We start from the raw sequence: 285,778 nt of genomic DNA, 5'->3' as shown, positions 1-285,778 counted from the left end.
GTGTGAGGGACAGAACTTTCACAGCAGCCAGACCTACACGATGAAACTCACTTCTGCAAGAGATGAGTGACACCAAGCCTCATCCTATTCAGAACTAAGATCTTGTCTACAAGAAAGTTGTACCAATGTAATTAAGTTGGTTTCTAAATGTAAATCTCATCTCTTCAATTTAGTTTCCCTTCAATAATTTCTTCACACAGAAATGGATACCTAGCACACCCACTTACTCACACAAACTGCCTATAAACTAATCAAATTATTTCTCTTACAGGCTGGGAAGGAAGAGAGATTATTATTATCCTTTCAGTTTGGGAGGCAACAGATGCTAAGGTAATGGGGGTTAGAAAGTACCTAAATAGAAAAGTAGATCTCCCAATCCAAGTGTGTATCCACACTAGGAAGAAAAGGTATTTTACCATATATTAGCTAACACATGGTAACATCCTAGTGTGAACAGGGCAGTCTTAGTTTTCACATGTTAGCAGGTTGAGGTAAATGCTAACTAGGGGAAGCCTAAAGCTAATATATGGCAAAATACTCCTTTTTTCCAGTGAAGACAAGGCCTAAGATAAATTAAACTGGAGGGTGGCCAAAGCTGCACTTACTCCACAGTCTCCACATTGAGCCATTAGAGCACTCTTTTGGGACTCTTCTTCTAACCCCTCTTCACCATAAATTGCGTTCTGTCTGTCCTGGTTCTCAGCTTTTGGTTATGGAGCAAGTTGGAAGATCATTTGTATTTAGAGTTTTTAACAGCTGAAGTCCAACCTAAGCCTCTCAGTTCAACCCTTTACTGCATTTGAAAAGAGGAAGTAAAATCCCAAAAAGAAGTCCCTTGAACATTGACAGGGAAAGTGAAAACTTATAAATAACCGATTGCTTGGTACTAAGTGCATGGATGATCCCAGTAAGGACAGATGCTGTGGTTATTGATTTATGGCTATGAAGGACTTAAGAACAGTTCCAATGTCAATGGAGTTTCAGATATGCTAATAGCAGCTCTTTGCTGCTTGCTGCCCAAAAGCTGCTTGGCAGGGTCTCATTTCACATTACTTAATTTTCGTCTGAAAATTGTGTTTTCTGGCCTAAATTGATGGTTATAATTATTATTCCTCTGAATTATTTCTAATATGAAATGCAGCAACCATTTAATAGTTTACAGAAACAGTACACAGCAGTTTTAGATCAGAAACGAGGGAGAATCTGCAGAGGACTTTAAGGAGGTGGATATCTTGATTCTCATTAAGTTTATTACACTCCATGTTTTAATCTTGTCTTTAGTCCTTGAATTCGTACTTGTGTTATTGTAGACCACCCGTGATACACTAGCTGAAGGTTCTGTGGAGATAACATTACCATGTATTTTTGAGGTATGTATTGTTTTTTTCAATTACTTTTCAAACCAAGTCAGAGAAAGGACATCATTCACTAGGGTTATCACCTTAAGTTTGAAATATATATTGGTATATTTGTGTAAACATCACATGGGAGACGCAAGAAGAATTGGAGTCTTGCCATTTTTAGGACACAGTGAAAGACTTTTCTTTTTGTGCAAATCTGTTCACAGAAACAGAGGTCTACAATGATCTGTATGTTCTCCAGGTGAGGATTTAGCCTTTTTAGGGTTCTGGATAAATTAAGGGAGAAGTAGAGAGTTTAGGCCAATATAGGGAGAACCAGTGTGAATCTAATTTTTGTTACATCACACCTAGAGCGGTAGGGGAATTAGAAGTATAGACAGCAGACTTTCAGTGTCCTGCATGCAAATCTCAATGATGCCCCCTGCTGGTTTGGGTTGGTTTCAAAAGGTTTTGTTTAAGGCATCTTACATCTAGAGCTGGGTAAATAATTTATTGGTTCAACCTGCAAACCGAAAAATCAGAAACAATAGTTAATAGATTCCGAAAATGTTCAGAATTTGTCAGCAAATATGTGGGTGACCTTTAGATGAGTGCAGGGTGGCCAGCCTGTGGCTCCGGAGCCACATGCAACTCTTCAGGAGGTCAGACTAGATGATCATAATGGTCCCTTCTGACCTTAATATCTATGAATCTATGAATATGAGGCTCGTTGTATAGATAGGCACTGACTCCGGGGCTAGAGCTATACATGCCAACTTTTCAATGTGCCAGGGGGTGCTCACTTCTTAACCCCTGGCACTGCCATGGGCCCTGTCCCCACTCCAGCCCTTCCCATCCCCTCCCCTAAGTTTGCTCTGCCCTCGCTCCTCCCCCCTTCCGAGCCTCCTGCATGCCACGAAACAGCTGATCGAGAGGTGGGGGAGGGAGAGGGCGGCGCTGATCGGCAGGGCTGCTGGTGGGTGGGAGGTGCTGGGAATGGTGGGGGGCTGCTGACGTACATGGCTCTTTGGCAATGTACACTGGTAAATTCTGGCTCCTTCTCTGGCTGGTCATGCCTGGCCTAGTGGTTAGGGCACTTGCTTGGGAAGGAAAAAACAAGGTTTGAATGCCCACACTGGAGCAGGGATTCAATTGAAAGCTGTACTCTCCTAGATGAGCATTCTAACCACCAGGCTACAGACAATTCTGAGATGGGTCACTCTCAGTCTCTCCTGTTAAAGGTGTTCTACTTTGTATAAATACTTAAATATTCATTGGACCAAAGAGAGAGTTAGTGAAAATGACAGTCCCCTGGTGATTAAGCTACTCACTGGGAGGTAGGAGTTGTGGATTCAAATCTTTTCTCTGCCTGATTTAGAGGAGTGATTTGAATCCACATCTCTCACATCTCAGGTAAGTGCTCTTAACTGCTAGGCTGATAGATGAATGGACATGCTCTCTCTCACTTTTCTGAAGCTGGCCCAAATTAACTGGGTCAAATTCATGATAATTTCAGCTCAATCAAAAGTGCATTTTTGGCACATAACATATTTGTTGAAAAAATGGCATCCTACTTCACTCTGATGGAGGAAGGTGGATTGCCCAGTGTGGCTGTCAAGAGCCAAGGATTGCTAATGCCTTCAGTGCTGCATTAGAACGGGGGAGACCACAAGGACTCACGCTCTTGTCGCCTTCTTTGCCATATAGTCTGTGTTGTGGTGTACCCCTTATTCACTTATTTACAGTAAGGGTACCAAATTAATTCTGTTTAGAAGACAAATTGCTGTTTAAAATTATTTGTTTTTTTTTGTGCACGCAAATAATTGATTTGTTGACAAAGTGGTAATAACCATGTAAGTTACATGATCAGTCATGTACCTTTATTATTGTAAAATATGGCTCATGACGTGATTCAAGAGTTGCATCCCAATTAGATGACTTGTTCACATCTCTTAGAGCTGTTATTTCAGGCTGTGTACAGATTCAGGAAAACCGCTCTGCCTCAGTTATGTATAGGCTACACATGTTTCATATTTTTAAGATTTTCTTTACAATAGTCAGAGCTAAAGATATGCTTCTTTTCATGAAAACTTGCATTCTGCAAAATCTGTCATGTAGGCTGAATAAATAACAGAAACAGACCATATCTGGCTCATGGGTCCTATATTTAAAACCTGTTTGAGTTTCTTTCCATAGATCTATGTTATTAAAAGCTTTAAATTCAGAATAAATTAGTAGTGTGAGAATGTAACTAAATAATAGGCAGATAACTGTTGCATCTAACAGTGATGTCATGGTGTCATGTGTGTTCTTATGTGGCTGTATAGTCCAATCCGTGAAGAGCAAGATCACAAACAGATATTACACAGGAATGTGCAGGCTCCCACTTGATACTTGGCTGACTTTTCAATCGATTTTTCACATCTGTCTTCCTCTAAGTGTTTACAACCTTTATGGATAGTTGCTTTCCATTCAGATCTGTCTGTGGCTCTGTCTTCAAAGTTATCAGTAGTTATTCTGCATGAGGTGAGATTCTGCTGAGGTCTGTCTTAGCAGGGCTTTCATTGACTACACCTCTTGCATTTTCTGAGTTTCAGCTCACCATAGAAAAGTTTTGTTGGGAGTCTGTCATGGCCCATTCTTACACTATGACCTGTCTGTCTAAGCCAGGGGTGGGCAAACTTTTTGGCCCGAGGGCCACATCGCAGTTGCAAAATGCTATGGAGGGCTGGGTAGGGAAGGCTGTGCCTCCGCAAATAGCTTGGCCCCGCCCCCTATGCGCCCCTCCCACTTCCTGCTCCCTGACTGCCCCCCTCAGAACCGCTGACCCATCCAAACCCCCTCCCGGGACCCCCGCCCCAACCACCCCCCCCAGGACCCTACCCCCATCTACCCCCCCGTGCTCTCTGTCCCCTGACTGCCCCGACCCCTATCCACACCCCCACCCCCTGACAGGCCCCCGCTGATCCCCAACCCATCCACGCCTCCCCACTCCTTGTCCCCTGACCGCCCCCTCTTGGGACGCCCATCTCTAACTGCCCCCCCAGGATCCCACCCCCATCCAACCCCCACTGCTCCCTGTCCCCCCCTGCCCGGGACTCCCCAACCCCCCCAGGACCTCACCCCCTATTCAAGCCCCTCTGCTCTCTGTCTCCTGACCGTCCCCCTCCCCAAACCTCCACCTCATCATCCCCTGACTGCCCCCCTGGACCTTCTGCGACTTATTCAACCTCCCCCCACACCCTTACCTTGTCGCTTAGAGCGGCAGGACAGGCTTATTGGAAAACCTGGTAGGAAAACCTGGAAAACCCCCAGGGCTTCGGCAGCAGGACTCCGGCGGGGATTTAAAGGCCCGGGGCGGTAGTGGGGGCTGGAGCTCTGGGGCCCATTAAATCCCCGCCAGAGCCCCACCGCCGCTACCCCAGGGCTCGGGCAGCAGGACTCAGGTGGGGATTTAAAGGGCCTTGGAGGGGTAGCGGTGGCTGGAGCTCCGGGGCCCTTTAAATCCCCGCCTGAGCCCTGCTGCCCGAACCCTGGGGTAGCGGTGGCGGGGATTTAAATGGCTGGGGCAGTAGCAGGGGCTGGAGCTCCAGGGCCCTTTAAATCCCCGCCAGAGCCCCGCCGCCACTACCCCAGGGCTTGGGCAGCAGGGCTCAGGTGGAGATTTAAAGGGCCGGGGTGGTAGCAGTGGCTGGAGCTCCGGGGCCCTTTAAATCCCTGTTGCAGCCCCACCACCGCTACCCCAGGGCTTTAAATTGCCCTCTGTGAAAGCCGGTCCCGGTATGGCGCACTGGCTCTTACCTGTACGCCGTACCAGACGTACCAGCTTACTTTCACCTCTGCTAATACTTTAATCATACTTGTGGCTTTCTCTGAACCCTCTCCTGTATATCAACATCCTTGAATTGTGGACACCAGAACTGGATGCAGTATTACAGCAGCAGTTACATCACTACCAAATACAGAGGTTAAAATAATCTCTTTTCTCCTACTCAAGATTTCCTTGTGTTATGTATCCAAGGCTCACATTAACCCTTTTAACCATAGTGTTGCACTGGGAGCTCGTGTTCAGATGATTATCCACCATGACCCCCAAATCTTTTTCAGAGTTACTGCTTCTCAGGATATAATCTCCCATTCTATAGGTATGGCCTATCTTCTTTGTTCCTAGATATATACACTTACATTTAGCCATATTAAAATGCACATTACATGTCTGCCCCCTGTTTATCAAGCAATCCAGATCACTCTGAACCAGAGGCCTGCCCGCTCCCAAAATTTTAGAGTGATGTGCAAGCTTTATCAGTGATGATAAAAACGTTAAATGGAGTAGGATCAAAAACCGATCCCTGTGGGACCCCAGTGGAAAAACACCCATTGATTTTGACTCCCCATTTACAATTACATTTGGAGACCTATCAGTTAACCAGTTTTTGATCCATTTAATGTGTGCCATGTTAATTTTTTATCATTCTAGGTTTTTTAATCAAAATGTCATGTGGTACCACGACAAACACTTTACAGAAGTCTGAATATATTACATCAACACTATTAGTTTTATCAACCAAACTTGTAATCTCATTAAAAAAAAATCAAGTTAGTTTGATAGGCTACATTTTCCATAAACCCATGTTGATTTGCATTAATTACAGAACCCTCCTTTAATTCTGTATTAATTGAGTTTTGTATCAGCTGCTCCATTATCTTGCCCAGAAATGATGTCAGGCTGACAAGCCTAATTATTCATGTCATCCCATTTATTCTTTTTAAAAACTGGCTCAACTTTAGCTTTCTTCTCGTCCTTCTGAAAGTTCCCCAGTGCTCCAAGACTTATTGAAAATCAATATTAACGGTCCAGTGAACTCCCCCACCAACTCTTTTAAAACTCTTGAATGCAAGTTATTTAGACCTGCTGATTTTAAATTGTCTAACTTGAGTAGCTTCTTTTTAATATTTTCCAGAGATATTAGTGGAATGGAAAGAATGTTATCATCATCATAAGAGGAGACTATATCATCTGTTTTTCCCCAAATACAGAACAGAAATATTTATTGAACATGTTTGCCTTTTCTAATTATTATTTAAATTTCTACTATTTCCATCTATTAATGGACCAATACCATTGTCAGGATTCTTTTTGTTTTGATCCCGGCAGCTCCCCACTGCTGTGGAGGGGCAGGGGGACCCCAGCAGCTCCTCACCACACTGGCTGCAGGGGGATCCCAGCAGCTCCCCATTGCCACCGGTGGCACTACCTGGTGGTGGGTGGTGGGGGCCCCTGTAGCTCCCAGCCACCCCACAGCTGCCCAGCCCTTCCCATTTTATCATGGATATTTTTAGTAAAAGTCAGGGACAGGCCACGGGCAACAAAAAAAAATTCACAGAAGCCCATGACCTGTCCCTGACTTTTACTAAAAATATTCATGATAAAATCTTAGCCTTAATCATGACTACAGAAAACTTATACTGAGAAAAAAACTATATTTGTGGTGAGATATTTCAGAATATGGATGGGAGGAAACACTGACACTGGAAATAATGGAGGTGCTTTTATTTTAGCTTTTGATGAAGGAACAGAGACGTGCTGCTAAAATTGGAGCAACAGGACATCCTGTCTGAAAGCAACAGCATGTTTCTCTTCTCAGATCTGAGTGTTATTAGAAAGGATTTGAGGGAAGAACAACAGATGTTCTTGTCAGTGTTAATGGGACAGCATCTGCCATATTCCATGAGCAGGAGGAAACACTTCTGGGGAGGGTTCTCCAGATCCAAGCATGACAGGAGAAAACAAGGCCTCGACAATGTGGAACTAGAAGAGATATAGAATGGGAGTGGTGGGAACAACCAGCTGGCCAGCCAGACACCCACAGAGAGAAATGGGGGTGAGAGGAACGGAGTCAGTTAGTTTGTGTGTTCTACTATGAGTTTGTTACTGGGTTTTTTTCTCATTGTGCTGCTCTTATGTCTGAGCTGCCCACACCCACTGGGAGAGACAGATTGATAACCAGAACAAGGTGAGGTTATTTCTGTGCAACCTGTCCAGCTGTTGCATGTTTTCACTAACAAGGCTGTAAGCTTTTTGGGGCTGAGGCTGTCACTTATTACATGTTGTTATTAAAAAAAGAAAAGGAGTACTTGTGGCACCGTAGCGCCTAACAAATTTATGAGAGCATAAGCTTTTGTGAGCTACAGCTCACTTCATCAGATGCATTTAGCTCACGAAAACGTATGCTCTCATAAATTTGTTAGTCTCTAAGGTGCCACAAGTACTCCTTTTCTTTTTGCGAATACAGACTAACACGGCTGCTACTCTGAAACATATTATTATTAGAGAGACAAGTTGGGTGAGGTAAAATCTTTTATTGGACCAACTTGTTAATGAGAGACACAAGTTTTTGAGCTACAGTGCTCTTCTTTGGGTGATTATACCACCCAGCACCATAGGGCTAGGCTACATGACTGAGCCCTTTGGGTATTATAGTGAATCCATTGTTACTGATGCTTGTAATATTTTTTCTTAAAACCCCAGCTGCTGGAGGGCTATGACTATATGAGAATCTTGGTTTTCATTTACCTCTAGAAAAAAATTGAAGTTTCCAGACCTCCTGCTTATAGAGAGAAATATGAAACCGGGAGCTGAGCACCTGCAGAAGGCTCAGAAATAAAAGAAAAAGCACCCCTTTTAAAAAATGGTTTGAGGGTGGGGGTTGACTTGTGACTGTTGAGCACTTGGAGTTGGCCACACTGAGTGATGCTGAATGTAGGGTGATCAGATAGTAAGTGTGAAAAATCAGGACATGGATGAGGGGGTAATAGGAGCCTATATAGAACAAAGACCCAAGTATCATGATTGTCCCTATAAAATCAGGACATCTGGTCATGCTTGCGGAATGCCTGTTCATCTCTGGCTGCGTGAGCTGTGCTTGCTTGGTTGGCACTCCTGTCCAGAGGCCTGATTGGGCTGTAGTGCAAGTCGGAAATGCATCCGTTGAAGTGAGCTGTAGCTCAGGAAAGCTTATGCTCAAATAAATTTGTTAGTCTCTAAGGTGCCACAAGTCCTCCTTTTCTTTTTGCGAATACAGACTAACACGGCTGCTACTCTGATACCTGCCCTTGGCTCTGTGCTCCCCTGGGGGAGAGCTGGCCTGTGCCCCGACAACAAGGAGGGGGCACTCTGTTGGTAGGTGCTAGCTGGCAGTGGGGGCAGAGCTCTGCTCTGAGCAGGGAGGGCGCAGCCTAAGCCCACTGGTGCAGAAAGGCAAGGAAGACCGAGTGAGCTGAGCGGACTCCCGCATTACGCCCAGGACCGGAAGGGGGCGGACTGGGAGAGCGCAGCTCCGGGGGAAATGCTCTCTTTGTGCAGCAGGACCCGGAGCGCTCGGTCTCGCGCGGGCCCTCTCTCCGCCCGGCTGACTCCCGCCACTTTGAGCCAGGGGGTGGGGCGTCCTAGAGTTTGCACCAATCATAGCACACTGCCTTGGGGATACGCCAATCACAGACCAGCGCACGAACGTCGTTCTTGTCGTAAGCAATTTGCCTTTTCGCAACCTATCAGTCGTAAATTGGGGCACAAGCCACCCAATCAGAATCCTCGGGGCGTCAGCGACCCAGGCGCGTCGCGGGTGGACTAGTCTTTGCCGCGGCCATTCTCCGGGGCTGGGGCTTGGCTGGTCTGCTGAGGGGAGCGTTCGGAACGTGGTGGGAGCCGGACAGGCCGGGGAGGTGAGTGGCGCCCTGCGGCCTCCTGGTCCCTAGCGCCCTCCCCCCGCCGAGTCCCGGAGGCTGAAGGGGGTTGGAGCCGTCGCCCCTGTCATAGCGGTCGCGCCACAGACCCGCCCTGAGGGCACCGCCCCCCCCGCTGTCGCGCCACAGACCCGCCCTGAGGGCACCGCCCCCCCCCCCGCTGTCGCGCCACAGACCCGCCCTGAGGGCACCGCCCCCCCCGCTGTCGCGCCACAGACCCGCCCTGAGGGCACCGCCCCCCCCGCTGTCGCGCCACAGACCCGCCCTGAGGGCACCGCCCCCCCCCCCCCGCTGTCGCGCCACAGACCCGCCCTGAGGGCACCGCCCCCCCCGCTGTCGCGCCACAGACCCGCCCTGAGGGCACCGCCCCCCCCCCCGCTGTCGCGCCACAGACCCGCCCTGAGGGCACCGCCCCCCCGCAGTCACAGCGGTAACGCCACAGACCTGCAGCCCCTCTTAGCCATGTGGCCCCCACTTAGGGCTACCTGTAGCTTAGCTGCAGTGAGTGATGGTACCGCACAGGGCAGGAGGGAGCTCCTCGAGGGAATTATGTTTTTTAAAAAAAATAAATAAACCTGGCCCCAGACAGCCACCCCTTGTGACTTGGTGTTGACCAGACGGGAGGAGGCTACACGGGGAATGCATAGGCTTGTACAGAATCTCTCAATCCAGGGCCACAACATGTTTTACAGTGTTGGGGTGATGTCATTATCTCTGTCTTAAAGCTGGGGGAAACTGAGGTATAGAGGGGAAATGGCTTTCTCAGTATCACCCAACAAGTCAGTGGCGCAATTAGGCCAATTCTCTGGTATGGAGTTTTGTTGGTTAGGGGTGTAAAAAAAAGACACACAGCCAACTTAGCTATGCTGGCAAAACTCCAGTATCAATGCAGATACAGTGTACCAATAGAAGAGTGCTCCTGTCAGCATAGTTAACATCACTCAAAGAAAAGGAGTACTTGTGGCACCTTAGAGACTAACAAATTCAAAAACCAGTCAGAGAACACTTCAGTCTCTTTGGTCACTCAATTACAGACCTAAAAGTGGCAATTCTTCAACAAAAAAACTTCAAAAAGAGACTCCAACGAGAGACTGCTGAATTCGAATTAATTTGCAAACTGGATACAATTAACTTAGGTTTGAATAAAGACTTGGAGTGGATGGGTCATTACACAAAGAAAAACTATTTCCCCATGTTTATTCCCCCCACCCCCACCTCACACTGTTCCTCAGATATTCTTGTCAAATTCTGGAAATGGCCCACCTTGATTATCGTTACAAAAGGTTCTCTCCCGCCCCTGCCCCCCTGCTGGTAATAGCTCACCTTACCTGATCACTCTAGTTACAGTGTGTATGGTAACACCCATTGTTCCATGTTCTCTGTGTATATAAATCTCCCCACTGTATTTTCCACTGAATGCATCCGATGAAGTGAGCTGTAGCTCACGAAAGCTTATGCTCAAATAAATTTGTTAGTCTCTAAGGTGCCACAAGTACTCCTTTTCTTTTTGTGGGTACAGACTAACACGGCTACTACTCTGAAACCTGTCATCACTCAAAGAGGTGTTGGGTTATGCTGACAGAAAAATTCCTGGGGGCATGTGTAGCATCTACATTAGGGGGTCTGCCTGTATAGTTATCTTGGCAAAACATTTGTAGTGTAGAGATGGTCTCAGGAGCAGAATCTAGGTCTCTTGACTTGTTTAGACACAAGACTCTATTCCCTCCACACAGTCTAATTGCAAAATTCAAGTGTGTGCATGTTGTTACTTTCTGTAAAATTAAATAGCGTCAAAGATCAACTCTTGAATGGGCCATTTTGTTTTCTAGGATCAAACTACTGCAGAACAGGGTCCTATTGGGTAGGCAAAGTGTTTCCAGTACTTGGACTTCCTTTGGTTCCACCATGATTCACAGCCTCTTCCTGATTAACTCCTCAGGGGATATTTTTCTGGAGAAGCACTGGAAAAGTGTTGTCAGCCGCTCTGTTTGTGACTACTTTTTTGAAGCACAGGAGAGGGCTACAGAGGCAGAAAATGTACCTCCTGTGATCCCCACACCTCATCACTACCTCCTGAATGTTTATCGTCATAAGATTTTTTTCGTGGCAGTGATTCAGACAGAAGTGCCGCCCCTATTTGTCATTGAATTCTTACATCGGGTTGTGGACACTTTCCAGGTGAGAAAAGCAGGATATTTTGTCATTACGTTTCTTATTTATCTATCATTGGTGCATACACCGTCTTATAATAATAGCAAAGATCGTCTTACAGCAATACTCAGTTTTTTAGTAGGAACTGCCATAATGAGCTTTTTCGCACCAGAGCCCTTTCTCTGCATGGCATGCTTTGCTTGGCTGGTGTAGACCAACAAAAGTGGATTTATAAATTAGGTCTCTACCATTTAGTTGTTTAATGTGCTCAACTACAATTCCTTGAATTCATGTACACAATTTAACACAACAGATCATTTTTTTTCAGCAAGAACTCAGACAAAGGCAAAGCTCTTTCAGTGCAGTTGCACCCCACGTCATGCGCTTGCCAAGTCAAAAGTCTGTGAAAAGAGGTGGGTTTCACGCAATGGCCTAAAAATCAACAATCTTTATCTCTTTCAAATCCAAAGCCTGCCTCTGAGAACGTCCTGTCACCTGACATGTAGAACTGGGGACTGTTAGCTCAAACACACTAGCTGATATCAACTTTGGAGATTCACAGCAGAGCATGAATGATGCTTCACTTAGTCAATCCCCAGCCATTTCCTGCTTAATACAGTAAATTAAAGTAAACAACTTGAATTGTACCTGCAAACAAATAGACATTTAAGATCATATAAAATAAATGTCCATTAATTTAACAAAATAACCCTAACATGATGATTAACAACTCTGGGGTTTGCAGGGTCTTCTGCAGGGTGGGAAAGGGCATTAGATAGTACTGAGAATTAACTTAGTAGCCTTTCACCTTTTCAGATCTGGGACTTAAATCCTGCCTTGGATCATAAAGGAGCTGATTTTGTCAGTTTCTTTGTAACTGAATATTTTTTCTTTTTCACCAGGACATTCTATTTTTTTGATTTATAGTGGCAGTGAAGTAATGAGTATGGAGGCCTGAAACATACAAAAGTTCTGAAAGATTGTGATGATATGGTTATATTTAATTTTTTTTAAAAAAGCAAAAGGGAGAAAAAAAGGAACTCTGTTAAGTTATCAGTAATTTGCTTCCTCTTTTGTCTGTGTCCCATAATTGTCACTCTGCTCATGAGAAGACCAGGACTGGATCAGCAGCGAGGTGATTCCCAGTCAAGATGCAGTTGCACTCATAATTAGAAAAACAGGACATCAGGATCAACTTATATTTAGAAGGGTAATGGCATTGTATGGGCTGTAACCAGTACCATACGTTTATCCCAAAGTGGAGCTGCTTCCTGTGGAATCTTTTTGAATCTAATTTTGTTCTAATTGGACTTTTCTCCCTCAGAAGGAATTTGGACGACTAACTGTATTTCTTTCAGATAATTAAGTGTTATCTTTGGATTTGGTTTCTGTGAGTTCCTGTACTGAATTTAAAGTACAGATCTTGTGTCACAGAAAGATGAGTCATGTTAGAGTTGCCCCCGAGAGTTGTTAATATTCAGAGTACAGTAGTAGTGGGATCCTCAGGCAATCTGGGGAAGGAAGGCAGACATCATGTTCTGCCTGCAAAGCTCTGAATATTGTGGTCAGGATTTGAGGTGTCCCATGACCAGAGTTATAGCAGAAGAGAGAAAATAGGAGCTGTTAGTCAGACTTCTTTGTCATGTGTGCTTTGCTTCTGAGCACTATAGTCAGACACGTGAATTCAGACTTGGGAGGTGTGGGTGAGGAATGGAAATAGAAATTAGGTAGAGTCAGGGATCAGACTGGTAGGTGGAGCGTGAAACTTGATGGTACTCTTCCAAGCCTTTCCCAGAGGAGATGTTGATAAATTGGAGAGGGCTTGGAGAAGAGCCATGAGAAAGATTAAAAGATAAGAAAATATGTCTTATAATTAGGGTGACCAGATGTCCCTTTTTTATAGGGACAGTCCCATTTTTGGGGACTTTCTTATATAGGCAACTATTATCCCTCGCCCAGTCCCGTTTTTTCACAGTTGCTATCTGGTCACCCTGCTTATGATAATGATGGACTCAGAGAGCTCAGTCTACTTAGGTTAACAAAGAAAAGATTACGGATGACTTGATTAGTTTATACGTATTTTCGTGGGGAACAAATATTAGATAATAGGCTGTTCAGTCTATTGGAGAAAGGTACAATATAATCCAATGGCTGGAAATTGAAGCTAGACATATTCAGACTGGAAATAAGATATACATTTTTAACAGCATAATTCACCATTGGAACAATTTACCAAGGATAGTGATGGATTCTCCCTCACTGACAATTTTTAAAGCAAGATTAGATGTTTATCTAAAAGATCTGCTATGGGAATGATTTTTGGGAACTTCTGTGGCCTTTGTTATGCAGGAGGTCAGACTACTTGATCATTGCCGTCCCTTCTGCCCTTGGAGTCTATGAGTTGCTATTCACAGTAGATTGTGCAGCTTATTCAGAATATGATTGCTCATGCTTGTTGGGCTTGTGCTTGGCTCCCCCTCAGACAGAGAATGCACCCATGGGTTCTGCTCGGTTCTTCATGTTTGGCTTCCCATTCATGAGGCTCATGTGCCCCAGGAGGCTGCTTGAGCTTGGCTGTCTTCTGGGGGCTCTGCTAGGGAGCTCTCTTCTTTTGACTTGGCTCCTTCTTGGTTGTGGTGGCAGTATTGTTCAAGCTCACTCACAGCAGTGCCAAAATGAGCAGTCACTCTCAGTACATTATTCAGACGGTCATGCTATGATTCTCCCTCCTCCCCCCCACCCTTTCTCTTCTTCCTTACAGGCTTTGTTGAGCAGTGAAATAGTTAATATTTCAAGTATCAAAGTTATCATTGGCTATCTGAGTTATTGCCTATTCAGATGAATGAGGCAGTTCACACATCTCAAGGATCCCTCAGTCTACACAGCCTGCAGCAGCACCATCCAGCCCAGGTTGAGAGACTTGCACTGGACTTATACTGCCTACTAAAAATAGCTGTGTTGACAGCACTTTGAAATTGAGGCTGGGCTGTGAAGACCACTACCTTCCCTAAGCTTCAGAGCCCAAGCTCCAGCCTGAGCTACAATGTCTACAACATCTATTTTTAGCACAGTAGTGCAAACACATGTCTGACAACCTGGGTTGGGAGGCTTGCTGACACAGATTGTGTAAGCATGTTCAGGGCTATTGCACTAGTTACTCTGGTTGCATTTTCAAGACTGTCTCAACAACCACAGTAGCTAGACACTGACTTTTTTTTTTTATAAGTGAAAACTTAGAATCTGGAGAATGAGAAAAGAACAAGAAAGAGGTGCAGGTGCACTTCACTGCATACTAGCTGTATAAGAGCCCTGGGTAGACACACACACCACCAGGGCAAATATATTGTTACAGTATTTTAACATTTTGTAGTACCTTTCATTACAAAGGATCCCAGAGTGCTTCACAAACTTCACAGATGATCATACTTGTCATTTGCATCATCTTTTTGTGTTTAAAGCATTTCCAGTGTATAGATAAAATAAATATGCATGAGCATGTATAATGGCTTAACCCCTACTGATATGCAACCATCTCTTGGATGGCACATGTTAGCTGCTTAACACCACACAGGTACTATGTGACAGTTGAGGATAGGAAAAGAAGAATAATCTCTTCAGTTGATATTTGTGGGTGGGGTGGGGTAGAATTAGGTAGGCAGGATGTAGTTACACATATCAGAATTTGGGCAAAATAGCTTAGTAACACTCTTGTTTTTAGAGTAGCAGCCGTGTTAGTCTGTATTCGCAAAAAGAAATTTGTTAGTCTCTAAGGTGCCACAAGTACTCCTACTCTTGCTTTTATGTAAAATGCACTGGATTTCTAATAAGCATGCATGGTCAGGAGCTTGGTTTTATTGAAAGATGACTTCTTAAGCTACCCACAGCCCCTAGCATCAAGCTGTGGCATTGATCTAGTGCTCAGTCAAAGGGAACTGCTAAATCACCAACACTACTTCCTTCTTGGAGATCTCCCATCCCAGTTGCTAAACTGGTAAGATTTGATAGGCTCACAGCCTGATTTGTTATGCTCTGACCAAAAATTGTAATACTGTTAAATACATGTGTGGGTGGGAAGTGAGAAACAGTGAAGGAAGCATAGCCAAGCTGTACCAACTGTCACTGAGAGTCCGAGAGACTGAAGCAGATGCTGGGCTGAGGATCTTCTATTATTCATGCTACAGGTTTCTCCTTTTACCCACTTCTCAAGATTGTGCGCTGGGTTTCTGCCCTTCAAAATGAGAGAATTGCTTTTCAGGCTCTTCAACAGATTGTGGAATACCAGACTTTTGCTCTCAGCTCTAATGTTAGCAGACCATTCAAGTTACTTTGGGCTTTGTTGGCAGTATATAAGAATTGGAAAGGGCAATGGGGTAAAAAGACTGAGAGCAATGTGGGAGGGAGGCACTTTAGAAATGACAGTTGGTGAATGCGTTTCCCTGTAAAACAAGACCAGGTAGAGATGGAACAGCATCAAAATCAGCTTGCTGTAGTTTTCCAGCTCTCCCCTAGCCTTCCCCCATACTAGAGATAGACGTTGTATAAATAACTTACAACTTTCTTTAAAAACTGAAGTGACTTACACCAGTATAATAATACTGTATGTGTTTTGCAATGTGAGTTACAAAACTAAGTGGAATAGCTGTGCATCAAGAGGGGATTATTCCTCACAAGCAGTGGGACTACAGAGTCCTGCAGGTGAAGATTAGGATGTTTGAGAAAAGCAGCGTATCTAAGACCTAATCTGCACTAAAAAGTTAGGTCAACCTAGCTATGTCGCTCAAGTGTGTGAAAAATCCACACTCCTGAATGCCGTAGTTAATCTGACTTGACTCCCGGTGTAGACAGTGCTGGGTCAACAAAATAATTCTTCCATCGACATAGCTACTGCCTCTGGGGAAGGTGGAAGTGATGGGAGAACCCCTCCTGTTGGTGTAGGTAGTGTCTACACCGAAGAGTAAAGTGGTACAACTGCAGTGGTGCAGCTGTGCTGCTGTAGCATTTCAAGTGAATACAAGCTCTAATACTTGGCTCTAATTATCAGACCCATTGGTCTCTCACTTTTAGCAGCATTAAAATTCACAGCTGTTCTTGTGAATATGCTTAATGGGGAAGCTGGGTAATTGTGTCTGTTTCACACAGGATTATTTTGGTGTCTGTTCGGAGGTAGTGATCAAGGACAATGTTGTGGTGGTTTATGAGGTGCTGGAGGAGATGCTGGACAATGGATTCCCATTGGCTACTGAGTCCAATATCCTGAAGGAACTGATAAAACCCCCCACCATCTTGCGAACTGTTGTCAATACCATTACAGGTACAGGGGAGTGAGGAGTGGGTAAGGGGTTGAGTCATCGTGATGATCCTTCTACCAAAGTGATTCCAAATGCTGGGGAGGGAGGAGGAGAAGTTGATAGTCTGACCAAATCCTCTTAACCTCTAGCATAGCTGTTGCTTTAAGGGAGCCCATGTTAGCATATTGGCATTGGGGCAGTCCAGTTTCTAGCATTAGACATAGGATCTCCTTTTACCTAAAAAGTCATCTGCCCACAATGGATTGTCCAGCACTCTAGTCGGATCCATGAAATGACTTTATGGCCAGGGTTGGTTTCCTAAATGGACTGTTCCTCCTCCTTTCAAATGAGGGGTTAGTGGGAGGGGTGGCAGGAGAGGAAATGCTTGATGAATTCATACTATGAGTTATTGGAGAGTGACTGTGCTCTTCTATAATGAGAGGGAGGACTTCAGGAACAAATCAATGTTCCATATGGGTGAGGTCAGGGGCTTCTTCTGGGGCTTTGCCAACTGCTTGTTTTCATCCTGATCTCCTTAACTCTTCCAGGAAGCACCAATGTAGGTGATCAGCTCCCTACTGGACAGCTATCAGTGGTGCCATGGCGACGGACCGGTGTGAAATACACCAATAATGAGGCATATTTTGATGTGATTGAGGAGATAGATGCAATCATTGACAAATCAGGTATGAGCGTTCCTGCCAGTTAAGGCTGAGATATCCTTCTCTGGGAGTGCCTAGAGGGAGAGGATGTTTATTTTTTTAGAGGAGGGAGGAGTGTTGGAAGCTCTTGGAAACTGTTCTCATTCTGACCTTTTGACAGCTCAGATGTGCTGTTTAGTCTTACATTTCTGTAAAGTGTCAGTGGATTCAAGCTGTAAGACTTGAATAGGCTGTGTTGCAGTCTTCCCCACTTGTCCAGGATGAATTTCAATCAGGTCCACAGTTGCCTTCCATAACCTGTTTTGTTTTACTTCCTGTTATAGGTTCCACAATTACAGCTGAAATCCAAGGGGTGATTGATGCTTGTGTTAAATTGACTGGGATGCCAGACCTCACCCTCTCTTTCATGGTAAAGTTCAAGAAAAGGGGTGATAGGTCTTCTTGATACTGTATAGAAGAAGTGCAGTATTCTTTAATCAAATAGCCTTCACTGGGACCTTAGGTGCCACCAGCTGCTAGGGTGCAGGTCTAGCTATGACAGATTCCAAGTAGAGAAGGGAAGAAGGAATGCATATAATGAAAAATCTCTATAAACATCTACAGTTTTGAGAGGGGGAGGGGTGGTGGTGGTTGTTAGAAGTAGCCTACAGCAGTGTGTGTGGACTCACTAAACTCCAAGATGTAGCACTGCCTAAGGCAGCTTTCTCCCTGGGCTCATCTGTAATGAGTTTACATCAGGATAGTTGTTTGACATGACTAAGTAGGTAGGCTTCTTATACGCTAGGATAGAATTACCGCGATAGGTACACCTGTTACACAGATATTAAACAGCTACAGAACAGAGTGGGAGACACAGTTGCCAACTTTCATGCAGTAAATAAGAACCCCGACTTTCACAATAAGCCAAAAATCAAGCTAATCCCATTTCAAAACAAGCCCTAAGAACCCCAACACTCTATGTGACTAGATCCCCCCGGCATGCAGTCTCTGACTATGGTGGGCCCGCTGTGCACCCCTGACTCTCTCCCCCTCTTGCCCCTGGTTGCAGGGAGCTGATCCAAAAAAACCAAGCAACAAGCCAAAAACTAGCCAATTAAGCCAAAACCAAGTCCAATTTCTGTTTTTTTTTTCATGGGTTTGGCATATCTGATGGGAGACTGTATTGTGTGCCACATGGCAGATGCTTGAGGTGGGACACGGGAAAGGAGCAAGAGGAAAGAGCATGGACAGATTCCTTTTCACAAATTTTGTTGGTTTCTTGGACTTCTTGACTCAGTCTTATTTCAGAACCCCCGGTTACTGGATGATGTCAGCTTCCATCCATGTGTGCGTTTCAAGCGCTGGGAATCAGAGCGGATCCTCTCTTTCATCCCACCAGATGGAAATTTCAGATTGCTCTCCTATCATGTCAGCGCTCAGAAGTAAGTAGGGAATTTAGAACTGAGGGTTTTCAAAATCTGGACGTTTGTCCCTTCTTGCTCATTGCTAAATAGAGTCTCTAGAAAAGGATCACTTGCGTCCTTTGCTGAGTGAGAAACTGGGAAAACTAGTGCTATTTTTTAAATTTAAACTCTTTACTCTTTGAGGCAATAATCTTGCAATTTCAGTTCAGTTCTGCACGCCAACTCTGTTCACATCCCGGTGGCGGGTGTGTAATCTACAGTTGGGACAAAGTAGGCAGTAGTGTCTGCTGTCTATTTTAGTTCATTACACTAACAAGGCTCCTTAAAATAAAGTAAAATAATTGCATAATGCAATAATGTTGGTGTCTGTTTTAATGGAACTAGTAGTTTTTATTGTAGACACTGAAGCCATTTATTAGACTTGGTTGAGCAAAGTGCACCTTGAAATCTGCACTATATAAAAAAGAGCAGAAATGATGGTTTCAGGCTGCAAACACACTTATATAGTCCAAGGCAGTGCTGCTGCCTTTGCTTAAAGCAACTTGCCGAAATGGTTCCATTTTGCAAGAAAATCCAGCATCCTTTACTCAACCCCCAAAACATGTTCGAAACAATAATTAATGCTTGACACACCTACAATGTGAGGAAGTGGGAAACTGAGGTACAGAAAGATTGTGACCTACCAAAGGTTATGGTTAACAGAGCTGAGATGGTATCCTGACTTCCTGGTCTGGGCTTTAGCTACCATACCACGCTCATTTTCTTCCTCCTTATGCAGAAGGAATGTCTTGTAATGTGGGCTGTGCAGGGCCTGGGTGGTGATGGTGGAATAGAAAGTGGTGAGGGGTAGGCTACAATAGCAGTGACTTGTCCTTTGTTTCAGCTTGGTGGCAATTCCTGTCTATGTTAAACACAACATCAGTTTCCGTGACAGCAGCTCATTGGGACGCTTTGAGATCACAGTGGGACCCAAGCAGACTATGGGAAAGACTGTAGAGGGGGTGATGGTCACCAGCCAGATGCCAAAAGGGGTCTTGAACATGAGCCTCACCCCCTCACAGGGAATGCACACCTTTGATCCAGTTACAAAGGTGAGAAAAAAGGATGCAGTGGGACTTTTCTTATAGCCTGATGTACATGGGTCACTCTCTTGGTAAGAACATAACATAAGACCATCTAGTCCAGTATCCTGTCTTCTGACAGTGGCCAAACTGCATAAACTGCTTTCTCTGGGTTTCGGCCTAAGATCTGGAGGGGAGCTCCTTGTCTCAAGAAATGTCTCCACTTGTTTGGCGCTGAGCATCACTCCTAGCAGAGCCTTCCCTACCTGGAGAGAGCCCCCTGCCCTGTACTGAGAGGAATTCTTATCTAGTGTGCCAAAACCAGTCACTTCTGCCCATTGTGATGCAGACTGATCAGCTCAGGGCCCTGAGCAAATAGCAAACCCCCTCTGAATTGGGATGGGCAATACCATGGAAGTGGAGATGGGGATTATCTCCTGCAGTAAAACACCTGATTTTTGGTCACTCACTCCTGCATGGTGATGGGAACAGAAGTTACAAGGATTGTAATGCTCCACAAGAAGGATTTATTGCTACATGATCAGACTATGGGTCTGTGTAAAGGGATGTGCCTCTTGAACTGTGATTACAAAATTTCCTTGCCATAAGGTCTTATCAAAGGGGATATACTTATTTTTATTAGTTTGTTTCTTTTGGGTCCCTTTGCCCAGATTCCTTTACAGGGAACATTTGATGCCCCAACTGGGTAAAAGTGAGGTGGAGTCTCACTGGCAGTGCCAATCCTGGCCACTGGGGGGCATGCTCCTTTAATCAGACCACAGTTTCACCATGCAACATTAAATTCTCTTCATGGCTTGAATGCGAAGAACCAAATACTGGGATGGGCTGAAAGCATCTTTGCTTAAAACCATCAATGGGATGGTCCTTTATACGAGTGGGTCTCAACTAGTGGTACATGTACCCCTGGGGGTACGCAGTGGTCTTCTTTGGGGGTACATCAGCTCATCTACAGACTACATTAAAAAGCACTTGCAAAGTCAGTACAAACTAGAATTTCATAGGGATAATGACTTGTTCATATTGCTCTATATACCATACACTGAAATGTAAGTACAATATTTATATTCTAATTGATTCATAATTATATGGTAAAAATGAGAAAGAAAAAAGAAAAGGAGTACTTGTGGCACCTTAGAGACTAACAAATTTATTAGAGCATAAGCTTTCGTGAGCTACAGCTCACTTCATCGGATGCATTTGGTGGAAAAAAAAAAGTTTTTTTTCCACCAAATGCATCCGATGAAGTGAGCTGTAGCTCACGAAAGCTTATGCTCTAATAAATTTGTTAGTCTCTAAGGTGCCACAAGTACTCCTTTTCTTTTTGCGAATACAGACTAACACGGCTGCTACTCTGAAACCTATGAGAAAGAAAGCAATTTTTCAGTAATAGTGTGCTGTGACACTTTTGTATTTTTATGTCTGATTTTGTAAGCAAGTAGTTTTTAAGTGAGATGAAATTTGGGCGTATGCAAGACAAATCAGACTCCCGAAAGGGGTACAGTAGACTGGAAAGGTTGAGCCACTGCTTTACAGGGTATCATCATTGCATCCATCTATCTTAATACCTTGTTTCTGTCCTTTAAAGTTGCTCTCATGGGATGTAGGGAAAATTAACCCCCAGAAGCTGCCGAGTCTGAAGGGGACTATGAGCCTTCAAGCTGGCACGTCCAAACCTGATGAGAATCCCACCATCAACCTTCAGTTTAAAATTCAGCAGCTGGCTATCTCTGGTAAGTGGCTGTCAGCCTGGACCCTGGACAGTACTATTCTACTTCATGCACTGGGTGAACGTATGTCTGACATGCAGAATGTGCTTCTGGATGCATATGGGGCCATGTGAGTGTCATAACTAGGTTCTTCATCTAAAATAGTCTCTCTAGTTGGACTACACACTGGTGTATGCTTAGGGGATTGTTCATACAGTCTCTCCTGACTGCTGTGCGGAACAGCCCATCTGTGTTTCCCTTATCTGTGCCCCCTTTAATTCCTCTCCCCCTCTAGAGTTTTGTAAAGCATTTTAGGGAAGTGTACAGCGTGTATGAACAATGTTGTTAACAAAGTTGAGGCAGGTGTTGACCAGCGGCCTATGTCCCTTTGCCTTCCTTCTGCTTTCCAGTATTGCCTGCACATAGTTTCTAGTTTTTGTGCTCTCTCAAGGCCTCTCCCCTCCATCTGTGGCAGTATTGCAGCTCTCCTCCAAACCCCAAAGTTTCACTGTCTTTTCATTTGTTTTAGGGCTGAAGGTGAATCGCCTGGACATGTATGGGGAGAAGTACAAACCGTTCAAGGGCATAAAATACATGACCAAGGCTGGCAAGTTCCAAGTCCGAACTTAGAGAGCCCAAGAACCACAAGCACTTTCTCATTTCCTATGTACCCAGTTGTTGGATCCAGCCTCTGCCCGCTATCAACTCCCATGGGGCTGCCCTCTTGCTTTTTTCTAGTTCCTCCAGGAATGCCAGAACCCAGGTGGATTGGGAATATCATATACCGGGAAGAACAGGACTGACTTGAAACCATCTCAACTTTAGCTGAGTCTTAAGTTCTCAAGTGGTGGCAAAGGAAAATGTGAGAAATGTTCCAGTTCCTCGGGGCTGTGGGTTCAGATATGTCAACTCAGTTCTTTCTACCTTTAACCTGCTTGGCAAAGGACACTCTGGAGGCCTACTCTCCTTGTGAGCCCCGTATCATGCATTGCTAGGTTGGCTAGCATTTCTATGCAGATTGAACAAGGTTCAGTTAAAGAAGCTGGACTCAAAGTTTAATGGTTTAGAATTTGCTCCTGTCCCTAACTGGCGATTCCTGTTAGAACTGGAAGGAGAGATAGGATTAGTCATGTGAGAAGGGGTCAGTTGGAATATTTCTTTGGAGAGGCAAAGGGAGATGGAGGCATCTCCTTTCCAGAAGTGGAAAGGAGGGAGCAGAAGCCTGTTCAGAAGGTTCACAAGGGGAGTAGGGAGGAAGTTGGAAGAGTGAATCTGGTTATCTCTTGCTACACGGAGCTCTCTTGATCATTACATATCTTGAGCCTCTGAGGAGAGACTGGAAATTCCCAACTAAACCTAGCCTTATGCCCTGCTAAGAGCTAACCGGAGCAGGGATTACCTTGTGATGTCTGAAGGATGGGGGTATCTGAACATGCTTACTGTTGTGAGACCCTGCTTCTTTTCTCTAGTCAGTATTTTGGGGGGTGGGGGGGTGTTCTCTTGGTTCCCTATTTGGGGAAGGCAGGACAGTTGTATATATAATTATTTAAGCATCTGTATGAAGCGACGTCTGATGGCAACCCTTACGGCTGCTAAATGAAGAGGATAGGCTCTGTCCTGGCAAAGTGTGGGGGAGAGCGATGCCTCGCTCCCTATCTGTAACAATGGCTATGGTGGTTCTGTTGCTCACTGACGTATTTGTTTAAAGTCCCATGTCCTAGTATATTTATGATGTTCCTGGCTGTATTACTTGATTCCACTCCCTGCCTTGTTTTGCTACTGTGCCGGTAGACTCTAGCCTCTGTTGTCATTCCTCTGGGGTCATCTGTCCTATGAGAGACTATGCCGCATTTGTTCCCATTCCAGCCTGTGCTGCATCTCGCTGCACAGAGTAATGTATACATGGACAGTGTGCATATTGCTCCACGTTGCCCATGATGTGCCCTCTGGCCACTGAATGCCATATGTGCTCTTCTGGGGTAACAGAACTTACCTGTGGTCTACTGGGCATATGACTACCTAACCCGGAAAGCTTCCTTGGCTGTGCAGTCAAGCACACATAACCTGTGTGTATGTGACCAAGAGGAGTGACACCCGCTGTGGGATAACATGCATTCTGCTATGATCTGTGCGTGATGGATGTTTGTAATGGGTGAGTGTTACCTCATTTTGGAATTAGATTCCTGTGCAGCTAATATGAATGCTACTGCAGGGTGGCCTAGTATCTGAGCATGCTCAATGCAAATGTAACAGTTCTTCCAGGGTATCAATAAAAGTCAATTTTACCTGTTGTCTTTGTTCAGTGTTCTGTCTGGGGTTCAAAATGGATGCAGAAGGTATGCATGGTTGAAGCTAGATCATGCTAACTGGATCTTAGATGATGGGGACCCCAGCGAGATGATCACTGTATCAATAATATGAATTATTCCCAAATCAGCTAGTTACCATGCTGAAATTAATTGATTTATTGGGATTACTATTTCTAATGGCACCCAAAGATGTGCTATGCGCCTCCCAAAACAGAAGACATGATACCTCATTATAAAAGACAGGATGTGGCTGATAGCTTATTCTCTGTGCGGTTCCTGATCTTACTTACCTTCCTTGGTCTAAGATATCTTGAATTTGGGGACCTTTCTACAAAAACACTATCAGATGGGTCTTTTGCAGCCTGCCTGGACTGTCCAGGTATGCTGCAAAAGATATCTGTTTAATATGTTTTTTGGAGAGGGCTGAGTGTGCTTCCCAAAATGATGAAGGAATGGAAAGGAGTTCTGTAGGTTTCTTGTCTGGCTATGTTCCTGTTGAAATAATTACTTTAATGTGGTTGGGATTTCATTGTATTGTATGGTAAATGATTTTTTTAGGATGTCTAGAGCCTTGGATAGGCATTTTTTTGTTGTTCTTAATCTAAATACCTGCATGAGGAACTTACAAACTAATATAGAATGTAGGGACAAACAAGGCACCAAGTAGAGGAGTGGGAAACATTAATGAGGTTACTCTGATGGCTAGGATGTGACATGATGGAGGAAAGCAAGGTGGGGCTTTAGAAGGACTTGGGGTGTATTTTAATTAGAATAAATGTCTAGCTGGCAAACTTTTGGTAGGCATTGGGGCTGGAAGTTCTTGAGGAGTTTGAATGAGATATGGGTCTTGGCTTTGTAGACTTGTTTGTGAAGAGTGAGCCATACATCAGAGGCAATAGCAGAGTAGTAAGAAAGCTCAAAGGAGAAGGAGAACAAATGGCATTGAGGCTAGCATCAGTAATGAGGCATGGGAGTGATACAATGAGAAATAAGGGCTGTTAAGTGCTAGAGGGCACAGTAATGGAAGAACTTGAAGGTGAGATAAATGAAGTTGAATACGATGTGATCGGTGACAGGTCAGGGAAATGCTCTTGACAACTGTAGGTTGTCTTTTAATCAACTAAAGATGGCACCATGGGCTTCAAGGAGACTGGAGAGGAGGTACGCAAGGTAAGAGAAGGGTCAGAATGAGAGTGCTACATATAGAAGTTGAGTCTTAGAGCTGTTGTGGAGGAATAAGTGGTAGTATTTGGACACAATTGAGTGAGGGAAAGGAAGGTGTCAAGGTTCCCCCTCTCTCCTCAGGCTACAGGCCTGAGTGACAGATAGTAGAGGAGGCAGGGATTTTTGGAAGAAGGATGAGGAGTTCACTCTCTTGTCCTTATTAAACTGACCACGAGCCATCCAAGAGATGTAACCGGCTGATATGCTGGACTGAATGGAAAGATTTGTTAAGGTCAGAAGGGACCACTGTGATGATCTAGTCTGACTGCCTGTGTAATAAGTGATAGAACCTCCCAAAAATAATTCCTAGAGCAGATCTTTGGTTAAAAAAGTTGCCAGTGATGGAGAATCCACCATGACCCTTGGTGAATTGTTCTAAGGGTTAATTACCATCGCTGTTAAAAATTTCTGCCTTATTTCTAGGCATAATTTCACTACATCCTGATGCATCCGATGAAGTGAGCTGTAGCTCACGAAAGCTTATGCTCAAATAAATTTGTTAGTCTCTAAGGTGCCACAAGTCCTCCTTTTCTTTTTGCGAATACAGACTAACATGGCTGCTACTCTGAAACTTGTCAAACATAGAGTTGGAAATGCATATGATGCCAAACCCTTTACCTGAGGCTTCCACCTGCTTTCCGTGATTTGCATCTCTGTGGGGTTCCGTAGTATTTCTTTCCTGTGCCAAGTAGGGGTCCTAACTCAAATAATGAACTGTTTTTTACTGAAAATAACATGGGGCCAAAGTTACTGTCCTATACACACTGCTCATGTCTTGCACTGGAATGGTGTAGTATGTTTTCACATCTGCTGGAGGCTGATGGACTTGCACGTGTCAAGAGAACAGAGGCCCAGCAGGCTTGGAGATGATTTTGGGGGTTGCTTTCTACAGGGAATTCACCTCACCCAAGGCCAGAGTGGAAGGGATGGGCCTGTCTGAACACACTAATCTCAGAATGCCATCCATTCTCTAGGCCTCTGTCTTTGGTGGACGAGCATGGTGGTGGAGCTTTTCAAAGCTGTGATATATCACTAACCAACAGAAATGTTTTCTAATGTACTCACCTTGACCACATCAGGAAAGCTGGCCTTGTGGGTAAGGCAGGGGATTGGGTCCTGAGGGAGCTGAGATCAGTCCCCAGCTCTGCCACAGACTCCCTATGTGGCCTTGAGCAAATCTCTTAATATCTCTGTCTCAGTTGAGACTTCTGTAAAACAGGGAAAATACTTTCTCCTACCCTTGTCTCTCATCTATTTGGGTCATAAACTCTTCTGGCAGGGACTGTCTCCATGTGAATGTACAGCGCTTAGCACAATGAGACCCTGATCTTGGGCCATCTATGCACTGCTATAATGCAAATAAATAATCGTGTAAGTTTTATTGGTTGTTTCGGTATATAGTATCATAGGGTTTAGTCTATGTTGTTTCCTGTCAAGAGATGTTCCTTGAAATTATCTTAACCTCTTCAACATTTAAATGGTAGGCTGTGCTATAAACCAAAGATCCGGTCCAGGGGCAGCCTGTGCTCCATCACATCAGATGACAATTGAAGGAAATGTTAGTTTAAAAAATACTTTCTGACCAATACAACAGGCTTCTTACAAGCTACTGCTGTTGTGTCTCAAGGCTCAGGTTTGATGTCTGGGAGGAATGTTTGTCTTCCTTACTGTTAGCAGATTTTGTTACAGAGATCTATAAACTTGCACCCCAGCATCCAAGGAAAGAAAACTTCACCCCAGAGCCCTGCTAAACCTCTTGGGAACAAGATGCTTCTCTTATTTTTTTTTTTTTTTTTTTGTAGTAAGTCTGTTAAAGTATCTCTCTTTGATGAACTCTGCTGTTTCGTTTCAATTAAATCTCTAAAGTCTTCCATATTGTCATCACTGTAGGCTGTGAACCTTGCTAAAAATGTACTGGAACCTGACCAGGACTTTGCAAACAATCCTGGTGCTCAAGCCTGCTCTGCTGCTGGGTCAGCGACCTCTGCACTGAGGCATTGTCTCTATAGTCTTTTATTTCCGTAACCCAGTCTGAGAGAGGCTGCTGTCTTTCACTTTGCAAATTCAAACCAGGAGGCCAAACTGCTCTGGTTAATTAAATTTAAAATGATTCCTGTTTGAACATGCCCAGGCAGCCCCAGTGGGATGCAGCCAAATTCCTCCCTTTGTTTGCCCTGAAACTATAATTTTTCAAATAGTAATATTGCATGATTATCCAGAGTAAGCCTCTCTGTGAGGAGAAGAAAGCTGTGTGTATTTTAGGAATTTGGATGCATAAGGATCTAAAATCAAAATCTCTGACTCAGGCACATGTATTCAGCACAGGCTTAATGGCTGTTGGGGGCTATTATACCTTTTCAGTAGTAACTCTGACTAAACTATGTCAGCAAATTTCATTGAGAACTTCTTGACCCAGGGAAAAGTCAAACAACCCTGTTTCTGGAAAAGGAGCTGCCCTTAACAGTGCTGGCATTAAGCACAGGTACAACAAAGGCCACTGTATGCTGCATCCAATCTCTCCTCCCTATGCATCCTGCAGTCAGTGGGACTGAGAGTACATCCTAGTGAAACATGACTAGAAACACCCAGACATTACTGTAGTGGGTTTGCCATACCAGTGAGTACTGAGCAGCAGGACACAATACTAGTGAGTGGCAAATTCCATATGTGTATATAGCTCTTGACAATGATAAGAAAAGTCTGTGTCCTGAAGGGCTTATGAGCCAAGAGCTTGACCCTGCCAGCCTTGCTCATGCTGCGTAGTGTTTTACTCTGAGAGCAAGCCCATTGATTTCTGTGGGATTGCTTGAGGAGTGTGATACTAATCAATGTGACAGGTTTCAGAGTAGCAGCCGTGTTGGTATCCTCAAAAAGAAAAGGAGTACTTGTGGCACCTTAGAGACTAACAGATTTATTTGAGCATAAGCTTTCATGAGCTACAGTTGCATCCGATGAAGTGAGCTGTAGCTCACAAAAGCTTATGCTCAAATAAATTTGTTAGTCTCTAAGGTGCCACTAGTACTCCTTTTCTTTAATCATTGTGAGTAGGGGTGGCAGAACTGAGTGGTATGATAAGAAAAGCTGTAGAAAAATTGTGTATGTGCAAGAGGTAAGTGTGACATAATGCATTGTGGATGGTTTAGATTACAGGTTTCTTTGGTGTAATGGCTTAACTGTCAGGGTGACATTTGGGAGTGAAAGGGGAGGGGTAAAAAGAGTTTGAATTTTTAGGAGGGTCTTCAGTGACAATCCTGAGTATATAGGGCAGGGAGGCTATTCCAGGCATCAAGGGTGACATACAAAAGGCTTAAATTTTTTTTTTCTGCTGACAGCTCCATCATTACCTATTTGACCTTTTTCTTGTCTAAGTGTTCAGCTGTCCATCAGAAGGAAAGCAAATTGAAGAGTAGCTGGTGTATAAACAAGCATAGAATCATAGAAATGCAGGAGTGGAAGGAATCTTGATAGGTCATCTAGTCCAGTCCCGTGCACTGAGGCAGGGTTAAGTATTATCTAGGCCATCCCTGACAGGTTGTTGTCTAACCTGTTCTTAAAAACCTCCTGTGATGGAGATTATACAACCTCCTTAGGTAATTTCTTCCAGTGCTTAATTATCCTACAGTCAGAAAGTTTTTCCTAATGTCTAACCTAAATCTCCCTTGCTGCAACTTAAACCCATTAGTGTATGCCTTGTCCTGTGTTTATTCATACATTTTGGACTTCAGCACTGCTATGAAGAGTTGAGCTGAGGAACCCATGTATTTTGCTTTGCTGCTCATACCAGAGCCAATCTCAAACAGTTCAAGTTACCAAAGTAAATGGGGGCAAGGCAGAGTTTATAGTCATTGCATTGTTAGCTCATAGTATAACTTGAGTTTTGTCCCTAATGCCCCAAGCTCTAGCTCAAACTGAATGGTACTTTAAACTCAAGCTATCTGGCCCATCTGGTGGAATAGGATGAAGCTTGAGTGCTGCTGGAGCTTGTAATGAAGTACAGATGCAGCAGCACCTCAACAGTTTTGCTAATCAAACCCCTCTGAGTTTACTAACTCAAACTAAGTGTTGCAATGAAGATCAGACCTTAATCTCATGTGGAATTTCTCTCAGCCTGGCAGCCATATCACAGTCATAGATGAATAGGTCTAGAAGGGCTCTCATGGTATAGGTTTACTTAATCCCAGAGGCAGGATTAAGTAAATCTATACCATCCCAGACAGGTGTTGGTCTAACCTGTTCTTAAACCTCCAAAGAGGCGGATTCTACAACCTCTTTGCTAACCTGTTCTAGTGCTTAACTATCCTTATAGTAAGAGTTTTATCCTAATCTACATCTCCCTTGCTACAAACAAGTCAATTCCTACTTGTTTTACCCCTCTGTGGACAGGGAGAACAATCAATTGCCATCTTTACAGCAATTTTTTTTACAAATTTGATAAACCCAGTTCTTTCAACCTTTCTTCACAGGTCATGTTTATTAAAACTCTTAGCATTTTTGTTGGCTCTCCTCTGGACCCTAATTTCACATCTTTCTTAACATGTGATGCACAGTACTCCAGCTGTGGCCTCATCAGTGCTGATTAGAGTGGTACAATTACTTCCTGTGCCTTACATATTGTACTCCTGTTAATACATTCCAGAACGACATTTGCCTTTTTTTGCAATATAAATCAGTCTTTGTTTTCATTGACAAACTTTATATTAATCATGACTGTGGAGGTAATAAAGCTGAATTCAGAAGACCATTATAGTTTAATATTCCTAGAGATAAGCCTAGGTTTGCCAGAAAGTCAGTGTAGTGGTAGGAATTATACTGTCATACAAAAAAACAAAAACAGACAAATACAGGAAAGTTTAAATATCTGCATAGTATAAAAATAATCTTTCAAAGTGCTGCAGGAGATAAGTATCATTAGAAGATTGTTCTGAGCAAGTGGATGGACTCGCAGCATGTTTGTGCCTATGAATGAAACTGACATCAGGCAAAGTGCTCACTTATTCTAGGAATGCCACTGCATGGAACTAGAGTGGTGGTAGAACATCCTCTAATCCCATGCTTTTCAGTGTGTGCTCATCTTCAGGTGTTTCACCTGAGATCACAAAACTTGGATTCTCTCTTTGCATCGCAAGCTATGATCCCCTTTCACTCTGTCTACCCCTCTCTAGATTTTCAAGGGCACCTTGGAGAGGTGGGGCTAGTGCCAAATAATGTCTATATTTTTATTTTACGAAAATATGGAGGTGGGAGTGAATTTGAGCCGCAGCCCATACCCTCTGAGGTGGGGGTGGAAATGGACATGGTCCAAGCTCTACAGTCTATTTACAGTCATGTTGCTGTGTACATACTTTGGAGTATAGTGCAAGTGTCATAACCTTATCCTCTAAGAGAGAAGATGACTTCCAGAATTTAGACTTGTGCCTTTTTGCCTTCTATACATTCCCACTGCTGCTGTGGGCTGCAGAGACTCCTTTGTTAGTCCTTGGGGGTTTTCTGGTGGGGGGTGGAACTTACTTTTCATTGTGCCTATATGACCTGGTACGAAATAATAAAAAAAAAAAACCCCAACTGCTAATAGTCTCTAAAGAGGAGAGAGAAAGTGCCTAAAAAGTGTATGCCCCTCCCTCCACTCTGCTGTGCACCTGCACCCTACAGGTGAGTGATCATAGGGCATCTGTGCAAACAGCAGTACCTGTCAGCATCCTTAGGACCTCCTGTACGGGAGAGGTGGGGGCATGACTGCAAGGCCTTGAGTGATTCATTTTCCTCCTTCAGGGTTTCATTTTGTCCTGAATCCAGTCAAGGTAACGAGTCACATTTGTATAGATGCCTGGTGTGTCTTTCCGTCCACAGCCTATTCCCCAGCTGATGATCCCAATCAGATGCATACGATTATCCTTCATACAGACCAGAGGCCCTCCAGAGTCTCCCTACAAGGAGAAAGCAGGTTAGTAAGAGGTTCATTCACTTTCTTTACTTGCTGACTGGATGCTAAGCCTTCCCATATTAGATTCCCTGTAGATACTTCCTCTGCTCTGCCCAGTTTACATGCCATGCTTCAAGTAGAGTTGGTGAGAGCCCCTCTGAAAAATTAGGATCCATATTTATTAGGATAGCATCCTACACCCCTTTTGCTATACCAAGGAAAAAGTGAGATCCTAAAATACTTCCCAGTATCATCCCTGTAAAAATCGGAGTCTGAAACTTGCATGAGAAATCTTTAAAGTACAATAATCCTTGAAGAATCTTGATCAGGTGTCTCTCCCCCCCCCCCCCCCCCCAAAAAAAAAAAACCTGTAAAGTGGTGACTATATAATGCTGTGGTATGTAGAGAACATGCTCATTAGGGAATTATGGATGCTGATATGTGGGGCTTTGTTTCAGGAACTTTAACTATTTCTGCCCCCCCCCCCCCACAGTTCTGATGCTACTGGAGCATGCTCTCCCCTTTGCCTGTTAGTCCATTCCCATTTCTGTGGGGCAGTGCCCTATCCTATTACAGACCCCCCTGATGAGCACTTCATGTTCTGTTTCTGTAAAGGAAAGTTACAGGAAACCTGCACCAGGTGGGGTTTCCTGCCCAGTTATTGGCAACATTTCTTGCAGTTTGGGTTTTCAATGCCCATTGTCCTAGGTTTATTTTGGTTAAATGTGACCTCTCTTCCTGGCTGCTTTGAAGCTTGCAGCATCACCAAGGGACAGTCTTGCTCCAGAGCCCACCATATGCTGATGCAGGGCTGCATTTGCTCTGCTTTATTGGAGCATAGTGCTTTGTTAGCAACTATTTTCTGGAGGAAACCAGAGGGAACAGGTAGGGACAGAGATAGGTTTACCTTGCAGGCATCATCCAGTTGCCGGGTGTCCCCTGCACACAGCATGTTCTCAGTGACTGTCTTGTTCAGGTGCTGTGATGTGCAGCGACTAGGTGGAAACAGTCTGACATGACCTTCCTTCAGCCGCTCCGAGTAGAAAGGAGAAACTGCAAGAGAAATGGATGTATTTGGTGGGGGAATAGAAGTTCCTTGTAAATGGATCGGCAAAAGGGATAGGAAGGGGACTCGGGAGGTACTGACACCTAGTGAGATGAGGGAAGAGGGAAACAGCTGGTTTCAGGCTGGAAGGAGAGTCCTTGGAGGTTCACATATCTGCCCCCAGTCCCATTTCAGTCCCTCCAGATCCTACTCCCTGACGTAATGGCAGCTGCTCCAGTTCCTGTGGGTCCGGCTGTCACCACCCCACACACACTAGTTTATTCAGGGGCAGAGCCCACACCGTTTCTATTGCTGGAGCACTGCCCCACCCCTCCTTAGTTCTGCTGCCCCCAGATACCTCTGGGGTTTTGCAAGTAGTCTTCCCGCTCCCCATTCCAGAACAATCATCAGGGAGAGCAAAGTTTCTAAAGTAGGTACAGAAAAATCTCAACTCTTATCTACTTGAGTCACTTTTAAAATCCATCGGTTTTGTTTTGGTGCTGGGAAACTGCTTTGGACTTAGCTGGGACAGGATATGGCTTCTTTCAGCTGACTGTAGTGTCCTAAATTGCATCCACTAAAAGCCTTCCATTTCAGCTAAAGCTTTTGTTTGGTAAAATGGTTTGTTAACTGTGTAAAGTTAGGGAGTGGTGGGGGTGGAGGTGAGGGAGAATATTGTGAGCTCTCTGACAGGGGTTATGGCTTTAGGGGATTAGACTTGCTCTAATGGGAACCAGATGTCCTGTCTGTATACATGCAGACTCGATCATATGTAACTAGATAGGAATGCATTATGGCTCTACTGAACTCTGAAGGGACAAAACTTGTGTTTTGAGAGGCTAATATCTTGGTCATTTCAAGCTGCATTGGCCTGAAACTTGGCAGAATAGTTTTTATCAGTCAAATGATTTTTCAGAAACATAAAACTTGATTTCAAATGAGGTTTGACCAAAGGATTCTTTTTTAAGGATTAGCTTCCTTTAACACTTTGTCACTTAACCCTCTGTTTGTCCTAAAAGTACACGGATTTACGCTTGGAGACATAACTACAGCAGCATGGAGAGGCCCCAGTCAGAATCTGGGCTCTACTATGCTGGATCCTGCACAGACAGTTGGCCCTTACTTTGAAGGACATGCAATTTATTGAGAGAAAAGATGCAAGATTAGGGATAACAGGCACTAGGAAGGAGCCAGGGGATAGGGGAAGAAGATGGCCAGAAGAAGACTTATTTCCACCAGACAGCTATTTGCATATCTAGATGGATAAACACTTTTTTTTAAAAAGCCAACTAGAAATAATTTAGCTGTGGTTTAGTTGGCTTCTAAACATCTGTTCTTATTGCTGTTTCTCTTGTTCCTGTTTTCTTATTAAGCATCATACAGATGGTGTGCTTTACTAGAATACAGTGGCATGATCTGCAACTGTGCAATAAAACTTGACAGGAGAATTATTTCCAGCAGAATGAGTGAGAGAGAATCTTTCTACATATAAATTAAGAGGAGGAAATACAGAGTTAAGGCTGCTGTGTTCCACCTAGCTCGTTTGTTGTGCTTGAGTCTTGCACCTCCCAAGATACTTCCCCACTGTCTGTAGGTTTCATACAAGGGACGGAGCTCAGTAGGGTGCTACAGGTATAACTCAGGGCAGAATTTGGCCTGAAGTGTACAGTCTCTGAAATACTATCTACAGTAGTAGTGATTCCAGGGACAACATGGTTCTTTTAAATATGAAGGTGAGGGACGGGAGCCCTGTGGAAGAATCCCTTACATAGGGTACATCATCTCCTTACATTCTTCATGCTTGCCATAGCCAGAGATCTCACATTCCGTCCAGTCAGGCAGCCGAAGTCCTGGCTCTGGGAGGCAGACAGTGCGGACAGCGTCCATTTCATTAGCACACTCTTCTGACCCAGACTTCAGCTGTAACAGAGCTGAAAAGAAAATGTATAAGAACAGGCTTGGGCTGGTGGTGCAGTTTCTGAACGTGTGGCATGGGAAGTTCTTACCGATATCATTGTCATAAGTTTCTGGGTCAAATTTGCTATGCAGGATGTATTTCTTCACTTGGAATTGCTGCTCATTCTCCTCAGGGATCATTCGATAGGTCCTACCCAGTACAATCTTTAGATGGTTGACACTAAACCTGGACAACGAAAGAGCTTTGAGCGTCTCCCAGCTTTAACTCCAGAGACCCATCCTTTGAAGGTGTCAGCTGCCTAGCAGGAGCTCAACTTTTTCTCATATAGAATTGTTACTCCTTACATAACCAGTCAGTCTGGATTTATATTCAGGGGCGTCCTCATCTTCCTCATATGACTATTGCATACAGTGGAAAATCTCATCTGCTCTCCCCTTCTCTCCCCCCACCCCGCCAGGTCTCAGGCTGCCCCAGGTTCTATTCTCATTGCCCTGTATAACAGATTAATTCTTAGTCTCCTTGAGGTATCTTATGTCCCACAGCTTGTTTGCCTCCCAAGCTCCTTTCTTGATGCTGGCCATGTTCATCTTGACCATCTCTTTACTGTAGGACTTCTGATAACTCCAGATGCTTCCTTTGTGTTCTCTCTCTCTCTCTCTCTCTCTCTCTCTCTCAGGGGAAAAAAAAACAAATCAGATAATCCTTTCTTAAACTCAGTAACTAGAGTAGCATGCAGGGTTCCAGATGGGGCTCGATGGAGCCAGGCATAGTGGGATAGGGGTCTCCATGACTGTGTAGGACATGTTCTGTATAAAGCAGTCACTGCAACAATCGCTCCCATTCCCCAGATTTGAGCCTATCTTAACAGATGCAGGGTTAACTCACAGAGAATGAGATTGACAGGAAGTTGCAGAGGTTAAACCCCACTATTCCTACACTATAGTTCTTATGTGCAGTAGGCCTAGCCCAAGACCACAGCCTTGCCTTCCTTCACTGTGCTTGAGAGTGCCTTCCTAGCTGCAGCAGTGAGGGAGGTGATATGAGGGGACCTTTGTATCTATTTAAGCTATCCTGCATCCCCAAGGGTGGTGGTGGTGGGGAGGATCTTATTCCGTAGCTGGGAAAGTAATGTAGGGAGCAAGAGGTTCTGAAGGGCACAGTTACTTGGACTCCCTCTGCATGCAGCAGCTCCCACCCTGGCTCAGCGTCTCCCATGGAAGGGTACAGTCAGGGCACTGGTATCTCTTTCTCTCAGTACTCCCATTGCTGCAATTGGGAGACCCAGTATCTAGTCCCTATGCCAGAGGCGCTAACTGGATTCTTCTCTCACCTCTCCTGGAAACAATGGGCAGCTGACAGGACCCAGCAGGAGTTGATCAGGATTCCTCCACACAGAAAATGCTCCCCAGTCACTCGACGATACCTGGCAAAAATGGCAGCCTGCCATGGGTGGGAGGTGATATCTGCATAGAGGCCACTTTTAATTCGGAACTGGGCCACTTTGTGCTGCCGTAGGCCACACGTGGCTGTGGATGACAAACACAGAAATCAGAATAAGGGCCACAGCACAAAGCCTCTCTCATGGGCTAAATTGTCTCCATGTGCTTAGCATCTGCTGAAGCAGCACAATGCTGTTGATGACCTGATTTCTCTTACCCCCTGGAAACCTGCCACATGGGCAGGAAAGAAAGCAAGAAAGCCCTGCATGTGCCCCCCATTCTGCTGCCTTCCTTGCAAGTCTGGAAGAGACACCTGTGTGGGAGCCACAGACTCCCCTGCTGCTCTGCCACAGCTGCAGTCCAGCTCTTACCTTACTGAAAGGGGCTTGAGTGTGACAATGGCAAGAAGCAGAGCAGTGGGGATTGAAAGGCAGAGAAGAGTCGGGAGAGAGCGAGTGTGGGGATGTCCCTTACAGCAGACAGGCACGTCACAGTATTCCCACTTTGGCTGGCCTGCCTCCAGCACGTGGCACCATGGCCTGGAGTCATTGTCAGGGTTTCTGGAATACAGAAAAGGGGAAGCTGTTTCAGCTGCTCACACTCCCATTGGACCCGTAGAGAGCCTGATGGGGAAGGGGATAATGGAGAAAAGCATTGTTTTCCAAAAAACTGTCTGTATCCTTCGAGTGTAACTTAGGGACAAGGCCACCTCGTGAGCTTTCACTGGAGGATACCAGATCTGTGCCTAGTAGTATCGGCAGAAAACTGCATGCATGAAGTGACATCACAAAGATAATTACTCTGTGGCCAGGCAGCATGTTCCCTGGAGCACTGTGTATCCCCTATGTCCTAATTCATGTGACAGGTCAGAGTTGCACCTTAGGGAGAATGGGGCAAGGGAGGTATCTTTTAAAAATTATGAATTAACTCCCTACCTACCGGCAGAAATTGTGGCTCCCAAGACCCAGCTGTTGGGCATTGAACCTCCAAGCTGTGTAGAATTTGTGGGCAATGGTTTTGGAGTCCCATCTCAGACAGGTGGCACCAGAGCTGGTAATGCTGTGGCTGCCCCGGTACTCTATGCCCTTCCCAGAAAAGCAGCCCTCTCCTGCAACAAGAAATCTGCAGATTAACTGATTAGTACCAGCTGCTAACTGTTTCCAGCATCATCATCTCAGCTGTTTATATAGTGCATCAACTGTTGCCTTCTCTTCCAAGAAGATTTCCTCTCACTAATAATCACCACTACATCAGTGAGACTATTCCTTTTCAGCCAGAAAGGTTAGAAGCTTAAATGTAGTTTAAAGTGCTCAGTTCTGCAGCCTATGGAAATGTCTGCGGGCCCAGGGAATCCTTAAAAATCTAGTCTCCACAGCAGGTATCCATCCCTTCTGGCCCTGCACATACCTTTTAAGCAAGCAGGTGTGCTGCAGTATTCCCAGGTATACTGCCCCCCTTTGAAGACATGGCACCAGGGTTTGGAGTCCTCATCTGGGTTCCTGAGAGAGATGGTAACATTGTGTATATAACTCCATACCAATGCACAGTCCAGCCCTGGCAGTCTAGCTGAGTAACTTGAGGAATGTTGATTGTTACATGGAAGGCAGGAGGAGTGGAGTGTTGTTTGTAGCTTGCACGTGTGCAATGCTGATGCAGAGAGCACTAGGGATTAGGTTATTTAAGGAGGGTTTGGAGAGGCAGGTGGTGGCTAGGTAGATTGGCTCAGGAAGGGGGTTTCAGGTATAGAGGCAAGGGTGGGAGAAAGGAACAAAGGGGGTGATTAGATATGCAGCTTGAAGCAGAGTGAAATCCCCTGTGGGAGAGCCAGAATGTAGGGCCTAGGAAGGAAGTAGCTTCTTGGCTCCTTTCAACATACAATCCCCGCTTCTTCGTGGTACTGTTACAGGGAAACCCCGTCACGGGCAACCTCTGCAGATTAGATGTGACCTTCCTTAGTTTCCCCTTAATCTGCTCATGCAAAGAATGACTGTCTTTTTCAGTACCAAATTTAAACCCTTTTATCCACATGAGGTGCCACAGATCTCTTATGCTAAACACAGTTCCTCCCAAAACCCCAAACCAAAACAAGGTTACAGCAGCTCTTCAGTCCCATGCCAAGGTCACCATTCCCAGGTTACTCATCTGAGAACCATTAGCCATTCTGTCCCAGTTCATTCTGAGCCTCCTTCAGGGCCCCACTCTCCAGGCTGCCACCCTGAGAGTTCCAAGACCCACTTCTCTCCCATAAGTGTTCTCTAGTAGCCCCATGTCAGGTCACCCCTGAGAGGGCCTCCCCACAGTGTTATACTCCCTCATCACCAGTGCCTCTCACCTGCAGTAGTTGTGATTGCCAAGTCCCAGTTGAGCAGCATCTGCTCTCCGCCCATTGTACTTTTTCTGAGCCAACGCACTGATATTCCAGTTTAAGCACTCACTCCCACTCTCCGTCACGCTCCATGTCCCCCTGTATGTTGCTCCCAGGTCTTCGTAACATGTGATTTCGGTATCTAAACAACAGGGAAGCAAAATGGTAGCTTCAAACTGGTCCCTCATGGACTCTGCTTCCCTCCCCTGAGTTTCTGAGAGCTGTTCCCTTGTGGAGGGACCCTAGCTACCACAGTCACTAGCCCAGCATAAATGCCTTAACAGGCCAGCCCAGACCCCATGTGTAGTGGAGAGTCTTCAGCCCCGAGGCTAGAAAGTATTTATCTAGGCCACCAGCACAGGTATCCTTCCCCCAGATGCATAAGATCCCCTGCAGTATTAGCTCTGAAATAAATGGAGACAGCATAGCTCAGGGCCTGTTACATTGCAGCAACCTCTGGGTAGCTCTTCCCACAGCTCTGGGTAGCCAAACCCTTCCCCATTCCCCGAGCCATATGTAGCTGTACTCACTGCACATGCACTCACCTATCTCACAGTTTTTCCCAGAGAAGCCTTGATGGCACTGGCAGATGAAGTGCAGAGGGGAGTATAATGCCTGCTTGCACTGACCCCCATTGTAACATTTCTTGTGAGCACATCCTGTCAAGCAAACACAAGCCAGGAAACCTCATTAGATTTCACATCCGCAGGCGGCCATGAATATCTCCCCATCTGAGAAACTGGTATGGCCCCAAAAGTAAATGAATACTTTGCTTTAGTTTTCAGTAAGGATGATAATATGGAACATGTGAATAAATGCAGTACAGCTGATAGAAATGAGGGTCTGGAAATGGAAATTACCACATCTTAGGTGGAAGGAAAACTTAGATGTTAATGGGCTCAAATTGGGGAGACCAGGTAATTTCCATCCCAGAATATGGAAAGAAATGGCACATGAGACTGCTAGTCAGGTAGCAAGGATTTTGAATAAATCTTTCCCTTTGGGAATAGTACCATATGATGGAGAATACTTATCATACCTATATTTAAGAAAGGGGGTGGGGGGAAGTGATTGAGTAATTACAGACCTGTTAGTCTGACTTCAGTATTATGCAAGGCTTTAGAACAAATTGTGAAGGAAAGAATAATTAAATTCATGGATGTAATGTTAAAGGGGATATAATGCAACATGGGTTTACCAAAGGTAGGTTGTGCCAGACTAACCCGATTTCCTTCTTTGAGAAAATAACTGATTTTTTTTAAAATAAGGGAAGTTCAGTAAATTTAATATACTTGGACTTCAGTAAATCATTTGACATGGTACCGCATGGGAAACTATTAGTTAAATCAGGGAAGATGGGGATCAGTACAAGCATTTTAAGATGGATAAGGAACTGGCTAAAGGGGAGAACGCAGTGGGTTGTGCTAAAAGGTGATATCGGACTGGAGGGAGTTATCAGTGGAGTTCCTCAGGGATTGCTCTTGAGACTAATCTTATTCAGTATTTTTATTAATGATGTTGGCACAAAACTTGGGCATGTGCTAATGAAATTTGCTGATGATACAGAGTTGGGAGACATCGTGAGGAGGATCGGATTATTATATAGGAAGATCTGGATGATCTAGAAGACTGGAGTGACAGAAATGGGATGAAATTCAACCATACAAAGTACAAGGGTCTAATAAGAAGAATTTCAACTACAAGTTGCAGAGTAGCAGCCGTGTTAGTCTGTATTCGCAAAAAGAAAAGGAGTACTTGTGGCACCTTAGAGACTAACAAATTTATTAGAGCATAAGCTTTCGTGAGCTACAGCATCCGATGAAGTGAGCTGTAGCTCACGAAAGCTTATGCTCTAATAAATTTGTTAGTCTCTAAGGTGCCACAAGTACTCCTTTTCTTTTAACTACAAGTTGGGAGCTCATCAGTTGGAGGTGACAGATGAGGAGTGAAACCTGGGTTTTGAGGTCCCACACAGCACAGGATGACTATGATCTACCAGTGTGATGCAGCTGTGAAAAGGCAAATTCAATCCTAGGATATATCAGACAAGTCATTTCCAGTAGTGATAGAGAAGAACTAATGCCATTGTACAAGGTACCCTTGTAAAACCTCGTTTGGAATACTGTGTACAGTGCTGGTCACCCATGTTCAAGAAATATGAATTCAAACTGGAACCAATGCAGAGAAGAGCTACTAGGATGATCAGGGGAACGGAGGGCCTGTCTTATGAGAGGAGACTTAGAAGGAGTTGGCTTAATTAGTCTAGCAAATAGAAGGCTGAGAGGACTCTGATTACTCTGTATAAAAACATCAAAAAGGGGATAATTACCAGGGAGGATGAAGAGCTATTTAAACTAAAGGACAATGTGGGCACACAAACAAATGGATATAAACTGGCCGTGAACAAATTTGGGCTGGAAATTAGACTGTTCTCAATAGGAGTTATTGGGGCAAACATCTTAGTTTTAACTGAGAGTTGGAGAAATTTATGAGTGCGATGGTATGATGGGGTTGCTTGTGATGGAAGGGGCAGGCTCAGCAGTCCTAGAGTTCATTTCCAGTTTGTCTTATGTTCCTAAAAGCTCATGCTTCTGGGTTTCAGTTGGCAACTGGCAGGGGTCAGGAAGAGATTCCCCCTGCTCCCCCCCCCTTTTTTTTTTTAAATCCCCTTCCTCTGAAGCATCAGGCCTGGCCCCAGCTAGAAAAGGGACATTGGGCAGAGTGATTCAGGGCTCTGAGGTGGCATCTCTGTATCTGGTGCTTCACTGGCTGGTTCTTGCCAGGGCATCACTGACCCCATATGCAAGGCTGGGAAGGAATTTTCCCCCAAGTCAGTTTGGCAGAAAGCTTGGGTTTTTTCCACTTTCTTCTGTGGGCCCGGGTCACTTGCCCGGATTATTTGGGTATATCTTACTTAATCATTTCTCTGCCACTGCAGGGGCCTGCGACATTGGTGCACCTTTATCCTTCCTATCCTCTCATAATAGTGTATTCTCATGTGGGCTGTATAATTTGTGTTCTAACTGCGGGTGCTGGGTGGTGTTGCTAGTCTGTGATAAACAGGAGGTCAGACTAGATGATTTGTTGATCCTTTTTGGCCATAAGCTATGATTTGTGACCTCTCCTCTCAGCCTCCTTACTGCCCATTTCTCTTTAGCCAGACATATGCCTTGTTTTCCTGCCTCTGGTCCAGCTTGTACACACCTCCACCCCTTGTACACCCCTCCACTCCTCCATCTTCCCCACTCACCCTGGCACATGCTTTGGCTCTGATCTCTGCTTACCTCTCTGGCCCAGCCTGCACTCTTACTCCTGCCTCAATGAGTAGGCACATCCTAGTGCATCCATGTAAACCCCAGATTCTCTGTGCACAATCATCGTTCCCTCAAGAGCAGAGTCCCCCTTTCTGTCTAACAGGGCTGAATGCTGGAAATGCAGATGCTCCCCTTTCCCTTCCCAGCTCCTGCTCCATACTCACTTCTGACAGGCACGCTGTGGCAATGACTCCAACCACTGTCACACACACAATATTCTACTCTGCCTCCTGCAAGTCGTAGCCAGGTCTCCTTCTGCTGGTAAATCTGTCGGGATGAACGGTCAGTGCAAGTGGCTGCAATTGGAGACAGGAAACCCTCCTTAGGAAAAGGCAAATGAGGTTGTCTGAGCATAGAGGCTGTGCTCCGCTCCTCTCCCGTCCCTGGACAACAAAATGCTCCCCTCTGTTAACAGAGCTCTCTTCCCTTCTCAGGCCAGAGCTGCTGTGTCCCTCTCCCTGCTGTGCTGTTGGATGTAGAATTCTGTGATCCGCCAGCGCGCACGCGTGTGTGTGTGTGTGTGAGAGAGAGTGAGTGAGAGGGGAAAGATCTTCCATGTCTTTTGAATTGTATAAGATATTACAGCATGCTGGGTATGTTCTCCATATCTTCCATGGCCAAATCTCTGTCAGTACAGCCTATGAGAATGGTCATAGTTGGAGCATGAGCCTGGTCCTGGTTTCACTTCCTCTGCACCAGCCTGCTTTGCCCTTCACATCTGCTTAGCCCAAGTTAGAATGGGTTTCCTCTCCCCTCCTTACCTTTAGATCTGGCTCCCCGTTTGAGGCGCACAAGGAGCTCCTGCAAGCAGAGAAAGAGAGGAAGCCTGAGTGGCTGCTGTCTTAGAGATTCAATTACCAAGTGCTCCCAAAATCTGGAGAGCTTTGAGACACACTCCCACCCTCCTCAGTGTGGCATTTCTGGTATTGTGGGGAGTGCCTTAGACACATGTATAATAGTCCAGGATAGCAGGGACCAAGCACAAATTGGCTCATGTTCCTGGGGTTGTACATTAAGGATCCTTCCAGTTGCACACAATTTACATGTGCTAACCACCATGCACTATTTCTGTGCAAATGCCATAGATGAGAATTTAGGCAACTGCCCTTCCCCAGGCCCAGAGGTAGAAGGAAAATCATGTGTTGCCATTAAGGTATATGGAATAGAAATACTTCCACAAAGATTTCAGAGTAGCAGCCGTGTTAGTCTGTATTCTCAAAAAGAAAAGGAGTACTTGTGGCACCTTAGAGACTAACAAATTTATTAGAGCATAAGCTTTCGTGAGCTACAGCTCACTTCATCGGATGCATTTGGTGGAAAAAACAGAGTAGAGATTTATATACACACACACAGAGAACATGAAACAATGGGTTTATCATACACACTGTAAGGAGAGTGATCACTTAAGATAAGCCATCACCAACAGCAGGGGGGGGAAGGAGGAAAACCTTTCATGGTGACAAGCAGGTAGGCTAATTCCAGCAGTTAACAAGAATATCAGAGGAACAGTGGGGGGTGGGGTGGGAGGGAGAAATACCATGGGGAAATAGTTTTACTTTGTGTAATAACTCATCCATTCCCAGTCTCTATTCAAGCCTAAGTTAATTGTATCCAGTTTGCAAATTAATTCCAATTCAGCAGTCTCTCGTTGGAGTCTGTTTTTGAAGCTTTTTTGTTGAAGTATAGCCACTCTTAGGTCTGTGATCGAGTGACCAGAGAGATTGAAGTGTTCTCCAACTGGTTTTTGAATGTTATAATTCTTGACGTCTGATTTGTGTCCATTCATTCTTTTACGTAGAGACTGTCCAGTTTGGCCAATGTACATGGCAGAGGGGCATTGCTGGCACATGATGGCATATATCACATTGGTAGATGCGCAGGTGAAGGAGCCTCTGATAGTGTGGCTGATGTGATTAGGCCCTATGATGGTATCCCCTGAATAGATATGTGGACAGAGTTGGCAACGGGCTTTGTTGCAAGGATAGGTTCCTGGGTTAGTGGTTCTGTTGTGTGGTGTGTGGTTGCTGGTGAGTATTTGCTTCAGATTGGGGGGCTGTCTGTAAGCAAGGACTGGTCTATCTCCCAAGATCTGAGAGAGCGATGGCTCATCCTTCAGGATAGGTTGTAGATCCTTGATGATGCGTTGGAGGGGTTTTAGTTGGGGGCTGAAGGTGATGGCGAGTGGCGTTCTGTTGTTTTCTTTGTTGGGCCTGTCCTGTAGTAGGTGACTTCTGGGTACTCTTCTGGCTCTGTCAATCTGTTTCTTCACTTCAGCAGGTGGGTACTGTAGTTGTAGGAATGCATGATAGAGATCTTGTAGGTGTTTGTCTCTGTCTGAGGGGTTGGAGCAAATGCGGTTATATCGTAGCGCTTGGCTGTAGACAATGGATCGAGTGGTATGATCTGGATGAAAGCTAGAGGCATGTAGGTAGGAATAGCGGTCAGTAGGTTTCCGATATAGGGTGGTGTTTATGTGACCATCGCTTATTAGCACCGTAGTGTCCAGGAAGTGGATCTCTTGTGTGGACTGGTCCAGGCTGAGGTTGATGGTGGGATGGAAATTGTTGAAATCATGGTGGAATTCCTCAAGAGCTTCTTTTCCATGGGTCCAGATGATGAAGATGTCATCAATGTAGCGCAAGTAGAGTAGGGGCATTAGGGAACGAGAGCTGAGGAAGCGTTGTTCTAAGTCAGCCATAAAAATGTTGGCATACTGTGGGGCCATGCGGGTACCCATCGCAGTGCCGCTGATTTGAAGGTATACATTGTCACCAAATGTGAAATAGTTATGGGTCAGGACAAAGTCACAAAGTTCTGCCACCAGGTTAGCCGTGACAGTATCGGGGATACTGTTCCTGACGGCTTGTAGTCCATCTTTGTGTGGAATCTCTTTAATCTGGTCCCAAGTAACACAAAGCAGCACAAATGACTGAATGGCGGAGCGGCTTGCTAATGAGGAAAGATTAAGAACTAAGAAAGTTAGAATTCTTCTGGGTCTGCAGTTTTGAGGCCACACAATATCTCAGGCTAGGGGATATGGTAACCCTCTGCATAAATTCAAATGGTCAAGTGTAATTGAGGATGATAGGATGGTGTAAGTAAGACTGATGTGGAGAAATCAAGCAAAGGCTGAACATGATGGAGCAGGGGTGGCCAACCTGTGGCTCCGGAGCTACATGCGGCTCTTCAGAAGTTAATATGTGGCTCCTTTGTCTAGGTACCGGCTCCAGGGCTGGAGCTCCAGGCACCAACTTTCCAATGTGTCGGAGGATGCTCACTGCTCAACCCCTGGCTCTGCCACAGGCCCTTCCCCCACTTGACCCCTTCCCGCCCCCTCCCCTGAGCCTGCTGTGCCCTTGCTCCTCCCCCTCCCTCCCTCCCAGAGCCTCCTGTACACCACGAAACAGCTGATCCTGATCGGAGGTGGGGGAGCGAGAGGGAGGCGCTGATTGGCAGGGCTGCAGGTGGGTGGGTAGCGCTGGGAGGAAACTGATGGGGGGCTGCTAATGTATTACTGTAGCTCATTGGCAATGTACATCAGTAAATTCTGGCTCCTTCTCAGGCTAGGATGGCCACCCCTGTGATGGAGCCTTTGCTAACAGTCAGTGGTATCTGGCTATGGACAGTCACCCAAAGAGAGTGATGGAAGGTGCATTGCTTGGTACAATTAAAAACTGCCCTGAATAATTCACTGCAGGGAACAATTGCAGCCTGCGCCTAGAGCTGAACTTTGGTACCCTCTTACAACTTCTCTCTCTCTGACTTGTATAACTGTGTAACTCTGCTCCTTATCCTGACCAGCGGAGACCACTGGAGGTTCCGGCAAGAAGAGATGAGAATGCTGCCAGACCAGGGTTAGGGCACCAAGGGGTGCCAGGACCCTCCAGGGATCTCCCAGAGTGGCACTGGCGTGTTGACCTCTTACCTGGCACTGCAGAGTGGTGATGGCTGCCATCAGCAGGTACAGACACCGAACTTTCCCTTCCATCCTCTGTGTTTTCCAGGGTTTCCTTCAAATCTCAGAATCTTAAAAAAAACAAACAAAAAAGGTGAGCAGTGAGCCTCCAGTGTGAGCAGAATTGATATTGTCAAAGCAAACAAGAGTGTTTATCCATACAGCTCCCACGGATTTTTCAGAGGGAAGGAGGCTTGCAGGGAGTGGCTAAATCCCTGAGTTGGCTTTGCATTTGTAAATCTCAATTTGAGAGTCTAGGAGCCTTGGTGTAACTTAGAAGGGCCCCGACAGTCTGGAACCGGACCACCTCCCACTGTTTAAAATGGCAGGGGGAGGAGGGGAAGGGAAGGGTTGCAGAGCTGGGAGGGGGGAAAAGAGTAAAAAACAAATTGAGCTGTGTCATGGAAGGCTGCACTTTACTGAGTTACCAAAGTCACTGCTCCCAGAGTATGACAGACCTCTACTTTTTTCTGACCACTTTAAGCACTGCCACCTCCAGAGGTAAATGGCAGAAACCAAGTTCCTAGGCTCAGGCACTAAGCAGTGCCTGTCTTGCACTACTGGGGGGTTGACGTTGGCAAGAGAAGTCCCGGTCACGTCTCTACAGGCTGTGGGAATCCAAGGGTGCTGAATGGCAGCAGAGAACTCCAGACTGTCACAAAAAAAATTGTGACTCCCAGATTTGTCTAATAAAACAGAATACAGTGTCTCAAGAGAAGCCAAAATGAGGTGTCTGAAAGAGTAGGAGTGTTTACGTTGGGGTGTCAGCTCTCAGGGGCCGAAGAGACACCTGTGCTGAGCAAGAACTTGCTGGTTCCAGTCTAGATCATAAGTCTGTGTGAAAGGGTTTGCAGATGGAAGTAGTACATTTTTTGCATGGAATCAGAAGCCTGACCACTCTCATCCTTACCCCCCCTACACACACACACACACACACATGCTCTTACTCAAAGGATAATGCTGCCTGCTGATGGATTGGTTAGCACTGGGCGAGGGAAAAGGCTGAAGGGCCAACTCGGTGTCTGACAGGGGTGTGGACAGCACTAATGAATTTAAAGCAATAGATCTGTTTTTCAGTATTTTAACCTCCACTCCCTGTATGGTCTGGACTTTATTTCCATTATCATCCTGCCCCTCTTGCAGGCAGTTGAAAGTAGGTTAGTTGGCTGGGATGCTAGCTTGTGGTCTGGCACTCCATCTCACTTGTTCAAGCATGCATTTCTTTCCTTGACTCACTTCTCTGTAGTCACAACAGCCTCTCATTCCCTTTAATCTACCTCAGCAGATAAAGCTCTATTCCAGCCCTTATGAGAAATCTTTACATCTTCTGTCCCCACAACAGTAACCTTGGGAAACAATCTGTTCCTGCACAGTTCATTAGGTCATCTGATGTGATTGAGAGGAAGAATAGACTTAGACCTCTGCCTGCATCCATGTCTTCCAATGAATACATTACTTTCCTTCTCTCCTTCCCCTGTCCTCTTTCTTACCTGGCTGGCAGAATTCCTTTCTGATAGTGAATTTCCTTGGAGCTGCCCTGATCACTACTGATTACAATGGGAAAATTCAGGCTCTGAGGAGTTCAGTAGTCTTGTGTGTTCCCTGCCCCTTTACTGAGCAGCATTTTCAGCCTCCTTTGGTGACAGACTTAATGGCAGCAACATGAGCTCTGATCTCTATAGCTCAACTCTGCAGTGGTGTCTCTGCCATTTCATTCTCTCCAGTATCCCCTCCCCCAGACTGTTCACAAACAAAGGCAAGAGACAGGTAGTTTTCTTAACAATAGCAGTAGAGACAGGTTTCAGAGTAGCAGCCGTGTTAGTCTGTATTGGCAAAAAGAAAAGGAGTACTTGTGGCACCTTAGAGACTAACAAATTTATTAGAGCATAAGCTTTCGTGAGCTACAGCTCACTTCATCGGATGCATTTTCCACCAAATGCATACATATATACCCTCGTCTCCCTAACTTTTATTGTTGCTATGAGGTCCCCAAGATAACTGAAGAAAAAGGTATTTTCCACCAAATGCATCCGATGAAGTGAGCTGTAGCTCACGAAAGCTTATGCTCTAATAAATTTGTTAGTCTCTAAGGTGCCACAAGTACTCCTTTTCTAATAGCAGTAGAGAATTACTTCATGGTTTGGGGAAATTGCTGGAGGGAGGAGAGAGCCCCATTGAGCACCTTGCAGAAAGCTTTTATCATACAACTTCGGTCCTGAGCAGATTAAAGCATTTTTATATGTAAAATTCTCCAGACCAAACTGATAACATCCATTACTGCTCCTGTATGCACCCAGGCAAGGTTCTTATCCTAGCACAAGTAGAACACCCTGGAATAAAGGGTGTAGGCAGTGAGGGGCTCTCTGGGGGGTCCGTTCCCCACAGGGGCAGTGCAGTTTTGCTCTGGTCTCATAGCACTACTTTCATCTCTGTGGGCTTCCTTTTTCTTCAGTTATCTTGGGGACCTCATAGCAACAATAAAAGTTAGGGAGACGAGGGTATATAAGCGATCTCCTGCAAATCCTGACCTTGAGAGCATGAGTTTAACAACTACAGGGGAAATTCATCTTCTTTTTCAGAATGTTACTGAATTCAAGAACTTGTAATAAACCTGACTGTCTAACCAGGAGTCACACTGGGATAATAAAGACAGGTTTCAGAGTAGCAGCCGTGTTAGTCTGTATCCGCACAAAGAAAAGGAGTACTTGTGGCACTTTAGAAACTAACACATTTATTTGAGCATAAGCTTTTGTGAACTACAGCTCATTGTAGCTCACGAAAGCTTACGCTGAAATAAATTTGTTAGTCTCTAAGGTGCCACAAGTGCTCCTTTTCTTTTTGGGATAACAAAGGGGCTCTATACTAATGTTAAAGGCATGTGGTACAGCAGAGATTAGGTTACTGAGGAAGGTAGATTAAAATTAGTATACAGTTCATAGGGACTCCACTCTGGGAGCAAAATAGCACTAAAGGGCACTCCAACACTTTGTTTTTCCACATTTATGAGCCACAGATGTTAAGGTCCTTCTGATCCTGCATGACACAGGCCAATGAATTTCACCAAGTGTTTCCTGGATCAAGCCTATAATTAAGTAGTGGATATCTGGTTCCATGTATCATATTTGCCTGGGTTAGATGGTAAATTCCTAGATACAGGGACATTCAGTAAAGTGCCATAGACTTCCACAGCTCCCTTCAAGTAAGCTTAATCATAAGCTTATAATCTCACCTATAATCATACTGGGGACACTTTTTTTCCAATTGAACAAGGTAGAATACACTGCCAGAGTGGGGAGACTTCTCATGAGATTGCTAGTGACGGCCCTCTGTACCCAACATGAGAGATTTCAGAACCCCCATGTTACTGGTGCTGCAGTCAGAAACTAGTGATTTTTTTTTTTTTTTGGTCCAACTGTCATGTAAATAGACTCACTACATTGTGGCAAGAGCATCATAAAATTAGGGGATTTTGCTTCTGTCTTCCTCCAAGGGTGTATTGATTGCTCTAGATAGCAGGAAATAGGAGGAGCAGCAAGAGGATTTTGTTTCCATATCTTTTATCAGTTTCAAAATTCTAGGATTATTCTGCAGTCACACACATTTCTGCCATATCATTCATCATCTCTCTCACCTTTTCTCATTTCTCTGTTTCCTCTGTTTGTCTACATCAGGCTTCCTTGAGAGAGCAGAAAACTGGCTCAAGTATTTGAAAGAACTGATATTTCATAAATCTGGAGTTCAGTCTCTGCTATTTAAATAAAGCCAGTAAGGGCAACTGGATAATGGCTGGCTGAATGCAAAGAAGACAGATTAGTCAGTCATCAGGTCAGGAACAAAAGCAGAGAGAGAGAAAATGAAAATAAGTCTTGTTTTAAGACATGGGGTTTGATTGAGAGAAAAGCGAAAGACCCAAATGAACTATTCCAGGCCCTGAATCAGAGGGAGCAGTGGTAACAGCAGAGTGTAGGCTACCATGTCTCATGATAGGTCTGAAAAAAGTGGGGGATTCAAGAGGGCATGTGAGAGGGTTACAGGTACTTTAAAAAAATCTCCAGATGTCAGACCTGGCGAAACAGTTTTGAGGATGCACAAATATTTCCACATTTCAGTGGTAAAGTCCCTGATATTCACAGAATCTCCCAGGAAAGACTCTCAGGGCCCTGGCTTTACAAAATGCTTTGTACAAGGGGGTCCCTGCTATGTAGCAGGCTTTAAAAAAAAAAAAAAAAGTGCAGAAACATTTTCCAAACAGGCAATGATTCTCAGGAATATGGACATTAATCTGACATAAGCATCTAAAGTCCCCAGGAGTGCTGTAGCAAAGTAGCATCTCAATCTTTGTTACCCTAAAGTCACAAGACTGTTGATCAAATCTAGTGCCAATTTATTATGCAGAAGCCCTCAGGCTATTGACTGAAATCAGGGCTATGCTATGACTTCTTTGAATTTTTGCAGATACTGCCATATAACCATAACTTGATGGTAATCAGCACCATAGGACCAATGTCACTCTTGCCAGCCAGAGGGAGGCTGCAATTCCTTTTCTTAAAGCTGCACATGAGAATGGAAGAAGTTCTTAAACCTCATTAAGGGAAATGAGACTTTACTCATCTGAAAGGAAGAATTTCTGAACTAATTCTCCAGCAAGTATCTGTCTGTGGAAGAGAGTGTCTGAGCCATTTCTTCTGAGGAAATTTAGGATTCTCTGGAAATAAGCCAGTTGTGGCAAAGTCCGAATTTCCTGCAGTAGAACAAGGTATTGGAGCTAACCTGGGTAGTCACCTAGCAGGAGTTGGGCTGTGTGGAATTGGGTGGAACCAGAGCTTGTTCTGATAGGAAAAAGAGGGAATCAGAGATGTTTTTATATCCTGAAAGATTTTGTATTAAAATCTTGGAGACTGGTGTGAGAGGAGAGTCTTCCATTTAAAAAGCACCAGAGCTACTTAAAGTGTGAATTAGATATAAAACAAATTCTGTCCCAATTACACTTAGCTTGTTAGTCAGTTTTTAATGTACTCTAGTCTACTGTACACTCTAGCAGTGCTGACCTGCAGCCCATATCTTTTAATTTTCTTTGTACCAAACAGTGCTTCCTGTATCTCATGGATGTCATCTGATTCCTTTGTTCCAATAACCCTTGCTATTCCTTCCAGGCCAGCGCCTCTCCAATGTGCAGAAATGAGTGCATAGTCCCTTATCTGTAGCTGTAGGGCAGTTCTGATGTCCAGTGTGCTTGGAAGGCTGGTAACTGATGTTTGCCCGATGTTTGCCCAGTCTTATCCCTGGCCTCGGCTGTGCCTTACCCAATCAATCAGAGTGTTCTGAATGATAAGCCCTATCTAGGAAAGCACATGGATTTCCGAAAATATGAGAATGTTTACATGGATAGAAGCAGAGACCTTCTAGCAATAATCTTTTTCGCCCAGCTGCCTCTGGCCTAGTTATGCCTATTGCTCTGACCCTTAATGCTTCTGCCCCTGTGACCAGCAAATAGATTCCGAGGCCGGAAGGGACCATTGTGATCATCTAGTCTCACCTCTTGTATATAGCAGGCCATAGAACTCCTCCAAAATAATTCCTTGAGCAAATCTTTTAGAACAACATCCACTTGTGATTTAAAAATTGCCAGTGATGGAGAATCCACCGTATCCCTTGGTAAATTAATCCAGTGATAAGATAGAAAGGGCTGGATTTACTGTGCTGACACTTTCGTTCTGTATAAGATACATTAAAGGTAATCCAGGTCATACTATACTTTAATTGATGCTGTCACTTTAAAAGTACTCTCTGGCTGGATTCTTATGGAATTCTAAATGGATTAGAATCTGCTTGATTTGTGCAGACCTGGGGCATTTATGTAAATGGGCAAATGTTTTGTTTTGAATGAACTTGTTTCTAGTCTGAAGTTAAGTAGAGAAACAAAGAGGAGGGAGGGGGAAATAGGATGGGGGGAGATGAAAGAGGATATTTGGCTACGATAGGGTGTTTTTAAAATGTTTGGATTAAGGTTTTAAAGGAATGTATTAAGTGGTGTGAAGCCCAGAGTATGTGTGCAGTCCAGGATCAGGGATCTGCTGTGCTACAAACACCTAAGGAGACAGACCTTTTCCCAAAGCATTTACGGTCTGACTAGAGAAAACACCCGTAGGCTGCCTTGTGTAGAGATCAATTAGGAGTCAGTGCAGAGGTTAATGGCTGCACTTTTAGGGCATGTCTACACAGAATCTGGGAGCAAGCCTCCCAGCCTTGGTCCACAGAACTGTGGTAACGGGTTCCTGCTGGCATTCTAAAAATAGCTGTGTAGACAGTGTTTTGATGTGGCAGCTCAGGCTCTCAAGCTACCCTCTTCTCCCCACCACCAGGCTTCAGATTCCAATCTCCAACCTGAACCGTAGTGTCTACACAGCTATTTTTAATGGGCTAGCATGAGTCTGTTGATCCAGACTGGGCGGCTCACTCCCTCCCAGATACAGTGTAGTGTAGACATGCCCTTAGTGCAACGCCATCCCAAGTGCAAACCTCTGCACAACACCAAGTGAGCTGGGTAGCATGTAACTAGTCTATCTTCCTCATGATGCTTTGCCACCCCCAGAACCACATATCTGGATCCTGGTACACCTGCCTGATGGTGTCACGATAACCTTGTGCTAAACAAAGCTGGAGAGCAGTATGGAGTTAGTGCACCTAATGCACGTGTTGTGTTAGTAGCACATAACTCATTACCGATCTGGAATCAACACAGCAAAGGGATGCTGCATTCTGCAGACACAGCTACATCTCTGCAGATACCTCAGAAACAAGTTTCAGAGTAGCAGCCGTGTTAGTCTGTATTCGCAAAAAGAAAAGGAGTACTTGTGGCACCTTAGAGACTAACACATTTATTTAAGCATAAGCTTTCGTGAGCTACAGCTCACTTCATCGGATGTGAGCTGTAGCTCACGAAAGCTTATGCTCAAATAAATTTGTTAGTCTCTAAGGTGCCACAGGTACTCCTTTTCTTTTCTCAGAAACAAGAATACTTTGAAATTCACATGTTCCGCATTAATGATTTAAGCATCACAACTCTCCTCAGTAATAGGTAAATAAGTGTTACTCCCAATTTAAAGGTGGGGAAAGTGAGACCCATTGAAGTGAAGTGACTCACCCAAGGTCACATTGACAGTCAGAGGCAGAATAGAGATTAACAGTCAGGAGTCCTGACTCCCAGTTCCATGCTCTTCTCTTTAGAACCCATTGCCTTGACTCTGAATTTGGAATCAGTAACTGTTTGCCATTTGTGCTGATACTTCTCTAAGCTGATTTAGCTCTGATCAGAGGGGCATAAAGTCTGGGCCTCACTGCCCCTCCTGTCTGCAGGGAGAAAGAGTCTTAGTGCCTTTCTCCCCTTTACTGCCTGCTGAGAGGAGTTGTAGTGCCCCAATCCTGTACTGAGCATTGTGGTGCCTAGTTTCTTACTATTTCTTCCTGTCTGCCACCTCCATAGACAGGGCATTTATATTATATCCCTTCAATGTCTCTGAAATACACCATTCCTTTGACACTTGTGAAGTCTGATTTCCCTTTTGGGAATTTTTCCTGAAGGTTTGTTATAGCTCTGGTTGTGCTTGGGAAGAGGAAGAAGCCTAGAGAGCCCACGGAGGCCCCTCTGTGATCCCTGCTTAGACAGGAATCCTGAAGAGAAATGTGTAGTCTGACCCCTACCTCAGCCCATCTCATGAGCAGGACAAATGATAATTTCACAGCTGGCACTCTGGGTCTTTTGTTGCTATTGGAAGATCTGTTCTTTTTATTTACACTATTTTCTTTTTCTCTGTGCAGGGGGTTCCTACCCAAGTGCAGTTCAGTGCCAGAGGCTGTCAGTCCTTTAGCTGCTCTACTTTTCCCTGACTTGGGGTAGCAAGGCTTTCCTGAGAGAACTGGAAAGCACCATCTGTCCCCAACTTTATAGTTCTCCCCAGAGGCTGAAAAGAAACAGCTAAGTTAAATTCCACATTCTAAAGCACTGTACATCATGCTAATTAATTAAGAAGTAATAATTAATATCAGAAGTGTGACCTTATTTACCCCTGCTCTACTCTTATTGCAACACTAAGCCATAGGGGGAAAGGGAAAGACTCTGCATAGACAGGTGCAGAATAACACATACCTTCACTTCTCCTCTTCTGTATGCTGCTGATGGTTTCCTTTCAGTGTAGCCTGGATGTGCTTTGAATATGTCTGAGCTCTGATCTCTCTAAACAGCTCCAGTGTCCTTCTTAAAATGCCAGTCAAGGGGGTGGAGACTTTACTGGTGGGGGGGGTGGACTTTTTCACCCAGTGGAAAAGATGCACAGTGGTAGGCTGCAGTGATGAGATCAGGAAGGGCTGGGTTAGTTTTTTGCAAAGATGAGGGGGAGGAGACGTGCCTGATGAAGTCAGCAGAACAGATCCTGGCTCTCATCCAATCAGTATTATTCATGGTCCTAATCAGAAAGCAGTTAGTGACTCCACAGCGTCTCTTTTTTGGTATCATTGCCTTTTGACTCCTTTTGAGAGCCAGGAACAGATCAGATAAGAGCCACTTACAAAGAGAACCTTCATCATGGTTCCAGGAATGGGGGGCAGAGAACCACCCACACAATGCCCCAAGAGATACAGAAGTTCATTATTTCCTTGGGCCATCAGCTTAAATGGTGCTGTGCAAACTATAGAGAGAGACCATGTCCCTCCTCCAAGGAGCTTCCCACGCTAAACAGGCAGATGATGCAGTTCAGGCACATAATGCACCAGGAGTCTGTCTCTGAATGGTGCCTATTCACTAGAAAAAGAGACCCCAATTTGTGAGTGGAACAAAACCTGTCCCTCAGCCATAGAGAGCACAGAGCAGTGTACGGGGGAGAGAACAGGACAGGAAAGGGTGTGAGGGAGATAACTGGAGGAAGCGGGAGAATAGACGAGGGCCTCAAAAAAATCCCTGAGTCCAAACAGAGCCAGATACTGGACATGTTGAATCTAGGTTTGAATTTTGCAGTCTGAGGCCCTGTGCTGGGATAATGCTCTCCTAGCACCTGAGATAAGAACCTCTATGCACCCAGTCTATCTCTCCACTAGTGGATGCTACACTCTCTCAAACGGCCATTTTTCTCTAAAGGTTAGGCCATTGCTCTCTGGGGCAGGGACTGTGTCTTACATGTTTGTGCAGGGCCACCCACATTGATGATACTCTTTAAATAGATTCATAGATACTAAGGTCAGAAGGGACCATTCTGATCATCTAGTCCGACCTCCTGCACAGCGCAGGCCACAGAATCTCACCCACCCACTCCTATGAAAAATCTCACCTATGTCTGAGCTATTGAAGTCCTTAAATCATGGTTCAAAGACTTCAAGGAGCAGAGAAGCCTCCCTCAAGTCAACCATGCCCCATGCTACAGAGGAAGGTGAAAAACCTCCAGGGCCTCTCCAATCTGCCCTGGAGGAAAATTCCTTCCCGACCCCAAATATGGCAATCAGCTAAACCCTGAGCATATGGGCAAGATTCACCAGCCAGATACTACAGAAAATTCTTTCCTGGGTAACTCAGATCCCATCCATCTAATATTCCATCTCAGGGGATTTGGCCTATTTACCCTGAATATTTAAAGATCAATTACTTACCAAAATCCCATTATCCCATCATACCATCTCCTCCATAAACTTATCGAGTAGAATCTTAAAACCAGATAGATCTTTTGCCCCCACTGCTTCCCTTGGAAGGCTATTCCAAAACTTCACTCCTCTGATGGTTAAAAACCTTCATCTGATTTCAAGTCTAAACTTCCTGGTGGCCAGTTTATACCCATTTGTTCTTGTGTCCACATTGGTGCTGAGCTGAAATAATTCCTCTCCTCTCCTGTATTTATCCCTCTGATATATTTATAGAGAGCAATCATATCTCCCCTCAACCTTCTTTTAGTTAGGCTAAACAAGCCAAGCTCCTTAAGTCTCCTTTCATAAGACAAGTTTTCCATTCCTCGGATCATCCTAGTAGCCCTTCTCTGTACCTGCTCCAGTTTGAATTCATCCTTTTTAAACATGGGAAACCAGAACTGCACACAGTATTCTAGGTGAGGTCTCACCAGTGCCTTGTATAACGGTACTAAAACCTCCTTATCCCTACTGGAAATGCCTCTCCTGATGCATCCCAAAACCGCATTAGCTTTTTTCACAGCCATATCGCATTGGCAGCTCATAGTCATCCTATGATCAACCAATACTCCAAGGTCCTTCTCCTCTTCCGTTACTTCTAATTGATGCGTCCCCAACTTATAACTAAAATTCTTGTTATTAATCCCTAAATGCATAACCTTACACTTCTCACTATTAAATTTCATCCTATTACTATTACTCCAGTTTACAAGGTCATCCAGATCCTCCTGTATAATATCCCGATCCTTCTCCAATACCTCCCAGCTTTGTATCGTCTGCAAACTTTATTAGCACACTCCCACCTTTTGTGCCAAGGTCAGTAATAAAAAGATTAAATAAGATTGGTCCCAAAACCGATCCCTGAGGAACTCCACTGGTAACCTCCCTCCAACCTGACAGTTCGCCTTTCAGTAGGACCCGTTGCAGTCTCCCCTTTAACCAATTCCTTATCCACCTTTTGATGTTCATATTGATCCCCATCTTCTCCAATTTAACTAATATTTCCCCATGTGGCACAGAGGCTACCTGATTTTAACAACAGCAGAGGTTTGAGTTCTTATTGCCCAGGTCTCTTGTTAACTACTTGGATCTTTATACACCCTATATCTTTTAACACAGATATTCTTTAGCTTTTCTCTTTGCTCTAAGGAGATTCTTGCTGCCTCATCTGAGATCCTGGATATTTCTCAGCCTTTTAGTGTAGCCCCATATGACTGTCTGTGACCAGGTCAGTGGGAGGCAATCTTAGGGGAATCATTGACACTCAGAGATTAAATTAGGGCTTTTGGGAAAATAGACATTGGGTGGGAGGCTCAAGGCTAGAGAGTGTTTAGGGGGGAATTGGGAATAGCAATTTAAGGACCAACAAGTTAAATTATTTTTCATTATTTGAGTCCATCTAAGACTATGACTCTGATCCTTAGAACCAACAACCTAAAACCAGTAATAACCAATTAAAGCCCTTCAGAAATTCCCATAGGGACAAAGCTGTCTTATACCATTGGAGGAGGGATTGGGTGGAAGGACAAAACGTGACCTCGAACCTTTCTGTCTCTAACTTCTGATTCCCTGAGGCAGATCGGATTGGGTTCAGATCATAAAGATGGAGCATTTGGCTGAAATATCTGGAAGCAGCATGAACTACAGGCTCCTTTCTGGGAAAAGGCCACAATAGGCAATGCTGCTAAAAAGGAAGGAATTAACACTTGGTTGGTTTGCTGTCAGTGATGGGTGTGGAGGGGAAAGACTGGAGAGTTTGTAATGCTTTATGAAAACCCCTTGGACTTTTTAGAGCAGGAATGGTTGCCCTGCCAAGGCACAGATGAGTTCAGTTCTAGAGAAGCAGTCAGAGAAGTTAGCTCTCTTATGAGGAATTTTATACAATTTAAGGCCAGAAGGGACAATTGGGTCATCTAGTCTCATCTCCTGCATCAGTAAATACTAATGACTTGAGTATATAAGACAAGGGTACTACATATGGGGAGTTATGGAGCCAGAGAAGCTGAGGGAGAGGGGCTTGTCTCAGAGTGATTTGACATATAGCTCTATAGGTACTACTGTGTGTAAGCATGAAGGGCAAAGGAAAAGGTGACAGCCTTAGAGCTGGACACTATGGCATTATCATTGCACACAGATTTACTCTGATGAGATAATTGCTGCAATAATAGATTTGCTGGAATTATGAAGAAGCTGATTCAATAGGAATCAGATTCCTGCTCTCAACTTCACACTGAAATTACAGTCTGATAGCATGTCCAGGGAAAACAGTGTGTAAAAGGCTTTCACTTTCAGGAAATAGCTCAGTGGTTCTCAAATTTTTGTATTGGTGACTCCTTTCACACAGCAAACCCCTGAGTACGATCCCTCCCCCTTATAAATTAAAAACACTTTTGTATTTAACACTATTATAAATGCTGGAGATGAAGTGGGATTTGGGGGTGGAGGCTGACTGCAACCCCCCCACCATAATAACCTCACGATCCCCTGAGGGGTCACGACCCCCAGTTTGAGAACCCATGAAAGAGCCCCTGTCAGGCTCTATGATGAGGGTTACCCGGCACCTTTGACAAGAGGAAGGGCTGCCTGTGCATAGTTTGGGGGGAATAGGGGGACATTACTCCCCCAAACTGCAAGCGTAAGGCAGGTGCAAAATTTGCCCCCCTCCAGCCTCATTGGAGCTTCTCCCCCACATATAGAAGTCAAACTACAACTATGCTGGTGAACCTTTGAATTTGGCATGATTTCCATGCAGTGAGGATATACCTTCCCTCTGAGGCCTTGTCTTTGCTTATCACAGGGGGCCTTATCACATCCTTCTCTTCATGAATCACTCACAAAGCAAATAGCAAGGGTGCTTTTGGACTTGGTTATCAGATTTGTGTGCGGTGATGTAGCATCTGATCGAAGGTTTCAGAGTAGCAGCCGTGTTAGTCTGTATTCGCAAAAAAGAAAAGGAGGACTTGTGGCACCTTAGAGACTAACAAATTTATTTGAGCGTAAGCTTTCGTGAGCTACAGCTCACTTCAAAATAAATTTGTTAGTTTCTAAGGTGCCACAAGTACTCCTTTTCTTTTTTTCATCTGATTGAAGGGCAGCTGGACCATCAATCAGCTGTTGCTGCCAGGGAGAGAAACTGTTTCTGTAGCAGTTTGACAAAAAGGTGACAGAACATGTTGGCTGCTAACTGAGAGGAAAAGGATACCATTTATTGGAAATTAAAGACAGACACAGGCTGTCTGCTGCTGGCATATCTCTGCTTCCAGATTAAAAACAAAACAATTTAGTGAAGCTGGAGTTTTGATTGTTATACAAATCACTAGCTACTGTGATGGGGCAAGGCCAGATGGCTATAGAAAAGTAGTGGGAGATAGATATATTAGTTCCAGGCTAAACAAATCCCTGGTACCAGGATAAGTTAAATGGCAGCTGCTCTAGGTCAATTAAATCACCTGGGGCCAATTAAGAACTTTCCAGAAGGCAGGGAGAACAGCTAGGTTGATTGGGACACCTGAAGCCAATCAGGGACTGGCTGAAACTAGTTAAAAGCCTCCCAGTGGGTCAGGTGGGTGTGGATGTCAGGAGTTGTGGGAGGAAGTTGTGCTGTTGGAGAGACTGAGCACTACACACCATATCAGGTAAAAGGAAGGAGGCCCTGAGGTAAGGGTGAAGTGGGGGCTGCTGTGGGGAAGTAGCCCAGGGAATTGTATGTGTCATGATTTTAAAAGGTCAGCTACCATAGCTGATACAATTAGGGTCTCTGGGTTGGAGCCTGGAGTAGAGGGTGGGCCTGGGCTCCCCCCTTTGCTCTCTTTTCTCTCCCTCCCCCCTGGATTAATCACTGAGATTGGGAGACAACAGAGACTGTGCAAGGGAGGATAGCTTCTCCTCACCTCCCTTGCTGGCTTATGATGAAAATGGGTCAGTAGACTGTGACCCTTGTCTCTAGCAAGAGGAAAGGTTACGTGGAGGGTCATGGTGAGCCTCTGAGGCTAGTGAAATCCGCCAGGAAAGGCGGGACCCACGGAGACAAGGGCAGAGCTTTGTCACACTACATGAAAAAAGCATTCAAGGTATTCTGCAGTGTAATAAAAACAGCTCAGAAAGCCAAGGAATGATCAGTTAATGTAAAGTTTAAAAACAAATATTGGAAAGTATGGAAATACCCAGGTAGGGGCACTTAGAGACCAGGGTACAGGGCTGGAATTTCTAATGGCAAAGACAAGCACAAAGAAAACTCTCTTTAGAAAGAAGCAACATAAAAATAAGCAAAAAGGCCCATCCCAGCTTTCTTCCGGTGTAGTTACCTTCACCTTCATGAAGCTGCAGTACTGGTGGGTAAAATACGGATGAGACACTCTTTTGTACAGCTTACAAGCTGCCTATCAAGAACGTGGCTTTATTACTGGTTTCCCATCTCTGTGTGATGCTTTGTTGCTACTGCGTCCTATGATCTTGCCCATAAAGGCATAATTTTACAATCTTGGCTTCAAAGGTTTGTACACAAAGATATGCCAGTTCTTATGACACCTTTATATTTGGTAGCACATGCACACTTTAAAAATAATAGAGAAGGCTCTTTTTGGTTCATGAACTAGCAAAGTGTGTATGTCTGTTTCTGTGATTTGTCTGCGTGGTCATCAATAAGTCAGAGATTTGACAAATATGGTGCTGTAAGAAGTAAAGTGTTCTCTTCATGGGACATTGATGGGATGAATCTGGGTGTTAGGGATAGATAATTTCAAAAGTTGTAGTTTTACCTTAACTTTAAACTTCCTGGCATTTCAGGGTGTGTGTTTTGGGGGAGGGGTTTCATATGCTTTTTCCTTTAAATTATTGATACAAATTAACCTTAACTGCAACTTGATTGAGGTTTTTGTCTGAGAACCTCCTTATGTGTTTAAGTCCCCTGCTGTAGGGAGGTATTTACAGCTGTGTAAATTAGATAACACGCTCTAGACCATATTAGTGGTAATTTAGCATATTATGGACTTCCGATTGCTAGACTGCAACAAGATGTTTCCCAGGCTGCACCTGCAGACTTCATAGTATTCTTTAACCCATCTAGTTCTCCCTGGGTGCTCCATAGGGATTAGGGACCAAACACATGCAGCTGTGCTTCTCCAATTCTGGGGCTGCTGGGAGACAGTTCAGCTACTGGGGCAGGTTAGGGCTGCCTTGTGCATTGTGGCAGCTAAGCAATTGCTAAGTTACAGGTCTGCCCTGGCTATGCCTTCTCCTCCTTCAATACACCACCTTCCTCTGTCAGCCAACCTCAAAACTCACCTTGTGGCCGGAGAGGACTTCTGCAGGGTTGGCATGCTGCTGGCAGATTGCTCTTGATGAGGGGTGTGTGCTGTGTGGGGACCGTTCACCAGGGAGGGGGGCCTGCGGCTGCTCTTTGGCCCCTTTTCATGGCTGCAAAGTGGCCAAAGGGCAACCATGAGTCTCGCTATAGGTGCTTCTGTGCCCACTGGAATCCCTGTGGGGCTAGGAGATCAGCTGGCATCTGCATGGGTTAGGCAATCCACTATCGTTTATTCATAGCTACTGAAGTAACCCTGAGCAGAGAATCAGTACTCCCTTTCCCAGGGGCTGGCACACTTAGCAGATCAAGTCCAGCACAGGAATTTTTTGGGTTTAATTTTTTTCTCCAGTCAGTTTAATGCTGTTGAAAGATGCCAGATTGATAAGACTGAAATCCTGTGTTTGTACACAGGATGAGTACAGAACATAATAAGCGTCACACAACCTCCACAGAAAATAGTCTGTGCTTATCTACTGGCTCTGAGCCTTCTCAATAATAGGTTTCAGAGTAGCAGCCGTGTTAGTCTGTATTCGCAAAAAGAAAAGGAGTACTTGTGGCACCTTAGAGACTAACAAATTTATTAGAGCATAAGCTTTCGTGAGCTACAGCAGACACATCCGATGAAGTGAGCTGTAGCTCACGAAAGCTTATGCTCTAATAAATTTGTTAGTCTCTAAGGTGCCACAAGTACTCCTTTTCTTTTCTCAATAATACACATCGCTGTCTGTGAGAGGCTCAAGCAGAAACACCGTAGCCAGAGGTGAAAGTAAGCTGGTGTGCCGCGGTACGGCGTACCGGGGTGGATTGGCTTCCCCAGACGCAATTTAAAGGGCCTGCGGCTCCCAGCAGCGGCTGGAGCCCCAGCCCTTTAAATTGCTGCCGGAGCCCTGGGGTAACAGCGGCAGGGCTGGGGTGGTGATGGTGGCCGAGCCCCCTTTAAATCATCCACGGAGCCCGGCCGCCGCTTCCGCAGGGCTCCGGCAGGCTCCAGGGATGATTTAAAGGGCCCAGGGCTTGGCCACTGCTACCGCCCCGGGCCCTTTAAATTGCTGCCAGAGGCCCCGGCTGCCGCTGTTACCCTGGGGAGGGGGAAGGAGACACCTGCCGGTACAGGGTGGGCCGGGACTGGCTCTGACCTCCCCCAGCCCAGCCCCGTACCAGTAAGTCCCTAGACTTACTTTCACCCCTGACCGTAGGTCTGAGTGAGCTTTGGAATTGGGAGATCCAGGGGCATTAGAATATCAATACCTTTTCTCTTATCACAGCCCAAGATTATTTCACACAGATTGTCCCCATTACTCTCAGAGACTGCACAGGCAGTCTAGCTTCCCCCAGCAATAAAAGAAAGCCAGCTCTTGTTCCCACCTCCCTGTGCATGGGTGTCTCCTCCAGTTGGTAAGTCCCTAGCTTTTTGCAGAGATCTCCTTTTTTCACAGTGGGTAAATATGGAAACTCCAATTTAATTTCTAACATTTATTGCACATTTTCCTGATTATTTCTTTCTGGACCACAGTCCAGACCCCAAGAGTATGAAAGTAGTTCTTGGGGGGTCCTTCTTTGGGGAAGCGTCTTATCTGCTAGTTTCCATTTCCTATCTGATTGTTGTCCCGGTGCAGGCTGTTGTACTGAATCACACTTTAAATGTCATGTTTTGTGTCTAATAGTGAGGTCATGAACTGATCCATCTACATATTTTATGTGAAGCAGCAGGAACCTCAGAGACTGGATGCAAATCTAACTCTGCTTCTGTGAGTATCTAATTTATACTCAAATTTAATTCAACAATCTCAGCTATGTGTGTGGCTTTGTGGGAGTGTCGCATCTGGTTGGACTAAACATGACATTGCTTGGTGGGTCAGGGGCTGACTGTTTCCAGCTGGACTTCCTCTGCCTAGGGAGGAACCTACTTTTACTGCAGCAAGGGTGTGTCATAAGCTGAGGCTTCCTGAGGGAAGGAAGCTGTTCAGGGGTTTCTGCTGGGCCACAGCCTCTGCTTTTCATTTTAAATGCCCTGCGAAGCCACCCAGGTAGAGGTCTGGGCCAACAGAATATGTAAGGGGATGACTGAACAAGAAAAGCCAAGAAAGCAGGGCATGATCATGTGAGACGTCTATCTGCAACAGGTAAATTTACTATTGCACCTTTGTCCCGAGTGGTTAGACAATACTTGGGGGGCCTTGCAAAATTCTTTCCATTAGAAGAAGAAATTGAGGATATGAATCAGGTATATTTTTTTATGTGCATTCCTTGTTTATAAACAGGATTACACTAGAATCTTGTTTCCTTGAACACAATAGAAACAACAGCAGGCATGTTCTTTTCTTGTTGTTTCCAAGTCTGCTCATCTACTAATTTCTGTGCACAAGGAGCTCTGTCTCTCTGCTCCATGTCAGGGCCACACTCAACCACTGATTCTTTTGCTTTCTGCTGTCTTTCTCTGCTCCAGCACACTCCCCTAGCCCCTGTGATTGCACCCAGTCCCAGGGAAATCGGTCACACCACACATCTTAGTCCTGATAGGCCTCCTAGTGAGACTTTGGGCAGTATCCTCTTCCTGTTTCCAGTTATCACTGTATAAAGGAGCATTTAATTGCTCCTTTCGTTTTACCTGTAGGAAGAGTGCTTAGCACAACTGTCAAGGTTCCTTCCCCACTCTGAACTCTAGGGTACAGATGTGGGGACCTGCATGAAAACCCCCCCAAGCTTATTTTTACCAGCTTAGGTTAAAACTTCCCCAAGGTACGAACTATTTTACCTTTTGTCCCTGGACTTTATTGCTGCCACCACCAAGTGCCTAACAAATATAACAGGGAAAGAGACCACTTGGAAACGTCTTTCCCACCCAAGCCCTACACCCCCTTTTCTGGGGAAGGCTTGATAAAAATCCTCACCAATTTGCATAGGTGAACACAGACCCAAACCCTTGGATCTTAAGAACAAGGAAAAAGCCATCAGGTTCTTAGAAGAATTTTAATTAAAGAAAAAGAATCACCTCTGTAAAATCAGGATGGTAAATACCTTACAGGGTAACCAGATTCAAAACATTGAGAATCCCTCTAGGCTAAACCTTAAGTTACAAAAAGACACACAAACAGGAATATACATTCCATTCAGCACAGCTGTTTTACCAGCCATTTAAACAAAACAGAATCTAACACATATCTAATTAGATTGCTTACTGACTCTTTACAGGAGTTCTGACCTGCATTCCTGCTCTAGTCCCGGCAAAAGCAACACACAGACAGAGAGAACCCTTTGTTTTCTCCCCCCCACCCCCAGCTTTGAAAGTATCTTGTCTCCTCATTGGTCATTTTGGTCAGGTGCCAGTGAGGTTATCTTTAGCTTTACAGGTGAAAGGGTTTTTCCTCTGGCCAGGAGGGATTTAAAGGTGTTTACCCTTCCCTTTATATTTATGACAACACCCATTGACTTAAACCAAGTCTGATTGTCTGTAGATCGAAGACCTGCTTGGTGGTAGTCATTAACACCTTTCAGCAGATCAGTGCTTTAATATACATACTCCAATACTAACAATTTCAAAAGAGAATTTAGAACTGGGTAGGTGTCTCTAAAAGCTGATGGAGTCACCAGAGTCTGCGGAGGAGGGCTCAAGAGCTTTTTAAAGAGTCTGAAAAATGGCCCACTATCTGAGCATTGCTATTCAGTGGACTATCTAGGTGCCCCTTAAAATGTGGCACGCTAGGTGAATGTCTGGCCCACCTCCACCTACTGGTATCTTTATGTGGCCTAAATATCAGCAGGATTGTAAGGGAGTGAGATACTGCAGGAGAACGATGGAGGGTAGCAGGGGTTGGGATGTGGAGAGGGTGTCACACTATGGTCCTGGGGTCAGTGATAGGCTGTTACAATAACAGTACTTAGCATTTTATGTGTTCAGAACACTGGACAGGAATTAACTGACCCCAAACCGCTGAGAGGCTGGTGAGTGGCTACAAAAGCCATTTTACAGCTGTAGAAACTGAGTCATGGAGAGGTGAAGTGACTTGCCCAAGCGTGCATGTCATTCTCAAATAAAGACGCCCCATCCTGCAGCAGTGCATGCTGATGAAGGAAGACTAGGTGAAGTGACAGCCACTATGTATGTCCCCTCACCATCTGCTTTCACCTTGTTACAAATGCTCTGGGTTTCCACCGGGTGTCTTTTCCTTGTGGCTCAAGAGAGACACTTGTTTTGCTTCCTTTTTATACACATCAACTGACTGCTATGAGCTCCTACCTTTAGTACTCCAGAAAGCCACTAGTTCACCTTCCCATATTGTGTTTAATGAGAAAGAACAGGCCTGACTGCCACACACTTCTCAGGGCTGGCTTCAGGAGTATTTTCCGACATAGTCACTGTTAGATCCATTATATGAGGAACTGGTTTTGTTGGGATGAACCTGAAGAATCTGGTGTGGTGTTGTAGTGATGGCTGGGACTGAGTTTCTGGTTCTTTTGCCTAGGTATTTCCTGGTGGGAGCAAGAAGGAGAGGGGAAAGTGGCACTGACTCAGTTACTCCAAGGCACAGTGAATGCACATTTCCGTAACAGGACAAAGCTACTTTAGCTCAATATGTTAAAGAAATAATAGTATGTTTTTAAAAGACCTGTTGGAAACACAACGGCTGCTTCTGTGCAGCACATGAGGGGTGAACAGAGCCTGCAGAGACTTAAACCAGGGAGCAGCATAACCCACAGCTGCTTGTCAGATCTAAGAGTGTCTTGCAAATTGGGATCCCCTCTCCTGAAGGTTTGATTGATCTCTCTGCCAGCTTAGGTCTATAGTGAAAGTATATTCATGTCACAGCTAGAAGAGAGGACCTTTCTTCTTAACTGAGAGTGGAAAAGTGGTGTGGTGAGATAAGATTGCAGTCACTATAACTCTTCCTCATGTCAAACTTCTTTGGGAATGATTCTCAGAGTATCCCCTGCAGGGTGCCCAAAACTTCAGTCTGAGATTAACCTGCTATAATCCTGGTGGCTGGGCTTAAATGCTCTTGCTGCATAGCAGCAATCTGCTACTTTAGTGTTAAGGAGAGTTAAACAGGTGTCTGACACCAGCAAGTCTGTGTTAATGGGATAGGATAGGAGCAGAAGGTGCTCAGATACCACAGAGACAGGTTTGGTCTAACTACCCAGATAGTCATGCCTCCCAGGGTGAGCACCTCACTCTCCTGGTTCTTGTCTATGAACACAGTAGCTATCAACCTTCAACTGCAGTCCTGGGGAATTTCCAGACAAGTTGTTTCGGCTGCATCCTCTCCGTGGAGTCTAGGCCCTTGCATGATGGCATCTAGCAATGAGTATTTCAAAAGGGACTGGGGAAAAGGGCAGCTTCTCTGACTGTCTCCTTTCTGTGCAGTCAGCGCCTCACCTCCATTGGCTTCTGGCCAGAGGCATTTTTCTACCTTGTTTCAATAAGTTCTGCCCAATGTCAGCTGGAGACAAGCATGTCAGAGGCCATTGTTTCACTCGACACCTGCCATGAGGTCAGCTAATTAGATAAATTCTTAGGATTCTTGGAGTTGGATTCACCCTGTACTCATAATCTTCTCCTGGCTGTGCCTGACTCCCTCGATTAGCTACTGGGTCTTGGTTTTTATAAGGCTGCCCTAGAGGAAGCTAGTTATTCTGTGAATGATTAACAGGAGCATGCCACAAATTCTCCTCATTACCCGACTCCCACTGATTGCCCTCTGTAGGGCTCTCTTTTCCAAGGGACCACAGCAATTAGCTTGGTATAGGTATCTAGAGAAATAGTAACTGAGCCTGTCATAGCCTCATGGTGTTTCTGCCAATCCTTTAGTTTAGAGAGCTGGAAGGTGTGCATGTGTCAAAGATAAATCGGTCTCTAACAGGCTCAGGATTGGGACTTTAAAGCCTGGGCCTCCTGTGTACAGGAGGCGCTAGGACCAGGCCTCCAGAGTCCTGACAACTTTAGCCTTAGAAATGACATCTTTAGACCAGCATGGCTACATTAACACTTCAAACAATCCTGACCATGCTACAAAATTCTGCTTCAGAAATCAAGGGGAAGAGTAGGATTTAATCACAGTTTCTAAAATAGTGCAGGACACAGTGTGTTCTTGCTCTTCCCTCCCACACTGCATGCAGCGTGTCTTTGCCCTGCCTTCCCACACTGATTGAGGTAACCCTCTTCGTTCCAGGTTCAACTGTACCTGTTTGTCAGTGATGGATAATTTTTATAGCCTAGACAAACCTTAAATGTCTAGTTACATAAAACAGGGTGCAGGTGTTATGCATTTTTGGGGTTGGCATCCCTCGGAATTCTTCATGCAAAACAATGTCTCAAGCTAAAAGAAGAACAGATGTAAAATTACTGAGTTTGAGTACTGATGTGGTCGTTGTTGTGACGGAGCATCTGATAAGTGACCATGAGACTCGGGAGGTGATGAAGCAACCAAGTAAGCTGTTTAACCTCAGAAAATATTGACCTCCAGAGTCTAGCATTGTTTCATTTTAGTTAGAACTCCCTCTTCCCAGTGGGTATTCACCAAAATTAATATTCTCATTTAGGAGTAAATGCTTCTTCCAGTAGCTGAGAATAAGCGTTAAATCACTAATCCCTTCTCTTTCCCACAGATTCTCTTGAGTTTCCAGCCAGAGTTGCCCTGTCTTAGCCCAGAACTCCTATGATGCTCCATCCAGTCCTGCTTGTCCCTTCTCTATGTTTCTGTCTCCTTGGTTTTTCTCTCCTGTTTTTGTTTCTCTTCCTCTTGCTCCCCACCCTGACCTACTATAATCTGAGCTTTACACAGCTGTTCCCTGTTCTTCCTGGGTGGCAGCAGTTCTCCTTTCCCCATCAGATTGGCAACTCCTGCTACTGGTCTCCTTTTTCTGCCTCCAGAACTCATAGAGCAGTTAGTTCCCTCCAGCTAAGTTGAGCATTTAATATATTCTGTCTAGAGGACACTGTTGCAGTGAATAGTTGCTTTCCAAACAGACTTGTTCTGACTTGTTTTGTTGTCAAATCCCAGAAACAAGAACAAGTTTAATTTGTAACAGTTACTGCAAGAGGTGGTGGGAGGTAAACAGGTAATATCCCCAGTCATGCAGAGCTAAGTTCTCTGCAGGACTCATGTGGGGCTGTCTCACTGTCTCTGTCTCTGTCTCTCTCTCTCTTCAGAGCTGGAGCAGATTTCTAGGGGCTGCCCCTTCAGCTGGTTTCTTTCTGGGCTCCTTGTGCGTCATGTTTGTGTGTTTGGTTTTTCATGTGTACTTTACCATGTTTTTCCTGCAATGATGCAGCTCCTTTGTTATTTATCACACAGTTCTCTCTTCCTCATCCCTTCAGCTCAGCACAGCCTGTCCCTTGTTGCTGAGTGGATGGCAAGTCTGCAAACCTAGGGAGTGCAGCAGAGGCACTTATCTCAACTGCTGCTAGAAACAGAGTGAGGGATGGAGCAACTGTCTTCCAAGCACACAATAAACAGGTTCTAACATTTCAGCTAATTGCCCAACTTCTGCTCTCCCCTATCTTTGTATGGTAACTGTTGTTCATCCACATCCCCCTATAACTGGTGTACATCCCCTCCCACAATCCGATAACTCCTACGTCCGCCACAATGATGAAGAGGCAGGCTGAGGCAAAATAGTGTGTGTGTGTGTTCAAGTCAGGAAAGGATGTTTTGTGATAAAACTAATGCGGATTTCCAAGCTGAATGTTTTAATGACTAATGAATCTCTGTGCATCTGAGAGTTGCATTATGGAGTGCAAGCTAGGAACAGGCCATTGAGAGTTACAGAGAAACATCATTCGTTTACAGAGGCAGCTTTACATTTATCGGTAACTATGATGATGGGTAAGGACAAGTCATTGACCTCATCTAAATGAACTATAGTTAGTTACCTCAGCCATGACCTATAGCATTGGTTCTCAGCCAGGAATACGTGAACGCAGAGGTCTTCCAGGGGTACATCAACTCGTCTAGATCAGTGTTTCTTAACCTGGGAATTGTGATTCCCCAGGGGGATCTCAAGTGCAGGGCTGGCAAGCAGGGCAGTTGCCTGCATCCCCACACCACAGTGGGGCCCCACAAAGCAAAGTTACGTGCTTCAGCTCTGGGCGGCAGGGCTTGGGCTTCAGATTCCTAAAAGGGGTACAGTAGTCTGGAAAGGTTGAGAACCACTCCCCTATAGTGATCAGTTGCGATTGTCACTGTGTGAGACACCTAGTTAAGAGGTGATCTCTGACTATTTGGGTGCGTCCTTTACATTCTCTGAGGAAATGGGAGCTGAACCAGGCTAGCTGCATTGCAATCTTGTGTTACTGGGCATTTGGCTGCAGACTCAAAGGAAAACGAAGAATGTTTTGACTGTACGTTTTATGCCTCTTGCCCCCCTTTGTATGTTGCTTGTCCAGGATTGTAAGCTCTTTGGGATAGGGACTGTTTCTCCATATATATCTAACAAGTATATGCTGATTGAGGTAACCCTCTTCGTTCCAGCTTCAGTTGTAACTGTTTGTCAGTGATGGATAATTTTTTATAGCCTAGACAAACCTTAAATGTCTAGTTACATAAAACAGGGTGCAGGTTATATGCATTTTTGGGGTTGGCATCCCTCAGAATTCTTAATGCAAAACAATGTCTCAAGCTAAAAGAAGAACAGATGTAAAATTACTGGGTTTGAGTACTAATGTGGTCATTGTTGTGATGGAGCATCTGATAAGTGACCATGAGACTCTGGAGGTGATGAAGCAACCAGGTAAGCTGTTTAACCTCAGAAAATATTGACCTCCAGAGTCTAGCATTGTTTCATTTTTGTTAGAACTCCCTCTTCCCAGTGGGTATTCACCAGAATTAATATTCTCATTTAGGAGTAAATGCTTCTTCCAGTAGCTTAGAATAAGCGTTAAATCACTAATCCCTTCTCTTTCCCACAGATTCTCTTCAGTTTCCAGCCAGAGTTGCCCTGTCTTAGCCCAGAACTCCTATGATGCTCCATCCAGTCCTGCTTGTCCCTTCTCTATGTTTCTGTCTCCTTGGTTTTTCTCTCCTGTTTTTGTTTCTCTTCCTCTTGCTCCCCACCCTAACCTACTATAATCTGAGCTTTACACAGCTGTTCCCTGTTCCTCCTGGGTGGCAGCAGTTCTCCTTCCCCATCAGTGCTGGAGGAACCAACTAGGGGAAGAGCTCTTCTTGACCTGCTGCTCAAACAGGGAAGAATTAGTAGAGAAAGCAAAAGTGGATGGGAACCTGGGAGGCAGTGACCATGAGATGGTAGAGTTCAGGATCCTGACACAAGGAAGAAAGGAGAGCAGCAGAGTATGGACCCTGGACTTCAGAAAAGCAGACTTTGACTCCCTCAGAGAACTGATGGGCAGGATCCCCTGGGAGAATGAGGGGGAAAGGAGTCCAGGAGAGCTGGCTATATTTTAAAGAATCCTTATTGAGGTTGCTGGAACAAACCATCCCGACGTGCAGAAAGAATAGTAAATATGGCAGGCAACCAGCTTGACTTAACAGTGAAATCCTTGCTAATCTTAAACACAAAAAAGAATGTTACAGGAAGAGGAAGATTGGACAAATTTCCAGGGAGGAGTGTAAAAATATTGCTCAAGCACGCAGGAGTCAAATCAGGAAGGCCAAATCACACTTGGAGTTGCAGCTAGCAAGGGATGTTAAGAGTAACAAGAAGGGTTTCTACAGGTATGTTAGCAACAAGAAGGTCAGGGAAAGTGTGGGCCCCTTACTGAATGGGGGAGGCAACCTACTGACAGAGGATGTGGAAAAAGCTAATGTACTCAATGCTTTTTTTGCTTCTGTCTTCACAAACAAGGTCAGCTCCCCAATTACTGCACTGGGCAGCAGTCTGGGGAGGAGGTGACCAGCCCTTTGTGGAGAAAGAAGTGGTTCAGGACTATTTAGAAAAGCTGGATGAGCACAAGTCCAGGGGCCTGGATGTGCTGCATCTGAGGGGGCTAAAGGAGTTGGTGGATGTGATTGCAGAGCCATTGGCCATTATCTTTGAAAACTCATGGCAATTGGGGGGAGGTCCTGGATGACTGGAAAAAGGCTAATGTAGTGCCCATCTTTATAAAAGAGGAGGAGGAGGATCTGGGGAACTACAAGCCAGTCAGCCTCACCTCAATCCCTGGAAAAATCATGGAGCAGGTCCTCAAGGAATCCATTTTAGAGCATAAGAATGACCATACTGGGTCAGACCAAAGGTCTACTGACAGTGGCCAGTGCCAGGTGCCCCAGAGGGAGTGAACCTAACAGGTAATGATCAAGTGATCTCTCTCCTGCCATCCATCTCCACCCTTTGACAAACAGAGGCTAGGGACACCATTCCTTACCCATCCTGGCTAATAGCCAGTAATGGACTTAACCTCCATGAATTTATCGAGTTCTCTTTTAAACCCTGTCATAGTCCTAGCCTTCACAACCTCCTCAGGCAAGGAGTTGTACAGGTTGACTGTGTGCTGCGTGAAGAAGATGCTTTTATTTGTTTTAAATCTGCTGCCCATTAATTTCATTTGGTAGCCCCTAGTTGTTATGGGAACAAGTAAATAACTTTTTTCTTTATTCACTTTCTCCACACCAGTCATGATTTTATATACCACTATCATATCCCCCTTAGTCTCCTCTCTTCCAAGCTGAAAAGTCCTAGCCTCTTTAATCTCTCCTCATATGGGACCCGTTCCAAACCCCTAATCATTTTAGTTGCCCTTCTCTGAACCTTTTCTAATGCCAGTATATCTTTTTTGAGATGAGGAGACCTCATCTGTATGCAGTATTCAAGATGTGGGTGTACCATGGATTTCTATAAGGTAATAAGAGATTCTCTGTTTTCTTCTCTATCCCTTTTGTAATGATTCCTAACATCCTGTTTGCTTTTTTTGACTGCCGCTGCACGCTGTGTGGACGTCTTCAGAGAACTATCCACGATGACCCCAAGATCTCTTTCCTGATTAGTTGTAGCTAAATTAGCCCCCATCATAATGGGGTTATTTTTTCCAATGTGTATTATTTTACATTTATCCACATTCAATTTAATTTGCCGTTTTGTTGCCCAATCAGTTAGTTTTGTGAGATCTTTTTGAAGTTCTTCACAGTCTGCTTTGGTCTTAACTATCTTGAGCAATTTAGTATCATCTGCAAACTTTGCCACCTCGCTGTTTACCCCTTTCTCCAGATCATTTATGAATTAGTTGAATAGAACTGGTCCTAGGACTGACCCTTGGGGAACACCACTAGTTACCCCTCTCCATTCTAAAAATTTACCATTTATTCCTACCCTTTGTTCCCTGTCTTTTAACCAGTTCTCAATCCATGAAAGGATCTTCCCTCTTATCCCAGGACAACTTAATTTACATAAGAGCCTTTGGTGAGGGACCTTGTCACAGGCTTTCTGGAAATCTAAGTACACTATGTCCACTGGATCCCCCTTGTCCACATGTTTGTTGACCCCTTCAAAGAACTCTAATAGATTAGTAAGACATGATTTCCCTTTACAGAAACCATGTTGACTTTTGCCCAACAATTTATGTTCTACTATGTGTCTGACAATTTTATTCTTTACTATTGTTTTTCAACTAATTTGCCCGGTACTGACGTTAGACCTCTAGAGCCCTTTTTAAATATTGGCGTTACATTAGCTATCTTCCCGTCACTGGGTACGGAAGCTGATTTAAAGGACAGGTTACAAACCATAGTTAATAGTTACGCAATTTCACATTTGAGTTTTCAGAACTCTTGGGTGAATGCCATCTGGTCCTGGTGACTTGTTACTTTTAAGTTTATCAATTAATTCCAAAAACTCCTCTAGTGACACTTCAATCTGTGACAATTCCTCAGATTTGTCACCTACAAAAGGTGGCTCAGGTTTGGGAATCTCCCTAACATCCTCAGCCGTGAAGACTGAAGCTAAGAATTCATTTAATTTCTCCGCAATGATTTTATCATCTTTAAGTGCTCCTTTTGTATCTCGATCGTCCAGGGGCCCCACTGGTTGCTTAGCAAGCTTCTGTTTTTGATGTACTTAAAAAAAAATATTTTATTACCTTTTGAGGCTTTGGCTACCTGTTCTTCAAACTCCTTTTTGGCTTTTCTTATTACATTTTTACACTTAATTTGGCAGTGTTTTATGTTCCTTTCTATTTTTCTCACTAGGATTTGACTTTCGCTTTTTAAAAGATGCCTTTTTATCTCTCACTGCTTCTTTTACATGATTGTTAAGCCATGGTGGCTTTTTAGTTCTTTTACTGTGGTGTGTGGTTTTTTTTTTTTTTTTTTTTTTTAATTTGCGGTATACATTTAAGTTGGACCTCTATTATGGTGTCTTTGAAAAGTGCCCATGCAGCTTGCAGGGATTTCACTCTAAGTCACTGGTTTCAGAGTAGCAGCTGTGTTAGTTTGTATTCGCAAAAAGAAAAGGAGTACTTGTGGCACCTTAGAGACTAACAGATTTATTTGAGCATAAGCTTTCGTACCTTTTTAACTTCTGTTTAACTAACCTCATTTTTTGCATTGTTTCCCTTTCTAAAATTAAATGCCACAGAGTTGGGCTGTTGAGGTGTTCTTCCCACCACAGGAATGTTAAAAGTTAAATATTATGGTCACTATTTCCAAGCGGTCCTGATATAGTTACCTCTTGGACCAGATCCTGCACTCCACTCGGGACTAAATTGAGAATTGCCCCTCCCCTTGTGGGTTCCTGTACCAGCTGCTCCAAGAAGCAGTCATTTAAAGTATCGAGAAATTGTGTCTGCATTTCGTCCAGAGGTGACCTGTACCCAGTCAATATGGGGATAATTGAAATCCCCCACTATTATTGAGTTCTTTATTTTGATAGCCTCTCTAATCTCCCTTAACTTTTCATCATCCCTATCACTGTCCTGGTCAGGTGGTCGATAATAGATCCCTACTGTTATATTCCTATTGGAGCATGGAATTACTATCCATAGAGATTCTATGGAACATGTGGATTCATTTAAGACTTTTATTTCATTTGATTCTACACTTTTTCTTTCACACATAGTACCACTCTTTCCCACTCTCCCTCCCCCCCCCCCACATGACCTGTTCTGTCCTTCCAATATATTTTTGTACCCTGAAATGATTGTGTCCCATTGATTGTCCTCACTCCAACAGGTTTCTCTGATGGCTATTATAGCCTCCTTTAACACGAGGCACTCTAGTTCACCCATCTTATTATTTAGACTTCTAGTATTTGTGTACAAGCATTTTAAAAACTTGTCACTGTTTATTTGTCTGCCCTTTATTGATGTCAGTCTTTTTTATGTGAATGTTTCTCATCTGATTTGGCCTATACTTTATCCTCTTCCAGCCTCTCCTCCTGACTAAAACCTAGAGAATCTCTATCAATAGAGGTTTCAGAGTAGTAGCCGTGTTAGTCTGTATCCGCAAAAGAAAAGGAGTACTTGTGGCACCTTAGAGACTAACACTTATTTGAGCATAAGCTTTCGTGAGCTACAGCTCACTTCAATAGACTCTCCTCTAAGAGAAGTCTCTGTCCGATCCACATGCTCCTCTGCAGCAACTGGCTTTCCCCCATGTCTTGCATTAAAAAGGTTGCAGAGCAGTTTTTAAACTCAGTGCCAGCCGTGTGGATCCACTTCATGCTTCAACCACCATTCCAGGGGACATGTGTCTATGCTGATGATGGGTTCTGCTAGATAACAATCCAAAGCAGTGCAGATGGACACATGTTCATTTTCATCATCTGAGTCAGATGCCATCAGCAGAAGGTGGCTGTTCTTTTTTCGGTTTGGGTTCTGTAGTTTCCTCATTGGAGTGTTGCTCTTTTAAGACTTCTGAAAGCATGCTCCATGCCTTCTCCCTCTTAGATTTTGGAAGGCACTTCTGATTCTTAAAACCTGGGTGGAGTGCTGTAGCTTTCTTTAGAAATATCACATTGGTACTTCCTTTTGCGTTTTGTCAAACCAGCAGTGAAAGTGTTCTTAAAATGAACATGTGCTGGGTCATCATCCGAGACCGCTATTACATGAAATATATGGCAGAATGTGGGTAAAACAGAGCAGGGGAAATACAATTTGCCCCCAAGGAGTTCAGTCACAAATTTAATTAATGCATTAGTTTTTTAACAAGCGTCATCAGCATGGAAGCATGTCCTCTGGAATGGTGGCCAGAGCATGAAGGGGCATACGAATGTTTAACATATCTGGCACGTAAATACCTTGCAACGCCAGCCACAAAAGTGCCATGCAAATGCCTGTTCTCACTTTCTGGTGACATTGTAAATAAGAAGAGGGCAACATTATCTCCTGTAAATGTAAACAAACTTGTTTGTCTTAGCGATTTGGCTTGAACAAGAAGTAGGACTGAGTGGACTTGTAGGTGCTGAAGTTTGACATTCTTTGTTTTTTTTTTTTTTTTTTTTTTTTTTGTGTGCAGTTATGTAACAAAACAATCTATGTTAGTAAGTTGCACTTACGCAACATAGAGATTGCATAACAGGACTTGTATGAGGTGAATTGAAAAATACTATTTTGTTCATTTTTTACAGTGAAAATATTTATAATAAAAAATCATATATACTTTGATTTCAATTATTACACAGAATACAATATATATGAAAATGTAGAAAAACTTCCAAAATATTGAATACATTTCAGTTGGTATTCTATTGTTTAACAGTGTGATTAAAATTGCAATTCTAATCATGATTTTTTTTAATAGCAATTGATTTTTTTTGTAGTTAATCACGAGTTAACTGTGATTAAGCGACAGCCTTAGTTATTACTGTACAAAAATAGCTTTTGGGATAAAGCTATGACTGTATTGACCCCTGCACCCCTAGAGTATATGGGGAATGACTGTGGGATCCCAGGTGCAGTAGGAGAATTGTGTGACCCCAGAGAATAGAGAGTTGACTGTGTAACCCCGGGTGCAGATCTGGAGACCTTTCTAGATAGCCCACACCAGTTTTACAATATAATACCCCCTAGAGAGCTTGGTCCTCTTGCTCAGGGAGAGATTTGCTCAACAGCCTTTCCCTGCTACTATAACATTGTTTTGCTTCCGTACTTGTCCCTTCTCTGGCAGGTCTGGTAAAACTCCCTCCTTGCCTGAGTCTGTATATTTGCACATTTTCCTTTATATAAAATAAAAGTCCTTTGTGATATGCTGTTTCTTGTCAGCTGGTAGAGCCAAGTGTTATGTGCTCCTATAAAAGACTCTTTTGTAATATATATATATATAATATATATATATATATACACACACACACAAGGGGGCCAAGTTCCTGTTGCTATGGGAACCTTAAGCGTGCATTTTCTGACTTCTGTGCAAGTGAAATGTGAATCTTAAATTTGTATAGGTCTGATCTTGAGACATGCTGTGCACTTTAGGCCTTCACTGTATTCAGTAAAGAGAATCGCTCAGAACCTCCTCTGGCCAGGCCCTAGTATTTTGTATCTGTGGGATGTATCCATTCACAATAAAGACTGTGCCCAGAAGGGAGCAATATATGAGGCTGCTATTAAAAGGAGCTTTGGACAAGGGTTGTACCAGATTGCTGAAACTTCTTGTAAATAATTAGTAAACCTTACACTCCTTGGGGAATTTCCAGCCCATTGAATGTCAGAGGAAATGTAATGGTACAGTAATGTGCTCACTTGAACCCACTTGACACACCCCTTCTGAGAAAATCCCCTGTGCCCCTTCCCACCCCTAGAAATAACTTTCCCACCCATATCTTGGACATTTGCACTCACACTTGAATATTAGGTGCTCACCAGGTGCCTGGCTCCTGGCTGCACCTCGAGTGGCAATGGTGCAATTTGGAATTCATGGCGGCCTCAGAGGGCAGAAGCTGATCTCCTTATTGATTGCACTGGAGGAAATGATTAATTTTTCTTTCATTGGCCATCAGCAAAGGCTCCACCATCTCACTCTAGACTCCTTTAATGAGTCTTCCTCCATCCTGATCTCCTTCAAGCACCCTGGAGACTTTCTTCCTCTTGCAGACTGAGAAGTAAGCATAAATTCTACACTCTCTCTGGGAAGTCCATTTGCTCCACATCTCCCTTCCCTTCTTTATCAAACTTACTGACCTCATCTCCTCTGAACAAAAGCACCTTCTCACTGGAGCCCTGTCTCTGGAGCACTTAAGCCATAGTTATACATTGCTACCATCAGCAACATGTCTAATCTACCTGCCTCAGAAAGGTTCTTGATAAAATCTCTCCCAACACTGACCATCTCCTCCAGCACCAGCATTTGTCTAGGAGGATACTAGTGAGGAAAAACAAACCCTTGATCCCTGAGTTCAGCTGTAAGCTCTCCTTTCAGAGAATTTTTAAAACTATAGGTGCTTCAGTGCTGAACTTCCTCCTTGCTTCAGGGTGTGAACAAGATAAACAAAGGACTGGATCTGCAGGAAGGAGAAACTGTGACTCAGGTGCCTGTCTTTTTCCTATTCTCTGAGCTCACCAGGCTTTTGAAAGGCATCTCTGAACACTGTGACATGGAGTTGGGTGGGTGGGAGGGAGAGATGGGTAAGGTGAGTGGGGGAGAAAAGAGCCAGGGAAGGGGGAGTGTGATGAGAAGCAGGGAGAGCGTGGGAAAGAGCAGGTGGTGACAAGGAGTGTTGGCCATTGGGTAAGACATGGAGAGAAACCAGTTGTACCAAAATGATTCTATTTACTTAAGTAGCTTGTCCCAGCTTTCCTGGGGGAGGGGAGAAGTCATGCCTGCAAAAAAAATTGCTGGAGCCAAGAGAGCTTGAATGAAGTACAAGATAGGGTGTGCAAGGAGTGGTGCATTGCACTTGACTTGGGGTTCCCTCCTGCCTTGTTATCCTAATTAGGTTTAATTTGTTAGTCTCTAAGGTGCCACAAGGAGGACTCCTTGTGTTTACTGACAGACTAAGAGGGCTACCCCTCTGAAACTTATCCCTGTACGCGGCAGGTCCCATTACACTATAAACAGAAAATGTTACTAAATAAAGCAAAGCCAAAAATTACTCGTTGAAACTGAAGTGGTGGCTGCAAACCCAGCCGCTTTGTCTAGAAAGGCCCCGACTGGGCAAGCATTTACGTATATGAGCAGTCCTATTGATTTGGGTTTTTAATTCTGGTGCAAGTTATGTAGCTAGCCTCCCAGTCGCTGGAAAGCTTTTTCTCCATTCTTCCCCTCAGGCCAGAAGCCCTCGGGAGTTGCAGCTTTGTGGGCGCGACACCCGCGTTTAACGCCGGAGAAAGGGTCCCGCTGCAGCGCACCCCGTCCGCCCTCCGCCGTGTGCAAAGCCGGCTCGTTAGGAGAGGAGCTGAAGCCAGCGCGGCTCTCCAGGGGGCGCTCCTGTGCCAGGGCTGGCGTCCCTCCAGCAGGGGGCACGAGGCCGGGTGTCGGCGGGAGCCTGGTCCCGGCGGCCGGCAGGGGGCGCCGCCTGGGGCGCGCGGCGGCACCACGTGGCCTGTGAGGTCAGCGCAGGAAGAGCCGGCGGAAACGCGCCGCTGCGGCCCTGCTGCTGCCGCTGCGTCCCGCGGGCGGGGGCGGCCGCCGGAGCCTGGGCTCGAGACCCGGCCGCGCCTGGCTCGTCCCGCGGGCAGGTGAGGGGGCCCCGGGGCCGCCCGCCTGGGTTTGCGGGGCGGCGCCGCCGCGCCGGGCCCGGCTCTCGCCTCGCCCCGCCCCGGGTCAGAGCCGGCGGCCCGGGGCGGCCTTGCCTTGCGGGGGCCGCTGTTCCCACCCGGGCGGAGAGCCCGGCCGCCTGGGTCCTCTCCTGGCCCGTCCGTCCGGCCGCTCCGTTCTCCTGGTTTCTCGGAGTCCGACGGCCAAGGCCGAGCAACGGGCTGTTCCTGCCTGGCTCTGAGCCCGTGGGAGCCCGGCCGCTGGCGGCGGCCCTGGCGCGATGGCTCCTCACCCCTCTTCGCCGGCTGCCCGAGTAACGAATTCACTTGCAGGAGCGTTAATTCCGGGCTCTCTGTCCCTCCCTTTCTCGTACTTCTTCAGCCAGAGGCATTCACCGCAATGAGCCGGCCTCCCCTGCAAATCCAGACGTGTGGCCCCTGGGAGATGAAGGAAAGGCTTGGGACGGGGGGATTTGGAAATGTCCTCAGATGGCACAACAAGGTAGGGGGGTTCCCTTTCCCCTGGGACGGGGGCAGAGGCTACTGGTCCCTTATGCGCCAGTCGCATGCAGCGTCCAGTCACGCACAGCTAGGGACAGCGCCGTCCCGCGGCATAGGCGGCTGCGTGGGGACAGCAGGTAAGAGCGAGTCGGCTCCCGTGTGCACGCGCTGCGGGCCCCTTAGTCGGGGCCGTATTCACAGAGCCAGACGCGCTGAGGCGGCGCATGCTGCGTGAGAGGGGGCACGGGGGTCTCTGGCAGGGAGCTGACAGGTTTCAGAGTAGCAGCCCTGTTAGTCTGTATTCGCGAAAAGAAAAGGAGGACTTGTGGCACCTTAGAGACTAACACATTTATTTGAGCATAAGCTTTCGTGAGCTACAGCTCACTTCATCGGATGCATTCAGTGGACTGAATGCATCCGATGAAGTGAGCTGTAGCACTGAATGCATCCGATGAAGTGAGCTGTAGCTCACGAAAGCTTATGCTCTAATAAATTTGTTAGTCTCTAAGGTGCCACAAGTCCTCCTTTTCTTTTGACAGGGAACTGTAACTCTCCTCTGCCATGAGGCGGGCCGGGCGGCTTGGTATTCTTGGCTGCCGCGTTCCTCCACCCCCAGGCGGAGCCCGGGCTGCCACAGTGTCTGCTGCATACAAAGCTTGGTGTGTGTCAGCAAGGGGGGGCTTCTTCTGGGGGTCTGCAGGTGGGGATGGTGGCTGTGCCCCCTCGACACACTGGGGTCAGCGGCACTGGCTTGGGACCGCCTTCAGTGGAGCCCCTGCCTGCCCCTCTCCCATCCCTCAATATCCCTCCTCAGGTAACTTGGGAGTATACAAGACAAATCCGACTCCTGAAAGGGATACAGTAGAAGATCCAGAAAAGAAATTTGAGGTTGAATTTTTTAATGTTGTGATGGATAAAGCAATATCTGCTGTTGATGAAAGGTTTAATACCTTACGAGCACACCATGAACAGTTTGGATTTTTGTATCCCATAACTAAATTTAACGAAATAGTAAAACAAGAGCAGCTAATGACAGTGCAAGAACCTAGAGAGCCTCCTGAAGCATGGTGATAATTTTGATTTAAATGGACTTGAACTGTACAAAGAATTGAGTACATTGTCTGTCATCAATGTTGCCACATGCCAAGTTGGTGATGGACATTGTACAGTTTATTCACACCAGCCAACTTGTTGACACGTATCCTAATGTGTACATTGCCACTCGTATTCTACTGACAATTCCTGTAACGGTAGCATCGGGAGAACAGAGTTTCTCAAAATTAAAGCTCATTAAAAACTATCTCTGCTCTACAATGAGTCAGGAATGCTTGACTGGTCTTGCTATTCTTGCAATCGAACAAGACATCACTTTGTGCTTGTCATACGATGGACATTATTTCTAATTTTGCAGCCAAAAAAGCCAGAAAGATTGCTTTTAATTAAAAACAAATCCTTGTTCCAATACCTCTTCATAATAATTTCCAAATTTAAAAAATATTATTTGCATCATTCTGTCAATAAATCAGAATTTTTTCTATAGCGCTCCTTCTTTAGTGCAAGTATAGTCCATCAGTATTATAGTGTGCTTAATTGGTTTAAACTGTTTTTAATAAAGTGCATATGGCAAGTTTTCCAATACTGTTAGCTTATGTTTGTGTGACTAAGAGCAAGTTGGGCATAGGGGCACCAGTTTAATAATGCTGAATAGGGCCCCATAAATCCTCAAGACAGCCCTGCCTAGGGAGCAAGAGCTTTGGCACCATAAAGGCAGCCTCCAGCTCTCTCAGATCTCTTGCTCTGCTTGCAGCCTAGACTGTTCCATTGTGTGTTGGAAGCAAATGACTGCTGGCTGCTTCCTATAATGTTGAACCCCAGCAGCCAGCTAAGGCTTATGGGAAAAAAACTAATCTGAGAACCTGTTCGTTGAGTTGTGAGAATGACAGCTCTGCTGGACTCTTGTCTCTGCTAACCTGGCCTCCGGACACATTCTGTATGAAAAGAGAGGTGAACTTCCATGGTTCAGATTTTAGCCTCACTGTGGAGACTTGCAAGCATGAGCCTGAAATTCAGGGTACTATTCTGGTTTTGGGGAGATTGGGGGGGCACGAACGGGTGTCTTCTGTTCTGGTGTACGTTTGGTGCCCTAAGTGACTGTCTCCCTGGGAGGGGCCTTGAAGAAGAGCTGGGAGGATCCCCAAGAATAGCTTTACATTTTTTTTGGGCCGCTATATCTTCTGTTGGTCCTCAAAATACATCCCTGGTGGAAATATGTGTTTGTCCTAACTCTCTCTGTGTCTGCACAGGAAACAGGGGAGCAGATTGCTATTAAACAGTGTCGTCAGGAGCTAAGTCTCCGAAATCGAGAGAGATGGTGTCTGGAAATACAGATAATGAAAAGGTAAGCATTGTGTGATCCCTTACTCCTTGATATCTTGCTCAGCAGCTGAGGGGCCTAGAGCTGTGTGTAGAAGAGTCTGAATCATGAGGGAGGGGAGAGGAGGGAAGGGATGGTGATGGCCACTGTCAAGCACTTTGAAGGTGAAGTCTGTTTCTTGGCATGTCTTCTCCATTGACTGTTCCCCAGAGGGGACCTGTTTTGGTAGGACTCGGTGCTGCTGCCTTTTATTTACTTTCTTCTGTGTTTGTGCATCAGTATCATCAGCGATGTGAAATAAGCTTTAATAATTTGCTGCTGCTTCTGCAGAGACAGTGGGGAAACAAAAGTGCTCATGCTATTGTTTTGGAGCACTGTCGTGATAATTGGACCTACAAATTTACCGTAATTGTGAGCTCAACTGTAAAAAGTGAATGAAAGCTTATAAAAGGTCACAATAACTTATAATAATGTTGATTGGAAAAAGGCGTGAAAGGGAGACAGGTTGAATTAGTCCTCACGAAAAGGCCTACTAATATAATTAAAGAACTTTGTTAAGAGCATGCATGGTAAACAAGACTGTGTGACACCAAAAATCAGTGAACAAAAATTGGTTTGTTGGCAATTAGATCCAATTTGGTGGACAAAGTAACGAGGTTAGTAATGAGTAAAGATATTCCACCTATCACTCCTTTTGGGGTCCTTTAAAGAAAGACTTCAGGGAAAGAATCAGTGGGCGAATTGCACCATCTCAGCTACTAACCCCTCCATCTCCTGGAATCCTTGTCCTTTGTTATCCTGACTCTGAGAGAGGTGCTCACCAGACTAGGGCAAAGAGAGGGACCCAGGGGAACATCACCATCTCTACTGGCTTTGGCTGAAACCCAGACACCACTGGGGCTGTGAGCCTTTCTCTCCCCCTGCTTCCTCCCCACATGTCCTTTTCCATCCCCATCTTATTTCTTCTCTTTTCTTTCCCCAAAAAGACAATTATTTTCAGTGTTAATACCACTGAAGAGACTCTTAAACAAGGGTGTCTTCCCTTCTAGAAACTCTTCTCTGTGAAAGGGATGTTAATATGAAAGCCTTACTTAAAGCATTTGAAATATAAAGTATTCGCTATTTTCCCTTTTCTGTGTCTTCAATAAAAGGTTAAAGTGGTGTTTAATATTGTTTGCCATGGTATTAAGCAGCCTGAGGTCTCTGTACAACAAACCTTATTTAAGACCGACACTCTTGTTAACATCTCTGTGCTCATATATTCCATCGAAATACAATAGGGCCCACAAAACTAGACCCATGTTTTCAAAGGGGACTTTACTCATGCTCCATTTGAGCATCTGTAATGTAGCATGTGCTGCCTATAGTGCTTGTGAAGTGCATGCAGAAGGGTTTGTCATACAGGGAGATGCCTACAACATTTTTCAGCTTCCAGCTGAGCCCAGTTCAGCAATAATGGGAATGCGGTGTGCTGAATGCAGGTCACATTTCTGGGGGGGAAATGTCACTCACACCCCTTTTCTGAGGCTATGTCCTGTAACTTGCATCCAGATCTGCCCCTGGTGCTGAGATCCATGGAGGTTGGGGCTGCATTTGGCCCCCGGAGCCTGGGGGCAGTGCATGTTAGGGAACTGCTTCACCTTGCACCTTCCTATTTGTTGTTGTTCCTGTGCTGTTTTCTGTGAGTGTCCTGCACATGCACTGAAAGCCCCATCAGTGCAAGTTACATGACTTTGCGAGGTACCCAGTTTCCAGGCTAATTTACCCCACCATTTATATCCCTGCTGAATCATTCCCAAAGACACTAAGTGGCACCCACTTTGTGCAGGCTGCAATGGGCTGAATGTAGCCCTGACTTCTCATGGGGCTAGGAGCAGGCTGCGTGTCAAAGTTTGGATGCTCATAGAGAGAATGAGGAAACTGACAACTGGGAGACAAGTTAGGACTAAAGCCATGTCCTGGGGGGAGAGTGGATTGAGCAGGGTGAAGGAAGCTTTATAAGTGCACTAGTTCTGTATCCGAAGGGTTAAAGTCCCATTGTGACCTTTCTCACAAACCTACCTGTGTGTGAGACTGTAAAGCTCTTGTTTGGATGATCACTTTTCAGGATGCTGGCCCTTTCTGTTGTTGCCTGGGAGGAGGCTGAGATGAATTGGTTCCAGTGATCTCATGCTTCCCTCATTTCCTTTCCTCAGACTGAATCATCCCAATGTGGTGGCTGCCCGCGATGTCCCCGAAGGGATGCAGAACCTTGCACCCACTGACTTGCCTCTGCTGGCCATGGAATACTGCCAGGGTGGAGACCTTCGCAAGGTGAGGCATTGGGCTGATGATTCTGGGAGGGCAGGGACAGCTACTGGGGGAAGTGTAAGGTTTCTTCTGAAGAGGCTCAACTGTGATTCAGTGGGATTTCCCCAGCTGCTTCCACGTGCTGTTGCCACCTAATCCTCCTGAACTGGGGCAGTGCCTGCTTGTGCTTCCTCTGAGCAAGTGGCAGGGTTGATCCCTGATGCATTTTTCATCCTTTTTGTGGATTTTTATTAGAAATTTTCCATTTCTGTTGGGCAGTGAGCAAATGTGTGTCTGTGGGATGCAAACGTAGAGAGCAAGGGATGTGTAAGAGATGGAGAACAGGATGTGAGTATGGCCCAGAACATCCCAGACCAGGTCAGTGGGTGAACCTCTGCCCAGAAGTGATAAGCTCCCCTCCGTCAGCAGGAAAAGTAACTTGTGGTTTTTTTTTTTTTTGGTCGTCTTGTTCTTTTTCTAACTTTTGCTAATAGCCCAAATGCAGATAGTGCCCAGAGCACATGGCTGCAATTAGGGAGACTGGTGCTTGGCTGGCTGAGCCAACTGCTGCAGGACACGGGGGAGGAAGCTGTGAAAGGGTTTCTTCCTCCTGGAGGAGCTGGTGGAGAAGATGATGGCAAATTTCCCTATCTGTGGAGAGGGAAATACTGTTTGAAGCTGTAGTTTTACTATTTAAGGATCTGATCCTGCAGACATGTACACATCTGAGTAATGCTATTGAGTTCTGCAGAGCTACTCACATCCATAAGCATTTGCAGGATTGGGGCCAAACCCAGGAATGGGGCACAGGGGAGATTAGTTTACACTCTGTTTTAATCCTCTGCAGTACTTGAACCAGTTTGAGAACTGCTGTGGCTTACTGGAGGGAGCTATTCTCATCCTGCTCTCCGATATTGGTAAGTGAACATAACAACAGTCATACTGGGTCCGTCTAGCCTAGTATTCTGTTTTCCAACAGTGGCTGATGCCAGATGCTTCAGAGGGAGCGAACAGAACAGGGCAGTTATCCATCCTCCGTCATCCAGACCTGTCGGCTAGCAATCCGAGGTTTAGGGACACCCAGCACAGGGGGTAGCATCCCTGACCATCTTATCTAATAGCCATTGATGGAGCTATCCTCCATGAATGTATTTAATTCTCTTTTGAACCTACAGTTTTGGCCTTCCCAACATCCCCTAGCAATGAATTCTACAGGTTGACTGCATTGTGTGAAGAAGTACTTCCCTATGTTTGTTTTAAACCTGCTGCATATTAATTTCATTGGGTGATCCCTGGTTCATGTGTTATGTGAAGGGGTAAATAACACGTCCTTCTTTGCTTTCTCCTCACCATTTGTGATTTTTATAGACCTCTATCAGATCCCCTTGTAGTCATTTTTTTTTTGCCAAGCTGAACGGTCCCAGCCTTAATCTCTCCTCACGTGGAAGCTGTTCCATACCCTGGTCAATCTTCTTGCTATTCTGTGTACTTTTTCCAATTCTAATGTATCTTTTTTGAAATGGTACGACCAGAACTGTGTGAAGTTTTCAAGGTATGGGCATATGAGGGATTTTATCTAGTATTATATTTACTGTTTCATTATCTAGTCCTTTCCTAATTCTGTTAGCTATTTTGATTGCTGTTGCACGTTGAGCAGATGTTTTCAGAGAACTATCCATGATGACTTCAAGATCTCTTTCTTGAGTGGTAACAGCTAATTTAGACCCCATTACTTTGTATGTATAGCTGGGATTATGACTTCCACTGTACTTTATTTTGCATTGATCACTGAATTTCATCTGCTATTTTGTTGTCGAGCCATCTAGTTTTGTGAGATTCCTTTGTAATTCTTCGCAGCTTTGGACTTAATTATCTTGAGTAATTTTATATTGTCTGCAAACTTTGCCACCTCATGGTTTACACCTTTTTCCAGATCATTTGAGTATGTTGAACAGCACTGGTCTCAGTACAGATCCTTGGGGGACAGCACTATTTACCTCTCTCCACTGTGAAAACTGACCGTTTATTCCTACTCTTTGGTTTCTGTCTTATAACCAGTTCCTGATCCATGAGAGGATCTTCTCTCTTATTCCATGACTGCTTACTTTGCTTAGAGCCTAAAGGACCTAGTCAAAGGCTTTCTGAAAGTCTAAGTATGCTATATTCACTGAATCACCCTTGTCCACGTGTTTTTGATACCCTCCAAGAATTATAATAGGTTGGTGAGGCATGATTTCGTTTTACAAAAGCCGTGTTGACTCTTCCCAACAAATCTTGTTCATTTATGTGTCTGATAATTCTGTTCTTTACTAGTTTCAACCAGTTTGTGTGGTACTGAAGTTAGGCATATCAGCCTCTGGAGCCTTTTTTAAAAAGTACTAATTTCATTAACTATCTGTTAGTCATCTGGTATGGAGGCTGATTAAAGCAACAAGTTACATACCACGGTTAGTAGTTCTGCAATTTCATATTTGAGTTCCTTCAGAACTGTTGGATAAATACCATCTGGTCCTGGTCATTTATTACTGTTTAACTTATCAGTTTGTTCCAACACCTTCTCTATTGACACCTCAGTCTGGGACAGTTCCTCAGATTCGTTGCCTAAAGAGAATGGCTCAGGTGTGGGAATCTCCATTATATCCTCTGCAGCGAAGACTGATGCAAAAAATTAATTTAGCTTCTCTGCAGTGGCCTTGTCTTCCTTTAGTACCTTGATCATCTAGTGGCCCCACTGTTTGGCAAGCTTCCTGCTTCTGATGTACTTGCAAAAGAATTTGCTGTTAGTGTCTTTTGCTAGTTGCTCTTCAGATTCTTTCTTTTTGGGTCTGCCTAATGTGGCTTTATGGTAGCAGGGCCTGCCGCTGTCCCAGTCTGGGAAGGGAGCCATTTTAGTTCCAGGAGTCTTTTCCACCTGGGGAAAGTAGGTCTGTGACCCTGGATGCCTCCCCTTTAGATAGGTATCTCATAGTATTTTAACTTCCTGCCTTGCTCTGCAAGCCTCCCCAGAAGGGAAATGGTCTCCGACATTGGGATGTGGAAAGCAGTGTGTTTCCTTTCCCAGCGAGAAACGTGCTCAAGGGATTTCCTGGGAGGTGCTAGGCAGGATGAGCGAGTTCCAGCTTGTGTTCTTCATGGGGATTCCCAGCTGCAGCCCATCCTCAGGGCTAGGGTGGGCCCCTCATCTCTGCATTGATTTACATCATCACCATAGCATCTGAGACTGATGGGAACGCAGACTGACATTATTATGGTGCTTGTTGTTGACTGTTTGCTTTGAACAGGCCCCCTTTCCTCAAACATATATCACCCTAAGTGACCTATGGTAATGAGGTGATGCCCCCAGCACAGCCAGCCTCCAGTCCCCAAGCATGAGTATTTAGGGATTGAGGAGAGGTGCAACTCAAAGATCTCTGCTGTTGTGGTGAAGCATGGGAAGGAACTATCTCCAGGGCAGCCAGACCCCCATCCATGTGGAACTCTTCAGATTAAAACCAAGGCCTTGGTTCACACCTGGAAGAGGCAGATGGGAAGCCAGTGCCATATTGGTGCCCAGGTGCAACCTGCTCTCACTAGCTCACTCTTGGGATGGCTCAAGCAGCGTGACCTGCACTAGCTGCAGCCCTGAGACATATGCAGCATTAATCTATAACTATGTGGGGAAGTGTCTTGTTGTCTCTGGGGCTTCCTGATGCTAGATTCAAGGGATGGTTGGCATGAAGTGGGTTGTTTGTGACTCTTATGTAGGTCTTGGCAGATACAGTGTATTTCGGAGGTAGGAATTTAAAAAGTGTCTGTTGGGCTGGTGTGGGCCTGGGGAATGAGCAAGAGGAGGAGCAAACTGCTCTTCCTGGAGGCACAAAAGCTGAACAGAATCTCCTCCTCCTGCCCCTCACTTTGAGCACCTCTGGCCCAGTGACCGCTTTTGTTTGCCTCCCCAGTTCTCATTCTTGGCCCAAGGAGAGGCTGAGGACTGGTAACAGAGGCGGGGGTGTCATGCTGAGAGGACAGGTGGTGGAGGGAGCAACCCCAGGTCTAATGGTCCAAGGCCCTGACCCTGGTTACCTAGAAATGTTCCCTTCTTCTCAGTAGTACCCCTAGTGGCTCATCTGAAACCCTGGGATCGGGCCATGCTGTGGATTAGGCAGCATCCTAAGGGTTAAAGTCACCCCTTGAGTAGCATGATTGTTGGTATCTCCCTGAAGTCAGGCTAGGCAGACTGACGCTCGCTCGTAGGGGACTTTCGGGGCACTGGATTCTCTTCTGTGCTCTGTGACGTGTTGCCTCATGAGCGATGTGGAGGGAGTGGGAAGTGAGTCCCTTTGAATCAGTGCTGGGAAGTGTAGTTGCAGGCTATGGAAATGCTGCTAGCCTCTTCCTTGCAAAGAGCCGGAGTGAGCTGTGCCCCCACCTAATGGCTGCAGGGTTTTGCTCAGGGATTGGCTTGGCTGAACATGGAAAAATACAGGCTTTGGTCCCAATTCTCCATCCAGCCTGAGTTTCTCTTGACACAGAAAGGTGGGGAAGTGGCTCTGATCTACCTCTTTGTGCCTGCCCATATCGTGGGGTGATCATGTTGGTTCAGCATAGCTGGAGCATATCGGTCCTCCAGCCATAACTCTGTCCCCAGGCATACCCTCTGCCTTTGGTGGTTTTGAGCCAGGATGGTGCAGAGATGGATGTGGTAGAAGTATTTCCTGGTGGGGCAGACTGCAGCCAGCCAAAGGACTGAGGGCAATGCAGACCTGGCCTGGCACGGCACAGTGGCCACTGGATCATCACTGATTTTAGGACAGATGAGGCGCAGAAATGCTGAGCATAGCTCTTCCTCTCTCTCTCTCTCTCTCTCTCTATAAAGTGGGCTTGGCCCTTACAGCCTGTCTCCCACCTGGCTGCCTCATTTCCTCCCTGCTGCAGCTGAAGATTCCCTAGGTACCTGTCTCCTGGGGGGATGCCAGGAGAAACCAGATTGGGCTAGGGAAGGGGTCAGTGAGGATTTTCCATGGATGTGATGGAACTTCCATGTATGCAAAGAGGTCAGCTGCCAACAGAACAAGCTCTGCTTCCATATCCTGGAGGAGCTGTACCCAGCCCCTGTCCTTGCTACTTCAGGGTACAGCGTATTGCAAGTGGCTTCCAGGCCAAACCTTCTCATTGTACTACATCCCCTATCCTGTTCTCCCTCACTGTAATCTCCTCTCAACCATGTTTGCCTTTTAGAGCCTGCAGGCTTAGACCCTCTGGAGTAATGCTGGGAGGTGTTAGTTGTGCTGAGTAACAGCTGTCTCTCTCTGTCTCAGCCTCTGCTCTCAGGTACCTTCATGAGAACAGGATCATCCACAGAGACCTGAAACCTGAGAACATTGTCCTACAGCAAGGAGAACAAAGGGTGAGGAGCTGGGTGACTTTGGCCATATAGACGGCGAGTGGAGTGTAAGGGCAGGAGCACGAAAGGGGGTGGGTATGAGAGAGAGAGAGAGAGAGAGAGAGAGAGAGAATGAATGAATGAATGAATGACTAGGAGCTGAAGCTGAAAACATGATCCCTCTCAGAGATCTCGCAAGCTAAAACAACTAGCCCCAATGAGGGTATCTGAACAAGACACTATCTGAGAGAAAAGGAGTACTTGTGGCACCTTAGAGACTAACAAACATCTGATGAAAGTGAACTGTAGCTCACGAAAGCTTATGCTCAAATAAATTTGTTAGTCTCTAAGGTGCCACAAGGTCCTCCTTTTTCTTTTTGTGAATACAGACTAACACGGCTGCTACTCTGAAAACTATCTGAGAGGTGGTGGTGGTGGGGTTCATCTTGTAATTCTTGGTATTTAGACAAACTGCTAACTAATGATTTCTCTGAACATCCAAGTACTATGAATCGTATCCTTCTCTTTCCCCCCACCCCACCCTTTACAGACTGGGAAGTGAGGCAAGAGGAAGTGACTTTGCCAAAGCCAAAATGATAATAGGTGTCAGAATTGTGTGGAAATTGGCTGGGGGTGTGGTTCCCGGCTTACAGACCAAGCTCGGACCATCAGATATCTCTGTCTCTCTGATGCTTCCTTGATATGCAGAAGCAATTCCCAGGAGGCTTTAGTTTAACCATTCTGTGCCTAGTCCTGGCTGTGTGATGAAATGGTGGCTGGGCTATTGTACTGCACTGCTGCAGACTGCCACTCTAAGCATGACTATTTGGATTGCCCTTTCTCAGTCAGGGCACCACGGGGTGGCACATGACACCTCACATGGTGATTCCAAGGGAGCATTAAGCCATCTCTATGCTTCCCTGATGCTGGGGCCAGGTTGGACTGCAACATACACCAGAGTAACTAAGGAAAGTTATGGCCATGCCCACTTTTCCCTGGTCACATCCCCTACATATGGATAGCAGGGGTGCAGTATAGGAGTTCTTATAATGTGAGGATTCCCCCCACTTGATGGCTATGGTAGCGTTGTGCCAGCAGAAGCACAGATCTGGCCATCTTTCTCACTTCTCCTCAAGGGAGCATGAACATCTCCTAAGGAAATAGAAATAAACTCCTATTCAAAGGCTGGAGTGATCCAGCTCTCCTAGGAAAGTCCCTCCATTCAGACTGGGCTCTATTGTAAGTCAGCAATAGAATCTCCAGTTCCTTGCATCTCAAGCTCATAATAACCATGAGGAGCTGCTTTGTGCTTGTGATCATGCAAGAGTGCAACACTGCCTTGATGCTTCCTGTCCTTTCTCCTAGTGCTTCCGAGTACTGAAATCATCTGTTCTCTCTAGAGAAGCGCATGCTCTCATTACAGAATGTGTTTTCAGTCCTCTTACTCCCTGCCATCTGTCTCTCTCAGTTAATACACAAGATCATTGACCTGGGGTATGCTAAGGAGCTGGATCAGGGCAGTCTGTGCACTTCCTTCGTTGGGACACTGCAGTACCTGGTAAGGAGTGGATTTAGCTTGTAGTGATGCTGTGACCAGCAAGGTCTGTGGGGCAGAGCAGCAGGAGGGAGCAGGCACTGTAATCTGGCTGTGGGGTGGGAGAGGAGTCCCAACCATGCAGGTATGGATGTGTTTGGGATACACGTGTTGAAGCAAAAGAACAGGCTGTATTGTTGCTCTTTGCCAACATTTGGATTTTCATATTTCATTGCTAACTTTCTCCTGGACAGAGGGTATGAGTTTCATTAACCCCTAGGACGGGGTCAAAGAGGCCGGTAAGGTTCCTGAGTGATAAAACACTTAGCATGAGCTTTCCACAGTGATGCGCAAACATTAATGAACATCCTAGGAGGCAGGTGCAGTTGAGGTCTGAGAGAAAATGGCTTAATCTTCAACCTGTGTTGGCTGACCCAGGCTCCAGAGCTGCTGGAACAGCAGAAGTACACGGTGACAGTGGATTACTGGAGCTTTGGCACACTGGCATTTGAATGCATAACAGGTTTCAGACCATTTCTGCCCAACTGGCAGCCTGTGCAATGGTGAGTAAGCTGGGGCCAGACAGGGAGGAGGAAATTCTTATAATGTGGCATCCAAACCATTGTCCTGTTTTCACGGTGTTTGAGGGAAGGGGTTCTCAATTTTATGGTTAATCATTGTTTCATGGCCTACTAGGGATTTGAACTTAGGCATTGTAAGAGCTTTCCTGGCTTCAAACACTTGACTGTCATGCAGCTTGAGTGGTTCCTGGGGCTGATGGAATTAGTATCTCACCCTTCCCATTAGGCTGGGGGAGTTGATCCTTTCACTTGAGAGTGTTGAGTTGGTTACCAAGTTCAGTCTTCCCTGGTAAATCTCTTTGGGGCAGACCTAGGTTATCCATGGGACCAGTGGGATTGACACTCTTTGGGCAAACAATTAACCTGGAGCAGCATCAGCGTATCTGCTGTCAGGTTTAAATACAAGTTGGGATGTTTTGCAGGGGAGTTGCAAATGTCTGAATAAGATACCTGGGACAGATTTTGTTAGCTGTGTATCTGTGTTTTCAGCAGCATCTCTGTGTTGTGAAATAGGCTAGAGGGTAATGTGTGTCCTGGGAAGGGTGAGGTGCAGTTGTGATCATGCAGAGGGATGGCAGAACCTTCTTTACTTTGTCACTGAACCTGCTTGAACTCTTTAGGCACACAAAAGTGCGACAGAAGAGCGAGTTGGATATTGTTGTCTATGAAGACTTGGCTGGAGAAGTGAAATTTTCTAGCAGTTTACCATATCCCAATAACCTAAACAGGTGAGGAGTATGACCCAAATGCATCCCATGGGGATAAGATGGCTATCTCCGCCTGGGAATGGGAATGGGTCTATTTTGTTTCTATGACCTTGCTGATCTTCTTGAAAAATTTAGTACCCAATGCACATGGTATCATCTGGCTGAAGTTTCCATAGATGAAAACAGGAGGATCCTGTTAGCTCGCTGTAGAAGGTTCCATGCTCCTTTTTCTGTTCCCTAGTTAAGAGATTGGGGGGGGAAGTCTGAGCTTTGGATCTCTTTTTGTAGATGCGAATTGATATGGCCAATTGAAACACATCTTTCTTCTCTGGTTCTTGTTTTTGCCCCATAGCATTTTGGCTGGGCGGCTGGAGAAATGGCTGCAGCTCATGTTAATGTGGCACCCACGGCAGAGAGGGACAGACCCTGTTTATGGACCCAATGGCTGTTTCAAGGCATTGGATGATATTCTGAACCTAAAGGTGAGTCTTGGGACTTGATTTTCATGGACGGACCAGTGTCCAGAGAGTACAGCTTATGTCAGCCTATGAGAGAGAAGCAGGCTAGTCATGGGGCTAGGGAAGGATGTGAGGAAACCCCATTAAGAGGGGAGAGGCTGGTTTGTAAAAAGGAAAAGCTCTCCTGAGGGCTGGTCTGAGCAAATATATCCACAAGAGTGAGTACTGTTATTTAGTACCAGGCTGTAACAAGAAACACATACTGAACTCTTACGTCGGTAGATCTCAAAACACTTTCAAAGGAGGAGGTCAGTATTGTTCTCCCCAAATGCACAGCTGACTAGTAGAGCAGAGATTTGTGGCACAAAAATGGACGGGCCCCACAGTTGGGAAGCCCCTTCTGTACTGAATTGGTCTACGTTGTGGTGAGATAATGTGGATGGTTTATTTAGGCTCTCTGGGGCTGCAGACTGCTGAGCAGCAGAATGACTGTAGAGTTTGGTCCTTCTGGTGACTTCAGAATTGTAGAAATGTAGGACTGGAAGAGACTTCAAGAAGTCATCAAGTCCAACCCTTGGTGCTGAGGCAGGACCAAGTAAACCTAGACCATCCCAGACAGGTGATTGTCCAACCTGTTCCTAAAAACCTCCAATGATGGGGATTCCACCGCCTCCCTTGGAACTCTGTTCCAGAGTTTAACTACTGAGAGTTAGAACATATTTTCCTAATATCCAACTTCAGTCTCTACTTGCTGCAGATTATAAGATTATTACTTGTCCTACCTTCAGTGGACATGGAGAATAATTGATCAACATCCTCTTTAGAACAGCTTCACGTATTTGAAGACTGTTATCAAGTTTCCCCACCGTCGTCTTTTCTCATGATTAAACGTACCCAGTTTTTTAACCTCTCCACATAGATCAGGTTTTCTAAACCATTTTTTGCTCTCCTGGATTTTCTCCAGTTTGTCCGCATTTTTTCTAAAGTGTGGCACCCAGAATTGGACACAGCACTCCAGTTGAGGGCTCATCAGTGCCAAGTAGACCAGGACAGTTCCCTCGACACTCCTGTTAATATAGTCCAGAATGACATTAGCCTTTTTTGTAACTGCATCACATTGTTGATTCATATGTAATTTGTGATCTACTATAATTCCCAGCAGTATTACTGCCTAACCAGTTATTCCCAATTCTGTAGTTAGGCATTTGATTTTTTTTTTTTTTCTTACTAAGTGAAGTACTTTTGAACTTACCTCTATTGAATTTCATCTTGTTGATTTCAAGCTAATTCTCTGATTTGTCAAGGTCATTTTGAATTCTAATCCTGTCCTTGAAACCCCTCCCATCTTGGTGTCATCCACAAATTTAGTAAGCCTACTCTCCACTCCAGTATCCAAGTAAAATATTGAACAGTACTGGACCCAGGATTGACCCCTGCAGTGTGAACCCACTAGATATGACCTCCCAGTTTGACAGCAAACCATTGATAACTACTTTTGAATACAGTCTTTCAACTAATTGTGCACCAAACTTATAGTAACTTAATCTATACCACATTTCCCTAGTTTGCTAATGAGACAGTCACGTGGGGCTGTGTCAAAAGTGTTACTAAAATCAAGATCGATCACGTCTGCTTCCCCCCCCCATCCCCATTAAGATAGGAATTCTGTCAAAGAAGAAAATCAGATTGGTTTTGCATGATTTAGTCTTGACAATCCATGCTGGTTATTTCTTATAACCGTATTATCCTCTACATGCTTAGAAACTGATACTTGGAAAGATACTGGAACAAATTATTAAACAATCACAGTTAGACTGACAGGTCTGTAATTCCCCAGGTCCTCTTTGTTCCCCTTTTTAAAGACAGGTGTTATGCTTCCCTTGTCCAGTCCTCAAAAATAATGCTGATGGTTCCAAGATTGCTTCAGTTAATTCCTTAAGTACCCCAGGATGAATTTCATCAGGTCCTGCGCACTTGAGTACATCTAATTTATCTAAATTTTCTTTAAGCTGGTCTTTCCCTGTTTTGGTGTCTGTTCCTGCTCCTTTGTTGTTAATGTTAAATGTGTTAGAGTATGTTTAACCAGTTTAGTTTAACTTGTTTAACCCTTAGATTTTCTTACTTACCAGTTCTGAGTTTGTTAAAGTCTGCTTATTTTGAAGCCACAAGGGGACCTAGATTTTCTGGAGGCTGCAAGATAGTCACTTGGTAACAATCAAGGAAAAGTACTCGGGAAAACTAGCAATGGTTTATGTTAAATGTGTTTGAGTATGTTTAACCAGTTTAGTGAAGACTGAAGTAAAACAAGCATTAAATACCTCAGCCTTCTTGTCATCCGTTATTAGCTCTCCTTCCCCACTAGGTAGAGAACCTACACTGTCCATCTTTTTTGCTTCTGATGTAGCTAGGTGTAATGCTCTGATTTTGTTCCTATATGCTTGTTACTCTTTTGTACTCCTCATTAGCCATTTGTCCATGTTGCCACTTTTTTATTATAATCCTTTTTTATTTCAGTTCATTTAAAGGGCTCCTGATGAGCCATAGTGAACTCTTAATATTTACCCTATCTTTCTTTCGGATCAGAATAGTCTGAAGTAATGCATTTAATAGTGTCTTCTTGAGACACTGCTGGTTCTCCTGAACTTGTTTAACCCTTAGATTTTCTTACTTACCAGTTCTGAGTTTGTTAAAGTCTGCTTATTTTGAAGCCACAAGGGGACCTAGATTTTCTGGAGGCTGCAAGATAGTCACTTGGTAACAATCAAGGAAAAGTACTCGGGAAAACTAGCAATGGTTTATGTGGAATGGGATGTGTTTGGCATGTGGAAGGGCTAAGTCCAAGACACGTTGGCTTCTTCCTGGTCAGCTGAGGAAAAATATTCACTGACCCAGGGCTTTTCCTGTCTGTTATTCCACTGAATGTCTGTGCCTCGCTCGCTCTCTGGCAGAGGGAAGGGGAGTTGCTGTCACGTGGCCTCCCTTCTGTCTGATGCAGGTCAAAGATCTTGGCATGATGTTGCCAAGCAGCCCCTAAAGTGGCCATATGAACCTGGTGTTCCTAGTTTACTTCTCCATCACGTGGTCTGAGTCCTGGCATCTCTGCTCAGCCATGACCTCCATGCCCTAGCTTCTTCCCATGTCACACTTCTTTTCTTGCAGCTGGTTCGCGTCCTAAACATGGTTACTGGCACTCTGCACATGTACCCTGTGACAGAAGAGGAAACCTTGCAGACTGTGAAGGCCAGGATTCAGTCAGATACTGGTATTCCAGAACAGGAGCAGGAGCTCTTGCAGGAGGCGGGGCTTGCACTATACCCTCAAAAATTGGCTATTCAGTGCATGGCTGACAGCAAGGTGAGCCTGGGGCTGAAACCTGAACACCTGCTAGCCAAGCCTGCACATGCACTCTGAGCACCTACCCCAGCCTCACACTCCCTCCACCCCACCTGTTTTCACTGAAGCAGAGCAGTCCTCCCTCCTGCTGCTCACACTGTGCTGGGCCATGGCAAGCCAGCTGGCTCTGTCCTCTTGTAAAGAATGGCAGGCTCTGAGTTATTTCAATGGAGGCTGTTTTGGGAATACTGTATCGGAGAGTACTGAGATGGGTCTCATCTCTGCAGGTGAATGATGCTACGGCCACAGACACAGACCTCCTCTTCCTCTTTGACAACCGTAAAGCTGCCTATGAGAGGCAGCTCTTCCTGCGGCCCCATCCAGAAAGTGTTGACTGCATCCGTAAGGACTTCCTCTGGGCATGGGTTATTTCCAGGGGGAATCAGCAGAGAGCTTGCTGTATATGTGAGCTGTAGGGGGAAGGACATTCGCTCTTGAGAGCGGAGTGGGCAGCGAAGCAGATTGTCATAGCATTCAATCTCAGGGGTGGGATTTAATTGAGGGTAGAGAAGAATCATGACCTGTTGAGTTAGACTCTCAAACTGTGGCCAGTTGCAGAGAAATAGCCTTTCTAGTGCCCCAGATGGGATATGATGGGCACAGAGACTTGGCTGTGCAGGTTCAAGAGGAGGTGGCACCCTATCTCAGACTTGGAGTGGGTGGTGCTAGCTCCTACCCTGTAGCACTGCTCTGGTAAGTCTCTCTCTCTCTCTCTCTCTCTCTCTCTCTCTAAAAACAAACAAACAAAAAACAAACAAAACCATATGCTTTCTCTGTGTTTCCAGTTCAGGATCCAAAGAAGAATCTGTCCTTCTTCCAGCTACGGAAGGTGTGGGGTCAGGTCTGGCACACGATTCGGACTCTGAAGGAGGATTGTAACCTGCTTCAGCAGGGGCAGCGAGCAGCCATGTACAGTGGGGGTCCCTTTGGGAATACTTGGCTCCACTTAGGCCTCCTGGCTAGAGGGAGATAACAGGAAAAGAAACCTGCCCTACAGTGGTGTAGGAGTGAGGCACTATCTGGGTGGGGGAAGTTCTTGATAAAGGTGGAGTTATTTGCAATTAATGGAGACCTAAGAGCTGTGGCCTCTAACCCTGTTGTCTTTGTGCCATCTCAGCTATACTCAGCCCTGTTCATTTGTCTTGGTGACACAGGAAAATGTGGGCTGATCATGGGTCAACTGGAGAATACTGGGGTCTGTAAGCTTGAATGAGAGTAGCTCTGAAAGCTGCATGTGGGATCAGCTGGGACACTGTATGCAGCTCCTATGGGGCTGGACCCACGTGACCCTTCTCACTGTCTCCACAGGATGAATCTGCTGCGTTATAATAGCAATCTCTCCAAGATGAAGAATTCCATGGCCTCCCTGTCCCAACAGCTGAAGGCAAAGCTGGATTTCTTTAAAACCAGCATCCAGATTGACCTGGAGAAGTACAGTGAGCAGATAGAGTTTGGAATCAGTGAGTACAGCCCCTGTGATATACAGGGGAGTCCTCCATCCACTCCCCCAATCCCAGCTTGGTAGCTTCCTTTCCTCACATGCAGCACAGAGTAATGTACTTGTTTCTTCCTTCTTTTTTCAGCCTCTGAGAAGCTGTTGTTTGCCTGGAAGGAGATGGAGCTGACTGTGGAGCTTTGTGGGCGGGTATGTTTCTAGATTTAGGTTTAATTGCTTGCCTGAAAGAGGCAGCTTTCTGCTGCTACCCTGCATTTTCATCCTCCACTCCATGGCTGGACTGGCCTTTCCTAGTTTTAGGTTGCATCAGTTTTTCCTTGTCCACTGGCCTAGTGTAGCCCTTTCTGTATTGGGAAGGGTCAGGGAAGAAAGAGATAAGGAGAGGATTCCTAATGCCTAAACTGAGAGATACTTGTAACAGGCCCAATTATAGACAAAAGCAATTGTACTGTTGTCAAAGGGGCTGTCACTGGGGTAACAAGAAGACTCACCAGGAGGTTAAAACTGAAAATGAAAGTGGCTGGCTGTGCTCAGAAAGACTTTAGGAATGGAAATGTTAATACCAAATTCTAAAAGAGGGGATTCTTTCCCATCTGCTTAATGTGTGCACTCACCGGTCCCAAATACTGGGATTGAATGACAAGCTAACTTGAGATGGCATCTGAAATACAGAATGTTAGACCCTGGTAGCTGTGCTGTCTCTGAGCAGAAGCCTACTGAAAAGTGATTTTCTTTGGTGACTGTCCTCCTACCTGCCCACATACATATCATCTTTCCCCAGAATACAGGGGGACAGAAAATTTCTGCCTAAGAAGGAGTCAGTGATTCTGTTTCCTGGCATTAGTAGACACTGGGATGCTGATATCTGAGGGGAAGGTTAAGGGTGTTTGGTGGGTGACGTGAGAATTACAATAGCCCTTCGGAGCAGCTGAGAGGAAATTTTGTTCCCCTTTTTGCCACTAGCTGCAGGTTCACCTTAGAACGTGAACAGACAGTGTATCTTCACCACAAGCTGAGCTATGGTATCGAAAGCAGCAAGATCATTAGAAGGAGCCGGTTTGAGAGGACCAAATCAATCTACTTGTATCAAAGGGAAATCTTTGCACAAGCCCTTCTTCCCTGTCTAAGGCTGTAAGATTGTGGATGAAAAGGGAAAGCAACTCCTGTTCCATTTAAGGCCCGTTAGAACCAGAGTCCCTCACCCTGGGGCTGGCCTATGTCTGGGGGTAATGTTAACTGAAGCTCCTTCTTTCAGGAGGAGGATGTGGATCAGCTGGTGAAGAGGATGATGGCCCTGCAGGCAGACATTGTGGACCTGCAGAGAAGCCCACTAGGGCGGAAGCAAGGGGGCACCCTGGAGGATCTGTAAGTTGGAACCCTCTCTAGCCTGTGGTGCTAGCATTTCTAGCACAGCGGCTCTTTTCTGAATGCAGGCAATCTGAGGCACCTGCTCAAATGCCCAAACCACAGACTGGGTTGACAGGGCCTAACAAAAAGCCAGCAATGGACTGCTGACATGACCCAGCTATCTGGCAGCTGCATGGTCAGGTATGTGAAGTGTTTTTGACAGTCCTTGAAGGGGTCCATTACAATTTGGGTTCCAGAGAAACACTTGTGCCTTTTATTTTGTAGGGAAGAACAAGCCAGAGAACTTTACCGGCGACTGAGGGAGAAGCCAAGAGGTAAAGAACTTGTAGCCACTGTTGTCTTGTTGCTGTGTGTGACAATTAATTGGAATGAGCAATAAACAGCATTAGAGAATTCTCCATTCCAGGCCTGTGGCCCACACTCCAGCAACATATGATCTCTCCCCTCTTTTCTAGTTCCAAAAGAGCACTGCTACTCTTACCCCAATCGTGGCTGCCTGGGAAAGAGGTGGTACTTCAAAGTGGGGAGGCCAGCTTTGCTCTCTTGACTAATTGGTTCTAGCAGCTGGCTGCCTCTTCAGGATGAATCCATTTTGGGCCCTTCTCCCCAAACCATTGCTGAAGGCATGTGCTACTGCTTGTGCTGTAGGCAGGACTCTTGCCCAGCTCTTCCTCCCTATGGCCACAGCCCCCTGCCAAGTGGCCTCTTTCCAAAGAGCTACAGCCTAGGACACAGTGCTACAGAAACCATGACTGATTCTTGTAGTCTCTAATGAACTCACTCTCTGCCCTCACACTGTTTCTGATCCTTTTTCATCTCTCTAGACCAGAGGACCAGTGGTGACAGCCAGGAAATAGTGCGACTGCTCCTGCAGGCAATCCAGACATTTGAAAAGACAGTCCGTCTAATTTATGCTCAGCTCAGGTGAGTCCCAGAACATCCATTTTATTGAAGATAGACAAGGAATGCTGGGCAACTTTCTCTGTTGCTCTTATTACAATGAGGGGAGGGATGTATTAGTCTCAGTAAGACAACTTCACAAATTAAGAATCGTGTTCTTCTCCCATTATTAGGAGTTAAACAGTTGGAGCTGATGGAGTTTAACTGACACAGTGCAGCTGCTAATCTGACCTCATTATTATTCTTTACAGTAAGACAGTAATTTGCAAGCAGAAGGCACTGGAATTGTTCCCCAGAGTGGAGGAAGTGATGAACCTGATGAATGAAGATGAGAACACAGTTGTCAGGCTTCAGGAAAAACGACAGAAAGAATTATGGAACCTGCTGAAAATTGCTTGTGTGAGTGAAACAGAAGTTAATGGGGTCTATTGACCTCCCCCCACCTCCTTTTTGATGGTAGAGACTTGGATGAACAACTGCAGCTATATTCAAGAGCCTGCAGTGGCTTTAGAACCCCTTCTTTGAAATGCTGTGGGCTGCAGGTATTTCATCACCAGTGTTGGGAATTTCACTGGGGAAACCCTCCTTCCTCCCCCTTCAACACAATTATGCTCTTTGTTCTTTTCCAGGGCATTTATAGATTGGGAGGGAGGGGTGTGGTTCTTTAATTGCTCTAAAGAACATATGATAAAATATTTTTTTTAAAATTGTTTAATTCTGAGGGAAGATGATAGAACTGCAGTTCAATATTCTGTAGCTATAGTGGGGTGACCAGGTACTGAGGGGTATACGAAAACCTCTGTTTTGGGCTAAAGGCAGCACTTGGAAAAATGCTGCATAGACACTGAACAGAGACCTAAGATTACAACTTGATATCCTTACCTCCCTCTGTTGAATTTGGTTTGAAAATCTGGGCCTATTTTAGTATTAAAGAAAACCTCAAACCCTTACTTGCCATTAAGAGAAATGGCAGAACTTGCTCCTGGAAATAAGTTTATGTAGAAATAAAATGCATGCAGCAATCTGAATCTGCCTTCCTCCCTTCAGAGTAAGGTGCGTGGTCCTGTCAGTGGCAGCCCAGAGAGTATGAATGCATCACGGCTTAGTAACCCAGGTCATCTGTTGTCGCAAGGCCCAGCTGTATCTTACAATAAAAGGTAAAGTGAAGAATGATGGAGTTACATCCATATATATGTTAAAGGCACACATTTATCTATGGTTACAGTTAACACCTAAGATTACTTTGGGCATTTCTAGTAGAGCTGAAAGGTGTGTAAGTTCCAGCTCAAAGAGACATACACATTTACTCCTGGGGGAATTGTGCCAAAAAACTAAAAATTCTGCACATTTTATTTGTCGAAATAACACAATGTAATCTGTTTGTTGTTTTTAATTTATTTCAAAATACCTGTTTGCAAGTATGTCTGTAACAATACAGACAAAAGATTCAGAAATGTTTCTTGACAAATAGATTCCTTATTAGGCATATTAATACAAAACAATATTTCCTCCACCCCCCAGAAACAGTGGAAAGGCAATGGAGGAGCTAACGGAGAGGGAAATAATTGCTGAGAAAAGTACGGAAGAGGGGTTTTTTTTGTGTGCGTGTATGCGCATGTGCGTACTTCCCCTCCCATTCAGTCCCAGCCTGCTGTGTTCTATCACCACAGTGGGCAAAAGGCAGAACTGCAGCAGCAGCTTTTTTCTGTGCAAAAAGTTAAAAATATGCACAGTGCAATAAGTATGTGCAGAATACCCCCAGGAGTAGCTTCCCAGAATAGGATCCTGTTTGAAACACTAGGCACAGTCTGTGGTTAGAGCTTCCTGCTGCTTGAGCTATGCTCCTATCTTGTTTTAGAGAGCATACACCTTTGTCTCCTTGAACTGGAATTTTACACCTTCCAGCTCCAGTGTAAATATGCACTGTGTCTCTAATCAGTTCCCCTGTTTCTGTCTCAACAACAGAGAGACAAAACACATTGCGGGGCTGGTCTTGAAACAGTGTCCCTGTAAAGCACAGTGGCAGTGGGAATTTGTACATTCACTGACAATCAGGTAGCATTCTAGTGTTTGATTTCTGGACTCTTTTTATTTGTGCACAGGGATATAGGCTTGATGCCATGTTGAATGCATTTTCTAGGCCACTTTACCAGAATCTTAAGGTGCTATGGACTACAATAACACTTTTAGTTGATGTAAGTGGGACTGTTGCAGCATACAAAGGATTACAGTTTGGTAAAATAACATTTACCATCACAGTTTAGTCTTTGTTGATAGCTTGAGTACATATCCCTGGTGTATAGGTACTATGCAAGGGTGGGAAAGGCAGCTGCACCTCTTAACACCTGAGACACTTCCAGTTTCAATTGGTGTAATCATTTGTGCAACTTTCTTTCCTTTTCAGTGAGGAACTATTGATGGAATCACAAAATCTCTGCAGCCAGTTAGAAAGTGTGATGCATGACACAATGAAGGATCAGGACCAGAGCTTTATGGTAACAACTTCTATCACTTTAAACCATAAGATACTTTTGGGAGGAGTGCTGGCCAAGCAAGATTGTGGAAGGGCTGTAAGAAGTTTTGAATAGATCTCTCTCCTCTGCAGAGTGTTAGATATCTCATTCCCTAAAAAAAAAATGGGGTTACTGAAATAAATATTACCAGAGACTTCTAGAAATGTTATTGTTTAAACCAGGAAAAAAGTAAAGCCCTACATCCATTCTCCTGTAATTTTTTCCTGTTAAGTAGGGCACTTTTTTTTTTTGCCATACAGTTTAAATGCCCAAAATTATGTACTTAGAGGAAAATACTATAAGAAAACCCAGTATATTTGCTTTGGGTTGGAAAGATGGCAACTAAACTCTAGTGTTTCTGTGCTTCATTTTTAGTCTCTGGACTGGAGCTGGTTGCAGCTTGAAGGGGAAAACAGAAATAAGCCAGAACAAACCCAAATGTAAAAGTCAAAGTCAGAGCTCAAGCCAGCTGAGGAATTGAAGCATGACAAAGATTACTGCACATGAAAATGAAACCCCCTGAACTCTATTTATACTGCCATCTAGTGGTTTCACTGTGACATGTATTCCTATTTTTAAGGAAAGCTGACAGCCTAATTTTAACAAAAGTTAGGATCACTCACTGCTGTTTTTCCCACAAATGTACAGCAGGGGCATATGAAATTTCTTTCTCACCCTATAAAACAGCAGCTGAACATACTTTGTCATCTTCCACACCTGCTGTGCTACCTTTCTGAATAGTGGGACAGTGTCTACAAGTAATCTTGTCTGAATACCTTTTGACTTTTATGGGGAAAAAAAAAGCACTGAATTTACTGATTTGGCTAACCATGCTGGGTTGCACTTTTTCCTCAAGTGTAATGTCTGTACTTACCAAATACTTGTTTCCTGTATGGGAACGAACTACCTGAAATATGTAAACTTTTGGTTTGCTCTATTTGAATGTTAAATAAAATTTTAAAGGAAAAATATTTTTCACTACACTATACAAGTGTGAGAATTGGGCCCAGTCCCTTAACTAGTGAACAATAAAAACCACACCTCACTGACTCACTGTGCCTGAATCTTTACTGCTGCATGGGATTTAGTTTTGACCCTGAAAACCAGCACCAAACAGGTTACCTATTTTAGTTGCATTTTTGAGCAGTTCCTGCCAAATTAAGGAAACCTTGAACAAACAGTACTGGAACACACAGAAGGGATATGTTCCAATTGTGATTGATTGATTTATTTCACTTTGATGCAAAACCAAAGCTTTCACTATCACACAGAGACCAATTTCATAAGCGGTCATCAGGTGTAGGACATGCAGGATGTGATGTGCTAGCAGGATTTTTTCCCTTGTAAGGAAATGTTATGCTTTAAGGAACAAATTTAAAAACACTGAGGAACTGAAATGTGGCACAACCTTTACAACTTCCATGCATGCCTTCAAGTATCTCCTTTTATGAGGAGTTTACACCCTATAGCTTGGGGAAAGGGAAGGGTTACAATTCTTTGGAAGAATAAAAAGTTCACACTTTTGAAATTTCACAGAAGAATTTTAAGGCCAAAACATGTTGGGTTACTTTCTTCCCCTTCATCTCCAGGAACAGAGCTGCTGTTCCACTTAAAACTGCATTAAGCCTCCAGCTCAAAGCCCAGCCCAACCTTGTGACCACCAGCACTGAAGTTCTTGCCATCAACCAAACCTGAGAGCGTCAGCTTCACACCTGCAAAAACAAACATTGATACTAATACTCAAGGAGAAATGTAGTCACTCATGCACAAATAAGGAATTTGGGTATATAGTAACCGCTAATGACACAGCTGTGCTGAAGTACCTCAGTCTTCATCTGCAGTTTGACTGGGGCAGGGACTTGCCTAAAATGAGATGCCTCATTTCAGGCACTACCTGTATACATAAGTCTATCTCACACACCCACAAAGCAAAGTGACTCATGTAGGTCTGCAAACATGAAAGAATAATTCCATTAAAACTGCTACTCCTTGATTGCTTAATGGCTGCCAGTTCCACAGCTACCCATTCCACTGAATAGCTCAAATTAAAAGATTGTCTATTAAGCCCAGTAGGAAGTGATTCCCTTTAGTATTTTGTTATGGCTTACGTACCAGGTCGAAGGGTCTGAGTGTACCCAATTCCAATCAGGCTGGCATTATTCACTTTAGCCTAGAGGTAGAGAGAGAATAAAAGCACATCAAAACAGCAGCATCGCTCCTACTTTTATAGGCATGCAGGCACAATAACTTTTCCACTGGCATCAGCAGCAGTTGCAGAGATATCTACAAGCATCAGAAAGTGGACATATTAACCAGCAATGGAAAAAAAGATCTCAAAAATATATGTCCCTGCAAATGCATAGTAATTTGTTCTATAAAAAGAGAACTGTGTAAAATTAGATCAATAATGTGCCAGTTTCTTTGAGATTACTGTTTCATAGACATGACAGTTTGATAGGATAGCAAAAAAACAAAACAAACCCCTTTTCCCCCCCTCAATTTTAGCCCATTGCTCCCACTGATGAACCCTCAAGCTCACCCACACAGTTCCCCTCCAGTCTTGCCAACTGTGTATTGTTCTAGGCACTTCAATTTGCAACCATCTTCTTGTTACGCAAGAGACTTGAACATGAGTAACAACTACTTTTTAAGTAGGCAGAAGCAACTGAAGTGTATGGAAGGACTTAGTTACATTTATCTAAACGTTTTTAAGGGACTGTGCTCAGCCTACGACTAGTTCAAGGGTGTAAACAGGAATGAGAGGAATATAGATGTCATGGCTGCTTTATTTACCTCCACTTAGTAATCTTGAGGTAAGAGTAAGCTAATGCAATTCCCAAGTGATTATTTACCCAATACCATGTTGTCATCATATTAGAGATTAAAAACAAGATTTGTTGCTCACAGTGGGCACAAAGTGATATGATTTTAACATCGCCCATCTCCCAACTGTTGACTAGATAATTACTTACTGATTTACTGGCCCTCTTTATGAAAAGATAGGCATATGCAATCTTAAAAATCATCAAAGGGGATGACTTTTAGAGCTGCGAGCCCTCCAGTGTGAATTACATGACCCTTGAAGTTCAACCCAGGAGTTAAATAAAGGTGTTATAAACACCAGTAATGATAATGAACTAACCCAGGGAGATTAGACAGATGGGCAGTAACTAATGCAGTTACTTTGCTTTCTGCAACAGATAATCTCATAAAGAGGGAGAAACCCAGGAAGCAGTAATCCCTTGAAATTATCAGGAGCTATAACAACCAGAAAACAGATGTTTGCAAGTGAATATGGAAGTATTTTTATTAAAGTAACATTTTTGACTGCATGCATAAACCCATTCTGGAGAGAAGAGGTAATACTCCTTTGTAAAGTTTGTAGTTCACCTCCCATCAACTCAATACACTAGAGTTTATTTTTACCTCTATTTGGTTAGGGTTTTTCAGCAAATTTCAACCTGTTTCAAATTAGCTAGTTAAATTATTCCTCCCCCCGAAAGTCACCTTCTCACATGCTTTCCTGAAATCTAGATATATTGCACCATTATAGTGCCTCACATAAGGCTAAAAGTAAAAAAAAAAAAGTAAAGTAAAGTACTGGCAAAGTATGAAACCACATTGTGCATCACTCGTTGCTAAAGGCTTGTCTATATGGAGAATTAGCACAGAGAAAGCTTGGGTACAAGTCTACCGCACTGTAGCGGGCTGTGCACTAACAGGCAGTGTGGACTCTGCTACACGCACTAGACATTCCCTAGTGTGCTCTGACCAACTGCAGGAGGCTCAACGTATCTCATCTTAGTGGCAGTTGGTCAAAGCACACGACAGATATACTGGAGGGTATGTCTACACTGCAGTTAAACACCTATGGCTGGCCTGTGTCAGCAGACTCAGGCTTGCAGGGCTCAGGCTGCAGTGCTGTAAAATTGTGGTTTAGTTGTTTGGGCTAAGGCTAGAATCTGGGTTCTGGGATCCTTCCCCCTCACAGGGACCCAGAGCTTGGGCTCCAGCCCAAGCCTGAATGTCTACAGCAGTTTTACAGCCCAGTAGCCCAAGCACGAGTCAGCCGACACATGCCAGCCACAGGTGTTTAACTGCACTGTAGACATAATCTAAAAAGTTCTGACCAACTGCAGTTAAGCTATGTTAAACCTACTGCAATTGATCAAAGCACACTATGGAACTTCTAGTAGGAAGTAGCACAGTTCACACAGCCAGTTAGTGCGTGGTCCTCAACTGGGGTCTGAGTATCTCCGGGGCTACGCACAGGTCTTCCAGTGGGTACTTAACAACTTATCTAGGTATTAGCCTAGTTTTGCAACAGGCTACATAAAAAGCACTAGCAGAGTCAGTACAAACTATAATTTCATACAATGACTTGTTTATACTGCTCTATCCAGTTTACACTGAAATGTAAGTACAATATTTATATTCCAATTGATTTATAATTATATGGTCAAAATTAGAAAGCAAGCAATTTTTCAGTAATAGTGTGCTGTGACACTTGTATTTTTATGTCCGATTTTGTAAGCAAGTAGTTAAGTGAGGTGAAACTTGGGGGTACGCAAGACAAATCAGACTCCTGAAAGGGGTACAGTAGTCTGGAAAGGTTGAGAGTCACTGCACTAGAGTGCTGTAGATTTACACTCCAGGTTGTCATACACCAGTGGTCAGTATAGACAAGCCTGAGAGAATATGCATGTCACAGAATGAGGCTTAAGTATATTCCATAATTCACTAACAGTCTACGACATACACACTCCATACACCAATAACTTAAAAAGGGGCAGCATAACACCACAAGGCATCATAGGTTTAACCAATAACCACCCTGTGCCACCAGTTAACAGCATTTAAGCAAACTCCAGTTGTGCTCTAAGTGCTAATCTGGTAAAATACTTACCGCAATGGAAGTATTTTCATCCAGCTGGTACTTCGTGGCAATGCCAAAACGGGTATTGTTACTGCCAGCAGTCCAAGCAAGATTTACTGATGTCTCAACTTTATCATTAACCTTCTGATAGATTGACCCACCAAATTCAGTGCCATCATTCCTGTTTGTAACAATAAAGTGTGTGTGAAAATCTCTCCAGTTTGCTGGTGTTTAACCCTCCGATCACCACAAAGTCTCATTTTTCCCTCTCACCGTCTTTCCAACAAAGTAAATTCCTAACACCACTTCCCAAACAAACCTAAGGATAACCCTAATCCTGTGAGCATATTCAATCCCACACTTCTCTCATCTGGATCCATGCCTATTCACTCCCTGGCCAGACACCTCACCTGGTCTCTATAGGTTCTTCACCAAGAGCTGGGTTTAGCCTGGGGAACAAGGGAGCTTTCCAGGAGCTAAAACATTGCACTAAGAAGTTTGAAATTTTGACAGAAGAGTTCAGCTTTTCCTTACCAGGCTAGAAGTAGGGAGGGAAGCACATTCCATGCAGAGCATAAACCAGTGGGTTCAGAGGGAGCTACATGCAACCCTCATTGGCTAAAATACGTCTCAATATAGCTCAGCTTTGGTGAGGAGACTGAAAATGGGGAAATGTATTCTATTCCCCCCCAAAACACTGCCTCTTAAGTACATGTGGCAAGGCAAATACCACGACACCCAACACCACTAAGAGTACTTAGTCTCCTCCCAGCCAGTAATGTTAAATGTTTACTTCCACATAGGAAACTGCCATGGTCTAGGACCATCTAAGAGAAAAAGGTAGTAATGTTGCATTAATCCCAATCCTCCCAGTTGACATTTTAGTACATGTTAGTATGTGGAAGTGGGCAATTTACCCGAGATTCAAATTCCTTCAGTAAGAGTGCCACAAACCAACAGTCAAAATTGTTTACTAACTTAAATCCCATAGTTATCTTAAACATACCCTCATTAAAAACTACCCTAATTCCAAAATGCCTTTTCCACTACCAAATTTAGGGGGACAGAATTACCCTGAAGAAAAGTCTCAAAAGATAGCAAATTGGCAAGTGACCCTCCTGGAACCGTCTCTTGGGGAGGAAAATAAGGTATGTAAAGCCTTTCAAAATTCAGTCTGAAATCAGTGTCCTCCCTTTTTCCACCCAGTATACATCTGATGCAGTTAGCCACACAGCTTGCCTGGCATAATCTAGCCTCACTCCTTTGGTATATACTCACACATTAGTGTGTAGTTGGAAGTCTCCTGCCTTGTATCCTAATGCAAAGTTATTCTGTGATAGTTTAGACTTTGCAGTATCAAAAGCCATCTGATAACCAGCAAGCCAGCCTTCATAGCCCAGCACAGCCCAGCCATGGATGGTTGGTCCAGAAAGGTCAACGTCAATGTTGCAGCCTAGGTTTACATACTCCCGTTTGTAAGATGTCTTCAATTTCCCACTCTTCTTTCTGTGGAGAGAAATGTTTTGTTTTATGCATCTTTGCATGGGCCAGCTACGTAGTATTTCTGATGTCTGCACAGAGAGCTTAATACTCCATATGCCTTCAAATTTGTGAAGGATGGGGGTTGAAATATATTTACAAGAAGTTTGTCTGTGTATATCATAATTATTAATTTATAGGATAGATGCATACCTAAGCACCCACAGGTGTATTTTAAACATCTGAATGATTTAAATATATATATATATATAAAAAAAGAGCATGAATACATCCTTTTTAGTCATAATGCCATTTTCCTCAGTTTGTCAGCACTGTTACTGGTTACCAGTACTCCGGATTATTAGCGGGGCCCTACCAAATTCTCGGCCATGAAAAACATGCTACGGATCATGAAATCTGGTCTTCTGTACTTTTACTCTATACTAAAAGTATACAAAAAGTACACATTTCTCAAACTGGAGGTCCCAACTCAAAAGGGGGTCGCAAACCTACTGTGTGTGTGTGGGGGGTGTGTGTGTGTCACAGTATTCACACCCTAACTTCTGCATTGCCTGCAGAACTGGGCAGCCGCAGAGTGGTGAGTGCTGGCTGGGCACCCAGCTCTAAAGGCAGCACTGCAGCCAGCAGCAGCACAGGAATAAGGGTGGCATGGTATCGTATTGCCATCTTTCTGTGCTATTGCTGGCAGTGGAACGGCCTTCAGAGCTGGGCAGCTGTCGAGCAACAGCTGCTGGCCAGACACCCAGCTCCGAATGCTCTGCTGCTGCTGGCAGTGGCACTGCTTCAGAGCTGGGCAGCCAAAGAACAGCAGCTGCAGTGCAGAAGGATGACATGGTATGGTATTGCTACCCTTCTGCGCTGCTGCTGGCGGCAGTGCTGCCTTCACAGCAGGGTGACCGGAGAGCAGCGGCATATGGCCAGACACCCATCTGTGAAGGTAGTGCCACTGCCAGCAGCACCAGAGAACGGTGGCAGTACCATACCATGCCACCCTTATTTCTGCTGCCTTCAGAGCTGGGCACCCAGCCAACAGCTGCTGGTGTCTGGCCACCGAGCTCTGAAGGCAGCACAGAAGTAAGAGTGGCAACACTGCGATCCCCCTTTTGGGCCAGGACCCCCAAGTTTGAGAAACACTGACTTAAGGGATTTACATATTTATATTTTGACATTTTAAAATACATATTCGTGGTTAGTTACAACACCGTGAAAATTTAAGATTTAAATATCTGAAACTGTGAAATTCAAGATTTTAAAAATGCTAAGACTGACATTTACAAAAATGGACCATGAATTTGGTAGGGCCCTAATTAGCAGCACTATTGCACCTAAAGCAGAAAACATGATGCTACAAATCTTAGGCCTGGTCTACATTACAGAGTTAGGTTGATGTAAAGCAGCTTACATTGAACTAATGATGTCAGCGTCTACACTAAAGTCCCTCCCAATATAGCTCACCTATTTCATTGACTTAACTCCACCTGCACGAGAGGTGTAGTGCTTAAGTCAATATAGTTAGGTTTATGTCAACTCAAGTGGCCTGCAGAAGGTGTCCCACAATGCTCCATGTGACCGCTCTGGTCACAGTTTTCAACTCCACTGCCCAGCAGCCAGGTACACAGGAACAAGCATCTCCCCTGTTAAAGGACCACAAAATTCTGAATTTTCATTTTGTTTGGTCAACGTGGAGAGCTCACCTGGCAAATGCCCAGCTGAGCATGCCGGCCACATGCTCCAAATGTGCTCCTGCCTGGAGTATACAGGAAGTGGTGGATCTTCTGGGTCTGTGGGGAGAAGAGGCTATGCAGGCACAGCTGTGATCCAGCCGTAGAAACATGGAGATCTATGAGCAGATCTCTCGGGGCATAGAAAAGAATGGTTACAGGAGAGACCCCGGCAGCAGAGCCGTGTGAAAGCCAAGGAGCTGCGTCAGACAATCAGAAGGCCAGGGAGGCAGTCACTGTGATGCAGCACCGCAGACATACCGCTTTTACAAGGAGCTACATGCTATCTGCTGCGGCGACCCTACAACTACCCCCAAATGCCCCGTGGATACATTGGGCAAGTCGTAGTCACTGGCCACCGCAGACAGCACTGAGAAAGATGTTGGATGAGGAAGAGGAGGATGACAATGGAGCACAGATAAGTGGGGAATCCATTGTCCTGGCGAGCCAAAAGCTGTTTATAACGCTGGAGCAGTCCAGCCAGTTGCATCATGGGCAAGCGATATACCGGGGAAGGAACCTCCAGTAAGTAGCATTGATATTGCAGGGACACATTTCTCATGTACTAATTTTTATTTGTGTTATAAAAGAGGTAGTGAAATAACCAGTGGAAGTAGAGTGCCTGTTTCTCATTGCCTGGCACAGCTAGGCAGAAGGGGCCCTGCAAAAGTTTATGTGCACAGGGATGTCATGTGAATCCACAGAGATCTCAAGGAAACTTTCCTGCAGGTACTTTGCAATCCATTACCGACGATTTCTGGGGAGGGCTGCCTTACTTCTTCCACCACAGTAAGACATTTTCCCATGCCACTCATCTATTAATTTGCAAGGCATCATTCAGCACACAGGCTAGCAGCATAGGACCCAGTCTGTAGCCTGATGTGTGCAGCAGCTGTTCCCTTTCTGCCTCCATTACCTTCAGGAGTGAGATATCAGTTAAAGTCACCACAGCTTGTGGAAAATGGCACCAGTATTCTGTTCAATTGCTCGAACAGCAAACACTAGTCGCTGTGTGTCCCCCGCCCATCCCCGCTTGACATGTGCCAACTTCCCTCTCCCCAGGCCATTTTCACTGGCTGGGACACTCAATGAGTACCTGGCCACAATGAAAATGTACTGCTTCACACTTGCATGAATTCAGGGGAGTGATTTCAATACAGCAATTTTCTCATATATCTTGTCTATGCATTTGCAATAATACCTCTGTCCATTGTGTGTTTTGCAGCTGCAAATGTGGCCTTCACCTCTCCCTTTACACCAGCGGAGAGGCTGATCCAGATAAGGAGAAGAAGGAGAACACGGGATCACATGTTTGTAAAGATCATACAAGCCTCTGGATCCAGCGGACAGCGACCCCTCACAGAAAATGGACATGGACATTCGTGATAGGAGAAGAGCTCAGGAGAATAAGTGATGCGCAGCAGGAGAAGACAGATCTTCTGAAGGAACAATCGGACATGCTAAGGAATCTGGTTGATTTACAAGTGCAACATCTTTGAGGTCACCTCCCTCTGCAGCCTGTCTAGAACGGTCTTCCAGCACTACCCTTCTCCTCCGCCCCACACACATGGACACTTCCATCTGGCATCCGGCATTATCCCTACCACTCCACCCTGGGGGGAGGGTACATACAATCAGATTCACACACACTGATGTGTGACAGGCAAGGTCAGTGTAAGTGTTTTTAAAAAGGAAAATGAATGCGCTTTTCCCCTCAAGTTCATTCCCCTGTATTTTTACAGACTACCTCTACTACTTATATAATTGTTTGAATTATTGCACAAACCAGATACCAGTTTGGGAAGTTTAATTAATCTTTATTAGTTCAAAGCATGGGGGAAGAGGCAGAAGCTAACAGAGAAACTGCGGCACAGGGGGAGGGATGTAAAGCAGTTACACAAGGAGTCATAGCTAGAGCTGGGGATAGAACCAAGGAGTCGTGGCTCCCAGCCCCTCCCTGATCTAACCACTAGCCCCCACCCCTCTCTGTGGAACGAGCTGCCAGAGTCTCAGGCCAATCCTGTGGGGAACATAGCATCACGCATTCCCTCATCACTGGCAGTACCAGTGGTAGGGCTCGAGGCTGGAGCGTAGGACCCCCATTATCCCACTGGCTGCCCCATTGTAGAGGTGCCTCGGGAAGCAGAGTTCCCATGGCTGCTGCCCCCCATGCCTGGCAGGAGGAGATGAGCACTGAGCACCCAGAGGCACCCACTCAGCATCCCCAGTGCAACCCTACCCACAGATCATGCTGCTGAGGGGACAGAACCTCGTCCGGCTCTGGCAAGAGAGTGGGGTCTAGCGGTTGGGGGAGAGGTGGCTGGGGCTCAGAACTCCTGGGCTCTCTTCCCAGGTCTGGGAGAGGAGTGGGGTGTAGGGTTCGACAGGGGGAAATCATAGAAAGAAGTGCATTTGCAAGGTTACATTACCACACACGCACAAAACACTTAAAGCACAGTTCAGACCAGAATGCCCAAAACACATTGACAGGTGCAAAATAAAAAGCAGCACACATTACTGTAGGTCATTATTAAAACGGTCTTTCAAAGCCTCCCTGAGCCACATAGCTCCATGTTGGGCTCTTCTTATAGTCCCGACATCTGGCTGCTCAAAACCAGCAGCCAGACCATTCACTTCAGCTCTCCACACCAGGGGAAAAAACTTTTCCCCCTTTGCTTCACAGATATTACCAGGTACACAGCAGGCAGCTATAACCATGGGGATTTTTCTTCTTTGATGTCTAACCTAGTGAGTCGACTTCTCTAGTGCCCCTTCAAACAGTCAAAGGCACATTCAATAATCATTCTTCACCTGGTGAGCCTGTCGTTGAAGTGTTCCTTGACGCTGTCGAGGTGTCCAGCTTCATGAGCCACAGGAGAAGAGGTAGGCTGGGTCTCCCAGGATCACTATTGGAATATCAACATCTCCAGTGGTGATTTTGTGGTCCAGGAAAGAAAGTCCCTGTTTGCGGCCTTCCGAACAGGCCTGTGTTCTTAGATTTGTGTGTCATGCACCTTTATACACCATCCTGCATTGGTAAAATGTCGCTGGTGATCCACCAGCATTTGCCAACACCATAGAAAAGTAGCCCTTACTGTTTAGATACTCTTAAGGGAAAGTAATCCAGTGCCAAGTTAGGGATATGCATGCCATCTATCACCCCAACACAGTTAGGAACCCTCATTGCAGCTAAACCATCTAGTATCTCCTGCACATTGCCCACAGTCAGTCTGTCTTAGCAGAAGGTGATTAATGGCCCTGCATACTTGGATCACAGTAACCCGCATGTTGGATTTTCCAACTCCAAAATGATTCCCGACTGATCGGTAGCAGTCAGGCGTTGCAAGCTTCCACGCAGCAATTGCCACTCATTTCTCCACTGTCAATGCAGCTCTCAGTGTGGCGGGTCAGTGAGCTGCAGGGCTGGAATGAGCTCCGCAAACAGTTGCAGGAAAGTGGCCTTGCGCATTCAGAAGTTTTGCAGCCACTGCTCATAATCCCATACCTGCGTAACAATGCAATCCCACCAATCAGTACTTGTTTCTCAGGACGAGAACCAACTCTCCACCACGTTCAACTGCTCCACGACTGCCAATAGCAACCAGGAATTGTTTCGTTCCAGGGCTTCCAGCAGGGCCACCAGAAAGGAATTGTCATATTCCATCTGGTGGCTCCTCTGGAAATGCTGCAGGATCAGGTGCACAGAGTTCACAATACTGAAGAGCTGTGCAGGACCCATGCTTCTCAAGAGATGGCGTACTCCCGGGTACGCTATGCTTTTGAAAATAGGTGTGAAATATTATGGGATGTGGATAAAATTAGGGGAAGGAGAAAAATACATCATGGGATGTTGGAGCCATGTGCCCAGTCACCCTCATGAGAATGTTTTGCCCCCATGAGACATTGCAAACCCTTCCCACAACACCCTTCGCTAGATGGTGGCAAGCTGCACAGTGGGATAGCTACCCATGGTGCACTGCTAGTGAGAATGCGCTGACACAAGAAGAGTAGCATGTAGATGCACAATCACTTACTTACTGTGGTGGCTATAGGTCGACTTAAATTTTGTCATATAGACTTGCCCTTACTCTTCACAATACCTCAAGCGCCTTAACATCTGCAAAAAGTGATCCATCCTTCTCTTCTCTGAATCTTGTCCTCTCTTGGCTTCCATGACTGTCCTCTTACAGGTCTCTTCCTACCTCTCTAATTGCTCCTTCAGTGTATCCTGAGGAGGATCTTCCTTATCCCCCTTCAACTGTGTGTGGGGGTTCATCTGTCCTCATTCCTCATCTCTTTTTTCTCTACTCCTCGTATCTGGGTCATCTTATCCGCAAACACAAATTCAACTTCTATCTCTATTCTGACAACTTACAGATCTTCCTCCAGACCTAACTCCTTTTCTCCAAACAAAAGTCTTAGCCTCTCTCTCTGAGAAATCCTTGTGGACATCTAGCCATCAGCTCAAGTTCAACATAACTAAAACACAGCTCCTAATCTTCCCTCTCCCCCCAAGCCCTTTCCTACAAGGGACCTCTTTTTTCTATCACTGTGGACAACAGAAGCATCCTGGCTTGTCACTCAAGCCTGTGACCTGGGCATCATCTGACTCAGACCTCTCTCTAGGTCCTTATATCCAGGCTATGTCTAAATCTTGGGAGATTCTTGCCACATAACATCCAAGATATGGCCTTTCACTAACCACCCAATAAATGAAAAGCTCATCCAAGCTCTCCGTCTCATATCACAATTACTGCAACCTCCTTCTCTCTTGCAAATACAATTTTGCCCCACCCATATCCAATTAGAATGCTATTGCAAGAATCATTCTCCTAGCCCATCACTTTTACCATGTCACCTCTCTCTTTAAATTCATCTAGTGGCTCCCCTTTATCAGTCACATCAAACATAAGTTGCCTTCACTTTCAAGACCCTTTTGCAGCCTACACCCACCATCCCTATCATCTCTTATTTCCTATGGAGATGTCAACTCGTGTCTCCAAATGGCCCATGATGCTAGCCTCTATCACCCACTTGTTAAACTTTCAAACAAACACCTTTGTGCTTTCTCCCATGCTGCCCCTCATGATTTAGTGGAGCTCCCTATAAACACCAGCAAAGCTAACTCATTATCCTCCTTCAAACTCTCCTTTACTGTGATGCCTACAAAAAACCCTGACAATGGTTAAGCTGGTTGTGCACTGATACCACTGCTGATCATCCTGACTAATATTGTCTCACTATTTCTTTGTATTCTGTTGTCCGTATCCATCTGTCATCTCTTGCCTTATACTTAGATTCTAAGCTCTTTGAGGCAGAGATTGCCTTACTGTTCTCAGTCTGCACAGCACCTAGCACAGTGGGGTCATGGTCCGCAAATAGATCTCCTATGTACTATGGTAACACAAATAATAATACTAATAAAAACATAAGAACGGCCATACTGGGTCAGACCAAAGGTCCATCAAGCGCAATATCCTGTCCTCCGACAGTGGCCAATGGCAGGTGCCCCAAAGGGAATGAACAGAACAGATCATCATCAAGTGATCCATGCCCTGTCACCCAATCCCAGCTTCTGGCAAACAGAGGGTAGGGACACCATTCCTGCCCATCCTGGCTAATAGCCATTGATGGACTATTTTCCATAAATCTATCTAGCTCCCTTTTGAATCAGTGACACTTTTCTACTGTCACACAATCCCCAATGTTAGAGGTATAGAAATACCATTTCTGAGTATTTTTTATTTATTACACCTTTTTAGATGGAGGGAAAATTATGTTTTTGAGAGGAATCTTTAATCTAATATATTATAAATCTGATATTAGCTGCGCCCTTACAAATATTCTACCAAGCTCTTCAGAATCAAAAAAGTTCTTTATTTTTACCCAGAACGCCTACCTGTTGGGATACTGGAATATGACTATGCTTATTTATCACTGCCACTGAAGACAGACAATTAACTTTTCATATGTTTAATCCAACTCTAGGAATCTCTAACACAAAATTGAAGGAGGATATTTACCCTGTGTTTGGTACAAATATGGTGTCAAGAGTCAGCTTCAATCCCTCAGCTAACTGCAAAGAAGAAAAAAAAAAAAAAAGAAGGTCAGATTATCTGGACTCCTTCTATTGAAAAAGATGATTGGCATTATATACTCTTACCTTACTATAATTCCCATCTCCTTCTCTTGTCTGAAAAGATGATCTTTTGCACAAAAAGTAATTTGCAGAGAACTCCACATTGAAGACTTAGTTTGAGTGAATAAAACAAGTAACTTCACTAGTTTTTCACATTCCTGGATTCTAAAGTGGTGGGCACCTTATAAATATGTACTCAGAGCATAAGAATGGCCATACTGGGTCAGGCCAATGGTCCATCCAGCCCAGTATCCCGTCTTCTGAAAGGCCAGGTGCTTCAGAGGGAACGAACAGAACAGGTAATCATCAAGTGACCCATCCCCTGTCGCCCATTCCCAGCTTCTGGCAAACAGACGCTAGGGACGCCATCCCTGCCCATCCTGACAAATGGCCATTGATGGACCTGAACTTACCTAGTTCTTTTTTAAAACCTGTTATACACAACATCCTGTGGCACACAGTTCTACAGGTTCACTGTGTGTTGTGTGAAGAAATACTTCCTTTTGTTTGTTTTAAACCTACTACGTATTAATTTCATTTGGTGACCCCTAGTTCTTGTGTTATGAGTACATTACACTTCCTTACTAAGTTTCTCCACACCAGTCATGATTTTATAGACCTCTGTAAGATTTCCCCCCTTAGCTGTCTCTTTTCCAAGCTGAAAAGTCCCAGCTTTATTAATCTTTCCCATGTAAGGCCTTACATTCAACTTGATGGCATTTCTCTGTTTGTGTATGTCTGTATGTAATGCAATAACTTTTGAATGCCCCCTCTGATCAGTTCTGAAATTTCAGAGAATGTTCTAGACATTAATGGCCAGAAACTTTTTATTTTGGGGGATAATTTGAACACTGAATGGCAGGAAAATGGGGGACAAAGTTGCTGTCATCTGTTGATGGCATCCATTAACAGTTTGCAGCATAACAATACCCCTGCTCAGGGACAGCCAGAGGGAAAGGAGAGAGAACATTTCATTCCTTCTCTCTAATGTTCTGCCTCCTCAAAAGACAACACCTGTTGTCCACTCCTTCCTTCTCAATCTTGTGGGAAGGAAGATATTTCAAGGGGCATAGCGGGGAAAGACAATGCCTTCATTTGCACTTAAAAAAATTAGACAAATCTACAGAGCAAGGCCTACATGAGCAATGAAGCATGCAACCCGCTAGTGTGTGTAAGCAGCAGGAGAGGATGCCAGAGTTTCTTCTGCTGCTGCACAAATGGGCATTCTGTGGGCTTGATTTTAGCTGAAAACAGGTCTTTTTTATTTTCACCAAAAATTAATACAACATTCCATGAAATTTTTGAATTAATTGGATGCAGTTTCCAAAAGTTATTGCACGGCACTGAGAAACAATATTGAGCTGAGTGTAGGACCTTGCTTTGGTTGGCCAACTAGTAAATCTTTACTTTAGTTCTAACTTTTATTTGCACTCACAGCCCTAACTATTTAAATATTTTGCAAAGCTGGTTGGACAACATCTAAATAACCCCCTTGAATATACATATAATATTGCATTGCTGCATATTTTCGTTTTTAGGTCGTTAATCTTTCTTATATGTTAAATGCAAACCACCAATTTGCAAGATGAAATACTTAAAAACCAGGCAATTCCAAAAGTAAGGTTGCTTAACTTGGCCATACTGCACATCTGGCATATTAAACATTGTGATACCCTGTACCTCAAAGCAGCCCCCTAGAACCCCCATATTCACCACTGTCATAATTATGTTTTGTACAAAGTATGCTAGTTGTGAGGTATCATTTTAAAAGTATTGATTGTTTAACATTAATATCCTGTTGGATTGTATGTAAAGTTATAAAATTTTACTATGGGTATGTCACTGAAATATGCTGTGAGGTTGGGAACACCCACAATCAGCCTGTCAGGTACAACAATGGAGTAGCCAGACAGTGTTAATGGCTCATCAATACCCATTGAAAAAAGAATCCTCTATTCTAGAGTTTTCTCAGAGGAAGCATGTACGCCATGGGGGTGGATTAACACACCTCAAAGCAAAGATCTTTCGCAAGCTGGAAGAAAACATAAGAGGGGAAGTGACATCATCACTTGGCTCTCTTCCTCCCAGCTCAACACCTGGAAGAAACATCTGGAAGACAAAGACTTTGAATGGGGGAAGGGGGTCCCAGGCTAGGAAAGAGTCCCAGTCTGTGTACTGGAAAACCAAAACCCGTTTGTACCACCTACACTGCTTGATTTAAATCCTGTTTAGTTTGCAGAACTTAACTTACTTTTATTTCTTAGATAACCAACTTTGGCCTTTATGCTTGCTACTTAAAATCACTTAAAATCTATGTTTCTGTAGTTAATAAATCGGTTTTCTATTTTACTTAAAACAACGTGTTTTGGTTGAAGGGCTTAGGAAATCTCAGCTCAGTTTACAAATGCTCGTGTGTGTCCTCTCCACATTGACCGAGGATTGGAATGGGTAACTTTAATTTTTAGCTCTTCCTAGCTTTTTTGAATGGTTCTTCTTGCAACCATAATATTGAATTACAGCTAGTTTACTGCATTTCATGTCACAATAGTTTTAGAAAAAAATTAAGATTTGGAGGTAATCAGTGTTTGCAATTTACAGGCTTTGGTGGGTTTTCCAGATCCACAGATTTGTCTAGTCTGTGTGCACATTAAAAATTCACAACTACCTTTGTCTTCAGCTATCCACCTCATGCTGTTTACGAGAGCAGCTGGCTCCACTAACAGAGCTTGGAGGCAATTCTGAGGCAGAGAACAGACTCAACTATGCATCTTTGCACACTTTTATTCTAAAGTGCCTCCTCTACCTGATGCTATATTTGTTTTGTAATGTAAGTTAGTAAGTATGTAGGGACAAGTTACAGTGAAAATCAAATGGGACAACTGCTTCATTTTTGAAAGTTTAGATTTAAAACCTGGCTTAGGTCATAAATGAAAATCAAGGACTCCCCTAGTCCTTAATGGATATATTTACGTATCAGAAAATAAACTCAATTTATTAAAATACAGTATGAATACTCAGAATGCCCATCTGCAATAGCAGTCATGCTGCAAATCTGAATTATGATGCATAGTATTTGGAGAGGACATTTGTATGCTCTGCCTGTCTGCACTACAACTCCACCTTTAAGAACATCAAATTCAGAAACGGAGTTATATGAAAACCCACACACTGTACAAAAAGAATGAGTTAAGATATTCCCTTCTATGCTATATTTTAGTTAGTCCTAATTTACCACAGCTCTCCTATCATTTATATCTTCTATTGGTTTATTCTCACAGTATTTTTACTTGACTTGCTGAATCGCTTTCATAATTTCTACTTTCTCTTACCTTATCCTCCATGGACACCTCTGTCCCCAGTGTGTTGTCCGTGTTCCATTTCTGGGTGAATGTAAGTCCATAGTCCTTGATCTTATATTTGGTCTCTAGGCTGCCCGAGGCCTTCCCTGTGTCTGTGTTGGAGGAACCAGTGGTGGTAAATTCCTGGCAAAAATACCAGACTAGAATTAAACACACTTATTACTTAACTAAAGTTAATTTCTACTTGATGAGTCCCATCCCTTTGAACCACTTATTCCCCCCACTTTAAAAAAAAAATTTGGAACACACCCCTTGCAAAATATTACATTCTAATGATGGAACTGGAGACATTAATACATTGATTCCACTAAAGAGGATTCTATTTTAACTAAAATCAGTCCATTGACCCTATTGTCTAACTCTGCCTAGACTAGGAAACCTTTTAAAAGCAAAAAGAAAAGGAGTACTTGTGGCACCTTAGAGACTAACAAATTTATTAGAGCATAAGCTTTTGTGAGCTACAGCTCACTTCATCGGATGCATTTGGTGGAAAATACAGAGGGGAGACTGATACACACACAGAGAACATGAAACAATGGGTTTATCATACACACTGTAAGGAGAGTGATCACTTAAGATAAGCCATCACCAGCAGCGGGGGGGAAGGAGGGAAGGAGGAAAACCTTGCATGGTGACAAGCAAGGTAGGCTAATTCCAGCAGTTAACAAGAATATCTGAGGAACAGTGGGGGGTGGGGTGGGGGGGAAATAACATGGGGAAATAGTTTTACTTTGTGTAATGACTCATCCATTCCCAGTCTCTATTCAAGCCTAAGTTAATTGTATCCAGTTTGCAAATTAATTCCAATTCAGCAGTCTCTCGTTGGAGTCTGTTTTTGAAGCTTTTTTGTTGAAGGATAGCCACTCTCAGGTCTGTAATCAAGTGACCAGAGAGACTGAACAGATTGAAGAGATGCAAACAGATGGACATCATACCGAAAGGACTGAAGGTAAAAAATCCATTACAATCTACATACTACACAGACTATGCTGACAGCTTGTGCCACACACACTCAAAGAAACTGCGGAACCACCTGATCAACATCCTCTACAGCAAACAGGGAAAGATTAAGAATGAGCTCTCAAAACTGGATACTCTCATAAAGAACCAACCTTCCACACAAACTTCCTCGTGGCTGGACTTTACAAAAACTAGACAAGCCATTTACAACACACACTTTGTTCTCTACAAAAGAAAAAGGACACTAAGCTATCTAAACTACTACATGCCACAAGGGGCCAAAACAGTGGTTCCCGTAACCCACCCAGCAATATTGTTAATCTATCTAACTATACTCTTAGCCCAGCAGAAGAATCTGTCCTATCTCGGGGCCTCTCCTTTTGCCCCTCCACCCCCATGAACATGCTACAGTTCTGTGGTGACCTAGAATCCTATTTTCGACGTCTCAGACTCAAGGAATATTTCCAACACACCTCTGACCAACATATTAACCCACAGAGACCTTCCTACCATCACTACAAAAAGAAGGATTCTGGGTGGACTCCTCCTGAAGGTCGAAACAGCAGCCTGGACTTCTACATAGAGTGCTTCCGCCGACGTGCACGAGCTAAAATTGTGGAAAAGCAGCATCGCTTGCCCCATAACCTCAGCCATGCAGAACACAATGCCATCCACAGCCTCAGAAACAACTCTGACATCATAATCAAAAAGGCTGACAAAGGAGGTGCTGTCGTCATCATGAATAGGTCGGAGTATGAACAAGAGGCTACTAGAGAGCTCTCCAACACCACTTTCTACAAGCCATTACCCTCTGATCCCACTGAGAGTTACCAAAAGAAACTACAGCATTTGCTCAAGAAACTCCCTGAAAAAGCACAAGAACAAATCCGCACAAACACACTCCTAGATCCCCGACCTGGGATAGTCTATCTGCTACCCAAGATCCATAAACCTGGAAATCCTGGACGCCCCATCATCTCAGGCATTGGCACCCTGACAGCAGGATTGTCTGGCTATGTAGACTCCCTCCTCAGGCGCCCTACGTTACCAGCACTCCCAGCTATCTTCGAGACACCACTGACTTCCTGAGGAAACTACAATCCATCGGTGATCTTCCTCAAAACACCATCCTAGCCACTATGGATGTAGAAGCCTCTACACCAACATTCCACACAAAGATGGACTACAAGCTGTCAAGAACAGTATCCCCGATAATGTCACGGCTAACCTGGTGGCTGAATTTTGTGACTTTGTCCTCACCCATAACTATTTCACATTTGGGGACAATGTATACCTTCAAATCAGCGGCACTGCGATGGGTACCCGCATGGCCCCACAGCATGCCAATATTTTTATGGCTGACTTAGAACAACGCTTCCTCAGCTCTCATCCCCTAATGCCCCTACTCTACTTTCGCTACATTGATGACATCATCATCATCTGGACCCATGGAAAAGAAGCCCTTGAGGAATTCCACCATGATTTCAACAATTTCCATCCCACCATCAACCTCAGCCTGGACCAGTCCACACAAGAGATCCACTTCCTGGACACTACGGTGATAATAAGCGATGGTCACATAACCACCACCCTATATCGGAAACCTACTGACCGCTATTTCTACCTACATGCCTCTAGCTTTCATCCAGATCATACCACACGATCCATTGTCTACAGCCAAGCTCTACGATATAACCGCACTTGCTCCAACCCCTCAGACAGAGACAAACACCTACAAGATCTCTATCATGCATTCCTACAACTACAATACCCACCTGCTGAAGTGAAGAAACAGATTGACAGAGCCAGAAGAGTACCCAGAAGTCACCTACTACAGGACAGGCCCAACAAAGAAAATAACAGAACGCCACTAGCCATCACCTCCAGCCCCCAAGTAAAACCTCTCCAACGTATCATCAAGGATCTACAACCTATCCTGAAGGACGACCCATCACTCTCACAGATCTTGGGAGACAGGCCAGTCCTTGCTTACAGACAGCCCCCCAATCTGAAGCAAATACTCACCAGCAACCACACACCACACAACAGAACCACTAACCCAGGAACCTATCCTTGCAACAAAGCCTGTTGCCAACTCTGTCCACACATCTATTCAGCGGACACCATCATAGGGCCTAATCACATCAGCCACACCATCAGAGGCTCGTTCACCTGCGCATCTACCAATGTGATATATGCCAGCAATGCCCCTCTGCCATGTACATTGGTCAAACTGGACAGTCTCTACGTAAAAGAATGGACACAAATCAGACGTCAAGAATTATAACATTCAAAAACCAGTTGGAGAACACTTCAATCTCTCTGGTCACTCGATTACAGACCTGAGAGTGGCTATCCTTCAACAAAAAAGCTTCAAAAACAGACTCCAACGAGAGACTGCTGAATTGGAATTAATTTGCAAACTGGATACAATTAACTTAGGCTTGAATAGAGACTGGGAATGGATGAGTCATTACACAAAGTAAAACTATTTCCCCATGTTATTTCCCCCCCACCCCACCCCCCACTGTTCCTCAGATATTCTTGTTAACTGCTGGAATTAGCCTACCTTGCTTGTCACCATGCAAGGTTTTCCTCCTTCCCTCCTTCCCCCCCGCTGCTGGTGATGGCTTATCTTAAGTGATCACTCTCCTTACAGTGTGTATGATAAACCCATTGTTTCATGTTCTCTGTGTGTGTATCAGTCTCCCCTCTGTATTTTCCACCAAATGCATCCGATGAAGTGAGCTGTAGCTCACAAAAGCTTATGCTCTAATAAATTTGTTAGTCTCTAAGGTGCCACAAGTACTCCTTTTCTTTTTGCGAATACAGACTAACATGGCTGCTACTCTGAAACCTTTTAAAAGCACATACCTTAATATCCACAAAGTTTTACAAGGCAGTATTTCTCAATTTCAAAAACGAGTTCAACTCCCATGTGCCATGTCACAATGTCACTCACTCACATTTGCTCCAGCCACCCCTCTGTCATGACTGAGGGTGACCGGGCCAAATTTGAGCAGATGGTATTGCAACCCCATGAATGAGTGGGAAGGCTTGCTGAGTCCCTCTAGGCAGTTTGATAAGACCATAAGAATGGGCATACTATGTCTATCCAGCCCAGTAATTTGTCTTCCAAAAACGACCACTGCCACATGTTACAGAGGGAAAGAACCAAACAGGAGAACTATCGAGTGATCCATCCCATCGTCCAGTCCCAGCATTTGGCAGTCAGATCTTTAGGGATACTCAGAATGTGGGCTTGTGTCCCTGACCATCTTGTTTAACAGTCACTGATGGTCCCATTCTCCATGAACTAGTCTCATTTTTTATTGAGCCCAGTTATACTTTCAGCCTTCACAACATCCCCGGGCAACAAGTTCCACAAGTTGACTGTGCATTGTTTCAAGAAGTACTTCCTTTTGTTTATTGCAAACCTGTTGCCTAGTAATTCCATGGGATGACCCCTGGTTCTTCTCTCAATTCACTTTCTCCACACCATTCATGATTTAATAGACCGCTATCAACCCCTCCCCAACTTAGTTGTCTCTTTTCTAAAAGGAACAGTCCCAATCTTTTTAATCTCTGCTACGGAAGCTGTTCCATACCACTAATCATTTTTGTTGTTCTCTGAACATTTTCCAATTCTAGTATCTTTTTTTTGAGATAGGGCAACCAGAACTACATGCACTATTCAAGGTGTGGGTGTATCAGATTTATATAGTAGCATTAAGATGCTAGCTGTAAACCACTGCTTTAAACCATTTGTATAATCATTTTACACACTCATAAATCATCATAATACCTGGACCCAGATGACAGATAAAAAGGGCTCCAGAGGCGATCCCAGCAATTTCAGGCGGGAAAGCCTAACTTTAGTACCAGACAAATTGATTTACACTATAGTAAAGAACAGAATTATCAGACACATATATGAACACAATTTATAGGGGAAGAGTCAACATGGTTTTTGTAAAGGAAAATCACACCTCACCAATCAGACTTTTGAGATGGTCAAAAAACATGTGAACAAGAATGATTTAGTGGATACAGTGTACTTGGACTTTCAAGAAGCCTTTGACAAGATCCCTCATCAAAGGCTCTTAAGCAAAGTAAGCAGTCATGGGGTAAGAGGGAAGGTTCTCTCATGGTTCAGTAACTGGTTAGAAATAAATGGTCAGTTTTTAAAAGGAGAGAGGTAAATAACGGGGTCCCCCAAGGATCTGTACTGGGACCAGTGTTGTTCAACACATGCATAAATAATCTGGAAAAAGGGGTCAACTATTAGGTGGCAGACTTTGCAGACGGTACAAAATTACTCAAGGTAGTTAAGTCCAAAGCTGACTGCAAAGAGTTACAGAAGGGATCTCACAAAACTGGGTGACCGGAAAAACAAAATGCAGATGAAATTCAATGTTGATAAATGCAATGTAATCCCAATGTAAAACATAATCCCAACTATCCATGCAAAATGATGGTGTCTAAAATAGCTAATACTACTCAAAAAAAAAGACCTTGGAGTCAATGTGGATATTCCTCTGAAAAGATCTGCTCATTGTACAGAGGCAGTCAAAAAAAGCTAACAATGTTAGGAACCATAGGGAAAGAGATAGATAACGAGACAGTAAACAGTATAATGCCACTATATAAAGCCATGGTATGCCAACACCTTGAATACTGCATGCAGTGCTGGTCACTCCATCTCAAAAAAGAGATTAGAACTGGAAAAAGTACAGAGGAGGGCAACAAAAGTGATTATTTGTACGGAACAGCTTCCGTATGAGGAGAGGTTAAGACGACCGGGACTGTTCAGCTTGGGAAAAAGACAAACAACAAGGGATGTGATAGAGATCGATCAAATCATAAATGGTATGGAGAAAGTGAATAAGGAAGTGTTATTTACCCCTTCACATGACGCAAGAGCCAGGAGTCGCAAAATAAACAAAAGGAAACAGTTCTTCACACAACGCACAGTCAACCTTTAGAACTCATTGCCAGGGTCATGCTGTGAAGGCCAAAAGTATAACTAGGTTCAAAAATGAATTAGATAAGTTCCTGGAGGATAGGTCCATCAATGGCTATTAGCTAAGATGGCCTGCAATGCAACCACATGCTCTGGGTGTCAGGATAACAGAAGTGGATCACTTGATAATTGCCCTGTTCTGTTCCTTTCCTCTGCAGCAGCCGTCGGAAGACAGAATACTGGGCTAGATGGATCATTGGTTTGATCCATTATGGCTGTTCTTCTGGCCCCTTTTTCCAAACCTCTTTATTCTACTTCTTACCATTGAACATAATTCTTTCTGTATCTCAGTTACCTACTTCCTGACCCAGTCCCCCAGTGCACTACCAAACTCCAAATCCTTAAGACAAAAGGCCATCAACTGGAGAAATGCTAGTGCAAAAGACACTTCCTCCACTGTAATGTCTGGATAAATCCCAGACTTCCCTCAAGCCACCCTCTGGTCTGGAAAAATCATCATTTTATTATTCTGTATTCTTTAAAGACGTCAAAAAATCCTTGGTCACTCTTCAGTTACATTATCTCACTTTTTCACCACCCTGTCTCTCTTCTTTTTCACCTACAAAGTCTGCCATATTCTTCCATTCTAAAACTGCAATAGTACGTGATATCCACCAGCGCCACCCCCTCTTTTTCCCTTTACATAGATTCAGTCCTCTCACATCTGATACCACAGCCATCTGCACCTCACCTAACTGATACCATACACTCTGGACAGAAAACTCACTGAACCCATTAGTGTCTGATCTCTTTCCAACAGTCTCTATTCTAGCTCCCTAGCCAAACCACACACAAAGCATCAGAGTTTAAGGACAAAGGACACCACCAAATCATCTAGTCTGAACTCCTGTACATCACAGGCCGCAACCATCACCATCCAGCACCCGCACACTAAACCCAACAAGCAAATTTAGCCCAAACAGCCAAAATTAAATCCAGCGGCAGCTGTTATGACTCTTCTAGAAATCCATCTTTCACCTCAACAAATATAACCCCATATCCAACTTACTCTTAGCAACCCATGTTTCCAACTACCTCACTGCCTACAATATCCATCATCTTTTCTGTGCTTCATAGCATCGAAAGGATCCACCTCAGAATTTTCAGTGATTTGCTTCACCTTGTAGACTGTGGCTCCATTAATTACCCTCTTGGGCCTCCGTATAGCACTTTACACAACTAACCATCTGTATCACCCTCTGAATGCTTCACTTCAGACACTATGCTGATGCCTCAGGGTTGTCCCTCCCTTGTAATTGACTGTCCCTTTTATCCTAATGACATTTCTCCCTCTCTTTCAGATCATTCAATAACTTCTCTTTCCAAATGTCAAGTTGACACTTGATTCAGTCTTAGTTTTTTTTTTTAAACTTATCTTCACAGAGGCAAACTTCCTCCTCTGAAAGATAGGTATGCTCAGCTGAGTCTTTAGCTCATTTATCTCTCAGGATCTCCTTTCCTTGTGAATTTACAATCTTCTTACAAGTCTTTCCATTAGCTAGGCCTCCATATTCCATACAAGTCACTACCTCAACACACACTTACTGGAACTCCTATCCATTTGCCTTTTCACACCTGGATTACTGCAGCCCTCCCCTCTATAGCTTCCCAAGAGAACCTGCACCTAGACTTCCATCTATTCAGAACCCTGTATCCACCTTCTAACCTTTACACATGAACATAATCACATCGCCACCACTCTGAAAGGGCTCCATTTTGCTATCTACTAGCAAAATCACACTCCTCACCCTCAAAGCACTGCACTGCCAAGACTATCCCTTCTATTTCTCCAATCTTTTCTCCTTATACTCTACTGGCTTCATCTGCTCTTCCAATTCTGACCTCCTTGTACGTTCTTCATTCTTTACCCACCTTTGTGAAGTTCATTCTTTGATGCTGCCACACCAGCTGTTGAACAATCTGTCCCTTTTCTCTACCTCACAGATACTTTTGTAAAACAGCTCAAAACCCACATCTTCCGACGCTGCCTAAAGCCAGCCAGATGCTGGCCAGTTCCCCATACCTTAGGGTTTCTTATTTTCAAGACTTTATGCCTCTCCTTGTCAACTGTCCACATCTACTGTCTAACCCTCTTGTAAAACTAACTCAGTAAATGCTGTGTGAAGACATGAGCAACACATTAAAAATGTTAATTACATTCTAACTACAGTTATAATGTGCATCAGGCAAGTTATGAGACATGTCTGACAAAAGACAACTTCAGTTCCCATCTTTGGAACCCAAATTGTAAAGATTAGGCTTGTTCCAAGTCTGTGAGAACTTTTATTCTTAGATGGCACATACCCAATTTCCACACTCCCAGCCCAATGCAATGAGCTATAAGTTTCAGGAAACTCACACTTGGAACAGTTTTAAAGTACCAGAGAGGTACTACCAAAAACACATTTCTGTCACAATATGCAAGATGGCATTTACTTTATGATTATGCCATGCTGCAACAGCACACAACTGTCCTAAAATACATCCATCCAGACAGCAAAGGAAAATATAGGATCAAGAGCAGGAAGCTGACTTCTGTGGTTGATTAACCTTTAAACAGAGTTTTCAGGCTCCAAATATAAGTGCACAAATCTCTGATTTGTTACTTCTGTGAGATTAATGTTTAAGAGACCAATCTATAACTAACTGACTTAAAAATCTCTCGCTTGATCTTAATGCAGATCATCAATCTAAACAGCTGAACAGATTTCTCAGATCAAGGAAAACAAAAAGATCTTGTCTGCCCTTTTCACTAAACACAGTGAAGAGAAAGAATCCTGCTGTCATATGATCAAGAGCAGAAGGATTCTCCTAGCAGTTAGAACTGGATCTCTTTCTGAGAGAGGACAACGCAGAGTCAACATTTGTTACCATTCATCTCCAGACTGTCAAAAGCAGAGCTCTGATTGGATCATATCTTGTGGGAGCATTTCTGAAATCCTCTGCATCAGAATGCCAGACTGGCTTAATTTCATATACCAGTCTGAACCAGTCCTCAAGTTTACCTTCATATTTGACCTTTCAGCTCACTGTGGCAGACATCTTAGAAAAATATGAGACATTTGAGGACAGTGAACCAGTTATGGTATACGAAGCAACAACATCTGAAAGAAAAGTCTGCGAGGGAATGAAAGCTGTATATGAAGGTTCTTCCTCTCAAATGTAAACATAGCTCAACACACGGTAAAACTACTTGCCGTTATATCAAGACAGAGTTTAGCTTCCATTTGTACCCAATTATGTGGCACATCCCTCATTTTGGACCCCAACTCACTTCCATCCCACACAAGCCTTCAGTTCTTTCATTGTTAATGCAAATACTGATATTAGAAATGCTAAATCATGATTCTGAAATAACAGAAAACGTTATTTATATCACAATTTCTAGATTCCTTTCCTCTTATTTTTGTTGTGTTTCTATGGTTCTTTGACACAGACTTTAAATACCTGTGTTATACAATTGGGTTATAGTGGAGTGCAAGCCATGCACCCAGGAATGCTTCATGTCAGTTACCATTTTTCCTTCACCTCCTAAAGAGATTAGGAATGTCAATGTGTGTCATAGTCCAGAGCTAAGTATGTAAAAGTAGGAAACCCATTAGAAAGTGATAACAGGAAAAAATACACAAGAACAATCACTATTCTTACCAGCTGAATAAGTAGCCAGAACCAAAGTTGCATGGAAAGGGGAGAAAACATTTGAGAAATTAAGGATTTTGATCAATCAGTAAATTTAGGCAGATTTGGATGTTTTCTGTATACATTCTGGCCATTATTGAACACAACAGCCTTAGTATAATAATCTTAGCATTTGAAAATTACAATGTCTTGCTAAACAAATTGTCTAAAAAAACCTGATATTTCATACTTTGCAGCTATTTCATTTCAGTCACAATAAAAAACGTGTATTCCCCATATCTTTGCTATCTCACTGTGGTAATCCACTTAACTGTGACAAACTACAAAACAACAAGCTACCTTCTGCTATAAGAATGAATTAAGATGTTTGTGCATATTTGAGGTGCGAACGTACAACTAGAAGGGAGAGCTGAAACAAACAGGGGCACGGTAGAGGTTGAAAAGTAACGTGAGTGAAGTAAGCATAAATGGCACTGTAGACATGCATGCACAGGAGTGCAAAAGTCCATGGAAGAATAAGTGGGCCTAGTGGGGAGATATTCTTGAGGGTAAAGGTAAAAAATATGGATTCTATTCCTTGCTCTGTCAGGCTTCCTGTGAGATCATGGGGAACTAATAATTTTTCCCTTCTGTAAAATGGCGATTATGATATTTTGTACTTTTCAGAGATCCCGTGAGATTTATTTCATGTAAAATGCTGTCAAAGCCTCATGTAATAGATGCTATAAAAATGCTATGCTTTATTATTAACCTTAGCAGCATAAGCATAAAGGAACAAGGTTCAATCCATTTTGAACAGAACCGGAAATGCAAGCCCAAGCACAATAAAACTCTAGCTAAATTATGTCCCCCAGGTCACCAATGGTTTCCAAGATTCAAACACTCCCTTTAAATCCAGCGAAGGTCTCTGGCAATATTTTGATGGTTGGAACTTGGGAGTATAGCTTTTGCAAAGCCAGCCACAGCTGGCTCTCAACTTCATCCAAAACCTCACTTAGCTAAAGGTTTTTGGTGTCCCGAGTCCTTTGGATAAATAGTTAATGAAGGATTGTGAATCGAGACTAACAGTGGTGGATGATCTGGCCTGCATCCATAAGCAGAGATGCGAGTCAGAAACAAATTTAGCTATAAAAAGGTAGTGAGAGAGAACACACATGACTGGAAGCATGACAATGGAAACCCATTTTGAAGATTGGGGTGAAAACACTGCGAAGATGGAAGAGTGAACAAATGTATCTATGCAAATCCTAACAATGTCAGTATGCTATGTGAAAGTTTGTTTAGATCACAGAGAAAATACTGGGACACCAATTCTTTACATCATTCTAGTAGCACACCACTCACCTCCAGGCATTAAAATGAGAGATGAAACAGAAAAGTAGTAAATACCAGTGAATTACTTTTGTTACTAAAGAGGTTTACTCCCATCTTTGGTACACTGGTGTCATTGAAAGTCTTCAGTACTCACCACGCCACTGGAAGACTTGGTCTTCAGCTCTAACTTGATCATTCCAAATCCTGAAACAGCAAAGTTCACAAGTTTCTCTTACATTGCAATGTACAAGAATATGATAGATGCTTACTCCGGTATGAAACAGGTTGGGAGTGTTTGCTTGAAACAGCCCACCTTGTTACTAGGTGCTGATCTTCCTGGAAAAGTATTAAGTGGTTTCTGATGACTCGCCAAGGTAGGTGGCTCATTACCCATAAGGATGTAAGGGAGGCAGAAGTGTCTATTATAGAGCACAATGAGGGTGTGCGCTGAGCAGTCCTGAATTAGATTAATACATTTTAAGACCAGAAGGGAACATTATGATCATCTATCTGAACTGCTGCATAACACAGGCCAAAGAATTTCATCTATTTGAGATGGGCATATTGATAAGTAAAGACTGGATGTTTTACTAAGAGACTTAAAGTGATTACCCCTTGATAAATCGTTCCAATGGTTGATCATATTTACAGTTAGATATTTGTGTCTTATTTTTAATCTGAATTTGTCAAGCTTCAACGGATCTCATTAGACATTTGTCTTCCAGACTGAAGACATCGTCAGATATCTTTTCTCCATTTAGATACTTGTAGACTGGGATCAAACCATCTTCTACCCTTCTCTTTTAGAAATTAAATAAACGGACATGTTTAAGTCTCTCACTGCAAGGCAGGTCTTCCAGCCCTCAAATAATCCGTGTACTTCTTTTCTGAAAGCTGTCCAATTTGTCAACATCTTTTTTTGTCATAGTCTCACCAATACCACATACACAGACAATCCCATTTCCTTACTCCTGCTTGATATTCCTTTGTTTACACATCCCAGAACAACATTTGCTCTCTCTTTAGGCTGAAAAATCTAGAAGCAGCTAAGACTAGAAAGAAAGCTTGAGCTGAAATTTGTCAAAATATAGTTTTGGTCTTTGTTAACAAAGACAAGTCTGAGAAACAGGGTGAGTTTTTGACTTTACAGTGCGTGAACTTGGTTTTAGACCAGTTTGGGAAAGGCACCCACTCACACGTTGTTTAATAACATTTCACAAAATAGAGGATTTCAGAATTCATGACATGTCACTGTACTGTCAATCTCAGGATTCCCATAACTGACCATAATTTAAACCAGTCACAGAAAATGAAAATACAGAGCTATCCCCACGAGATGGGCTGTATCTCTGTATCTCTCAAAAGCAGACAGTTATTCAAATGAATTTATATGCCATATACAGCAAATGGAGAAATGATCATCAATTAAGAAGAAATCCAGTTTCAAGATCCAGGAAAATACATAAATATACATATACAGAAAAAAAGCTACTTTATCAGCTGTATAGTGCTAGTTTTATGCCACAAACAATGTAAATGCTGCATTAAGCCATTGTTTATGTAAATCATCAAGAACTGCAAACAAGAGAACAGTTCAAGCAGAGAGTTCCTCCCCGAGAGACTTTCTGGTTTTCTTTTAAAATAAAATATTTTCCAGTTTAAAGTGCTCTAAACTATTTGTACTGTGTCCAACATCACACATAATTTTGTCTCAAACAACATAGGAGCACTCTATCTGAGGGGTGGGGGTGGACCTAATTATACATATCCCTGTATATAATAAAGAAGGTGAGAAGCACTGCATCCTCTATAAAAGGCTGAAGACACTGGAACACTTCTCACTATTCAAATTATATTTTGTAGCATCTCTCTGGGCAAGACTCAAAACAGTTTCCTTTCTAGTTTGATACATATTTATGATGCGTTAATATGTTGAGTAAGTAGCACGAGATACTTTTTCTCCTTCTTCTCTTGTACTTATTTGGTCACATTATCATCATCACAAAATATTATTTCAGTAAACACATACGTAAATAGTCTTATTACTTTTGTTAAGGCACCTAAGAAATGTAAGTTTATTAGCATCAACATATGATCATGCTACTTACCATATCCTTTGTTGAATACATCCCTGGCAGATTTCCCCAGGTCACAGTAGGATGGTGGGACAGCCATTGGGTCTGAAAAGATTAGAAGTGGAGAGAACCCAGATTTTACAAGACAGAGCTGAAAAATCTTGCCAAGCCAAGAGACCTTCCTTACTTCCATGTTGTTTTGCCAGAAAGAACAAAAGGTATTTTATCATATCAGAAATTTAACATAAGTCAATCTATAATTCAGAATCACTGTACCCCAGGAATGGAATTAAACTCTAGCAATGTACTTGTCCCAGAATCTGCTAAGATTGTATCAGAGAAAGAACCAAACAATGTATTGACTCCATTTCTGTTCCAATAATTGAATGCTAATTTCATGATAGGAACTATTCTGACACGGGCCCTAGGTGACATAGCCCATGGTGGTGAATAATCATAGAATTGCAGGACTGGAAAGGATCTCAAGAGATCTTCTAGTCCAGTCCCCTGCACTGAAGGAAGGAATAAGTATTATCTAGATCATCCCTGACAGGTGTTTGTCTAAGCTGCTCTTAAAAATCTCCAATTATGGAGATTCCACAACCTCCCTAGGCAATTTATTCCAGTGCTTAACTATCCTGGACAGTTAGGAAGTTTTTCCCAATGTCCAATCTAACCCCACCTTGTTGCAATTTAAGATCACTGATTCCTCAAGGTTAAAGAGTACAATTTTCCTCCCTCCTCCTTGTAACCACCTTTTGTGTACTTGAAAACTGTTATGTCCCCCTTCAGTCTTGTCTTCTCCAGACTAAACAAACGCAATTTTTTTAACCTTCCCTCCTAGGTCACGTTTTCTAAACCTTTAATTATTTTTGTTGCTCTTCTCTGGACTTTCTCCAATTTGTCCACATCTTTCCTAAAACGTGGCACCCAGAACTTCACACAATACTCCAGTTGAGGCCTAATCAGCGCAGAGTAGAGTTGAAGAATTACTTCTGGTGTCTTGCTTACAACCCTCCTGCTAATATATCCCAGAATGATATTTACTTTTTTTGAAACAGTGTTACACTGTTAACTCGTATTTAGCTAGTGATCCACTATGACCCCAGATCTCTTTCTGCAGTACTCCCTCCTAGGCAGTCATTTCCCATTTTGTATGTGTGCAATTGATTGTTCCTTCTTAAGTAGAGTACTTCACATTTGTCCTTATTGAATTTCATGCTATTTATTTCAGACCATTTCTCCAAATCATTTTGAGTTTAAATCCTATTCTCCAAAACACTTGCAGCTTGGTATTGTGCGCAAACTTTATAAGCGTACTCTCTATGCCATTATCTAAATCGTTGATGAATCAGCAAAATGAAAGCCCATGGAGTCCAATATTAACTCAAAGCCAATTTAGAACTGTATAAGAGCCACCCCCCCCTTAATTTCTTGATTCTTCCCCTCAGGTAGTCTTCCAGAGCTTTAGAAAATACAAAAAGGACATCTGTCTACAGTATGTGGATGTTACTGACACACCCAGGCACCACAATATTCACCACTGTTACGTAATTAGGATACGTTTTGTACAAAGTATACTTTGTGAGATACTATTCTAAATGTCTTGATCTTCTATGTTATGTTACATTCTTATGCTAGACAAGAATCTCTCGCTGGACTGTATGTGCTATCATCGTATGTAAAGTTATGAAGTTGGGCTATGCATGTGTTTCTGAAACATGTTGTGAGGCTGAAAAACACCCACAAGCAGACTTTCAGGTACAACAGTAAAAAGGCCAAACAATGCTAATGGCTTGTTGAGGAAATGCACACAAGCACAAGGATTACCACAGGAACTGTGTACAATAGAAACCTTTCAATGATAACACTACACAATGGGAACTGTTTGACCCAGCTCACAGCAAAAGATATAAAAGGGGGAAAATGACATCATGAGGGGACCTCATTCTCCCTACAACAACATACCTGGAAACACCCTGAGGACTAAAGACTGAACTGGGGGGGAGGGGGGAAGAGGAGGAGGGAGTGATGGTCATAGGCTAAAAGTGATTTCTAGCCTGTGTATGAAAACCTGGGAAACCCAAGCTGCAAAGCCAAGGCAGTTTGTGCCTTAAGAATCTGATAGTCTGTTTATCAATCAGGGTGAGAATTTGTTAATTCATATCCTATCTATCTGGTATGTTAAACTCAGTTTGCAGTTTTGTTTATTTACTAGGTAATCATTTATAACCACTTAAAATCTATCCATTTGTAATTAATAAACTTATTTTATATTTTAATCCAAACCAGTGTGTGTTGAACTAAGGCATCTGGGGAAACTATCAGCTTGATTACAAGTGTGTATGGTCCTCTTTACATTGAGGGAGAGGCGGACTGGGTATTAAACCCACATACTGGCCAGATTTGACCAGGGCAGTAGAGTACTGCTCTGGGATCCTAGGCTGGTGGTTAGAAAGCCTGCATGTGACTGCAGCTGAGTGTGTCCCGATCTGTGTGAATGCTGGTGAAAGTGCAAGCTTGGCTTTGCAACTTGTCACAGCAGCACAGTGTGAGAGGGAGCCCAGGCTGATGGGTCAGAGGGCTTAGCGGTATCCCAGTTCCAGGTGGCGTTCCAGGACCTTGCTGAGTCTCTCTCTGATAATGCACTTACAAGAAAAAAAACAGACTATGGTCTAACATAAATAACTGTGTGTGTCTCAACTTTAAACAGAAAAAAGCCAGAAACTGAAAATTATGAGTGGAGTGTTAGTTTTAATGTTGGATGTCTCAATCCTTTTGTTTGGTGTCACTACCTAAATATTATTAAATACCATTTTAAATAATATATTCTGCTAGTGGCTTCACATTAAAGAAACATAGGTAGCTTCTATTCTAGAGTTTTGTGCCTGAGAAATATGGATTTATAATGGCAAATCTTAAACATCCATCATGTTACTGTGTAGCTTCTGTTCCAGAAAGGACTAACCAACAACTGAATGGCTCGTTTGTTGCAAATCTTCTCTTGAACAGCTGCCACTAGAAAGATCTCCAATCTTCCACTTGATAAATTATATTACACCAAAGGCACTGCTGATCCAAGAGAATAATAATAACGCAACTAAGAGGTAAAATCCTTAAAATCATCAATTCCCTTCAAATACTCACACCACTTACCTTTCCTTTGAACTACACAGCAGTGCTACTGTTTAGCCTCTTTCTATTTATTGGGTTTCTCTTCCCCCACGCTCTTGCTGAAGAGCAAACTTGTGTTCTTCTGACCTTCGTGTGACAAGAAATCTATTCTTGCAGCAAGCAGTTTCTGACTTCACTCACAAAAAGACAAAACTAATCAAACGCAGAACTGCTTCACAAAGCTCACTTTCTGTCACATATCCTGGCTATTATGCAAGAATATCAACAAGTATTTGAATTTAATTCATAACTCAATCTTGTGGATGGATACATAGATCTGAGACAATTTACACTCTCTAATGAACCTCTTTATTTTTAATAGCTGGCCTTCTGATATACATACATACATATATATATATACACACACACACACATATACACCACACACCACCACCCCCTACCTGTGGGTCTAGAAGGTACAGAACAGCTGGACATGACTACAGATTCCTTATACGAAGATTAGGTCATAAATTATGTATGTCTCAATGTGACCTATAAAAGGCCTTATTACCTGTCAAATATGGAAAAAATTGATGCATCATTAAAGATGAAAGACAAGTTTTACTTATACTATTACAGCAGCATCTGCAACCTAGTCGTGGAGAAGGCTGCGTTTCTGATATAAAACCTGATTTTCACCAAAGAAAACTGTTGAGGTGAGCAGGAGCAAATTATTCCACAATTTTTTTTTAAAAGTTGCTGTTATCTTTTAAAGTTTACTATTGTCAGAATTTTTCCATTACATTGTTTTCAAAACAGCTCAATAACTTAAAATCATTACTAAGAATTAAAGCAAACAAAATAAAGAGAACCACAACCAACACCAGGAAAGTGTAAAAGCAGATACTGTGCTTATGCAGTAACTGTTTTTGAGGCTTTAAAAAAAAAAAAAAAGTATTAGGCACATATACAAGCTAAAGCCAATACCAAAGACAGCGCTCTGCACAAACCCCCATCAGATGCACAAGCAGCATCCTGGTGAGAAACCTAGTAAATTAAACAGCTACCTCTTCCACTATCCACACTAGGTAATTCACTCTCCCCCCTACCACTTACTGACTTTTTGGGGGATATCAAAATCCACGGGACTCACAAATGCTCGCTTAAGGTAGAATTGTACCGTGCCATCCCTGAAGGAGGTGCTGACTATCACCACCAGTTATGGATCCAACACCTCAGCAGCAAAGGCAGACTGGTGTAAGTAAAGGATGATTTCAGCATCCCAACTACTCTACTGGGTAAATGGCCTAAATGTTTGCTTGGTCTGAGATCCAATGACCATTTCAGGGCAAGATACTTCATATATCATCATTTGAGAGAGGTAATTCTAGAGACCAATGGAAATCTGAGCATGTGACTTATTTCAGTTGTGAAGCACAAGATATCAGATTTTGGAAATCACATTTGGATTACACTTTCTCTTCCCCAACTCAAATTCTGTCTGACTTTAGTAACTGTTCTCTAGGGAACTATTAGAGCTAATACAAATCAGTGTTACCAGTGATTCATAAAAAAACCTGAAAACAGTCTGAAAAACTGCTTCTTTCACAAGAGCGATGCACTTGTCAGGCCTCTGGCAGAAGCATTTTCTGCTAGCCACAGGTCTATCTTTCAGAGTTTCCACTTTTCAAAGATTGTGATTAACTAAATTCCAAAATCCAATAACTTCTCCATAATTTTCATGTCTGTTAGATGTTTCTTTAGTGAAAATTCGACTCTAAACAAATTTACAGAAAGTAAAGTAGCAGCAAGCACTTAACAGGACAGACCTAAACTGCAAAGCACTGGCGATATAAATCAACTAAAGAAAAAAAAATATATTTTTTTGTTTAAACTGATTCTCAATAAAATTAAATATAGGTTAGTGTCAAGTTTTAAAAAAAAGTCAAACCACTGAACTGGTGGAAGTCACTTGCTAAGCAGCTGGAACCAAAGTTTGTTGAAGTGATAAATGAGCTTTTGACAGCAGTAGCCTCTTCTGTAGGTGCAAAGTATTTTCTTCATTTCAGTTTATTTAAACTAGTTCATTTTAAAGAAACCAACTGTGAATTAAAAAAAAGCAAGAAAACTTGTTCTTCTAGCAATCAATGAATAAAAGCTAGTTGAGAAAGGATGACACCTTCTAATTCTAAAATCTTGAAGGACACGGTGAGCAAAATCAATCAGTTTAATTAAGTAACTACAGATACTTCATTTAAAAAAAATGAATTTTAATGCACTTTTTCCTTACATATGCAGCACAAAAGTAGTTTTATTTAACCATTTAAAAAATGCTGGTTTGGCACAGTTTTAAGTTAAATTTCAATCCAAATAGAGAAAAAGATACAAATCACAGATAAAACAAAACAAAACCACACAGCAAATCAGAAATGCATCATTCACCATTTTCTAACACAAATAAATATTTAAAATAAGAATATGAATAAATGTAAGTTAAGTCATAACTGCTTCAATAAATGCATATAGACATAGTGGATACTTCTGGTTACCAAAAAGAAACACTAAATTTAGTGAAAGGGCTATATTTAGCTGGGAATGAATGTTCTCAAGGTTATCAACCAAAGATAACCAAGTACAAATGCGAAACACTTAAAATTATTTAAATCAAAGTTTTGTGATTGCTAATTTAAATCATAATTAAAATCAATGATCACTTTGATTTAAATTAATGCACCTTGCTGCAAATTGACTTAGGCCTTGATTACACTTAAAAGGGTTTGCCACTAGAGATATACCGGAGGAGACATAATGGTAAATTCTCCTAATGGAGACAGACACAGCTTATACTGGCAATAGTTCCTTTGTGTGTATAGTTTCAACCAGTTCCCCAAACAGAATAAGCTATCCCAACAAATGGACTTTTCTGCAGGTATATCTGCATCTACACTAGGGATTTTGCTGCCATAGCTATGTGTTCATCAGGGATGTGATTCCCGCCCCCGACTTAACTGAAGCAGCTATATTAGTAAAACTTTCTAGCTTAGACCAGGCCTTAGAAAAGCTAGAGCAATGTGTGCTGCAGACAACAAGAGAAGATTTGATGCTGATAAAATGTACACGTTTACCCAAAGGGAGAGGAAATAAAGCAGCAAAGACACAAAATGGAAGGCCATAACTAAGCTGCAGTCAAATTAAACAAGTTTATTTTCACATTTTTTTTTCCACATCACGAACCACTACAGTAGCCACAGAAGACATGGTCTTGTTTTTAAGAGGCTGTAGTGATAGGTGGTCAATGAAAACACTGTGGTACACAATAAGAACTCTGCTACTATCAACTGCAATATTGTAATGCTGCATTTCAATCAGTATGGAGGATTAATCTCTGATCATGAAAATACAGGCTTCTATTCATACTATAATTAAGCATTTTCTGGGTGAGAGGTAAGCAAAAGAGTTATCGAAATGATCAAATTTTAGATTGACATTTCCTTTATTCTAGTATGTTTTCAGCACTTATCAAATATTAATGTAAAATGTATATGGATTTCAGCTTCCCAAAAACTTTTAAAAAGTCAATATTTATATTTCCACTGCAATCCCCTCTCCCAGCAAAGTTCAAAAGGCAATGTGAATACCTGGCTGCTGATGACATAAGAAATTCTTATTTCCACACTGAAAAATACCTACATTTACCGGATAAAGTTTTGTAGTGAAATTATTAGACTTGTAGGAATTAAATCAAACATTTTCTCCATTAAACTTCATCAGACAGTTGTAGCAGCCCGGAAACAAAAAACAGCTTTGTGCGTGCAATCTGCAGCAGCTTAGGACTGAAATACCTCTCAGACTTTGCTGAAAGAGGAAGAAATACTTTTTTTTTTTGGGGGGGGGGCAGGAGTGTTAAATTAATAACATCCATCCAAAGTAGTAATACTGTCTTTAATAAAGATATCTGTATTCTGCATCTTGCAAGGGCAGAAACACCCTTTGGGAAAGTTGTAGTAGTACTTTCAGAATGAATAAGGTTTTCTAGACACTGGTTTTGAATGAGCAATTCTGAGTCCCAGCAATCTGAATCCAGGGATGATTTTCTTCCAGTGGGAGGAGGAAGAGGGAGAAAAAAAAGTCATCTGCCTGCATTACAACCCAGGCATATCTATTGAGGTATGTGATTGTAGCATCACATGCTAGACTGTGTCATTCAACAATCCAGGGTAGATAAAAATCAATTTTTTTTGAAAATCATATTTTTATTTAAATCAGATTTTTTTGATAAAATGCTTTTTGAGAAGAAAAAGAGTTTTAATTAAGATTCATTATAGCTCAATGATATCTCGAATAGGGATTATAAATTCTAATTCTATAGTACGAGATAACACATTAATGTTATGTTTAAGAAAAGTTTTATAAACGAGTTCCAATAGTTCATGGATTCGGGACCCCATTTTATGGGGTTCTAGGGACTTCTGTATAGATTATTTAGGTTAATCTACCCACTCACCCAATGGGACTCAGTGCTCAGTCTAGAAGATACCATCAGAGATGCTTAGTTTTGCAGTTCTCACACTGTGCAATTGTGTCTCCAGAGATAACATGCTTGTTAACAGCAAAAATGTTCTTAAATAAAATATATGAGAGAGAGAAAAACAACAGACCTCAACCCTATTGTCCCTCTGCAAATTTGTGTACACAGAGTCAATCCCTTACCTCTCTCTAAAAGGATAAAGTTTCAGAAAGTTCAATGAATAGAAGATTGTTGGGGCGGAATAGATCTGGACAAGGAGAAGTCATCTAGAGATAAATGCAAGAAGGGAGGGACAGGTAGTAGAAACAAAAGTGAAACTGTTGGAGCAGCATATTCCAGAAGTCTTGAGGTCTTTCTGAGTGTAGCCTTCATTGATTTGACATCTACCATACCATTCTCTCACTAGAAGGGAAAACCTATAAAGGCAGCAGGCCATAAAAGAAACCCAGTTTGGGAATATTTTAATGAAGTTCCTCTACAAGTGGGTGAGACAGGCACGCATGCAAAATGCAAACAGTGCAACGAAGAAATGCAAGGCCTGGTAGCCTGAATGAAACAACATCATGAGAAGTGTTCCTTCTCAGGAGGAAGCTGCGTTGAAGATGATGAAAGGAACATGTCTGAACATGCAAGATCTTCAGGTTGGTAAACTTTTTTATTTCATACTTCTTTCTTAAGGACTGCCTGTCTTCCTTCTGGACTATTTTTGAATACTCATGTTTGAGCAAAACATATAGTTGTTATTCTATGGTACTATCATTTTAGATGCAGTTGTGATTAAAAAAAAATAAATAGCTGAAATAGGCAGATCTTCCTTTTACAATTTCACCTTTGAAGTACTACCGAGTGTCAGCGAATGCAATGAGTAATACTAAATGAGCAGTATGTTAATTAAATAACTACATTGACTTATTTTGTTTAGGAGAATCCATCCTCAACATACAAGATTCTGAAGACTATCCACCTTCAAGATAACTATCATTTTCTACAGTTTCAGAGTTAACTGCCAATGATAGTGTTTCACTCACATCATGTATGTCACATAGCCACAGTATATCACCTGTGGCAAAAAGAAAAAAAAAACAAAAAACAAAAAACACTCCATCATCCAAAAACCAACCATAGATAAGTTTGTGATAAGAACCAGCAGATTACAAAAAGAGGTAATTGATGAAAAAATTGCCCAGTTTGTTTATGCAACAAACTCTCCTTTCCGTATGACTGAGAACCCACACTTCATTAACATGGTTCAGTCATTAAGACCAGGATACAGTCCACCCAACAGCGCAGATGTCGAACGCAAATCGCTGGATAAAGTCTATGAAAGAAATTGAGCAGTGTGCAAAACGTCTAGAGGGTAAAATTGTTAACCGGAGTCTTGATGGGTGGAGCAATGTCCACAATGATCCTGTTGTATGTGCCTGTGTGACAACAGAGGAAGGGAATGTCTTCCTTACAGAAACAATTGATACATCAGGAAATGCACACACAGCAGAATACTTACAAGAAGTAGCAGTAAAAGCTATAACAAACTGTGGAAAAAAATTAAAACGTCTAGTATGCAGCTTGGTCACAGACAATGCTGCAAATGACAGGTTTCCGAGTAGCAGCCGCGTTAGTCTGTATTCGCAAAAAAGAAAAGGAGTACTTGTGGCACCTTAAAGACTAACAAATTTATTTGAGCATAAGCTTTCGTGAGCTACAGCTCACTTCATTGGATGCATTCAGTGGAAAATACCGTGGGGAGATTTTTTTTTTTTTTTTTTTATAAATACACACACACACACACAGAGAACATGAAACAGTGGGTTTTATCATACACACTGTAAGGAGAGTGATCACTTAAGATGAGCTATTACCAGTGGAGCAGGGGGTGGGAAGAAGGAGGAAAACCTTTTTCCTCAAGGTGGGCCATTTCCAGCAGTTAACAAGAACGTCTGAGGAACAGTGGGGGGTGTGTGGAGAAATAACATGGGGAAATAGTTTTACTTTGTGTAATGACCGATCCACTCCCAGTTTCTATTCAAGCCTAAGTTAATTGTATCCAGTTTGCAAATTAATTCCAATTCAGCAGTCTCTCGTTGGAGTCTGTTTTTGAAGCTTTTTTGTTGAAGGATAGCCACTCTCAGGTCTCAGAGTAGCAGCCGTGTTAGTCTGTATTCGCAAAAAGAAAAGGAGTACTTGTGGCACCTCAGAGACTAACAAATTTATTAGAGCATAAGCTTTCGTGAGCTACAGCTCACTTCATCGGATGCATCCGATGTAGCTCACAAAAGCTTTTCGTAGCTGTAGCTCACGAAAGCTTATGCTCAAATAAATTTGTTAGTCTCTAAGGTGCCACAAGTACTCCTTTTCTTTTTGACTCTCAGGTCTGTAATCGAGTGACCGGAGAGATTGAAGTGTTCTCCGACTGGTTTTTGAATGTTATAATTCTTGATGCCTGATTTGTGTCCATTTATTCTTTTACGTAGAGTTTGACCAATGTACATGGCAGAGGGGCATTGCTGGCACATGGTGGCATATACCACATTGGTAGATTCGCAGGTGAACGCGCCTCCGATAGTGTGGCTGATGTGATTAGGCCCTATGATGGTGTCCCCTGAATAGATATGAGGATACAGTTGGCAACAGGCTTTGTTGCAAGGACAGGTTCCTGGGTTAGTGGTTCTGTTGTATGGTGTGTGGTTGCTGGTGAGTATTTGTTTCAGGTTGGGGGGCTGTCTGTAAGCAAGGACTGGCCTGTCTCCCAAGATCTGTGAGAGTGATGGGTCATCCTTCAGGATAGGTTGTAGATCCTTGATGATGCGTTGGGAGAGGTTTTAGTTGGGGGCTGAAGGTGATGGCTAGTGGCGTTCTGTTGTTTTCTTTGTTGGGCCTGTCCTGTAGTAGGTGACTTCTGGGTACTCTTCTGGCTCTGTCAATCTGTTTCTTCACTTCAGCAGGTGGGTACTGTAGTTGTAAGAATGCATGAGAGAGATCTTGTAGGTGTTTGTCTCTGTCTGAGGGGTTGGAAAAAATGCGGTTATATCGTAGAGCTTGGCTGTAGACAATGGATCGTGTGGTGTGATCTGGATGAAAGCTAGAGGCATGTAGGTAGGAATAGTGGTCAGTAGGTTTCCAGTATAGGGTGGTGTGTATGTGACCATCGCTTATTACCACCGTAGTGTCCAGGAGGTGGATCTCTTGTGTGGACTGGTCCAGGCTGAGGTTGATGGTGGGATGGAAATTATTGAAATCATGGTGGAATTCCTCAAGGGCTTCTTTTCCATGGGTCCAGATGATGAAGATGTCATCAATGTAGCGCAAGTAGAGTGGGGGCATTGGGGGACGAGAGCTGAGGAAGCGTTGTCCTAAGTCAACCATAAAAATATTGGCATACTGTGGGGCCATGCGGGTACTCATCGGAGTGCCGCTGATTTGAAGGTATCCAAGATGAGAAGAAATCTAAGAGAGTGTGAAGAGAATCCCAAGCTAACAACATATAGTTGCAGTGCTCATTTGAAGCACCCCCTAGCCAAAGACTTCAGTGTTCCAGAAATAAAGGCTAATGTTGCTGAAATTGCAAACTACTTTCGTAACAACCACTTTGCAGCAGCTGCTCTGAAAAGAGTGGGAAGAACCAAGCTAACTCTGCCACAAGACATGCAATGGAACTCGGTAGTGGACTGTTTTGAGCATTTTATCAAGAACTGGCCTAATCTGATGACAGTTTGTGAACAAAATCATGAAAAAACAGATTGCACAGTCACAGCCAAAGTTCTCAACATTGGGCTTAAGAGAAATGTTGAACTCATGCGGAGTACCCCGAAGACTATTTCAGTAGCCTTGAACAAAATGCAAGGGAATAGCTGTTTTATTGCTGACATTGTTGAAATATGGAAGGACCTGAGTGAGATCTTAAATAGAGAAATAAGTTAAATTACAAGCATTAAAAAAAACAAATGGGACAAGCACTATCTCCAGCTCATTTTCTTGCAAATATTCTCAATACTCGGTACCAGGGTCAAACCTTAACTGCTGAAGAAGAGGAGTTGGCTATGACATGGACATCCAGCAATCATGCCTCCATAATGCCAACTATAATAAACTTCAGCGCTAAGGGTATACCATTCAAGAAATATGTTTGCTGATGATGTTTTAAAGAAAGTCACAGCAGTGAACTGGTAGAAGTCACTTAAGCACTTGGATTTAGAGACTGCTGAAGTGATAATCTCACTTTTAACAGCAGTAGCTTCTTCTGCTGGTGTAGAAAGAATATTTTCTTCATTTGGACTAATTCATTCCCAATTGAGAAATGGTTTGGGACCTGAAAAAGCAGATTATGAACAAACAGGAAATGAAGGTGAAGACAACTGAGTTAGCTGCAGAAGCCGATATTTTAAGTTTCTCACGTTGACCTGGCTGACATAGTCCATTTAATTTGTTTTCTTTAAATATTTCATTTAACTATTTTAGTTAAACAATTTTAACAAAAACAAACCTGATTTTAAAAAACCTGACTGTTTAAATTCAAAAATTCATGTGCGTATTGTGTTAAAATATTATGTTTGCTGTTGAAAAAAAAAATCCAGAATACATAACGTTGTTGTTTTAGTTAAATAAAAATTTAAATGTCTGTCTGATGACCTTCTCCTCCCAATACAGGATGGCAAGAAAATCCTCCAAATATTAATGATTAACCTGTTGAACTGGAGATAGTTCACCTCCGAATGACTTCATAAATATCTGCTTCAATTACCTTTAACAAATGAAATAACCAAACAATCATTCATTTTCTGGTATAGCTATAAAACTAATCTGAAAAGTTTTCAGAATAAAATCACTTAAAAAAAATGTATAGTGTGTACTTTTAAAAATGAAAGCTACATCTATCTCTGGGTTGTGAAGAGTTTGCATTAAGGTTATAACAATGAACAAGAACGCACTTTTATGTAAAAAAGCCATGATTAAATTGAGTCTTCCTGACTACTGATTTAAATCAATTTGATTTAAATCAGTAAATCCACACTGCAATGTGCCCATCCATATCTCCTGCCACCCTTAAAAGATCAACTAAACCAGAGGCAAGGATATCTTAAACTGCTTTTAACACAATTAAAAACAGAAGTTGATACATTTAAGTTTACATTGTCCTTTAACCAGTAATCAAGGGCATGAGTCAAAGTCACAGGTGTCACAGTCCAGAAATACCCAAGCAATTTCAGACTGTCTGTGAACAAAACCAATGGAAACACTGTGAAGAGATGTATATATTTGCATGTACACGCACGCACCTTCTGCCCCCAAAACATGGAAATGCAAAAAGAAAAGAGCCCATATTGCTTTGCATGTAACGGCCAAAGCCATCAGTTGCCATAACAGCACCACAAGGTGACTCTGGAGACACCCAGGGCAGGAAATTGTCAGGACGCAATTGATTTTCTCTAAGACAAAAAAATTTTCGTTATTGTAAATACATTATGCAGAAAACCGAAACATACACCAGAGACAGAAACTCACGGAGACATAAAATACGTAACGTGCTGCTCAGCAGCGACGTTCACCTCACACCCTCCCTGAGTGTTATACTACCGCAGCCCTCACACGCACCCCGCCCGGGCCCTCTCCGCCCCCAGCCCTCACACGCACCCCGCCCGGGCCCTCTCCGCCCCCAGCCCTCACACGCACCCCGCCCGGGCCCTCTCCGCCCCCAGCCCTCACACGCACCCCGCCCGGGCCCTCTCCGCCCCCAGCCCTCACACGCACCCCGCCCGCACACCGACCTGCCCGCTCTCATAGCCCGACGGGGTGTGGGAGCGAACAAACCGGGCACGGGCACGGGCACGGGCACCGCTCCCGGCTCTACTCGGCTCCCCCAGGCCCCAGCTTCAGACAGCCCGCCCCCGCCCCGTACCGTAAAGCCGCTGTCTTCTGTCTCTTGCTGAAGGTCTCGCTCCCGCCACGCCTACCTACAGCGCATGCCCAACGCTCCAAGTACTCAATGACGCATACGCGTCGCTCTCCCTCACGTCACCGCGCCTGCGTAGTACCATGCATTCTAATTTCCCGTTGAATCCTTTCCCACAGCACCGCAGAACAGCACACAGACTAGTACTGCGCATGTACCGGTAGTCAGAGACCACGGCCGCGCATGCGCGAGTAAAAAGCGCGGGGGGACAAAGAGCAATCTAAAACTCAGATCACCTAGGCGATGACGAGAGACTCAAGCCTCCGCATGCTCTGTTGCCTGAGCTGGGGGGAGGGTGGCGTTCCGCCCCCTCGTAGTTCTCCCAGGAGGGATGAGCTCAGCCCACCCAATCCTTATCGCCGCAGGCCCTGGCGAATCCCCTTTCCTAGCTCGCCGCCATGACCGGCCTATTGCCATGGCAACCCCCAGCGGGACCCCCAGCGAGCGGGAGCCCGGCTTCCCGGAGGCTGCAAACACAGTTGCTCTCAGAGCCGGCCCTGGCTCGCTCAGCGGCCCTTGGGCTGATCGGCTCCGCATCGGTAACTGGAGCACGGCAGCAGGCTGCCGCCCCCTGGCCTCCCCTGGCGCCGTCCCCGAGCCGTTCAGGCAGGCCCAGCCCAGCCCCGCTCCGCCCTTGAATCAGCGCAGCAGTCAGACCCACAGGCCTGCGCCAATGCTAGGAGTAACTGCCTTTCCCGCTAGCTTCCACCCAAACCTCCCTGAACGCTACAGGCCCAATCCCTGCTGCAGATTTGTTCCCATCCTCCACCTGGAAAAGGTGATTCATTCCACCCCATACACCAAGTACAAACTCCCTGATGCGTCCCCCCACAAAATTTTCTCCCAACCTGTAGCATGAATGCCTCTCACACAGAGCCCTCCACCATCATGACACTACCACACTTCCCCCACACACTTTGTTCACACCACAATGCTCCCCCAACACATCCCTTCCAACATAGAATATCAGGGTTGGAAAGAACCTCGGGAGGTCATCAAGTCCAAGCCCCTGCTCAAAGCCATTTCTCCCACCTACACAATGTCTCCCCAAAATGTCCTCTCCTGCTACACACAGCCACCGGCTCCTCCCTTCTCACACTATGACCCTAGTGTCAATCCCAAGCATTTAAAAATCATGAATCAGTTTCCCCCCAGTAATAGCGTTAACTTAAAAATCATGGCATTTTTTTTAAATTATAATTTTGGCCTTTCTTTTAATTTGGCTTTTGGATTCTGAACCTTTACAATGCACTTGCTTCATGTTTTCACACCTTTTCCCACAGGTGCTAAGATTGGACACGACTTTTTTTTAATTCCAACAGCTGCAGATTGGGGGGGAGGGGAGAACCATCCTCCACTATCTCAAGACTCAAAATTATGAGTTGGAGGCACTCATCTCAATCATATTTTCCTACACCCCACCTGTCTCATAATCATTGTACAAATTAAATATATGTATTTAATATAGGGAACTGTTTCCATAAGCTTATTTTACTGTAATCAACACACAGGACCCTGATTCTAGCCTGCACTCACAAGCTTTACAGCACTGTGAATGCAAGGTGATCCAAGTCCACCAGATCTAGAGCTAGTGTGATGATTTAGAGTATCTATCTGTACAACTTATGGCTGATACTGGGATGTTGTACTATAAAATTGCTGTATTTTTGAATGCCTCTGTGTGAATATGAATCCCATCCTAGCTGCCACATGTGGTGTCACATCCTCCTAGAACAGATACAACGGGGAATAGTTAGAATTCAACAATTCTATTCTGGTGCAAACCCCTTGGAACAGTAGGTGAGCTAAAGCTTAGGGAAAACAGTTTTACCATACCCCTTTTCAGAGAGGGAGGAAAGTAGAAGCAGTGGAAATTTACCAGGAACAGTACAGGTGGACCAGTCAGGGGGTTAAATAAGGAACCACACATGGGGAACTTGGAGCAGGAGAGGGGAAGGGAACGGACTAGCCTAGGGCCAAGAAGTTGAGTCAGAGGACAAGCTTTCACATTTCAGCAGACAAGCAGTGCCCTGCAGCATGATTTGGATCCCAGGCCAAAGAATGACCAACAATGGTGAAGACACTAAAGCAGGGGAAACAGGTGCAAGGTTTACTATTTTGTTTGATCTGTACTCTCTTGTGCTTTATATGATTAAATAAAAGAACAATTTTGTGAGACTCTGGGCAAAGAGTCAGATGTGTTACATGCTAACATTTACGAGTCTCGTGAGAGTTAAAATGGTAAACTAGAAGCTCACACCTCAGGGTGGAGTTCTGGGAGAGGATGTTTAAGCTTCTGAGGTACCTCGGAGTTCAGCACCAGTACTGGAGGCCGAAGGAGTTCCATTTCCAAGAAAGAGTAGCAGGGTGAAAGTCAGGAAATGTGCCAGAGAGGGACAAAGGGAGGAAAGCAGAAGTGCAGCCTGCTAAGACCCAAGAAAGCTTATACCTGGGGACCCACAGCGAGCGAACAGAAGGTGCTGCTTGGCTAGGATTTGTGACACAAGAAGACTACTGCACATGAAGAAGAGTTGTTTGATGGCTCAGAGCCATGGTAGCACTTTTACACCAGTCTCCCTTCAAGCTGCCGGTGTAGAGAGTATGGCCAAAACTTAATCCTTATTAAAGTTTTTCCTAATCCCTTACCTAAATCTCCTTTGCTGGACATTAAGCCCAGTACCTCTAGTCCTACCTTTAGGGGACACTTCTTTATAACAGTATTTAGCATATTTGAAGTCTCATCAGATTGTCCCCACAGTCTTCTTTTCTCAAGACTAAACATGCCCAGTTTTTTTAAACCTTTCCGCATTGGTCAGGGTTTCTCAACCTTTTATCATTTTTGTTGCTCTCTTCTGGACTCTCTCCATCTTAACTGAATGAAAAAGGCATACACATGCCTATTGTAATAAACCACATTATACTGTTACCCTGGCCCTTCTACAACCCCTCCAAATTGTGTGTTACTCAGACTCATGTCACATCTAAGCTTAAATTGTAAACTATTTGAAGTACTGACTTTGATTTCTATGACTAATATGCTTTTGAAAAATTACAATAAATATCTCCTGTAATTTTGTCTGCTCATCAATGTCTCCCTTTCATCTGTTACCTCAATAAAGATTTCCTGTAAATTACTGCCAGGGAATTACTTATTCTAGTAACTTTGACTGTTTAAACTTGTTTTTTTTCCCCCCTCCAAATCAGTTTTCTATTTCTCTTAAACTGTTTGAGTCAGGAGTCATAATTATACTTGCTTTAATCTACTTGAACAAGAGCAGTTATAAATCTAGAGATTGTTACATAGGTGGTGTAGTAGAATGTGGATGTGGGATATTTAATGGAAGGAAGTCTATCACTTGGGAAATATTCCTCCAGAAATACAGCACAGAGATGGAAGGCGCTCAGAAATTCTCCCACCTTTGATCTAGCACTGATGCAGAAGCTACACTAGGACTAAACCAATAGCATGAGAATTGCTAAAAATTCTGTATAGATAAGGCTACACAGTCCTTGCCAGACAGACTTGGGTACACTGGGAAAAGGGAGTGCCTTGTGCTGCTTCAATTACTGTGACAGCTTTAAGTGGGTGGGTCAGGAAGAACGAAGTAATGCATAAGAGCCTCTTTCTTGCCCCAGTGGCTGGAAGCTATTGCTAAAGTGGAAGATTATATGGAAGAGTGGCAGGAATGCTCAAGAGCCAGTGGTGTGTGAAAGGAGGGAAGCTAGGTAGGGCAGAATTAAATTTAAATTGTGGGTTGGAGCTGGGGAAATAAAAATAAAGCATCTTAAAAAAGGCAAAAAAGATTTGAACCCTTTTCTTTCCATTCTCACTATTGATATTCTTAAAGGGATCTGTGCTGCACCAGAGGACTAGTGTGTTTCTAACAGGGAACAAGAATTGACCATGGGGAAGCCACTTGTGAAAGGACAAACACAGCTCACTCAGGAAAAAGAGTTCCCCTAAAATAAAACTGCACCCATTCCAGCTATCATTTAATTTCTTTGTGAGAAATGTAGGTTTGTGATATAAAAAGGATGATGGTCTAAATTATTGGGAGTTTGAGGGGGCTACTTCCTAGGAAAACTATCACTTTATTAAAAGTATAGTAAATAGCATGGCTAGTATCTAAGGCAGACAAAATTTAAAAACTGCTTTTGACTATAAAGCAGAGGCAAGGAGGCCTATAACACCATTTATATAACTGTGTGAGCAAAGCCCTGTACAAATATTAACTGTTTAATATATCCTTATTACATTATTCTGAAGGGGCGTTAGGTCCATTTTTATAATGGAGAAACAGAGGCAAAAAGCCACAGAGAAAGTGAATGGTAGAGCCAGGGTTTGAACTCAGGAATTCTTGACTCCCAGCCCTGTGCTCATGCCTCCCTTTGATAGCCAAGTTGCAATGGGACTCAGGAGAAATTATTTATGTTCATAAATATCCTAATACTGCATTAATGGTATAATAAGCAGATCATATTTATTAATTTGGGAGTGTTTACAGGAAAGGTACAGTGATAAAAACAGTAAGTAGCTTATTTTTTTTCTAACTTTAAAACATTACGACAGTAGTTTAAGGCACACATGTAGGCTTTCCACTTCCAATCTGTCCTAGGTGATGTTTCAACATGACAATTGAATGGCAAAGTTCCGAGTGAGCAAAAAAGACTTTTCTGGGTGGAGATACTGAAGGCATGTCAAATTTCACTAGTAATCAGCTATAGATCTGTAATCCAGTTCCAATTATTTCAAGTTAAGGCAATGTGATACAGATGACAGTAAAAATAGCAATCAAATTTTGTGAAGATAAATATTCTGTGCTTTTACTACTAGTATAAACCCCCCGCCACTTGAGTCAGGATCAAAGCAGATACATATCCTAGTTTTCAGAATGAACACTAGCTTCAAACACTTTTGTTCCACTAAAGGAAGCAGGACAGCTTTCCCAAACAGATATTTGACTCGAGCAGGGATTATTTTGGCAGCTGCCTTGAACCAAGTGATAATTGTGACTGGATGCCAGAACTAACCAGACAGTTTCCTCTATACTTCCACCATAACAGGGATAAATAAACGTTTAGTAATTGGCAGACTGGCCAACATGAATCACTCTTTCTTGGAGCACAATTAGCTGTGAAAACAGATCTTAGAAAAAAAAATTTTGCAAAGGGATTATGGAGGGTAGGAAACGCAGGTGATTAGCAGCGTCTGCCTTCGATACAAACATCCTGCTCCTCTACTATCCCTTTGAACTAACTTTGATATGCAATAATTAGGAGTGGCTCAGCCCCTGAGGAGAGGTGACTGCTGCTGCCTTGCTACCTCCTTGCTCGTTTTATTGAATCCTTGTTTTGAACTATTGATCAAACAGATTTGGAGAGATTTGTTGAAGTCTGTGTGGGCTGAAGAGGAAGGAAATGAGGAGAGGAGGGGATGGAAAGGACAGAAAACTTGGCTATAAATACCCCAGGAAGGACAGAGCTCCTCTCCACAGATTTTCCTCTTCGGCTAGAGATATAAAATGTAAGAAAAGGACTTTCATTCAAGAATTTTTCTTTAAGATTCACAAATACCCCATATTTGCTGAATCTGTGTTGCTTGTTTTCAAGCTTCAACACATCTTAAACAACAGTGGTAAGCGCACCAGACCTCACGGGGGAAACACAGATCAACCTGCCTGGAGAATGGTGGCAGTCTTGCTGCTGGGGCTCAGCTGCGTCTGTTCCCCACTGGTAGCCCTGGTCCTAGACTACAACAGCATCAAGAGTTCAGCTGAAGTGCAGGGCACCAGAAAGGTGAGAGCTCTGGGGGTCAGTTGTGGACCTGAATTGAATTTTCAAGGGTTAAATATCTCAGAATATTAGTAATATTCTGCAAAAATTGCATGATTAATTTCAGTTTTTAAATAGAAGGGTTACAATTGCTTGGAATAGTGCTTGGCCCAGAAAGTATTAGAATTGTTAGAGGAAACAAAAAATACTTACGTTCCTGACCCCAACAGACCCAGCTATGTGATAACTGGAGGTGAATCAACCATCCTAGCAAACAGAATTTTAATACTGTCATAGCTGTTGTGTATTTCTAAATTGGAAACATTATAAAAATGGTAAAGTGTGTCCCTTTGGGAGAAGGGGAATGACATCAAGAAATCACCCTCTTAAAATATAAATGAAGTCAGAGCAAGTGATGGCCTGTCAGCACTGATCAGCTCTTTAGCAGAGCACTATGCTCTAAAATGCACTGAGTGCAAGACGGGGTGAACAAAGGCTGCTAGACTTCTAATCTTGATTTGGGAAGTGATTTGCTGTGTAACATTAGGCTAGTTACACTAACGACACGTATAATAAACACAAACATGCACAAACTGCTGCTTTAAAAAAACATGTCAGTTTTATTAACATGCTGTTTCTGTTACTTGCTGAAGATCACAACTGTGCTGGGTCCAATACAGGATAGAGAAGTGCAGGCCTTTGTCCTCGAGAGCTCCCAATAAAATGGGAGATCATAGACCAGACCCAAGAAAGACCATTCTAAAAATAACATGTTGGACTGATCAATGAAGGGATAAGTAGTTGGTTTTTTGGTTTGGTTTTTTTTGGGTGTGAGCAATATATATTCTACTCTAAATATTGCTGATTTACAGCGTTTTCCCCTTCTGAGGAAAGTTTTTTTTTCTTTGTAGAGTTCACAGTGCATAACAGACCAGGACTGTAATGCTAGCAAATTCTGCCTCAAGCCTGAAGATGAAGTGTCCTTCTGTGCTACCTGTCGTGGGTTACGACGAAGATGCAAGCATAATGCTATGTGCTGCCCAGGGACTATTTGTCTAAATGGTAAGCAATCTGGTGTCTGTGGTATTTAAAGGTTTGTAGAGATTAGAACTACATCATTATAATCTATATGATCTAAACACAAAAGTGGTCAGTGCCAGTTTTAAAAATTTTCCTGGTTTTCCCTTACCTCCTGCTAATGTTGAGATCGAACTCTCCAGCATTTCTTTAAAACAAGCACTATCTTTACCATGAGGCATCTGTAAAATAACAAAGTAATAAAAGTCCTATACATGCATCTGAACACGTCAAACAGAGAAGTTGATAGTAATGAGTTAAAACTGGTAGTTAGGAACTGCACACAATTCATAAAAGCTAAAGGTATCAATGGGGGGGGGGGAATCTATAGCCAATAGGGTTAAGGACAATCAGAAGGAATTCTTCAAATATATCAGGAACAAATTAAATCTGAACAATTTCATCGGTCTGAAATTAGATAAGGATTGTAAAGATATCAATTGCTACTCAATAATAATTCTGTTTGGGGAAAGTACAGTAGAACCCTCAGTTACAAACGCCTCAGGAATAGAAAAGGATCCGATGAAGTGAGCTGTAGCTCACGAAAGTTTATGCTCAAATTTGTTAGTCTCTAAGGTGCCACAAGTACTCCTTTTCTTTTTGCGAATACAGACTAACACGGCTGCTACTCTGAAACCTCTCAGGAATAGAGAGGTTGTTCGTAACTCTGAACAACACGTTATGGTTGTTCTTTCAAAAGTTTACAACTGAACATTGACTTCATTCAGTTTTGAAACTTTACTACGCAGAAGAAAAATGCGTCTTTTATCATCTTAATTTAAATGGAACAAGCATAGAAACAGTTTCCTTACCTTGTCAAATCTTTTTGTTTAAACTTTCCCTTTATTTTTCTAGTAGTTTATGTTTAACACAGTACTGTATCTGTGTGTTTTGGGTTTTTTTATGGTCTCTGCTACTGCCTGATTGTGTAATTCTTTGGTTCCAAAATAGGTGTGTGGCTGAACAGTCAGTTTCTAACACTGGGGTTTGTAAGTCTGAAGTTCTACTATAGTACAATGATGTTTTAATATATTACAGTGGTAAGACTACATGTTAACATCCTCACTATTCCACTTGTAAGTAGGAACAGAAACCATTAAATATTTTTAAAATCATCAGGATTGGATAACCTGCATCCAAGATTAGAGAATTGCCAGAGTTCTCTGAATCATTAATATTGATTTAACAAATCTTGTTTAGAAAGGGTAACTGGGATGATCAGGAATAACTATAGGACAGTTAGTCTGACATTAATCCCAGGCAAAGTCATGGAAAAGATTATATGGGATCCAATCAGTAAAGAATTAAAGGATGGTAGCATAATTGGTCATGATCAACATGGTTTTATAGAAAATAGATCTTAAAAATAATAGTGTGTTTCTGAAATGACAAGTTGGGTTAATAAAATATATCATGTCAACACAACTATCTTTAATTTCTGTAATGTGTTTAAATCCCATGTGACATTCTAATTAAAAATTTAACGCTATACAAAAATCAATATGGACCACATTAAATAGATTAGAAACTGGATTATCTGACACTAACTAAAGGGGGAATGTTTCTAGTGGGGGTCTCACGGGGATCTGTTCTCAGCCAAATGATATTCAATATCTGTATGAATGATCTGGAAAGAAATGTAAAATCAGTGCTGGTAAAATTTGCAGATGACACAAAAATTGATGGAGTGATAAATGATGATGGGAACAGGTCAGTTATGTAGACCAACATGAATCACTTGGTAAGGTGGGCTCACTTGAACAATGTGTGTTTTAACAGTCAAATGCAAGGTCACAAACATGTAGAAACAAAGAACGTAGGGTCACACCTATAAGATGGGAGACAGTATTCTGGAAGGCAATGATACTGAAATGGAAGATGCCTTGATCATGGTCTACAACTCCTATATAGGAAAGAGACTTCTGATAGCGAACAGCTGGGTCTTTAATCTAGCAGAAAAGGCATGACAAAATTCAATAGTTAGAAACTGAAGCTAGATACGTTGGAAGTAGAAATAAGGTGCACATTTTAAGTTAGGCTCATTAAGCATTAGAACAACTGACTTAGGGACATAGTGGATTCTCCATCATTTGAAATCTTTAAATCAAGACTGGATGCCTTTCTAAAAGATTTGCTATCGCTCAAAGAAAAGGAGTACTTGTGGCACCTTAGAGACTAACAAATTTATTAGAGCATAAGCTTTCGTGAGCTACAGCTCACTTCATCGGATGCATTTAGCTCAGTGGCTCTCAACCTTTCAAGAGAACTGTACCCCTTTCAGGAGTCTGATTTGTCTTGCATACCCTCAAGTTGCACTTCAAAACTACTTGCTTACAAAATCAGACACAAAAATACAAAAGTCTCACACCACGCTATTACTGAAAAATTGCTTACTTTCTCATTTATACCATAAAATTATAAAATAAATCAACTGGAATATAAATATTGTACTTACATTTCAGTGTATACTATATAGAGCAGTATAATCAAGTCATTGTTTGTATGAAATTTTAGTTAGTACTGACTTTGCTATTGCTTTTTACATAGCCTGTTGTAACACTAGGCAAATATCTAGATGAGTATATGTACCCCCTAGAAGAGTTCTGTGTACCCCAAGGGGTATGCCTACCCCTGGTTGAGAACCACTGCTGTATTACAAACAGAGCTTAGAGGTTTAATGCAGAAGTTACTGGGTGAGAATTTATGGTCTGTTATGCAAAATGTCAAACTAAGGCGATCATAATGGTCCCTTTTATCCTTAAAATCTACGCAGGTATGAACCTATAAAAGCATGATGTATGAGGGAGGGAGACAGAAGGCAATTGGATCCATTTTCACATCCGGAATAAAAGATCATTTGTTGTCTCAAAGCAGCAATGTCGCCATCCTCCCTCTCCCCCTATCCCCCCCGCTTCTGTCCAAAATTACAACCTTCCACCTTTACACCAGATGTTTGCAGCCAGACTGAAGAGGTTACCCCAACAGAAGGAAGAAGGACTGACGAAGAGGATGGTTCTGATTCAAAAGGGACAACTCAACACCAGATCCAAGAAAACAACTCTAAAAAAGGACTTGTCAAATCTCCAAGCAATAAAGGTAAAATGGGCTTAAAAGCAGGGAAATAATTATTTTCAATCTTGGAGGAGAAATATATTCCAGATTAGAAAAGTAAAATTATACGGAGGCACGTGTATGTAATCTTCCATTAGGAAAAGGAGGAGACCCCTATTACATAAAGCAAACAAACAGATTGGTCCCAGCATGCTTTAAAATTATGCACTGAGAATAACCGCATTACTTCCTACATGGAAGTTATAATAATGCCAATCACAGAATTAGGTGTTTTGAATATTAAATTGTCAGGAATTATGTTAAAAAAAATGCAGAGAACAATAATCCCCATAAAATCTTGTCTGTAAAAATATAAACTGTTACTTACTAGGTTTGGATACAGTGTTGTAGCCACATCGGTCCCAGGATATTAGAGACACAAGGTGGGTGAGGAAACTTCTTTTATATTCAAGCTCTTTGTAAGCTCATCTCTCTCACAAACAGAGGTTGGTCCAATAAGATATTACCTCACCCACATTGTTCCTTTACTCACTAGGAATATTTTGACTAGATTCTGGACCCTGCTCTGGTGATGCAAAACTTGATTAAGCAAGCCTTCTGGCTGTTACCTAGAAATTCCCTTTTCATCAGGAAAAGCAGCTCTCTGCTACCCCCGGTGTGCCTTTGGCATAGGGACACAGCTGGAATGTCCTTATTCCAAGGCTATTCCCAGCTTTCAACCACCTTTTGAGCTAGGGACAGCCAGGTTTAAATTATTGCAGCCTTTGGGCCCCCAGACAGTTCTAGAATCCAGGCGCCAAACCTGAAGTACAACTACCTTGGTGTCCCTCTCCATCCCCAGCTGCACTAAGTGCAGTGTGGAATCTGGATCGATTAGCAATTAACACTGTTGCTCATCAGTAATCACCCTTCATAAGTCAGAAACCAACTCTGCTAGGTAATGGCCAGCAAACTAGCAAAGGGGTGCGGGGCGGGACGGGGCAGGGGGGAAGAGGTCAGGCTTTGTTAAAAGAACATTCAGCAATGTGCCGTTCTCCATTTATTTAAATTGCGAGCGCTAGTACTTGCTCAGAATAAACATTGTTAGATTAGTTTCTTATTTGTAAATTTTCTAACATAGGTTATTGCCAGGATGCAAGTTCATTTTAGGATACCACTCTTTGGGGCTGTCTTCACATTGTTTGCATTTCATAATAGATAATACCTAGCTATTATGTAGTGCTTTTCATCAGATTTCAAAGCAATTAATAAAGGTCAGCATCAGTATCCCCATTTTACAGGTAACGTTATATGAATATCTCTAAATGCAAGGAACTAAATATGTAACCTTAATATTACATTAACAAATAAGTCAGGAAATACAAAAGTTAAGATTCATGTAACAACATTAACCTAGGGAAATTGACATTATTAGAAAAAGGATCAAACAGAACCAAAGCAGCAGAGGGCAATAAGGTCTCAAAGAGCTCAGTTATTCATAAAGCTCAAAAGAACTATTACTACTATTAATTATTTGTACTACATTAGTATATGCTATGTCTGAAATTGCAAACACTTATGCACGTGCTTAAATGGTTGGAGGAGTGGGGCCACAGAGAGGAAACACTCTTTCTCAAAGAGCTTACAATTTAAGAGTAAATCACAAACAGGCATATGCAAAGAGAGAACTTAGGAAAGGGAGTTAGGTTACTCAAATACATTCTTGTCTTCCACTCTACTCCACGCTAATTAGGCATCAACTGGAGTAGTGTGTCCAATTCTGGACACCACATTTCAGGAAAGAGGTGGACAAACTGGAGAAACTCCCAAGAAGAGCAGCAAAAATGGTTAAAGGTTTAGAAAACATCACCTGTGAGGGAAGACTGAAAAAATTGGGTTTGCTTAGTTTGGAGAAGAGAAGACAGAAGGGGGAAAGGATAACAGTTTTCAAGTATGTAAAAACATTGTTACAAGGAAGACAGAGAAAAATTACTCTCCTTAATCTCTGAGAATAGGACAAGAAGCAAAGGGCTTAAATTGCAGCAAGGGAAGTTTAGGTTGGACATCTGGAAAAACTTCCTGTCAGCATGGTTAAGCACTGGAATAAGCTGCCCAAGGAGGTTGTGGAATCTCCAATATTAGAGATTTTTAAGAGCAGGTTAGACAAACACCTGTCAGGGATGGTCAAGATCAGTGCTACTCCAAGTGGCGGTTCGCAGATCGGTGCCGGTCCGTGAGCCATCGGCTGCTGGTCTGCACGCACATTGGAAAAAAAAATTGCCGGTCGCCCACATCAGATAGTTTGAGAAGCACTCGTCTAGGTAATACCGAGTCCTGCGATGAGGGCAGGGGACTGGACTAAATGACCTCTCAAGATCCCTTCCAGTCCTATGATTCTATAGACAGGTTATGTGTGCAATCCATAGACAGTGCAGCTTTTTCTTTTTAAAAACTGGGACAAAAACAGAGCCATAGTAGTAATTGTAGCTCCCATTATCAGCTGGTAATGTTCCATAGGCACCACACTAGCTGCTAATTTCTTTGGTGAATAAAGCAGAGAGATTTCAAAATGGTAGAACTGGGAGGGATTAGGAGCCCAAAAATCTTTTTCATTTAGAAAAATAATCCCCATATGAAGGAAGATTCTTGCAAGCCTTGTCCACAGTTATGACTGACTTTTAACCATTAGCATGCCTGCTGATTTTTAAGCTGGAAGATCAGCTAAAGCAGGGCTGGGCAAATTTTTTTGGCCCAAGGGCCACATCTGGGTGTGGAAATTGTATGGCAGGCCATGAATGTTCAGGAAATTGAGGGTTAGGGTGCCGGAGGGAGTGAGGGCTCTGGCTGGGGGTGTGGGCTCTGGGGTGGGGCTGGGGGTGCAGGAGGGTGCTCTGGGCTGCAACAAAGGGCAGGAGTTTGGAGTGTGGGAGGGGGTCGGGGGTGTGGGCTCTGGGCGAAGCTTACCTCAAGAAACTCCCAGCAGAAGCAGAATGTCCCCCACTCTGGCTCCTACACGGAGGCACAACCAGGCAGCTCTGCGTGCTGCCTCGTCCACAGGCGCCGCCCCTGCAGCTCCCATTGGCCAAGGTTCCCAGCCAACGGGAGCTGCGGGGGGCGGAGCTTGGGGTGGGGGCAGCATGTGGAGCCCCCTGGCTGCCCCTACACATAGGAGCCACAGGAGGGACATGCCACTGCTTCCAGGAGCCACGCAGAGCAGGGCAAGCCCCGACCCTGCTGGGAGCTCAAGGGCCGGATTAAAATGTCTGGAGGGCCGGATGCGGCCCCGGGCCGTACTTTGCCCACCCCTGAGCTAGAGATCTTTGTAGGGGAGGACAGAGGGCTTTCCACAATGGGGCAGATCAGGACTGGTCTGAAGCGAGTCCCATCCCTCTCTGTTAGCAATCCTCAGTTTTGTGCTCAGCAACTTTCCTCTGACCCACTGCTCAAGCCAAGAACCTCAAAGACATGGGGTATGTTATACATTTTATTCTGCTTACTGCAGGTCAAGAGGGAAAAAGCTGCCTTCGCACTTCAGATTGTGCCTTTGGGTTTTGCTGCGCTCGCCATTTCTGGACCAAAATCTGTAAGCCAGTTCTCCGTGAAGGACTGGTCTGTTCCCGCCGGGGACACAAAGATGTTGCACAAGGTCCAGAAATTTTCCAACGCTGCGATTGTGGCCCTGGTTTGTCTTGCCGACCACCGCTCCCCGGGCTGCCACAACGGTCTCGCTTAAACATCTGCCAGAGAAGCTAAAGAGCCAATACACACCAGCTCCAGAGGGAGAGCAAGGGATTCGCTGTCTACTCCAGAGTTAATTTATGCAAGATTCTATAAAACTATCCCTAAACTTCCACAGGCCAACAGAGCCCTGCACTGGAGGAAACATGCAGCTCAAAGCAAAATCTGGGCACTGAGCAACCTTAGATGTATATTTAGGTCATATGGGCTCTGTTGTATCCTTGTGGGCTGCATTAAGTAGCTATCAGACACTTACAAAATCGCTTCCGCTTTCAGATAGCATGAAGTACAAAAAGCTTGATTTTTTGTCTGCTTTTACAAACTATTTAGGGTCCTTTTTTATAGCTATCATACTCAAATTCAGAGGTTCTCCAGCTGCTTCCCAACTATTTAGTTATTTACTAAATTAAAATAAAATTAAAAAATTTACTAACGGAACTAGTAGATTCTTTCACAGGAATTGCAATGTATTTGTCAATAGGGTCAAACTATTTCCCAAATGTTTCAAGGATGTTCAGAGCCACAGAAGAAAGCTGTTTCCACTTCTGGCTCCATCTCAGACTCAAAGACGGAATCACATGTAAATGTCAGTTACCATCAAAAAGTGCTTCATAAACTATTTACATAGAGCAGCACAGAGATGAGAGCAAGCTTTATCTAGGGCAAAAGGCAGTAGACACCTAAGATACTGCAAGCTGCACATAGGGAAACAAAATGTTTTGTCCTTAGTGTTTTTGGACAACTACTCTTACAAAAAATCCTCTGGGATCTTTAATGTCAACACAGAAATCCAGGTCCAATCTGGTCTAAAGGTTTATCCAAATGATATCTTTCCATCTCTGCATAAACACTCAGTAAACCTCTCCCTGCCTGGACTCAAACCTAAAGAAGGTTGGTTAGACCATTAAGACCATCAATGAGAATTTGTGGAAGTGGTGAATAAGTAAAAACTGGAGGTTATAATGAAAGTCATATTGCAACTTAAACTGCATCTAGCCTGCACTAAGTGAATATTTTTTTCATTCTCTCTCTATAGTATTTAGATATCACAGTGACAGACACCTTCTAATTGCTACCAATGCAAAACCTGTAACACCACCTCTCGTCTAAAGACTCCGAAGTGCTCTGTCTGCCAACATATTTACTGGCTGTATAATTAAAAATATAAAATTTCACCTGCCACTTAAACAATCACCACTGAGATGGAAAGTGCAGCCAGTTTACAATGCACAATTATAGTTCAGGGCAGGAGGTGAAGACCTATAGGAATGGACTTGATTATCTGCTAATTCCTTTCCCTAAATGCTATGATCCTAAGATACAGTAAATAGCTATTAAACCAAACTTTTTCCTTATGCAATTGCTCGTCTGTCATATTTAATAGTAAACAGCAGAGTTTTGTGCGGAGCATCTCCAACATGTTTTAAGAGAAATCTGGTAACGGTTTTCAGCTTTTTAAAGTTTATTATGGTTGTGAAGTCTGCAGATTTGACCTTTGGCTTGCAGCACTTCAGGGAAATGTATCAAAATTAAAATGCAGTTTTCTTTACGCGGAGAGAATGACCCCATTGACTAATGCTGTTACTGTCAGAGACAAGATGGGATAGTGTGACTTTTCTCCATTATTTTGCACCTACTAACTTGGCCACCCATAAATCAATTCACGTAGTGACTATTTTAAATATAATTTATGACAAAGTGCATTGACTTTTATGAAAGACAAATATAATATCTTCATTTAGAAGCCACCATTGAATACACTAATAAGTAATTGTCCTTCTTAAGCAGCCACATTTTTCCGTGCAAACTGTAGAGGAAAGTAATAAAACAAAAGCTGTGCTTTCTAAACACAGATATCCAGTATCCCAGGGAGAAAGGCAGACTATAATTTATTATTAGAAGACAAAAATCTGGACCAATTCCAAATTTAATCTACGAGGAATTTTATCGAGATATTTACGAGATATTTTTGAATAAAAGTACAGTAATCAAGTTGCAATGCTAGGTGATTTAATTTTACAACATATTTTACTCTAGTGCCATGGAACTATTGTTTAAAAACAGTGTCAGTAATACACACCTTCTGAAGTAATGTTCAAGCAATAAATATGCACCTAGCTTTGACTCTGATGATTATTCATAAAAGCTACAAAATAAATGAGCACTAGCCAGTAAACCTATGAATGCAAGTTATTCACTCCGTTCTTTTGGCTCTCGATACTTCCACTGTATGTAGTCAAAGATATCCTTTTCACTCTCTACTGGGAGGGGCTCCCCAGCAACTCCTGAAAACACAATAAAGATGACAGACAGGTGAAGAACAGCACGTTTGCAAGGCATCAGTAGCAGTGCTGTGCAGACACCATTTTATAAAGGACAGGTTTATCTAGAAAAAACAGGCTGATGTCTGAAAACCAAGAAGCTGCATAAAGAAATGAAAGGGAAAATAGGAGTCTGGTTAATAGTTAGATAAGATCTAAAAACTAGAACTTCTATGCAAAACAAAAAAAAACCAAACCAAAATAACCCCCACACCTGATCAATAGGTGTTGAATGTATCACTGTAAATGCAGCAACTTTGTATCCCAACCTCATAGTGTGTCAATCCTAGAACACTAGCTCTTGACACAGCTTTATAAATATACACCATCAGTTAAAATTAGACAGAATGCCCATCCAAGCCATCAGAGAGCTACAGTCTTGTTATAGGTTTCAGAATAGCAGCCGTGTTAGTCTGTATTCGCAAAAAGAAAAGGAGTACTTGTGGCACCTTAGAGACTAACAAATTTATTAGAGCATAAGCTTTCGTGAGCTACAGCTCACTTCATCGGATGCATTTGGTGGGGGGAAACCCCCCCCCCCCAAATGCATCCGATGAAGTGAGCTGTAGCTCACGAAAGCTTATGCTCTACTAAATTTGTTAGTCTCTAAGGTGCCACAAGTACTCCTAGTCTTGTTATAGTGCTGGAAAACAGATGCCTGCCCTGTGTGGCACAAATAGACCAGGTCTTGTTCTCACTGAAATCAATGGCATAATTCCATTGAGCTGGATCAGGCAGACCCAGAAGGGGGAATATCTTGTGTGCAAGTGCTGCTTGGGTGCTGGAGAGAAGAAAGCTGCCTCCCGATACTAGGTAGGTCTCTGAAGTCAGAGAGAATAGCGTGCTACATTTAACTATGGCATTTGGCAGTAGCATCCTGATATACGATTATGTGCGTATAGGTCTGTTTGGAGAAGAAAGGTTCTCAGGGCAAATGTGAAGCTAACAACCCCTCAGTGCCAGCCGGCAAAGGGTTCACTCTTCTGTAACAACACCCGGCAGTCCTAACAAACTCACTAGACCCACCACATTGCTTTCGTAGAATATATCCAAAGAGAGTCAAGTGAGGAATCTAATAAAAGCGTATCATACTGATCCTCAGAAATGTTGCAAAAATCTATGTATGGATGATATTTCAGGAGTTGTGTATGTGTACTGAAAATATATGTTTTAAGAAGACTGTCTTCCAAGGTGGAGTTGACAAACCGGTTTTGAGTCATACAAAGAAAGCTTATTAATGTTGGCAATGTAAATCACATTGTTGGCTATGTAAATCAATCACTGTAAGCCAATATAACGGAAGCTAAATCTGCACATTGAGTAAATGGGGATGGGAAGACACCAGAGACTAAATCACAAGGAATCATCCTTACCCTGGGAACAAAACAATTAATTTGGGGGGCAAGAAGGATGACTCTTTATCCTCCAATGAGGAACCAAAAAGGATAGTGCTTTTTGCATTCATAAAAGGGGGATCTCATCCATGTTGGTTGGAGATGCTGGGAGACTGCTTTAGGCGAGATAAACTAACAGACTAAAACTTCTAACTCTAGGAAGCATTTTTTATATACAACCATTTCTGCTTCCATTGTTATCCTTACTATCTCTTAAATATTAGCTTCTAATAATAAACATATGATTGTTTTCATTATAAATATATCTCAGTGCTGTAATGTTATATAGGAGCTGACTCTCAGTTGACTCAAACAAGTGTGTGTATACTGTTCCCTGGGGGAGAGCGAATCTACTAATTTCTGTGAGCATCCAGTGACAGGAGTGGGACACTGCAAGGTGCGGGCCAAGGACTCTGAGGGTTGATGTGTCCTTATTATTAGATTGCACAAAAAGAGATATATGTGGAGGCCTCAAAAGCAGTCTTTGTAGTAGCTAGAGGGGTTTGGTTTCAGGGAGCTGAGCTACAGCAGGCACAGACAAGACCATTTCTCATGAAGGGCAGGAAGTGGTGAAGTGCCTCACAACCCTGAGTACCCCTGGGGAGCATCACAACAAGAGAGACTGGAAAAAGCACTTGACGTAGAGACCAAACTCACCAGTAACTCCCAAGGGCCGGATTGTGTACTCGTTGATTGTGAAGCCCATTTCTAGGGCATGAGTTCTCATGTTCTTATTGAATATGTCACTACCTGTGAAGTACAGTACTCCACAATAATACTGATCCTTTGGGATCAGCCTAGAGTAAAACAAAACAAAACAAAAACAAAACAAACAAACAAACAAACCTCAGTTACACGTCAGTTGGAATTCACTTAGAATCACAGAATATCAGGGTTGGAAGGGACCTCAGGAAGTCATCTATGCTAAGATATAGACATTCAGGCCTGTATACTTTAAGAATTTAGGTGTATTCTTATCACTTAGCTAGTTATAGAGATACAAAACAGGAATCAAAAATCAGTCTGCCTGTTTATAGGCCTTCTCTCACTATGATAGTCTAAGGCCTTCGGCTAAACAGCAGGAGCAGCCATAAGCTGGGAAGCGAACGGTCACATCCTCACCAGTCGCACTGAAATAAGGCAGTTCTGGGCTGTTAAATAGGTGATCCAATCTATCACCTCCAGAGAAAGGGAAGAGCCTAGAAGATTTAAAGAAAACTTAGTTTGATAGCATCCTGTCTGGCAAGAACTCACTTATCAATAGCTGGGATGTGAAATCCTCATTTCTTTCTTAAGTAAAACTTGAGTTTTGCTTGGTTAAGGTATAGCTAAGCAGAACTCAAGTTTTACTATACAGACTAACCAATCCTCAATTACATCCCACCACCTTAATCGGTTTAAAAGTGTAGGCCTTTGCAGACAGGCCTAAATATCTATATCCTAACAATCTAGTCCAACCCCCTGCTCAAAGCAGGGCCAATCCCCAACTAAATCATCCCAGTCAGGTGTTTGTCAAGCCTGACCTTAAAAACCTCTAAGGAAAGAGATTCCACCACCTCCCTAGGTAACCCATTCCAGTGCTTCACCATCCTCCTAATGAAAAAGTTTTTCTTAATATCCAACCTAAACCTCCCCCACTGCAACTTGAGACCATTACAATTTGAGGCACAGTTTCTCCAGTCCTATTACCATTCACAGCAAAACCCAATGCTCTACTGGCACCACATTACAGGACTCTGTATAACTATTCCTAGATCATCACCATCGGAGGGACTGCAATATTCCTGAAAATCCATCATCCTACAGGCACACACAAAAGGAAGGGGAGGTGCAACAACTCTTGCCATTAAATTATTACTGAGCGGTTAGGGCACAGTACCCTGACAAACCTCTCTGCTCGGTAATTGCTAGAGGGAAAGGACAGCAATGGAGATCCTTGTTCTGGAATCCGGAGAAAGGGGGGGGCTTGCTTTGCAGTCAGGGATTGGGACATAGCACTTCCATAAATGCCCCATCATGAAGTTGAGTGGGCTGTGCAGACCTGTTCTGTATGACACATATGAGGTGGTGTAATCATAACAAATGCCCCCATTTTGGATGATGCTTTAACAAATGCCTTCTCTACTCTAGGGTGCAGGCCTATTCCATTTCAAATTTTACCTGATATCAATTCTCCTGTATGGATAATTGGTTCCATCTTCTTCGCTTGTCAACTGACATACACCCTAAAAGGACACAAGGAAAGCAGAAATTATAACATTATCAGAGTTTTGAAATGGTCTTGAGCCTTTTTTTTTCTTTAAAAAAAAAAACAAAACCAAAAAACAAAAAAATCACAAATAGTTTTAAAATGCAGACCATGTAGTCTGTCTAGTTATGTGATCATGCACAGGCATATAGTCTTAGAGGTAAATAAAAGGTTTTGCTTATTAAACTTGCTTGTTTTGCCTTATGATTTCCCCCTGTTAAGAACCATGAGGATTTCTAAAGAAACATAAGAATCAGAGAAAGATTAGGACAACAGATAAAGCATCAGATGCCAGCATTTTGTAGTACTGTATAGCTGGCACCTTGCTCCTGTCCCTTGGACTTATCAAGTACAAGGTTGCATTTAGGGAGTTACTGAAGTCACTGCACGTATTAAGACTAAAGCTTGCCAGAAATCAGGATCAATAATCCACTACACTGAAGACCAGGGTTAAATGTACATAAACTAATATTTGTGCAATATTACAGAAATGTTGATATTAAGCCATTGTGACCCTATGAATGACACCTGTGGGTGTATAGCTACAGTAAGGCATGTATTTATGATATGCCAAGAGTCCCAGACCATTGTAATATCACCATCCTTACTCTACAGCTAATTTGGGCGAAAAAATTTCATTGGTTGTATGAGGGAGACTGCACTGATAGTGGATTACTTGGCTCAACTGCCTGCCATATCAGAGAGATACAAAATATCCCAAACACGCACTGCCCTCAAATGTTACGTTCACACAATCTCCCAACACCATACCCTCAGACAAACTCAGCACAACAACCTCAAACACACATAGCCCCTCACCTCAGCAAACACATCATGTGCCACTTGCACAAACCAATGCAAATACTTGCCCATCCTCACACTCATCTTCACCATAAACTTGAGCAACAAAGCCGTGGATGATTGCTAATTTGTAACGAAGCTTTTTTTGTTTCCAGGAAAGCATTCATTCTAGGACTCATTACTTTCACTTAGCTTTAGAAGACTGAGTATAGGAATACAGAGAAAGTTGTTAGAATTTATATGGAATACAAAAATACCAAGAGTGAGACCAGTAACTTTGTACAGACCCATCAAACGGAATGGACTGCTGTTCCAAATATTCTATGGCACTATCAAGCCAGCCAACTCAAAATAGTAGTGGACTGGGGGTGCATTCACCCACTTTAACACCGGGTCTTTAATGAACAAGAATATTGCAGCAGTGTACATACTGCTAGGCTACCATGATTAGTAAAAATCACACCCTCCAGAAATTGACACACATCCTTTAGCAAAGGCTACGCTATGGCTTTTGGATGGAACTAGATAGAAAATAAGCTCTTCTCCCTTGCCAATGACACACACTGAAAATAATCCAGATTTTAATCCAAATGACAAAGCAGAGAGCTTCATTGGGAGGGCCACGGAATACACATGCACGGCTGGGCAGCTATTCAGTCAAGAAACTTTTCTAACTTATTTAGCTATCAAAACTAAATTTAACTGACCCTCTCTCTCCCGGTACCTGTACTCTCAACTCAGGCATTAATGTTTCTAAACTTTCTAGACAGCCCTTTCTATACAAAAACAACAACGAGGAGTCGTTGTGGCACCTTAGAGACTAACAAATTTATTTGGGCATAAGCTTTTGTGGGCTAAAACCCACTTTAGCCCAGGAAAGCTTATGTCCAAATAAATTTGTTAGTCTCCAAGGTGCTATAAGGACTCCTCGTTGTTTCTGCTGATACAGACTAACATGGCTACCACTCTGAAACCTTTCTATACAAAAAGCTAAATTATAATAGAAGTGATGGCAACCTGGAAAACAAAACAAAAAAAACCCCCTAATTTATATTAATCTTTGCAGACAGCTTCCCTAACAAACTAGTGTCTATATATGACTCACTGAGAAAAGGATGTGGGTAGACAAATTACCTCAGAAGAATGTGGTCTGACCTGGAAATGAGTCCCAACAACTTCAGTATGCAGCACAATAAACAAAACATCTTTAAGATACTGTTTCAGTGGTACCTCACACCGGTCAGGTTAAAAAATATAGACTGCCTGGGGATAAATGTTGGAGAAATTGTGGCAAAAGAGGATTATTTTTTGCCTATATGGCACATGTGTCCAGTCGGAGAGTATTAGGATGCAATCAGTAACCAAATATCACAAATTGTTGGATATTACTACCACATGATCCTTTGCTAATCCTCCGAAGGCTTTCTAATGGAAATGGTCACAAAAAATGGAAATGAAGAATTAATCTCATCTTTAATGCTCAGAAAAAATACATTCACCTGCAAAAAAAGCCAAAATACCTGCCCATTTTTTTTTTTAATATTATACATCAGATTGGGTATGTCTGTTAAGTGTGTATATTGAGACTTCACTCAATTTAGTAAGACCACTAGAAACATAGGGATTTTAATTATAATCACTCTGTAATATGTTAAATATAAAGATCTGATGACAATATTCCTGTATAATGTCTCTTTAAACAAAAGCTAAACTGTTGTAATAATTGTTTTATTTCTAATATTCGTCAAAGATTTGTAAACTTGTTGAAAACCACCTAAATAATAAATAAATCTAAACTCTGCAAGTATCACAACACTCAAGGCTGAAACTAGCCTGGTATGTCAAACTTAACACAAACCAGGCCATTTTCCCCCACATAGCGTGAACTCTTGATACTAAACTGGAGAGTTACTAAACAGAGGAATCCCTCTTCCTTTCCTAAAGGCACACAATCAGCTAGAAAACAGTTCGGTGAAGGACTCAAAAGGACATCTCAACTATCTCTCCCTGCTTCAGGGACACAGACCATATCAATTCCATAGCAGAGTAGCAACTGACACAATCCCCTAACACAGAAGCTAAAACAGAGGAGCAGAATAATGTGTACCTTTCACCTAAAGAACACAATGAGGTTTTAGAAAAAAAATCAACACACAACACCTCCCTACAGAGTAGGTAAGTAACTGTTTTGAGGTTGGGGAGCTGAGGCACAAATAGAACTCCAGAGTTCCAACTCCCAGGCCTCTACTTTAGCAATTACAAATATGCTGAGAACGCATGGTCACGAATGGAAAATGACAGCTAAACAGAAAAGCAGAGGGAAAGCATGGATAAAAATTACAGCCAAAGCAAGCCAGAACAGAAAGGGATTTTCTGACCAAAAAAAAAAAAAAAAAGAAAAAAAAAGGCTCTTACAGAAAGAATTATTGTATAATCCATTTAATTCACCTTCAATCTTTATTTTATGTGTAGTTGGATAACAGTCTGGTATGATAAGGGACGAGGGAGAAGAGGAGTTGCGATGAATGATCAGAGCTGTTTACACAGCAAAACCGAAAACCTTGTAGAAATGTATTCCAGCTACACTGTAAGGTTTCCCCTTCCTCCCCTGGTTACATTTGTTCTGAAAGCTCAACAATTCTGTATCCTTTTGGAACGTGTTACGGATTCTTTTATATACTCTGTTGTCTTCACTCTGGGACATTTCTACCTTCAGCTGCAGTCCTGATTCCACTTACTTTTTCAAGATTTCAACACTGCCTGCCATTTCTACTTATTCTACCCTGTCCTCTCCAGTAATGACTGTTTTACACAGAACATATGCAGTAAAATGTCACATTCTTATAGACTTATAAATTGGAAATGCTATTGGTCAAGATTTAAATTCAGAGCAAGTTGGTACTAATACCAGAAGGGCTGGCCAAGGTGAAGTAGCAGTTATTCCTACAGAAATTGAATTTCATTTCAAATCCACCATCACTTATTTAATGGCTTTGAAAGGGAGATACAATTCACTGATTTTTGGTGCGTCTTTTAAAAACAATGAAGACTAGAACGTATAGTGGCGACATGAAGAAATGAAGTTATTATAATCAAAAATGTTACCACTTTGTTTCCTATCACACAGCGTCCTTAGCAGAAAAATATAAATATTTCTGATCAGAGGAGCTCTAGGGCTAAGAGGACAGAAAATGGAAATATCCTAGGTCAGAGTGAGACACCAGACAATTCACTGCTACCCTACAGAATTCTTTTTAGTTTGGCCAGACATAAATCCCAGCGTGACCAGTTTCTGGCATAAATCTGGTTCCATTAGAAAGAGCTTATCCCACAAACTGGTGTTCCAGGTTGTTTCACCTATTAGTCCAACATTGGATAAAATACCCATCTGGTGGATTATCAATGGTCACCATTTTGGGTGGGTCCCTGCAGCTTCTGCTAATATAAAGGCCCTTCTAAATGTGGCTTTCACTGATCTGCTGTCTCTGATAAAGTCCTCCCTCTCCTCCTTTTGCTACTTGAAAGCCTCACACAAGTACATATACATATACACTACCTAGTCTGGGGCAACTGAGCAGCTATCTTGCATGTATTCTTCATCAATAAGAGCCATTCTATTAAATTAGAAACTGGGAATAGCCCAGAGTATTGGGATGAAGTTCAATTTCATTTTACTCTATTTTTCTTTTGTCCTAGGAGCACAGAGGGTAACAACGTCACTGATTTTATCCTTCTAAAAAAAAGCCAGAAAAACCAACAAGTTTAATTTCACAAAGAACTATACAGAGTTCCACTGAGGTGAGCACAGAAATCCATTTCTGATTCTCATCCCCTTTACTTCAAGTGAAAGTATACGGAACCATCTGATAATACCTTTCCCTCTGTAACACCCTCATAACTTTCAAGAATAGATATTTATACCCACTTGAAATAGTTTCTGTGCAGGATCCTGGTTCATATTTTACATTCTTTTCTATGATCTATCCGAATATAATGGTTTAGCATAAACTTAACGGTGATCACTTAGCAATAAGTGGATTCCCACAGCATGCCCAGCAACACCAGTCCCACAAACCTCTGGCTTCTGAAGATAATCATTAAGCGAGTATCAATAATTGAGTGGAACTGTTGCTTATGGTTTTACTCATCTGTTGGGATTAACTTTTCACTGGTCTTTAAGAACAAGGTATTTGGAGCCTGTAGAGACAAAACTCCAGGTGGAAGTGAAACATCATAGCACTCACTCAATACTTAAACCCCTAAAAAAACCCAACTTCTCTTTTGAAAAAGAAGATTTCAGCTTGTTCTTCCAGACAAAAAGGAGCGCTTAGCTTAAGGGTCTGTATCCGGATAAGGTACATTACAATGAAATGTAAGACTGGTCATAACCCTCAGAGCTATTCTGCGGTCGAAGATTCCTTTCTTGTTCTGTTCTACAATACTTCATGGTTGACTTCAGATGGAATTTTTTTAGAGGAATGCCCTACTTCTGAATGTCAAGCCCAGAAGCAGCCCAGGATTCCTTTACTTTGATTTTTATGTGAAATTCATATAAAGATGTCCGAGCTTAGCCACAAATGTCTCATATGCCATAAACTGGCATCCAGAACTAAAGAGGATGATACAGAAACTCATACAGAGCAGTCTACATCTTCAAGTATCACAGCAGAAGATGGTTCCTCTGAATCTTGGGGAGTTTCAGATCGAATATATGGTTATCTAGACCAAACTGTGAATTCAAGACAAATTTCAGGATCATCATCTGGCATAGGCTGACAGAGCTGAAAAGTGCATTATGGGCTACAAGCAATGACAGCAAGGTGGGTCAGTGGATGGGAAGCATTAAAAGAATTAGAAAGTGAGTACAGTATTTACTAGGGTGGATGGAGATGTGATGAACATTATGACATACTGGATAGTAAGTCACCTGGGGATAGAATTTAGAGTTTGCACTCCTTACATACTACTTGTTTTTTGTATTGTTTTTGTTTTTTACAATTTAAAGAATGCAAAACCACACATTAGTCTACAAAAAGAGTGTTCACTACAAACATTTCCACACATGTAGCTGAGACAGATTTTTTTTAAAAAAATATATAAACACAATGGGATAAAACGCTTCTTGGGAAAAAAATTCTTTCCTTTAGTTATTGCAAACAGATTGTTATAATATTAACATCCTATAACAAAAAGGTATTACTAGCCAACTCTTACTCTGAGTTACTGCATAAACTTTCCATTTTTAAACAGTAAGCAGCAGATTTCTTGTATATCAATCACGGAAATACTGCCTTTTACATGAAATATTCAGAGAAGACTCACCATGAATTTCGTATCACCCTTTGACAATGTGTCTGTGACAAAGTGGATTTTTTTCAATTGTTCTACAACTTGGTGCAAAAGCTTTGGCTGGAAAATAATTAATGTCAAATGTAAACAAAGTGAAATGAAACGTTACCTAACTAAGAAAGAGGAACCTGTTTGTTTACCAACAACGTGACCCACAGATGTACAATATGTCCTTGTGAAAACCAAGGGGATCTCATTGCCGGAAAATATTTTTTCAGGACCAGATTCTGAGACTTTGACAGAAACTACATACCGGAAATAAATCAATACTTGAGAATCTGGTTAAGGAAAATTGTTCTCTCCAACCTATATTGTATTGCCAGACAACGAAGAGCACTGAAGTATTTTCATTAGACTTGACAAAACTTGTTGTACAATTTTAAATCTTACATTTCTAAATTAATGACCTTCTGTGTTTTTGTGGATTGCTAGTTTCCATAGGTCCATTAGCATCTGCTTTGATTTAATCTAGAAATATTCTCTTGTAAAAACTAACGAATAGCACTGCCAACTTTCAGTGACGGTTAAAGATTGTTCTGTGGCATAATATCTGGTGGGAGATTCGTTTCCCATTCTGTTGGTTCCTCCCATACAAAAAGGTACCTCGTTCCTCTTTAAGACCTATTTTAAAAAAATAGTGATTAAAGTGTGATAAACATATAAATATATGCAATTGTCTAACAGGAAAAATTCCTTAAGAGAACGATGCAATTCTTTCAAAACACTTCAGAAAATATCATCCTGAAAATTTTAAAAAGTTGAGGTTACACTTAAACAAAATATTTGGGTGCACAAAATTACAGGGTCACTCAACTAGTTTAAGTCTGCCCTCATCCTCTGCTGAGCTTCCACCCTCAGTGTCTGTGAAACTGAGTGGAAGAGGGAGACACTGATTTAAAAAAAAAAAAAAAAATTGATAAAAACTTGGCTGCTGGTGGACACTTTAAATCCATTACTTCCACTTTAACTGTGTAGCTTGCCAGTAGAATAAAGGAACTCCGGAACAGAGTGTAATGACACTGGTACGTAAACAAACAACATTTTTGGTAAAAAGAAAAGGAGTACTTGTGGCACCTTAGAGACTAAAATTTATTAGAGCATAAGCTTTCGTGAGCTTTTTCTTTTTGCGAATACAGACTAACACGGCTGCTACTCTGAAACATTTTTGGTGTGCCCCATAAGAGGCTCATAGCTTTAGATACAATAGTCAAGTCTGCATTAAACGTCTTGTGAGACAACATTTTTCCATTTTAAAACACAAATGCTTTTTGGGGAGGGGTGGGGGACTGTTCCGAATGTAGCTATTTTTGGTTACAAGATAATAAAATCCTGTTTTTTTTGCCAAAAGTGCATATGGTCTTAAAGAAGGCAGAGCCTTTTTTTTGTTGTGATATAAATCAGGATCACTATAATGCTACAGAAAAGTACACTCAATTTATAAATAAGAAGATACTAAGCACAGTACACTGAATAAGCAGCTGTGTCATTACTCTGTGCCCTCCATGGTCCTAGCCACTGTCCTTCCAGCTGCAAACAGCATGCACTTTTGAGCATGTCTGTAGTATTAGGCAAAAAGGGATCACGCCCTTTTCCCCACAGGGCGTAAGTACTAATTCCCTGGTGGCCTGAGGAGCAAGAGACTGAAATAAACTTTATCTTTCTCGGTACAGTGCAAAGCACTAGCTACTGAGCCAGGCCTGCACACATTGTGTTCATTATGTGTGAAATTTCTTTAGCATATGTAACAGTTATGCAAAAAACTTCTACAAAATTATGAAAATATGTAACATCCAAACACGTGAAGGGTAATTTGCAAATTCCCCAATATAATGCTTAGATCACATATTCAGGATTTTATTAATAAACTATGAAGTTATTATGGTGTCAATGAATAAATGCAAAAAGCTGTAATATGAACCCAAATGCAAAGGAATTTATGATCCTATGAGCTCCTGATAAAAGTTTATAAACTCAGCTTTTAAAAATAGTAATAAGTTGTATAAAGACAGGCACCTGTTTGGTCGATTCAGAAGTAAAACTTGGATGGGTCAGGAGAATATCCATATCCCCACTTGATTCCGCACCTGAGAAAGTAAAGAGTGAAGAATAACAAAAAACAAACACCTAGCTGTAAGTCTTGATATCAGTAAAGAACAGACCATAGAGGGTTGCGTTTCAATCTTAGTGCTAAAGAAAAGAAGAGAAGCTCCTCTATCTGCAGAACTAGCACAGAATAGTTAAGGTTTTTAATAATAGGGCAGACAAACACCTGTCAGGAAAGGTGCAAGTATATACTTGGTCTTGCCACAGCACAAGGAGCTTGACTAGATGACCGCTCGAGATCCCTTCCAACCCTACATTTCTGAGTCTATGATTAATAGGGTAGCCTCTAAACTATCTCAACACTAATGTGCTAACACTAAGAAGTGACATAAGGGACCAAAAACCATTTTCAATTGATAGTAAAAGCATTTAAGGTCTTTCTTTTCTGCAGCCTGTTGAATATTTTCTGCTGTGTGCTTCCATCAATCTTTTATTTTACACATCTTAGACAGAGCAGATTGTTCAGAAAGCTACCTGTCACAGTTCTTAGTGATCAAAGTCTTGTCAACCATGCTTAATCATGCTTTATGTGTCTCACGCAATGTGCATTATCTTGTGGCAACATTCCCATCCATAGCGAAGATAGCAGTATACTATACACAGACATCATCCATTGCTGGGCTGAACACTTCGTCTACTTAATCTTCCATCTGCAATTTCAAAAGCTGCCGTCGATGGTGTACCACAGTTCCCAATACACGAAGGACTCACTAGACTTCCAGTGTTATTGAGACAGAAACAGCCAACCAACAACTGTCACAAGGAAAGGTGCCTGGCTTAGATAGAATACTGCCAGAAGTCTATAAACATAGTGGTTATCAAACATCTGAAATGCTCATGCGGCTCTTCAACATCTGGGAGCAAAAGACCATGCCTCAAGACTTCAAGGGTGCTTCAGTTGTCCATACATACAAATAAAGGTGATTAAGCACTCTGCAACAACTATCATGGTATCTTGCTTCTTTCCATTGCTGGGAAGATTTTGGCTTGCGTCTTGCTTGCCAGATTCTTCCACATCACGAATAACATCATTTCAGAGAGTCAGCATGGCTTTCGCTTGGGACACAGAACAGCGGACATGACTTTTGCTGCTCGCGAAACACAGGAAAAGTGCTGGGAACAAAACTGATTTCTATATGGTGATTGTAGACCTGATCAAGGCCTTTGACATGGTTAGTCAGGAGGGTCTCTGATGGCTCATGATCTAAGCTGGTCACACAAATTTGTAACCATCACACACTCATTCATGCTGGCTAAAGAGCTGGAAAATGGTGCTTCATTAGAGCCTTTGTCACAAACAGTGTGAAGCAGGGACAATTTACTATTGTCCTAGATTCTTTCAAAGACTACAGCTGGAATATTTAAATGCAATTCCACACAGATGGCAGCATCTTCAATCTTTGTGCTCACACTAAAGCAACTGACTTGTTCATTAGGGAGTTACTCTTCATTGATGATTGTGCGCTCACAGCACATACCGTCCAAGACATGCAGCATCCAATAGATGGCTTTTCTAGATCGGCAAAACTATTTGGACTCTATCTGCCTCAAGAAAACCAAAGGGCAGAGTACTTAATGCGGTAGAAAAATTTTGCTATCTTGGCAGCACTTCATCCAATAATGCCATCCATGATTGACGATGAAATCACGCAGTGCGTTTCTAAAGCCAGTTCTGCCTATGATTGACTTTGCTACCGCCTGTGGAATGAGAGACATTTGACTTCACACCAAGATTAGTGTCTACCGTGCAATTATGTTAAACACTCCTCCAAAGCAGTGAAACATGGACACTATGGCAGGCACTTTAAGCAACCAGGGAGTTTTCACATGTGCTGTATGCATCTCATCTGTAAAATCAAATGGTTCGACAGGACACCAAAAACTGAAGTTCTGGACCAGTGCTACATAACTACCACTGAATTCCTAATCAGACAGGTGCAATTTGCTGGGCTGGTCACCTTGTACATATGGATGATAAAATATGGCTTTGGGAGTTGTGTAAGGACCATTGAAAACAGGAGCACCTACACTGGGAGGCCAATGAAAATGACATGACACTCTGAAAGCTCACTTAAAAGCTGGCCACGTCGACCCGAACACATGGGAAGTTGTTGGTGCTGAGAAATTAGGATGGCGGCAGATCTGTTGGTCTGCAATTAAAGCCATCAAGAATAGCAGAAGAGAAAAAGTCAGAGAAACATGAGCAAAGAAAGCAGGCTTTGGTTAACAAACAAACAAACAAACATGAAGCCACATCGGCTTAACATGCGGATGCATCTGCAGATCCCTCATCAGTTTACATTTGTGCAAGACAACGCACTGAAACAAACTGACTGACATATTGACTATGACAGGAGACTCCAACAGAGCTAAGAAGTGGATGAATTTTCATGGGACTCTCTGATGAAACTGTCAAGCATTTACCAATTAGTACCGATTTTGGTGGCAGCTTGCGTGATGTGGATACTTTTCAATGGATACTGAGCTGATATCACCAACTCACTCCACAGAGGCCGACCGACCAAGTTCGTATTTTGACTACTTGATCACACAGCCAAGCATCATCTCTTATTCTTAATGTCTATATAGTCTCATGGTGTTTAAAGACAAATCACTTATTTAATAAATGCAATTTTGAGTAAGAACAACTTCTAAACTGCTTAACAACTATTTTGTACCAAATCTACGTCTGGCATAGGTATATTTAAAATTAAATTTAAATTGTGGATCAAGGCATATACGCAAGTCTTCATAAGTCTTTCTTCATTAGAATGCTAGGCTTTTTACTACTGGCATGAACAGTGACCGATTATGGACAATGACATTTATAAAGTTTTTATTTTTTAAACTCGAGGAACTCGTACACAATTCACACAAAAAATTACAGTCGACCCCTTACTACTCAGCAAATAATTAATAGATGAGATTTCTTATGCTTCATACTACACTAGTAGAAATAATCATAAAAGATTAAACTACAGATGCCAAAATAAATGAACTTGTCACATTTTATGATATTTTAGCTTTGATTTTTTAATTGAGTTGATTGACTTCCTATTTTGCAAATTTCAGTAATTTTCAATGGGTGTTTATTATTTGTGTGAATTAGCAAGGTTCTGTTATGCTATGTCTGCACATCAGTAATAAGAAAAACTCCAGAGAGAGTAGTTCTGGAGCAGATGCGAGAGTTCTGAGGAGAAGGAAAATTTAAAGTGAACTATTCTTCGGTTTTACAATTCACAACATCCTACTCTGCTTCCTTTTATATCGCACCCATAGCCTTATATATACAAACTGAACTAGTCAGTCTAAGCAAAGAGCAAGAAACAAGTTTATTCCATCTGGTCAGTGTAACAGACTTTGCATTAAGGACTATGCACATTAGTACAAATTAAAAAAAAACCCTTAAGGTCCACAATTCAGACATTCGTCATTAAGTTTTGACTTCTAGAACCATGATGTAAATGTGAAGGCACGGTGGAGTACCAACCTCGCCTGAAACTGCCACAGACTGTCGCAATATATTCGGGGTCCAGTTTTTTAACCTCTTTCAATACAATTTCCTATTGAGAAAAAAAAAAAAAGAGCTATGTCAAATAATCTGAGCTGCCCTCTTCATTTGTTCTTTTGTTGAGGAAGATTATATCTTACCTGCATCTGTAACATCTCTTCTCTAGGGATTCTTTTCTCAAAGTCTTCAAAATATCTGTACAGATAAAAAAAAAGTTGAATGACTGTGGGTAAGGGAGTGCATTTAAAATTTAACCAAGCAAAGATTAGATAAAATTCCATACATTTTACATTAAAATGATTGATTAGAAACTAATAACCTAGACAGAGATAGCAAGCCAATGATCATAGGTTCCTTTTGCTAGTCTCAGACACCTCAGAAATTCCCATCGCCGCAAGTCCTCCCTTTCACCAGCATTAAAATTGATTTCAGAGGGGAGAGGAAGTATTTCTATCGTACAGGAATATTGTATCAGGAATTTCTTCTGCAGCCTTCCGAAGGACAAGAACTACGTGGCTTTAAAAATTGACTCATCAGCAGCAAACAGAGAGCTTTCCTTAGTCAGTGATCAGAGGCAACCCAAGTCATCAATTTCTCTAGAATTTAGGCTCTCAGTGATCCAGACACAACATTTAAAATCAGAACCGGAGAGGAAAAGCCTGTTTTCCCCCCAACCTTTAATGACTCAAAAGTGGCTGGGCTGAGCTGACTAAACCTTTCTAAAACAATGCATCTTTGGACTGGGACCAATCACAGCTAATTTCATACCCAAAGAAATTTGTTTGGATAAGTTATGAGCAACTGAGAAAAGGGTAGAACAGGGGATGGAACTGGATCTTACCTTTTAAGCGTGCTACTTATGGTTGCTATAATCTTAAAGAGGGCACTGGCCTCTGAAGGAATTTTTACAGAAGCCAAGCAACTATGTCCATGAAAATGAAACTGTCTTACTTTAGCCCAATTCGCTGATGATGATTCAGCTTGTGTTCGTTTTTCCTTAGATCTGGAAGAAGCAGAATGACAGAAAAAGTACTCAAGAGGAGGAAAATAACTTTAGCAAATAGATATTTGCATGCATTGTAAAAGATGATTTAACTCAAGAGCATTTAGACAATACCAACTTTAAACAGAAACACAAGAGATAAGAGAATTTGTTGTGCTTGTAAATTACGAGGAGGCTGCCCTATGGCTCACAGAATGAATGCAGGAGCATCTACTAAAACCACACCCCTATGCCAGGACCCACCCCTTATGCCAGCGTTTGCAGCAAGGGAATTGCAGGGCAGTGTAAAATGGCTAGCAAAAAGCCCGCTCAGGGGAGAATTCTACTCTGGCTTGACTGGGGCTCTTGAATTCCTCAAAAACAAACAAAACTCCACCACAAAACCCATGCCCTGCAAAACCCACATAAAACCCTGACTCCTCCCAGATGAAAAGTCCCACTTAGTTGCACCTAAAAAATCACTTCTAGTCACTGAGCAAAACTATTAGGAAATAGTGAACTTGGAAAAAAAAAAATCAGTCAGGAGTAGTCACTGTAATGTTTAATATCGTGCTCAGTGCACACTTGATTTCTACATTTATAAAGGGCCAAACCTTCAGCTGTACGGGAACAGCTGAAGCAGAAGGTGGTCTTTTGTTTTGGACCATCCCAGACTGAAGCGGCCTCTGGAGCAAGTTACCACAGTCCAAGTGCTGTGCTGACTGACAAGGTGTGATCTTATGTGAAGATAAAATATGAGGCTCAAAAAAGGAGGGGAGCACCAATCCAGAATTGTTTCCCAGCTTGATACATCTTCAAAATGGCTTGGCCTAGAAACCCCACATTTGTTTTAGTCTGTTGGCAAGAATGGTAACTTGAACTGGTTTTGGATCAGTTTGTTGGCAGAGCTAGTTACCAAAATCAGTTTCTGCATACATGATGGGCCACAATGTATAGTTTATGACATCATAAATTCCAAGGCCAGAAGGGACTATTGTGATCATCTAATCTGACCTCCTGTATAACAGCCCATAGAACTTCCCCAATATAATTCCTTTTGAACCAAATCACATCTTTTAAAGAAATATTTGATCTTGATTTAAAAATTGCCAAGGAGAAATTAAGAGGGGCAACGGTGGCCTAACATGAGGGTGAGCAGGAGGGAGAGAAGGGCTGGGCAACCTGGGGAAGAAGGGGTCTTATCTACTAGCCTAGAGACCTGTGTCCCAAAAAACTTCTTTACGTTCCCAGGCAAAAATATTTAACTTGCAATTAAAAGTATCCATCAAAGTAGAAGACCTTAAAAGAAAATGGCAGTTTTCACAAAAGAAAAGGGGGGGCGGGGAAAAAAAAGTCCACAGAGCTATCACAACAGGCAGCAATCCTATCTTCAGCTCTTAGGCGCTGAACCAAAAGAAAGGGACGGATGCAGTGTCGGTGGAATCACGCTTATGCAACTTAAGCACACGTATACTACCAAAGCCATGCACTTCAGAGATTGCCGCACTAGAAGAAATAATTGAAAAAGCCTGTTTCTTCAAACCAAATCATTTTCCCTTTCCTCATATTTTGGGAGAAACCCCATCTGAAAATTTATCTGATGCCTTTCTTCCGTGCACTGACTCAAGCTTTGGAATGCTGAATGCCTATCCTTAATTGTGTAACTGCTGTCATTTATGCAGCGACTAGTTTTTCACAACTTGAGTCATAACCTTTCCACATTTTTCCAATCAAAGGCTCTGAAATCAGCACGATTTATGGTACACTCACCTTCCAATGTCTTTATCCCTTCATCTACAAGCTTCCTAGCTGCAGAAGGGCTGCAAAGAGACAGAGCACTTCTTAACCAAATCAACACAGGGAAACCTCTCCAGCAGAAAACGTTACATCACACAGTAGTACATTACACCAGAATTGAATAACAGATTACACTGAAGTTTATAATCAGGCATCTAGTTCTCCAGTACCAAAGCCATTTCTTATATTCATTCTCCCTCAACTTGGCATACACTGCTTACATAGACCAGGAAATGGAGGAAGAGGATGGGAGTCAGGAGACCTGGGTTCTATTCCCAGCTTTAACAGCGGCTTCGGACAAGTCACTTAACTTTCTTGTGCCTTGGTTTCCCTACATGCAAGAGAACAATGTATTACTCGCCTTAAAAAGTTTGCTATGGAAAGACTAAAGTGGGTTGTCATGAACTCTATTTCCTCCTACCTCTTCAGTAGCTCCTTCAGATTCCTTTTGGAAGCTGCTCCCCCTCTCCATTCCTGCTCATCAGTATCTCTCAGGGCTCTGATCCTCTTTTCCCCCTCTATGTTATAAGTAGGTGACTGCTACCATCTCTTCATTGTCATTTCCCAAATGTACATTTCCCCTGGGCTCAGTCTTGAATCTCTAATGTCTCACTTTGGATGTCCTGGTGCCAACTCAATCTCCATATTCTTCCTTCATACCCTCAATCTCTACGCTGTTGTTAGTAACTCTACAAGTAGATAGAATCATACAAAAAAATTCTTACCCTATGCCACTAACTCGGGTCAGGAAATTGATAGATGAGCTTGTATCATCCTGTCGAATCTGGAGAAAAGAGACTGTACTCTAACCCACTTGAAAAGTCACAGGAAGATAAAGTAACTCAGTGAGTTATTGCACTTGAAAGTTGCTGTAGTCTTTTTAGATCTGACCTATTACCTACACATCAGAGACTCGTGCCATGATTGTCTGGATCCACTCAGAAAGAATCTGGACAGGTGGTTTTCAGCAGCCCTTGGCTCTAGAATTTTCTTCCTTCTTTGGTTTCAGAGAAGAAAGTTTGATACTCATGGGGATGTTATAAGGTTTTAAGTGAGGCTGGTTCTTTTTTTAGTGGAAGAAGAGTCCTTTTTATTTTTCCCTTACATGTCTATTCTGATATACAAACGCATTTTTAAAGCCATTGTCTGAATCTTTCCATATACTGAAGTAAACTCTATAAGTTGGAAATAAGTAAATAAGAGAGACTTGGTCAGGTTTTAGATCCACTGGCAGAGGTGTGGGAGCCCAAATTTAGAACAAGAGGGGGTGCTGCAGGCCAGGACTAACGTAAACTAGGAAAAGCCATGTGCAGGAAGCTTTCTACGTTTCTGTGCAGACTAAGGTAGGTGGCCCTGACTAAAATCAAACTTCCATGAGAACCCACTTTATCGATTTGGCGGACAGAACAGGCAGGCAAACTGATCATATCCTGTAATATTTCCAGAGAGGTACAATTTTATATCAGGATTTTTTGGTTTTGTATACCTATTTCCTTATTTCTACACCCCTGGTCATCTGTATGCATCTCCCTCCTGCTTCGCCTCAGCCTTTCCAGAAACAGTAAAGAAGTTGCATTGAGTTAACAGGAAGCCTTGGAAGGTACAAAAAAAATGCCCGCAGAGAAGAAAGTCAAAGAGGTTCACCTTTTCAAGCTTACGTAGTTTTCCAGTGGATAAAAACTCATCAATCTTGTCAGCTATTTTAGCCCCTACTCCTTCCTAAAAAAAGGAAACAGAACCAAAAAGTCAATGAAACTTTATCTTCAGGATAACTAGCATCACAGACATTATGGAAAAACTAAAATTCAGAAACTTGCAAAACAGAAACACAACCAAACTTACAATATTTTGCTAATGTTCATAATAGTAAACAGCAGCCTTATGAGCAACAGAAGCACACTCTAATTTTCCCTATTTTACAGTGAAATTTCAAAATTGGCTTTTAGCAAAATTTACAATTCCTGCACTAAATTTCAACCTCTGAAGTCTGAGGAAATGCAGGAATAAAGCATATCTTTGGGTCTCACAATCACAACTATAATAATATATATTATAATGCACTAAAATATTAACACAAAAATGGAATTCAATTGTGTGGATGAGAAGAACCTGATAAAACATTATCATCCGTTTTACAGCTTACCAGCTTCTTTGCTTCAGCTCCACTTTTTATCTTGCTTGGATACTTGGATATTACAGAAGCTGCTTTTCTGTATAAAAAAATAACAGTTCCATTCACTTTCCAGCCTTCAGTGAACAGTATCAAATGACCAGACAAACATTTTGTACACACCCTCCATACAATGCAGTTTGTGTGGTTCCATCCTGGAGCAGTGGCATTTGTATAACTACCCCCCTATTTCTCATGCACCAGGAATATGAGATCTCTCAAAAAAGAAAAAGCTCAGCATGCAGCAACCTGAATACCACTTTCCTCAAACCAATCAGTAACGACTATGTACTTAACATAAGGGGCTCACATATGGACTTTTATAAATAAGGTAAACAGCAATGCTAACTTAAATTTATAAAAGAACCTGTTATTCAGAAGTACTTTACAAAAACTACTTATAGGAATCTGTTTAGCCTTTAGCCTCAGACATTTTCAGGGGAGAGAAGGGGGCATTTTTTCCATTTCCCCCCACTCCAAGGCCCAGCTTAGAAAAATATGAAGAGAAACTTGTGAAACAGTTTCTCTCAGAACCAACAGTGAAAGAGAAAGGCAAGAAAGAAAAGCTTGAATGAGGCTAAGTTATATTACACAGATTCATAGAACGGCTAATTTGTCTACTATTTTGACACTTGGCGTATATGTGACGATAATACACTATTAAAGAATCTGGTGTTGTTGTTACTATAAAGTTTGGATATCTACCTGTATTTACTGTTGATCCTTAAATATCGTGCTTTGTTACCTAGGTTATACTGACAGTCATTTTCCAAGCTTCTTCTCTGGAAACACAAGTTTCTCCTGTAACTGCATGATAATGTCAGGTCTATTTACATATTATTTCTGAGCCTAAAGGATATAAACTTTCCTTTTGGCTTACAATATTGATGTTTTCTATTTTCAAACATATTTTTTTTCCTATTTGTAAACAGGCACAAATATATGTTTATTATTATTCAAATCAAAACTAAATAATTTATACCTATTTCATCAATATACCAAACAGCACTTCATATGCTAATTAACTTAGAGAACGCATTCCTCAGTCTTCAAAAATGAGATTTTAGTTTCAATAAGCAAGTAATTACTATAAATATTTCAATTTTTGGGCGGGGGGGAAGGGGGAAGAGAACATGCAGAACCCCTCCCCCCCGTTTTTTTTAAAATGCCATCTAAATTTCCAAAAAATTTAGATCTCATTAGGTGCATAATGAAACATCTGGCTGAACTGAAATTTTAAGATTGCAGAACACAGTTAATCAAATTAGAACCTGGCTGAGACCCTGAGCCTAGCTTAAATGTAAGAACATAAGAACGTCCATACTGGGTCAGACCAAAGGACCATCTAGCCCAGTATCCTGTCTTCCGACAGTGGCCAATGCCAGGTGCCCCAGAGGGAATGAAAAGAACAGGTAATGACCAACTGATCTATCTCCTGTTTCCCATTCCCAGCTTCTGGCAAACAGAGGCTAGGGACACCATCCCTGCCCATCCTGGCTCATAGCCATTGATAGACCTATCCTCCATGATCGTATCTAGTTCTTTTTTAAACCCCATTATAGTTTTCATCTTCACAACATCCTCTGGCAAGGAGTTCCACAGGTTGACTGTGCATTGTGTGAAAAAATACTTGCTTTTATTTGTTTTAAACCTGCTGCCTATTAATTTCATCTGGTGATCCCTAGTTCTTGTGTTATGAGAAGTAGTAAACAACACTTCCTTATCTACTTTCTTTACACCAGTCATGATTTTATAGACTTCAATCATATCTCCCCTTAGCCGTCTCTTTTCCAAGCTAAAAGTCCCAGTCTTATTGATCTCTCCTCATACGAAAGCCATTTCATACCCCTAATCATTTTTGTTGCCCTTTTCTAAACCTTTTCCAAGTCCAATATATATATTTTTGAGATGGGACAACCACATCTGCACACAGCATTCAAGATGTGGGCGTGCCATAGATTTATATAGAGACAATATAATGTTTTCTGTCTTATTAGCTATCCCTTTCTTAATGATTCCCAACAGTCCTTCTGTTTGCTTTTTTGATGGCTGCTGCACATTGAGTGGATGTTTTCAAAGACCTATTGACAACGACACCGAGATCTCTTTCTTGAGTGGTAACGGGTAAATTAGATCCCATCGTTTTATATATATAGTTGGGATGATGTTTTCCAATGTGCATTACTGGGCATTTATCAACACTGAATTTCATCTGCCATTTTGTAGCCCCGTCACCCAGTTTTGCGAGATCCTTGTGTAACTCTTCGCAGTCTGCCTGGAAGTGAACTATCTTAAATAGGTTTCAGAGTAGCAGCCATGTTAGTCTGTATTCGCAAAAAGAAAAGGAGGACTTGTGGCACCTTAGAGACTAACAAATTTATTAGAGCATAAGCTTTCGTGAGCTACAGCTCACTTCATCACATCCCAAGTACTCCTTTTCTTTTATCTTAAGTAGGTTTGTATCATCTGAAAATGCTGCCACCTCACTGTTTACCCCATTCTCCAGATCATTTATGAATGTGTTGACCAGCGCTGGGCCCAGTCCAGACCCCTGGGGGACACCACTATTTACCCCTCTCCATTCCCGAGCATTTTTTCCTACCTTTTGTTTCCTCTCTTCTAGGCAGCTACCAACCCGTGCTGAATACGACGGGGCCTGCAGCAAACTCCCCCCATGGCACCCAGGAGAAGGGACACCCCGGCCGACCCCCGCGCTGAGAGCAGGTAGGGCTCGGAGAACAAGGCGACGCCCGGCCGGCTCGCCGGCGCACCTACCTGTAGGCGTTGTACTTGTGGATGGCTCTGTTCACGTTCTTCTCGTAGTTCGCCAGCTCTGCGGCCCGGGGCAATGGGAAGAGACACGGAGACATTTCTTACACGCGCTCGGGGCTGCCCGCTCGCTCCGAACCGGGTCTCACGCAAGCGCGGGCGGGTTAACGACCCCGGGGTAGTCCCGAGCACCGGGTGGCCCCTTGTCGGGCCGGCGACCGCGGCTCGGGGCCAGCGGCCTCAACCCAGCCCCTCACACGCGCCTTCCCCGACAGGCCACGCCCCGGCCGCAGAAGGCCGCTAGCGAACCCCCGCTCCTCTGCCCAGAGGCCCGGCGCAGCCCCCACTCGCTCGCCCAACCCACCGCTCAGGAAGTCGGTGATCCCCGCATTGGGGCTCTCCTGCGGCGCCTTCCGCTTGCTCATGGCGGCCTCGAGCCTAGCCCCAGCGGCCGGCAGCTACTAGGGCAGGGAGCGAGGATCGGATTAACCACAGCCTCCTCCTCCCCGCCCCGACGTGTGGGGCAGAAAGAACGACAGGGGGTGCATTGTGGGTAATTTAGCAACGTCTTATCAGCAATCGCGAGGCCTGCAGCACCATGGGAGCGGTAGTGTTTCTCTCGGCCTTCATCTCCCATCAGCCATTGCGGGGCCCGGGGCCCGATGGGAGCGGTGGTGTTCCTCTCGGCCTTCAACTCCCATCAGCCATTGCGGGGCCCGGGGCCCGATGGGAGCGGTGGTGTTCCTCTCGGCCTTCATCTTCCATCAGCCATTGCGGGGCACGATGGGAGCAGTGGTGTTCCTCTCGGCCTTCATCTCCCATCAGCCATTGCGGGGCCGGGGCACGATGGGAGCGGTGGTGTTCCTCTCGGCCTTCATCTCCCATCAGCCATTGCGGGGCCCGGGGCCCGATGGGAGCGGTGGTGTTCCTCTCGGCCTTCATCTCCCATCAGCCATTGCGGGGCCCGGGGCACGATGGGAGCGGTGGTGTTTCTCTCGGCCTTCATCTCCCATCAGCCATTGCGGGGCACGATGGGAGCAGTGGTGTTCCTCTCGGCCTTCATCTCCCATCAGCCATTGCGGGGCCCGGGGCACGATGGGAGTGGTGGTTTTTCTCTCGGCCTTCATCTCCTATCAGCCATTGCGGGGCCCGATGGGAGCCGTGCTGTATCTCTCGGCCTTCATCTCCCATCAGCCATTGCGGGGCCCGATGGGAGCGGTGCTGTTCCTCTCGGCCTTCAACTCCCATCAGCCATTGCGGGGCCGGGGCCCGATGGGAGCCGTGGTGTTTCTCTCGGCCTTCAACTCCCATCAGCCATTGCGGGGCCCGGGGCACGATGGGAGCGGTGGTGTTCCTCTCGGCCTTCATCTCCCATCAGCCATTGCGGGGCCCGGGCATGATGGGAGCGGTGGTATTCCTCTCGGCCTTCATCTCCCATCAGCCATTGCGGGGCCCCGGGGCACGATGGGATAAGTACTGTTTGCCTGTCCCGTATCCCATCAAGCATTGGGAGGCCCACGGCACCATGGAAGATGTAGTTCTCCACAGCCTCTCTCTTCTATCAGCCAGTGTGGAGCCGTGAAGCCTACGGCGTCAGAGGAGGTGTAGATTTCGCCGATTTCCATCTCCCAGCAGCTGCTGCAGGGCCCGGGAGTTCTCGTTTGCAGGGCGGCGTTGGTGGAAGCGGAAGTTGCCATGGCAGGCCGTGCCCTTAGTGAGTGACGCCATCAGCAGGAGGAAGAGGCAGTATCTGACTGTAGGTCCCTGGCCTCAGCGAGCCTACTCCTACTCTCCCCCCGCCTCCATTACTTCTATCTCCACACTCCCCCAGCTGCAGAACCAGGGCAACATCCCTTCTATTGCTTCTCCCCCTCCTTGGTCTCTGCTTTGTATTGGCTAATTCCTTGCTTGGCCTACTGTCTCGCTCCATAGCACTTGGGCAGGTGTGCAAACCTGTGGCGCTGCAGACCTAGTTGTCCATAGCTCTCAGTTGGGTGTAGAGTTGCTGGGGGGGTGGGAAAGTGACCTATTGTTGCTGCTTCCTCTAGTCCAGCGTTTCCCAAATTTTTTTGGCCACGGAACACTTTTTAGCCTACTATGGAACGCTTTTTTTTTTTTTTGGTAGTTGTCTGGTTTTCAAATAAAAAATTGCGTTATTTATGTTCAAATATATTTTATTTTATAAAACAAAGCAAAAATACAAATTTAAAATAACTTGAACTAACAATTTCTAACTAGAAAGCATGTATAAAGTAGTACAAAAATCAAGTGTAAGAGTCAAAATTAAATTCTAGATTCTTTCACGGAACACCTATTCACGTCGTATGGAACACCAGTGTTCCGCGAAACACAGTTTGGGAAACGCTGCTCTAGTCTAGTGGATGTGATCTAGAGCTGATGAGAGCTATCTGCTTCCCTGGTCTGAGCTGTAATGATCTGAAAAATGATGTGCAGATTGGCTGGCTGCTGTAGTGGAGAGAGTGGAGGTCCTGTTCTGGGGTATTCACACTGGCAGTTGAAAATCTGAGGTCACCAGGTTTTTCACCCTTTGCTCAGGCCATGGTGCTCTCCCAGTAGCAGTGTCTCAGGCAACAGCTTTCCCCAGGGCAGAGTGGCCTCAGCTTCAAGAGCAGACAGCAGGATCATCCTCCAAGTCTAGTCAGTGTGCCAGACCCACACTGAGCCCATGGCACTGATTCTCTGGGATTGGCACGTGGGAACTGGTTTGTCAGACCCACGCTGACCATTATGTGCTGTTGTATTTCCTAACATATCTCCTTCTTTTCTGGTTTTTCATGTAGGCTCTCCCGACTAAAGTGCATTTTCTGCTGGAGCATCTTCAAAAGTCTCTGAACAAATGAAGTAAACTTACAGGTGAAGGGTGGGTGGGGAGGAGGCTCCTTTGTTGGGACCTTATTGACCTGTCATTAACTCGGAGATGTAGCACAGTTGGGACAATCCCTCCCTGACTTGTGTGTGGGCTCATAGAGGCTTTTTGCTCCCTCTGGGCGGAGAGTGTGGCCTCTAGCAGAAGATAACATGGTTAGGGGGCCCAGCAGATGATATGGGGTGTGTGTTCCTCTGACGCCCCCTCCCCTCTGCCTCCAGAGCTGAGGAATGACAAGTCTGAGGAGCAGAGCAGCAGCTCCAGGAAGGAGGAGAGCAACATGAAGATGGAGTCTGAGGTTGGACCAGGTGAGTGGTGTGGAGTGGGATGTGCTGGACAATGTCAAGAATTGAGGAGACAACCAGGTATGAGCCTAGCGTCCAGAGAGATAGGGGCGGGTATCTGTAACCCTTCCCTGTTCCCTCTCACAGTTGGAGTCAAATTGGGATAGCCCCAGTACCAAAGATGACTCAGATGGCTGGTCCAGTTCCCATATATGTGTCTATCTGATACTGACCCTGTTGTGGTTAGATGTTTGTGACGCAGCAGGGAGGGGGGAGTGTTGACCTGGGAATGTGACAGGGGAATTTCACTGGGGATGGGAGACCTGAGAGCCTGTAACCTGAGCCGGGATGGGGAGGTAACACCTCTGCCCTGGAAACTGGACAAAGGATGCAGGAGAGAGCCTGCTGGGGGGGTTTTTGGTTTCAGTTTGGTGCTGGGTGGTGGAACTCAGAACCCCAGGGCTGGGGTCTGAGCTCTCTGCCCCTCAGAAGGACTTGACTGAGGGGTCCTGTTTGTAACCACAAGCTCTGTTTTAGACTGTGTTCCTACTGTCAAATAAACCTTCTGCTTTATTGGCTGGCTGAGAGTCATGGTGAATCCCAGGAAGAGGGGTGCAGGGCCCAGACTCCCTCACGCTCTGTGACAACTGGTGTCAGGGGTGGGATATACTGCACCCCGTGGATGGCGCTTCCTGCAGTAAGTGACTGGGGAACAGTAAAACGAAGGGGGATTGACGGGGACCAGGCGTGCTGAAGATTCAGAGAGAGACAATTTCAGGAGCGATTAACTCCTGGGAGTGTGTGACCAGAGAGAAGGACTTTTGCAATAACAGGGTCCCCTGGGGGATTGCAGCAAGTGGTCCCAGGGGCGGAGGAATCTGCAGCTCGACCCTGGCAAAGAGGTGGTGACCTCAAGAAGGATTGGCACTCTAGGGATTCTTCCTGGAAACTGTGGAAAGCCGCACAGGCCTGCGAGTGGCCAGCAGAGAGATGTATGCTAAACGCCTTAAGAGTGACCTGGTGGAGGCAGAGGGGGCTGCACATTGGGAGGTCCACCAAGGAACAGCTGATTGCCCAGTTGGAGGAGAAGGATTGCTTGGATGGCCCAATCCCTGTCCCTGAGGGAAGCCGCCCGGTGGACGCAGTGTGGGCCTTGGGGCTTGACCAGGCTGGGAGGGGTCAGAGTACTGCTGAGGACATCCCGAGACCCTTCCTACCTATACCTAGGGGAGGGGTTAGGGGAAGCCCAGCTAATACCGAGGGCACCCTGACCCCAGCAGCCAGCAGGGGATCCTCCTGGCGGAGCTCCCCATCCCTGGAGCGGAGGCGGCTGGAATGGGAGAGGGAGATGAAAATGAGGGAGCTGGAGGATCATGAAAAGCAGCGTCAGCATGAGCGGGAGGAGAAGGAGAAACAGAAGCAGCATGAAGAGAAGCAGGGCTGGAGCTGGCCAGGCTGAGGAGCAGTGGGGCCCCGGCTGCGGTGAGTGAGGGGGGACCCAAGACTGCAAGGAGCTTTGATAAGTGCTTCCTGGCCCAGCGTAAGGTGGGGGAGGACATAGATAGCTTCCTGACAGCTTTTGAGAATGCCTGCGAGATGCACAGGGTTGACCCTGCGGACAGGCTCCAGTTTTTCACCCCCTTACTGGACCCCAAAGCTGTGGAGGTGTACAGCCGAATGAAAGAGGCAGAGGCAGGGGACTACGAACTGTTCAAAAAGGCCCCGCTCCATGAGTTTGGGCTGACCCCCGAGATGTACTGGAAAAGGTTCTGAAGTCAGCATAAAATACCTGAGGTCACATCCTACATCTGGTCAACCGAATGCAGGGATATACCCGCAAGTGGGCAGCTGGGGCCCAAATTAAAGAGGACCTGCTTGACCTAATTGTACTGGAGCAACTGTATGAACAGTGCCCTTCTGACCTGAGGTTATGGTTGGTGGACAAAAAGCTAGAGAACCCACAGCAGGCAGGGCAGCTGGCCGACAAGTCTGAACAGTCGGTCAGGGGGTAGCAGGGAGGAGTCCCAAAAGAACAGGCCCCCCACGATGCAGAGAGAGAGTCACCATGGGACCTCCCAGCGGGGAAATGTGGAGAACCCCCTCCTAAGGGGAACGCCTGGTGTCAGGACCATCCGACCCGCTCAAGGGGACCAATGTGACATGAGCTGCTATCACTGTGGCCAGAGAGGCGACGTACGGACCCAGGGCCCCAGGCTCGGACAGACTGAGCAGACCTGAGCTACCCAGGGTTAACTGGGTAGGGATCCAGCTGGATGAGGGACTGACGGCCCAGGCAAGGGGGGCTGCCAGCTTACCACCTGCTCAGGAGGGAAGAGTACCCCAGGCCAGCTCCTCCAGAAGGCGGGATGCTTTGGACTCAGGGTTCTTGGTTTACAGGGTGGGCGCATGGCTGTCCCTCCGGAGAGAGTGCCTTGTTCCCCTGGGGGTGGATGGGAGGAAGGTCAATGGATACTGGGATATGGGCGCGGAGGTGACGCTGGCCTGGCCCGAGGTGGTGGCCCCAGATCGGGTGGTGCCCAACACCTACCTGACCCTGATGGGGGTGGGCGGGACCCCATTCAAGGTGCCCGTGGCAAGGGTACACCTGAAATGGGGGGCCAAGGAGGGGGCCAAGGATGTGGGGGTGCACCACCATTTGCCCACTTAGGTTTTGGTGGGGGGACCTAGAGGACTGGCCAAGCAACCCACAGAACGCCCTGGTTCTGACCTGTAGCCAGAGCTGGCGAGGGGCACTGCGCCCCGACCTTGGGGAGGGTACCACACTGGAGGCGCAGGAGCCTACGCTGGTGGGGAGGGAGCACCGAGGGTCACGGCTCAGAGAGGCTGTGGCCTCAGACCCGGCCAGTGAGAGGGAACCGATCCCCATCCCTTCCCCAGCCGCTGAGTTCCAGGCCGAGTTGCAGAAAGATCCCTCCTTGCGGAAGCTCAGGGACCTGGCCGACCTCAACGTGGTACGGACCATGAGGAGAGGTTGCCAGGAGAGGTTTCTGTGGGAGAAGTGGTTCCTGTACCGAGAACGGGCTCCCCCAGGGGAAGTGGAGTCCTGTGGGATCAGGAGGCAGCTGGTGGTCCCCCAGAAGTATCACCGCAAGCTACTGTACCTGGCCCATGACATCCCCCTTTCAGGGCACCAGGGAATCCGGCGCACCCAGCAGAGGTTGCTACAGAACTTTTACTGGCCTAGGGTCTTTACCACTGTCCAGCAGTATTGCCGATCCTGTGACTCCTGTCAGAGGGTGGGGAAGGCCCAGGACAAGGGGAAAGTGGCTTTGAAACCTTTGCCCATCATAGAGGAACCTTTCCAGAAGGTGGCCATGGACATAGTGGGACCTTTCAACAAGACGTCCTGGTCGGGGAAGAAATACATTTTGGTGGTGGTAGATTTCGCCACTGGCTACCCTGAGGCAGTGCCCTTAGCTTCCATTGAAGCAGACACCATGGCAGATGCGCTCCTGACCATTTTCAGCCGAGTGGGGTTCCCCAAGGAAGTCTTGAGAGACCAAGGATCCAACTTCATGTCGGCCCCACTCCAGTGCTTGTGGGAGAAATGTGGGGTCTGGCACAACTGGGCCTCAGCTTATCACCCCCAGTCCAGTGGGCTGGTGGAGAGGTTCAATGGGACGCTAAAGATGATGCTGAAAACCTTTGAGTCCGCACCCGCAGGATTGGGACAAGTACTTACGATCAGGTGATGGTTCCCATCCCCGTGAGAAAGAACAAACTACGGGCCGCCTGGGAGGGCCCTTTCAAGGTTGTCAAGCAGCTAAATGAGGTAAACTATGTGGTGGAACTGTCTAACCGGGCGCACCACTGCCGGGTGTACCATGTGAATATGATGAAGCCATATTACGCCGGGGGAATGTGGTGTTGGCCGTGTGTGGACATTGGGAGGAGCAGAGAGATGACCCTTTAGTAGATCTATTCCCTGAGACCAGAGCTGGTTCATTCCTGGAAACAATTCCCCTCTCGGATCAGCAAGCTGAGATCAGAGGGGTGCTGCATCCGTACTGACAGCTGTTTTCCAACCAGCCTGGACGCACTAATCTGACTGTCCACCAGATGCAGACAGGATCGCACCCGCCGATAAGATGCTCCCTCTTCCGAGTCACAGTGAAAACTGCTCAGGACCTGGAAAGAGAGGTCAGGGACATGCTGGCTTTGGGGGTGATCCAGCCCTTGGGTATCGCCGGTGGTGCTGGTCCCCAAAAAGGACAGGTCGATCCGGTTCTGTGTGGACTATCGGAAGCTCAGTGCCATCACTGTATCTGATGCCTACCCCATGCCCAGGCCTGATGAGCTCCTAGACAAACTGGGAGGAGCTCGATACCTTACCACCATGGATCTTACAACGGGCTACTGGCAAGGGCCGCTGGATGCAGATGTCCAGCTGAAATCTGCCTTTATCACCCCTCTGGGGCTCTATGAGTTCCTGACCCTGCCTTTCGGCCTCAAGGAAGCGCCAGGCTGGAAGCTCCTGGTGGATCAGCTACTGAAGGGGATGGAGAGTTTTGCCATGGCGTATATTGATGACATCTGTGTCTTTAGCCAGACCTGGGAGGACCATGTGTCCCAGATTAGACAAGCGCTGGACCGATTCCAGGAGGTTTGGGCTGACCATAAGGTTCGCCCAGGTAAGATACTTCAGCCATCGGGTGGGGAGTGGCTGCCTAAAGCCAGAACCAGCTAAGGTGGAGGTGATCAGAGACTGGCCCGCTCCCCACACCAAAAAGCAGCTCCAAGCCTTTATTGGGTTGGCAGGATACTATTGAAGGTTTGTGCCCCGCTTTAGCGCCGTAGCCACCCCCATCACCGAGCTGTGCAAGAAGGGGAAGCCAGACAAGGTGGTCTGGACCGAGCAGTGCCAGGAGGCTTTCCAGGCATGGAAGGAGGCTCTGGTCAGTGGCCCAGTTCTGGCAAACCCAGACTTTGACAAGCCCTTTATGGTGTTCATCGACGCCTCAGATACGGGACTGGGGGCGGTGTTAATGCAGGAGGATGAAAAGGGGGAGAGACACCCCATCGTGTACCTGAGCAAGAAGTTGCTATCCCGGGAGCAACACTATGCGGCCATCGAGAAGGAATGCCTGGCCATGGTGTGGGCCCTCAAGAAACTAGAGCCATATTTCTTTGGGCGACGCTTCACCGTGTACAGCGACCACTCTCCCCAGACCTGGCTGCACCGGATGAAAGGTGCCAACGCCAAATTCATGAGGTGAAGCCTGCTTCTGCAGGATTATGACATGGACGTGGTCCATGTGAAGGGAAGTGTCAACATGATAGCGGATGCGTTGCCCCGGAGAGGGGTCCTGAACTTCCCCAGGTCACTGGTCAGAGTGACCCCGCTCAGTTCAGTCTCGAAGAGGGGAGAGATGTGACGCAGCACGGAGGGGGAAGTGTTGACCTGGGAATGTGGCAGGGGAGTTTCACTGGGGATGGGAGACCTGAGAGCCTGTAACCTGAGCGGGGAGGGGGAGGTAACACCTCTGCCCGGGAAACTGGACAAAGTCTGCAGAAGGGAGCCTGCTGGAAGGGTTTATGGTTTCAGTTTGGTTCTGGGTGGTGGAACTCGGGGAACCCCAGGGCTGGGGTCTGAGCTCCCTGCCCCCCAGAAGGACTTGACTGAGTTGTACCCACAAGCTCTGGGTGGGTTGTACCCACGAGCTCTGTTTAGACTTTGTTCCTATTGTCCAATAAACCTTCTGCTTTACTGGCTGGCTGAGAGTCACGGTGAACCCCAGGAAGAGGGGTGCAGGGCCCCGACTCCCCCATGCTCCGTGACAATGTCGATAGATGTTTGGTGCATCTGTGTATTCTTCCTGTGTGCTGCCCCAGCTCTACGCAGACAGCTGGCACAGCAGACCTCAAGCAAACCACCCAATGACCACAAGATCCGTTAAGGTACGAAGGCACCAGGCCAGATTTATTGTCGAAAGCACAGTAATAGCACCTGATAGACTCTACAAGGATACTAAGACATATATGCCTGTGACAATGGATGCTGCTCAGTGGATGGCGGGACGTTTCATTCTCTCTTTGGCTGGACCAAGACACTCTCTGAGATACCTCTTTATACCCTGATACAAACAAGTTATGTACCGCCCCACAGTTAGTTACTGTCTTTTGACATTGTTAGTTATTACCCATAACCTTGTACACGTTGGTTCTATCAAAACATTTCTATTACGTACTGTCATCCTGACCTTATATTTTAGGAGGGGTCAATGTATTCCTGTTATTGTTGGGAAATGTTTTTGTACCGTTCTTGATATCAGGATGTTCTGGAACAACTTGATATCGGGATGTGTTTGTGTGAGTACTCTGTGCCTAGCACTTCTTAGGAATGTGTATTTCTGCAATATCAGCCCTGTTCTTGCCAGATTCTGTGAGCAGGTCCTGCCTCATACCAGGCCTCTGATACAAGGGCCTATGTCTCAGGCGCTCTTCCTCCTACACCTGTCACCATGCCCTCCACAGCTGCCTCCCCGCTGTGTTCATGATTTTTCAAGGAAGATGTAGTTAGCCATTATTGGAAACTCTATTTAATCTAAGTCCTTGTATGATAACCTTTATATGATGAAATAAGATTTACAGGAATTTGCATCATATTTGACTTGGGTACCTGGATGGAGGCCTAAGTCGCTTCAAGGGAACTGTGTTGTTTGGACTTTTGAGTAACCAATAAGGTAATACAGAGGCTGTTTTATGCTAGCTTGGTAAATCTAAGTATTGAATTATCCACCAGCTTTGGCGTTTGCCTGCCCCATTTTTTGCAGTTCACCCTAATTGAGTGACCTCGGCTCACCTCCATATTGGTGCACATAACAAAATTCATTCCACACATGAGTGGGAAAAATTAGAGGGAACACTGGATCTGAATATGTGTGTCCTCCACATACAAGTGTTCTCTCTTTCTGTTTTCAGTTCTTTCTGGCACAGGATAGATGAGAGAATGGCCAACCTGGACCAGAGACCAGGAGGAGGAGCAGCCACCCAGAGCCCATTCAGCAGAATGGAAACCAGACTGTGATCTGTGGAGTAGGTGCACATGGAAATTTGCTTGAGTTAAGCATTGAGAGAGGGCTGTAAATGCTCTTGTCTATAGACAGAGATGTGTTGAGTTAGCATAGGGTAGGTCACTGAAAGCAAAGTCCCTGAATCTCTCTGGGGCATGTGAAGGTTGGGGGAACCCTGGCTTCCCGCCCAGGGAAGGGAAAGTAAGTTTTCCTGAACTATAGTTAAATTTGCAAATAGCCTGTAACTAGAGATACTCAGTCCTCAACTCTCTTCCTTCCACATCACTGGATGTGAGTGGTTACTGTATTCTGCTCCTCGTCTGTACTGACTCTAGCTTTCTTCAGAGGACGTGAGCATTCTGGTTAGGTAAAGACCTCTCTGGGATAAAGGCAAGGGGAAGGGACTGAGTACTTTGGATCCAGGAGCAGCCAGGTGCTTCTTCATTTAGCCAATCCTGTCTCAGAAGGGGGACAGTGGGGTAGGAAAAATCCCTTGGAATAGCAAGCACTGAAGCCAAATACCATTGCAGTCTCTGCCACTAACTTTTTTCTTGGGTTGTGTTTTCTGCAGGGGAAAACTGGTGGAGCAGAAGTTCAGCTCTGTCCCAAGATGGCGAGCGAGACCACCCTGACCTCGAGACAGATGTCAGGCAAGACCATATGAGAGGAAAGTTGCTGTTGCTGTCAGTAAAGTAAGCGTTTGTCTGGTAAAGACTGTGATAGCCCTGATGACTACAGAGAGTGCTTCCCTTTAGCTGGGGCTTAGTTTCTAATAAAAGGTTCCCTACTAGCTCTGGGTGCTGAGGGAGAATTTCCCCATCTTGGGATCTGCTGATCTTCCATGGCAGGGAGGAGCGTGTCCTCCCAAACAGAGGGCTGGAACCGGGAAAGTGACCACAGATGCTGATTTTCTTGCTTTCCTTTTGTTTCTCTCTTCTCTTTGTTAGCCAACACACTGTCTTCCTGCCTGTCCTGCTACTGTCTCCCTTCACAGACTTGTACACCTGCCCATGTCCTGTTGCGATTCAGACATATAGGTGTCTATAGCTTTCTGTCCCGGTGGATGGATAGTGGTCGTGTTGGGTACAGATATATGATGGGGAGAGGATGAAAATCATGCAGGGTAGTGGGCGCTAGAGTGGAGTGGTAACTGTCGGTGTTGACGGAGTCTCTGTTCTTCGGGTGGGGCCAGTGTAGATGGGGAGAGGGAGGCAGGGATGAGGGCAAGATTTCATGACCAATAGAGCTTTGTGTAGTGATGGCTCTTGCTTAGCTTATTTGCTGGGCTTGCAGAGGAATTGCCCAGGAGTGACAGCCAGAGGAGAAGCTGGCAGAGTGGACCTGAGCAGCCTACACATCCTTCTAAGCAGATATGAACAGTCCTCAGCTTTCTGCCTTCAGCATAACTGGCTGTGAGTAAGCGGTCAGTGTCTTGAATGCCTCATCTGTGCTCCCTCTAGTTTTCTTCACAGGCCGTGAGCTTCCTCGTCAGTCACGGGGCTCTGTGGGATTAAGGCTGGAGAAGGGACAAGAGTCACTCTGCACAGGAGACTATGTCGGGTACCGTTGCAATGGGTGCTTTCTAGTTGTAGCTCTAAAGGCATAATGGGAGGAGGGTTGCAGGCGGAGCCCTGGGGTGCGGTAGATGCGAGAAGAAAACCCTATGTGACGTTGCCGACTGAGATGCTAGCTTGTTTTTGTTTTTCCCCCTTGGGCTGGGTTTAGTGCCAAGGGAAAAGAAGTGGAGGGTCCAAGTCCACTCCCCTCATGCGATGGAAAGCGAGGGAGAGCAGGATACTGCGAGCACTGTTGATGCCAGCCAAGAGCCATCCAGCTGGGAGCGGAGCAGCTGTTGGTGAGGGCTTTGCTCATGGCCCACCTGCCTCCATACTGGGACTTCTTGTTAGCTGGGGCTGGGTTTGTACGAAAAGGTTCCTGACTAGCTGTGGCTACGAGGGAGACAAAGTTCCTATTTTCAGGGGCTGCTTTTTAATCTGCCCAGGAGTGTAGTGTTCTCCCTAGCAGATGGTTAGATTCAGGAGGTCACTCCAAGTGCTGAATTGCTTTTCTTCCTCCCATGTTTCTCTCTCTCTAGTGTGTTGGCCAACACAGATGTGCATGCTTGTTCCTTCACCCACTTACTTTCCTGGTCCTTCTTGCATGAACAGAGAGCAACAATACCCGAAGTCCAAATGTGCAAACAATTTGATGTTTTTTGGGGTGAATTTCCAGCAAGCATGATTCCAGTTTCCTTCCTTAGTGTCCCCCTTCCCAGCTCTGACACCACAGAGCCTTACACCTGTGTCCCTGTTCCCATTCCTGCCCTTAGCCAAACATGATTCCAATTTCCCCACCCCCATTCCCTGTTCCCATTTCCACCTTTAGCAAAACACAATTCCAATTTCCCCTCCCCACACACCCATCCACCCACTCACTTCCTGATTGATTGCACACTATATAGTAAAACTTGAGTTCTGCTTAGCTATACCTTAACCAATCATTTTCCTGAAATTTAACTAATCAATCCTAACATATTGTAACATGATTATGGAACCAATTATATCCCACCACCTTAATTTGTTGACACCCAGCAAAATTAATTATACAGCAGACAGGAACAATCACAGAACCAGACAGAGATTATACAGACAAATAATAGCAAAGTGGGAACTATAATGACAAAACAATACAGATGTGAGGATTTCACATCCTAGATATTGATAAGTGATTTCTTGCCAGACAGGATGCTATCAAATTAAGTTTCCTTTTACAACTTCTAGGCACTTCCCTTTCTCTGGAGGCAATAGGCATTATCAGGACAGAATTGTATTCCTAACAGCCCAATAGCACCTTATTTCAACGTGACTAGTTTGGAATGTGAGGCTGTGACTGTTCACTTCCCAGCTTATGGCTGCCTCTGTTGCTTAGCCAGAGATCTCTTAGCCTAAGAACAGGGCCTCAGACTGTCACAGTAAGAGAAGGACCTTACACCGGCAGACAGTGATTTTTATTATTTCTTTTATACTTCTATAACTAGCTAAGTGATAAGAATACACCTAAATTCTTAGCGTATAGGCCGTTACAGACAGGCCTGAATATCTATATCCTAACAATGCTCCTTCTTCTTGCCTCTCTTGGTACTGTCTCTCTTCACAGGAAATGGGCATGGGTGCTGTTTGTGCATCCTCACAGGCTTGGACTCGAGAGCCTGCAGAACGGGAGGGATGTGTGTCACAGTGCTGACAGGAGGGTAGATCAACAGCCAATTGACCCATCAGTGTTCAATCTGTGTCTTGTACTGCAATGGGGGGTGATGTACAATGGATGGGAGAGGGAGGGAGGTATTGGAAGATCTCATGCACCTGTAGCATTTTTGACAGTGCTGGCTTTTCCATGGTTTATTTGCTGTTCTTGCAGAGGCCTGATCAAGGCCAGTGGAGCAGTCCAGAGCCCCAGCCGGAGGAGGAGCATCTAGAGGAAGTGGACCTGCACTATCTAGACATTCCACTTGGTAGTGGAGCTGAGGAGTGCTCTTGTGCTGTTGGAGGAGCAGGTGTGTATTTTTGTGAAATGGTATCTCTCTCTCTGGTATCTGCATAGTGAGGAGCCTCCTTGAGAACAGAGAAATGCTTCTCATTTCCATGGGATGGGTCCTGGGGAAGGTAGAGCTCTGCCTGTGGCTAGTAATTGTCTGGGATTGTCCCTTTCCTCCCCATAACTAGTTTCGCACCGGTCTCCCTCCTTCACATTTAGAGATGCTCTGTAGCTTCTAGTCTGTCTTTCCACATCACTGGGTTTGAGTCACTGGGCATCACATTGGGTATGGAACTGGAGAACAATCATCCCTTTCTTCAAGAGGTCACAATATCCTGGGTAGGGCATGGGTTTTGTGGGCTGAGGGTGTGGAGAGATCTGGAAGGCTGTAGTTGCTTATGAGTGATGAGCATTTTAGGCTCTGGGTAGGCTGGAGAGGAATAGAGAAGGGGGCTCCAATGACCAGCAGCCAGGTGAGACATCTGTCTGTCTTCCACGTGCAGTGCTGGCCTAGTTTACAAGTGTTCTCTATTTTTTCTCTTTTCAGTTCCTAATGAGATTGGGTAGATGAGAGAATGGCCAACCTCTGGCGGAGACCAAAGAAGGAGTAGTCACCCTGAGCCCATCCTTATGGACGGAAGTCAGACGGTGATCTGCAGAGTAAGAACAAATGGAAATTTGCTTAAGTTAAGTATTAAGAGAGGGCTGTGAAGACTGTTGTCGGTGGAGAGAATTTGTTAGTATGGAGTGGACCCTTGAAGAAAGGCCTCTGCTTCTACTGGGACACGATAAGCTTAAGGGAATCCTTTGTGCCCTCTCAAGGAGTTGTCAGGTGCTATAGAGTCTTCCTGAAGTCAGCTAGCTTTGTGGAGAGCAACTTGACTGTAACAAGAGATGCTTGGTTCTCCAGTCTCTTCCTTCTACATCACTGGGTGAGCTTCCCTGGTCATGTCACTCTAGTTCTCCTGTCTGAAACAGGCTGCATTTAGTAGAGGACGTGAGCAGGGGTCTGAGAGTAGCCCTCGGCCTGTCTTCTCCACTCACCAGGTTGCACCACCCACGGCATGTGGAGGGTCCAGGTCTCTGCACAGCACGCTGGACTGACCTGCTCCAGCCCGAGCTCCTGGATCCTAACCTTTGCAGTCGCTGCTCCCCGAGGGCTCGGTTGGTCCTGGAGTTGGACCCCCATGTGGGTGACTCTTAGGGTCTGTGAGTGGTCGAAGGGCAGCAGGGAACTGAGGAGCAGCCACAGCCCCGAGACCCCAACCAGAACAAGGACAAGATGGGGGAGCGTTGTGGCTGCCCGCATCACTGCACCACCTAGCACAGCAGTTGACCCACCCTGCCTGGCTGTGACTTCCAGCTTCTGGCCTCTGACCTGGTGAAGGGCTGGAGCCTCTGAGGGGAGGAGTATCAGAGGGGTAGCCATGTTAGTCTGTATCCACAAAATCAACGAGGTGGCACCTTAAAGACTAACAGATTTATTTGGGCATAAGCTTTCTTCAGATGCGTGGAGTGAAAGTCTTTAAGGTGCCACCAGACTCCTTGTTGTTTTTGAGGGGAGGAGGCGGAACTTGTACTTGGGTGAGGAAGGGGCAAGGCCTCATGGTGGAGGGGGGAATGCAGCTGCCACAATTTTCTGTCTACCCCATCTCAGCACCCTCCATGAGGAAGGGGCTGGTGCTGCCCCTGCTGGCCACAGGCTGTCACTGCTCCTCCAGGGCAGATGCACTCTGCGCATTACCCCAACTGGCCACCAGGTGTCATTGCTGGTCCAAGGCAGACACCCCATGCACTACACCAACTGGCCACCGGGTATCACTGCAGCGCTGTGGGGGAAAATGCTTTGTGCATTACCTTGAGTGGCCAGGTGGTGTCACTGTTGCTCCATGGGGTGAAATGCTTTGTGCATTACCCTGAGTGGCCACCCAGTGTCATTGTTGCTCCATGGGGAAAGTGCCACGCAATGTCACTGTTGCTCCACCAGAGAAATGCTTTGCTCATTACCTGGACTGGCCAGCCAGTGTCACTTGCTCCCTGGGGAAAATGCTCTGTGCATAACCCTAACTTTCCACCAGGTGTCACTGTTGCTCCAGGGCAGCGGCACTCTGCGCAATATGCCGAGTGGCCTATAAGATAAATGCGTGGTAAAGGCTGAGTACAGACGGCTGCTTCCCTTTAGGTGGGTCTTGGTTTCTAATAAAAAATGGAGGAAATTCTCCTCCCCCACCCAGAATAAAGACGAGAATTTCCTCCATCTTGGAAGCAGCTGATCTTTCAGGAGAGGGAAAAGCATGTTCACCTGAGCAGTGGCCTGGAACCAGGAAGGTGACTACAGGTGCTGAGTTTATCCTTCTTCCTATGTTTCTCTCTCTCTCTCCTCTCTCATATGTTGGCCAACCTGTGCGCTCGCGCTCTCTCTCTCCTTGTACTGTCACCTTGCATAGAATATGGGCAATGGTGCATGCTCACAGGCTTGGTCTGGAGAGCCTGCAACCCACTGGGGCATTGGAAGGGAGAAGAGAGTCATGATGGGTACTAGATCCTCCATTGATAGTGGTGGGGGTGACTGTGGGAGTTGACTCTGACTCTGTTCATAAAGTGGGGCTGATCTACAGTGGATGGGAAAGAGGGGGCAGCATCTCATACACCAATAGAACTTTGGGCAGTGATGGCTCCTGCTTGGGTTATTTGCTGTGCTTGCAGGGGGATCGTTCAGGAGCCCCAGTCAGAGGAAAGGCTGGAAGAAGTGGACCTGAGCAGCCTGGACATCTTTCTGAGCAGAGATGAACAGTACTCAGCTTTCTGCCTTCTCCATGATTGGCTGTGAGTGAACAATTATGGCACTCGATTGCTCATCCATACCATTCTCTTTTTCTTCAGAGGCCGTGAGCCTCCTCATTGGGCACGGGGCTCTGTGGGATTAAGACCAGGGCAAGGGACAATAGTAGTCTCTTCACAGTGACTCTCTTGGTGTGATGAAGTGGGAGTGTTCTTAATGTTTTTTTCTGAATACTGTGTGGGTCCCTCAGTTTTCTCCAGGCATTTCTTAGTATCTAGGTGGTGGGATAAGGCTGTGTGATTGTTGCAGAGCCCAAGAGGGTCAGTGTGATGGTGTCTGCACAGAGAATGGCTGACACCTTGTCTCCTGGCAACTGATGGCCTGGGCCCCTGCCCTGCAAGGTGCCAACTGACGGTGTTGGAGAACAAAGAGGTCAGGTGGCCTTCTGGCCTGGGAAAGAGACAAAGGCTAGAGGAGAGGCGGGAGAGTTACAGTTTGGAGCTGGCTGGGGAAATGGAGGGAGGCCCAGATGGGGCTCTGAGCTCCCTGGCCCCCAAGATGGACCTGACTGAGGGGTCCTGTTTCATGTACCTACAAGCTCTGTTTTGCACCCTGTTCCTGTCGTCTAATAAACCTTCTGTTTTATTGGCTGTCTGAGAGTCACGTCTGATTGTGGAATTGGGGTGTAGGGCCCTCTGGCTTCCCCAGGAGCCCTGCCTGTGCGGATTTGCTGTGGGAAGCGCAAGGTGTGAGAAGGGGATGCTGAATGTTTCGAGGTCAGACCCAAGAAGGAAGAAGCTGTGTAAGCTTCTTGCCCTGGAGACAGTATGCTCACAGAGAGAAGGCTTGCTCTCCCAGAGTCCTGACTGGCTTTGTATGGAGTAGTTCCAGAGCATCGCCCGGTGACTCCGTGACACTTGGATGCAGGTGCAACGGGCTGCTTAACATACAATGTAAAAACAGCAATACTGAGTCAGACCAAAGGTCCATCTAATCCAGTATCCTGTCTTCTGACAGTGGCCAATGCCAGGTGCTTCAGAGGAAATGAACAGAACATGTAATCACCAAGTGATCCATCCCCTGTTGCCCATTCCCAGCATCTGAAAAACAGAGGATAAGGACACCGTCCTTGCCCATCCTGACTAATAGCCATTGATGGACCTATTCTCCATGAATTTACCTAGGTTTTTTTTTTTTTTTGAACTCTGTTATAGTCTTGGCCTTCACAATATTCTCTGGCAAGGAATTCCACAGGTGGAGTGTGTGTTGTGTGCTTTTTAATTGTATCTATAAAGGTGTAATGGGAGATGAGAGAACCACCACTTATGCAACATTGCAGATTCCGATGAGAACTTTTGTTTTTCCCTCTTGTGTTGTGCTTAGTACCAAGGGAAAAGAAGTCATGGGTAAGAGCCCACCCCTGTGAGATGGAAAGTGTACAAGAGCTGTGGGATATCAAACATTGTTGATGTCCAGCTGGAAGCGGAGCATCCGTCACTGTCAGTGAGATAATGTCTGGTTTGGTGAGGACTCTGGTCATGGCCCACCTGGCTACAGGCGGGAATGCCCCCTTAGCGAGGGCTAGGTTCCTAAGAAAAGGTTCCTGACTAGCTGTGGCTGCGAGGGAGACAAGTCCCCAGTATCAGGGGCTGCTCATTTCTCTGGCCAGGAGCGGTGTGTCCTCCACAACAGAACATTGATCCAAGAGGATGACTCCAGGTCGTGAGTTTCTTGTCTTCCTCTCTTATTTCTCTAGTGTGTTGGTCAACACACACACTCTCGCTCTCTCCCCTTGCCTCTCCTTGTGCTTTCTCCCTTTGTAGAACACGGGCAGGTGTGCTAGGTGTGCATCCCCATAGGCTTGGTTTTGGGAGCCATGAACAAATAGGAGGGGATGAAAATCATGTGGGGTAGCGGTTGTTAGAGTGGTGTATTGAGTATGATGCTGTATGGAATCTGGGGGACACTTTAGGATATTATAAATACCGATATTGTAAAAAACAATGAATTGTGCCAGATAGGCTGTGTAAGGTATCTACAAAAATGTTATAATTTGCCAAGTATGGTAATGTTGTTTATATGTTTGTATCACCTTTGTATCATGAGTTATAGGTAAGTATGTATGTATGTCTGTATTTCAAACTTGTGCTCTGCTTGAGGGTGGCACCCCCAGACGGTTTAGCATGAGCACTGCCTCGCCTGCTTGATGGCTCCTCAAGGAACATCAACAGTACAATGGCCCCATTAAAAGGCTCAGGAGCTAAACCTTATGACTCAGCAAGGCATGCAGGGGCATGCCTATGGACAGAACTCAAAGGCTTCCAGGTCTTGTGCTGGGCAGCTTGTGTTTGGAACAGAGGAAATACAAGCCGCATGGCAAAGGACTATAAAAGGACAGCGGCAACCTTCTCTATTTTGTCTTCACTCTTGCTTCTTACGTGTGGAGGAACTTTTGTTACAAATTAAAACTCTGAACAAAGAACTGAATGACCCCTCCAAGCTGTGGATGTATTCCAGAGTGACTTTCAAGCCAGCAAACTCACCAATACTTCTAAGAACCTGATATAGGGACTTTCAATCTTTGTATGTATGTGACTGCTTTACCATTTAACATCTCCCTTCTTGTTCTTTCTCTATAATAAACCTTTTGTTTTAGACACTAAAGGATTGTCTGGCAGTGTGGTATTTTGGGTAAGATCCAAACCTATACTGACCTGGTAATGTTGCTGGCCCTTTGGGGTCAGAGGAACATTTTGTATATGTGAGTAAAGTTTTTTAATATAACTTCTCACTGTGCTGGACCTAGGTACTGTTTTGAGAGCCAGAGAACTGGAATGCAATAAAGGGGGCTGTGTGATTTCTCTTTTGCTTCTTGATAACCAGATCAGGGGATCAGAAGCACAGTTTGTGACTGGTTGGGGGTGTTTAACTTCAGTGTTATTACGGAGACCAGTGGGTATTTGATCTTCTTTTTGCAGCCTGCTCGGACCTTGGCATTTCCAGTGCGGGCTGCCATAGGCACGCTGGATCACAGTGAGTGTCGGTGTTGACTCAATTTCTGTTTGAGTGGGGCTGATGTAGATTGGATGGGAGAGGGAGGCAGGGAGGACTTAACTATCTTGAGTAGTTTTGTATCATCTGTAAATTTTTCCACCTCACTGTTTACCCCTTTTCCAGATCATTTATGAATATGTTTAATTTAAATGATAGGTTACAGACTGCAGTTAGGTTCTCATCATCTCTAGATCACACCCACTGGACTAGGGACAGCAGCAACAATAAGTCACTTCCTTCCGCCCCAATCCACCAGTAAATCTATACCTAACACAACCCATCTATGCACAGAGAGCTATTGTACTCCTTGGGGAATTCTGCACCACTGCGCAACGCAGAATTTTGCAGAAATTAACGTTGTGCATGCAGAATTTCCTTTCCCCCACAGAAATGAGCTGAAGTGCTGCTAGCCGCCACTAGGGGCCACTGGACCTGGCAGAGCCCAACTCGCACATAAAAGACACTGCTGGGGAGAGAGAGAGGGAGCTAGAGGGTTCCTGGCAGCTGCAGTTCCCAGGGTGCCCTACAGGAAGGAGAGGGCAGCATGCAGGAAACTCCATGCAAGCCTAGGACCAAGAGAAGTAGATAAATTCATGGAGGTTAAGTCCATTAATGGCTATTAGCCAGGATGGGTAAGGAATGGTGTCCCTAGTCTCTGTTTGTCAGAGGGTGGAGATGGATGGCAGGAGAAAGATCACTTGATCATTACCTGTTAGGTTCACGCCCGCTGGGGCACCTGGCATTGGCTGCTGTTGGCAAACAGGATACTGGGCTGGATGGACCTTGTGTGTTTGGGCTCACAAAGGCTTTTTGCTCCCTCAGGGTGAGGTGTGGTCTCTGAATGAAGATGACATGGTTTGGTAGTCTGGTGAATGTGAAGGAGGGTGACCTGCATGAAACCAGAGATGCTCTGTAGTTTCTGGTCTGTCCTTCCATGTCACCAGGTCTGAGTCACTGGAGACCACAGTGGTTTTTCAGTTTCATATATAACTATTCCTTTATTCAGAGGACCAAAGAACATCCTGGGTGGGTGTGGGTGTCATCGGCTGAGGGTGTGCAGAGATCTGGAGGGCTGTAGTTCCTTACGAGTAATGAGCATTTTAGGGCCTGGATAGGCCGGAGAGGAATAAAGAAGGGGGCTCCAATGAGCAGCAGCCAGCTAGTACATCTGTCTGTGTGCACGCAGCAGTGGTGGCCTAGCTTATAAGTGTTCTCTTTCTCTTTTCAATTCCTGTTGACTTTGGGTAGATGAGAGAATGGCCATCCTGTGGCAGAGACCAAAAGGAGCACCCTCCCTGAGGCCATCCTGGGAGATGGAAACGAGACAGTGATCTGTGGAGTAAGAGCAAATAGAAATTTGCTCAGTAATGAGGGAGGGCTGCAAAGACTCTTGTTAGCATGGGGTGGGTCTCTGAGAAAAGGCCTTTGCATCTATGTGAGGCACGATAAGCTTAGGGGAGTCATTGGTCCCCTCTCAAGGACTTGTCCGGTACTATGGAGTCTTCCTGAAGTATGGTAACTATGTGGAGAGCAACTTGCCTGTAACCGGAGATGCTCAGTCCTTAACTCTCTCTTCCTTCTATATCACTGAGTGAGCTTCCTTGGTCACGCCACTCTAGTCCTCCTCCCTACCAACTCTGGCTTGCGTCAGAGGACATGAGCCGGGGGACCGAGAGTAGCCCTTAGCCCGTGTGTCCGCTCACAAGGGTGCACCACCCAGGGCAGGTGGAGGGTCCACGCCTCAGCACAGGTTCCCGGACTGATGTGCTCTGGCCCTGTGTCCTGCTCCCTGCGGGCTATGCTGGCCCCGTACCAGGGACGCTCTTATGGGCTGTGAGTGGTCAAAGGGCAGTAGGGAACTGAGGAGCAGCCACAGCCCTGGGGCCCAAAGCAGCAGGAGTACAAGATGGGGAAGTACTGTGGCTGCCTACACCATGACATTAGCTAGTGCAACAACTGCTTCACCTTGCTGGACTCTGGCTTCTGGCCTCTGACATTGAGGCTGGCACTTCACTGAGGAGGAGGAGGGGGTGGAGCCACAGGGAGGGGCAGGACAGAGCAGGGCAAGGAGGGTTGCAGCTGTGACAATTTTCTGTCCCCCCCCTTAACTCCCCCTCCGCAACCAGAAGAGGCTGGTGCTGGCCACAGGGTGTTACTGGTTTTTCTGACAGGTTTCAGAGTAGCAGCTGTGTTAGTCTGTATTCGCAAAAAGAAAAGGAGTACTTGTGGCACCTTAGAGACTAACAAATTTATTAGAGCATAAGCTTTCGTGAGCTACAGCTCACTTCATTGGATGCATTCCACCAAATGCATCGATGAAGTGAGCTGTAGCTCACGAAAGCTTATGCTCTAATAAATTTGTTAGTCTCTAACGTGCCACAAGTACTCCTTTTTCTTTTTGGTTTTTCTGAGAAACACTCTGTGCATTACTTTGACTGGCCACTGGGTGTCACCAGTGCTCCACAGAAGAGACAGTCCATGCATTACCCCGACTAGCCATCGGTGTCACTGCTGCTCCTGAGTAAACAGTCTGAGTTGCCACTGGGTGTCACTGTTGCTCCAGGGCAGAAGCAGTCCATGCATTATCCTGACTGCCCACCCACCGGGTGTCACTGTTGCTCCTGGAAACACCACCAGTGCATTACCCTGACTGGCCTCGAAGATAAATGTGTGGTAAAGGCTGAGAACAGACTCTGCCTGGGGCTTGGTTTCTAATAAAAGGTTTCCTGCTCATTCTGGGTGAAAGGGGAGAATTTCCCCATTTTGGGAGTAGCTGATCTCCCAGGGCAGGGGGGAGCATGTCCTCTTGAGAAGAAGCCTGGAACCAGAAAGGTGACTACAGGTGCTGAAACAACGAGGAATCCTTGTGGCACCTTAGAGACTAACAAATTTATTTGGGCATTTCCAAATAAATTTGTTAGTCTCCAGGGTGCCACAAGGACTCCTCTTTTTTTATTGATACAGACTAACACACCTACCACTCTGATGTTTGTTCTTCCTTCATGACTTCTCTCTAAGATGTTGGCCAACATGCTTGCTCTCCTTGCCTGTGGCTCCCTTTATAGATATATTCACCTGCATGTGTCCAGGGGTGAGTGAGACATAGATGTCTGCAGCTCTCTGTGCAGATCTACTGTGTGTGCGTGCATGCGGGGGGAACGGACAAGGACTTAAAGCTGCTGCTGCTGCTTCTCACCTGTGCTTCTAGTGCAGTGTGCCTTGATACAGAAGAGGAATTGTAGTCTATTACCTTTGTTGGCAAAATGTGGTGCCCTATGTGCTACTTGGTGCAGCTGGAGGTGTGATTAAAAATACATCAATACATCATATAGACAAGTTTGCAAAGACCCACTTGAGCATTGAAAATGTATTCCCCAGAATGCCCCCATTCCTGTTTCTTCCACTGTCCCACCCCTACTGTGTTATGCTTATAAGAAGCACATGGGATCTTTTTCAGGAGAAAAGGCCATATGCTGCATTTATTGGCGATGCAACAATTACCATATGCATTCAATCACACACGCCAGTCGATGATGTGTTACCAGTCCAGAGTTCAGAGCAACCTAGTGGCCAGCTAGGTTGATCACTGGTAGGGAGGAGCCAGGTTCGGTCGGTCACGACACGATGCTCTGGGAAAGAGTTGGCAGGACTAACCCAAAACTTCATGGCAAAGCACCATGTTTATATAGTGAACTTCCTTCATTGGGACCAATGAGTTTTCTATCGTCATGCTGTTATCAATTGCCGTTTGACAAGTGCTTGTTTTCTTAAATTTTTCTTATTTTTTATTTTATTCCTTCATCAGTCTCTTGGGGAGTTACCCCATGCTGGTTTTGATCACAGCTATCTTGTCACAATTGATAGGTGCTTGCCTTATTTTTTAGAATCATCGGTGTGCCCTCTGATATATCTCAATAGGGGCATGTTGCAATATCCTGGCGCCTTTATGTCTGTCCTCCCTAGAGCATCTGGTCCGGTGATGGCCTTCACGCTTTTCTTCTAACACACACGTTCCTCATTGATGTACAAAACAGGATTGATTTACACAGACTATTTGAACAGGAACACCAAACTGCAATGCAGAATAAAACAATTATTCCATTCTTTTACTTATTTCAAAATTCTAATTTTAAACCTACAACAAAGCAGTGACCCTAAAGGTCTACTACTGCCTTGAAATCAGCTGCAGACACTAGATTGTGGCTGGGAGGAGGAGGATGTAATCCTTAACCTTCTACAGATGGGGAAACGGTTGAGGCTGAACAGTCACACTGTGGAACAATGCAGAAAATTTTAACGACATGTAACTCTGAGTTCCTTAGAGTCTCCGTCATGCTTATCTTGCTGGCAGCCTACTCTAAGGAGTAAGGATGTATTCTGAGAGGTTGGTAGTGTTTTTTTTTTTTTTTTAAATGAAAATGGGTGGTGGGGGACTATGCTCTAGTAGCTCTAATTCTAATGCACCTTTGTATAACTGCCACTTAAACTCTAATAATGTACAGAAAAATGTTTCTCCATTTGTATCGTTACAGCAATTTTTTTTACATCACAAACGACTAAACCTATGGGAAGAGAGAGCAGGCTACTCCCTTTTCCCCTTCACTTTGAACCACATGTACCGTGCTGGAGGGGAGATAGCCCAGGAGTTTTGCAGGTACCCTTTTGCCCCATCTCTGTATTGAGATGTCACAGCAGGGGCAAGGCACTAAGCAGGGGGTTGGATCGAGGAGGAAAAAGATAGATGGAGTGTCTTGTGCTTTCTCCCACTATGGAGTGAGGAGCCAGAAACTTGTAGCTGCTAGGGCGTGATGAGAAGCGCAAGCTGCTATGAGAAGTGCAACAGCGAGTCACAGAGGGAGCATACCTGAGCTGTGCTGCCAGTGGGAGCAGCCAACCTCACAATGAGGGCTATAGGTGACCCCTCCCATGACTGGGGACAGTAGGTTATAGTGGGGTACCCTTTGCCATCCCCCCCACATCAACTTTGCTTTCCCTCCTTGGCTTGTGTGCCTCAGTTTCCTCCTCTGAAACCACTTCATCTCCTGCTCCTATCCCTCCAGGAACTCACACCCTCCACCGCTGACCTAGATAAAGTCCTCTCATTCCCTCCCCCTGGCGGACCTGCACCCTAATCCTCCGCATCCAAAATCTCCTAATCTCCCGTATCCCCTGCCCTGCTCCTGCCCATTCCCATGCCCCCTGAGCGGGTCCTAAAGCAACAGGCCCCCACTTCTACCCAGACGGGTCGAGCCACAACCCGACATCCCACAACTGCCAGGAGCCCCAATCCTTCTGCTTATCCCCAACCTGCTCCCCTACTGCCCCTCGGCCTCAGTCCTCCTCAGGACCCCCGTCAGGCCTCGGCGCCCATCCACAGCCCCAGCGTCGCACGCCCAGCTAAGGCCCGCTGGGAGGGGGAAGGGGCGGAGGGAGGAAATGAAGCAGTGCCTGCTGGGAGAGGGAGTGGGCCCGCCCACATCTCCCAGCAGCCACCGCAGATCTTCGGGCCCCCGGGAGAGGCTGTGTGCGGAGCCTGTTTCTCGCAGCGGCCGGGGCGGAGGGCGCTCTTGGCACGAGCGATTCCGCTCGCAGAGCGGCGCCGGAAACGGAAGTTGCTGGAAGAGGAAGTGATACGGGCGGTCAGGGCGCCAACCGCTGGCCACTAGGAGATTCGGCTTAGTTCTGCGCGAGTCGCGCCCATCATGAGCGACGCATCCTGGGAGTTGTAGTTTTTAAAGTGCTGCCGACTCGAGTAATGTTTGGAACCGGCACGTGTCAACCAGTGCCCGCAGCGCGCCGCAACCTTCCCCAACGCGCGGCCCGTCCACCACAACGGGCACCCCCATCCCTACTCCGCCTCCAGCCCAGACCAACCCGCCCCGTCTACCCCCATCCGTTGGGCCCCTCAGTCCTCCTTTCCTCTCCCTCCAACACCCCTTAGGCCACCCCAACCTGCACCCCTATCCATCTCAGGGCACCCCAGCATCCTCCATGACACCCCCTCCCTACACCCCAACCCTAATTGGCTCCAATCTATTTCTCCATGTTGGGCCCCACTTTCCCAGCAACACACTCCCCCACGCCATCCACAGCCTGCCAGGTTTCCCTCTCTGATTCCTGTTCCTCCTCCAACGGGCCGGGTTCCCCTTCTCAGCCACACTGGGGCCCTCCAACCTCCCTCCACCCTGCCCTTACTCTCTCGGGCTTCTGAATCCCACATTCCCTCAGTACACCTTGGGCACCCTACAATACTCTACCTCACGGTGCAGTCCGCACTCCCATATATCCCCAACAGTCATTCATACAACTAAGCCACTGATGCATGGACCCCAAATTGATTACTGAACTTGCCCATCGATCAGCACCACGGACTATCTCTCTCCTTTCCTCTTCTTGTGCTGTCTCCCTTCATAAGACACAGGCAGGCGTGCTAGGTGTGCATCCCCATAGGCTTGGTCTCGGGAGCCATAAAGAAGGAGAAGGGGACAAAAATCATGCAGGGTAGTGGATAGTAGAGTGGAGCGGTGTCTGTCGGTGTTGACTCGTTGTCTGTTCATCGAGTGGGGCCGATGTAGATGGGATGAAAGAGAGAGGCAGGGCTGAGGGCAAGATTTCCAGCACCAATTGAGCTTTGTGGAGCGATGGCACATGCTTGGCTTTTGCAGCTGCTCTTGCAGAGGAATTGTCCAGGAGCCCTAGCCGGATGAAAATATGGCAGAAGTGGACCTGAGCAGCTTGGGCATCCTTCTAAGCAGACATGAACAGTCCTCAGCTTTCTGCCTCCCGCATAACTGGCTGTGAGTAAATGGTCCATGCTTTCAATTCCTCTTCTCATCATGTCAGCAAAGAAAAAACCCTAGAAACATGTTTTTAACATGCGAGTTCTCTTGTATTGAGCTCTGTGTAGCTGAGTGGTCTATTGAGGATTCCTGGGTTCTATTCTAGTTGTACGACTGATTTGTTTTGTAACCTCTGACAGGTCTTGAAAATATAAAACCAAAGTGTAATTAAAACACTCACTGTAGTGTTCTTCACAGGCTGTGTGCTACCTCGTTGGGTACGGGGCTGTGTGGTATTAAGGCTGGGGAGGGGCCAGAGTCTTCTGTGCAGAGTGACTATGTTGGGTGCCGTTAGAAAGGTGCTTTTTGGTTGTAATGCTAAAGGTGTAATGGGAAGAGAGTTGAGGGCGGATCCCTGCCGTGTGGGAGAGGCAAAAAGAAGAGCCTACGAGACGTTGCCGACTGAGATGGTAACTTGCTTGTTTTTTTCACCTTGTGCTGGGTTTAGTACCAAGGAAAAGGAAGTTAAGCATCAGAATCTACTGCCCTCATGCGATGGAAAGTGAGTGAGAGCAGCGAGCCTGTGATCATTGTTGATGCCAGGTAAGAGCCCTCCATCTGGGAGCCAAGCAGCCACCGCTGTCAGTGAGATAAGTGTCTGGTTTGGTGAGGGCTCTGTTCATGCCCCACCTGAGTCCCGGTAGGGAAGCCCCGTAAGGTAGGATTGGGTTTGTAAGGAAAGGTTCCTGACTAGCTGTGGTTAAGAGGGAGAACAGGTCCCTATTTCCAGAGGCTGCTCATTTCTCTGGTTAGGAATGGCGTCTCCTCCACAGCAGAAGGTTGGATCCAGGAGGATGATTCCAGGAAACGAGTTCCTTGCCTTCCTCCCATGTTTTTCTCTTTGTCTCTCTCTCTCTTTCTTCTCTAGTGTGTTCGCCAATTCTCCCTCTGTCTCTCCTCTCCTCACCTTACCTTTCCTTGTGCTGTCTCCCTTTGTAAGACACGGGTAGGCGTGCTAGGTGTGCATCCCCACGGGCTAGATCTCGGGAGCCATGGAGAAGTAGGAGCGCAGAAAAATCATGTGTGGCAGTGGGCGCTAAATTCAAGCAGTGACTGTCGGTATGAACTCGGTCTCTGCTCATTGAGTGGGGCAGATGTAGATGGGATTGGAGAGGGACGCCAGGTTGAGGGCCAGATTCCCAGCACCAATAGAGCTTAGTGTAGTGATGGCTTATGTTTGGCTTTTGCAGCTGTTCTCACATAGGAATTGTGCAGGAGCCTTAGCCACAGGAGAAATGGCAGAGGTGGACCTGAGCAGCTTCGACATCCTTCTAAGGAGACATAAACAGTCCTCATGGTTCTGCCTTGTGCATAACTGGCTGTGAGGTCAGTGCTTTCAATTCCTCGTCTGTACTCGCTGTAGTACTCTTCACAGGCCGTGTGCTTTCTCGTTAGGTACGAGGCTCTGGGATTAAGGCTGAGGAAGGGACCAGAGTCTCCTGAACAAAGTGACTATTTTGGGTGCCGTTACAATGGGTGCCTTCTAGTTGCAGTTGTAAAGTAGTAACGGGAGATGGGTTGGGGGTGGAGCCGTGGGATACAGGAGATGTGAAATGAAGAGACTAGGCGACACTGCAGACGGAGATGCTAATATTTTTTGTTTCTATTCTCCCTTCCCCCCCACCACCACTCTACTGGGTTTAGTACCAACGAAAAAGAAGTCAAGCCTCAGAATCTACTGCCCTCATGCGATGGAAAGTGAGTGAGAGCAGCGAGCCTGTGACCATTATTGATGCCAGACAAGAGCCCTCCATCTGGGAGTCGAGGAGACACCGCTGTCGCTGACATAAATGTCTGGTTTGGTGAGGGCTCTGCTCGCGCCCCACCTGAGTCCAGATAGAGAAGCCCTATAAGGTAGGGCTGGGTTTGTAAGAAAAGGTTTCTCAGCTGTGATTATGAGGGAGAAAAGGTCCCCATTTTCAGAGGCTGCTCATTTCTCTGGCCAGGAACGGTGTCTCCTCCGCAGCAGAAGGTGGGATCTAAGAGGATGACTCCAGGTGGTGAGTTGCTTGCCTTGCTCTCATGTTTCTCTGTCTTCTCTAGTGTGTTGGCCAACTCTCTCTTTCTCTCCTCTCCTCTTCTCTCCTTGTGCCGTCTCCCTTCACAGGACATGGGTAGGTGTGCATTCCCACAAGTGGGGTCTCGGGAGCCATGGAGAAGTTGGCGCGGATGAAAATCATGCAGGGCAGTGCGTGCAAGTGTGGAGCAGTGACTGTCGGTGTTAACTTGATCTCTGTTCATCGAGTGGGGCCAATGCGTGGATGAGGGCAAGATTTCCAGCACCAGTGGAGCTTTGAATAATGATGGCTCATGCTTGGCGTTTGCAGCTACTCTCACAGAGGAATTGTCCAGGTGCTCTAGCCAGAGGAGAAATGGCCTAGGTTTACCTAAGCAGCTTGGACATCCTTCTAAGCAGACATGAAGAGTCGTCAGCTTTCTGTCTCCCGCATAACTGGCTGTGAGTAAGCGATCAGTGCTTTGAATTCCTCATCTGTGCTCGCTGCAGTATTCTTCAGAGGCCGTGTGCTTCCTCTTTGGGTACGGGGCTCTGTGAGATTACGGCTGATGAGGGACCAGAGGGTTTGGGCGGAACGCCACAATGCAGGAGAGGGGAAAAGAATAGCCTACACGATGTTGCCCACTGAGATGGTAAGTTACTTGTTTTTGCTCCTTGGTCTGGGTTTATTACAAAGAATTGACTCCCCTCATCGGATGGAAAGCTAACGAGAGCAGTGAGCCCGCGAGCATTGTTGATGCAAGCCAGGAGTCGTCCAGTTGGCAGTGGAGCAGTCGCTAATGTCAGTGAGACAAGTGTCTGGTTTGGTTAAGGCTTTGCTCACGGCCCGCCTGGCTCCAGGTAGGGACTCCCCATTAGCTGGGGCAGGGTTTGTAAGAAATGGTTCCTGACCAGCTCTGGTTACAAGAGAGACAAGGTCCCCATTTTCAGGGGCTACTCATTTCTCTGGCCAGGAACAGTGTCTCCTCTGCATCAGAACGTTGCACCTAGGAGGATGACTGCACCTGGTGAGTTGCTTGCCTTCCTCCCATGTTTTTCTCTCTTCTCTATTGTGTTGGCCAACTTTCCGAGTCTCTCTCTCCTCTCCTTTCCTCTCCTGTCCTCTCCTCTCCTGCGTGCCGTCTCCCTTTGTAGGACAGGGGTAGGTGTGCGTTCCAAGAGGTGAGGTCCCGGGAGCCATGGAGAAGTCGGAGCTGAGGAAAATCATGCAGGGCAGGAGAAAGGTTGCTGAAAGTACCTGAAGAGACAAAGGAACTGACAAGGGGGAAGTCCAGGTCTGAGTCCAGACTAAGACAAGAGTCTAGTCTGCAAAGAGAAACAACTGGAAATCTAAGCTGCAGAAACTCTTCAACTTGCCTAAAGACATTTAGGATGAGAAATTAGTTCTTGAATCCAGTCTCTTTAAGATCTTAGTCTTTGTATTTGTATTTGCTAAGTAATCTGCCTTCTTCTGTTTGCTATCCCTTATAATCACTTAAAATCTACCTTTTATAGTTAAACTATTTTTTGTTTATTATTATTATTATTAAACCCAGTTTGTGTAACTTTGAACCGGAGGTGGGGGAGGTCAAGAAGTTGTGCATATCTTCCTCCATATTAAATTTATGAGCTTACGTTGTATAGATTTTGCTACAGCGCAAGACAGTATTATTTTGGGTATGCTTTCCAGAAGGGAACTGCCTTTGAATGCTGGGTGATTTCTTAGCAGAGTCTTCTCGTAGAGAGGTGTTTACAGACTCCGTGTGATTCTACAGCTGCTGCGTCCCTACTTATGTGTATGTGCTGCCAGAGGCTGGAGAGCCTAAGTCAGCAAAACGGAGAGGGAGCCCAGGCTAGTGGAGCAGTCAGGCTCAGTGAAATCCCAGTACATCAGGTGGCATCCCAGCACGGGGGTCAAACCCATCCCAGGATGGGGCCCCTGAGAAAAGACCTCTGCATCTAACTGGGACATGATAAACGTGGGGGAATGCTTTGTGCCCTCTCAAGGAATTGTCAGGTGCTATGGAATCTTCCTGAAGTCCAGTAACTTCATGGAGAGCAATTTGACTGTAACAAGAGATGCTTAGTCCTCAAGTGTCTTCCTTCTATATCACTGGGTGAGCTTCCCTGGTCATGCCAGTCTAGTCCTCCTCTCTAAAGCAGGCCAAATTCAGCAGAGGATGCGAGCAAGGGTCTGAGGTAGCCCTCGGCCTGTGTCTCCACTCACCAGGTAGCACCACCGACGGCATGTGGAGGGTCCAGGACTCTGCACAGCACTCGGGACTGATCTGCTACAGCTCAGGCTCCTGAGTCGTAACCCCTGCGCTCACTGCCCCCAGAGGGCTCTCTCTGTATGTTACCCCAACTGGCCACCGGGTGTCACTCCTGCTTCAAGGCAGACACCTCCTGCATTGCTCCAAATAGCCACCGAATGTCACAGCAGTGCTCTGAGAGAAAGGTTTTGTGCATTACCTTGACAGGTCACTGTGTGTTACCATTGCTCTGAGGGAAATGCTTTGCGCATAACTCGGATTCAGCACCCATCCTCACTGTCCCTTCAAAAAACCGATTGGCCACCCGGTATCACTGTTCCTCTACGAAGGAAATGGTTTGTGCATTACCTGGATTGGCCACCCAGTGTCACTATTGCTCCATGAGGGAAATTATTTGTGCATTACCCTGAGTGGCCACCCAGTGTCACTGTTGTTCCAAGAGGGAAATTATTTGTGCATTACCCTGAGTGGCCACCTGGTATCACTGTTGCTCCAGGAGGGAAATAGTTTGTGGATTACCTGGAAGGGCCACCTAGTGTCACTCTTGCTCCATGAGGGAGAAGATTTGTACATTACCTGAATTGGCCACCCAGTGTCACTGTTGCTCCGTGAGGGAAATGGTTTGTGCATTACCCTGAGTAGCCACCCAGTGTCACTGTTGCTCCGTGAGGGAAATGGTTTGTGCATTACCCTGAGTAGCCACCCAGTGTCACTGTTGCTCCGTGAGGGAAATTGTGCATTAGTGCAAGTGCCCACCTGGCGTCACTGTTGCTGCAAGAGAGAAATGGTTTGTGCATTAGCCTGAGTGGCCACCCAGTGTCACTGTTCCTCTATGAGGGAAATTGTTTGTGCATTACGGTGAGTGCCACCCAATGTCACTGTTGCTCCATGAGGGAAATGGTTTGTGTATTACACTGACTGGCCACCCGGTGTCACTGTTGGTCCATGAGGGAAATTGTACATTACCCTGAGTGGCCACTGAGTGTCACCGTTGCTCCATGAGGGGAATGCTTTGTGCAATACCTGGATTAGCCACCCAGTGTCACTGTTGCTCCATGAGAGGAATTGTTGGTGCATTACCCTGCGTGGCCACCTAGTGTCACAGTTGCTACATGAGGGAAATTGTTTCTGCATTACACTTAGTGGCCACCCAGTGTCACTATTCTGCAGGAGGGAATTGTTTGTGCTTTACCCTGAGTGGCCATCCGGTGTCACTGTTGCTCCATGAGGGAAATGCTTTGTTCTTTATGCATTTTGCTGAGTAGCCACCCAAGACACACACACACACACACACACAAAACTGACACACACACACACGACACAACACGAAACGCAAGACGTCAAACACAAGATGGCAAACCGCACAACACACACACAAATACACGACACGTCACATGTGGCACACACAGTACGTCACACAATATGTTGCACACAGAGCTCGTCACACAGCACGTATAGCACATTGCATGTCACACTTTGCACAAAACACAACACACCACACAAAATATCAAACATACAACACCTGACACCGACACAAACACACAACACCCCACATGACACACGGCACACAACACGACACAACACCTCACATGACACACAAAACGGCATACAACACAACACACAACACGACACACAAAACATCACACTCAAAAAATCACACATACAACATAGGACAACCACACACGACACAACACCACATGACGCACAAAATGGCACACAACACACCACACGACACACAAAACATCACACAAACATCAAACAGAATACACACTGACACACACACATACACCTCACACGACACACAACAGCACACAACACACAACACGACACAGAAAACATCACACAAAAAATCTCACACACAACAGATGACACGTCACATAAACACACAACCTCTCACCCAACACACAAAATGACACACAACACAACTGGCACATCGCATGTCACACACATGTCGCACGCAGCACGTCAAATGCAGCACGCTGCATTTTGCATGTCACACTTCCCACGTCGTACTTTGGACATCACTGGCATGTCGCACGTCGCTCACAAAAGATGACACACAACACAATACGAAACAACACCTCACACAACACACAAAATGGCACAAAACACAACAGGCACACAAGATGACACACAAAACATCACACACAAAAATCACACACACAATACATGGCACTGACAAACTCACACGATACACAACACACACAACATGAACCACAAAACCTCACATGACAAAAAATCAAACACACAACACGACACACAACACAGAAAATGGCACACAAAAACCCACAACACAACATACAAAACATCACACAGAAGAAAATCACACATCCAACAGCTGACACCATCACACAACACAACATGCACACAATATGACATACAAAACATCACACAGAAAATCACACACACAACAGCTGAAACCATCACACACCTCACATGACACAAAACATGCAACACAACAAACACAAAAATCACACACACAACAGCCGAAACATCACACACCTCACACGACACACAAAATGACATGCAACACAACAAACACAAAAATCACACACACAACAGACGACTGACACAAACACACCACACCTCACACCACACACAAAACGGCACACAATGCAACACAAAAAATCACACACACAACATATGAAACTGTCAACTACATGCAACATGAAACATCTCACATGACACACAAAATGACACACAATCCAACACACACACAAAACATCACACACAAATAATTACAAAACACATGGCAAAGAAAAACATGACACACAAAACCTCAGCTGACACACAAAATAGCACACAACACACAAATCACACAAAAATTACACACAATGTGACACCTCACATGACACAAAATGGCACACAACACAAAACACGTACAACACACAAAACATCACTCAAAAAATCACACGACGCAACAACCACACAAAACATGACACACAACACCTCACACATACCATATATGACACACAAACACACACCTCACCTGACACACGAAATGGCACACAACACACACACACAACACACTAAAGCATCACACAAAAAATCACACAACACAAAACAACACGACACAAAACGACACAAAAAATGACACAACACACGACACCAACAATCACACAACACAAAATACAACACTTTGCATGGCACACAAATAATCACACACAACACACAACAAAGAAAAACACGACAAACACCTCACATGAAATGCACAATGGCATACAACACAAAACATACAAAACTTCACACACAATAAATCACACACAACATGACACCGAAAACCACACACGACACACAACACCTCACACAACACAGAAAATGGCACACTATACACACACACGACACAAAAATCACACACAGAACACATGACAAAGAAAATACAGCAGCGACTCACACACGACACAAAATGGCACACAACACACATGCAAGACATCACACAAAACTTCACATGACACACATAACACGACACAAAAAATGACAACACATGACACCGACAATCACACACAACACGAAACACACCTTACATGACACACAAAACAACATACAACACAACACACAAAACAGAAGAACACACACCTCACATGAAACACACAAAACGTCACACACAGAACACACAACTCCGACACACACAACCCCACACATGATATGCAAAATGACACATAACACGAGACACAAAACATCACACAGAAAAAATCACATGCAACAGACCACACTGCCACACACACAACACCTCACACGACACACAAAATGACACGCAAAGCAACACACACAAAATATCACACACTAAGAATCACACATAACACATGACAAAGAAAAACACACCCAACATGATACATCTCACATGACACACAAAACACCACACAAAATTAACAAACAGCACACAACACCGACAACCACACACACCCAGAAACACACCTCACACGACACACAAAATGGCACACAACGCAAAACACAACACAAAATATCACACACACAACAGATGACAGTCACAAACACAACACCTCACCCAATACACAAAATGGCACACAACACATCACACGACACCAAATGCCACACAATAAAACACAACACAACACACAAGACACCACACACAAAACACAACTCACACGACACAAAGTGGCACACACCATACGTCACGACACACAAAAAATAACTCACAACACAACACTGACAATCACACATGAAACACGACACAACACAACACACAAGACAGAACATGACACAAAACATCACAGAAGTAATCACACATGACACAGAAAAACACGACACGCACTTCACATAAAACACACAACACAAAATGTTACACATAACATGACACACGACACACAAAACAGCACACAACACACCACACACACACGACATCACACACAAAACCTTACATGACACAAAATGGCACACACCACACACAAAAAATGACATGCACAACACACTACACTGACAATCACACACAACATGAAACACAACACTTTACATGAGAAACAAAACAACACAACACACACAGAACATGACATACAAACATCACACACAAATAATCACACACAACGCGACAGAAAAATCCAACACCTCACATGAAACACACAACACACAGAGTCACACAGAACACACGACTCCGGCTCACAAACATACAACACCGCACATGACACACAAAATGGCACACGAGACACAAAACATCGCACAGAAAAAATCACACACAGACCACACAAACACACAACACCTCACATGATACACCGAACATGCAACGCAACACCCCTACAAAATATCACAGAAAATTCAACATGCAACACATGACAAAGAAAAACACAAACATGACACATAACATCTCACGACACAAAAGGCACAATGCACAAAAATGCACACAAACAACACACACCGACAAACACACCAAGAAACACACCTCACATGACACACAAAATGGCACACAACACAAACAAAACACAACGCACAACAGATGAGTCATACACAAACACAACACCTTACCCGATGACACACAACAGAACATGACACAAAAAGACACACACAACATGAAACATACCTTACATGACACACAAAACACACAACGTGACACACAACATGACACAAAACATCACACAGCACACAACAAAGAAAAACACAACATGACACATAACATCTCACATGAAACAACGCACACAATACAACACACAACACAAAACGTCCCACACAGAGCACACAATTCCGACTCACAAACACCGCACATGACACACAAAACGGCACACAACACGAGACACAAAACATCACACAGAAAAAATCACACACAACAGACCACAGCGCCACACACACACCTCACACAACACAAAATGACATGCAACACAACACACTTACAAAATATCGCAGAAAATTCAACACATGACAAAGAAAAACACATATAGAATGACACATATCTCATATGACACACAAAATGGCACACAAAAAATCACACACACAGAACAAAAAACACACAACACCTCACAGGACACACAACATGACACACAACATGACATAAAAATCACACAGCAGGCAACACCAACATACAAACACACAGCGCCGCACACAACAGAACACAAAGAAAACACAAAAATCACACACACAACACATGACAATGAAACACACACAACACCTCACAGGACACACAAAACGGGACACGAAACAACACACCCAGAATATGACACACAAAACATCGCACACAACACGACACTGACAACCGCACTCTACATAACAAAAACTCATACTACACACAAAACAGCACACAACACAAATGACACACAAAACAACAAAGACAACAGATCACACACCCGACAGATGACACGGTCACAAGACACACAAGACTTTACAGAACATATGAAATGACATGTAACACAACATACACAACCCATAACAAAAAACACATACAAAAGGCACACAACACAACACATAACACGACACATAAAACGGCATGCAACACAACACAAAAGAACACAAAAAATCACACACACAACATAGAAACACACAACAGCTCAGACGACACACAAAACGGGACACAACTGAACACATACACAACACAAAAATCACAAAAAATCACACGCACAACAGATGACACTGACACACAACACCTCACATAACACACAAAATGGCACACAACTCAACAAACAAAAATCAAACAATAGACAACAGTGACACACAAACACACCACATCTCACACAACAGACAAAACAGGACACAATACTAAAATCACACCAAAAAATCACACACATCATGACACTGACAACCACATACAACATGAAACACACCTGATATGAGACACCAACAACACAGAATGCAACACACACAAAGCATTGCACACAAAAATCACACACAATACATGGCAAAGAAAAACACACAACACCTCACATGACATACAAAATGGCATGTAACGTGAGAAAAATCAAACAAAAATACACAACATACGACACCGACAACCACTCACAACATGACACAGCACCTCACGCCACGGAACACGGCACACTGTACACACACAACACGACACAAAAATCAGACGCACAACAGACGACACCGACTCACGAACACACACTTCACATGACACACAAAACGGCACACAACACATGAGAAACAAAACATCACACAGAAAGAATCACACACAACAGACCATACCATCACACAAATACATGTGAGACACAAAATGACACGCAATGCAACACCCCCCAAAACATTACACACAACAGATGACAAAGAAAAACACACACAACACGGCACACAAAATGGCACACACACACAGAACATGACACAAAACATCACACACAAAAAATCACAACCCCACAGAACACCTCAGAAGACACACAAAACGGCACAAAAGACAACACACATGAGAAAAAATCACACACAAAACATGACACAATCACACACAACACCAAACACATCTCACATGACACACAAAACAGCACACAACACAAAACACACTACACGACACAAGACATTACACACAATACACAATGCCTCACACGACACACAAAAATGGCACACAATGCACACATGACACACCAAAAGTGACACACACAACACGACACCAACAATTACACACAACACAAAACACACCTTGCATGACACAAAATGGTACACAAAACACAAATAGTCACACACAACACATGACAAAGAAAAACACAGACAACACAACACAACGCCACATGATGTACACAACACACACACAACACAAAACGAGAAGCAATGGAATGCACACAAAATCAAACAACACATGACAAAAAAAACCAGGACACACACAGCAGGACACACATCACCTCTCACGCCACACAATAATGGCACATGACACAACACACACATAACACAACACAAAACATCACACACAACAGATGACACTGAAACACAAACACACAAGATTTCAGCTGATGCACCAAATGGCACACAACACACACACGACACAGCACCTCACACATAACACGACACACAAAACCTCACATGAAACACAACACGGCATACAATGCAACACTTACAATATAACACAAAACCTCAGAAACACGCAACACACGCCAAAAAAATGCAATGCATAACATCATACAACATGACAGAAAAAATCAGACATGCAACACACCTCTGACAACCACACACAATACGACACACAACACCTCACATGACACAGAAAATGGCACAAAAATACACAACACACAATACATCACACATAAAAACACAAAATGACACCACACATGAAAAACACAATGGCACACAACACAACACTGACAATCACACACAACACGTGACATGATACAGAAAGTGGCACACAATACACACAGAAAAAGACACAATATATCGCACACAATTGCACATACAACACGTGACAAAGAAAATATGACGCACAACGGCACACACAAAAAACAACAGATGACACAGACAACCACACACAACACAACACACACTTCACATGACACAGAAAATGGCACAAAAATCACATGACAATGAAACACATCTCAGACGACACATAAAACTAGACACAACACAAAATCACACACAACAAATGACACTGACACACACATCTCATGACACAAAATGGCACACAACACAACATACAAAACAAAGATCACACCAAAAAAATCATAAAGCGGCATACAACACAACAAACAAAAAGTACACACAACAGATTACAATGACACACAAACACACCACATCACACACAACACACAACACACAAAATGACACACAACACAACAGAAAAATCACAGAATATATCACACACAACAGATGACACTGACAACCACACACAAAATGACCCGCAAAACAACACACGAAATATCACACAAAAAATTTCATGCGCACACACAACACATGACAAAGAAAAACATAGTATGACCCACATCTCACACGACACATAAAATGGCACACAACACAACACACATAATATGCAATAAATGACACACAACAAATGACACTGACAATCGCACACTACACGAAACACACCTCCCACAACACAAAAAACGGCACACAACACAACACTCACAATATGACACACAAATCATCGCAATCACACACACAACCCATGACAAAGAAAAGCACACACACCACGACACAATGCCACACATGAAACACACAATGGCACACAAAACACACAACACACAAAACTTCCCACACCAAACACACACCGCACATGACACACAAAACATCGCAGAAAAAATCAGACACTGCAGACCACACCACTACATGACACACAAAATGACATGCAACACACACACACACAACAGATGACAAAAAACACACAACACAACACACACAGACCATATCACACAAAACATCACACACACAAAATCACAAACACCACACAAAACATCTCATGACACACAAAATGGCACAAAACAACACACAACATGGCAGAAAAAATCACACACAAAACATGATACTGACAATCACACACAACATCTCACATGACACACAAAAGAGCACACGACACAAAACACATTACACGGCACAAGACATCACACACAGCGCACACAAATCACATGACACACAAAAAGGCACAGAACATGACACACAAAAAATGACACATACATGACACCGACAGTCACACACACAACACACCTCAAACGACACACAAAATGGCACACAACATCACAAAAAATCACAAACACATGACAAAGAAACATGACACAACACCTCACATGAAACACACACACACTACATAATACAGCCACACACAGAACACATAACTGTGACTCAAACACACACCTCACATGCCACACAACACAACACACATAACATCACACACACAACAGGACACCGACACACAAACACACAGCACCTCATTTGACACACAGAATGGCACACAACACACAAAATGTCACACATGACATACAACACCTCACATGACACACAAAATGGTACACAACACGAGACAACTCACATGAAACACATATGGCACACAACACAACACATCACACACACAACAGACTACACCACCACACGAACAACACCTTATATGACACACAAAATGACAGGCAACACAGTACATGCAAAATATCACACGGAATTCAAGACAACACATGAAAAACAAAAACCACACAAAATGGCACACAAAACATCACACACAAACAACTCACAACACCGACAATCACACACATCAAGAAACACACCTCACATGACACACAAAAAGCATACAAGACAACACACACGACACAAAAAAACACGCAACACAACACGCACACAAAACATCAAACAAAATCACACAAAAACACAGCAGGACACACAGCACCTCACACGCCACAACACACAAAACATCACACACACAACAGATGACACTGTCACACAAACACAGAACACCTCATCTGACACACCAAATGGAACAAAACACAACATACACACATGACATACAATACATCACACACAACACACAAAGAAAAAACACAATGACACAACACCACACATGAAAAACACAACGGCACACAAAACATCACACAAAAACACAACCCAACGCAACACACATCTCACACGACACAGAAAACGGCACAAAAATCTCAATACATGACAACAAAATACACACACCTCAGATGACACACAAAACTATACACAAGACACAAAACATGACACACAACACCACACATGAAAAACACATTGGCACACACAACACAAAACATCACACAAAAACACACACAACAGACAACACACAACCACACACAACATGACACATCTCACACGACACAGAAAATGGCACAAAAATCACATAACACATGACAACAAAACACACACACACCTCAGATAACACACAAAACTATACACAGCACATAAAACACAACACAAAATCACAATAGATGACACTGAAACAAACATACAACATCTCACATGACACACTAAACGGCATGCATCACAACACACACACAACATGACACCCCAAACATGACACACAAATCACACGTACAATAAATGACAACACACAAACACAACACTTCTCACAACACACAAAATGGCACACAAAGTAACACAACAAAACAAAAATCACAAAAACAATCACACAATGTTTGACAAAATGGCACACAACACAACAAACACGAATAACACACACAACATGACACCAACACAAACACACCACCCGTCACACAACACACACAACGGCACACAACAGTCAACCACACACGACACAGCACCTCATGCAAAACAGAAAATGGCACAAAAATCACACAACACAACAAAGCACACACAACACCTCAGATGGCACACAAAACTAGACACAACATACACAAAAAATCACACACACAACAGATGACACTGACACATCTCACACAACACACTAAATGGCACACATCAGAACATACACAAGATAATATACTAAACATGAGATACAAAACATCACACACACAATGGACGACACCGACACACAACACCTCTCACGACACAGAAAATGGCACACAACAAAACAAAACACAAAAAAATCACACACAATGTACGACACACAAAGTGGGACACAATGCAACAAACACAAGAATCATACACACAACAGATGACACCGATACACAAACACAACACGCAAAATGGCACACGGCACAACACACGTCACACAAAATATATCACACAACAGACACCGACAACCACACACAAAATGACACGCAAAGCAACACACAAAACATCACACAAAAAATTACACATACAAGACATGATAAAGAAAAACACACAGCATGACACATCTCACATGACACAAAATGACACAACACACACAAGATGATTCATAAAAATCACACACTGTAGATGACACCAACACACAGACATCTCACAAGACCTACAAAAGGCACACAACACAACACCTCAGATCACACAAAACGGCACACAAAACAAAACATAAATGATGAGACAAACAACACGTGACAATGAAACACACAACACCTTACAGGACACACAAATCGGGACACAAAACAACACTCATCATGATACACAAAACGTCACACACAAAAATCACGCACCCAACATGACACTGACAGCCACACAACACCACACAAACACACAAAATGGCACACGACACACAAAACATTACACCCACAAAAATCACGCACACAACACCTGCCACTGACAACCCCACACAACACCTCATATGACACACAAAACGACAGGCAACACAACACACAAAATATCACAGGAAATTCAAGACACAACACACAAAAAACACCATGACACAAAAAATCACAAACTCACAACACTGACAATCACACACACCAAGAAACACACCTCATATGACACACAGAAAGGCATACAACACATGACACACAAAATGACAGGCAATGCAACACGCACAAAACTTCACACACAATTGCACACAGAGCAGGACATACAAAACCTCACATGCCACACAATAATGGTACACAACAAAACAAAAACACACAAAACACACACAACAGATGACATCGACTCACACACAACACCCCACCTGACACTAAATGGCACACAACATGACACACAAAACCTCACACACAACACACAAAACATCAGACACAAAACACGTGACAGAGAAAATGAAATGTACAATGGCACACAACAGAAAAAATCACACACATGACTGACAACCACACACAATATGACACACAACATCTCAGATGACAGAAAATGACACACAATACACACACAACGTAACACACAATACATCAGACACAATACACAACAAAGAAAAAACACATAACTCCACACATGAAAAACAAAATGGCACACAACACAACACAAAACATCCCACACAAAACCACACACAACAGACGACACAGAGAACCACACACAACACAACACACAACCTCACATGACACACAATACATCACACAAATAATGACACATACAACTCATGACAAAGAAACCACACACAACATGACACACAATGCCATACATGAAACACACAACGGCACACAACACTCAAAACAGCACACACCGACAACCACACACACCACCCCAGACGAAACAGAAAACGGCGCAAAAAATCACAACACACGACAACGAAACACACACCTCAGATGACACACAAAAATCACACAGAATAATCATGCATGCAACAGTGACACTGAAAAACACACAAAATGGCACACAAAACATCGAACACAAAAAATCACAAACACACAGCAGAGAAAAACACATAACATGACACATAACATCTTACGTGACACACAAAACGGCACACAAAACATGCACAAAAATTTACACACACAACATGACAACCCCATGTACCAAGAAATGCGACACCTCACGTGACACACAACGGCATACAACACAACATAAAACGTCACGCAAAACAACATAGACAATATGAGACACAAATCATCACACACAAATCATCACACACAACACAACACAGGCAACACAACACAAAACGTCACACACAGAACACACACCTCACCTGACACACAAAATGGCACACAACACACCTCATGTGACACAAAATGGCACACATCACACACAACGCGACAGAAAAATCACACAGAAACACAACATACGACACCGACAACCACTCACAACACGACACACCTCACACGCCACAGAAAATGGCATACTATACACACATAACACACAAAAACAACACACAGAACATGATGATTCATGAACACACAACTCACACGCCACACAAAACAGCACACAACACAACACAACACATAACGAGACAAAAAACATCAGAGAAAGAATCACGCACAACAAACCATATCACACAAACACACAACACCTCACACAAAATGACATGCAATGCAACACACGCACCCCAAAACATCACACACAAGAAATCACACAAAACAGATGAACAAAAAAACATACATATGACACACAAAATGGCACACAACACAACACAGAGAACATCACACACAAAACATCACACACAAAAAATCACAAACACCACACAAAACATCTCTGGCACAAAACACAACACGCACAACATGACAGAAAAAATTACACACACAAAACATGACACCGAGTCACACACAAAACCAAACACCTCACGTCACATACAAAAAAAAATTACATGACACAAGACATCACACAGAACACACACAACTCACAAAAAGGCACACAAAACACACGACACAAAAAATGACACACAACATGACACCGACAATCACACACACCTCTCATGGCACACAAAATGGCACACAAAAATCACACACAAATAGTCACACACAACACCCGACAAAAACACACACAATGTGACACACACCTCACATGAACACACAACGCACACAACACAGCACACAAAGCATCACACACAGAACACACGATTCCGACTCACAAACACGCATCTCACACGCCACACAAAATGGCACAGAACACAACACATGTAACACCACACAAAATATCACACATACAACAGATGACACCGACACACAAACACACAACACCTCGTCTGATACACAAAATGGCACACAACACACACAACATGACAGAAAAATTACAGGAAAAACACAACATACGACAGTGATAACCACTCACAACCCAACACAACACCTCACATGCCACAGAAAATGGCACACTATACACACACACAACATGACACAAAAATAATATACACAACAGATGACACCGACTTATGAACACACAACCCCTCATAGGACACACAAAACGGGACACAACACATCTCACACAAAAACACACAACTCAACACCGACAATCACACACACCAAGAAACACACCTCAGATGACACACGAAAAGGCATACAACACAACACACAACATGATACACAAAATGACACGCAACGCAACACGCACACAAAAGATCACACGCAAAGATCGCACACAACACATGACAAACAAAAACACATAGCAGGACACACAGCACCTCATGCCACTCGAAATGGCACACAACACAACACACAACAGATGACACCAACACAAACACACAACACCTCACCTGACAAACCAAATGGCACACAACACACACACAACACAACACACAAAACCTCACACATAACACGACACACACCTCACATGACACACAAAATGGCACACACTACCACATGATACACAAAAAAGACACACAACAGACAACAGTGACAATCACACACTACATGAAATACATCTCACACAACACACAAAACATCACACACAATCACACGAACAACACATGACAAAGAAAAACACACACCACATGGCACAACCCTTCACATGCAATACATAATGGCACACAACACAACACAGAAAAAATCACACAACACACAACAAAGAAAAACACATACAACATGACACAACATCTCACATAACAGAAAACGGCACACAAAATATCACACACAAAAATTCACACAAACAACACACAACACCGATAACCACACACACCAAGAAACACACCTCACACAACACACAAAATGGCATACAACACACAACACAAAAACAAATCAACACAAACAAAACATCACAAAAAATCACACATGACACTGACAACCATACACAACATGACACAAAATCTCACACGACACACAAAATGGCATACTACACAACATGCAGCAAAACACAAAAATCACACACACAAATGTCACACACAGCAAACACCGACACACATCTCACATGACAGAAAATAACACACAACACACACACTAAAAATCACACACACATGACACTGACAATACCTCATGACACACAAAATGGGACACAACACAACACAACACACAAAAATACACTAACATGCAAACACAACACCTCACATGACACAAAAGGCACACAACACAACTCATGACACAATGCAACACAAACAGGACACACAAAAAATCACACAAAAAACATGCACATAACACACAGTAAAGAAAAACACACAACATAACACAGAACACATTATATGAAACACAATGGCACACAACACAACACACACAACATGACAAACAAAACATCACACACACAACACACCACACAGACAACCACACACACAACACACAATACCTATAACACACACTGTACAACATGACACAAAACACACAAAAATCACGCACACAACACACAACACCTCGCATGACACACAAAATGGGACACAACACAACACACAAAATATCACACAAAAAATCACGCACACATGACACTGACAACCACACACAACACAACACACAAAATGGCACACAACATGACACAAAACATCACACTCAAAAATCATAGTTTCAAAGGACACTGTCACATAAACTTGCAAGACCACATAGGACACACAAAATGACATGCAAGACAACATACATACACAAGATCACACACAGATAATTAGACACACAACACCTCACACCACACACAATACAGCACACAACACAGCACACAGAACACCACACAAACTTCACACTCAAAAAATCACACACACAACACACCGATACACAACAAAAATCACACACAGCAGATGACACCAACACACAAACACACACCACATGACACACAAAACGCAGAAAACACACCTAACATGACACACAAAACAGCATACAACACAACATAAAACAATGCACCCAAAAACTCACACACAACACATGACAACAAAACACACACAACATGACCCACAACACGTCACATGAGACACAAAATGGGACACCACACAATAAACACACGACACAAAACACACAAAAACACAACACATGACACCTGACAATGGCACACAACACCTGACACAATGCACAAAATTGCACACAACACAACACACATCATGACACAAAACAACACAAAAAATCATATACACAACAAAGGACACCATCACAAACACAGGAAACCTCACAGGACACATGAAATGACACGCAGCACAACACACACACACACACACAATATCACACACAGAAAATCACACATACAACACACGAGAAAGAAAAAAACAAACACACAACACCTCACATAACACATAATATGGCACACAACACACACAATATTATACACAAAAACACAATATCTTACATGACACACAAAATGTCACATAACACAACACACATGGAATACTACATAGAACAACTCACATGATACACAACACAACATGACACCGACAACCACACACAGCATAAAACTCAACATTTCACACGACACACAGAACAGCACAGAACACAACACAGATGCAACATGATACACAAAACATCACACACCACACACCTCACATGACACGCCAAACGGCACACAACACAACACACACACACACACACACACACACACGAGACAAAAAAATCACACACACATCTCACATGACACACAAAACGGCACACATCACAACACACAGCACGACACACCAAACACAAAATTTCACACACACAACAGATGACAATGACACACACACGTCTCACGACACACAAAATGGCACACAACACAAGACATGCAAAACTTCAGTCATAAAATCACACACACAACACACAAAAAATCACACACAACACCTCACATGACACACAAAACTGCACACAACACAACAAACATAAAAATTACACACACAACACAGAAAATGGCATACAACACAATACACAAAAATCACATAAGAAATGACACACATCACCTACAATACTGACAACCATACACAACATGAAACACAACACCTCACATGACACACAAAACACAGCACATTGAAATCACACACACAACAGACAACACGAACACATACACAGAACAGTTAGTACGACACAGAAAATGGCACGCAACACAACACATCGGACACACATCACACACATGACACCGACATACAAACAACCAACACCTTACGACGCATAAAAGGCACAGAACACGATAGCTCACAAGACACACAATGTGGTACGAAATGCAAAACAAACAAAACAACCCCGACAAAAAAATCACACACAACACATGACAACAAAACACACACCACACACAACTCCTCACACAACACCCAATACTGCCAACAACACAACACACACTACATGATACGACACACAAAACATCACAAAAATCACGCACACAACACACAACACCGACAACCACACACAACACAACACACTCAAAACAACACACAAAACCTCACGCACAAAACCTCACACACAAAACATATGACACCAACAACTGCACACCACACAACACAGTACACATAAAAATCACACACAAAGAGACAACACCAACACACACACACAACACCTCACATGACACAGAAACCAGCACGCAACACAACACATCGGACAGAAAACATCACATGCAACACACGAGACCTATAGACAAACACAACATTTCACACGACACACAAAAGGCACACAACACCACCTCACATGACACACAAAATGATACACAACACAACAGAGAAAAACAACACAAAAAACACACGATGACAAAACACACAACATGACAACATCTCACATGGCACACAAAATGGCACACAAAACAACACACACAAAACATGACACAAAAAATCACGCACACAACACACCGACAACCACACACAACATGACACACGACACCTCACATAACACACAAAATGGCACACAATGCAACACACATCACACACAAAACATATGACACCAACAACCACATATAACAAAAAACACACCTCACACAACACAGCACAGAACACAACACCTCACATGACACACAAAACAGGACACAACACAACACATACACAACATGACACATTAAAATCACCTACACAACAGACAACACCAACACACACCCAACACCTCACATGACACAGAAAATAGCACGCAACACAACACTTCGGACACAAAACATCACACACACCTCACATGACACGCAAAATGGCACACAATACAACACATACAACATGACACACAAAACATCACACACACATAGCACCGACAACCACACACAACATGACATACACTTCACATGACACACATGGCACACAACACAACACACGCACAACACGACACGGAAAGCATCACACACACAACAGATGACACTGACACGCACGACACGTCGCAAATGGCACACAGCACATTGCACTTCGCACTTTGCACGTCACGCATTGCACGACGTATGTCTTAGACACACACACACACACAACACTACACACGACCAGTCTCACAAAGACACACAACACAAGTCAGACACACACACACACACAACAGGACACACAAAAGGGCACACAAGACAACATACACACAATGTGACTCAAAACATCACACACAACACATGACACCGACACACACACAGAACACAACACAACATGTCACACACACAACACACGACACCAACACACACAGAACATGACACATGTCACACACACACTACACACAACACATCACATGACAAACAAAATGGCAAACACACACAAAATGACACAAATAGCATCACACACAAAACACATGACACTGACACACACACAATACGAGATACACAACATGACACACAAGTCACACACACAACATGACACACAACCCACCTCACACAGACACACATCACACACACAACACATCACATACCCATACAAGTCACACATGAGACGTCACACAACACACAAAATGGCACACAAAACATCACACACACAATATGACACACAGACAAACCCACACAATGACACAACACATTACACACGCACAACACGACACACAAGACATCACACACGCACTTCACACAACACTCGAGATGACACACAACACGGGGGCTGGACTGTCGATGCGGGGGGACAAAAAAAAGACCCCCCAGCCCCTCCCCGGGCCGGGGTTCTGCCCCCCTTCCCCGGCCTTGGCCGCTCCTCTGTCCCCGCTTCCAGCTGTTTGACCCTCCGCCCCGCCCCGCCCAGTCAGTGTCCGCCCCCTGCACAAACTCCTTCCCCTTCCCCCCCACCCACGCAGGGGAGTTTCGGGCCAAGTGAGGGCGCAGCGGCTTCAGCAGCTATTACTGAGCATGCGCCGTCCGCGCTCAATGCGTCTGCTCAGTCCCAGCCAAGGCCTCGCGCGTGGGGGGGCCCATCGCCGCCGAACCCGCCTCCCGGGTCTGACCCGGTGTCACCGCGTCGGACAGGACAGGTAAGGCCAGGCGGGGCGGGGGGGTTTGTACGGGATGGGCCCGAGAGTTCGGCAGCGCTCTAGGGCAGGCTGGGACATGTAGTTCCTGATGCACCTCAGGCCGGAACTAACGTTGCCCCAACCGACAGGTGAAGGCTGTTAACGGTGCGCGTGAGGGCGCCCCGCTCGCTGATTGGCGGAGAGACCAGGGGGCAGCCGCGCGGACAGAGACTCCCGGAGCCAGGGGTCGGGGAGGGGCAGATGGTGTGTAGGTGGGGGTATGGAAAACTGCTGTTGTGAAGCTCTCTCAGCAAATGGGGAGCGAGGGGGGCGGGAGCAGGTTCGATCCGCCGCTGCAATGATCCATTTAAAAGGCATCTGGCCTCCTCCAGCCTAAGCCACGTTTCTGGTCTCGCTGAGATGCGTGTTAAGCTGGAGTCACTACAAGGCAGAACAGGGAGTGACTCCAAATTAACATGGGGGGGGCAGATAAGATAAGGGTGTGTCCCTGTGGGGAGGGGGTTTCAGGGTTTCCCCTGTTGCTAAAGGGGGGAAAGTTACTCAGTTTCACTCTTTCTCTGCCTCAGGATATTGGGGTTGAGCTTCCTGTTTCAGACATTGCTGCCTTGATTGTGATCTGGGAGACCAGGCTGAGCAGCTGCTGCTCCCCCAGCAGGATCGGGGCTGGGGAGTGACCATGAATAAAGCTTCCTCTGTGCCCAGCCAAGGTGAGGATTTTCTCCAGCTGTAATTAGCCCCATAGGTCAACCCAAGGCTCTGCCCACACCAACATCTGAGCCAGATTTCAGAGTAGCAGCCGTGTTAGTCTGTATTTGTAAAAAAAAAAAAGGAGCTATAGCTCACGAAAGCTTATGCTTAAATAAATGTGTTAGTCTCTAAGGTGCCACAAGTACTCCTTTTCTATCTGAGCCAGACTCCAGGTGATTGATAGAGACCTTAGGGAATGGGCATGAAAGTGACTCTGCACAAACAGCCCTTCCTCACCCCATATCTCTTCTCCCCTCAGCAATTGCAGGAGCCGATCCAGCCATAGGAGAGTGAACCCCTAGAATTGGCTGCCAGCCAGAGACAGGGGAAGGGAGACACAAGGAGAAAAAGGAGAGAGAGAGAGAGAGAGAGAGACTGGAAAGGGCAGTGGGAAAAATACTTGGGGAGAGAGAGTCCCAGATTTCTGACCGGCCCACACACACTTATTGCTACATCCCTGGGCAGATTCACTTTGCTATGAACAAGGTGAGGTGCAGGGGGAGGAAAAGCAAGCTCCTGACTCTCCCTGTACCCCCTGCTGTAGGAGTGTGCTGCCCTGGGGACAATGTCAGGGGGAATCCCCCAATGTCACTCCTTTTTTTCCTGCTCTTCTCTCCCATTCGGTTCCCAGACTTCGTTACTGGGAGGGTTTCAAGATGTCTTGGCGGTTTAGTGCTAGTGGGAGGAACCGGTCAGTGCTGTAATCAAGTGACCAAACATTTCCCCAGAATAGAATCGTAGAATGATAGGGCTGGAATGAACCATGAGAGGGCATCTAGACCGGCCCCCAGCACTGCGGTGTTTGTTCAACCTGTCCTTAAAAACCTCTAATGATGGGGATTCCACCACCTCTCTTGCTAATCTATTCCAGTCCTTAATTAGTTTTTTTCACAATTGAGTCACATGGTTGATTCAGATTCAATTTGTGATCCACTATAACCCCCGATCGTTTTCAGTAGGACTACTCGTAACCAGCTATTCCCCGCTTCGTAATTGTGCATTTGGTTTTCCTTCGCTAAGTCTAGTACTTTGCACTCGCCTTTATTGAATTTCATCTCATTCATTCAGCCCACTTCTCCCATTTGTAAACGTTACCTTGAATTTTAATCTTGTCCTCCAATGTGCTTGCAACCCCTTGCAACTGTTATTATCTGCATATTTAGAAAGCATGCTCTCCAGTCAGTGATCCAAGTAATTAGTGGAAATATTGAACATATCAAGATCTAGGACTGGCCCCTGGGCACCCCATTGTATACGTCCTCTTAGTTGGACAGTGAACCGCTAATGATTCCTGTCCGAGTACAGTCTTTTGACAACATTTTCACTCATGTTATTGCACTTTCATGTACACCGCATTTCACTTGTTCTCTATGAGAATGTCATGGGGGCCTGTGTCAAAAGCCTGACTAAAATCGAGATCTGTCATGTCTACAGTGTTCAGTATCCCTGTGAAAGCAGAACATTAGATTGACTTGGCATTATTTGTTTTTGCAAATCCATGTTAGCTATAACTTATCACCTGTTCTCTAGGTGCTTACAAATTGATGGTTTAATAATTTGTTCGTTCCAGGTATCTAAGTAAGACTTGGCTTTATTCCCCAGTCCTCTTTGTTCCCCTTTTAAAAGATCGGTACTCTGTTTGCCCTTCTCCAGTCTTCACTGTTTTCCAGGTGTTCTCAAAGATAATTACTAATGGTTCCGAGATTGCTTTAGCTAATTCCTTGAGCGCCCTAAGATGAATTTGATGGCTGACTTTAACATATCTAACATGTGTAACTCTTCCACGGCAATTTGTCCATGATTCAAATTTTTGTAGGATTCCTTTTTATTGTCTGGTCATGAAAGAGCTCCTAACAGAGCTTTATTCGCAGCTTACTATTCTTTCTGTCTTTCTTTCCCATTGGGATAGTTTGCTGTTTCTCAGAGACAGCGTTAACGGAGCAACGGCCAGCTCTCCTGAGCTTCAGTCTCCTTAGAATCTTATTCGCATGGTTCTTCACTGTGACAGGTTTGGGTCCTTTCGGGTGTCACCTGATGTGCTGGGGTGCCACTGAGGCAGCCTATTCTACCAGCCTCGGTGCCCTTTACCTGGCTGGGTTAGGCTCACAAGCCTCTTCCAGCCAAGCACACGGGCAGGGCAGTGCCCAGCTGCACAGAAAGAGAGAGATCCGCTCTGGAAATACTCAGCCTTAGGGGCTTGCCCCAGCACTCTGGTGCCCACTCCCTTTAAGCGGTACGGACTCAAAGGTTTTATGAAATTTGCCCCCTCCCACAATATGGAGGAGTATATGCATAACTTCTTGCCTCCCACAAGTAGAAATGACATAAACTGGGTTAAATTATAAACAAGAAACAAGTTTATTAACTACAAAAGATGAATTTCAAGTGAATATAAGAGATAACAGACAGAACAAATCAGATTACTGACCAAATAAAGCACATTACGCAAGCTAAGTTCAATATACTTAGAAAACAGGCTACACACTGTCATTTATTACCCTAATTGTTATTTTAGGCAGGTTGCAATGTTTCTGTGTTTCAGAATCCTAGTTATATTTCTTTTTAGACTGGACCCCGTCTCAGTCTGGACTCCCCCCTTCTCCCCTTCTTCTCCCCCCCCAGCCTTCTCTTCAGGTGGCTTTAGCAGTCTTTCTTCTTGGGTAGACAGTCCTTGGAGAGGAGTCGTTTTATTTGCCTACCTCCCCACCCTTAAATAGGATTTACATAAGGTGGGAATCCTTTGTTTCCCAAACTTGATCCCCCTTCCCTTCCAGTGGAAAGTTAGGTTTCAGAGTAGCAGCCGTGTTAGTCTGTATTTGCAAAAAAAAAAAAAGGAGTGCTTGTGGCACCTTAGAGACTAACAAATTTATTAGAGCATAAGCTTTCGTGAGCTACAGCTCACTTCATCGGATGTGGAAAGTTACAAGCAGTCCCAGGTAATGTTGACTATTCGGTGACAAAACGCCTGACTCTGTGGTATCACAGCGTCCGGGAGTCAGTGGCAGTATGGAGCCTTTTCACAGCCTTCGTTCTTGCTGATGGTCCATCCGCCCTGTCTGGCTTTTCCATTGTTGTACCTGACGTGTTAGCAGTGGGCGTCACCCAAAGTAGCATAGTTGAAATACAGATACATAGTCAATATTTCCAACTTCAGATACAGAAATGATACGTGCACGCAAATTGGATAATCATAGTCACTAAATTATAACCTTTCCAATGATATCTTACAAGACCCATCTTACACAGAGTACATCTCAGTTCTCTCCTATTCATTTCATAATCATATTTTCATAAAGAATATGGAGGGAAATGTCACACTCACATATCAGTTTTCACAGTTTGTTGAAGTCTGCTTTTTTGAAGTCCGTTGTCCTTATTTTCCTGCTCTAACGCCTTCCTTCTCTTAGAATCAAGAAATCATCATTTCATGAACACTTTCGCCCATATAGATTCATAGATATTAAGGTCAGAAGGGACCATTATGATCATCTAGTCTGACCTCCTGCACAATGCAGGCCACAGAATCTCACCCACCCACTCCTGCAATAAACCTCTCACCTATGTCTGAGCTATTGAAGTCGTCAAATCATGGTTTAAAGACTTCAAAGTGCTGAGAATCCTCCAGCGAGTGACCCGTGCCCCATGCTACAGAGGAAGGTGAAAAACCCCCAGGGCTGCTTCCAATCTGCCCTGGAGGAAAATTTCTTCCCGACCCCAAATATGGCGATCAGCTGAACCTTGAGCACGTGGGGCAAGATTCACCAGCCAGATACCTTCCATTTCCTAACTAACTCCCACCTGTTAGTCAGAATCAACCCTAAAATGCCCACTCCCCTGGTTACTACATCCATCTTCTGAAGCAAACGGATGTCCCCAACACATTCCAAGAACTTATTGGACCCTTTGTGTTTGAATTCCTTTTCTAACAGGTGTCTCGGTAGTTAAAGTCCCATGTCCCCCCGTCACCCCCATTACTAATTGTGTTTTGAATATTTCTCTTATTTGCATGATAGAGTCGAGAACATCAGTCTGCAGGGAAAGAGCCGGAGGAAATTGTGATGTGACATTATTGTCCTGTTCTGACACGTCCCCTTCTTGCAGTGACAGGCTGCAATGTTACGTCCCATCCTTCCAGGGACCAAGGAAGGGAAATGGCTGCCGTGAGGCCAGTTCAGGTAGGGATTATCGGGGATTTCCTGGTGGGCTCCTGTTGGCGGGAGAAGGGCAGTAAAGACATAGGAGGTGGGTGTTTCTGTGGGTGGTCAGCAGGTGGGAGGGCAGGAAATAGACAGCTGGAGAAAGGGAGGGGGACAGGATGTGACAAACCTGCTGGGATTTGTTTACGGTGGGGCCTAGATTCGAGCAACAGACCCATGGGGTTTGTGGGTGGAAATTCCCTACTTTGTCAAGCAGGAAACACGCCCCCTGCACTGAGCTGGGGATATGTACCAGACTCGAATACTGGCGTCTGAACTTAATAGCCAGAGGGCAAGCCCCAGTGAGGCCTGGGGAAGACACCCCATCCCTTTCCATCCAACTGCTGGCATGGGGGGCAGGGGTTGGGATTCCTACCAGGGGGCTGGCTGTCCCTGGACCCTCCTGGGGGCTCTGTCTCTTGTATCCACTTCTGGCTGGTAGGTGAGTGTTGACTGTGAAGACCCCGGCCATCTCTGTCTGCTGGAAGGGGTTGGGGCTCTCTTTCTCCCCTCACCCTGATGCCTCCTGGCTGCTCTGATGGGAAGGGGGTCGGAACCTGCCTGCCTGCCTCCCAGAGCATCCATGTGATTGGCCCTCCTCCCCTGTGAACGGTGGGGTTGTCACTGGGCAGCAAGTGCAGAGTGGGGGGCTCTTGCTCTTTCAGGGGCCGGTGACTTTCGAGGAGGTGGCTGTGTATTTCACTGAGGAAGAGTGGGTTCTGCTGGACCCTACTCAGAGAGCCCTCTATGGAGACATTGCGCGGGAGAACTATGAGAATGTGACCTCGCTGGGTAAGAATTCCTGTGCCCTCGGTTCTTAGAAGGGGAAATGAAGAGTTAAGGTTCACAGTGCATCCTCAGTTTTTCCCTGTTTCAGCAACCCCCTGACAGGCCAATGACACACAGACTAGCACTCGACCCTCCCCGCTACGGAACGCTTTGGGAGCAGAGCACAGGTGCAGGACAGCACAAATGCTAACACCATCTCTTTGCTAAGGCAAAACTTGGGGTTAGGCCCGATGTAGGGAATGGAAGCTGCCTACCCCTGGCCTGCACTCAGACACCGAGCCTACTGCACACAATCCATCTAAGACTTTCATAATGTCACCATTCCTTTACCCTTCCAATGAGGATTCCTTCGGAGTCAGTGCCTTCACTTAACCCTTACTGAGCCCCAGAGACCCCTAGCATGTACCGCACCAGCCTGCTGACAATCCTTGTGGCAAGAACAGGCCCTTGTGCGCCTTTATTGACCCTGCCTACATCACTCAGCACTGAAATGAGGAACACCTGTTCCTTACAGTTTCACATGCACCTCTCTTTGTGGCACAGCTCTGCCCAGCTGCTCCAACTAGTCCCTCCACTGTTCATTTAAAGCTGCAGCTGGCACAGTGCACACTGCTGGAGTGAATGCGGAGAAATGCTGGTATTCAAATCTGAGGAATGTACAACACACAGTGGCATGTTCTTAGTCCTTCTTTCTGTTGATCAATAAATTTTTAGGCTGGGGGAGAATATTAGGTCATCTAGTCTGATCTCCTGTGTAATACAGGCCATGGAGTTTCATCCAGTTATCATTGTAGTGCACTGAATTCCTTGTGTTTGATGAAAACCTCATCCTGTCCTGACTTGAAGATTTCAAGAGATGGAAAATTTGCCCCTTCCTTGGGTAGTTTGGTAACCTTGGCACCACCCTTCCTGACCTATTCCCAGTGATATTTGCCAGCTCCAGGGCTAGGGGGTAGGGGCAGAGTTAAGGTTACATTGCAGGGGTGGTGTGTAGTTTAATTCTTCATTTTCTGGTTTTCAGAGGTTTTATTTTTCACCCCATCCACGTGCTGGAAGGGCATCCTTAACTCTGCTTAATGTACTTTATGGGCTTTTAATTTCCTTGGTTTTCTGTTTCATGGACTTTTTTGCCACTGTAACTATGTTGACACGACAGTTTTTGCTGCAATTTATTTCAGGTGGGGATGCAATTTTTGACATCACTAACTGACGGAGCAATGGGCTCAGAGGTAGTTCCAGCACCTCACGTGACAAGAGGGTCTCTGTGACCCAACCCATCACAGGGGGGTCTGGTGAGGGGTAGGAAGGGAAGGATTCAGGGAGTCAGAGATCGTAGCACTTCACTGAGGTCTCTAATGACCGGTCCCTAGGCAAAGCTCAGAACCAGCACTCCATCCTCCTCCTCGACCTGTCAGCTGTCTGACACCACTGACCATGGTCGTCTTCTTGAAATCTGATCTTCCCTTATCCTCTCCTGCTTAGGGTTAGGGTAGGGAGAAGTAGTAACTGGCTTGTTCTGCAGCATGGGATGTTTAGGTTGGATATTAGGAAAAACTTTCCAACTGTGCATATAGATAAGTACAGGAAGCACACTGGACAATGGAAGTCTCCTGGAGGTTAATGTGTAACGACTGGGTCTAAGGGAAGCAGAACATGGGAACGCAACTGCACTGCACTTTGGGACACGGTACAAACAGACTGGGCTTAAGTTTGCTGCTATCCAGGGCAAAAAAGCAAGGCAACACAGAGAGAGAGAGAGAGAGAGAGAGAGGTTGCAGATTGGTCTGGAGCTCAGTCTCTTAAGCCTGAACTGCAGTGTCTACACCAGTGGCATGTATACCCCTGGGGTTCGCAGAGGTCTTCCAGAGTTGCTATGGAAAAATCATTAACTAAGTCATACAAAGTAAAATTTCGTACAATGACTTGCTTATGCTGATCTATATACTATGCTGTCATAAGAATAAAGGAAAAGGTAACCACTCTCTGTATCCCAAAATCTCTCCTGACCAGAGGCAAAACCCTTTCACCTGTAAAGGGTTAAGAAGCTAAAATAACCTCGCTGGCACCTGACCTAAATGACCAATGAGGAGACAAGATACTTTCAAAGCTGGAGGGGGGGGAACAAAGGGTCTCTCTGTCTGTGTGATGCTTTTGCCGGGAACAGATCAGGAATGCAGTCTCAGAACTTCTGTTAGTAAGTAATCTAGCTAGAAATGCGTTAGATTTCCTTTTGTTTAATGGTTGGTAAAATAAGCTGTGTTGAATGGAATGTATATTCCTGTTTTTGTGTCTTTTTGTAACTTAATGTTTTGCCTAGAGGGATTCTCTATGGTTTGAATCTGATTACCCTGTAAGGTATTTCCCATCCTGATTTTACAGAGGTGATTCTTTTACCTTTTCTTTAATAAAAATTCTTCTTTTAAGAACCTGATTGCTTTTTAATTGTTCTTAAGCTTCAAGGGTTTGGGTCTGTGTTCCCCTGTACAAATTGGTGAGGATTTTTATCAAGCCTTCCCCAGGAAAGGGGGTGTAGGGCTTGGGGGGATATTTTGGGGGAAGATGTCTCCAAGTGGACTCTTTCCCTGTTCTTTGTTTAACACGCTTGGTGGTGGCAGCATAGGGTTCAAGGACAAAGCAAAATTAGTACCTTGGGGACCTAAGCTGGTAAGAATAAGCTTAGGGGGTCTTTCATGCAGGTCCCCACATCTGTACCCTAGAGTTCAGAGTGGGGAAGGAACCTTGACATATGCACTGAAATGTAAGTACAATATTTATGTTCCGATTATTTTATAATTATATGGTAAAAATGAGCAAGTCAGCAATTCACATTGCGCAGTGACACTTTTTTATGTCTGATTTTTATAAGCAAGTAGTTTTTAAATGAGGTGTAACTCGGAGGTACACAAGACAAATCGGACTTCTGGAAGGGACACCGTAGTGTGGAAAGTCACCGGTCTACACAGCTGTTTTTAATGGGCTAGCACATACAGTGGAGCACCCATAGGGAGACACATCTCAAAGAACCATCATTGATGCACAAGTTGAGTAGTTTCTTCTTTTGCTGTTACCTGATCTCACTGGTTGTCTTTCCCCTGAGCAGGATTCCCAGTTTCCAAACCCGATGTCATCTCCCAGCTGAAACGAGGGGAAGAACCGTGAGCCCCAGATCTCTGGGGCTCAGAGGAAAGAGAGGTCCTGAGAGGCAGCCGCGTGGGTGAGGGATGATTAAACCTACTCAGTGCTTGAAGGAAACAGCTGGGATTCCCAACAGACCTTCTGAGGTCTCTGGGTTCAGGATGGTCCCCAGCAGGTGTCATATCCTTAGGGCAGATACTCTTCATGGCTCCCTACCCATCCTAACTCCTGGCAGTAGTTCTCTCCCAAAAATCCCTTCTCCCTGGGGAGTGTTTGGATGGGAACTGGATGCAGAATTGATCCCCTCTTCTCACTCCTTTGGGGAAGAGTTGGGAGAAACTCAGTCCCTGTTTTTTTTCCATCTTCAGCTATTTTCTTGGTTTGTTTCCCCTTTTCACTTCTGGTTTCTGAGGTTTTTCTTTCTCTGTCCCAGCAGGTGATGAGATGGTGAGAGAGACCATGGAGCAGAATCCTCAGTGGAAAGATGAGCAAGTGGAACTGCAGGGGATGTTATTGCAAAGATGCAAAGGTAGCGTGTCCCGGAGTTGTGAGCAGGGAAAAGGCTCTCGGGGGCAGCACAGGCCAAAGAAGTGGCGGGGAAACCTGCCAGTGCAGAAAATTGGAATACCTGTTAATTATCGGGGAACTCACAAAGGCCTGAAGGAAACCACGTCCCAGCAGAGAAACCTGACGGGAGAGAGAAATAATACGGGCTTTGAGTGTGCAAAAAAGTTCAGGAGGCGCTCACACCTTATTACCCATCAGAGAATCCACATTAGAGTGAGACCCTATGGATGCTGCGAGTGTGGGAAAACTTTCACTCAGCACTCACACCTTATTTGTCATCAGAGGATCCACACAGTGGAGAAACCCTCTGAATGCTGTGAGTGCGGGAAAACCTTCACGTGGAGCTCAGGCCTTATTACACATCAGAGAATCCATACAGGAGAGAAACCCTATTAATGCTAGGTTTCAGAGTAGCAGCCATGTTGGTCTGTATTCGCAAAAAGAAAAGGAGTACTTGTGGCATCTTAGAGACTAACAAATTTATTAGCGCATAAGCTTTCGTGAGCTACAGCTTCCTATGAATGCTGTGAGTGCGGGAAAACCTTCGCTTGGAGCTCACACCTTATTCGCCATCAGAGGATCCACACAGGGGAGAAACCTTATGAATGTTGGGAGTGGGGGAATACCTTCTCTCAGAGCGCAGGTCTTATCGTACATCAGAGGATCCACACAGAAGAGAAACCCTATGAATGCTGTGAGTGCGGGAAAACCTTCACTGATTGCTCACACCTTATTTGCCACCAGAGGATCCACACAGGAGAGAAACCCTATAAATGCTTTCGTGAGCTACAGCTCAAAGTGAGCTGTAGCTCATGAAAGCTTATGCTCAAATAAATTTGTTAGTCTCTAAGGTGTCACAAGTACTTTTCTTTTTTGCAAATACAGACTAACATGGCTGCTACTCTGAAACCTATAAATGCTGTGAGTGCGGGAAAATCTTTGCTCAGAGCTCAGGCTTTATTACACATCTGAGGAGCCATACAGGAGAGAAAACCCTATGAATGCTGTGAGTGCGGGAAATTCTTCCATCACAGCTCTTCTCTTAGTTATCACCAGAGAAGCTGCAAGGGAGATAAACACCATGAAAATTTTTTCTTGGGCTCAGAAAAGATTTTTTCCTTTTCCTAATTCCCAAGTAGTGAACTTTAAGGCAGCACTTGTTGCATCTCAGCTCCTTTAGGTGAGTTCTCTGCTTTTCCCTTTTGCAGCTCACCCTTCCTTGGGGTGAAGCGCACAGTGTTTTTCATCAGCTCCTTTGTTCTGTGTCATGGAAGTGTGCGTCCCTTCCACAGGAATGCCCATCAGTCTCAGGTGGGGGAACCAGGAGTGACCTTTACTAGATACATGGAGGTTAAATCTATCTGGGCCTTGACTCCACTAGGGTTTTCCATGGAGTTAGCTAGATTGAATTAGCGATCCTGATGTAAAAACACAACTATTTTTTTCAAGAAAGAAAATAGCCCATGTAGCAGCCAGGGTAACGTAGCAAATTTCCTCACCACTGGACACAACCTCCATCGCTTTTCCTCATCTAACCAAATTTGGAGCATCATGTTTATACTTTTCCTCCCAAAGTGATTGTTAGTCTTCAGGTTCACCCATTAGGGACAGATGCCTCATTCCCAGTTCTTGCCACTTTGCACTGGGTTTTGCTCAATAGCAGTTGGGTTTTGTACCATTTTTCTCAATGTAAATATAACAGAGAAGTTGAAGGGATAGAGGGTGTGACAAAGTGAGCATTTTCCCTTGTTATGTTGTATGTGAGTCTTTACTGTCGAGCCTATGTGAGTTTTACTGTTTTGCATGAATACTGCGTGTGCCTCAGTTTCCTTGTGTGCTGCACCAATACCTCGGTGGTGGGAATAGGGGTGTATGACTTTGGCTGAGACGTCTGGGGCTGGTGAGGCGGTGTGACGTTGCAGTCCGTATGCTTTATGGAAATATGCTTATGTATATGATAGAACTGGAATTCGCTTTACACTAAAAACCCCTTATGTGGTGTCATTAGAAAGCTCGTAATCTATGAAGTGTTCATTCTATTTGTTTGCATGTATTATTTCTATATCTGGAGCTAGGAGAATAAGATATAAACTTGTATCACTGATGTAAACATATTAAGTGGAAGCCGTTAAGGGTGCTCCAGAAACAATCAGTTGTAAATGGCCTTAGTTACTTGAAAGCCTTCCTGTGTACGTGTGGGTCAGCCCATGGGGAATGGAGACTAGGGGTCTTACAGTGACATGTGACTATGTCACCTGAAAATGAAATCTATCTTAAACCTGGTACTTTTCCATTTAGAAGGAGGGGTGGGGATGTAGAGAGACAAAAGATTCCTGCCTTGTGCCAAAGCTGTAAAAGGGGATGGAGCAGGACAAAGGGGGCCAGTCATGAGAAATCCCCTGCTTACTACCTGAGATGTCTGCTGGAACTAACACTACTTGGGGAAAGGATCTGGCCCAGACTAGGAAGGAGTCTAATCTGTGAAAGAAGTTTATTGGAACATCTCTGAGGGTGAGATATTATCTGTAATCAGTTTCTTAAAGTATTAGGCTTAGAGTTGCATGTTTTTGCTTTATTTTGCTGTGACTTACTTCCGATGAAGTGAGCTGTAGCTCATGAAAGCTTATGCTCTAATAAATTTGTTAGTCTCTAAGGTGCCACAAGTACTCCTTTTCTTTTTGCGAATACAGACTAACACGGCTGCTACTCTGAAACCATTTGTTCTGTCTGTTATTACTTGAAACCACTTAAATCCTGCTTTTTATACTTAACATCATTTTTGTTTATTAATAAACCCAGAGTAACTGATGAATACCTGGGAGAGCAAACAGCTCTGCATATCTGGGAGAGGGATAGCTCAGTGGTTTGAGCATTGGCCTGCTAAACCCAGGGTTGTGAGTTCAATCCTTGAGGGGGCCATTTAGAGATCTGGGGCAAAAAAAACTGGGGATTGGTCCTGCTTTGAGCAGGGGGTTGGATTATATGATCTCCTGAGGTCCTTTCCAACTCTGATATTCTATGATCTCTCTATTAGTGTTATAGAGAGTGGACAATTTATGAATTTACTATGTATAAGCTTTATACAGAGTAAAATGGATTTATTTGGGGGGGTTTGGGTTTGGGAACTTGGTGTCTGGGTGCTGGAGACAAGTAAGCTGCAGAGCTGTGTTCACTTAAAGCCTGCAGCATTGGGGTTGTGGTTCAGACCCTGGGTCTGTGTTGCAGCAGGCTAGCGTGTCTGGCTCAACAAGACCGGGTTCTGGAAGTCCCAAGCTGGCAAGTAAAATGGGCTCAGAGGTCATTTCAGCACATCACGTGGCAGTCCCAAGGGTGTCTCTGTGACTGAACCGGTCACACAGTGCCCTTCGTAACCTGAGACCCAGGAATGGGGTGCGACCAGGTGACTCTTTGCCCAGGAAGCGAGACAAAGACAAGGAGGAGGAGCAATGGGGGTGTCTGAGTTCGGGTCGCTGGAAACTGGCATTCTGCTTGGGGGAACTGGAAGAGAGGAAGTCCAGGGCACCTGGCCCACGACTCCCCAAGGTGGACTTGGCCGAAAGTCACTGATTTCTGTGCTAACAAGTTCTGTTCTACGCCGTGCTTCTGTCAAATAATAAACCTTTTTTTACCAGCTGGCTGAGAGTCACTGCGGAGCTGGGGGGCAGGGCCCTCTGGCTTCCCCAGGAGCCCCATCCGGGTGGACTCGCTGCAGGAAGCACACGGTGTGGAAGGGGATGCTGAATACTTCGAGGTCAGACCCAGGAAGGTCGAAGTTGTGTAAGCTTCTTGCCCTGGTGATAGTGTGCTGAGAGAGAGAAGACATGCTCCCCCAGAGTCCTGACTGGCTTCATATGGAGTAGTTCCAGAGCATCGCCTGGTGACTCTGACATGGGGGGGGGGAGAGTGTGTGTTTTCAACCTCTGTGACACCTGAAGTGGTGAGTCGGAGGGATTCCCATCTTCCGAATTACCCCAGCCATGTTTCCTCTTTTTTGAGCCATGTAGAATTGATCTTCTCCACTTACTACAGTTCCACCACTCAATGTGTTCCATGATTCAGGGTTCTCAGCCTTCTGTTTGTGGATCACTATTGGTTTTCTTGGCTCCTAAAGCAGTAATTTAGGGCCTGAGATGAAAGTGTCACAGACCTGGATGGGGAATTTGAATGGATCTGAAATACAGTGAGATCATTTGGAGTTTAAATCCCAGTTTCCAACTGTTGGCCAACCCTGTTGTAGGACTTTTCCTACTGAGATGGGATTGTTTGCAGATGGGGAGGCTGGCTGGTTTGTTTGGGTTTTTTTTGTTTGTTTTTTTCCATTATGACAGTACTAGAACTTTTGTAAATAATGATTCAAAACTAATGATTGAAGGAGGTTTGAATGGCTCAGAGGAGAATGCAATGGGAGAATCTCTTGTCCTGATTCTGAGTTGTATAACCAATAGGACTAACCTGCTTGCTTGCATAGATATATTTTTTTTATACGTTTAAGTATTTGGTTTATTGTAATAGGTTTAGAGATTTATATTATAGTAAGCTTGGCTGTAATGCAAGAGATCTAAAGGCCATATCCTGTATGTTAAGCTAAGGAAAGTTAACACATGTATATTAAGACCATTTACCCAGAAAAGTAAAGTTAACCTATATCTTTTTACCTAAAATAAATAAGTATTCACACATATGTTTATAACCTTCAATCTAGACCAACAGATAATGAAGACTGTCATAGGGTTTTTTTAATGTGGTACCCACAGACTTAATAGGAACATCACAAGGAAACTTAACGTGCGTATATGCTTGTCATCAATACGCACAATTGTGGGTGAGGAATAAAATTTGTGCATAGGAGGAAGGATTTCTGGCACTTGTGCCCTCTAAAAGAGGTGACCTACCTCGCTAGAGCACTTCACTTCGCTCCTCCCCACCCACTCAACATGCTATAAAAACTCCAGGGCCCAGCTCTGGGGTTCTGCCCTGAGGAGTGGGGAGCATTGGGGCTCTGGGCTTTTGCCCAGGGAGGCGTGGGAGCTCTGTGCTTCAGCTGTGGGGTCCTGCAGACTCCCTGAAACCAGCTCACAGACCCCTGGGGGTCATGCTGCCCTACACGCTATTGCAGTAATGTTTGTACAAGGTGTGATGCTGGCAGAGCAGCTTATGTCAGAGTGTATTCAGGCCAACTGATGTGTGTATTAGTATAGATCAAAGCGATGGTTAAATGTTCAAATGTATTGGGTGTTTAAACCTCCTGAAAACTAGTGGAATGTTATTTGCACCGTTTTCACTTATCTGTATCCTGTTACAATGTAATAGAAAAGAGTTGCATTGTGTATACCCCTTTAACTAAATAACCCATCAAATGAGAATGAAGGTTTAAGGAATGCAAATGAAGAAAAGGTTAATTTCAAAACAAGTAGTGGTAAGAAGCAGGATTCTTGGGCGGGGGGCTAGGAGGGTGTGGTTTGCACTGTCATTGCACAGGGTGGGAATGGGGAATTGGGCTCTGGCTTAAAATGGTGTCAGGCTTAGAGGGGCTGGGTTCAGAGCTGGAGGTTAGGGTTGGGGTGAGAATTGGGCTACTGTTTTGGTTCAGGGGTTTAGAACTGGGGACCAGGTAAGTGTTCCGGGTAGGGGGTGGGGTTTAGATTTTGTGGGGAGGGTTTGGCCAGCAGCAGCAGCATAGAAGTGCAGGTGGCAATGGGGTGCCAACCAATAGTGATAAGTAGGGGGTCTTTTAGGTCGTTTGAATGTCAGTAGCACCCTAAGGAGCGGGTAGGGTCATGTTTACAACAGGGGGCTAAAGTGTTGGGGAAGGGGATGGCAAGTTGACCCATCACACTTCGCACTTCCCACACAGACATGCACAATATGTTGCACGCGTGGACCGGCACGTGCGGACTGGCACATGACACCTCACACACACAACACAACATGGAAAACATCACACACAAAACATCACACAACATGTCACACACACACTCAACAACACTGAAGACAACACAGAACATGACACAGAACACGTCTCACACACACAGAACATGACACACATCAGAAGGTTTCATCTAGGAGGATGATGTCCCAGAGTCCCCGGGGAATGCTCTGGAACTGCTCCCTATAAAGCCAGGCAGGACTCTGGGGAAATCTCCTCTCTGGGAGGAGACTATTTGCAGGACACACAGCTTACCCGGCGTCCCCCTTCCTGGGTCTGACCCCGGAGCATTCAGCATCCTCTGCCCCTCCGTGCGCTTCCCACAGCGAGTCCGCCCAGGCGGGCTCCTGGGGAAGCCAGAGGGTCCTGCCCCCCAACTCCGCAGTCAGACATGACTCTCGGTAGGCCAGGAAAACAGAAGGTTTATTAGACGACAGGAACATGGTCTAACACAGAGCTTGTAGGTGCAGAGAGCAGGACCCCTCAGCTGGGTCCATTTTGGGGGGCAGCAAGCCAGACAACCACGTCTGCACTTCACTCCTCGTCCTCAGCCAGCCCCAAACTGAAACTCTCTCCAGCCCCCACTCCTCTGGGCTTTGTCCCTTTCCCAGGCCAGGAGGTCACCTGATTCCTTTGTTCTCCAACCCTTTAGCTGTCACCTAGCAGGGGGGAAGGGCCAGGCCATCAGTTGCCAGGAACAGGGTGTTGGCCATTCTCTGTGTCCAGACCCCTGCACACACCTGCCCTCTAGAGCTCTGCAACGATCATACACACTTATCCCACCACCTAGATACTTAAGAACTGCATAGGGGAAACTGAGGCACCCCCAGAATATTCAGAGGAAACGAACAACAGTCCCGCTTCCTCACAGATAACTCCAGGAGGTGAGTTGCTTACTATCCTTCCATGTTTTTCTCTTTCTTTCCTCTCGTATGTTGGCCAATGCACATGCTCTGTCTCTATCTTTCTCTGTCCTTGCCCTGTGCTGTCTCCCTTCATAGGACACGGGCAGGCACGCTAGGTGTGCATCCCCATAGGCTATGTCCCAGAAGCCAAGAAGAAGCAGGAGGGGACAAAAATAATGCAGGGCAGTGCATGCGAGAGTGGAGTGGTGACTGTCAGTGTTAACTCCGTCTCTGTCGAGTGGAGCCGATGTAGATGGGATGAAAGAGGGAGGCAGGGCTGAGGGCAAGATTTCGAGCACCAATAGATCTTTTTGTAGTGATGGCTCATGCTTGGCTTTTGCAGCTGGGCTTCCAGAGGAATTTTCCAGGAGCTCTAGCCGGAGGAGAAATGGCAGAGGTGGACCTGAGCAGCTTGGGCATCTTTCCAAGGAGACAAACAGGCCACATGTTTCTGCCTTCTGCATAACTGGCTGTCAGGTCAGTGCTTTCAGTTCCTCGTCTGTACTCGCTGTAGTTTTCTTCACAGGCCGTGGGCTTCCTTGTTGGGTACGAGGCTCTGGGACTAAGGCTAAGGAAGGGACCAGAGTCTCCTGAACAAAGTGACTATTTTGGGTGCCGTTACAATGGGTGCCTTCTAGTTGCAGTTGTAAAGTAGTAACGGGAGATGGGTTGGTGGCGGAGCCGTGGGATACGGGAGATGTGAAATGAAGAGACTACACGATATTGCAGACGGAGATGTTTCAGAATAGCAGTTAGTCTCTAAGGTGCGACAAGTATTCCTTTACTCTTCAGATGGAGATGTAATTTTTTTTGTTCCCCCCCCTCTGCTGGCCTTAGTACGAAGGAAAAAAAAGTCAAGCCTCAGAGTTTACTGCCCTCATCCGATGGAAAGTGAGTGAGAGCAGCGAGGCTGTGACCATTGTTGATGCCAGGCAAGAGCCCTCCATCTGGGAGCCGAGCAATCGCCAGTCTCGGTGAGATAAGTGTCTGGTTTGATGAGGACTCTGCTCACGCTCCACCTGAGTCCGGGTAGGGAAGCCCCATAAGTTAGGGTTCGGTTTGTAAGAAAAGGTTCCTGATCAGCTGAGGTTAGGAGGGAAAAAAGATCCCCATTTTCAAAGGCTGCTCGATTCTCTGGTCAGGAACGGTGTCTCCTCTGCAGCAGAAGGTTGGATGCAAGAGGATGACTCCAGGTGGTGAGTTGCTTGCCTTGCTCTCATGTTTCTCTGTCTTCTCCAGTGTGTTGGCCAACTCTCTCTTTCTCTCCTCTTCTCTCCTTGTGCGGTGTCCCTTCATAGGACACGGGTAGGTGTGCATTCCCACAAGTGAAGTCTCGGGAGCCATGGAGAAGTCGGAGCGGATGAAAATTATGCAGGGCAGTGCGTGCGAGCGTGGAGCAGTGACTGTCGGTGTTAACTCGATCTCTGTTCATCGAGTGGGCCCAATGCGTGGATGAGGGCAAGTTTTCCAGCACCAATGGAGCTTTGTATAATGATAGCTCAGGCTTGGCTTTTGCAGCTAATCTCGCAGAGGAATTGTCCAGGAGCCCTAGCCAGAGGAGAAATGGCCGAGGTTTACCTAAGCAGCTTGGACATCCTTCTAAGCAGACATGAAGAATTGTCAGCTTTCTGTCTCCCGCATAACTGGCTGTGAGTAAGCGGTCAGTGCTTTGAATTCCTCATCTGTGCTCGCTGCAGTATTCTTCAGAGGCCGTGTGCTTCCTCTTTGGGTACGGGGCTCTGTGAGATTACGGCTGATGAGGGGCCAGAGTCTGCTGTGCAGAGTGATTATTTCGGGTGCCGTTGCAAGGGGTACTTTCTAGTTGTAGTACTAAAGGCCTAATGGCGGGGAGGGGGCTGGGGCGGAACGCCGCAGTGCGGGAGAGGAAAAAAGAATAGCCTACGCGATGTTGCTCACTGAGATGGTAACTTATTTGTTTTCCTCCTTGGTCTGGCTTTAGTACAAACCGTTTACTCCCCTCTTCGGATGGAAAACGAGTGAGAGCAGTGAGCCAGCTAGCATTGTTGATGCAAGCCAGGAGCCGTCCAGTTGGCAGTGGAGCAGTCACTAATGTCAGTGAGATAAGTGTTGGGTTTAGTTAAGGCTTTGCTCACGGCCCGCCTGGCTCCATGTAGGGACTCCCCATTAGCTGGAGCGGGGTTTGTAAGAAATGGTTCCTGACCAGCTGTGGTTATGAGAGAGACAAGGTCCCCATTTTCAGCGGCTACTCATTTCTTTGGCCAGGAACGGTGTCTCCTTTGCAGGAGAAGGTTACATCTAGGAGGATGACTCCAGCTGGTGAGTTGCTTGCCTTCCTCCCATGTTTTTCTCTCTCCTCTAGTGTGTTCGCCAACTGTCTCAGTCTCTCTCTCCTCTCCTCTCCTGGTGCCGTCTCCCTTTGTAGGACACGGGTAGGTGTGCATTCCCACAGGTGAGGTCTCGGGAGCCATGGAGAAGTCGGAGCGGACGAAAATGATGCAGGCTGTAGAAAGACTGCTGAAAGGAACTGAGAAGGTGGAAGTCCAGACTAAGACAGGAGTCTAGTCTGTAAAGAGAAACAACGGGAAGTCTAAACTACAGAAACTCTTCAAGTTGCTGAAAGAAATTTAGGAAGAGAAATTAGTTCTTGAATCCAGTCTCTTTATGATTTAAGGCTTAGTATGCACGTGTATTTGTATTTGCTTAGTAATCTGCCTTCTTCTGTTTGCTATCCCTTATGATCACTTAAAATCTACCTTTTTATAGTTAAACTATTTTTTGTTTATTATTATTATTATTATTAAACCCAGTTTGTGCGACTGGTGCTCCGTGAGGAAATGCTTTGTGTATTACTCCAAGTGGCCACCTGGTGTCACTGTTGCTCCATGAGGGAAATGGTTGGTGGATTACCCTGAGTGGCCACCGAGTGTCACTGTACCTCCATGAGGGGAATGCTTTGTGCAATGCCTGGATTAGCCAATCAGTGTCACTGTTGCTCCATGAAGGAAATGGTTGGTGCATTACCCTGAGTGGCCACGGAGTGTCACTGTTGCTTCAGGAGGGAAATGATTTGTGCAATACCTGAATTAGCCACCCAGTGTCACTGTTGCTCCATAAGGGAAATTGTTGGTGTAATACCCTGAGTGGCCACCCAGTGTCACTGTTGCTCTGTGACGGGAATGCTTTCTGCATTACCCTGAGCGGCCACCTGTTGTCACTGTTGCTCCATGGGGGAAATGCTTTCTCCTTTGTGCATTACCCTGTGTAGCCACAGAAGACACACACACACACAACACGACATACGACACCGACACACACACATAACACGTAACACATACACAAACACGTTTCACACACATATGCTACACGACACCGACACATACACACACAGAACACCTAACATATACACAAACACGTCTGACACAAACGAGACTGAAACACACACAGAACACGTGACACACACAAATACATCTCACTCCCACGACATCGACAGAACACGTGACACACCACAAACGTCTCACACCCACAACACTGACACACACACAACACGTGACACACACTCACACCCATGACACCAACACACACACAGAACACATGACACACAAACGCATCACACACACAACACGACAAACACACACAGAACATGACACACACAGAAGCGTGTCACACACGACATGACACAAACACACAGAACACGACACACACAAACGCGTCTCACACACACGACACGGCACCACACACGCAGAACACGACACACACACACGACACGACACACAGAACACGTCTCGCAGATGACACATGACACCAACACACACACACAGAACACGTCTCACACACGACACTGACACACACACACAGAACACGTCTCACACAACAGACAATCTCAACACACACACACAGAACACATCTCACACGACACTGACACACACAGAGAACACGTCACACACAACAGACGACCTCAACACACGCACACAGAACACGTAACACATACACAAACACATCTCACACAAAATAACACACGCACACAGAACACGTAACACATACACAAACACATCTCACACAAAATAACACACGCACACAGAACACGTAACACATACACAAACACATCTCACACAAAATAACACACGCACACACACACACAGAACACTGACACACACACACACACAGAATATGACATGCAACGGCACACATGACACAAAAAATCACATGACACACACACACAGAGAATATGACATGCAACGGCACACATGACACAAAAAATCACATGACACACACACACCCCCAGAATAAGACACACAATCACACATGACACCGACACACAAAACATCTCACACACACACAACAGGACACCTATACACTCTCACTCAATGCAACACACACACAAAATGACACACATGTCTCACACGCACACAACACGACACAAACCGTCACACATACAAAAACACATCTCATACACACACACAACACACGAGTCACACGCACACAACACGACACACGACATGTCACACGCACACAACAGACAGAAAACATCATACACGAGACATGACACCGACACACAACACACACACACACACACGACACCTCACGCATTACCCTGAGTGGCCATCTAGTCGCACTCTTGCTCCGTGATGGGAATGCTTTGTGCATTACCCTGAGTGGCCACCGAGTGTCACTGTTGCTCCAGGAGGGAAATGCTTTGTGCAATACCTGGATTAGCCACCCAGTGTCACTGTTGGTCCATGAGGGAAATGGTTTGTGTATTACCGGGATTGGCCACCTGGTGTCACTGTTGCTCCGTGGTGCATTACCCTGCGTGGCCACTGAGTGTCTCTATTTCTCCGTGAGGGAAATTGTTTCTGCATTACACTGAGTGGCCACCCCGTGTTAGTGTTGCTCCATGAGGGAAATGCTTTGTGCTTTGTGCATTAACCTGTGTGGCCATACAAGACAACACACACACACACCCACACACACACATCATGACACATGACACCAACACACACACCCACACCCACACACACATCATGACACCAACACACACACACCCACACCCACCCACCCATCATGACACATGACACCAACACACACACACCCACACCCACCCACCCATCATGACACATGACACCAACACACACACACCCACATGACACCAACACACACACACACAGAACATGTCACACATACACAAACGTCTCACACACACAACACGACACAACAAACAGAACATGTGACACACATGCATCTCTCACACACAACATCACACACGCAGAACACGTGACACACATACCCACAACAGCAACACCTACACAGAATACGTGACACACACAAACACGTCTCACACCCATGACACTGACACACTCACACAGAGCAAGTGATACACACAAACGCATCACACACACAACACGACACACAAACACACAGAACATCACACATGACACGACACACAAACGCATCTCACACACGACAATACACACACAAACACAGAAGATGACACACACAAAAAAGCGTCACACACAAACACATATAGAAAGACGTCTCTCACACGGGACACAACACACAAAAACACACACAGAATACATAACACATGCACAAAGATGTATCACACACGACACGACACGACAGACACACAATACGTAACACATGCACAAAGATGTCTCTCACACATGACACGACACGACAGACACACAATACGTAACACATGCACAAAGATGTCTCACACACATGACACGACACGACAGACACACAATATGCAACACATGCACAAACATGTCTCACGGATGACATGACACGACACACACACAACATGTAACAGATGCACAACATGTCTCACACATACGACACGACAAACACACAACCCGTAACACATGCACAAACATCTCACGCACAACACGACACACACACAACACATGCACCAACACATCTCACACACACAACACAACATGACACAGACATGAACATGTAACACATGCACCAATACGTCTCACATACACAACATGACACCCCCTCCCCCACATGGTACATGTCTCACAGATGAAACACGACACTGACATACACACACAGAACACGTCTGAGAGACGACACATCACACTGACACATACATAGAACACGTCTCACACACTACACCGGCACACACACACACACAGAGAACACGTCTCACACACTACACCGGCACACACACACACACAGAGAACACGTCTCACACACTACACCGGCACACACACACACACAGAGAACACGTCTCACACACGACCTCTCACACAACACGAAACTCATGCAGAACACGTGACACACACAAATGCATCTAACACACACAACACCACACACACACAGAACATGTCTCACACACGACACTGAAAGATGCACACAGAACACTTCTCACACACGACACCGACACACACACACACAGAACACTTCTCACACACGACACCCACCCACCCACCCACACACACACACACAGAGAACATGTCTCACACATGACACACGACCTCGACGTGCGCACACAAACACACACACAACACTTCTCACACATGACACACAACCTCGACGCACACACACAGAGATCATGTAAAACATACACAAACACATCTCACACAAAATCACACACACCGACACCCCCCCCAGAATACAACACACAACAGCCCACATGAGACGCAAAATCACATATGACACTGACACACACAAACACACCCAGAATAAGACACACAATGGCACATGACATCACAAAATCATACACGACACGTCACCGACACACAAAATATCACGCACACACAACACATGACACCTGTACACGAACACACAACACATGACACCTGTACACGAACACACAACACATGACACCTGTACATACACACTCAACACAACACTCAAGACAACACACAAAAAATAACACAACACGTCTCACACACACAGAACACGACACACAAAAGTCACACATACAAAACACATCTCATACACACACACACACACACAACACACGAGTCACGCACACAACACGACACACGGGTCACGCACACAACACGACACACAACAGATACTAAACATTGTACACAAGACATGACACCGACACACACCACACACACGACACCTCACGCATTACCCTGCGTGTCCACCAAGTGTCACAGTTGCTCCGTAAGAGAACTTTTTGATGCATTACCCTGAGCGGCCACCCAGTGCCACTGTTGCTCTGTGAAGGAAATGCTTTGTGCATTAACCTGCGTGGCCATCCAAGACAACACGCGCACACACACACACAACAGAACTCGTAACACTACACAAACACGTCTCACACACACACAAGATGACACATGACACCCACACACACACACACACAGAACACCTAACACGTTACACACACAACACATCACCTATACACAAACGCGCCTCACACACACACAAAAGACACACACAGAATATGTAACACATACACAAAAGCGTCTCACACACACAAAACGACACGCAGAACATGTAACACACAACGCGTCTCAGACAGAACACGTGACACACACACAAACGTCTCTCACACACAACATGACACTCATGCAGAACACATGACACATACACACAAATGCATCTAACACACACAACACCACACACAAACAGAACACGTGACACACACACAACACCACACACAAACAGAACACGTGACACACACACACAAATGTCTCATGCACAACACGACACACAAACGCATCTCACACACACAATATGATACATGCACAACACGACACACAAACGCATCTCACACACACAGCATGACACGCACAATGCATGACACACACAAACGCATCTCACACACACAAGATGACACACAACATGACAAACACAAGCACGCAGAGGACCTGTAACACATACACAAGCACGTCTCACTTGCACAAGATGATACACACACATAACACAGAACACACACAAACACGACTCACACGCACAACACGACACACACCCACACAGAACATGTAACACATAGACAAACATGACTCACACCCATGACACCAACACACTCCCACACAGAACACATCTCCCACACAACACATGACACTGACACACACTCAGAGAATACGACACACAAAATGCAACACACAAAACATCACACATACACCCAGAATACGACACACAAAATGGCACAAAACACAGCACACGCACAACACGACACACAAAACATCACACACACACCCAGAATACGACACACAAAATGGCACAAGACAACACACAAAACATCACACACACATCCAGATACGACACAGAAAACGGCACAACACAACACATATACAACAGGACAAACAATTCATCACACGCACACAATACATGACACCAACACACACAAACTCAACACAACACTCAAGACGTCTCACACACACAGAAGACAACACACAAAACGTCACACATACACAAACACGTCTCATACACACACAACATACGAGTCACGCACACAACATGACATATCATACGACACTCAAAATGGCACACAACTGATGCACAAAACATACATAACACATCACACACTCACACACACACACACACACACACACACACACAGACTACGACACTGACACACACAAACATGACATGTAATGGCACACATGACACACAAAATCACACATGACAGATGACACCGACACACACACACAACCAGAATAAGACATGCAACGGCACATGACACACAAAATCACACATGACATGACACCAACAGACAAAATGTCACTCACACACTACGCATGACACTAACACACACACTCAACACAACACTCAAGACAACACACGTCACACACACAGGATGTGACACACAAAACATCACACAGAAAAATGTCTCATACACACACAACACAAAACAAATCACACACACAACACAACACATCACATGACACTCAAAAATGGCACACAAGACACACACAACAACATACACAACACACTACACATACACAAAGAGGCAGAACTCTTAACACATACACAAACACATCTCTCACATACACACGCTGAACACATAACACATACACAGGCGACACATGCTGAACATGTAACGCATACACAAATACCTCACACACATGCTGAACACGTAACGCATACACAAACACCTCACACACATGCTGAACACGTAACGCATACACAAACACCTCACACACATGCTGAACACGTAACGCATACACAAACACCTCACACACATGCTGAACACGTAACGCATACACAAACACTCAACAGCACACATGACACACAAAATCACAGACAACATGACACCAATACACACATACACACTGAGAATAGGACACACAAAAAGGCACAAAACACGACACACACACAACACACGACACTGATACACACACTCAACACAACTCACAACATGTCACACACACAGCACATGACACACAAAATGTCACACATAGACAAACACGTCTCACACACACACAACACACGACGAGTCACGCACACAATATGACACACATGACAAATCATATGCACACAACATGACATACAGGACCGGTCACATGCACACAACACGACACACGACACATCACACGACACTCAAAATGGCACACAACAGACACACAAAACAACATACACAACACACTACACATACACAAACACGTCACACACCACACACGCAGAACTCATAACACATACACAAACACGTCTCTCACACACACACCACACACAGGCAGAACACGTAACGCATACACATGCGGCACACATGCTGAACATGTAACATACACAAACACGTCTCACAAACACGGTGAACACGTAACACATACACAAACATGACACTCAATGGCATACATGACACACAATGTCACAGACAACACGACACCGACACACAAACACACACCCAGAATACGACACACAAAAAGGCACAAAACACGACACGCACAACACATGACACCCACACCCAGAATACGACACACAAAAAGGCACAAAACACACACACAACATACGAGTCACGCACACAATATGACACACGTCACACGACACTCAAAATGGTACACAACTGACGCAGAAAACATACACAACCCATCACACACACACACAGACTACGACACCGACACACACAAACATGACATGTAATGGCACACATGACACACAAAATCACACATGACAGATGAAACCGACACACACACAACCAGAATAAGACACGCAATGGCACACACCACACAAAATCACACACGACATGACACCAACAGACAAAACATCACACACACTACGCACGACACTGACACACACACTCAACACAACACTCAAAATGATGCACAACACGTCTCACACACACAGACCATGACACACACAATGTCACACATACCCCAACACATCTCATACACACATACCACATACGACGAGCCCCGCACACAACACGACATGTCACACCTCACGCACACAACACAACACACAACACATCACACGACACTCAAAATGGCACACAACAGACACAGAAAACAATATACACAACACATCACACGCACACACACAGAATGACACCGACACACACGCAGAACACGTAACACATACACACGCGACACACACACACTGAATACGTAACATATACGTCTCACAAACACCTAACACATACACAAACACGTCTCACACACACATAGGCTGAACACGTAACACATACACAAACACGTCTCACACACACATAGGCTGAACACGTAACACATACACAAACACGTCTCACACACACATAGGCCGAACACGTAACACATACACAAATGGCACACATGATACACAAAATCACAGACAACACATGACACCGACACACACACAATATGACACACAAAAAGGCACAAAACACAACAAACACACAACACGACACACAACACGTCACACAAAACAATACAAAACACAGCACATGCACAACACGACACACAAAACATCACACACACACGCAGAATACGACACAAAACACAGCACACAAATAACACGACACACAAAACATCACACACACGCAGAATACGACACACAAAACACAGCACACAAATAACACGACACACAAAACATCACACACACGCAGAATACGACACACAAAACACAGCACACAAATAACACGACACACACAGAACACGACAAACAAAACATCACAAACACACAACACGACACCAACACAGACACACTCAACACACACAAGATGACACACAACATGTCTCACACACACAGAACACGACACACAAAACGTCACACATAGAAACATGTCTCATACACGCACACAACGTACGATGAGTCAGATGCACACAACACAACACACACGACACTCAAAATGGCACACAACAGACATACAAAACATTATTCACAACACACGACACCGACACACACACATGCAACATGACACAACACAACGCACATGCAACACACACACATGACACCTCACGTGTGGCACGTAGCACACAGCATGTTGCACACACAGCATGTCGCACGTTGTGTGTAGCATACAAATTGCAAGTTGCATGTCGCACATCGCACACATGTCGCACATCGAACGTTGCATATCGCATGCACATCACACGTTGCATGTTGCAAACATGTTGCATGTCACTCGCACATCGGACATTGTACACAGCACGTCACACGTGGCACGTCACAAGCACTGAACCAACACGTTGCACGTCACACACACATCATGTCGCATGTCGTACGTTGTACACAGCACGTTGAATGTCGAACGCGCAGACACAGCATGTCACGCACAACACTTCGCATGCACAGACAGCACATCACACACACACACAGCAAACACACAACCCGTCACACTGACACAAACAATGCGACACACACATGTCACATGAAACACAAGAAGTCACACGACACACAAAACAGCACACACACAACACGACGCACAACCCATCTCTCACAGACACACAGCACAACAAACGTCATATGACACGCAACATAACACACAAAACATCACACATACACAAGACACCGCACAGACACACACAGCGACACATACCATACACAGAACACGTCTCTCAGATGACACATGACACCAACACACACACACCAAACATGTCTGACATACGACACATCACACTGACCCACACACAGAGAACACGTCTCATACACAACAGACGATACCGACACACAAACACACAGAGAGAACACATCTCACACATGACACTGACAAACACACTCAGAGAACACGTCTCACAGATTATACTGACACACACACACACAGAGAACACGTTTCACACACGACATACGACATCGACACACACACACTAACACATACACAAAAACGTCTCACACCAAACTGCACACAACACAGGACAGCGACACACACACAAACAGAAAATGACACGCAATGGCACACATGACACACAAAATCACAGATGACACCCACACACAGAATAAGACACACAACAGCACACGACACACAAAATCATACACGACAAATTACACCAACACACAAAACATCACGCACACACAACACGACACCTATACACAAACACCCAACACAACACTCAAGAGAACACACTACACACACACACAAAATGACACACAACACGTCTCACACACACAGAACATGACACACAAAATGTCACACATACAAAAACACATCTCATACACACACACAACACACGAGTCACACGCACACAACACGACACACGAGATGTCACATGCACACAACCCACAACAGACACAAAACATCATGCACAACACATGACACCGACACACACCACACACACTCACAGACAACACCTCACGCGTTACCCTGAGTGGCCACCGAGTGTCACTCTTACTCCATGAGGGGAATTTTTTCTGCATTACCCTGAGTGACCATCAAGTCTCACTCTTGCTCCGTGAGGGGAATTATTTGTGCATTACCCTGCGTGTCCACCGAGTGTCACTGTTGCTCGAGGAGGGAAATGCTTTGTGCAATACCTGGATTAGCCACCCAGTGTCACTGTTGGTCCGTGAGGGAAATGCTTTGTGACTTGTGCATTAACCTGTGTGGGCATCCAAGACAAGACACACACACACACACACACCACGACACATGACACCAACACACACAACAGAACTTGTAACATGACACATACACGTCTCACACAAACAAGATGACACACGACTCCCACACACAGAGAACACATAACACATCTCACACACACAACACAACACACACACACAGAACACATCACATATACACAAACGTGCCTCACCCACACTAAATGACACACAGAGAGAACATGTAACACCTACCCTAACGCATCTCACATACACAAAATGGCACAAACAGAACACATAACACACAGACGTTTCACACACACAAAACGACATGCAGAATAAGTAACACACAAAAACGCGTCTCTCACATGGAAGACAACACACATGCACAACACATGACACACAAGATGACACACATGCAGAACACGTGACTCAGACAAACATGTCTAATGCACAACATATGACACACAAACATCTCACACACACAACACGACACACACACAACATGACAAACACAAGCACACACAGAACCCATAACACATACACAAACATATCTCAAATGCACAACACGACACACACACAACACTACACCCACAAGCACACACAGAATCTGTAACACATACACAAACACATCTCAAATGCACAAGATGACACACGCACAACACGGCACACACAAACACACAGAACCCATAATACATATACCAACAAGTCTCACACCCATAAGACGATACACACAGAACACGTCTCACAGATGACACATGACACCAACACACGCACACAGAACACGTATGACACACGACACATCACACTGACACACGCACACAGAACACGTCTTACACACGACACCGACACACACACACAGAACACATCGCACACACGACATACGACACTGACGCACGCATGCAGAGAATGCGTCTCACACACGACACACAATACTGACACAGAAACACAGAGAACACGTCGACCTCAACACACACACACACACACACACACACACACAGAACACATCTCACACAAAATCACACACACACACACACACACACAGAGAACACATCTCACACAAAATCACACACACACACACACACACACACAGAGAACACATCTCACACAAAATCACACACACACACTCACACAGAGAACACATCTCACACAAAATCACACACACACACCACACAGAGAACACATCTCACACAAAATCACACACACACACACACACAGAGAACACATCTCACACAAAATCACACACACACACACACACAGAGAACACATCTCACACAAAATCACACACACACACACACACACAGAACACATCTCACACAAAATCACACACACCACACACACACACAGAGAACACATCTCACACAAAATCACACACACACAGAACACATCTCACACAAAATCACACACACACACACACAGAACACATCTCACACAAAAGTCACACACACACACACACAGAACACATCTCACACAAAATCACCACACACACACACACACAGAACACATCTCACACAAAATCACACACACACACACACACACAGAACACATCTCACACAAAATCACACACACCACACACACACACAGAACACATCTCACACAAAATCACACACACACACAGAGAACACATCTCACACAAAATCACACACACACACACACACACACCCACAGAGAACACATCTCACACAAAATCACACACACACACAGAGAACACATCTCACACAAAATCACACACACACACACACACAGAGAACACATCTCACACAAAATCACACACACACACACACAGAGAACACATCTCACACAAAATCACACACACACACACAGAGAACACATCTCACACAAAATCACACACACACACACACACACACAGAGAACACATCTCACACAAAATCACACACACACACACACACAGAGAACACATCTCACACAAAATCACACACACACACACACACCAGAGAACACATCTCACACAAAATCACACACACACACACACACAGAGAACACATCTCACACAAAATCACACACACACACAGAACACATCTCACACAAAATCACACACACACACACAGAACACATCTCACACAAAATCACACACACACAGAACACATCTCACACAAAATCACACACACACACAACACACACAGAACACATCTCACACAAAATCACACACACACACAAAGGACACATCTCACACAAAATCACACACACACACACACACACAGAACACATCTCACACAAAAGCACACACACATAGAACACATCTCACACAAAATCACACACACACAGAACACATCTCACACACAGAACACAATCTCACACAAAATCACACACACACAGAACACATCTCACACACAGAACACATCTCACACAAAATCACACACACACAGAACACATCTCACACAAAATCACACACACACGCACACACACACAGAACACATCTCACACAAAATCACACACACACACACACACACACAGAACACATCTCACACAAAATCTCACACACACACACACACAGAACACATCTCACACAAAATCACACACACACACACCACAGAACACATCTCACACAAAATCACACACACACACACACACAGAGAACACATCTCACACACACACACACACACAGAGAACACAAAATCACACACACACACAGAACGCGTCTCACACACGACACAGACGCGCGCACACACACAGAACGCGTCTCACATACGACACCGGCGCGCGCGCACACACACAGAACGCGTCTCACACACGACACTGGTGCGCGCGCGCACACACACACACAGAGAACACGTCTCACACACGACACTGGTGCGCGCGCACACACAGAGAACACGTCTCACACACGACACTGGTGCGCGCGCGCACACACACAGAGAACACGTCTCACACACGACACTGGTGCGCGCGCGCGCACACACACACACAGAGAACACGTCTCACACACGACACTGGTGCGAGCGCGCACACACACACACACAGAACACGTCTCACTCACGACACCGCGGCGCACGCACACACACACACACACAGAGAACACGTCTCACACACGACACCGCGGCGCACGCACACACACACACACACAGAGAACACGTCTCACACACGACACCGCCGTGCGCAAACACACAGAACACATCTCACACACGACACCGATGCACATGCGCACACACACACACAGAACATGTCACACATGACCTCTCACACAACACAAACTCATGCAGAACACGTGACACACACACAAATGCATCTAACACACACAACACCACACAAAGAGAAGACGTCTCACACACGACGCCCACACACACACACACACAACACACACACACAGAGAACACGTCTCACACACGACGCCCACACACACAGAGAACACGTCTCACACACGACGCCCACACACACACACACACACACACACACACACACACACACACACACAGAGAACACGTCTCACACACGACGCCCACACACAGAGAACACGTCTCACACACACACACACACACAGAGAACACGTCTCACACACACAGAACACGTAACACGTCTTACACACAACACAGAACACGTCACACATACTCAAACATATCTTGCACACACAACACGACACACACGGAACACGTCACATATACACAAAAGCACCTCAAACACACAAAATGACACACACACAGAGAACATGTAACACATACACAAAAGTGTCTCACACACACAAAACGACACACGGAGAACACAGATGAACGTGTCTCTCACACTCACAAAACGACACAGACACACAGAACACGTGACTCACACACACAAATGCATCTCAAACACCCATCACCACACATGAAGAACACCTGACACACAAACGCATCTAACACCCATGACACCGACACACCCACACAACACATGACACACACAAATACGTCACACACACAGAATACCACACACACACAAATGTGAAACACACACACCATGACACACACCCATACATAGAACACATCTCACAGACGACAGACAACACCAACACACACACACACCAAACACCTCTCACACATGACACATCTCACACGACACATCACACTGACACACACACAGAACACATCTCACACGACACATGATACTCACACACACACATACAGAGAACATGTCTCACACACGACACCGACACACACACACAAACACACACACAGAACACGTAACACATACACTAACATGTCTCACACAAAATTTCACACAACACAGGACACCAACACACACACATACACCCAGAATACGACACGCAATGGCACACATGACACACAAAATCACATACGATACCGACACACACACACACACAGAATAAGACACACAACAGCACACTCACACAAAATCATGACACATGACACCGACATACAAAACATCATGCACACACACAACACGACACCTATACACACACCCCCAACACAACACTAAAGTCAACACACAATACACACACAAAATGACACACAACACATCTCACACACACAGAACACGACACACAAAACGTCACACATACAAAAACACATCTCATACACACACACAATGTACGATTCAGATGCACACAACATGACACACGGCACTTCACATGCACACAACACGACACACAGCAGACACAAAACATCATACACAAGACATGACACCGACGCGCACACACACGACACTTCACGCATTACCCTGAGTGGCCACCGAGGGTGACTCTCACTCCATGAGGGGCATTTTTTCTGCATTACCCTAAGTGGCCACCTAGTCGCACTCCGTGAGGGAATTATTTGTGCATTACCCTGCGTGTCCACCGAGTGTCACTGTTGCTCGAGGAGGGAAATGCTTTGTGCAATACCTGGATTAGCCGTCAAGTGTCACTGTTGCTCCGTGAGGGAAATGGTGTGTGTATTACCGAGATTGGCCACCTGGTGTCACTGTTGCTCCGTGAGGGAAATTGTTGATGCATTACCCTGCGTGGCCACCTAGTGTCTCTATTTCTCCATGAGGGAAATGCTTTGTGCATTAACCTGTGTGGCCATCCAAGACAAGACACACGACACCAACACACTCTCACAACAGAACACGTAACATGACACATACGCGTCTCACAGAACACAACACAACACACACACACACAGAGAACACGTCACATATACACAAACGTGCCTCACACACACTAAATGACACACACAGAGAACATGTAACACATACACAAATGCATCTCACACACACAAAACGACATAGGGAACACGTAACACCCAAAAACGCGTCTCTCACAGAGAAGACGTCTCTCACGCAGAACGAGTGACACACACACACATGCGTCTCACACAAAATACCACACACACCTAGAACACGTGACTCACACAAACATGTCTAACACACAACACATGACACACACAACAAACACAAGCACATACAGAACCCGTAACACAGACAGAAACACATCTCAAATGCACAAGGTGACACACGCACAACACGGCACACACAAACACACAGAACCCATAATACATGCACAAATTAGTCTCACACCCACAAGACGATACACACACAGAATACGTCTCACAGAAGACACATGACACCAACACACACACACACAGAGAACACATCTGACACAAGACATCACACTGACACACAGACACAGAACACATCGCACACATGACATACAACACTGACGCATGCAAACAGAGAATGCGTCTCACACACGATACACGACCTCAACACATCTACACACCCACACACGGAGAACAGGTCTCACACAAGACACCCGACCTCAACACACACACACATAACACATACACAAACATGTCTCATACAAAAACACACACACACACAAAGAACACTGACACACACACACAGTATGACAGGAAATGGCACACTTGACACACAAAATCACATATGACAGCGACACACACACAGAATAAGACACACAACAGCACATGACACACAAAATCCAACACGACACATGACACCGACACAGAAAACATCACGCACACACAACACACGACACCTATACACATGCACTCATCATAACACTCAAGACCACACACAACACACATACAAAACGACACACAACACGTCTCACACACACAGAACACGACACACAGAACGTCACACATACAAAAACACATCTCATAGACACACACTCAACATACGACGAGTCACATGCACACAACACGACACACGACACGTCACACACACACAACACGACACACAACAGACAGAAAACATCATACACAACACATGACACTGACACACAACACACACACACACACGACACCTCACACATTACACGGAGTGTCACTCTTACTCCATGAGGGGAATTTTTTCTGCATTCCCCTGAGTGACCACCAAGTCTCACTGTTGCTCCGTGAGGGGAATGCTTTGTGCAATACCTGGATTAACCACCCAGTGTCACTGTTGCTCCATGAGAGGAATTGTTGGTGCATTACCCTGAGTGGCCACCGAGTGTCACCGTTGCTCCAGGAGGGAAATGCTTTGTGCAATACCCGGATTAGCCACCCGGTGTCACTGTTGGTCCATGAGGGAAATTGTTTGTGCAATACCTGGATTAGCCACCCAGTGTCACTGTTGCTCCATTGGAGGAATTGTTGGTGCATTACCCTGAGTGGCCACCGAGTGTCACCGTTGCTCCAGGAGGGAAATGCTTTGTGCAATACCCGGATTAGCCACCCGGTGTCACTGTTTCTCAGCAAGGGAAATTGTTGATGTATTAACCAGAGGGGCCACCGAGTGTCACTGTTGGTCCATGAGGAAAATGGTTTACGTATTACCTGGATTGGCCAGCTGGTGTCACTGTTGCTCTGTGAGGGAAATTGTTGGTGCATTACCCTGCGTGGCCACCTAGTGTCTCTATTTCTCCATGAGGGAAATTGTTTATGCATTACACTGAGTGGCCATCCAAGACGACACACCACACCAACACACAACAGAACAGGTAACACTACACAAACACGTCTCACACACACAAGAATACACACAACACCCACACAGAAACACACAGACACAGAAGTCGTAACACGACTCACACACACAACACGACATACACACACAGAAAATGTCACATATACACAAAAGCACCTCACACACACAAAACGACACACGCTGAACACGTAACACACACAAACATGTTTCTCACACTCACAACAACACAGACACACAGAACACGTGACACACACACAAATGCATCTCACACACACAACATCACACACACAGAACACCTGACACACACAAACACGTCTAACACCCATGACACCAAAAAGAAAAGGAGTACTTGTGGCACCTTAGAGACTAACAAATTTATTAGAGCATAAGCTTTCGTGAGCTACAGCTCACTTCATCGGATGACACCCACACACACACACACACACACACACACACAGAATTCCTGACACACAAAAAGATGTCTCACACCCACAACACCGACACACACACAAATGTGACACACACACCCATACACAGAACACATCTCACAGACGACACACGACACCAACGCTCACACACAACACATCACACTGACAGACACACAGAACACATCTCACACATGACACATGATACCCACACACAGAGAACACATCTCCCACATGACACACGATACCCACACACACACACAGAACACGTCTCACACATGACACCCACCCACCCACCTACACAGAACACGTAACACATACTCACACAATATTGCACACAACACAGGACAGCGACACACACACAAACAGAATACGACATGCAACGGCACACATGATACACAAAATCACAGACGACACCGACATACACACACAGAATTAGACACACAACAGCACACGACACACAAAATCATACATGACACATGACACCGACACACAAAACATCATGCACACGCAACACATGACACCTATACACAAACACCCAACCCAACACAACACTCAAGAGAACACACTACACACACACAAAATGACACACAACACGTCTCACGCACACAAAATGACACACAAGACGTCACACATACAAAAACACATCTCATACACACACACAACACATGACGAGTCACACGCACACAACATGACACATGAGATGTCACACGCACACAACGCAACACACAACAGACACAAAACATCATGCACAACACATGACACCGACACACACCACACACACTCATAGACGACACCTCACGCATTACCCTGAGCGGCTACCCAGTGTCACTGTTGGTCCATGAGGGAAATGATTTGTGTATTACCGGGACTGGCCACTTGGTGTCACGGTTGGTCCGTGACGGAAATTGTTGGTGCGTTACCCTGAGGGGCCACCTGGTGTCACTGTTGCTCCGTGAGGGATGTTGTTGGTGCATTACCCTGCGTGGCCACCTAGTGTCTCTATTTCTCCATGAGGGAAATGCTTTGTGCTTTGTGCATTAACCTGTGTGGCCATCCAAGACAAGACACAGACGCACACACTCACACAGACACACCACGAGATACGACACCAACACACACTCACAACAGAACTCGTAACACGACACATACACGTCTCACACAAACAAGATGACACGACTCCCCCACACACAGAGAACACATAACACGTCTCACACACACAACACAACACACACACACACACACAGAACACATCACATATACACAAACGTGCCTCACACACACTAAATGACACACAGACAGAACATGTAACACTCACACTAACGCATCTCACATACACAGAATGACACAAGCAGAACACATAACACACACAAACACGTCTCTCACATAGAAGATGACACACGCAGAACACGTGACACACACACACAGGCACATTCGTCTCACATAACATGACACACACAGGCAGAACACCTGACTCAGACAAACATGTCTAACGCACACAACGCATGACACACACAAAGACATCTCACACACACAACACGACACACACGCACAACATGACACCCACAAGCACACACAGAACCTGTTACACATACACAAACACATCTCAAATGCACAAGATGACACACGCACAACACGGCACACACAAACACACAAAACCCAGAATACATATGCAAACAAGTCTCACACACATAAGACGATACACACACAGAACACATCTCACAGATGACACACGACACCAACACACGCACACAGAACACGTCTGATGCACACACACAGAACACATCGCACACATGACATACAACACTGATGCACGCACGCAGAGAAAGCGTCTCATAGATGACACACGATACTGACACACAGAAACACAGAGAACATATCTCACACGACAGAAGACCTCAAAACACACACACATATACACACACACACACAGAACGCGTCTCAAACAAGACATACGACCTCAACATACACACACACACAGAGAACACAAGTCACACAAGAGATACGACCTCAACACACACACACAGACATGTCTCACACAAAATCACACACATAACCGACACACCCACACACACAGAGACATGTCTCACACAAAATCAAACAGATAACCGACACACACACACTCACACAGAGAACACCAACACACACACCCAGAATACGACAGGCAACGGCACACGACACACAAAATCATACACGACACATGACACGACACACAAAACATCACGCACACCCAACACACGACACCTATACACACACATCATCACAACACTCAAGACAACACACAATACACACACAAAACAACACACAACACGTTTCACACACACAGAACACGACACACAAAATGTCACACATACAAAAACACTTCTCATACACACACACGCACAACATACGACGGGTCACACGCACAGAACACGACACACAAGAGACACAAAACATCATACACAAGACATGACACTGACACACAACACACACACACACACACACGACACCTCACGCATTACCCTGAGTGACCACCGAGTGTCACTGTACCACCATGTGGGATATGCTTTGTGCAATACTTGGATTAGCCACCCAGTGTCACTGTTGTTCCGTAAGGGAAATGGTTGATGCATTACCCTGAGCGGCCACCCAGTGTCACTGTTGGTCCATGAGGGAAATGCTTTGTGCATTATCCTATGTGGCCATCCAAGACGACACAGGACACCAACACAACAGAACACAAACACACAACAGAACAGGTAACGGTACACAAACACGTCTCACACACACAAGATAACACGGCACACACACAAACACACCCCACACACACAGAACACGTAACACGTCTCACACACACAACACAGAACACATCACACATACTCAAACATGTCTTACACACACAGCACGACACACACACACGGAACACGTCACATATACACAAAAGCACCTCACACACACAGAACATGTAACACATACACAAACGCGTCTCACACACAAAACGACACGCAGAACACGTAACACACACAAACATGTCTCTCACACTCACAAAATGACACAGACACACAGAATACGTGACACACACACACAAATGCGTCTCACACACACATCATCACACATGAAGAACACCTGACACACAAACACGTCTAACACCCATGACACCAACTCACACAAACACGTCTCATACACAGAGAACACATGACACACACAAACACGTCTCACAACCATGACACCAACACACACACACACAGAATTCCTGACACACAAAAGCATGTCTCACACCCACAACACTGACACACACACACAGAACACGTGACACACACAAACACATCACACACACAGAACACCACACACACAAATGTGACACACACAACACGACACACACACCCATACACAGAACATGTCTCACAGACGACAGACACACCAACACACACACACCGAACACGTCTCACACACGACACATGATACACACACACAGAGAACATGTCTCATGCACGACACCGACACACTCACAAACACACACACACAGAACTCGTAACACATACACAAACATGTCTCACACAAAATTGCACACAACACAGGACACCAACACACACACATACACCCAGAATACGACACGCAATGGCACACGACACACAAAATCACATACGACACCGACACACACACACACAGAATAAGACACACAACAGCACACGACACACAAAATCAGACACGACACATGACACCGACACACAAAACATCACGCGCACACAACACACGACACTTATACAAACACACTCAACACAACACTCAAGACAACACACAACACACACAAAACGTCTCACACACACAGAACATGAAACACAAAACGTCACACATACAAAAACACTTCTCATACATACTCAAAACGTACGAGGAGTCACATGCACACGACACATCACATGCACACAACATGACACACAACACTCACAAAACGTCATACACAACACATGACACCAACACACACCACACACACGACACACATGCAGAACACGTGACACACACACAAACGTGTCTCACACACAACACGTGACACACACAAACTCATCTCACAGACACAACATGACACACACACACAACATGACAAACACAAGCACAGACAGAACCCGTTAAACATACACAAACACGTCTCAAATTTACAAGACGACACACGTACAACATGGCACACACAAACACAGAACCTATAATACATGCACAAACACGTCTCACACACACCAGACGATACACACCACCGAACATGTACACACAGAAAACACATCTCACACCACAACACACACACAGAACACGTCTCACAGAGACACAACACCAAACACAAATAGACAGAACATGTCTCGGACACACGACACATGACACTGACACACACAACAGAGAAACACATCCTCACACATGACACTGACACACACACACACAGAACACATCTCACACAAGAGACACGACCTAAACACACACACACACACACACACAGGGAACACGTCTCACACAAGACACACGACCTCAACACACACACACACACACACACAGAACACGTCTCACACAAGACACACGACCTCAACACACACACACACACAGAACACGTCTCACACAAGACACATGACCTCAACACCCACACACACACCCGCACAGAACACGTCTCACACAAGACACACGACCTCAACACCCACACACACACACGCACAGAACCCGTCTCACACAAGACACACGACCTCAACACACCACACACACGCACAGAACACGTCTCACACAAGACACACGACCTCAACACCCACACACACACACACACACGCACAGAACACGTGTCACACAAGACACATGACCTCAACACACACACACACACATAACCGACACGCAATGGCACACTTGACACAAAAAATCACATGCGACACTGACACACACACACCCAGAATAAGACACACAATGGCACACGACACACAAAATAATACACGACACATGACACCGACACACAAAACATCACGCACACACAACACACGACACCTGTACGCATACACTGACCACAAAACTCAAGCCAACACACAACACACACACAAAGCGACACACAACACATCTCACACACACAGAACGCGACACACAAAACCTCACACATACAAAAACATATCTCATACAAACACACAACACGTCACACGCACACAACACGAAACACGACACATCACGCACACAGCACGACACACAACAGACACAAAACGTCATACACAAGATATGACACCGACCGGAACACACACACACACGACACCTCACGGATTACCCTGCGTGGCCACCCAGTGTCACCGTTGCTCCAGGAGGTAAATTATTTGTGCATTACCCTGAGTGTCCACCGAGTGTCACACACACAGAACATGACACACACAAACTCATCTCACAGACACAACATGACACACACACACAACATGACAAACACAAGCACAGACAGAACCCGTTAAACATACACAAACAATTTACAAGATGACACACGCACAACATGGCACAAACAAACACCCGCTCAAACAGTGTCACTGTTGCTCCGTAAGGGAAATTGTTGATGCATTACCCTGAGTGGACCACACATGACATCGACACACACACAGGCACACAGAATATGACACACAAAAAGGCACAAAACACACACAAAACAACTCACAAAACATCACACATACATCCAGAATACAACACTCAAAACGGCACAAAACACAGCACACGCACAACACGACACACAAAACATCACACACACCCAGAATACGACACACAAAACAGCACACACAACACAACACACATAACATCACACACACACACACCCAGAATACGACACACAACATGACACAAAACACAACACACACAGAACATGACAAACACACAACACATGACACCGACACAGACACACTCAACACAACGCTCAACACACACAAAGATGACACACAACACGTCTCACACACACAGAACACGACATGAGTGGCCACCGAGTATCACTGTACCTCCATGTGGGATATGGTTTGTGCAATACTTGGATTAGCCACCCAGTGTCACTGTTGCTCCATGAGGGAAATGGTTGGTGCATGACCCTGAATGGCCACGGAGTGTCACTGTTGCTCCATAAGGGGAATGCTTTCTGCATTACCCTGAGTGGCCACCTAGTGTCACTGTTGGTCCATGAGGGAAACGATTTGTGCACTACCTGAATTGTCCACCCAGTGTCACTGTTGCTCCGTGGGGGGAAATGCTTTGAGCATTACACTGAGTGGCCACCCGGTGTCACTGTTGCTCCGTGAGGGAAATTGAATGTACAGTACCTGAGTGGCCACCCTGTGTCACTCTTGATCCGTGTGGGAAATTGTTGGTGCATTACTCTGAGTGGCCACCCAGTGTCACCGTTGCTCCATGAGGGAAATTGGTTGTGCACTACCCTGAGTGGCCACCGAGTGTCACTGTTACTCCAGTAGGGAAATGATACGTGGAATACCGGATTGCCCACCTGGTGTCACCGTTGCTCCGTGAGGGAAATTGTTGGTGCATTACCCTGAGTGGCCACCCATTGTCATTGTTGCTCCATGAGGGAAATGCTTTCTGCTTTGTGCATTACCCAGTGTAGCCACACAAGACACACACACACAAAACATGACATACGACACAGACACACACACAAACAGAACATGTAACACATACACAAACACGTTTCACACACACACAACACAACATATGACCACAACACGTAACATACACACAAACACGTCTGACACACACAAGACAAACACACACAACACATAACATATACACAAACACGTCTGACACACAGGAGACCAACACACACACAGAACACGTGACACACACAAACACATCTCACACCCACGACAACGACAGAACATGTGACACACACATACAAAAAACACATCTCATACACACACACGCAACATACGATGAGTCACACGCACACAAAACGACACATGACACGTCACACGCACACAACACGACACACAACAGACAGAAAACATCATATACAAGACATGACACCGACACACAACACACACACACACGACACCTCACGCATTACCCTGAGTGACCACCAAGTCTCATTGTTGCTCCGTGAGGGGAATGCTTTGTGCATTATCCTGAGCGGCCACTTAGTGTCACTGTTGGTCCATGAGGGATGTTGTTGGTGCATTACCCTTCATGGCCACCTAGTGTCTCTATTTCTCCGTGAGGGAAATGCTTTGTGCTTTGTGCATTATCCTGTGTGGCCATCCAAGACAACACACACAAGACGACACACGACACCAACACACACACACACTACAGAACACGTAACACTACACAACTCCGTCTCACACACACAAGATGACACACGACACCCAGCCACCCACCCACACACAGAACACATAAAACATCTCACACACGCAACATGACACACACACACACAGACAACATCACATATACACAAATGCACCTCACACACAGAAAATGACACACAGAACATGTAACACATACACAAATGTGTCTCACACACACAAAATGACACACACAGAACATGTGACAAACACACACAAATGTGTCTCACACACACAACAGCACACACATGCAGAAAACCTGACACACACAAACACGTCTCACACCAATGACACCTACACACACACACACACAGAACACGTGACACACACAAACACGTCTCACACACAGAACAACACAGACACAAATGAGACACACACACCATACACAGAACACGTCTCACAGATGACACACGACACCAACACACGCACACAGAACACATCTGACACACGACACATCACACTGACACATTCACAGAGAAAACATCTCACACACAACACATGACACTGACACACACACAGAACATGTCTCACACACGACAGACGATACCAACACACAAACACACACAGAGAACATGTCTCACACGTGACACACGACACTGATGCACACACACAAGGAGAGAAAACGTCTCACACACGACGTCGACACACACACACTAACACATACACAAACACGTCTCACACGAAATTGCACACAACACAGGACAACGACACACACACAAACAGAATTCGACATGCAACGGCACACATGATACACAAAATCACAGACCGCACCAACATGCACACACAGAATTATACACACAACAGCACACGACACACAAAATCATACATGACACATGACACTGACACACAAAACATCACGCACACACAACACAACACCTATATACACACACTCAACAAAACACAAGACCACACACACACACATACAAAACGACACAAACACGTCTCACACACACAGAATACGACACACACTTCTCATACACACACACAACTCACGATGAGTCACGCACACAAGACATTACATAACAGACACAAAACATCATACACAACACATGACACCGACACACACCACACACACACACACAGACGACACCTCACGCATTACCCTGAGTGGCCACCGAGTGTCACTCTTACTCCATGAGGGGCATTTTTTCTGCATTACCCTGAGTGGCCACGGAGTCGCACTCTTGCTCCGTGAGCGAAATTGTTGGTGCATTACCCTGAGTGGCCACCAAGTGTCACTGTTGGTCCATGAGGGAAATTGTTGGTGCATTACCCTGCGTCGCCACCTAGTGTCTCTATTTCTCCATGAGGGAAATGCTTTGTGCATTAACCTGTGTGGCCATCCAAGACAAGACACACACACACCACGACAGACGACACCAACACACACTCACAACAGAACTCGTAACACGACACATACATGTCTCACACAAACAAGACGACACACGACCCCCCCCACAGAGAACACGTAACAAGTCTCACACTCACAACACACACACACACAGAGAACACGTCACATATACACAAACGTGCCTCACACACGCTAAATGATACACAGACAGAACATGTAACACATACACTATCGCAGCTCACATACACAAAATGACACAAGCAGAACACATAACACACACAAACACGTCTCACACACACAAAACGACACGCAGAACACATAACACACAAAAACGCGTCTCTCACATAGAAGACAACACACACTCAGAACACGTGACACACACAGAACACGTGACTCACAAACATGTCTAACGCACAACACATGACACACACAAAGACATCTCACACACATAACATGACACCCACAAGCACACACAGAACCTGTTACACATACACAAACACATCTCAAATGCACAAGATGACACACGCACAACACGGCACACACAAACACACAAAACCCAGAATACATATGCAAACAAGTCTCACACACATAAGACGATACACACAGAACACGTCTCACAGATGACACACGACACCAACATACGCACACAGAACATGTTTGACACACGACACATCACACTGACACACACACACAATACGTCTTACACACGACACTGACACACACACAGAACACATCGCACACATGACATACGACACTGATGCACGCATGCAGAGAATGCGTCTTGCACATGACACACGACCTCAACACACACACAGAAAGAAAGAGAACACGTAACACATGCACAAACATGTCTCATACAAAACCACACACACATAACCAACACACATACACAGAACACTGACACACTCACAGAGAATACGACAGGCAACGGCACTCTTGACACACAAAATCACATACGACAGCGACACACACAGACACAGAATAAGACACACAACAGCACACGACACACAAAATCATACACGACACATGACACGACACACAAAACATCACGCACACCCAACACACGACACCTATAGACACACATCATCACAACACTCAAGACCACACACAACACACACAAAACAACACACAACACATCTCACACACACACAACACGACACACAGAACGTCACACATACCAAAACACATCTCATACACACACACTCAACATACGACGAGTCACACGCACACAACACGACACACGACACGTCGCACACACAACACGACACACACAGACAGAAAACATCATACACAACACATGACACTGACACAAACACACACACACACACGACACCTCACACATTACACGGAGTGTCACTCTTACTCCATGAGGGGAATTTTTTCTGCATTACCCTGAGTGACCACCAAGTCTCACTGTTGCTCCGTGAGGGGAATGCTTTGTGCAATACCTGGATTAACCACCCAGTGTCACTGTTGCTCCATGAGAGGAATTGTTGGTGCATTACCCTGAGTGGCCACCGAGTGTCACCGTTGCTCCAGGAGGGAAATTCTTTGTGCAATACCCGGATTAGCCACCCGGTGTCACTGTTGGTCCATGAGGGAAATTGTTTGTGCAATACCTGGATTAGCCACCCAGTGTCACTGTTGCTCCATTGGAGGAATTGTTGGTGCATTACCCTGAGTGGCCACCGAGTGTCACCGTTGCTCCAGGAGGGAAATGCTTTGTGCAATACCCGGATTAGCCACCCGGTGTCACTGTTTCTCAGCAAGGGAAATTGTTGATGTATTAACCAGAGGGGCCACCGAGTGTCACTGTTGGTCCATGAGGAAAATGGTTTACGTATTACCTGGATTGGCCAGCTGGTGTCACTGTTGCTCTGTGAGGGAAATTGTTGGTGCATTACCCTGCGTGGCCACCTAGTGTCTCTATTTCTCCATGAGGGAAATTGTTTATGCATTACACTGAGTGGCCATCCAAGACGACACACCACACCAACACACAACAGAACAGGTAACACTACACAAACACGTCTCACACACACAAGAATACACACCACACCCACACAGAAACACACAGACACAGAAGTCGTAACACGTCTCACACACACAACACGACATACACACACAGAAAATGTCACATATACACAAAAGCACCTCACACACACAAAACGACACACGCTGAACACGTAACACACACAAACATGTTTCTCACACTCACAACAACACAGACACACGGAACACGTGACACACACACAAATGCATCTCACACACAAAACATCACACACACAGAACACCTGACACACACAAACACGTCTAACACCCATGACACCGACACACACACACACACACACACACACAGAATTCCTGACACACAAAAAGATGTCTCACACCCGCAACACCGACACACACACAAATGTGACACACACACCCATACACAGAACACATCTCACAGACGACACACGACACCAACGCTCACACACAACACATCACACTGACAGACACACAGAACACATCTCACACATGACACATGATACCCACACACACACACACACACAGAGAACACATCTCCCACATGACACACGATACCCACACACACACACAGAACACATCTCACACATGACATCCACCCACCCACCTACACAGAACACGTAACACATACACCAACACATCTCACACAATATTGCACACAACACAGGACAGCGACACACACACAAGCAGAATACGACATGCAACGGCACACATGATACACAAAATCACAGACGACACCGACATACACACACAGAATTAGACACACAACAGCACACGACACACAAAATCATACACGACACATGACACCGACACACAAAACATCATGCACACGCAACACATGACACCTATACACAAACACCCAACCCAACACAACACTCAAGAGAACACACTACACACACACAAAATGACACACAACACGTCTCACGCACACAAAATGACACACAAGACGTCACACATACAAAAACACATCTCATACACACACACAACACATGACGAGTCACACGCACACAACATGACACATGAGATGTCACACGCACACAACGCAACACACAACAGACACAAAACATCATGCACAACACATGACACCGACACACACCACACACACTCATAGACGACACCTCACGCATTACCCTGAGCGGCTACCCAGTGTCACTGTTGGTCCATGAGGGAAATGATTTGTGTATTACCGGGACTGGCCACTTGGTGTCACGGTTGGTCCGTGACGGAAATTGTTGGTGCCTTACCCTGAGGGGCCACCTGGTGTCACTGTTGCTCCGTGAGGGATGTTGTTGGTGCATTACCCTGCGTGGCCACCTAGTGTCTCTATTTCTCCATGAGGGAAATGCTTTGTGCTTTGTGCATTAACCTGTGTGGCCATCCAAGACAAGACACAGACGCACACACTCACACACACACAGACACACCACGACATACGACACCAACACACACTCACAACAGAACTCGTAACACGACACATACACGTCTCACACAAACAAGATGACACGACTCCCCCACACACAGAGAACACATAACACGTCTCACACACACACAACACACACACACACAGAACACATCACATATACACAAACGTGCCTCACACACACTAAATGACACACAGACAGAACATGTAACACATACACTAACGCATCTCACATACACAAAATGACACAAGCAGAACACATAACACACACAAACACGTCTCACACACACAAAACGACACGCAGAACAGATAACACACAAAAACGCGTCTCTCACATAGAAGATGACACACGCAGAACACGTGACACACACACACAGGCACATGCGTCTCACATAACATGACACACACAGGCAGAACACCTGACTCAGACAAACATGTCTAACGCACACAACGCATGACACACACAAGACATCTCACACACACAACACGACACACACGCACAACATGACACCCACAAGCACACACAGAACCTGTTACACATACACAAACACATCTCAAATGCACAAGATGACACACGCACAACACGGCACACACAAACACACAAAACCCAGAATACATATGCAAACAAGTCTCACACACATAAGATGATACACACACAGAACACATCTCACAGATGACACACGACACCAACACACGCACACAGAACACGTCTGATGCACACACACAGAACACATCGCACACATGACATACAACACTGACGCACGCACGCAGAGAAAGCGTCTCATAGATGACACACGATACTGACACACAGAAACACAGAGAACATATCTCACACGACAGAAGACCTCAAAACACACACACATATACACACACACACACACACACAGAACGCGTCTCAAACAAGACATACGACCTCAACATACACACACACACAGAGAACACATGTCACACAAGAGATACGACCTCAACACACACACACAGACATGTCTCACACAAAATCACACACATAACCGACACACCCACACACACAGAGACATGTCTCACACAAAATCAAACAGATAACCGACACCCACACACTCGCACAGAGAACACCAACACACACACCCAGAATACGACAGGCAACGGCACACGACACACAAAATCATATACGACACATGACACGACACACAAAACATCACGCACACCCAACACACGACACCTATACACACACATCATCACAACACTCAAGACAACACACAATACACACACAAAACAACACACAACACGTTTCACACACACAGAACACGACACACAAAATGTCACACATACAAAAACACTTCTCATACACACACACACACAACATACGACGGGTCACACGCACAGAACACGACACACAAGAGACACAAAACATCATACACAAGACATGACACTGACACACAACACACACACACACACACACGACACCTCACGCATTACCCTGAGTGACCACCGAGTGTCACTCTTAATCCATGAGGGGCATTTTTTCTGCATTACCCTGAGTGGCCGTCCAGTGTCACTGTAGCTCCGTGAGCGAAATTGTTTGTGCATTACCCTGCGTGTCCACCGAGTGTCACTGTACCACCATGTGGGATATGCTTTGTGCAATACTTGGATTAGCCACCCAGTGTCACTGTTGCTCCGTAAGGGAAATGGTTGATGCATTACCCTGAGCGGCCACCCAGTGTCACTGTTGGTCCATGAGGGAAATGCTTTGTGCATTATCCTATGTGGCCATCCAAGACGACACACGACACCAACACAACAGAACACAAACACACAACAGAACAGGTAACGGTACACAAACACGTCTCACACACACAAGATAACACGGCACCCACACACAAACACACCCACACACACAGAACACACACACAGAACACATCACACATACTCAAACATGTCTTACACACACAGCACGACACACACACACGGAACACGTCACATATACACAAAAGCACCTCACACACACAGAACATGTAATAAATACACAAACGCGTCTCACACACAAAACGACACGCAGAACACGTAACACACACAAACATGTCTCTCACACTCACAAAATGACAGACACACAGAATACGTGACACACACACACAAATGCGTCTCACACACACATCATCACACATGAAGAACACCTGACACACAAACACGTCTAACACCCACGACACCAACACACACAAACAACACATGACACACACAAACACGTCTCATACACAGAGAACACATGACACACACAAACACGTCTCACAACCATGACACGAACACACACACACAGAGAATTCCTGATACACAAAAGCATGTCTCACACCCACAACACTGACACACACACACAGAACACGTGACACACACAAACACATCACACACACAGAACACCACACACACAAATGTGACACACACAACACGACACACACACCCATACACAGAACATGTCTCACAGACGACAGACAACACCAACACACACACACCGAACACGTCTCACACACGACACATGATACACACACACAGAGAACATGTCTCATGCACGACACCGACACACTCACAAACACACACACACAGAACTCGTAACACATACACAAACATGTCTCACACAACATTGCACACAACACAGGACACCAACACACACACATACACCCAGAATACGACACGCAATGGCACACGACACACAAAATCACATACGACACCGACACACACACACACAGAATAAGACACACAGCACACGACACACAAAATCATACACGACACATGACACCGACACACAAAACATCACGCGCACACAACACACGACACTTATACAAACACACTCAACACAACACTCAAGACAACACACAACACACACAAAACGTCTCACACACACAGAACATGAAACACAAAACGTCACACATACAAAAACACTTCTCATACATACACAAAACGTACGAGGAGTCACACGCACACGACACATCACATGCACACAACATGACACACAACAGTCACAAAACGTCATACACAACACATGACACCAACACACACCA

General features: G+C 44.6%; 7 protein-coding genes and 4 long non-coding RNA genes across 30 annotated transcripts; 5 read left to right on the top strand and 6 right to left on the bottom strand.

Annotated features, from left to right (window-relative positions):
• Positions 1-8,906: 8,906 nt before the first annotated feature.
• On the top strand, positions 8,907-23,665 carry AP3M2 (adaptor related protein complex 3 subunit mu 2). The gene is made up of 9 exons (XM_038384743.2): positions 8,907-9,062; positions 10,913-11,261; positions 16,374-16,545; positions 17,071-17,208; positions 17,508-17,593; positions 18,472-18,605; positions 19,471-19,678; positions 21,255-21,399; positions 21,905-23,665. The coding sequence occupies exons 2-9, from the start codon at positions 10,989-10,991 to the stop codon at positions 22,003-22,005; spliced, it is 1,257 nt and encodes a 418-aa protein (XP_038240671.1). The 5' UTR covers positions 8,907-9,062; positions 10,913-10,988; the 3' UTR covers positions 22,006-23,665.
• Positions 23,666-29,637: 5,972 nt separating this feature from the next.
• On the bottom strand, positions 29,638-53,147 carry PLAT (plasminogen activator, tissue type). 3 transcript variants are annotated; one of them, XM_043503076.1, is made up of 15 exons: positions 53,011-53,093; positions 49,635-49,693; positions 44,835-44,935; positions 41,671-41,710; positions 41,074-41,205; positions 38,141-38,254; positions 37,563-37,737; positions 36,638-36,729; positions 36,170-36,338; positions 35,705-35,790; positions 35,122-35,317; positions 33,880-34,016; positions 33,664-33,804; positions 31,736-31,881; positions 29,638-30,832 (listed from the first exon to the last, which is right to left on the bottom strand). In XM_043503076.1, exons 3-15 carry the CDS (start codon positions 44,895-44,897, stop codon positions 30,674-30,676), a joined length of 1,650 nt encoding a protein of 549 aa, XP_043359011.1. In that variant the 5' UTR covers positions 44,898-44,935; positions 49,635-49,693; positions 53,011-53,093; the 3' UTR covers positions 29,638-30,673. The 3 variants fall into 3 exon arrangements, with proteins under 3 accessions (XP_043359011.1, XP_038240856.1, XP_043359013.1); XM_038384928.2 differs by lacking the exon at positions 49,635-49,693 and having other exon boundaries at positions 53,011-53,147; XM_043503078.1 differs by lacking the exons at positions 49,635-49,693; positions 53,011-53,093 and adding an exon at positions 46,355-46,572.
• Positions 53,148-77,266: 24,119 nt separating this feature from the next.
• IKBKB (inhibitor of nuclear factor kappa B kinase subunit beta) lies at positions 77,267-101,898 on the top strand. 3 transcript variants are annotated; one of them, XM_038384912.2, is made up of 22 exons: positions 77,267-77,395; positions 77,796-77,915; positions 80,218-80,312; positions 82,484-82,601; positions 83,425-83,494; positions 87,875-87,963; positions 89,408-89,497; positions 89,912-90,036; positions 90,675-90,782; positions 91,114-91,243; positions 94,379-94,573; positions 94,840-94,954; positions 95,398-95,521; positions 95,921-96,072; positions 96,196-96,257; positions 97,324-97,433; positions 97,701-97,750; positions 98,261-98,360; positions 98,588-98,735; positions 99,384-99,493; positions 100,741-100,831; positions 101,225-101,898. In XM_038384912.2, exons 2-22 carry the CDS (start codon positions 77,814-77,816, stop codon positions 101,291-101,293), a joined length of 2,253 nt encoding a protein of 750 aa, XP_038240840.1. In that variant the 5' UTR covers positions 77,267-77,395; positions 77,796-77,813; the 3' UTR covers positions 101,294-101,898. The 3 variants fall into 3 exon arrangements, with proteins under 3 accessions (XP_038240840.1, XP_043359010.1, XP_043359009.1); XM_043503075.1 differs by lacking the exons at positions 77,267-77,395; positions 77,796-77,915 and adding an exon at positions 79,743-79,918; XM_043503074.1 differs by lacking the exons at positions 77,267-77,395; positions 77,796-77,915 and adding an exon at positions 79,747-79,985.
• VDAC3 (voltage dependent anion channel 3) lies at positions 100,808-145,243 on the bottom strand. 5 transcript variants are annotated; one of them, XM_043503083.1, is made up of 10 exons: positions 144,991-145,243; positions 135,031-135,140; positions 131,489-131,560; positions 129,535-129,584; positions 118,415-118,567; positions 114,970-115,022; positions 107,004-107,231; positions 105,756-105,906; positions 102,962-103,019; positions 100,808-102,561 (listed from the first exon to the last, which is right to left on the bottom strand). In XM_043503083.1, the coding sequence occupies exons 2-10, from the start codon at positions 135,062-135,064 to the stop codon at positions 102,470-102,472; spliced, it is 891 nt and encodes a 296-aa protein (XP_043359018.1). In that variant the 5' UTR covers positions 135,065-135,140; positions 144,991-145,243; the 3' UTR covers positions 100,808-102,469. The 5 variants fall into 5 exon arrangements, with proteins under 5 accessions (XP_043359018.1, XP_043359016.1, XP_038240854.1 ...); XM_043503081.1 differs by lacking the exons at positions 135,031-135,140; positions 144,991-145,243 and adding exons at positions 128,076-128,078; positions 144,371-144,458; XM_038384926.2 differs by lacking the exon at positions 135,031-135,140 and having other exon boundaries at positions 144,991-145,134.
• Positions 145,244-150,462: 5,219 nt separating this feature from the next.
• On the top strand, positions 150,463-163,230 carry DKK4 (dickkopf WNT signaling pathway inhibitor 4). 3 transcript variants are annotated; one of them, XM_038384930.2, is made up of 5 exons: positions 150,707-150,840; positions 151,728-151,878; positions 154,843-154,989; positions 158,447-161,391; positions 161,645-163,230. In XM_038384930.2, exons 1-4 carry the CDS (start codon positions 150,730-150,732, stop codon positions 158,695-158,697), a joined length of 660 nt encoding a protein of 219 aa, XP_038240858.2. In that variant the 5' UTR covers positions 150,707-150,729; the 3' UTR covers positions 158,698-161,391; positions 161,645-163,230. The 3 variants fall into 3 exon arrangements, with proteins under 3 accessions (XP_043359021.1, XP_043359020.1, XP_038240858.2); XM_043503086.1 differs by lacking the exons at positions 158,447-161,391; positions 161,645-163,230 and adding an exon at positions 155,336-155,400 and having other exon boundaries at positions 150,463-150,840; XM_043503085.1 differs by lacking the exons at positions 158,447-161,391; positions 161,645-163,230 and having other exon boundaries at positions 150,463-150,840; positions 154,843-155,304.
• LOC122457556 lies at positions 150,811-154,076 on the bottom strand. Its single transcript, XR_006277140.1, has 3 exons — positions 153,722-154,076; positions 152,006-152,075; positions 150,811-150,868 (listed from the first exon to the last, which is right to left on the bottom strand). It is a non-coding gene; the product is annotated as an uncharacterized LOC122457556 (long non-coding RNA).
• Positions 160,127-193,176, bottom strand: POLB (DNA polymerase beta). Of its 3 annotated transcripts, XM_043503079.1 has the most exons (15): positions 193,158-193,176; positions 184,492-184,565; positions 184,134-184,191; positions 181,332-181,398; positions 180,833-180,907; positions 179,914-179,972; positions 179,162-179,211; positions 177,361-177,412; positions 176,550-176,604; positions 176,389-176,461; positions 172,809-172,879; positions 170,769-170,855; positions 164,558-164,622; positions 163,055-163,194; positions 160,127-160,967 (listed from the first exon to the last, which is right to left on the bottom strand). In XM_043503079.1, the coding sequence occupies exons 2-15, from the start codon at positions 184,550-184,552 to the stop codon at positions 160,873-160,875; spliced, it is 1,008 nt and encodes a 335-aa protein (XP_043359014.1). In that variant the 5' UTR covers positions 184,553-184,565; positions 193,158-193,176; the 3' UTR covers positions 160,127-160,872. The 3 variants fall into 3 exon arrangements, with proteins under 3 accessions (XP_043359014.1, XP_038240851.1, XP_043359015.1); XM_038384923.2 differs by lacking the exon at positions 193,158-193,176 and having other exon boundaries at positions 184,492-184,790; XM_043503080.1 differs by lacking the exons at positions 160,127-160,967; positions 163,055-163,194; positions 193,158-193,176 and adding an exon at positions 163,264-163,596 and having other exon boundaries at positions 184,492-184,682.
• On the top strand, positions 185,608-252,868 carry LOC119848590 (zinc finger protein 26-like). 8 transcript variants are annotated; one of them, XM_043503087.1, is made up of 20 exons: positions 185,608-185,883; positions 186,929-187,001; positions 187,236-187,322; positions 194,241-194,354; positions 194,904-195,024; positions 197,750-197,885; positions 198,414-198,526; positions 200,573-200,692; positions 202,032-202,095; positions 206,169-206,176; positions 211,062-211,257; positions 212,451-213,190; positions 234,711-234,851; positions 238,999-239,066; positions 239,753-239,879; positions 243,445-243,540; positions 250,753-250,886; positions 251,247-251,383; positions 251,552-251,605; positions 252,814-252,868. In XM_043503087.1, the coding sequence occupies exons 13-20, from the start codon at positions 234,821-234,823 to the stop codon at positions 252,842-252,844; spliced, it is 678 nt and encodes a 225-aa protein (XP_043359022.1). In that variant the 5' UTR covers positions 185,608-185,883; positions 186,929-187,001; positions 187,236-187,322; positions 194,241-194,354; positions 194,904-195,024; positions 197,750-197,885; positions 198,414-198,526; positions 200,573-200,692; positions 202,032-202,095; positions 206,169-206,176; positions 211,062-211,257; positions 212,451-213,190; positions 234,711-234,820; the 3' UTR covers positions 252,845-252,868. The 8 variants fall into 8 exon arrangements, 1 of the variants encoding a protein (XP_043359022.1); XR_006277136.1 differs by lacking the exons at positions 202,032-202,095; positions 206,169-206,176; positions 250,753-250,886; ... (1 more) ...; positions 251,552-251,605; positions 252,814-252,868 and adding exons at positions 208,235-208,356; positions 210,368-210,499; positions 211,732-211,867; ... (1 more) ...; positions 242,977-243,090; positions 244,464-244,763 and having other exon boundaries at positions 185,626-185,883; positions 198,414-200,204; positions 210,990-211,084; ... (1 more) ...; positions 238,905-239,879; positions 243,448-243,540; XR_006277134.1 differs by lacking the exons at positions 202,032-202,095; positions 206,169-206,176; positions 250,753-250,886; ... (1 more) ...; positions 251,552-251,605; positions 252,814-252,868 and adding exons at positions 208,235-208,356; positions 210,368-210,499; positions 211,732-211,867; ... (1 more) ...; positions 242,977-243,090; positions 244,464-244,763 and having other exon boundaries at positions 185,626-185,883; positions 198,414-200,692; positions 210,990-211,084; ... (2 more) ...; positions 238,905-239,879; positions 243,448-243,540.
• Positions 202,166-211,341, bottom strand: LOC122457555. Its single transcript, XR_006277139.1, has 3 exons — positions 211,313-211,341; positions 207,869-207,874; positions 202,166-202,329 (listed from the first exon to the last, which is right to left on the bottom strand). It is a non-coding gene; the product is annotated as an uncharacterized LOC122457555 (long non-coding RNA).
• A 308-nt stretch (positions 252,869-253,176) lies between the features above and the next one.
• On the bottom strand, positions 253,177-269,861 carry LOC122457558. The gene is made up of 2 exons (XR_006277142.1): positions 269,799-269,861; positions 253,177-253,254 (listed from the first exon to the last, which is right to left on the bottom strand). It is a non-coding gene; the product is annotated as an uncharacterized LOC122457558 (long non-coding RNA).
• On the top strand, positions 255,025-263,272 carry LOC122457557. Its single transcript, XR_006277141.1, has 3 exons — positions 255,025-255,184; positions 255,983-255,984; positions 263,221-263,272. It is a non-coding gene; the product is annotated as an uncharacterized LOC122457557 (long non-coding RNA).
• Positions 269,862-285,778: the final 15,917 nt, after the last annotated feature.

Source organism: Dermochelys coriacea, chromosome 26 (genome assembly GCF_009764565.3).
Source record: "Dermochelys coriacea isolate rDerCor1 chromosome 26, rDerCor1.pri.v4, whole genome shotgun sequence".
Classification (NCBI taxonomy): Eukaryota; Metazoa; Chordata; order Testudines; family Dermochelyidae; genus Dermochelys; species Dermochelys coriacea.
The sequence above is the reverse complement of the archived record's forward strand: the minus strand, read 5'-3'. Positions and strand labels throughout refer to the sequence as shown.

Excerpts from the sequence above, each read along its gene's own strand:
- POLB (XM_043503079.1), bottom strand. The coding sequence starts at position 184,552 with ATGAGCAAGCGGAAGGCGCCGCAGGAGAGCCCCAATGCGGGGATCACC. Across the intron at positions 172,880-176,388 it reads CTGTGGCAGTTTCAGGCGAG|GTGCGGAATCAAGTGGGGAT; the intron begins GTTGGTACTCCA and ends TTACTTTCTCAG. Across the intron at positions 170,856-172,808 it reads CTTCTGAATCGACCAAACAG|CCAAAGCTTTTGCACCAAGT; the intron begins GTGCCTGTCTTT and ends ATTATTTTCCAG.
- DKK4 (XM_043503085.1), top strand. The coding sequence starts at position 150,463 with ATGAGGAGAGGAGGGGATGGAAAGGACAGAAAACTTGGCTATAAATAC. Across the intron at positions 150,841-151,727 it reads AAGTGCAGGGCACCAGAAAG|AGTTCACAGTGCATAACAGA; the intron begins GTGAGAGCTCTG and ends TTTTCTTTGTAG. Across the intron at positions 151,879-154,842 it reads AGGGACTATTTGTCTAAATG|ATGTTTGCAGCCAGACTGAA; the intron begins GTAAGCAATCTG and ends CCTTTACACCAG.
- IKBKB (XM_038384912.2), top strand. The coding sequence starts at position 77,814 with ATGAGCCGGCCTCCCCTGCAAATCCAGACGTGTGGCCCCTGGGAGATG. Across the intron at positions 94,574-94,839 it reads AGTGCATGGCTGACAGCAAG|GTGAATGATGCTACGGCCAC; the intron begins GTGAGCCTGGGG and ends TCATCTCTGCAG. Across the intron at positions 99,494-100,740 it reads GCTGTATCTTACAATAAAAG|TGAGGAACTATTGATGGAAT; the intron begins GTAAAGTGAAGA and ends TTTCCTTTTCAG.
- PLAT (XM_038384928.2), bottom strand. The coding sequence starts at position 44,897 with ATGGAAGGGAAAGTTCGGTGTCTGTACCTGCTGATGGCAGCCATCACC. Across the intron at positions 41,711-44,834 it reads TCACCACTCTGCAGTGCCAG|GAGCTCCTTGTGCGCCTCAA; the intron begins GTAAGAGGTCAA and ends CTCTGCTTGCAG. Across the intron at positions 37,738-38,140 it reads TGGGAAAAACTGTGAGATAG|ATACCGAAATCACATGTTAC; the intron begins GTGAGTGCATGT and ends CCTGTTGTTTAG.
- AP3M2 (XM_038384743.2), top strand. The coding sequence starts at position 10,989 with ATGATTCACAGCCTCTTCCTGATTAACTCCTCAGGGGATATTTTTCTG. Across the intron at positions 16,546-17,070 it reads TGTTGTCAATACCATTACAG|GAAGCACCAATGTAGGTGAT; the intron begins GTACAGGGGAGT and ends TAACTCTTCCAG. Across the intron at positions 21,400-21,904 it reads TCAGCAGCTGGCTATCTCTG|GGCTGAAGGTGAATCGCCTG; the intron begins GTAAGTGGCTGT and ends CATTTGTTTTAG.
- LOC119848590 (XM_043503087.1), top strand. The coding sequence starts at position 234,821 with ATGAATAAAGCTTCCTCTGTGCCCAGCCAAG. Across the intron at positions 234,852-238,998 it reads TTCCTCTGTGCCCAGCCAAG|GCTGCAATGTTACGTCCCAT; the intron begins GTGAGGATTTTC and ends TTGCAGTGACAG. Across the intron at positions 251,606-252,813 it reads CAAGAGGATGACTCCAGGTG|GACACGGGTAGGTGTGCATT; the intron begins GTGAGTTGCTTG and ends CTCCCTTTGTAG.
- VDAC3 (XM_043503081.1), bottom strand. The coding sequence starts at position 144,443 with ATGGCTTTGGCCGTTACATGCAAAGCAATATGGGCTCTTTTCTTTTTG. Across the intron at positions 115,023-118,414 it reads AGGTGTCCATGGAGGATAAG|TTAGCTGAGGGATTGAAGCT; the intron begins GTAAGAGAAAGT and ends TCTTCTTTGCAG. Across the intron at positions 107,232-114,969 it reads ATATTTGTACCAAACACAGG|AAAGAAGAGTGGGAAATTGA; the intron begins GTAAATATCCTC and ends TTCTCTCCACAG.